Source organism: Muscardinus avellanarius (assembly GCF_963383645.1).
Source record: "Muscardinus avellanarius genome assembly, chromosome: 5".
Lineage (NCBI taxonomy): Eukaryota > Metazoa > Chordata > Mammalia > Rodentia > Gliridae > Muscardinus > Muscardinus avellanarius.
In genome coordinates, this window is record NC_137790.1 from 118,898,826 (window position 1) to 119,187,183 (window position 288,358).

General features: G+C 39.1%; 3 protein-coding genes across 3 annotated transcripts; 1 reads left to right on the top strand and 2 right to left on the bottom strand.

Annotated features, from left to right (window-relative positions):
* Positions 1–11,029: 11,029 nt before the first annotated feature.
* ARHGEF26 (Rho guanine nucleotide exchange factor 26) lies at positions 11,030–115,390 on the top strand (the record flags this gene model as incomplete). The annotated part of the gene is made up of 14 exons (XM_080696084.1): positions 11,030–11,989; positions 13,572–13,611; positions 17,322–17,467; positions 33,759–33,815; positions 37,785–37,945; positions 71,524–71,676; positions 75,376–75,505; positions 78,858–78,932; positions 86,797–86,886; positions 91,667–91,821; positions 101,443–101,652; positions 112,900–112,967; positions 114,263–114,367; positions 115,248–115,390. 14 exons carry the CDS (start codon positions 11,030–11,032, stop codon positions 115,388–115,390), a joined length of 2,493 nt encoding a protein of 830 aa, XP_080552210.1.
* Positions 115,391–124,694: 9,304 nt separating this feature from the next.
* On the bottom strand, positions 124,695–164,503 carry DHX36 (DEAH-box helicase 36; the record flags this gene model as incomplete). The annotated part of the gene is given in 26 exon segments (XM_080695759.1): positions 124,695–124,720; positions 124,723–124,879; positions 125,238–125,390; positions 126,015–126,135; positions 129,176–129,266; positions 129,357–129,456; positions 131,403–131,486; positions 132,665–132,751; positions 132,891–133,064; positions 140,221–140,319; positions 141,344–141,461; positions 143,392–143,535; positions 144,464–144,528; positions 145,896–145,951; positions 147,006–147,093; positions 147,689–147,791; positions 148,054–148,194; positions 150,463–150,544; positions 152,025–152,191; positions 152,321–152,395; positions 153,610–153,689; positions 155,568–155,738; positions 156,563–156,601; positions 159,104–159,338; positions 160,248–160,372; positions 164,282–164,503. Coding segments are annotated over 26 exon segments (3,003 nt in total).
* A 5,130-nt stretch (positions 164,504–169,633) lies between these two features.
* On the bottom strand, positions 169,634–213,345 carry GPR149 (G protein-coupled receptor 149; the record flags this gene model as incomplete). Its single annotated transcript, XM_080696590.1, has 4 exons — positions 169,634–170,206; positions 204,715–205,166; positions 211,262–211,454; positions 212,383–213,345. 4 exons carry the CDS (start codon positions 213,343–213,345, stop codon positions 169,634–169,636), a joined length of 2,181 nt encoding a protein of 726 aa, XP_080552716.1.
* Between the last annotated feature and the right edge of the window lie 75,013 nt (positions 213,346–288,358).

Sequence of the window (288,358 nt, forward strand, 5' to 3'; positions counted from 1 at the left end):
GTTTTTCACAAGCTCTTTCTCATTTTATGCTCATACAAATCTGGGTGACTGTAAAAGCTAGGAGTATTAGTTCCATTTTAAAGATAAAGGCATGGAGTTCAGGGAGATGTGGGAACTTGCTCAAAGAGTCCCCCTGAACATGGTGGCACTCAGGTTTGATGATCTCTTCACACTTATTTATTATTATTTGATTATCTCTCTGCACTACAAATTCTCTACCCTGTACGTAGGGACCCTCTAAAATGCATGATTTTTCATGTGTGTAGAATCAACTCAGGCCCTTCAGAACTAACAACAGGCAAAAACAGCAATAATGAAAGAGGCAAGCACTTCAGAAACACGTGGCTCTATGAGGCAAGAACCCATTTCACAGGTGTGAAAACTGAGAGCCAGTGAGGTCCCTTGAAGAAAGAAGGCCAAACACACTCTATCAGTCGTAGGAGATAGTAGAGAGAATTAAAGAAGTATATTGCCAAGATGAGATCGCCAACCCACAGAGAAAGGACAGCCCAGGCTAAACCAGCCTGAGTTGAGCACAAGCTCAGGTGTGGTCCAAGAACAACTGGTCCAATGGCTCACTTAGCAGCAGTAGCAAGAACAGCAGCGAGGATGCCAGTCCAGGGACAGAGAGCTAAGCACATCCCCTCTGCAGAACCTCAACCTCCACAGCTTCTCTGGTTTGAGGGATTGCAGGTTTCTGCAGAACCTTTCTACCCAGAAATATCAGAACCTCCCATCTCAGCAGAACTTGCTGTCTTGACCAATAGCTTGGCTTGGGAGTCCACATAAAGACCTAGGACAGGTTTTGGAAGCTCCAGAACTGTACTTGCTCCTTGCTCTGATGCCAAGGACTTCCTGCTGGTGTCTGAACGCTGCCTTCCACAGACCCCTTGAGCAGCCTCTGTGTGTATCTTTTTACTCCTGGGCCCCCATATGACTGGTCCTCCAGGTAGAGCTGGTAGCCAGACTGGTCCTCCAGGTAGAGCTGGTAGCCAGATGGGAGTTATTTCAGCACTGAAACATTTCTGAATTTCTGAATCTGTCCACTGAAATGTTCGATCACACAATAAAACCCTATGATAACTGTATTGGGAAGGTTCATTCGTGTTGTTGCTGAAGATGCTGTTTGATCATTCCTGTGTAGGATTCCGCAATGGGACCATAGTTTTTTTTTTAATCCATTTTTCCCTTGGTAGATAATTCGGTAGTTGCTGATTCTGGCATGTCACGAATGTTGCTGCTATGTTAATAAATTTCTGTTGGATACTTACAAGAAGAGTCGCTATATATTCAGCTGTAGAAGATGATGCCAAAATGTTACCTAACTGGCTTAACCAGTTTACTCCCACAGTCAACATATGAGAGCTGCTGTTACTCATCCCCAGTAACCTTGGTGTTCTGAAACTTTAGCATCTTTGCCAATCTGATGAAAGCATGGTTTTAATTTTCACTTCTCTAATGACTATTGAGATGGAGCACTTAGTATATGCTTTTTGTCTTTTAGGATCCACTTTGCACCATCTTCAAGAATTTTGCCAGTTTTCCTAATTGATTGGAATAAGCTCTTTATATAGTTGGAAACTGGTCCTTTCTCAGTTAGGTGTCCTTTCTCAGTTAGGTGTTCCTCCCATTTGTTGCTTACCTTTTTATTCTTTATGGTTTGGCTTAGTAAATTATTATTATTATTATTATTATTATTATTATTATTTATTTGCAGTACTGGGGATGAACCCAGGGGCATTATACATCTGAGATACACCCCCAGCCCTATTTTTTGTTTATTTTGAAAGAGGGTCTCACTGAGTTGCAAAGAGCCACACTAAGTAGCTAAGACTGATTGCAAACTGCGATCCTCTGGTCTTAGGCTCCTGAATGATGGGATTACAAGCATGTGCCACCACGCTTGACATATTTTTAAAACATATTTGTAATGAAACTTTTTCTCCTCAGAAAATAAAAAATTTGTCCTTTCATTCTAAGAGACAAAAGTGAGTGATTATTTGGATAAAGAGATGACAGAAGATTATATATGCTATACTACTATACTATACCTTTATAAAATGCTTGAAATTTTGTAATAATATCTATTCCTTCATTTGGTAAACACATTTATTTTTAAGAATTTAATATGTGCTAAGAACTGCTCTAGTTCCAGAGATCCATTAGAGAACAAAAGAGACCAAGACTTGTCTTAATGAAATTTAAAAGGGGAGACACAAATGTTTATTTTAAGTGTGTGTGTGTGTGTGTGTGTGTGTGTGTGTGTGTGTGTGTGTGTGTCTTATTTGGTATCTATCAAACTCTTATTTTGAGCTTTGGAATGCCTGTATATATAAAAAAAACATGGTAGAGAACTTAGAGTCAACATTCAAAAAGATAAACAGAAGGTCTTTATTAAGGTTACTATTGATTTGTCAATGATTTCAGTAGCAGACTTCGCAGAAAGAAAATTTAAATGTCAGACCCAGGCCTCTCTATCAGAAACAGTAAATGCAAAACGACATAAAATTTTTATTTTAAAGATGAGCCATCTTCAATCAAAGATGTCAATCGCTTAAACTTGAGTTAGATTCTGGCTGGATTTGTCTAGGTGTAGACCTTTAAATTTCATTTTGAGTCAGTAACACATACACACAGTTCAATACATCAATGAGTACACGAGATATTTGCAGCCAAGCTGTCTCATTCCTCCCCAGGACTTAGCCCCATCAGTCCTCCTCCTTCCACACAGCCACAGTGAGTAGCTTCTTGTGTGCCCTTTAGGAAGTGTTCAATCACGTGCAGATACCTGGGGATTGTGTGTGCCTTGCATATGTTAACTATTTTGTACTGCTGGGTTGTTATAAAGGAGGGGTGCAGACTGTGGAAAGGGGAGGCTGTCATTTAGACTGACAGCAAAGTGACCTGGGAAGCTGGAAGGGCAGGGAGTTGGCGAAGCCTCTGTGACCCCAGGCTGGCTCCCCAGGCTGGTGCAAGCAGGCTGGGCCTGGCTCAGTATTCCCTGGAGATAAGGGTGCCCTCCCGTGGATCCCAGGCTACTGCCTCCCACCTCAGCCCAGGCTTTAGAGTGCACAATTAGACAGAGGGCTCCAACACCTGCCTCCACCCTCTCAGAAATCGAAGTCAGCTCTGCAGGGCCTCTTCCAAGTCCTCCCAGATTTCTGAACAAATCTGCCCTTCCCACATTCCAGTGCACTCTACGACATAATGCTACCCTTATGTGGTCAAGTTCATTCTTTGCCTGCTTTCTCCTTTGTTTAAATTTCCCGGATGCCACTTTTTTTTTTTTTTTTTTTAATTTCGGTATGATGGATGGAACCCAGAAGCTTCCTCCAAGCTACACCCCCAGCCCTATTTTTTACTCTTTATTTGGAAACAAGATCTCACTGAGTTGCAAAGGGCCTCACTAAATAGCTGAGGCTGTCTGCGAACCGCGATCCTCCAATCTTAGCCTCCCAAATGCTGGGATTGCAAGCATGCGCCAACACACCCGGCTTCCTGGATGCTATTTAAGTAGATAAAAATGAAGACTTGCTTTATCTACTTATGACATAATTTATTACTATTTTATGGATAAAAATTGACTCTTGGAAGCCAGGCATAGTGTTGCACACCTTTGATCTCAGTGCTTGGGAGGCTGAGACACGAGGATCATAGGCTTGAAGACAGCCTTGTCAACCTAACCGGAACCTGTTTCAAAATAAAAAGTGAAATAGGGCTGAGAGTATAGATCAGCGGTGGAATGCCCCTGAATTCAATCCCTAATAACACACATAAATGCACACACACACACACACACACACACACACACACACAAATGACTCTTGAGTTTATACTTCTTTTAGTTGTTCTTGAGTGCATAAGTGATAGCATTTAAAATATTCAATACAAGAAAAATTGGATTCTAATTGGCACATTAAATTATTCTATGTAAAGCAACTGTTTGAAGTAAAAAGTGCAGCCGTCTAGTCTTTACGAGTGCTTCCTTGGTTCTTTTGCAATCAGCAGAAATACTTGAATTCATCCAACTATCTGTGCCTGATTTTAATAACATTCTATCCTAAGCTTAAAAAATAAAAACAAAAATAAAAATAATGAATTTCCTGAGTGCCAACTTTGGAGTGATTTCTTCCCCCCTTCTGGTGGGTCCTGCCCTGCCCAGACCTACAGTCTCATGCCTCAAACTATTAGACAAGCCCAATAGCCAGTGTTGTGAGAAAGGTGCGCTAGGTCCATCATGGCAGGGGCCTTGAGGGGGATAGAATTAATACGCTTGATGAATATTCCACAGTTATTCCTCTGCTCTGCACTACAAAAGTCTTTCCAAAATAGGGTCGCCAGATTTAGTAAATAGAAACACAGTACACCCAGTCGAATTTGGATTTCAAATAAACAACAGATAATTTTTTTAGTGCAGTATATCCGATGCCAACTTTCATGTGTATTTAATCTGCCAACCCTATTCAGAAATCTATTCAGCAGTTAAACAGTCTTCACCATTTGCATGTCTTTGCCCTAAAAACAAAGTTCTAATCCTCCCTTCAATGCTGTGGTCCATACACAAGCACAGCATCCCACCAATTTCAAAACTAGGCATCTCGAGTAGCCTCGGGTCAGTGCAAGAAGCATTTCAGAGTGGTTGCTAGGTGGCAGATGTCCACCCTGGAAAGCATTTTTCAAATTCTGTTAGGATTGCTGGTGAGAGCAGCGTGGTAGTGAGCCCAAATGTGCATGGTTTAGAGTGCTTGACTCTCTTACCATTTCTTTCAATTTAAAATCTATGGCAAAACTGAGTTTAAAAAACATGTCTAAAAAGCTTTGTCTTTTGTGCCAAATGCCGGAATGTCTAGGTAAACATAGAACCAAGCAATCATGAGGCTAAATTTATGTCAGGTATTTCTCCTGGCCGAGAAAGGTAAGACTGGATTTCTTCCAAGCAAACCTGAGCGGGAGAAAACTTGAAAAATGCCGGCTGGTATTAAGTATCCACACGTGATTTCTGATAGAGCATTACCTGGAAAATCGTTTTATCTTGAGTTCTTTTGCAAATACCAAACTCTTCACACAGAAGGAACAGTGTGGCATATTAAGACACCGTTTTGTCCAAATTACTTATCAGACTTCATGAGATAAGAATTGTGATTCTACATGCTGTTTTGTTAATCCAGAGAAAGAGCAGGATCCAAGAAAGGACAGAAAATAAGGGAAATGGACTCTGGAAGAAAATCACCAAAGGACAACAGTGATGTTAGCACCCACAAACCACTCTCCCCCCACCCCCAAAGACGAAGACCCTGTTTAGAATTCCACGTGTGAATTCACCATTAACCTGAGGTTAAAAGCTGACTCCACATTAAACATAACATGGTGTCCGTGCAGGTTCAGTCTGTCAGGTGTGAGTCATTCTTACTGTGGTGCTGGATAAGAAGATTGGACGCCGCACTCAAGGGCTGGAGCAAGAAAGAAGCCCCTTAGCCTGGTGTGGTGGTGCACGGTTGTAATCCCTGCGCTGGGGAGGCAGAGACAGGAGGATCGCATAAGGTTCGAAGCCAGCTTCTCTGGCTTAAAGAGACCCTGTTTCCAAAAAAAAAAAAAAAAAAAAATCAGTCTGGGAGTGTAGCCTGAAGGTAGAAGAGCTTCCAGGAACCCCAGTACCACCAAAAAAAAAAAAAAAAAAAAAAAAAGAAAAGAATAAAGAAAGAAAGAAAATAAATAAGCCCCTCAGATCCAGTCTTCCTGTGACTTCCCTTGCTGCAGCCACTACGAGTCCTCTGGGCTACATTCCAGGAATCCTAACTCTTTACTCATTGTGATCCCACTTCTTTATCCTAGAGTTAGAAATAACAGAATTTGCCAGTTGTGGTGGCACACACCTCTAATCCCAGTACTTGGGAGGCTGAGACTGGAGGATCACAGGTTTGAGGATAGCCTCAGTAAGTAGTGAGACTCTTATCAAACTAGACCCTGTTTCAAGAAAGAAGAAGAAGATGAAGACAAAGAAGAAAAGGAAGGAGGAGAAGAAGGAGGAGAAGGAGAAGGAGAAAGAGAAGGAGAAGAAGAAAGAGTAGAGTTAAAATAGGGCTGAGGATGTAGCTCAGGGGTAGAATGTCCTTGGTTCAACCCCCAGCAACATGAGCACACACACACACACACACACATCAGATTTTATTCTAGTATTTTGCTCTTGAAGATAAGGGAAATTAATTATAAGTGGGTTTTTTGTGCAGTTACCTAGCCAGGCTTTTCTTTTGACCTATGAATTAATAATTATATATTATCTCTGCTACAGTGTTTGGTGATTTCATTGAACATAATGGTAAACTACTCTCCTACCATACACACTTAGTTCGTCTAGAGTTTTGCCATCATAGATGTTTAATGAAGCCAGGTGTGGTGACACATGCCTGTTATCCTAGTACACGAGAAGCTGAGACAGGAGGATTGCAGGTTCAGGAACAGCCTGAGCATTGTAGGGAGAATCTCAGCAATTTAGCAAGACTCTGTTTCAAATAAAAAAAAAATAAAACAGGGCTGGGGGTGTAGCTCTGAGGTAGAACAGCCCTGAGTTCAATTTCTAGCAACACACATACACAAAAGAGGGAAATGGTTTGTTGAACATACTGTTTGCACACATCAAGGATTATTTCTTTAGGATTAAATTTTCTGGGTGGGATTAGCAGGCTGAAGATTTATTTCCAAGGTTTTGGTTAAGTATCATAATTGTTCTCCAGAAAGTTGTACCGATTTACATTCTTACCATGAATAATTCCGAATTCTCTTTTACTTGTACTTTTACTAACAGTGGGTTATGCCTTAAAAAATGATTCGCCAAACTGATGGATGAAAAGCTGCTACCTCATTCCTTCTTACATTTTATCTTTATTGCTTAGGTTGAATGTGTTTTGATGAGCGGGCACTCATGTCTTCTCTACAATCCTTTTTCTCGCTTGTCTTATTTTTTTCTGTTGTATTCTTTTTCATATCGATTTGTAAGTAAAAATATTAAAATATTGTCTGTTATTTAAAAATACATATATTTAAATCTTTTTATCTAATAGATGAAGCTGAAATTCAAACTTATTTGTCTTAAGAATAAATAGATAGCCATTGGCCAGGTGACAGAGATGATAATAGGGTGCTGGCATCTTGCATGGTACCACCTCTGTATTTGTGAACATGGTAATAACTCTGCACTGCCATCATTTCTATGAAGTTGTGAACAGTTTAGTACCACAAATATCAAAGACACATACTTAGGAATGCAACTGTAAACAGGAGAAATGGCCACGTGCGTCAGATTAGTTGAAAGCCAAGCGACAAGAGGCTGATGTAAGCAGGTCAGGTACCATGCAGTGCTTGGTACTTATGATTCCAGGGACTGGAATCATAATTTTGCAGAAACTTTCTTTTGGCCATTAATAGAGGAACTACGTAGCTTGTAGCAGTATTCATGTCGCTGGAACAAGGCAACTACATTTTAGTCAATTAGGATAGTGACAGCATAGAATTTGTGGAAGGTTTTCATTAGCTAGGAAGAAAACCCCAGAAACAATACTGCAGCAACCTTTGATACAGTGCCGCACCATCAAAGATAGTGTGTGAACAATCACATGTGCTAAGGCTCTGCATGAGAAAAGATCGAGGAATTAGCCCTGACATATAGAACTTTAATCAACTTAGTTTGCTCATATGTTCCTTTTCTATATAAGCATCCTACTAAAATAGATGTTCCAGTATTAAAGTACTGTTCCAGAAAGTACATTCTATGTGATAACACATTCAGCCATAGCTTAGTGGATCTTATCCTTTCTTAGTGATATCTGCAATCAAAGAAAACAGGTTTGTGTATTCCAGACTTCCCCCATTGGCGGCCCCAAGCATAGTGTTGGTTGCTTTTGTTGTTTGGTGAGTATCTGGCTGTTATGGTGGGTATTATGTTGTTGCTTAGGAATGAGGGAGCCAGAGCCTGTGATTTCTTCACAAACATCAGTTACATTTGTTTGTAGAACCAACAAATTTGAAGAGAAGCCAGTTTCTCACATCATCATTTAAAGCTTTACAAGGTAAGCCAAGGAATTAGAGAAACATTCTCTTTGCCGTTAGCCAAGCATTTTTGAAAACCAATTTTACTATATTTTCCCAATATAAAAGTAATTTAGAAAATTTTAAAAAGTGTCCAAGTATGTAATCAGCCATCCTTCTGGCCAAAATATTTGGTGAAATTTCTTTTTAAAAAATGTTTTGAGAGCCAGGCGTGGTGGCGCACATTTGTAATCCCAGCATTCGGGGAGCCTGAGACCAGAGGATCACGGTTCACGGACATCCTCAGCTACTTAGTGAGGCCCTTTGCAACTCAGTGAGACCCGGTTTCAAAATAAAGACTGAAAAATAGGGCAGGAGGTGTAGCTCAGAGGTCAAATGCCCCCTGGGTTCTATCCCCAGACCTGCAAAAAACAAAAAAAAACAAAAAAAAAAGAAAAAATGTTTTGATGCCATTTTTTCCTATTTTACAAAAAACATCTCCAACTAATAGACTATAATAGTCTACTCTACTAATACATTACTACTGTACTAATATATTAAATGAACCTCATATACATTTATTGTAGAGTTTTGGTAAATACAGAAAAGTATGAACATCGTGAAAAACACCGACTTTCATTTTAGCACTCAGAGATTGCCTCTTAATATTTTGAGGCACTGTGTTCGCTGATCTGGGGAGAATCCAAGCCCCAAACCGAGAAGCATAACTTGCACATGGGGGCGGGAGGGGATGCTCACTATTGAACACATGAATGATGAGACAGAAATTGGAGAAGGGCCCACATGTCTTGCTACCAGAACCAATTACACAGATCTTATGGGCAAAATCATTTGTCTTTTCAAGTTTGCCTTATTGTTGTCCCACAGCAGGAGTTGGCCAGGACACAGCCAACTTTCTACTATTTGGCAACAGAGCACTGTGGGAGGAATGGTCACGGCCCTCACTTCATTCCTGCTATTCATTCACTCATTCAACAAACATGTATTCAGTGTCTACTATGTGCCTGGATTATGTAGGGCAAACAAATATGGCCCTTGCCCTCTTGCAGATTAGTGTAAGGGCAGAATAGCGTAAACATAAGCACACACATACACATGCATATGCACACACACACAAATAGGAATTTTGGTAAGGGCAGACAAGGAACCCAACAGGTGTCTGGGAATAATGAATGGGGCACTGGTCTACTTCAGGAAGGCCTGCCTGTTGGATGGAGAGACAGGTCAGAAGGTCACGATGTTACAACAGTGATTGTCCTAGGGCCAAAGGACCAAGGAGGAGGAAGTAACCTAGAGGACTAGGGCTGAAGAGGTAGGCCCCTCACGCAGGGCCTGTGAACCTATGGCAAGGGGTTTGAATTTTATTCTATGTTTAGTTGGAAACAGCTTTTTCTTCTTTATTTTAAGTGTGTGTGTGTGTGTGTGTGTTCGCACACGGCCTGGGGAGAGGGGGCTAATGGGAATTGAACCAGGGGCTTTTTTTTTTTTTTCAGTATCGGGGATGGAACCCAGGGGCATTCTACCTCCAAGCTACATCCCAGCCCTATTTTTTTATTCTTTATTTTGAAACAGGGTCTCACTGAGTTGCAAAGGGACTCACTAAGTAGCTGAGGTTGGCTGCAAACCGTGATCCTCCTGTCTCAGCCTCCCAAATGCTGGGATTACAAGCAAGCGCTACAATGCCCAGCTAACCCAGGGACATTTTGCCCCTGAGTTATACACCTAACTTTATTTATTTATTTAAAATTTGAAACAGTCTCTCTAAGTTGCTGATGAACTAGCAATCCTGTCTCAGCCTCCCAAGTACTGGAATTATAGTCGTGCTCCATGGTGCTGGCGTTGGTTTCTTTTGTGTTTTAAGCTACATTTATTTGTACTAGGCAACTTTTAAGGTTTAAAGCCTGCAAAGTCAGAAGATTACATTAAAGGCAAACGCTCCCTCCTGTTTTCCTAGCCACCCAGTGGGCCTCCGCACAACTGCGGGCTCGCCTGCCTCCAGAAACACTGTAGGTGCAAACAAGCAAATCTGCCGACGGTATAAGGCATTTTAAGTAGCAGAATGAGATAATCAGATTTGTGTTTTAGGACCACCCGAGTGCTGAGCGGCAGTTCCCTCCGCGTTGCAGCTCCCAGCACTGCTTAGGCCTTCCAGGAGCCCTGTTCTGCAGCCCGCTCAGGATTTCAGACATAGATTCCCCCCAAGGGCTCAGGGTTTCTAAGCTGCACTTCTGCAAAGTTCCCACGCTCGTTCTCGCGCCGAACTGCCGGCCACCACCCGCTCTTCCACAAGTCGCCGCCCACCACCGACGCCAGCCAGCAGCTCCCAGCTAGAGCTCCCACGCCCGAGACCGGCTCAGGTGCGCGCATCAGAGGCACAGTATCTTAGCAGAATCTGTGAGCGCGGGCACAGGAAGTCCCAGGCGGGCCCGGAGTGGGCGGGGCCAAACATGGGCGTGGCTGGAACAGAGGGCGTGATCGAAGTTGGGGGCGTGGCTGGAATTGGGGGCGTGGCCGACGCCGCGGGCGGCCGCGACTGGAGTAGGAGCGGGCTCGCAGGGACCCGGCCGCGGGCCACCCACGGGGTGGTGGTCGCCGCTCGGCGCCGGCTCTGCAGGCCCGAAAGCCAGATCCTTCTGGAGCCGGCGGCCCGGGCGCGGGGATCCACGACGGCAGCGGGCGGCCAATGGCGGCGGAGGGCAGCGTCCCGCGAAGAGGTTCCCAGGAACGCTGAACGCGTCCCGAAACTCCCGAGCCTCGGCCGGATTCCGGTGCGCTGTTGGCGCGCTCGCCGCGTGCGGTCCTTGGGCGCGGGTGCAGCGGGTATCTCCCGGGGCCGAGCCCAGGCGGCACTACTTTCTCCCGGGAAGGGTGAGCACTGCACCCCGCGTCTCGGACCCACACCTCCCGCTCTGCTGGAGCCTCTGCACGTCGTGCCAGCTGCCCTAGGCGAAGTTCCGACCCTGCTTCTTCCTCGGCGGGACCCGCCATGGACGGTGAGGGCGAGGTGGAGCTTACCAGCCACGGCCTGACCCCTCTGTGGCGAAGGCGGTCCACCCCTCCGCCCCGGCTGCCCGGCTGCGGCAAGCCCAGGCCCCGGTCCTACCAGAGCCCCAGCGGGCTGCTCATCACCGACTTCCCGCTGGAGGACCCCCTGCACCCGTGCCTTCCCGGGGATCCGGCCGTCCCTCCCGAGCGCAGGGCAGCCTCGCCGCGACCCCGCCGGCCCCACTCACCGCGGATCCCCCAGGCGGCGTCCGGCGGCTCCCCGAGACCCCCAGCCAATGGCACGGTGTCCTCGCCCGCACAGCCGCGCACCCCCAGCACCCCGAGAGCGCCTGCCCCAGGCATACCAGAGCGGGACCCCGTCGGGTGCACCAATGGCCTGGACTCCAAAAGGTATTCTCCTGCCTCCGCTTTGCACTCCGGTCAAATGGCTAAGGACCCGGACCAGGGACCTTCAGGACTCTCTCCTGAGCTCCCCAAAAAACCTTCAGAATCTAAACTCCCCCTCGAAAGGCTTCCCTCCCAGGAGAACGAGGTCTCCGAGAAGTCTCCCGTGGTCTTGAGCACGAACAGCCCCGCTGCCCTCAAAGTGGGGAAGCAGCAGATCATCCCCAAAAGCCTGGCCTCGGAAATTAAACTAAGTAAGTCCAGCAGTCAGAGCACGGAGCCCCACAAGAGGCTCCTCAAGGTGCGCAGCATGGTGGAGGGTCTCGGAGCACCCCTGGGCCACGCAGGAGGGGAGGAAGGCGAGGTGGACAACGACCTGGACAGCCCCGGGTCTCTGCGCCGAGGCTTGCGGTCCACGTCCTATCGCAGGGCCGTGGTCAGTGGCTTTGACGTTGACAGTCCCACCAGCTCAAAGAAGAAGAACAGGATGTCTCATCCGGTTCTGAAGGCAGTGATGGAAGACAGGGAGAAGTTTGCCAGCCTTGGAAGGATAAAGGTAAGCGTGGCCAGGAGTGTGGCCCAGGCTTCATTATGCAGAAAGAGAGGGTGTCCGGTAGGGAGGAGGCACAGGGGCGAAACCAGAAGTAGTTACTCTTTTCTGGTTCTCTGTCTGCCCCTGATACCTGAGCACATACAGGTCTTGCCCATCCTGCTGCAAGCAGGCTCAGCCGGGCTCAGTGCAGTTAGGAAGAAGGAAGTAAAGTTCCTGCTACTTTTAACTTTACAAGCTCAGGCAACATGTAGGGGTAGAAGGAAGATATGTATTATTGTATTATTGGCAGAAAAGTCCTGAGCCCTTTAAATACAGGTAGCCATAGAGGGTGTAGACATGCTTAGATGTGGGCTTTTGTCAGTGGTGGCCAGGTTGCCTGGTATTTGTTTAGAGGTGGCACTGGGAGCCCTATTATTAGTTTATCACAGCTGACACAGGAAAATGCTTATCCCCCCTTTTTTTTGTCTGTCATTGTCTGATTCTACTTTTTAATTTTATTTTTGGCATGGTGATCACATAATTGATGTCATTCAGGTAAAATGACAATTTTAAAATTAATCACTAAAATTAATCACTACAATCACCAAAGAGTATTTTTCCCTTTATTTTGTTGATTTTTTTTGTCACCGTGGCATTTGGTTGCATTGTTTTTTCTTTTCTTTTCTTTTCTTTCTTTTTTTTTTTTGTGGTACTGGGCTTCCTGGAAGCCCTTCTACCTCCGGGCTACACTCCCAGACCTATTTTTTTACATTTTTTTTTGTTTTAATTTGGAAACAGGGTCTCCTAAGCCAGCGTGCGCGGCTGGCTTTGAACCTGCGTGATCCTCCTGTCTCTGCCTCCCAAGCACAGGGATCCACTCCCGGCATTTGGTTGCATTTTGTTCCTATTTTATGCACTTTAATCCTTGAATGCGCATAACACATTGGTAGTTTAGAACTTCAGATTTAGGAATGTGGCCCTTACTCCCTGATAGAGGCCCAAGAGTTTCACTTCCTAAAATATTGTCAAATATGACATAAAGGAATAGGGAGAAACTAAAGAGGGATATTTTATAGTGTGTATGCTGCCTCCTCCTAAAACAGAACAGATTTCAGCAATAGGGCAAGGATTCCTTTTGGCAGCCACATTTTTTCTTGATTAATCAGAGAACTGGAGCCAGCCTATATATATAACTGTCACATATGTAAGACAAGCAAGCCTGTTTTATTTTAGAACCTATGATCTTAAAGAAAAGACATTACATAACATCGCCCGTGCATTTTTTTCAACTCTGCAAGTATAGCAGAGTTCCTTTTGACAGTGGTGGTGAATCACAAGTACTGGAAGGACCTTAGTTGTTAGTGGCTGGAGGTTTTCTCAGTCTGTTTTGATGGAGTGCTGGGGGCAGTGTCCATTTTATTTCACTATTTCAGTGACTTGTCATCTGAGAATACTGCTCTAGGGATCATGTGCTGTGTGCTTTCAGAAATCTAATGATTATAGAACAAGAAATAACTTTTACTTAAAATAGCTGTATTTTCTACTTGGCTCATTCATACATAGTTTGCTTTGCTTTTTTTCTTCTCTCACCCTTTTTGTCTCATAGAAAAAAATGCTGAAAGGACAAGGAACATTTGATGGGGAAGGTAAGCATTTAATTTTCCAGACTTTTATTACAGTTTCAATGTGGAATATCAATTAGAAGTTGAAATCCAACTTCAGTAACAAAAACATTGGAAATGAAAAAGATGTCCAACTTCCTCCCAGATAATACATTGCAAACCTCTGCGCTAAGTTAACTTTTTATCCAACGGTGAATAAAATTAGTGACTTTTTTTTATAAGCTGATAACTTTTCCAGTTAGTAGGATTTTTAGTTCTCTGTTTTGGCACCATCTTCATCTCTAACAACAGAAAATAAGAGAAAATTCTAGCTTTTTTGTTAATAATTCTGAGGTTGGCATTTAGTTCTTAAGTCATATTTCCTTAGGTCACATTTCCTTTGGCGTAATGTTCTTTCCCCCATAATTCTCCATTTCCTATTTCCTTATTAAGTTTCTAATTTGGGGGAAATATACCTCTCCTGAATGACCAAAACATATTCTTAAGAATTTGTAACCCATATAGTATTTTTTTAAGGCTCTCAAAAACAAAAGCAACTGGTACCAGGTGTTCAAACCTTAATCAGATTAGTGGACTGTCTGTAAATAGATGGGTCAAGTGTCAGCCGACTGGAAGAGCACAAAGAAGGAGGCTTCAAGCCACTACCCTCAAAGGGTCGGAAGTGGTAATGAGAGGTCTTTCTGTCATGCTTTGAAATGCTGTAGTTTTCCAACCCCAAAGGACAGTGAAGAAGGGTATGCCTATCTTTAAGTAGAGCTAATATTCAACTACTTCAGGTCATAAAATTTATAACCTTGGGTGATTATAAAACATTCCCCTATGTAATTTCTATAAACATGGGTTTTTTCCATTGGAGCATTTAAAAGTGACTAATTTATTAAAAACTCATTCATTGTCCTATGGACAATATGGAGGGAGAAAAATCTCAGGCACAGTGTATTAGCTAGTTGGTACAGGTTCCTCTCCCTGATTTTATACTCTAGGAAATTGGAAGCTCTGAAGGTTTTAGCAACTTGTCCCTGCCACACGGCTGGTCACATGGTACTAGGAAGCAGTTCTGGTTCTTAGTCCCCTTTGCTTCTTTCTGCACCACTCTGTGGAAGTGAAACAAATAGGGAATCTACCTGATACCCACTCAGGGAGATGCTTTATAAACCCTGGGATGTAACATTGAGTTTGTGACCTTTGTCTCAAAGGGTTAAAATTTCGGGGAATTTTTTTTTAAAGTCGGAGGGCACCTCTTCATTAATTTCATGTTGTTTTTCTTTTATAAGGAGCTGTTTCTGTGTGTCTTGTCTCTTCTCGTGCCTTATGACCTAGGTTTCCCCCTTCACATACACGTGCCTGAAGAATGCAGGATTCTTAGCAATTAATGACTAACACGGTTGCAACTTGGGAGGGAGGCAGTGCGGCCCAGTGTGGGAACCTGTGAAGCGGGGTGCCTGTCCTGCTGCTTCTGCTCATTGGTTGAGTGGCATTGAGCAAGAACCTTAACCTCCCGGAGCCCTAGTGTCATTGTGTGTGAAGTGAGGGTTATAATACCCTCACTGATCTTGTGAGAATGCATGAGAAATGAATCAACAGTGCCCTGAATATGTTTTACTAAGGACATTAAAGGCTGGGGGAGACTTGCTTTACATAGCTGTTTCTCATGTGCATCACAATTTCGGAACAGTAAGGTCTTTCATGGACTCTTGAGTTCCTTGAGACACGGTGTACACAGAACTACCTGTGGCTAAAGAGAGAAGCAGCGGACGTTTGCTTGCTGTTGTGCATGTGAAAGGCATTTCAAACTCCTTACATCCCCAATCAAACTTAGAATCTTTCCCCCTGAACCTGACTCTCTTCTGGTGTTTCCAATCTCCTGCTTTCCAGCTGTAGGACCCAGAGACCTAGAAATGTCCTTGGCATCGCTTTCTTTCTCTCTCTGCCCTCTGTCCAATCTGTCAGCAGTCCACTCTGGACCACAACCCTGGTCTCTGCCAGCTTGGACTGACCACTCAGCAGCATCTCAGTCTGTCTCCTAGATAGTCTACGTCTTGGTCTCCAATCTAAGCAAATCTTACCTTCCAGTGGGTTCTCGTCTCATTCAGGATAAATACAATCAGGCCATCACGAAAGAAACATGATTTTTCTGTTCTCAGGGCAAAATTCAGTCTTTTAACATGGCTTATAAAGCCCTGTTTGATTTAGACTGTTTGGCTCATCTCTCTAAACCCAGCTGGCCCTGCTTGACCGGTAGACAGGCCCATGGTCTAGTGCATTGACTTCCTTAGTGCTCTGAGATACTCTGTTTCCTCTCACTTCAGAGCTTGTCCACATACTTCATGTGCTTTATCCTTTACCTCTGCTGCTTCTCCGCTTTCAGATCATAGATTTTCCTCCTTGACACTTCCCTGACCTGTGGACTAGATCATACCCTACTGACTTGTGTTCTCAGGGCAGCTGTCTATAAATCTTCCAGTTGGCAGGTGTTTATTTGTGCAAGATCATTGTTCCCCCTACCCGCCAAGGACTTGCCATCACACGTGGGTGGTAAAAGCAAAATCCTTTCCATGACACTGAGGCAAGGCCCTGCGTGCTCTGCTCTTTACACATCCTCAGCTCCCTTCTAGATTCTAGATTCCCCTCCCATGCTCTCTCCTGTACACCAGCAATGTCAGCCTTGCGTTGCTGCTTGGACAATAGACATCCCAAACAAGCCTCTGCCCCAGGGCCTTTCTATATGCTCTTCCTCTCTCGAGATGCTCTTTCCCTTCCAGTATGTGCAGCTTGCTTTCTACCTGCTTTGTGTCACCTCTGTGAGGCCTTCCTAAACTATCCTATTTAAATCCCACATATTCTAAGCCAGGTGTGGTGGCACACACATGTAATCACCGCGCTTGGGAGGCTGAGGCAGGAGGATCGTGCAGGTTCGAAGCCAGCCTCCGCTGGCTTAAGAGACCCTGTTGAAAAAAAAAATGTCTGGGAGTGTAGCCTGGAGGTAGAAGACCCCTGGGTTCCATCCCCAGTACCACCAAAACCAAAACAAAACATAAAACAAAAAAAACTCCACATATTCTTCTCCTTCCATTTCCTTTCCCTCCCCTGATCCCTGTGCTTCTGTGTTTTACTTTTCTTCCTGGCTCAGCTGCCTCTTAAACACTCTAAAAGTATTTGATTATTATGATTCTCTCTCACTTTGATGTCAGCTCCCTGAAGAATGGGATTTTAAATTTTTTAATCTATTCTATTCATTGTTGTATTTAAAAATGTGCCTAGCAGTTGCTGGCACCTAGTAGGTATTTTCTTAATATCAGTTGAATGAGTAGCCTGGGTGAATTTGATTTTTTTTCTCACTAAATTGTTAGCTCAGGAGGACTTGAACGGTGTCTTTTTTTTTTCTATTTTACTCTCAGGACTTGGCATGCTGTAGATGCACAATTAATGTTTGCTAAATAGACAGTGGATGGTGATAGAGCTTGAAGGAAACATAGCTTATAAATTCAGTGTAATGTAAACCACATTGATTTAAGGGGCCTCGCTATCCTTCGTGAGTAGTTGACAGGGATGTAAAAACTTTGCATTAGCTGGAATGTCATACATTTTTATTCAGTATCAAAATCTGACTGTCTCTTTTTCTATGGTTAATTAAACCACAGACCAAATAGTGTGCAAATATGGAGGTTTGTTTAGAATAAGTAGCAGAGTGATAAGGGGCAATTAGTAACATGTCGGGCATTTTCTTCTTGTAGAGAATGCAGTCCTGTATCAAAACTACAAAGAAAAGGCTCTTGACATTGACTCTGATGAAGAGTCTGAGCCCAGAGAACAAAAGTCGGAGGAAAGAATTGTGATTCACCACGAACCGCTGAGACCCACGTGGAGCCAGCTCTCTGCAGTGAGTGTTCACCTTCTTCCCTGTTGGTGGGAGGAAAGACCCAGTCGTGGAAATCATGCGCGGATGTGGCCTCTGTTTTTTCTGCCAGTGATCATGTGACCCTTAGAAAGACTTTTCAGATTGTGAAATGCTTCTTGAAACTCTGCAGATACTAATAAAAACACGACCTTTGACACTTCTGTTCAGGAAAATTAGGTTTCGATAAAATAAAATGCATTGAGAGTGGTATACTATGGACTCTGGAAACTTGCTACTCACTATCTTTACTTTTTTATTTTTATAATAGTGTGTAAGTAGTGATGACTCAGTAAATCCTGAACGTGGTCATAATGATGGCTATATACATATATATATATATATATGTGTCATGTGTATATATGTACATTATCTATGCACAATAGGGGAGATTGTTAGAGTTCTTTGAACGTTTTATTTGATATAGACTTATCTATGTTTTTTCAAAGTTAATTAGTGAAATGTGCTAGGTGTGGTAGTATATGTCTATGTCTGTAATCCCTTTCCTTAGGAGTCTGAGACAGAAGGATTTCAGGTTTGAGGACAACTTCAGCAATGTAGCAAGACTCTCAGCAACCTGGAGAGACCTTGTTTCAAAACAAACAAAAAAAAGGGCTGGGGATGTAGTTTGGAGGTAGAATGCCTCTGAGTTCAATCCTCAGGAACACGCACACACACACACACACACACACACACACACACACACACTTAGTGAAATGTTTTATCTGTGTGCATCATGGGTGTATGTTGTTTCTGACAACTACTTTTGACGTGATGAGTAATTTGTCCTTTGTGCATCAAACATCTTTTACTTTTTTGCCATAATTTACTCTCTTCTTGGCTTACAAAATGTCATACTGTGATGCTTAGATTGCCTGATAGAGTTTGGGCACAGCGTTCATCGATATCTAATGCATTAGCAAGTTGAAAGAAATTCCCATGGCTAGCTTGAGTGGTGGGAACGTCACGTCAGAGACAAGCCAGTGCACCTCCAGGAGTCCTCGGGCGATATCCCTGCAGAGATGAGTGAGCCTCGTAAGCTGCAGGAGGCATTGTTCAGGCTTTCATGCATTGGGAACCCACCAGCCTAGGGAATGGAGCTGTGTATGTGTGCATGTTGGCATGGTACAGCCACAGCCAGTGTGTGTGTGTGTGTGTGTGTGTGTGTGTGTGTGTGTGTGTGTGTGGTGGGGCAACTTCTATTTCTGACTCTACCTCCCCTCTTCTAACCTATTTTGGAATTCTAGAAACCAAACCTTTTTCTCCTTATCTCCCTCCCATCTCTAATTTTGTTTTCAGCAGAATCTTTTCATTTCCCATGCCTCCAAGGCGTGGTACCAACTGGGATACGCCACAATGACAGTCCCTCCTGCGGCAGGGCAGGGGTATGAATGAGTAAGGCCTGTGTGTATGGGGTGGGTGATAGAGAGTAGGCCTTACATCAGCTGTCACCTAACTTAGCTCAAACTAGGAAAGTACAAGACTCGTTGCTAGGTCTTCTGAGACCGAAATCCATACTTTGATGTGTAACATCCATACTCAAGTTTTAAAGAAACATGAATACAGCAAAATATCTGAGAGAGCCAGACTTGACCCCTATACTAACATTTCGCAACTTCTGGGATATTTCTATGGTTTCGGGGGTGAAGTGGTGACATCTATCCACAGAATTGGTGTATTAAGTAGCCTTACACCCTAATCTAGTGATCTCATGAATATATATGTCATGGTTCCCCCAGAAAAGCTCATTATTGATGTTCAGAGTTCATGTTGTGTGGGTTGTAATCTCATCAGAGGATAAATCTACTGGATTTATTGGGTGGTAACCTAGGCAGGTAGGATGTGGCTAGAGGAAGTGGGTCTCTGGTGTTGTGGCCTTAGGGACCGTGCTTGTGTCCTTGAATCCCCTTGCTTGCTCTCTCTGCTTCTGGCCTCTGTGTGTGAGGACAGGGGACTTGTTCTCACCCCATCTCTCTGCTTCTCAGTACCAGGCCCTGAGTTCTGCCCACATAACTGGCCTGCCATGGATTGAACCCTGAAATCTCCAGAACTGTGAGCAGATACATCTGCCTTCCTCTAAGTTGTGGCGGTCAGGTGTTTTGGGTTGAAGCAATGAGAAGGCCCATTGAAATGGCATATATCAAAGCAGATACTTGGATGAACTGACCACAAGGTCTCTGGACATCATTCCAGCTCTAAATAGCTGTTCTGCAGTTCATTCACATGTTGGTGTGGACCATTTGGTGGAGGATCCAGGAAAAGGCTGTGCATTTTTTGGATTTTCTCTCTATGGCAGCAGCTGTTTGTCAGGGCAGACCTACATTCTGCTGTTGGCTTTTGAATGCTCAGCAAAAATGTGGACTTCTGTGTCTGTCACACTTGGATCCAACTTAGCTTCAGGATTAAAAAATCAAGCTGCCATATTGCTGCCTCCTGGAGTTTGGCTTTCATTTAGATGAACAAATGCACATGCTATTAAACAACAGTGCCTATCCTTCAGTACAACTTCAAATATGGGCATGCGTGTATTTTTATTTGGCCAAGGATAAATGCACCTATGGGCCTCTGTGAACAAGGTTGATATTACAGAATAATCTCGTAGTAAAATGTAAAACTGTGAAGTGGGCTCTAACTTTCACATATGTTATCTTAGATTTGAGTGTCCCAGGGGGCTTATATGTATTTATTGTGTGTGTAGCACTTACATTTCTTTTGCCTGTGTGGTGCCAGGAATTAAACCTAGGGGCATTCTACCTCTGAGCTATACCCCAGTCCTATTTAATTTTTTTATTTTGAGATAGGGTTTCACAAAGTTTCTGAGGACCTCACTAAGTTGCTGAGGCTGGCCTTGAACCTGGGATCCTCCTCTCTTAGGCACCTAAGTACGGGTATTACAGGTGTGCACCACCACACCTGCCTGCACTTACACTAAGCAAAGCAACAGGATTAGATGTCCTCATTTAGCATTGCTTATGGACCAATCTGCGTTTTCTTTGGGCTTTTTAGATCTCCTTAGCACATACATTTTACTTGAATTTATTACAAAATATTCAAACATATAGAAAGTTAGAGGTAATAGATCACTGTGTACCCAGACTGAACAAATGTTAACATTTTAGCATATTTGCTTCAGCCTCTGGGTTTTTAGGCAGGTGCAGCTCAGCACTCCTATCCTGCTCTTTGCTCATCTTGCCTCCCCAGAGGCAGACCCTACCCTGATTTTCTCTCTATCTTCCCATATTCGTCTTCTATCCACCCACATGAGGCAAACAGCTCTGGATATTAGGAAAGTATATATATATATATATATTTTTTCCAAGTCTGGGGATGGAACTCAGGGGGATTACACCTCTGAACTATACCCCCAGCCCTATTTTTGATTCTTTATTTTGAAACAGGGTCTCACTAAGTTGCCGAGGTCCTCACTAAGTAGCTGAGGTTGTCGGCAAACTGCGATCCTCTGGTCTCAGCCTCATGAATGCTGGGATTACCAGCGTGCTCCATCATGCCTGGCTTAGGAAAGTAGATATTTTGAAAGCAAAAAATTAGCTATTCCTTTCTGAGAAGCCTATCCATTAGTAAATGTCCAACTTGTAGCTAGGACCCTTAAAGAGAGGAGGCTTCAGGGATGATTAATAGTGTCATATGTTTCTCATAAGTGATCGGCACCTCCACTTTTTCATCTGACCTCATACCGTGATCACATCTTGAGGTGGAGTTGCAGCGTAAGAACAGGTCTCAGGAGACTTCTGCTATCGATGTATTTTTACATCATTCTTCTATGCTTAATTTTCAATATATCCAATTAGTGGAGATGCCTCCTTCTAATCTTGCAAGTATCACTTTAACACAGAGCTCCTCTCTGAGTAAGGCCTTGATCCCCCCAAAAGAGAGTAAGCCACGAGGCATTCTGGTAGTGGGCTAGGCCTTAATTTGGCACACACCTTGACTTTCTGCTTGGACAGGCATGTGTGAGTGCACAGGTATGGTGAGTGCACAGGTATGGTAGGCACTGTCTGCTGGTTTGTTTCCTAAACATCTCTTATCTTCGTTGCAAACACCTGTCTGCCTCCCGGGTGAAGGAAACTTCCTTATCAGTTGACTGGAAAAAGCATTGGGGGTGCATTTTGACATGTGCCAATTTGCAGAAATGGCTAATTGTTACATAAGGTGTTTAAGCCTTCCTTCCGTAGTGTAATTTATCTGAGTCTGTTTGTTTTTATGTCTCCTTTGGTTTCTTTGGAGGGTGCCAGGTCCCCGTGCTTAGCCACACAGGTGACAGGTGGCTCCGGTTTATGGTGCTGGGACAGAATTAACTGTGATATTCTGGAAATCTAGGTATAAAGGAGAAGAACAGTCATACAAGAGAGGTATATAATTGGGCCTCAATAGAATAATAAACATTTAGGCTGCTTTAGATTTCTGGGGTGGAGTAAAAGTGAGTTAACAGAGGCTGTACTTGGCAAGAGTGTCTCCCCCAAAACCTTCATCTACTGGTGGGATATTCTCTGTGGTCATGAATGCAGCCTGGGCTCCTAACCTCATAGGATGGAGAATAATTCGCTCCGTATTCACTTGCTTATCAAAGCATATAGATTTGTTCTCCACTGAAAATCCAAGAGTTCTTCACTGTGGGCACTATAACTGTGCTGCGCTTCAGGCCTTGGGAAACACAAACACTGAAATCATTGATGTGATTATGGTTACCAGATTGGGATTAGTTATCTCAGGGAGGGATTTGAGGTTTTGAATTTAAGAAGTCAATTTGTTGCCTTTAAAGAAGATTGTCAGGGCCGGGCGTGGTGGCGGATGCTTGTAATCCCCGCACTTGGGAGGCAGAGACTGGAGGATCGCTCAGGTTCAAAGCCAGCCATGCGCACTGGCTTAGGAGACCCTGTTTCCAAATAAAAATGTAAAAATAGGTCTGGGAGTGTAGCCCAGAGGTAGAAGGGCTTCCAGGAACCCCAGTACCACAAAAATAAATAAATAAATAAATAAATAAATAAAAAATAAAAAAATAAAAAAAGAAGATTGTCAGGAAATGTGTACAGAGACTGGGAACCTGCTGCACACAGATGAATGGCCCAGAGCCTCACCTAGGTTTGCAGCGTGACGACTAAGCCAGCAGTTCTTGGATCTCTGGGAAAAAAACTTGTGGGTTTGAAGAACAATATTGATTGCGTGAGTTAGGGATAGAACACTAGGTGCTTGTTGTATTTAATGCCAGGTGTTCAGCTGGGGGAGTCCAGATGAAGCAGGAGCTTCAGGGTTTCCAAAAGGGTCATCTTTCCATTGGATTCCAGAAATACTCACTGTCTCTTTGTTTCAAAAGATTTTGACTAGAGGGTTTTTAAATTTTTTTTGGGGGGGTTTCATTATTACCCCCCCCACACACACGTGCACATACTAAGAATGACTATTGCGAAACAGTGTTTGTTGAGCGGCAGCAGCACAGCCACCCAGAGCTGTGCCCTGACCCCGTGTGTTTGCCAGAGGGTGTGTTTGTGTAATTTCTGTCGCCTTGAAATGCCAGGTACCTCTGAACAGGGTGTCCAGGCTCCAAAGGCAGAAGCTGGAGCACCCCGGCGCGTTTTCCACGCCTAATATAGTCATCCTCTTCTGTATTCCTCTTGTGCACTTGCTGACATGTGGCTTTCTCAGTGATCTTAAATCATTTCGAATGTTTCTTGAGTTCGCTTACAGATTTCAAACCCTCCAGTCAGAGATTGGGTTTTATGTTTTCATCAGAGTACCAGCGCCGTGTGTCGTGTGGCTAATGGTGTAATGTGAGATCTAGAATCAGGGCCTCAGTCTCTGCGGTTCTGGGCTCAGCTCTGGAGGCACGCAGTAGTCCCCCTTGGGAGAATTTCTGGAACTTGCAGAATGAGAAAAGATGATTTGAGAAATGAGAGTTTTATAAATAGAATTTCATTCAGTTCAAAATAAAACAGACTCTTTGGAATCTGCGCAGTTCAGTCTGGTGAGACTTAGTCTTTTAGGACGTATACTGTGTCTATTGTTAAAGCCCCTGTTTTCTGCTAAATATCAGAGTTCAGTAAGTGTATGTAATAAGCCTTAGTATCATTCTGCTTGCAGAAGTTCTTAACATAGTACAAGATCATAGATGACTTTCACTCTTTTCTCTAAATTTTCACCCTTGTCTGAATAGTCAGTTGAGTGACATGCTTAAAACAGTAATTTCTGTGATAGTATAAGTTTTCATTTAGATTCTCGCAGCATGGAAACTTCATAAAGTTATTTTTTATCTCAGGATGATTAATGCCTGTTACTCTATCTTTTGTGTTTAAAATGTAGAAAATACTCTCATTTTTTATAGCTGGCCTGCTTTTAGCACTTCTTGTTTAAACATTTAGGGCTGCAGACACATGCTAGCCCACATTTTTAAGTCGAGCAGTGGGACTTCTGGAATCTGTTTTCTTCAACAGAAAATAGAGCTCCGCGAACCTGCACCTGAGTCCTAGTCAGAGTTCCTGTTCTAGCTAAGAGAAACGACGATAGAAAACTGCTAGCCCTGGGCCAAAGATCAGGCTCTATACTCTCTTGTTTTTGCAGTAGTTAGATTGTGATATTCTCCTAACACCTTTGAAAACTAACTTTGGCTTATGTAAGCAAAATAAAATATGTCTTCCATGTAAAAAAAAAATTCAGATACTTGAGATAATAAGACCAAAGCCTCTACCTGTAATCCCAGTCTTTATCTTCAACGTAGATAATGCAGTTCTCAATTTGGTAATACTCTTCCAAAAATTCATATTTATATATTTAAGACTAATGTAAATAATAAAAAGTATAATGTACTACTTGCTTTGTTCAGAATGATGTGTCTTATAACTTATTTCACACATAGGATCTCCAGTGTTTTAACTGCTGCATTATTCTGTAGGATGGATGAGGATTTAGCCAGCTTTTTTTTTTTGGGGGGGGGGGTTATACATGCTTTGGAAATCTAATAAAAACTGTGGATTATGGCCCTTTTCCTTAGAAAAGGTGCACACACATCCACATGTAAATATTCATTTATAATCTTGTTTTTTCTTTTGTTTCAGTTTGAGGGTAATTTTTTCCTTGGCTTTATTTTCAAGTACTAGCGACATCTTACTATAGCTCCTCTGCTGAATACATGCTTCGTGTTGTTCATATCACCTTTAAAAGTTTTTATTTGGGTCTGGGGCTGTAGTTTAGTGGTACAGCACCTGTTTAGCCTGCATGAGGCCCTGAGTTCATTCCCAGCATGAAAAAAAGAAAAAAGTGTTTTTTCAATTATAGCAACATTGAACTTTATATATCATCTTCTGAAAAATATAAATTGGGAACAGAACTACTCTGGTTGGAGCTGAATAACTAACTAAAGGCCATTGAGTGGCAGTTACGCCAATGTGTTACTGATTCTTCTGAGAGAAAGTTGGATGTGGGAAGGTGTGTACACCTGCACCACGCTTCCTGAGAGGCAGAGATCAGAAGAGACAGGTGCTCCAAGAAAGCAGGAGGAGATGAGCACAGGATTATCTGAAATCGATGAGCATAAATACAGAAACCTACACCTGGGACTTGGACAGAGCATTTCTTATTTCACTGAATAGAAAGCCAAAGAGAGAGAGGTTGATGAATGACTCTTTCATTCATCAAGTCTTTATCGAGGGTCTACTTTACACAAAGCCCTCTGCTGGATGTTGGAGAGAAAACCTCAGCCCCCAGCTGCTCTCCTGTCTGGAAACACCCTGGATGCTGAGACAGACATCAGACATCAAATAATCTTGTGATTCCATACAGAGTTACAGCTACTGCAAAGCTATGCAGGACATTCGCATTCTGCTCTGGGGGCCCGTGGGAAGGAGCACCTGCCTAGGGAAGGAGCAGCTGCCTGGGAAAGGTGCTCCCTGTTAAGGGAAGCCATGTGAGCTGCCATTTGAGGACTATCAAAGTTGGTGGGACAGGGTGTGGGAATCCTAGGCAGAGAAAGTGTTATGTGCACAAACTCTTTGGGAAGACATTGGGTAAAAGGAGTTGAAATAAGGCCAACAGCTGGGGCTCCTGATCCCCACTATGAGTTCCGTCGCATTCCTCTGATCTCCAGATGTTGGAGGGTCCCTAGGCTCAGTCCTAAGGCTTCCTCTCTTATCTGTACTTCCTTGGTGATTTCCAAACTCTTGCTTCTTGTGAAACCATATTAAATTATAGACTCATTCTAAACTAGGCAAGTCTTCTGGGAAAGGTGGAAAGGATACATTCAAGAACAAAGCAGTCTGTAGGGATATAGTGTACTTAAGTAAGAAAAAAAAAAGAGAAGGCTCTGTTGTTTTGAGAAGTTCTGAGTAACTGGTGAAAGGTAATATTGACCTTTAGGTTGCAATTTCATATAGAGAATTATCTGTGCCTTCTTTACCTGAAGATGACCCCTGAGGGATCCCTCCCTCAATCCGGTGGTGGGCCTGTTCTCAGGGCCAGATCCATGCAGGTCCATGCAACAGCTGGATGGAGAGTGTCCATCACGATGAAAATTGCTATTAAAACTTAAAAAAAATTTTTTTTTGGTACTGTGGATGAAACTCAGAAGCATTCTACCTTCAGGCTATACTCCTAGCCCTATTTTTTTTTCTTTATTTTGAAGCAGGGTCTCACTGAGTTGCAAAGGGTCTCACTAAGTAGCTGAGACTGTCTGCAAACCACAATCTTCCTGTCTCAGCCTCCCAAATATTGGGATTACAAGTATGCGCCACCATACCTGGCTCTTTTTAAATTTTTTTCTTTTGTGGTACTGGGGATTGAATCCAGGGCATTTTACCTCTGAGCCACACCCCCAGTCCTATTTTATTTTTATTTGGAAACAGGATCTTGCTAGGTTGAATCAAGTCTCACTACTTGCTGATGCTACCCTTAAACTTGCAATCCTCCTGTCTCAGCCTCCCCAGTACTGGGTTTGCAAACGTGAGGCACCACACCTGACTTCTAATAAATATATGAATATGGAGTTCGTCCTTAAAAATTTGTTGCTTAAATTTCGTGGAAGACTTACAGCCTTTTGGTTTTCCAGATGATTAGTCTATAGTCTGTCTTGAGACTGTTAGGACATCTATCACCTGCCACTCTATTATTTGAGAGAATAAGGGGTCTGAAATCAATAGACAGCTCTGCAGAGGGAAGTATTACTGCCAGCAAAAGCAAACTGCAGATTCTTACTGGTATAGGAAATCAACTCTGCCGTCCTTCCAACAGCAATAACACAAGAGTGGAGCAGTTTCCTCTTTGGGTGACCAGAAACCCTTCTTTGGTGGAGGAGTGCAGAGGAACACGGTTGCTGTGGGCTCAGCAGAGCAGTGGGAGCCTTCATACCCACAGGCCTCCAGTGTCTCGCTGTGAGCAGATGTGCAGGGAGCTGGCTTACATGGCAGCTGTAGCCATGGGACCTGCCACGGATCATCATCAAGGTGTTGATGAGTTCCATGCAGTTAAGTTATTGACCTGGTATTTGCAGACTTACTGTGTGCCAGGGATTGCAGATTTACCGTGTGCCAGGTATTGTTCTTACATTTATGTGGCCATCTGACTGTGCATGAGGCAAAGGCTGTTTCTCTACATTTTATCGGCTGAGACTGGGCTGTTAGATATGGCTACTGGGGGATATCTTGGGGGCTGGAGCAGCCTCTGAAATTGTGTCTGATAATGGACACATGTGCCTGGGGCTCTGGAAGGGCAGATGCCATGTTTTCCCAGGGGTTCTGCCAGTAATGTGGCTTGGAGGCTCTCTGCTGGTTCTCTGATGTTTTCATGAATTGTCCTGTATCTCCATTTCAGTATGCCTGCCCTTCTTCTGAGAGCTCCTGCATACTGTGAGTGCCTGAGATCCCATAACTTAGACTTGAGGTTTCCTAACACGACCCTCTCCTGCCCTTGTGTTACCTGCTCAGTTTCTGTGTAAAACCACGCAGTTTAGTTTCATGGGAGAGGTCATATTGGCCCAGCAGCTTTCTCCACTTACCAGCTCAATTTAGCACATGTCATCATTGGGCCAGGGGCTTGACCAGCTCTATTCCAGCCCGCTTCGCCTCCGTGGTGTACTGTGGTATGAAAGTGGACATTTGGAGCAGCTTCTTTTGCAGAAGCTGTAAGTAGAACAGTTTTTCTGGCAGGGTATATGGGAATGTGGTAGTTGGTACATGTCTGGTGTACATATACACATCATGGAATGAACATTGCAACCATGGTTTGTATCAATGGCTTATATGAGAAATACATTTTAACCTTTTAGCCCTGAGTGTGTGTGTGTGTGTGTGTGTGTGTGTGTGTGTGTGTGTGTGTTAAACAAGTTTGACAGAGCGGAGGTTATGCTCAATATAGGGAATACAGTATGTATGGTATTTTCTGCTCTGTCATTTCTTTTATTAGTTTAAAAGAAGGTGACCAGAGATCTATGGACTTCATCTTGCCCATCACTAAATGGTTATAACTTGTAGTTTGAAAACTGCTGGTATCTGACTCCAAAATTCTGACTCCAGAATTCTGACTCCAAAATTGTATTCTGCTGCATTTAGTGGGTGGGCAAATAAAACAAGCCTAAGACCCAGCTGGAGCTTAGAAGGTAGTTCAGAAGTCAGTAGAAGTGAAATGCCTGGTCGTTTTAAAGGAAGGTAAGACAAAATGACAGGGTGAAAGACACAGAAATCATAGAAGGCAGTGAAGGTCAGGGACGTTCTGTCTGTGAGGTGTAACAAACCAGATGGCAACTCAGGCAAAGAGCAGGAATAGAAGAAGCTCCACAGCGTACATGGTGCCAAGTTTGCGGCAGAGGTAAACAGAAGAAAGAAGGTGGCAGTTCCGTGCCTGCTTCTCAGGTATCTGTACAGTAAGATAATTTCCTCCCAGTGAACCCGTCGCATGTTTCATACATCGAATATAATGCATTGGCCTCTCTATCACCCACTCTTCTGAAACAGGTTTTCCTTAGGTTAGATTTTATTGCAAAACTATGAAAGTAACTTTAGTGTCCGTATTCTAGATAACAGACTGTTTTTTATTTTGTCATCCCTCTCCACCTTCCAATTTATAAAAATAACAAAAATAAAACAGTAGCTGTCCTGTGGATGTCAGAACCACCTTTGCACACAGGTGTTTTCTTTTTGTGCAAGAGAGGGACCTGGGCTGCCCCGCCCTCCCGGCTCCTCCTGGCTCAGCCTGGCTGGCAGGCCCTGTCACTCTTGGCTGTGCTTCCTCTCCTGTCTCTGTCAGGCCGGCAGATTTGCCTGTCAGCACACATTTCAACACTGCCTCATAAGCCTTGACTTAGTAGGACTTGACTCAGGTCTTACTGTGTATTCCCTCCCTTTACTCTAGCTCCTTCATCTATCCTGTTGACTGGTGGCCATCTCCCATTTCTCTAGCTTTCCTATAGGGCAGCAGCAAAGAAATGCAGATCTTCTTGGAACCCTTAACCACTTCTACTCATCTGCCCTACCTGTTTTCTTTTTTGAGGGAGGATGCTAAAACATATTTTAGTTTTTGTTCCCGAAAACAGTCCTTTAATTTCAAAGCCAAAATATGTGTATTATAGGAAAATTTGAAGATGCTGATAGATAAGAAAATTTTAATTTATTGAAATCTCCTCTTCCATTCAATTACGGGTGACAGTTTGGTTTATAAACTTTTACATCTTTTTTTAAAGGCTTATAGAGAGATTGCCTTTTCTGTTAGGCAAAAATTCCAACATACAGTTATAGTTTTGTCGCTAGTTATTTTTCTTTAACGATATTTAAACTGTATTACTAAACCTACCATCTTGTAACCTTTTTTTCTCTTAACAATGTTATGAATGACTTTCTGCATCACTAACTTTCTTCCATACCTTTTTAATGCCCACATACTATTTCATTAATTAAGTGGGTATTTTCTTCTTGTTAGTTAACTTTCTATTGTTAGTCGTTGTTCCTGATTTTCCGGTTACAATTCAAAACTAGTTCTTCGCACTAAAATTTAAAATTTAAAACTGGTTATTTAACACAATTTATTTTGAATCATAGAAATAATACGGACACAACCTTCTCACTAAAGAACTGAACAGAGTCCTATAGACTGGCGCTCTTCCTTTACCACTGTTCCTAGCTGCTCAGCTTTGAGGCCTGTTCATTTTATCTGCTCCTCAGTTTCTGAAACTGTTCATTTTTGATTAAATAACATACTAGCATCGCCCTCTTAACCTGCCATCTTTCTCTTTCATCCTTTCTCCTTCTGCGTTATTGGCTTTTTATGCTAACTGTTAACCTCATTTTCTCTTCTAATTGTGGGTAGATCCATGAGAATTGCCTGCTTATCTGGGGACAGAGAATGAGTCAATTCTGGCCCAAGCTCCATAGCTCACAGAGGGGATGCAGGTCAGGAGAGCCACAAGTAAAGGAGAGGAATTGTTTAGTGGAAGAAACGTCAGGACTAATCAACAAGTTAGATTACCAGGGAACCCTGCTGACAATTTAGCTCACAGTGCAGTGGAATCTGGGAATCCAGGGAGATGTGGTTTCCCTGGGAACGCGGAGGGCGGAACTTGATTTAGGGTGAGAGTCGCTGCCGATCACAGCTCAGAAGTTTACAAAGAAGTTTTAGAAGGCAGTGTGCTGTGGGGGTTATGAGTTCAGGCTGTGGTGGTGGGGGGGTGTCAGCAGGCAGGCCTAGATTTGAGTGGCAAGTTTTTCTGTGTCTGTTTTTTTCTTGTAAACTAGAGACAGTTACGTTTTTCTTGCAGGGTTGTGAGGCTTAGATGCTAGGAAAGAATAGAACCTGGTGCGTGGTAGATACATGATAAAATGGTAGTGTGAGAGGTAAATTAAGAATCAGCAAGAACTCTGAGCCAGGAACTCGCTAGACATGGGTAGCCAGCTAGCAGGGCTGGCTGCAGGTGATGGAATGCTTATCTCCTAAATCATATGAAGCACAGCCATTTGTTCTTGCATATTTAATCACCTAGCTGATGTGGTCTGTGTTGTCCACCTTGGTTCTTTACTGGAGTAGTTTTAGTTCATTCAGGAACCTTGGCTCTGTATGCAGAACACAGTGCAGGCCACAGAGGGAACGGAAGCCTGGAGCCCTGACCAGTTTTACCTGGTTTTACCATCCGGCCTCCAGACATGAGGCTACCCACTGGAGATGGAGTGCTTCCCATCTCTTGAGACTCAGATGATGACATATAAAAATAAATTTAAACCATTAAGGAATAAGAAAGTGTGGTTGCTTTGGATGTCTGTGTGTCCTTGGTACACAGCTGGAGCTTCAAATATGTATGTATGTATATATATATGTATACACACACATACACACACACACACATCATATATTTGAGATAGATTACACTATGTTGCTCATGCTGACTTCAGATCCATGGACTTATATCAGTCCTCCCACCTCGGCCTCCTGAGTAGCTGGGATGACAGGCATGTCCTGCCTTGCCGAGCTCAAAATGTATGCTTTCAAAGTGACAAGGGAATCCCTGTGTGGGAAGCTTGCCTGCAGGCTCTGGACTTGTCTGGGAGACCAGTGGTTTAGAATACATCAGGCAGGAAAGTCCAGCTTGGGGAAGGAGGAACAAGAAGTGTTATTTGGCTGCAGGTGTAAATCTCATTCTCCAGCAATAAAGCTGATACTTTAACTTCTACCCGGAAGCAAAAGGAAAAGAAAAGAGGAGGTTGTACAATTTTAGTGTCTTTCACTTTTGATAGCAAGACAGGATTCTTAAGTTGTTGGAGTCGGTGTCTGGAGCAAAGGGGAGCCCGTGAGGATTTATGACAAACTGAACCATGCTTTAAGCTCTCCCTGCAACAATGTGCAAACTGCAGAGAGCGTGTGGATTTGAACACCGTGTAGTTGTAAACATGTTGTATACACTTTTATTTTCATCATGTGCGAAAAGCCCGAGGCTCAAGTGATTTTGACTTAAGTGTATGGACAAGGCCACGGGTTTTGAATTCAAAAATTCCTGAAGGCTCAGTACACATCCTTCTTCCCTTCCTTCTTCCCCTTCCTTCCCTTCTTGCCTGTCTCTACCTGACCTTCTGCTCTTGTGTTTCATCCTCCCCGACTTTCTCTGCTTCCTCTTGAGACCCCTTGAGACCCCTCCTCTTGAGGAAAAGCACAAGCTTTTCCTCCTGGGTTGTCTCCCCACACTCTTTTCTGACTCACCTGCCCTGCCCATCACCTGGTCCCTCCAGACACTTGCTCTCAGGTGCTAGTTCATTTAGAGTAGACTGTGGATGAGCGCCTCCACTGGACAACACAATTCCATTTTCCCTGCAGGAAAAACCTGTGCCTGACCTGTCTAGGATGTGAAAAAGCCCAGGTAGGAAAATGAGCAGAGGAGGGACAGGCCTGGAGCAGTGGCCTGCTTGCTGGTGAGGAGGGACCCCTGTCATAACTCTTCAGGGCAAGCGTCAGGCTCCCCAAATGTGCTTCAGCTTAGCTTCCTTAATCATAGTTTAAAAATGCTTCCTGGAGTTATTTTTATCACTATAGCTCTGTGTGGTCTGTTGATTTTTTATGCATGACTATTCAGTTAAAGGACTATTTTGCTGTTTATCATATTAGTATTAATGAAGATGACAACACATCACCTTTTTAAAAAACCACCTTCTCTTCTTCCTTGGAAGAGCAATGACTTTAGCTATTTTTTTTTTTGTTGTTGTTGTTGTTTTTGTTCTTATAGTTGGGAGGGGGATTAGGGGTATTTTACTTTTAAGCTACACCCCCAGCCCTTTGTACTTTTTTGTTTTGAAACAAAGTCTTGCTAGGTTGCTAAGAATCTCACTATATTGCCAAAGCTGTCATCAAACCTGTGATCCTCTTTTCTCAGCCAACTTTCCCCCGAAAAAGCCATTGGTTTTTGTTTTTGTTTTTGGAAGCCAGAGATGTTCCACCTCTTAATTATACCCCCATCCTTATTTATTTATTTATTTATTTTTGGTTTGAAACAGGGTTTCACCAAGTTGCTAAGGGCCTCATTAAGTTGTTGAGGCTAATCTCAAACCAACAATCTTCCTGTCTCAGCCTTCCAAATGCAGGGATTACAGGTATTCACCACCACGCCCAGCTGTCCTCTCTGTTTTGGTAGGATGAAGTTACTTTAATCTCCCAGCAAGTGAGCTGTCATCTGTGTAGGTTTCTACATTCAGGGATTTCATCCTCTCCCCTTTAAGATCCTCAGATCTGACAGCCATGTGGATAGAGATTCCCATGGCATGGAAATCCTTGAGGGTGACCTCACCTGCAGAGACTGTGGGCATGGCGCCTGCATAGCCATCTGCCAGGACTGTGTGTCAGGCAGGAAATCCTGTAAAATTCCTGCTCAGAGTTAGCCAAGGGAGTTCTGAAGGGCTTTATTCTTCTAGCCAGTCTCCTCCCTCATTCAAGTGGATATAGAAGCATTTTACCCCTGAATACTTACTGACAGGTCAACCTCGGGTCAGGACAGCGGGTAAAGCTAAGAATATTCCCACAATATCGGTGGACAAAAAAACACATGGAAGCCGGGCATGGTCGCACACATTTGTAATCCCAGCATTTGGGAGGCTGAGACAGGAGGATCGCAGTTTGTGGACAGCCTCAGCTACTTAGTGAGGTCCTTTGGAACTCAGTGAGTCTGTTTCAAAATAAAGAATAAAAAATTCGGCTGGGGGTGTAGCTCGAATGTAGAATGCCCCTGGGTTCCATCCTTAATACTGCAAAAAACACAACCCCCCCCCCAAAAAAAAAAACATGGAAACTTTGGCAGAGGCCTGGCATGAGAAGAGGTTTTAGCAGTGACTCCCAACTCTATAAATGGGGTGCCTCCCCTAGAGAGCAGGGGGGGCCCTAACCCATATAATACCATGGTTAAAATGGTCCTGAGGTTGGACAAGCATGAATGTAGATCCTGCCCTTGCATCTGTTAGCCGTGTGCTCTCAGACAAGATGCCTTCAGAGTGTCTATTTTTTTTAATTATCTGACTTTTTCATTTATGATCCGGGGGATTCATTCACTACTTGTTTTGGAAGTATCCAGAACCAAGAGTTGAACCAAAGCTCAACCCGAGAGGATGGAGTTCTAGACACTTTTCAGTTCTTCCATGTCGAACTATGCAAGTTTCTTAATATGATTAAATATTATTATGAATTTTGAGAACCCTTAATTCAGCATTTGTATACTTTCTCAATTCATTTGCAAAGGATGTGGAATTCAGCCTTACATAATAAAAAAAACCCGTCAGAGTAAATGAGTTTAACTCTATTTTGCTTTCTCTCCTAGGTAAAAAGAAACGGGCTGTCTCAGACCATCAGCCAGGAAGAAAGGAAGAGACAAGAGGTGCGTTTCCACTGGGGGTGGGGGCACCTTGGAGCTGGGAAGCGGAAGCCGGCTTGGGGTCTGTGATTTCTGCGCTCTCACGGACTCCTACTAGTCCACTGTGGCTCTCTGAAAATGCATTTCTTTCTTTTTATAAAAGCAGCTTTTGGTCATTTTAAAATAAAGCCACATGGACATAAGCACCCAGAAAAGAATAATTTGAAATATCCCAACATTGTTCACATTTATTTATTTATTTATTTATTTACTTACTTTTGGTGGTACTAGGGGTGAAGCCCAGGGGCTTTCTACCTCCGGGCTTCACTCTCAGACCTATTTTCTATTCTATTTGGAAACAGGGCCTCACTAAGTTGCTGAGAGCCTCACTAAGTAGCTGAGGCTGGCTTCGAACCTGTGTGATCCTCCATCTCAGCCTCCCAAGGGCGGGGATTACAAGCGTGCGCCATCATGCCCGGCTTGCAGCTTTTTTCACCAGTATGTTTTTCAGTCCTAGAATCAATTTTATTTTTCAAAATATTTCTTCTACTTTAAATACCTGGGCTTCATTCTTTGTTGTTTAAATGCAAACAATGAGCCGGGCATGGTGAGGCTCTCAGCAACTTAGTGAGACCCTGTTTCCAAATAAAATAGAAAATAGGTCTTGGAGGATAGCCTGGTGGTAGAATTCCCCTGGGTTCCCCGCCAGTACTGCAAAATAAATAAATAAATAAATAAATTAATTAAATAAATAAAATAAATAAATAAAAAAAGCTGCAGACATCTGAATACAAAGATATCTGACACAAAGATATTCTTTTCTTATTTCATTTACATGGAATAAAGCAAAAATATAAAAGTGTACTATAATGACATTTTTAAGTTTAAAAAAATAGACTACTATAGTACACAACTTCAGTGTAACTGTAACTGAAAATGATCAAATGTATTACATTTTTAATTTTTCTTCACATTTTTCAAAGAAAATAATTTTTGTGTGTGTGTGTGTGGTACTGAGGTTCCTAGAAGCCCTTCTACCTTCGGGCTACACTCCCAGACCTATTTTTATACTTTTCTTAATTTGGAAACAGAGTCTCTTAAGCCAGCGCGGCTGGCTTCGAACCTGTGCAATCCTCCTGTCTCCGCCTCCCAAGTGCAGGGATTACAAGTGTGCGCCACCACGCCCGGCGAAAATAAAATTTTTGATAAAATAGAAGTCCAGTATACTCCTCCTGGTTTCATCCCATCCTATCCTTCCAGTGACAACTATAATGATTTGGTTTACCACTTTTCAATCAATCTGTTTTAAAAGGATGTATATGTACACATTCATGTTTTAAAATCATGTATATATACCTATGTGTATGTCCATGTGTATTAACATACATGTAGTGATGTAATTCTATACATATTTTTCATTACTTGCTTTTTATACTTAGCATTGTTTTTGAGATTTATCCATGTTAATGAATATTAATCTAGATATTTCATTCCAACCACTGTATAGTATTCCATTCTGTAAATACCAATTTATAAATTATTATATTTGTTTTCCTAATGATGAGCAGTGGGTGGTGTGGTTTTTTTTTCTTTAATGTTAACATCGTGGCATAAACAATATGTCTCTCACCTTATGGATAAATTTAGGAGCCTTTTCAAGGTCCTAATCCTATTCGAACATTTTTCGATCTTTTAAATTGTGTGTATTTTGAACCTTAGGTATTTCTATTATAATCTGAAAATATTTGATCACATAAAGTGACCACAAACTTAACTTTTTGGCTTTCTATTCCTAGATAACTATTTTTAACAGGTCTAACCTGTTTTCCTTTAAAGTAGCTCTCTTGTAGGATATTTTAGCAATTACTACATTAAAGTTGTTATATTAAGCTACCACTTACCTTTGCAAGTGATCTATTCAGATAGTTCAAAAATATATATTTTTGTCTCAATCTTCATATTTTGGAGTTGATTATGAAAGTTTTTGCTATTGAAAATATTTGAAGTCATCTCAAGTCACTATCAATGACCTGAAATCTATTTTCTTAAGGAGGGACATTTTTAGTTTGCCTCATACTTCTTGGAAATAATTGCATCAATTGAATAGAACCCACAGTACAGGTTGAGTAAGATTCTTAATGTTTTTATTCTTTCCTCTTTAGTTGTCAGTTAGTCCCCCGGAGAACAGCTGACAACACAATTAAATAAAATTTAAGTCTCTTAAATATTTTGGAAGCTGGGCGTAGTGGCACATGCGTGTAATCTTGGTACTTGGGAGGCTAAGACAGGAGGATTCCTGGTTTGTGATCAGCCTCAGCAACTTAGTGAGGCCCTGTTTCCAAATGAAAAATAAAATAAGTCTAGAGGTATAGCCCAGCATTAGAAGGCCCCTGGGTTGCATCCCCAGTACCAATAAATAAATAAATAAATAAATAAATAAATAAATAAATAAATAAATAAATAAAACCTTGTAGAAGCTTAAGAGGGAGGTTAATACTGAGATTGGCACTACTGACAAAACACAGCCCACCCATCAGTGGCTGGACGTCCACCTGCCTGAGCCTGTCTGTTTCCTCTGCTGCTAATGCTCTGTGGGGGCCTGGGGGGAAGCCCTAGAGGTCAGAGTGATGAAGACCTGGTTACTGGGAAGTAAACTACTTGGTAAATCTCAGGCCTGCAAGGAAGTCCACCGCCCCTCCCGGAGCAGGAATTCTCTGGCCATTCTTAGGGGATGTACATCTGCTTTGTTAGGGAGCTTGTTGGTGAATATACACCCAATGTGAGCTGGCATTTCCATCATTCACACTTATCAGGGAAACCATGGGGTGCCTGAGGCTGAGAGGGCCCTTTGCCCTCCTTCTCCCCCAGACTCCATGAGAGAAGTGAGGGCGGGTGCCTCTTGGGCAGATGGAGTTGCTTCAGTTGTATGAGTTTCTATGAAAGAATTCCTGTGGCTGATAAGAACCTTTTGAAGGCAGGTAAAATCATAGGAGAATATTTGCTGTTACTGACTGCAGGTTAGTAAGATTAAAATAGGGGGAGAGAAAGCACACATGCTAGGGGAGTGAAAGAAGACACCTGTGGGGAACTTTCTCTGCATATTAAGTGATGCCCCTTAGTTCTTAAGGCTTTGAAATCAGGGCTGGAGGAGATGGCCTGGAGGGTGAGTTATGGTCACACTGGAATTTTATTACATCCCCTAGCTTCCGTCCATAGAGTGACCTGGGGCAAAGGCATGGCCTCAGCATGCAGTGGGAGCCCACCAAGTCTTTCATGGTTTGTTTGCTTGTTTATTTACTTATTTATTGCATGTTTGTGTGTGTGTGTTGGTGCTGGGGATTGAAATACCAAGAGGCATTCTGCCTCTGAACTATACCCCCAACCCTCTTTTTTTTTTTCTTTTTTTTTTTTTTGCAGTACAGGAGATCGAACCCAGGGGCATTCTACTCCGAGCTACACCCTAAGTCCTATTTTTTAGTCTTTTTATTTTTTAGTCTTTTTATTTTTTTTAAACAGGGTCTCACGAGTTGCACAGTGCCTTGCTAAGTAGCTGAGGCTGTCTGCGAACTGCAGTTCTTCATTCTCTGCCTTGTAATGCTGGGATTACAAGTGTGCGCCACCACGCCCAGCCCCCGCAATCCTTTTTAATTTAATTTTTTAAAAACAGGGTCTTGCTCAGTTGCTGAGAGCCTCACTAAGTTGCTGAGGCTGTCCTTGAAGCTGTGATCTCCTGTCTCAGCTTCTGAGTACTGGGATTAGAGGCATATGCCACCATACCTGGCCTTTTATTTTTATAGCTAGACTGACCATTTCTTAAGATTTGGGGTTTTGTACCTTATAGGAAAGACAGTAATTTGGTGATGCATTTTCTTAATGCTTATCTTCTTATGCTTTTCAAGATACCATGGCAATCTTCAAGCAAAACAATGAGAACTATATTGAGCTCTTTAGTTAAAATAATTCATGACAGATTTCTTTTTTCCTTCTTATCAGGCAATCTTTGAGGTCATATCCTCTGAACATTCCTACTTGCTCAGCTTGGAGATCTTGATACGCATGTTCAAAAATTCTAAAGAACTGAGTGATACGATGACTAAAACCGAGAGGCACCACCTTTTCTCCAATATCACGGATGTCTGCGAGGCCAGCAAAAAGTGAGTGCACTTCAGTATGCCTTTGGCTGTGTGCCTGTGGCTTACTAACACGCACTTACCAATACACACTGAATGCTAAGTCTCTCGTTTACTTAGTTGCCTTTTGTCTTCATTCCTTGAAGTAAATTTTAAGATATGTTTCACATTGCTGGTGGATGGACAGATGCTAAGTTTTTAATTAATTACGCAGAAGACAGCTACCTAAGGTCCCTTCATTTCTTCTTTTACCCCAGCTGCTTACTTTTTTTCTTTCTTTTTTTCTTTCTTTCTTTCTTTCTTTTTTTTTTTTTTTTTTTGGTGATACTGGGGTTCCTGGAAGCCCTTCTACCTCCGGGTTACACTCCCAGACCTATTTTTATACTTTTATTTGGAAACAGGGTCTCTTAAGCCAGCATGGCTGGCTTCGAACCAGCGCGATCCTCCTGTCTCCACCTCCCAAGTGAGAGGATTACAAGCGTGCGCCCCCACGCCCGGCGCTGCTTACTCTTTTCTTTCTGCTTATACCATCGAGAGACTTGGCTCAGTGCTAGTCTGTGGTACTTGTCCATTTGAGTAAAGAAAGTGTAGGTCTTAGGCTTAGACCTTTCATAGGCCTGAGTACGTGGGTAGAATATAATACTATTTTATTTTTATTTAATTTTTGTCATAAAAAGTGTGTAAAACTGTGTCCTAAGTTTTCATATACTCAGGCAGGCACAGTGGCAATTCCTGTAATCCCAGTACTTTGAGGGCTGAGATAGGAGGATGGCACAGGTTTGAGGCCAGCCTCAGCAACTTAATGAGACTCTGTTTTAAAATAAAATAAATAAAAAGGGCTGGAGATGTAGCTCAGAGGTAGACACCCATGGGTTCAATTCCCAGTACAAAAAAATATATGATCCTATCAGGAAATAATTTTTTTTTGTTTTTACTTAAATGGTAGCATACTATAAATGTGATTCTGCCCCTGACTCTTTTCACCTCAAACTTGGAGATCATTACACACTGCATAAACATTTCTTTACTTGTTTTCACTCTATTTACTTGCAAATTATTTATTGAGGAGACCAGGTAATTTGTTCTGTAACACTTCCCAGGAGACATGTCGTGTGTGGTTGGTGATCAATATCAGCTCCAGTAATTCATTAGGGGTTGTGTAATGATGTTAACCTACCTTACTGCTCCTTATTCATTTATTGGTACTTAACAGTATACAGGGGAATGCACATACACCGATAGTTTTACCCAGTGGTGAGGTTCAGGTTATTTTCTTTATCTGTGTTCAGGTTTTCCCAGCTTTGATCTTAGTAATCTTTGATCATTTTCTTGCTGTATGGTACTTCAGATGTTAAAGGATCAGGCTCTACAGTTCTTTCTTCAAGCCTGGAATCAGCGATTTCCTCGAAGGGCCTTAGTGTCTTTTGATGTGAAGTTGTATTTTAAGACCCCGGTGTGAATGCCAGAGGTGCTCATTGCTAAGTATATTAGTAGATAGGCAGATTTTCAAATCTACCAAACTATTCAAAGAAGTCGATAGGTACTCCAAACTCACTAAAAGATATACATAAAACATGTATGAAATATTTTATATTAATTATACCTCCATAGATCTAAAAAATGTTTAAAAAGGAAGCTCATCTTCTATCCCTATCTACCCTGTTTCTTGTATGGTTAATATAAACAAACATAGGCTATTGTTATTTTTAATATAATATTTTACATATGTATATTAGCATTCCCCTACCTTTACTAGATAAACAAAGGCTTATTTCCTACACTTTTCTCAGCCTTTCTTTATTCACAAGCCAATTTATATGAGAGATTGTTGGGTGGTAGTTTATAGAGATAAATGTTTTATTAAGTGGCTGGGTCATAGTTTATCATTCAGCCCTCTATTTATGGGCATTTAGGATTATTTTTAAGTCTCAATGCTTACCAGGTCTTGCTTTGTGCTATTGCCCTGCTTTGTTTTAGCTGTTGTATCTTTGGGATAGATTACTGGAAGTAGAATTTCTAGATAAAAGGGTAAATGCACTTGCAGTCTATAAGATACTGTCAACTTTCCCTTCCCGGCAGTGTACGGTCGACATTGTCACCAAGAGTACATGAGGGTGGCTTCCCCACAGTCCTTTCAGCACAGTATGTAAACACAGTGTTAGAATTTTTGTTAATCTAAAAGGCAAGAAGGAGCGGGGCCTGGAGGTACATTCTTGGAATCCCAGTACTTGTGAGGCTGAGACCGGAGGATCTTGATTTGCAGCCAGCCTCAGCTACTTAGTGAGGCTCTTTGCAACTCAGTGAGACCCTGTTTCAAAATATAGAATAAGAAATAGGACTGGAGGTGTAGCTCAGAGGTAGAATGCTCCTGGGTTCCATCCCCAGTACCCCCTCCCCACCCACAAAAGCAAGAAGGATTATCTGGGTGTAGTTTTAGTCATTGTTTTTCCCATAAGACTTCCCATATAAGTAAAAGCCATCAGACATGGTATATGTTCAGGAAATATTGAGGGTTTTGTTATTTCTTAATAATATCAAAATGGATTAAAATATCAACAAAGGTACTAAAATTATATGAACAAAAGTGGGGAAAGAGGGAGTTTTCTTGTGCTTGTCAAAACCCCAAAATATTCATTTTGTCTAGATAGCAGTGTTGATGTGAAAGTTTAGTTTAGCTCATTACAGATAATTACCTGCGTAACAAGGAGAGGCAAAAAGTATTAACATTTCTTCTGATCAGAAAGTTGGAAGCTATTACTGGTATCTTGTGTGAAAAGCTCATAAAACCATAGCGCAAATAGAAATGATGAACAGATACCCAAATACCAAAATTCCAGCTGCACCCTCAAGCTTAAAGGAAGTTTGCACTCACTTATGCAATGTTATTTTACACGGAATAATTATTTACTCCAAGCATTTGCAATAACCTTTTCAAAAGAGCATATATATTCAGCTCACTAAGTAGACTGCTTTCAGTGGGTCTTGAAGTCCTAGGATAAGAAACAAAGGCATTCATGTTATATTCGTGGATCTCTTAACAACTGGGCTGAGTTCTGAGAAGTGCATCATTGGGGTGATTTTATCATTGTGCAGACACCTTAGAGTGTATTTATACAAACCTAGATGGGATAGCCTACTTCATACCTAGACTATATGATGCATGCACGTGCTATAGGCTTGTGCTTCTGGAGCTCTGATGAACAAAATGACGGGAAATTAAATCAAGCTCGAGATAAAGTAATGCAGCCAAGAGCAGGGCATACTGTTTGATAGTAAACTTTATTTTTATAAGTGGAAGGAGTTCACTCTAACAATAAAAATTTTTAGTATAGTGAATATGTAAACCTGTAACACAGGTGTTTATCATTATTGAGTTTTGTGTGCTGTACATAATTGGCGTGCTATACTTTTATACCCCTGGTGGAGCAGTAGGTTTGTTTATACCAGCATCTCTACAGACACGTAGTGCATGGCACTGCTGTGACATCACAGTGGCAATGAGGTCACTGGGTAATAAGAATTTTTCCGCTCCATTATATTCTTATGGGACCACCAGCATATCTATGGTCCATTGTTGATCAGGGTTATCCAGTACATGTCAGGACAACTTGTGGTTAGCAAACATATAAAACTCATCAGAATTCACATTATTCTTGAAGAGGTCATGGGTCAAAGGGGAAAGGGGAGAGCAGAGGGTAATGGGGAATAAAAATTATCAAAGTGTGTGTATGAATATGCCACAATGAAACCCATTATTCTGGATAGTTGATAGATACTAAAAGAAAAAAAAAAACCTCACAAGCTTTTCAGCTTCCATTAAAAGAGAAAGGCAGAACTATTCTTACCCTTTTCAGTTTTGTTATATTTTCACCTGAAATGCACTGCTCTAATTCGGATAGCTGACAATGGGATATTTGATCTCTTGCATTTCAACTAAAACTGTTCAGCTTCTACTTGATAATCCTGTATCGCGGTAATGTATGAAAGCTTATTTGATTTAATTTGAAAGTCATTTCATATGCAGCCTTTTAAAAAGTCAAGGCGCTTGAAGACTTGCAGAGCCCTGTCATGATGTAATCCCCCTCATTCATCAGCGGCGACCTTACGCGATGAGCTGGGTGTTCACAGCGCCACCACCCATGCATTTCCAGTCCTAAGAAAATGTACAGTAAAATCCTAAATAAGACAAATGATCAGCATCTAGGTTGGACATTGCTTGTTAAGCATGGTGTTGTTATGGGTGTCACAGCCAGGACTATCATGTTTCTTTGACTTAATAGAAAGTGGTAGCTAACGGTGATGGCACATTTCGTGTAGGTCGATGCCAGAACATTCACGTTAGCAATGTGGCACAGTATCTGTCCTGCTTTGTTGTAGTTAAGGTTGTTTGCCGTTTGCCAATAAAGGATACTAAGAGGCCCTTTGCTCTTTGGTGTCAGTTAATATTATTAGAAAACAGTAAAAGAGAGGCATAGACAAAGGCATAGTTCATTCTGATTCTGTGTGTCTATATGAGTGTGTTTATTGCTGGTGTGTCCCTACCAAATCATTTCCTTCTTTATAAAAAGTAATTCATTTCTTCATAGTCAGCACTCTTGGAGCCTTCTGTTCTCCAGGAATTCCCCATTCTAGAGCTCGTCAGCAGGCGGCCCCTGTCCCATGGCCGTAGGTCCACTGGGGCCGTTGGCAGCTAGGGGGACAGCCCCAGCGTGTGTGTAGAGGAATCCCACTCCTCTTGAAAGGGGAAAGTTTGGGTCACACTGGAGATCATGGGCTTCAGAAGACTCCAAGAGAATCAAAGGGACAGTGGTAGAGGTGGTCCTGTGGCTGAGGAGTTTCACTGTTTGCTGAGGAACTTCACGAGTGCTGAAGGAGAAGCACTCAGCAATTCAGTAGGGGGCCCAGGTCCCAGCTAAAGAGGCAGCAGTGTGAGCTTTACCTTGGAGGGGAGGTAGAAATGAGTGGGAGACTGGAGCCAGTTGCCAGAGGTGTGGGAACTTACCCAGGGGGAGGAGAAGAGGGCCCTAAGAGGAAGGGCGGCAGAGGCACTGAGGACATAAATTCTTGAGAAGAGGAAAGAGAAGAGTTTGCTTTGCCTCCCAGGTTTCTGCTCCTTTGGCTGTGACTGGAGGTTCTGTTATCCAGGAGATGAGAGAAAGAAGCTTAGTGAGGAAGATGATAAGGAATTCATTTGGGGGCAAGTTAAGTTTTGAGTGGCTGGAATGTGAGGGGAAGACGTCTTGCTGAAAGGAGAAAAACAGATTAGAACTTCAGAAAAATCCTGAGTAATGATGTCAATTTGAGCCCCAGAGGTAGTTCTAGTCACTGCGGGTTGAACTGAGATATTAAGTCGGCTGATAGTGGTTTTTAAGGAACGGTGGTGGTATTTACTCTCTAGGGATAATTGGAAATGCATTTTCGGTTCTGCAGTGATGGAGGTGGGGGTCTTTACTGGCATTAGGAGGTAAGGGCTGGGGCGCCAGGCATCCCAGTTGGTGGTAGTCCCAGACAAACATGAGTGTCCCACCCACATACCAGCTGTGCTCTGGAAATGCAGAGAGCAAATGGCAAGACGACCAAGGCTGGAATTTTGGCTTAGAAACATTTAAGAAGTCTGTGGAACTGGGCGTGGCGACACACACCTATAAACCTACAATCCCTGTACCTAGGCTGCTGAGACTGGAGGATCACAGGTTCAAAGCTAGGCTCAGCAATTTAGAGAGGCTCTTAGCAACTCAGCCAAACACTGTCCCCAAATAAAAAATAAGATAGGGCTGGGATTGCAGCTTGGAGGTAGAATGCCCCTAGGTTCAATCCCCAGTACCAGAAGGAAAAGAAAGGAAGGAAGGAAGGGAGGGAGGGAGGGAGAGAGAGAAAACGAAGGCTGTGGGTTGGGACTGAAAGAAGGAACAGGAGAACTGAATGGTGGGCCTGGACCTCCCTTTTTCCTCGGGTTGTGGGTCTCTATGGTCTCTTCCCATTTCCCTCTCTCAGTGTTCAACCTGATAGCTGTTTGCTTCCTAAAGCTCTAACGCTCATTTTTTTTCCAGTACTGGGGATGGAACCCAGGGGCATTCTACCTGAGCTACACCTCCAGCCCTATTTTTTTTTTTTAACTATTCTTTATTTTGAAACAAGGTCTCACTAGTTGGGGAGGGCCTCACTAATGCTGGGATATTACAGGCTGTGCCTCCACGCCCGGCTCTTTAGCAGGTGTACACAGGGAAGTAGCTGGAGTCCTCGTGATCCTTGCTGGTCCTCTCTAGGAAAGGTGTCACTCTTTTTCTTGAGATGTCTAAAGTGAAATCCTTTAAGTTCATGCAGTACCAACATGGCCCCAGGTCAGTGCTAGGGCAGAGCCTTTGTTTGACCTCCAACCCAGACCCAGTCTCTTTCACCTAACTATGCTAAATATTGTTTTCTCTGTCTCATGAACTCTCCCTGGTGTGTGTGTGTGTGTGTGTGTGTGTGTTCGCCATACTAGGGAATGGAACCCAGGGGCATTCTGCCTCTGAGCTACACTCTCAGCCCTATTTTATTCTTACTGAAACACAGTCTCTCCAAGTTGCAGAGGGCCTAACTAAGTTGTTGAGGCTGGTCTCGAACCTGCCATCCTCCTCTCTCAGCCTCCCAAGTACTGGGATTATAAGTGTATGCCATCATGCCTGACTAACTTACATTAATTTGCAACAGGATAGGATCTAAAATTCTAAAATTAGAATTTTTAGAATTTAAGGTCTACTTTTGATAAGAAAATTTATTCTGTCAGGAAAAGAAATTATTTGTTGCATTAAATTGAATGCTAACACTGCTGTTCTGCTGAGAAACTCTCAGGTCTAAGTAAAGTATTTTGTGTCACAAAGTTTTCTGAAAATGAAAATTAGATGTGTCTTTAAATAAAATGATATATTCTTACCCTTAATTCACTTTCAGTATCAAAGCTATGCTCACAATCTTTTGTGCTAGTATTTGTACTTTATAAAATAGGCTGCCAAAGAACTTTGCAAGGTTTTTGTTTTCTTTTCATCATTAAAAATTAAAATTTAGTATTTCTTTGGAAAGTTTTGTTTAAAGATAAAACTATACTTGTCTTCAGTTTATGCAGAGTAAAATAAAAATATCCATCACTGTGCTTCTATGTCCTGAGGAACTGAATTTGTTCCCAACACATAATGAGCAGCTAATGCCAAATTCTCTGGTTCTTGCTTTATGTAGCAGAATGAAGTACAATAATGGTAAACATAATGAAACAGTATTTAGCCAGAGCTTGCTTCCCCCAAAATTTTTGTCTAATTTTAATCAAATCATATTAAAATATTATGGGATATTAAATACTATTTTAACTGTCCATGCTTTATGAAATGACTTGATATTATCAAAAAATGATATTTTGTTCAAATAATGGCCCAGTGTATCTGCATTCTGCATCATGAAATATGTTTTCTATTTGGCCATTAAAATTCTGAACTTTAGTGCATTAACCAAATAACAGCAAACTTTCAAAAATCTTTAATAGTATTAATATTAGCATTTCATCCTTCCTGACTAATTTATAAAGCTATATTTTAAAAGAAAAACATATTAAATTTAATAAGGCCAGAGAATATGGAACTCTTTAAGTTGTAGAACCTGTTTAGTTTTTGGCGTAGAGTAATAGCTGTTGCTGGTGTTTCTTGTTAGCAAATATTTTTTCTTTATTCAATTATATTACATAATTTACCAGAGAACTTTTGGTACATAAAACCCTTACCTGATCTCCCTTAGCAGATTAACTTTTTTTTTTCAGGTCTAGGGATGAAACCCAGGGGCATTTGACCTCCTTGCTACACCCCCTGCTCTATTTTTTATCCTTTGAAACAGGGTCTCACTAAGTTGGGGAGGGCCTCACTAAGTAGCTGAGGCTGTCAGAGAACCACGATCCTCTGGTCTCAGCCTCTCGAATGCTGGGATTACAATCGTGCGCCAACACCCTGCTAAACTTTATTCTTTCTAAAACTAATTTCTTCAGCTGATAGTTGGGGAACAGTGACATTCAGAGTCTATATTTTCGACATTTCTTTGATACTTTCTGTAGTCTAAGATGAATGAACAACGAAATTTATTTGAAATTCACTGTAAATATTTCACAGTGACATGGGAGATCTAGTCTGCTTCTTTGGGATCACTTCAGGTAGAGAAATAAGGATGACAAATGTCTTGGTAATAGAAGTCTCTCTTTTATTAATACTGTAGAGAAGCAGTGATTGATCTGAAGTCTTTGTAAAATTGAGCAGGAGTCTGTGATCCCAGTGGCTCTGGAGGCTGAGGCAAAGAGGATCGAAATTCTAGACCAGTGTGGGTAACTTAGTAAGATGCTGTCTCCAAAGATAAGAAAGGGCTGGGGATGTAGCTCAGTGGTAGAGTGGCCTCAGGTTCAATCCCCAGCACTGCTACAAAGAAAACTCTCAAAAGGAAACACAAGCAAACAAAATTACAAGGAATGAGACAATAGCAATAATATTTTGAAACCTGAAAAACTGGAGCTGAAATATGAGTAACTCTCACAGGTGTTCCAGGAAGTTTAAATCAAACTGGCAGTGAAGAAAGCCAAGACGCAACCAGATTGAAGCCCCAGAGCTCTGAGAGATGCAAGGCTTGATGAAGTTTGGAGAGAAGATATAACCGGAGACAGGGGCTTGGTGACAGTGTTGAGAAGCAGTCAGATCCAGACCCCTCTGTGGCTCTACAGAGCTGGGCAGTGCCCATTGCCACCCCAGCAGCACAATGACAGAGGGGGCACTGGACTGGGGCCAGGCCCATGGCAGGACAGCACTCCCATACAGGACACAAGGATGTAGGGCCAGTGCCACCGGGAGCTGTCCGCTCCCATCCTCCTTTTGGAGCCTTGCTCAGCCAGCTGCACATGGTCACTGTGCTCTCTCCTGTTAAGTGGTGATTAGCATATTGTGGATTAAATAGCATTTTATAATTTTTGTCAGTGGTATTTATACTCAAATACGTAAATATTATTTATCATTTTTAAGCTTTACAGGAAGTAACAAGTTGAAGATATGTAAATCCTCAAACTTGAAACTTGTGTTCAGCCAGGTGTGGTGGCGCATGCTTGTAAACCTCCATCTTTGAGAGGCTGAGACAGGAGGATCATGGCTCCAGCCTCTGCTACTTAGTGAAACTTTGTTTCAAAATAAAGAATAGAGCTGGGCGTGGTGGCGCACACTTGTAATCCCAGCATTCTGGAGGCTGAGACCAGAGGATTGTGGTTTGTGGACAGCCTCAGCTACTTCGGGAGGCCCTCTGCAACTCAGTGAGACCCAGTTTCAAAATAAAGAATAAAAAATAGGGCAGGGGGTGTAGCTCGGAGATTGAATGCCCCTGGGTTCCATCCCCAGACCCGCAAATAAATAAATAAATACATAAATAAATAAAATAGGGCTAGGGGTGTGACTCGGAGGTCAAAGGCCCCTAGATTCTATCCCCAGTACAGCAAACAAACAAACAAACAAACAAACCTGTTCACTTTAGTGACATGTTGGAAAAGTATTTATTGATGGCAAATCTTAGCTTCTTTCTCTACCCAGTGGGGATGATAGTTTACCTAAACTTAGAGGGTTGTATTTTTCAATTAAATAAGATCATACACGTAATGTACTTAATAGCACATCAGCAGTGAAGCTCTCAAATGACACTTGTTTTGGTAATATTTCAATCTTTTTGATCATCTATGTCTGACACTCTGCCAACTTTCTGGATTCTGCATTTATTGACTTCTGTGTATCTCTCTCTGTGTCTCTGCCAGCATTGGTCTAGAGTGTGGTTAGAGGCCAGGTCTTCTTTTAAAAGTATGCAAACAAAGAATACATAAATAAATAGGGCTGGGAGTATAGCTTAGAAGTCGTATGCCCCTGGGTTCAACCCCTGTTCTCCACAACAAAACAAAGCAAAAGTAAAAACTAACCAAAAATGTAGAATATCGCACCATGGTTTGCATTAGTTTGGGCTTAAAGATGGTTATGGCAGTGTATTGCAGTATTTAGTAGTGATCTTTATTTTGACGCTGAGTGAAGTCAAAGCAAATGGGTTCTTACATAACCATATGGCATATATTAGTTGTGACAGACAAGGACCAAACTCTGAGTTGATTGCTTCTGACCAGCCTGATATCTTCCTGGTGAGTGGTAGATTCTCTGAACCAGTGTTTCAGAGCAGGCCCTAGCATGCTCCAGCTGCCAGTGGGGCTGTTCTCCTGGTTATCTTTTGGAAACATTCAGGCCTAGCATTTATTTATTTATTTTTCATTGCCTTTGCAAGCTCCAAGAACCTTGTGGATCCCGAGTTGTCACAAGGAGATTTAAGCTTGGATAATGATCCTGGTCAGGGTAGACTGCTACCATGCTTAGTTATTACTGCTATCATTCTTACACTAGAGTAGAATTCTATGGAAAAAGAAACAACGGCTGAGGTTTAGCTGTAGTATTTAATCTACATTACATGTACAGCTGTGGATTTTGAACCATTATATGGGTTTTTGATTCTGCCAGTTGTGAGTAAAACAAGCAGGACCACACAGTTTTTCTGGCCCAAAGAAAAGATCTTAATGTAAGCTTTGTGATCTAGCCAAGATAAATCTAGCACCTGATTTAAGCACATGGAGGATGGTTGATGAATTAAGTTTCACAGTAAGCTCTTTTGAGCTTTCCTTTATTTGTTTATTGTGGTATGCTGCTATATATTATTATCATCAGGGCATTGATGCCCTTCTCCAACATTTAAAAAATTTTATCTATGTGCTGTGAGGTTTCATCATTTCCCTTTTGCTGGTCAGGAGACTGAGGCCCACAGTAACTACGTGAATCTGCTTAAAGTCACTTGCTTAAATGGGATTGAAACTAGCAAGGTTTTTGGTGCTTTGGAATGCCTTTATTAGACCCCTTTTTCAAAAGAACACATACACAATATTTTAAGTGCAATTAATAGTTTAGTGTAACTGAATTTCAGTTTAGGTTTCCACTATGGATTATGTATCTGGAAAATCATTGGGATTTGCTCTTTTTGGTGTATATCACCCCTGGAGCAAATCAGAGACAGTGACTAGACTCTTCTCTCATATATGGATGCCTTTGACTCTTAGAATTAGGAGACTTGCTGGGCGTGGTAGCACATGCCTGCAATTCTAGTACTTGGGAGGTGGAGACCAGAGGATTACAGGTTTGAGACCAATGCATGGTAACTAAGCAAGACCCTGTTTTAAAAGTAAAAATAAAATATGGCTGGGATGTAGCTCAGAGGTAGAATGCCACTGAGTTCAATCCCCAGGACAGAGAAAGAGAGAAGAAGAAACAGACAAACAGAAAGAGAAAGGGAAAGAGGAGAGAGAAGTGGAGAGCTTAGAAGCCAAGAGCACCTTGCTCTTTGTGACACAGCTCTGCGGCATGTCGTGGACACGGTCACCTTTTCATTTTCTTAGAGCCTTCGTCCCCTAAGCGAGGGAACCTGTTGGTTCCTCATCACAGTCTCTGCATGTGTCTTCACAGTTGCAGTGTTGCAATATTCGAATCGATGGTAAAAGCATCTCTGCTTCCTATAGCATCCGCATAAAATGACATCCTTAGACTACTTGTAAAGAGACTTGGGGAAGAGAAGAAAATGAATGTTTGGAAAGGGCTGATTTAATTTGTATTAAAGTTTTCTACTCCTTGATCTGAAAAATCAGATGTTTTCAAAATAAACTTTTGTAGGAAAATTTTCTAGTCTTTCTTAGGATTTAAGTGAAATACTTCTCTATCCCCGAGGTGGTAATATAAATCCTGAGCTGTCTTACATCAAAATTTATGTCAATTTTTTAGGATGTCATCTATGTCAAAAAGCTGTGGAAATATGATTTTCTTGAAAAGTTTTGAAGTCAAAATTTCTGTAGTATGAATAAAAGGACAGGTGAAAACCTTTAAATATTATTTCAGCATATTATTACCATTTTATGTAATTTTTAAAGAAAATGGATTAAATCAACCACTCATATGTTTTTAGATTTTGAAAATATATTTATAAAAAATATCCTGAAGAACACGTATATATGGTGAATGGTATTTGTTAAATAGCTGAATAGATATTTTATCTATACAGTGTTTTCTTTGGATTTAAAAAAAAGGTTTCGGGAAATGATTTAGACTTGGGGAAAAAAATGGGTGGAAAGGTTCCATAGAACTGTCAAGATTGGCTAGGATTGACCTCGTCACTTGTGGGGGCTTCAAACAAAGGTCCCTTTGTGACAAGAAAAACTGTCTCTGTATCGGGAGTGCATTGGAATTTCTTTTCTAGCAGAGAGGAGTGATAGGAGCCACCAAGGCCAGGCACAATGGGCTTATTTGTACTTATCTGCTGAAGTTGCCCTACTTCTTAGGCTTTTGCGTGTGTGTGTGTGTGTGTGTGTGTGTGTGTGTGTGTGTTCCACGCGAACCACTTAGTCATGCATATGTATCTGATTGTGTGTTGATGTCTTTGAAGGGTGTGCTGTGCATGAGATGTTTTCCACTACTATCCTCCATAACCTAGTCTCCCAAGTTGGTATTTTATTTGAGTCTTACTGTCTTCTGTTTTAAAAGTAAAAATAAAGATTAAGATTAAGAAGTGAAATCATTCTCTTGGATTTCACTAAGTAGCATTTTTTAATAATCTTTGGGAGGACTGGGTTTTCAAAATCTGTAACAAATTTAGCTACCTTGCCTTTAATTTGGTGGACTTTGGATATAATCACTCAAAAACCCATGTCTTGCAAGCTTTGAAAAGTGTTCAGTATGAGTGAAGATTTCGGCTCATCTCATCCATGTCTGTGCTGTCCTGGGCCACTGTGTATAAACAACATCTTTCTGAACCTTCCCTTTTCCATTTATCTCTTTATCTTTTTCCTTCTTTCTCTATTTTTATTGGTGCATTGTAGTCATACATCTTAATGAGGTACAGGATGGTAGAGGCATACATGCACACATCACTTATTTAGCCCTTCTTCAATTCCTACCCCATTCCCTCCCCCTTTCTTTCCTTCTCATGTCTGGCTTAGTGATTGACTTTGATTCAGTTTGTGTGAATGTATGTCATATACATCCTTTTTGATCTTTCTGGCTAATATCCAGTTTACTTCTGCAAAATGGCTTTTGTGATCAGAATATAATTTTATTAATTTAGAGTGTCATAATGGCGCCTTACTGTCTGATAAATTTAGAGATTAAATTATCATTTTGTTAATAGTTCTGGGAAGTACATGCCAGGTGATTTTCTTGTGACTCATGAAATATCCTTTCCAACAGGGAGAGGGAAAATGAAATATCCTAACTCATCTATCATACCTTCAACACACTGTTGAACATACATCCTCTTCTGGGCTTCTCGAAGGTGAAGTATTTGGGACTTGAAATGTCCAAGTCAGAGACACTATGCTTGCCCTTGCCTGCTTTATTTCAGATTTTCTCAGCAGGAATGAATTCCCGACTTTGAAGACTTGTTTTTATTGACTGCATTTCTCTTTCCTGACACTTTATCTTTCCAGGAGTAAGGAATCTTAATCTCATCCTTCCCAGGTCACTTCCTCTCTCTGCATATCAGCTGCTAAGTGAGTTTTCTGTTAGGGTGGAACTAATGTTTATTATCGGAATAACTAAAGACTCTAAACCAGGGTCCTTGGGGTCCTCCTTTGCTATGGGTGTGTTATCTCCAGCTGCCAATGGGGATTACTTACTCCTACCAGAGAATTTTCTAGGCAGTAAATCCTTCCTGTGGTATGTGTTCAGAAAGGTCTTAGAGGGCTGCCTTGCACACTTAACCTAAGGCCCCTCAGAAGTCCAACTTATGTGAGGGTCTGGATGAGGTGAAAGCCCTTAGGATGTGTTATGAGGAAATATGGCTGTATGTGTAATCTGCTAATCAGAAGAGGATGTATAAAACTATCTGAGAGTGAACATCCAGGTTCCTAAATCCAGGTGGAGCAGAGAGCTTTATAAGCAGAGCTGCTATCTCTTTTGTGTTTTTCTTGAGGACAATGTGGCATAATATTATTGATCATTTTAGTGAATGAATTTCTTGTAAAAAAACAAACAAACCTGGAATTGAGCATAGTTTGACATGGTAAAACTTGAATTATCCTGAACTGCTTCTGAGTTCCTTGCAGCACCTGCTTTTTATCTTGTGAGCTACATGTGTTTACGTCAGGGACTGGCTCCATGTTGGTCCATATGGAGGAAGATTCTCTGTTAAAAATTCCAGAAACAATGACATAGAAGGTCTGCCCCTTCACCAGTCACGGTAATAAAGATACACGGTTGAAAAACTCAAATTCTGCTAAAGGACATGCAGTGTCCAGTATTATAGTTGTATAACATTATTACTATAATACTATTGGGAGTTAACTCTCAGAGATAGTCTCTGGATATTCACATATAATATTGAATACAGTGATGGCCTGCTATGTTCACGATTACTCATCCAATCCCTTTTCTTTTAGTTTATCAAGTAGCCAGAGTTTGAAATGAAGAATAACACTGGGAATCTCCCCTCCTCCCCCTTTCTCTCTCCTCAAATAAGCCAACCCTACCTCTATCTAGTTTCTTTTCAAGAGCTTTAAGTGAATAGTTCCACACAACCTGTGGGACTTGTTTGCTTTGGGTAATGGTCATTTCTCTGAAGATGGAACTTTTTGGGAGCATTATCTCTTATTCTTTGACAAAATATTTTCCATTGATTTCTAAGGATAATTTATTGATTATCCTGCTGCTAACTTAGTCCTCCTAGTCAATCACACGATATCTGAGCTCTTTCAACTTTTACTTTGTTTCATGATTAACAGTTTGCACACACATGTTCCCATGAGATGGCACGCAGCAGCGCTCTCTCTGTCTCAGCTGTCATGTTGTAAACAGTGTCCTTCTCATGGTCATTTAGTGCCACATTTTCTGCATTTTTGTGTCTGGGTGGTGATTTTGCTGTTGGAAGTGTCCCCCAAACATTATGCTAAAGTGCTGTCTAGTCTTGCAGGCAAGTGGTGCTGCACCTTAGAGAGGAAATTCACACTGTGAGTAATAGTTATAATACTGCAGTGTGGGATGAGTTCTATGTTAACAAATTAACAGTATATTATAGTTGTATAACAAACTATTGCTATAGTACTATTGGCATGAGTTCAATTGTTAAAGAATCAAGTATATTATGTATATAGGAAATAAGGTATCTTTAAACAAAATCACATATAAAATAATGTTATGCATTGGTCATTTGATAACAGTGTGGCAGTTAGAAGCTTGTAGGATCCTAACCCCATATTTCCAATTGGAGCAATAATTCAAGCGTTCCCTGGAAGTTTATAGAATATAATGAGAATTGGCAAAAATGCAAACCCAGAAGGGGACAGCTCCTTGCTGGTTCTAGTTGGCTTTCTTTCTTTACCTGTAGCTTAAGGTGTAGCAGGAATAATTCAGTTTAAATGTAAGAATAAAAACAGCTTTCCAGTAGTAAAATGACTTAGGAAAGTGAAAACGGTAATTACATTTTAATTGGGTGTTTCAAATATTGTAAAGACTGAGACCTCCACAACGTTGCAGGAGTGTGTTGCCAGCTTGCACGGTCACTAGGAGTGCCATGAGTCCACTGGGTTCCGGTCCTGGTCTGCTTGTCCCGAGTGACCTGGGACCAGCTACCTGACATCATGCCTAGGGATTTCTTTGTGTAAAAAAGAAATGGAAACAGCACCTACTTTGGGTTTTTGTGGAGGTTGATTTAGTCAGCACATCCAGACCAGTTAAACTAAACAGAACCCCTGTCTATATCAATTTTTCACAAACAGAGCAGCCAAAACGAACACTGGAGAAATTGTGAAGGCTTTACTGCATAGTTTACTTATTGTCAGAATATGGTTTGTTCAGCCAGGTGCTATTAATAATTTTTCATATTTCAAGAGAATTTATCAGCAAGATTTCCATGGATTCTTGTCTACGGTCCCCTGACCAGCTTCTTTAAAGATATACTGTTGCTACATTGGGCGTTTGCCAGCATGGTTTAAATAATTGGACTTAACTTCTGATAGAGTTTATTCTGGCTCAGAATATACGTTGACAAGATTTTTCTGCTGATGGTAATTCACCAAGACCACATTAAGATTATGAAGAGGTCGCAGGATAAAATTTTTCTTCCACTAAAATCCTTCTGTAATTGAACTGTAAAAATTCTCAATTAATTATAGTTCATACAGAGATATCAGTTACTGCAATTTGCAAACTCTGTAGCCTTTATAATGAAAGACAAACATTTTATAGCCATACATTTTTCAAAATTTGATAGTAATTGCAGCAATTAGTTCTTCCTAGCAGTTTAAACACCACTTTTCAGGTTAAGGTTAATCAAAGTTTATATTCTCATGTTTCTTTCTCTTTATATTAGCATGGGAACCATTTTTAAGGGTAAGGAACAAATTGATATATGTATAAAATATTTCAGATGAACAGTGTTGCTTTTCTTAGCAATTGAATGAAAACCAGAGGTTGCAAAATTGTTCCTCCCCTCATACACGCATATGTGGAATTAGGCTTAAAGGTTCCTGACAGGCAAAAACAGTTTGACAAATCCCTAATATCTCTGAGTGCTTTTACATAGACATTTGGGAGTTGAAATAGATTTCAGTAACCATTTTAGTTTCAGGGGAATTCTTCTCAAATATCCCCTACAGGTTTTGTCATTTGACGATAATGACACCATTTTCTTAACCCACTGTGCTCAGTTCTTTAACACCTTATCTTAATTTTTACTAAAATCTATGCAAGAGATAGCAGTTTACTTTTTAGCAGATGAGAAACAGGTAAAGTAAATTGTACCCAGTTGTAAGTACTCAGACCCTAAGTGGTAAGCCAGGATTCAGACCCAGATCTACTCCAGAGGCCTTTCTGTGGGAAGACAGAGGCAGCGAGGTGATGTGGCCAATTGAGGTCGGATGGCCGCGGGATGGTTCTGAGCTGTGGGCTCACCAGAAACCAGACCGTGAGTGCGGTCCCAGCCACTCCGGCCCTGGTGTATAAATGTGGGCTCAGTGTTGCTAGATCTTCTGACTTTTCAGAAAGAGTGGGAAACCTAGATGTGTGGGCACACGCCCTTAAGTCTTAAATGCTGGCAACTGATTCAGATTTTTAAAATACACATGTGTTTAACCCACATTCGCACACAGGTTCAGCTTTGCAGCCCTGGCTGGAGAGCCATGCCACACGCTACAGGGGTTGACCATTTGGTCTCAATTAGCCTGGTGGAATGGGTGGGACCCGTTCCTGTGAGCCAGGCCCTGCTCCTCAAGTTGCCTGAGACCCTCTCTGCAAAGCTAGCCAGGATTGGAAGGAAGAAAGGAAAACATTGTCTTAATGTATTAGGGTGAATGTTGTCACCAGGATTTAGGAGAATGAAACGTAAAGACTTCCAAATAACCTTATCTCTAATATGATGTAATTTGAGGCATTAACAAAACACAGTTGTATAATTTTCAGTGAAATAGTATTCTCTCTCCTTCATTTTAACCCCTCTATTAAAATTAGATGGGCAGTTGGTCAAAAATATTTCTTTTTCATTTTTTTTTTTATTAAAACAACTGAAGAATCATTTTAGGATCTCTCTCTCTCTCTCTTTTTTTTTTTTTTTTGTTAAAAGAAGCTAAGAAATTTGAGTTGGCCTGGCAAGAATCTAAGCAACTACACACACACACACACACACACACACACACACACACACACACACACACAGAGAGAGAGAGAGAGAGAGAGAGAGAGAGAGAGAAAGAGAAAAGAAGAAGAAAAACAACAACAAAGAGAAATGCTTCAAATTAAAAATACATGGGTAAAAGCCGGGCATGGTGGCTCATGCTTGTAATCCCAGCGCTCGGGAGGCTGAGACAGGAGGATCGCACAGGTTCGAAGCCAGCCTCAGCTACTTAGTGAGGTTCTCAGCAACTTAGTGAGACCCTGTTTCTAAATAAAGTATAAAATTGGTCTGGGAGTGTAGCCCGGAGGTAGAAAAGCTCCTGGGTTCCACCCCAGTACCACCAAAAATAAATAAATAAATAAAATACATAAATAAGAGAATATACTGAATATACTGTATAAATGCTACAGAGATGATGGAGACTCTGTATGAGGAACGTCTGCAGGACCTAGATACAGTGAAAGTGCCCCAGCATGCTCGCTATAGCTTACCAGTGAAGGATCTCTGATGTATAATGCTTTTAGTCTCTGCTTTGAAAAAAAAAACTTAAATTCACCACCCTGTGTTATAGAGGGTGAAGTTCAGTTTGAAAAGTCTAAAAAGAGTGAAGGCATCCCTTTCATTTTGTTCTAAAGGTTTCTGTGAACACGGATGGTCAGACTATTGACCCCTGTCCCTACACCTGTGGCTACACATAGGTCAAAGTGTCGAGAAGGATGCTCCCTGCCCTCATGACTCAGGCGTGGAAGCTGCAGCTGTAGCTCTTTCTGCTGGTGGAGAGGGAGGCAGGCATTGTGGTACTTTTCTTTCTTAAGCCTATGTTCAGTAACTTTCCAAGGAAATGGCATCCCTTTTCTCCTGTAAATTGTCAAGGTACTTTAAAAAAAAATAAAACTTCCACAAGGAATTAAAATATAAAAACACAGATTTGTAAAAGAAAAGCAAACCAGGGTTATGAAATTATAGATTTCAAAAATCTTGAGTTCTTTTAAATTCTATAGATTATTTGCTAAACATAAATTATGCACACTTTTTTTTTTGTGTGTGTGATAATGGGGATTGGACTGAGAGGCATTGTACTTCTGATATGCCCCCAGAGCCCTTTTTTAATTTTGTATTTTGAAAGAGTCCCACTAGGATGCTGAGAGTATCATTATGTTGCTGAAGCTGTCCTAGAACCAGAGATCCTGTCTCAGCCTCCCTCATACTGGGATTACAGGCATGCGCCGCCACTCCTGGCATGCACATCTTTTAATGGAAGTAATTACCTCTGGCTTAGGAGTATATCACTGATAAATACTAATAATAGAACCTATAAATTTTAAATGATAAATCCTCTATTGGTCAATTAGGGGTTTTAGCCTTCCCCTCGCCCTAGAGGAAAATATTTACACTGTATTTTTTGTTTGTTTTATTTTAGAAAGAAGTCAGTAGGTGTTTATTTTGCATAACTGCAATGAATTCTAAGAAAAGCTCTTGGGAGTGGTAGTAATGAATAGTGGAAAGATAGGTGAAACCACTTGGAAACTGCAAAGCTTTATGTAAGGTCTAGTTAAGCTCTCAGGTGTAGTAGCAGACTATTATTCTGCAGTTGAGGTTTGTGCTGGCTTTGCTAACACTGGCTTTGCTAGCAATCAAGCCACTTTCAGAAGCTCACGTCTGAGGCCAGGGGAAGAGCTGCTGACCGCCTGAACCATGGTGCACCCCTGCAGTGCCTGCTGCCCATGCCGCAGCTGCCCGCCAGCTCTCCCTTCCCTCCCTAAAGCGAACCTTCCCAGTCCCTCCTGTCCCAAAGGAACTGCAGTGCAACTCTCCCCTGAGAGAGTAACTGGTGGGCAACTTCTTTCCTCTTCAGTACCTGCAGCTAGCTGGGAGCCAGCTCTGCTCAGAGCAGGCAGGGAGCCTGGGAAGCATGGAGAGCTTAGAGGAGGTCTGTATTTGGTGAAAAAAATGACCAAAGACAGTGCATGTATATGGTGGCCCAAATCCCGATTACCTTTTTTCTGGTAGTTTCTATCGTAACCATTAAGATGCCAATTTAAAAGAAAGGAAAGTAAACTAGAGAAGAGCAAACTCCCTGCAGGCTCTAAATGTCCAGCTCCCTGCACACTGGGCTTTGTGCATCCTGGTGAGGGACGCAGGAATGGAGGCCAGGCATGTGTCCCTGGGCTTTATTTAGAAGGTATTTTGTGGCTAGAAGCTGATAATTACATTTTGGGTTTGGAAAGCTGGATCCTCTTGTTTCAGAGAAAGAAGGCAGTAGCTTCAGAGTTTTTAGAAGGGGGTCTTGGTGGGTTCTTTAAAAGTTGATAGAAGTAAGGAAAGAAAGGGGCAGGGATGCCACACAGAGTCAAAGGAGCTGTGTGCTTTGGGTCCAGGGTTTTAGTTGAAAAGTAAAGGAAAGGGGGTGTGTCTAAAACAGAGTACAGAGATTGGTAAGGCTGCATGTGGTGGTTTATGCCTGTAATCTCAGTACTTGGGAGGATGTGACAGGAGGATTACAAGTTCGAAGCCAACTTCAGCAGCCTAGAGAGACCCTGTTTCAAAATAAAAAATGAAAAGGGCTGGAGGTATAACTCAGAGGTAGAATGCCCCTAGGTTCAATATTCGGTACCAAAAAAATAAATAAAAATTAAAAAGGCTGAGGGGGTAGTTTGGAGGTAGAATGCCCCTGGCTTCAATCCCCCAGTACAACAAAGAGAAAGAGAGAAAGAGAGGAAAGGAGAGAGAGAGATTGGTGAGCTGTGGCTCTTGATGGGCAGCATGAAATGCAGCTTTAAGAGCACACAGACTAGCCGGGCATGGTGGCACACGCTTGTAATCCCCACACTTGGGAGGCTGAGACAGGAGGATCGCACAAGTTCGAAGCCAGCCTCAGCTACTTAGTGAGACCCTGTTTCCAAATAAAATAGAAAATAGGTCTCAGAGTATATCCCAGAGGTAGAAAGCTTCTGGGTTCCATCCCCAGTACCACAAAATAGAAAGAAAGAAAGAAAGAAAGAAAGAAAGAAAGAAAGAAAGAAAGAATTAAAAAATAGGGCTGGGGGTATAGTTCAGAGGTAGAATGCTTCTGGGTTCCATCCCCAGTACCACCAAATAGAAAGAAAGAAAGAAAGAAAGAAAGAAAGAAAGAAAGAAAGAAAGAATTAAAAAATAGGGCTGGGGGTATAGTTCAGAGGTAGAATGCCTCTGGGTTCCAGCCCCAGTACCACACACACACACATACACAAAGAGTACACATACTATAGAAATTTTTCTAAGGGAAGAGATAACATATTTTGTCATTCTACATTCATCATTATGAAAGAAAGCTAAAGGCTCAGATGCAAGGTAAATTTTGGGATATGGAAGAGATTTTCTCAACTTTTTAATGTTCTGAACTAAAATGCCACCCATCATACGTATCAGAGCCTTATAAGGAGGGGTGAAAACAACCCTTTCTGAGCTTTCTGTATGTGAAACCGTTACTCCTTCTCATGAGGCAGCTTGTGGGTGGTCAAGCAGAAGGACCGCAGTTGTGATTTGAGGGTTGTGCAGTGGAGTGAGGCTGGCTTTGGTGGGGCGTCCTGCCTCTAGCCCCCATGTGACTGGAGGATTTTACTAACCCTACAGAGATGCCTAGCATTCCCACATCTCTCAGCCTTTGGATCTGTAGAATGATTTCATATTGAACTTTGTGGGCCTGGGGGCACTTTCCTGCCTGCCCCCTAGGGTGTTAGGGAAGCCAGACGGCTGCCTCTGGGCCTCCTGACTCTGCCTTGAGCCAAGCGTCTATCTTTGTTGAGTGTTGGGACTTTTCATGGGAGTCACTGGAAAAAGGTGAAACAGTCTAAATATGCAACCTGGGAAAATAGGAAAAGAGAGAAATGTGTACATCAACTAACTTGGCTGGTATCAGCTCTTGCTCCTCAGTCCAAAGGGCAAGACTTATTTTATTTTATTTTTTTTGGTGGTACTGGGGTTCCTGGAAGCCCTTCTACCTCCGGGCTACACTCCCAGACCTATTTTATATTTTTGAAACAGGGTCTCTTACGCCAGCACGGCTGACTTTGAACCTGCGCGATCCTCCTGTCTCCGCCTCCCAAGTGCGGGGATTACAAGCGTACACCACCACTCCCGGCGTTCTCAATAGAACTTTTAATTTTCCACCCCCAGTACCACCAAAAAAAAAAACAAAAAGTCTTAGCCAGGCGTGGTGGCACATGCTTATAATTCCCGTGCTTGGGAGGCAGAGACAGGAGGATCGCGCAGGTTCGAAGCCAGCCACACTGGCTTAAGAGACCCTGTTTCCAAATAAAAAGTATAAAAAAGGTCTGGGAGTGTAGCCCGGAGATAAAAGGGCTTCCAGAAACCCCAGTACCACCACCAAAAAAAAAAAGTTCTATTGAGATAATAATTCACATATTATACAAGTGTCCCACTTAAATGATATGATTTAGTGGGTCTTTAGTATGTCTGAGGATTATGCAACCATCACCATAGTTTTATATTGTTTGCTTTCTCAAAAAAGAAATGCTGTGCCCATAAATACTCACTCCTCATTTCCCCCAAACATTTCTAGCTCCAGCCAGCTACTAGTTTACTTTCTGTTTCTGGATGACTCTCCCCCAGATTTCATATTAATGAAATCATACAATTGTGATCTTTTATGATTGGCTTCCTTCACCAGCATAGCCTTTTCAAGATTCATCCATGTTGTGACATGCATCAACCTTTTATATTTTATTGCTGAGTAGTATTCCACTGTGTGGAGACGCCACATTTGCCTATCCATCCATTAATTCATGGTCATTGAGTTGTTTCTCCTTTTCCTGTTATAAATTATGCCGCTCATATACAAGTGGGTTTTTTTTCCCCCCATTTCTCTTGGCACATTCCTGGGAGTGGAATTGCTGGGAACTCTGTCTAACATCTTGAAAAACTTCAGTGATAAGATTTGTAGACTCGGGGCTGGCCTGCTTGCCTTTTCTTTTGTACCCCAGTGAAGCCTTCCAAGACCTATCTCCTGTCCCTTACTCTACTATCTCCAGGGTCACCTTTGCAAAACACCAGAAACTTCAGTGGTCCTGTCACTTAAAAAGGCAATAGACAGCATAATGTGGCTCTCTTGTGTTTATAGTCTAGGTCCAGACTACATCTTAATTTCCCAGTTTTTGTGAATTATTCAGTGTTAGACATTTCAGTGTGCAAGTTAATGGTTCTTAAACTTCTTTGCATCATGGACCTCTTTGAAAATATTCCAAAAGGCCTATATTTCTTGCTTCCTAAGAAAACAAAACAAAACATGTATACTTGTGCTCACAAAACAAACCTGGCATGGCAGTTCAGAGACGTTGTGGTTGCTCCAAAGACCAGGTACAAACCTTGACATCCTTCACCACAGTCCTCAGACACAACCTGCATGGTCTCATCTTGGCTTAGAGAGGCACTCACCCCAATCCCCCCCTGTGGTGGCTGCCTGCTGCAGTCTCTTGACTGCAGGGGATGCATGTTCCAGGACCAGGAAGGGACAGTGTTGCGTTCATTGTGTTCATCAGCTGTTGATACAGTCCTGCCGTGGGGCTGGCCTCCCTGGGAACTAGGTTGTGAGTTCCAAGGAGGTAGGGACTTTTGTTGGTAAGTTCCTGAAGCTCACTGAGGAAAGACATGTGAACTCTATGAATTCATATGGGGGAAGGCATGTTATTGCACTTTCCATGGTATTGGAAGCCAATTGAGCAGGTACCATGTTCTAAGCACTTAACATGTTTAATTTGTTTAATCATCATGAGAACCTCATGAGGTCATATTATTATTATTATTATTATTATTATTACTATTACTATTATTATTCCTATTTTATAAATGAAGAAATCTAGGCCTGGAGACAGTAAGTTTCCTAAGGTTGAATAGCCAGACTTGGAACAAGGCTATCTCGCCTCAGAGCTTCCACTCAGGACATACATTTTCCCAAGCTGTGATGGATTTGGCATATGATTGACTTTGCCACTGTAGGTAGAGCGTGGTGAGCCGTGGAATGGGCTTTATCCAGAGGTGTACTCACTCACTCCTGTAGCAAGTTCACCATTACTGAAATGAAAGGAAGTTCACCATTACTGAAATGAAAGGAAGGCAGGAAGTTTGGGGAAGAAATAAAGCAGAAAGCCTGGTCTCTGGGGTTGAGGTGATTGGGAGGCCAGACATTACACTTTGACTCTTTTCATTCCTTCCTGCCCCCTGCCTTGCTTCATGGGGTCTTTTCTCTCAATCTTGCCATGTTTCCCTCCTCACCTGGTCACCAGTTGTCGCTCTAGGGCTGAGCCCTATCTCTAGAGGGACTGAAAGTTGATCCAGTCTCCTCATTGGTTTGTTTGCTCAGATCACGCAGAAATGCAAATACATCATTTTGCTTAAATCGGGTCAAGAACGTTATACCTGTTGATCCCATTCTTGTGATGCTTTGTAAACCAGTACTAACAGACATTGAATAGAAAACATTTTCAAAGTCCTGAATGGAAGCTGGAGAGGGGTTTGAGCCGGGCTTGCTGGATCAGGCTGCTGCAGAAGGTGGAGCAGGCAAAGACGTCAGAGAGATATGGAGTTCTACTTCCTTCCTGCAGACAAACATCATTCTTAGTATAGTATGGTGTAGAAATCTGACCTCTAGATTTTTTCAAAGATCTGTGTCTTGGTTCCTTTTTTTTTAAATGAAACTAATGATAGAAATAAAAACTTCTTCCTTCCTAATACTAGGGATTGAACCCAGAGGCTTTTTTTTTTTTTTTTTTTTTTTGCAGTACTGGGGATGGAACCCAGGGGCATTCTACCTCTGAGCTCTACTCTCAGCTCTATTTTTTTATTCTTTATTTTGAAACAAGGTCTCACTGAGTTACAAAGGTCCTCACTAAATAGCTGAGGCTATCTGTGAACCACGATCCTCCTGTCTCAGCCTCCAGAATGCTGGGATTACAAGCATGCACCACTTCTCCCGGCTCCCAGGGGCATTTTACCTACAATCTACACCTACCTTTGGCCCTATTTAATGAATGAATAAATAAATAAATTATAATTTATTATAAATAATTTATATTGATAAATTATAATTAGTGAATTAATTCAAATAGAGGCTTTCTAAGTTTCTGAGAGTCTCACTAAGATGCTGAGGCTGGCCTCAGACCCATGATCCTCCCGTCTCAGTCTCCCAAGTACCAGGATTACTTAAGTGTGTGCCACCACACCTGACAAAAATTTCTTTTCTAATTTAGGAAGGTAGCTTTGTGGGAATACATTTAATGAAAAGCTGAGTAAGCAATGATTCGGGGTTCTCTTTAACTGTTACTTTTACCTGTGGATTGAGTTTTGACTTAAAATATTATGGATACTCCCTAAAAAGGATTTGGAAGCAGCGTCCAAAGAGAAATGTCTCATTGCCTATGCTGAGTTTTATCCCTGAATGGCCAGTCCACAATAGGAAAGAGGACTGCAGCATGAAAAGCCTTTTTTGTTTTCCTTGACTTTGTTCCAGTAGTCTATGTGTTCCTTCTCAGTGCTGTTTCTAAGCAGCAAGCAAGAATCTACATTTTTCTAGTTTGTTTTTAATTTATCATTTGTACTATAGTGAGGCTGTTAAATGGGGACTGTAGAGCAAGGAGGCTTGAAGAGAGCAGACGCATCTAGCCACCTCTCCTGGTGCAGTCATTCTGAGTGAGCCCCAAGCACAGTGAGCCCCTTCCAGGAAGCCCAGGAGAAAGAGCCGTCGAATGGCTTAGACTTCTTGTCTACCAGAAGGAAAGCATTTCCTCAGAAATCAGAAGCCTTTTCTAGGTTCTGAGTTTTCAAAGAATTTGTGCCAGGCAATGGGCTGGCAAAGCTCTTCCCGAGGATGCTAGCCCCGTGTTGCTGTTGGTGTGTAAGAAGAATCAACACCTGCTGTGGTATTTGCAGCCTGTCTGCTAGCTGAGGAAGCTGCCCTTGGTAACTCAACAGCCTGGCCTCAATCCAGCAGACCCAGCCTGGGGACCCTGATCTGATACCTTAGTGTGGTGATAGCATCACTCCTATAGTGGCTTGTTCCATGTTATCGTCAGTATTTCTGTCCTGGAAAGCTGGTACTTTAACAGTGGAGTAAGAGGAAAAATGCCTAGTGTGAAGTCTTGGACTCCTTTATTGAGTGCTCATTTTTGGCCAGGCCCTGGAGATACAGCTATGAACCAGGCACACCTGCTCTTGGTCTTTATGGTTGTATATAGAATTTGGGGTAGGGAGAGGCAAGATTTTCCATTAGATGAGAATTAATAAACACACACTTTAAAACTGTTCATAATAATGTAGAACACCCCAGGGGTCCATGGATATACAGACTTTCATGTCTCCTAAGGACTTTTTTTTTTTTATATGAGTGCTAGCGGGGGTGCTTTTTGTTATTCTTACAGTTTTTCTTTTTTTCTAGGAGAAATTAAAATATGTGAGAAACAATGAAACAAAAGAACCATGTTTGAAAAGGTTACCATGGGAACAAGCCCCTCTGCCTCCACTTTATTTCTGTGAAGCAGGTTCAGATGATAAATGCGTTGAATTCTCTTTAAAGCAAGAACCCAATCTAATGGTATTAAAATGTCAAGGACTGTTTTCTTATATTTTTACTGGTCCTGCTCATGGTCTTCTAAAAGGACATTCTCTGTAGAAGAAGGCCTAAGTATGTTGGAGCTTTAACTGATTGGAAAGGCCACGGAGGACCTTGATTTTATGGGCTTCCTCTGGCCCTCTCTTCCCTGCTCCCCAGCTTCAGTGTTTGCCAGGTGCCTTGAACCAGGGGTGGATTTGCAGAGCTGGGTTGAAACCTAAATTTTGGGTTACATGACATTGCTGCACAGAAGACCCTTTGATTTTTTTTTCTTTTTTAAGTTCTAGAGATATCCTTAGTTTATCTCTTATCCCAGTCTCTTCTACCATATATTCAGGCAGATCTGAATGATTGTAATTGGGTGATAAATTTTTTCTAACAAAAATCATTTTAAGAGTCTATAAGGATCAAATAATAGCAATCAAAACAGGAATGTGAGCTATGAGATATTTACTTATTTATTTCGGTGTTACTGGGGATGGAAGCCAGAGGCATTCTACCTCTGAGCTATACCGCAGCCCTATTTTATTCTTTATTTTGAAACAGGTTCTCACTAAAGTTGCTGAGGGTTAAACGAACTTGCTGAGGCTGTCCTCAAACCTACAATCTTCCTATCTCAACCTCCCAAGTACTGGGATGGGAGGTGTGCGCCAATCATAGCTGGCTACCAGATCATCTTCTCGAACTATTTTTTTTAATATTGGCGACCACTTTTAATTTCCACCCATGTCCCTTTAATATCAATATAGAGATAAAATTGCAGAAGAAAAGGGCAGAAATAAGATAAGAGAAGACATAGGCTGCTGATGAAGATACCTCTGGAAACCTTTTCAGATCTGGATGCAGGATATAGGATGCTCTGATTGAGGATGATCAGCCCTGGGCTTTTTGTCACATCACCACATCTCCTGCTGGTGCTAGTTTGGTGTAGGATTCACAGTTGAGCCTTGTTGCACCATCATTGGTCTGAGCTGACCAGCAGTGGCCACCTGGAGAGAAAATTTTGCATCCCAGCTGGAGTATCCTAGTGAAGCCTGCTATGAGTTAGCAGTAATCGCCCATTGTTTGCTATCCCTGATCCCATATGTTAAAAGAAATTGATTGTTAGATTAGACACAGCCACCATAGAAACCCAAACAAGGTTCCCGGAATCTCCTTTATACCCAGCAGCGTGTAAATTCATTTTGGTAGAGTACAGAATGTTCCCTGTGTGTTCTATTAGAAAAGTGTTTCCAGCAGCACATAGTTCACTGCCACTTATGTGAAATGTTTGCGTAGTGAAGATATTTCATTATATAGCAGTAGTTTAGACATATGAAACTTGCCTGGTATGTTCCATGTCCCCAGCCTGAGTGGACATGATCCTTCCTGGCAGGACACTGCAGCCCTTCGATTGACAGACAGCTCTTTCAAATGGGGAAGGAGTCCATGGAGGATCTGAGTTTTGCTTTAGACAGATGGATGCTAGTGAAGAAAAAGCACTTTGAAAGGATGCCATCTGAGCAGGGCACAGGACAGCACTGATCATAACCAGAGCCCAACTTTGTGTGCCTCCAGAGCTGGGGTGTCGAGGGCTGAGCTTCTTTGCCTTCCTGAAATCCTCCCTAAATTGGGTGAAGGAGAGCTGGCCTGGCAGGTTTTTCAGAAAGTGCAGCTGGCATTGAAGAAACATAGGCTGGCTGCATCTCATTTTACTGACCCTACTCGCCAGGATTGTAAGAGCTCATGCGGGACTTCCTGTTCTCATTAATGACCCTCGCTGTATCTACACAGTTCTAGGAACCCATCTGAGGCCAATAAATGAATGGGGACTTGACTGAATACTGAGAAAAGGAAGAGAGAGTCTGATCAACTTGAAAGCAAATTGGAGACACATGCGCGTGCACGCGCGTGCAAATACATACACACACACACACACACACACATACACGAGGTATTACATTCTTGGTAAAATCACAGTAAAACAAAAACTCTTGAACAGCTTTCACCTTTATAATAGTTTTCTATTTAAAATGCCATTTTTTATTTATTCATTCACTTACTTATTAAATATTTGAACATCTCCTAAATTCCAGGTACTATGGGCCAGGTCCCAGGTATGTGGTGGTGAATACAAAAGACAGGGCTCTTTCCAGGAGAGACAGAAATATAACCAAAAATCATGAAATATTTCATTGTGATCATAATAGGGACACTGAGGGAGAAGTATAAGAGTTTATGAAGACATAAGACAAGGGCACTCAACCCACTCCAGAAAAGTCAATGAAAACTTCCTGGAGAAGATGAAATTGAAGCTGAGCTTTGGAGGAAGAGTGGGGGTCCGTTAGGGAAGGTGGTGGGACTAGGAAGCTGAGGTGATCAACCCCAGTGGGCTTCATGGGACACTGCAAGCTGATAACTGATCAAGCCGCATCTACCAGGACCAGCGCACACTGCTGGCTGGGATCCCCCATAGCCCTTCCAGAGGTGACACCTGGTGAGGTTTTGGACTCTCCAGCGGTAGTGTTCACCTCGGTCCCTGGCTTAAGCCTCCTGTGAAGGTCTTCGCTAGGTTGACTGCATCGCTGACTTTACAAGATGGCTGGACCATTGTCCTCCTTTCCAGTGGCAGCTTTTACCTTTTTGCCAGGTTGAGGGTTGGTCCTAGCGACAGGTGGGCGAGGTGAGCACACCTGAGAGCGGAGGCAGCATGTGCAGGTTTTGAGCACAGAATCTGGATGCAGCTAGGCTCTGGCTTTGAGTTTTCACTTGAGCTCCCATAGTTTTGTTTTTTAATCTGTAAAATGGGTATAATGACCATCTCGGAAGTGGGCTTTGAGGGCATATGAGAACCGTGAGGCGGGGAGGAGTCCAGTTTTATCAGGTGTTGGTGTCTTGACATCCACCGCAGCTATCACCCTGTGCCTGACACGTGGAGGGAGATTTTGTCCCTTTACTAAAACAGATTTTTCTTGTTTGTATTAAATATTTTAATTCCATCTTTAAATTGAGGGGTTATTGTACTGTCATCTCAAGAGCTGTCAGGAAAGCTCAGATCCTCTATGCCAGATGCATAGCAGTTGGTTCTGAGAAGGCTGTCAACAGTGGTAAGGGGCTGTCGGTGCGTCACATCTGTAGGTCTTTCCTGCCTAGCACGGGGCCAAGTGAGCCATCACGAGGACAGCAATGAGCGTCTCAGACACGGCTACCTCGCTGTTGACTGCTTCTTCCTAAAAAACTGCAGTACCATGTTTAAGACTGCCACTTCCTTCAGCAACTGCAATAAACCTAAAGAATACGCATGCCTTGCAGTCCTGGGAAATGTTAGAAGACAGGCCACAGAGCACGAGCAACATCTGCGCCAGGGTCTCTGCTCAGTTGCGCCTTCCCCAAGTCCTGCCTCCCGGGCACTGCCCTGGGCCCTGGGTGGGCTGGTCGTTCTCAGGGCAGGCCTGCTGAGCATTCATCTGACATGTGGCTGTCAGTGTGCTGCTGGTGGTGAGCTGACCCGGCAAGCTGGGCTTCTGCCTAGGACGGAGTGTGTCTGGGTGGCCTTTTCTGGTTCACAGGAATCTCAAAATCCAGACTGTAGAAAAGAGAGTGAGAGAAAGAGGGTTTGTAACATGGTTGGTTATAAAACATAATCCTCTTGGTACTGTTACAAAGAGAAAAGAATGAAGGTATTGTTAAAAAAAATTTATGGAGCTGACATACATATTTTCATTAAAAAGCCAATAACTTCATAAACTCACCCAAAGTTTCATTCAGAAACCAGAGTACTCTTGCTTCAGATTTAATTTGCATTAACGGCCTTCTTGGTTCCTGAAATAATTACTCATTCTTCAAAAGTACTTTGCTTGGTCTTTTTGTAGCTCAGCTTGCTTAGTAAAATATGCAAGTTTGTTAAAGTAACCAATAAGTCATTTACAGAAAGCCACAAATTATGCCTTAATTATCTTGATGTCAGATAGGTGGCTTGGTTTATATTAAAGTAAGTAGCACAAATAAATACTTCATTATTAGTACTTTATTTTACAAGTCTTGTGCCTTGGCAAGTGATACAGTGATACGGTGATAAAGATATTTTTCCTTGAGGTTACTGTTGTTTTTAGTTCAGTAGTTTTTTCCTTAAGATTTCTAATGATTAGCTAAAGGCAAAAATCTGTGAAAGCTATTTGCTTCTAAGATACTTATTGCCTAGAATGATATGGTAATGAGCTCATGAATGGTTTCCTCTTTTTATTTATTTTAAAACATTCTCTTAAGATTTGTATTTAAATGATCAGTTGAAATAAAAATAAATTACAAATATTCATATCTATATACAAACCAGCTAAAAATGGACTAGTCCTGACTACATAGTGGCTAGGATGAGAGTGCCTCTGAATTCTCACAGATGTGTATTTTCAACTGTCTGTTAGACATCCCACAGCCAGAATTAAATATTTTCTTCTCATTTTTCCCCTTCCTCCTAGATCCCTGTCCTCCTTAATGGTTTAATGACCCACCTGTTGCCCAGGAAGAAGCCTGGGTCAGAAAGCCCAGAATCTTCCTGAACTTCCATCTAATGAGCCTCAGTTCTGTTCATTTTACCTCCAAATTATTTCCTTATCTGTATCCTTTCCTCTTGATTTCCCATGGCCAGGCTTTCCTGTCAATTACCCAAGTTAGCCATCCGATGGGCCTGCCTGTGATCTATTTCACCCCACTCGGAATTCATCCCCGCCCTGTCCCAGTTTCCTCTGTCTGGCTGATGATTTATTTACTTCCACACCTACAGGTCACACTATGAAACCTTTGCAACCCAGATCTCCTCTGCTCTGCAGGCTTCTCTCTCTCTGTAGTCAACATCTCGGCCTCATGGAGCCTTCCCTGTTTCCTGAAGGAGCTCCTGTGGGTGCCACCTGGCTCTTTCTGCCCATCCTGCCCCATTCTGCTACCCCTTGGCTCTGGCTACCATCCCTCCATCCTCAGTCTCTGTTGGACCCAACTTTCATTTCTCTCCCCTGTTTACCACCCAGTCCTCTGGTGTTTTCATCATTTGCTTCTTGAGCTGGTTTCACTCACAGCACATCAGATGCCAGATGAATAGGTTTCCTCTCCCCGTAATAACTGCACCAACCACACATCCTACAATTCAGTTCCCCACTAACTGCCCCGAGTCACTGAAGACTCCACAGGTGTAAAGACTAGCTTCCCAAAACCTCCCTTGATTCAGACATCCGTTCCAGTCCCAGATTGCCCCAACTTCTGTCCTACTTTGGTCCAAAATCAGAGGGTCCTCCTAACCTGCCTCCGTTCAGGTTGGATGGTTTGCTGGAACAGCTCTGGAATGCAGGAGGGCACTTTACTTACCATGCCTGGCTGACTTTTCATATATAATTTTTTATAGTGAGATTCATACTGATACATTCATGCATGCACATACTATTATTTGACCATTTTCTTCCCCATAACTCTCCTTTTTCTCTTCCTTTCCCATGTATGATAGAGATTCATAATATATACACATACCATTATTTGGTCTGTTTTCTTCCCCATACCTCCCATTTTCTTTCCCTCCTTCCTCCTCTATCTTTAAAAAAAAATTAAAGTCAGAATATTATAGTAATACGTGCATACCCATGCTAATAGCAGCGTAGTTACTGATAACTAAGTTATGGAACCAACCTTTGTGTCCATCAACAGATGAATGGATAAAGAAGATGTGGTATATAAAAGAGCTTAACTCGGCCATAAAGAAGAACAAAATTAGGTCATGTTAGGGATGGCACTGTAGAACATGCTAAATGAGATCAGTCAGTCTCAGACAACCAAGGTCTGTATGTTTCATAGGTGGAAGCTAGAACGAAGGAAAAGAAAGACCCCCCCCCCTGCATTTTCACTAAAGAGACCAGTAGAGTAGCACCTGGCTGATTTTAAAAGATACCCCCGGGACAGCCAGATGAAGAGATGGGTGGGGCGAGGCATGGGGCAGGTGGCAGGAGCTTCTGTGTCTTCTCTTCCCTCCCAGCACCTCAGTGTGTTCAGCCCCCTCCGAAGCCCACCATTTATGTGTTCACAAGAATTTGCCATTGTGCAGGTATAATTGATTAAACCAGGGCCCCTAGTGACTAAGTCTGAGCTCTAGACCTCTTCTCTTCTCAGAGTGAGGAGGGAGGGGCTGAAAATCCAACTCTGTAATGACAGCTTGCTTGGTCTCTGGTTACCAGCCCTCATCTAGAAGGTACTGGGGATCCCCAGCCACCAGACACTTCATTATCATGCAGAAGACACTCTTATCCTTCTGGAGATGCCAAGGGTTTTAGGAACTGTGTTTCAAGAACCAGAATGAAAACCAATTTTTTTATTATTATTAGATTACATCCCACTTACAGATTCCAAACTGTAATTGGCCCCATGCCTGCCCTTGGCCACTCAACTGGAGTGTCCAGAGGGGTAGGATCACTTAATACCCAGCTTTCATTTAGTGAACTAACATCTCTTGGCATGTGACCCGGCTTCTTTTGTACTGGCTGTTGGTATTACACTCTTAAGTCTTGAGGTGTGTTCGTTACTGGCACAGAATCAGTGCAGCTAAAATTCCATCTTTAGGTTTTATAACCTGGAAATAGAGACTCAATGCAAACAGAAATTATATGATGAGAATGTCTATAGCAGCTTCATTCACACTAGCCAGAAGGTGGAACTACCCATGCCTGTCAACAGATAAATGGATAAGAAATCGCTGCGTAGATGATATATATCATGTGTGTGTGCACATACATACTAAATCTGTCCTCCCTAAATTGCTGACTGTCAGTCAGTCAATCTATCTATCTATACATTAAATCTGGTGACCCTAAATTTCAGTCTAAGTAAATTATGAAGCCATTTAAATACCAAGCATATTAGATTTTTAAAAAGATGACTCTTTTGAGAGAAAGGACACCCAAGTGTCCATGTCTTATAACCATTTGCTTTGGTGTTTTGTTCATGTACTTTTCAAAATAAGATAATATACAAGCATGAACTACCCTCTCTCATATCTGGGGAATTCTTAAAAAATACCATATAATTTGGAATGTGCCTGAAGACATATATATGCCTAGGATTATCAATGTTTTAAGCCAAATACTTAAGGTAATAAAGTATTAGCATGATAGACTTAAATTTAGACAAAATTTTCATAGCTCTTTTGGCCTTTCTTGAGTTACTGTGTACTATTGATATTTTTAAATCCTCTATCATAGCATCATGTGAGGATAGTCTGTTGTCTGTTAAGGATATAGGAGACATGTAAATACTGTTCTTTTTTTCCCAGATTTTTTACAGAGTTGGAAGAAAGACATCAGAATAATATCTTCATAGATGATATAAGTGACATTGTAGAAAAGCACACGACCTCCACGTTTGATCCCTACGTGAAGTACTGCACAAATGAAGTCTACCAGCAACGGACACTACAAAAATTGCTGTAAGCGATGTTGGATGTGGGGTTTCAATAGTCCATCTGAGTTTTAATTAGGTTCAAATGGATTGAAATTAATAGACCCTCTTACTTAATGTTTAGAATCTCCTCCTGATGGGCTGTTTCCCAGGGGAGGAATGCTTAAAAGGATTACTTTTATGGATGACGATGTTTAGTAGAAAAAGTTTAGTCTGTGGAGAATTTTCTATCTGAGGGCACTTAGGAAATTATGATTGTTGCTGTTGTCCTTGGCTTTTTTTTCCCCTTAATTGTTGCAAGACACAGGGGATCAGATCATCACTCAACCCCCCAGTTTTCTAAGCCAGTGAGTGCCAATTAAGTGGTTTGCCCGACGCCCAGTGGCTTCTTAACTATGTGGACCTAGAAGCTAGGGCCAACACTTCCTATACTATTCTTTGAACAGCTACAGTAGATTGTTCATAGGAATGCCTGCTTCTCTCCCATCTCAGCTAGCCAGCTGGCTGGGTACTTAGGGCTGAGGAGAAGAGGGAGGGTCTAAAGGAAGATGGGTATTTTTGGGGAGTGGTTACTGGAGGTTGAACTCAGAAGCATTCTACCTTTGAGCTACACCCCAACCCTATTATTTGCTGTTGTTGCTGTTTTATTTTTTTCTGTAATGAAGGTTGAACTCCGAGGCATTCTACTTCTGAGCTATACCCCATCCCTGTTTGTTTGTTTGTTTGTTTGTTTGTTTTAAAACAAGGTCTCACTAAGTTGCCAAGGAACCTCACCAAGTTACTAAGACTAATCTCTACCTGAATCTGTGATCCTCCTGTCTCAGCTTCCCAAGTACTGGGATTACAGGTATACACCATCATGCCTGGCTTCTATTTTTATTTTTTATTTTGTTTTTTTGTTTTTTTTGTTGTTTTTTTTTGTTTTTTTTTTTTGTTTGTTTGTTTTTTTTTTTGGTGGTACTGGGGTTCCTGGAAGCCCTTTGGAAACAGGGTCTCCTAAGCCAGCGCGCGCGGCTGGCTTCGAACCTGCGCGCTCCTCCTGTCTCCGCCTCCCCAGCGCGGGGATTACAAGCGTGCACCACCACGCCCGGCTTTATTTTTTATTTTGAAACAGGATCTCATTAAGTTGTTGAGAGTCTCACTCAGTTTCTGAGGCTGGCCTAGAACCTGGAGCCTCCTGTCTCAGCCTCCCAAGTACTGGGTGCCACCAGGCCTGACTAGACATTTGTGCAGATTTTAATTATGCTACAAAAAAAAAGAGTCAGGTGTGTGTGTGTGTGGCTTTTCCCTGGCTTCTTTTTCCTTCCAGCTTTTTGAGTTTGCTGGAAGCTTTGATGTGAGCTGAATGTCATCTCTGTCTCTGAAAGGGTCAGCAAATTATTCAGCAGGGTCTATTCTGTTTGATTTATCACAAGCAGATATTTTTAGTGCAGTAAAGCTATGTGTTGCTGTAAACCCAGCTTGGGGCTTCCTGGTTCCTGTTATCCTCACCTCCGCCTGTGATCCAGGCATGCATAACCAGAGCCTGGAGCTCTAGTCAGCCCTGTGCAACTCAGGCACTCTCCCAGGAGGGTTAAGGGCTGGCAATGATTACCTCTGGCTGCTTGGCGAAACAGTCAATGCCCCTCGGTTAGTGAGAAGGGCTGATCATGCCCCTCTCCCTTTCACATTTTGAAATGCTCATAGGGGCAGGGTGGAAATCTCACAGGAGCCAGCTCCAGATGAGGTTTTTTAGTATAAAAGGTTTATCTGCAATATTGACATTTGGGGCTGGCTCCGTCTCTGTTTTGGCCAGTGGTCCTGTGCATTGTGGGATGCTGAACAGCATCCCTGGCCCCTGCTCACCAGATGCCAAAAACATCCCCAGACATAATGGAAAGTCCCCTGGGGTGGGGCAGGGGGCAGGGTCCCACTCTCCCTCCCTCTCCCCTCCTGCCCTTACCTCTCACCCAGCAGGGACCTGCTGCTGGAGGGGAGGGGCACAGGCTGCTCTGTCATCCAGAGAAAACAAGCTCCTGTTTGAAAATAGAGCCTTCAATTAGACCTAACTTAGGTTTCTATCTTGATTTGCAGGGTTTTAAATAAAAATCTTGTGGCTAGTTACTGCTATGCAGTATATGATCCGGAAAGTAAAGATATTTATCTCAATCACCTTAACACTGCCACAGTGCCAGTGAGCTTCCACAGGGCCACTGGTGGTTGTGTTTACAAGGCTTGGTTGTGGGTGATGTGCATTCTGGTTTGGGGTAAGACTCACCCAGACTGTATAATCAGAACCTCTGGGAGTGGGCGGGGGAGGAGAAGGGAGGATCTGAGACCTGAGAGATTTCACTGCAGAACCAGGGGGGAATTTGATTACTTTTTAGCTTCCTACAGTCTTTTTAAAGTTATCAGGAAAAGGAAATGGGATACTTTTCAACTTAAGGAAATGATAAAACTTTATGTGTTGTTTCTTTTAATTTGCCGTTTTGGGTATTTTCCAATTTATTTTTAGGAGCCACATCTAATTTTCAAATGATCACTGATGGCACTCTACAGCGTTCTGGCCTGTATACTTTTTGTTGTTGTTTCTTCGTCTTTTGTTTGTTTGAGCATGGGAGTAGAGAGCCCAGGGGTGCCCCCCATCCTCCCTCCCCATGGGATTGGCCTGTGGACCTACAGAGCTCCACAGTGGGGTGAGAGCAGGGAGTTGGGGCGAGAACATTGGGTGAGAATCAGAAGTCAGAAGCCCTCCATTGGCTTGACTTCAGTCTTTGGCAGTTACTGAATCTCTGCTTCTGAATAAGTAAAGCTCCTTTTTGTTGGGTCTTTAAAATTTTTTAAAAGTTCTACAGGAACCAGGTGTGGTGGCGCACACTTGTAATCCCAGTATCTGGGAGGTTGAGACAGGAGGATTACAGGTTCTAAGTCAGCCTCAGTAGTGTAGTGAGGCTCTCAGCAACTTAGTGAGACCCTGTTTCCAAATAAAATATAAAACAAGTCTGGGGGTGTAGCCCAGAGGTAGAAGGCTCCTGAGTTCTATCCTTAGTACACACACACACACACACACACACACACACACACACACACACACACACACAGAAAGGTACTTCCATGAGGGAGTATATGGGTAGGGAGCTTGCCAGGTTTTATAGTACCTTGTGGCAATATAATCACCATCCTTATCAGTAGAAAGGAAGAGAAATCTTCTGGCTTATGTGGTCCAAAGTTTGTTTCCCTGTGTTATGAAGACAACCTTCAAAAAGGGACCAGAGCCATCCAGTATTAATTCTGGCCTGTGTTTCTTTCTTAGATCATGGTCTAGGGCCAGAGGAGTGTCTTAAAACATACCAGTTGTTATCTACCAGTGGAATGTGTTTAGAGATGATCAGATATGAGATCTAGACTGTATACTAGTTCATATTTGACATGTTCACCATTCTGATACCACGTCTTCATTTGTTTATGTTCTAGTTCTACATAGTCCTGGCTCATACAGGTTTTAATTTTATGGTTTATATTGTTCTGTGACACCACATCTCTTACTCAACTTTGAATATATAAACAGCAGACATGTCCTTTGTGTTTGTCTATGTAATTTTGATTTTGTTTTGATGTTGTTTTCATGTATTTCAAAATTGTTGAGGATATATGAGTTTTTACTATACTTTATAACAAGTATCTACTTGCATTTTGGCTTGAGAAGGAAGTATTTTGAAGTCTCTTTTTGCTTTTTTTTTCCCCTCAGAGCCACCAACCCCTCCTTTAAGGAAGTGTTGTCACGGATCGAGACCCATGAAGACTGTAGGAATTTACCCATGATCTCTTTTCTCATTCTCCCCATGCAGAGGGTGACCCGCCTTCCCCTCCTGATGGATGTAAGCCATGATCTGGTGTTCTTTTCCTCTGTGGATGCTATAAATATGATCAAGCACATAATCCTTATTCCACTTAAATTACCCTGTTATCCTTTCTATGAAAGCCCCTAATTTAGTGAGAAGGTGCTCTGTGGATGGAAAGTCTTACCTGTGTTTGATATCTCCGGAATTTGTCTCTAATTTAGATTTTCTCAGTCACTGTGGTAAAATGTAATTATATCATCCACCTCCTCACCATGTTTGAAATGGGGAGAATATTGGCTCCTTGAAGTCAAGTGGCCCGGGTTGCATTTCTGGCTGAGCCACTAAGTATGGGACCTTGGACAATGCACTCACATTTTGGGGGCCTTGGTTTCCTCATTTTGGTCATTAACAACCCTTCTCATCTGGAACGTTCTAAGAGGCTCTAGGGGTTTCCATGTCCTGTAGGAATGAGACAGTCTTCAGCACCACAAGGCATAAACTTGCCCCTATTATGCACTGCACAGAGTGGGTTTGGGGAGCCTATGTGTCAGGCAGTGTTCATGAAGGAAACAAGAGTTCCACTGTGAACAGTGGCCAGGTGTGCTGGGGGAGTGCACAGAGACGGCTGGGTGTGGAGTGCAGCCAGCCCGAGGGGAGAGGGCCCACACTGGCAGCCAGGCTGTGCTCGCCCACAGTGGGTAGTAGAGCAGGCCAGGCACTGAGAGGGGAGTGGGGTCTGACAAGCCGCCCCAGGTAATGGGCCACAGTGTCTTTTAATCTTTTTATTTAATTGGTGTATTGTAATCATACATCTTAATGAGGTACACGATGGTAGAGACATACATGCCCACATCACTCATTTAGCCCCTCCCCACCTCCGACCCTGCCCCCCCCCCATGTTCGACTTAGTGATTGGCTCTGATGTGTTTGTGACTGTACATCTTGTCCTTTAGGGAATTTGCCTCTTCCCCCTCCCATTCCCCTCACTTAGGTTGCCTCATTCGCCCATCGAAGGCTTTTCCTTCTTTGTCACGAGTTACTGCTATTGCTCTTCTCCCCAGTTTCTGCGTATTAGGGAGAACATCTGACTTTTTACTTTTTGTGACTGACTGATCTCACTTAGTAATATTTCTCAGCCATAAAGAAAGAGCGAAATTATGTCATTTGCAGGGAAATGGATGGAACCACAGTATCATTTGATACAATTAGAATAAGTTGTCACAAATTTTCTTTAAAATTGGGTCGCCATATTGACTTGGCATCAGTTTTTACATATTTGATCTTTACAAATCGAAACACCAGATAGAAATATGGCAAAAAGTACTTGAGCAAAGTTACAAATTTTATCATAAAACTCTATTTCCTAGATTCCATTGTAAATCCTAAGATATTCTGAAAGGGCAGTGTAATTTTGAGATGCATTAGAGTCTGTGACCGTGGTCACTTTGTTGACTTTGTTGCAGTGTGGGGAGCCTTGGTCGATTATTTTAGAGTGTATGGCATCTTGCTCTTCACCTCAGACAGCTGCCCTTGCACCTGCTTTTCCATCACCCATAATTTAGGGACTTGCTATGCTTGACGATGAAGCGACATTCAGAGAAATACATGGTTAGGTGACACTGTATATTTACACCAACCAAGACAACTGCAGCATCACTAGGTGATAAAATCTCAAATGTGGTCCATCAGCCCCCATATATCATTATATAACACATGGCTATATTGAGGAATGTAAAGTTTGGGATATTTAGTTGATCAGAATGCAGATAGCTTATCAAAATCAAATTTTAAGACAGTGGAATGAATAGAAAGAGGTTATAAGAATTGAACACATCATTTTGAACAGTGTTGGGTATTTATGCCATGATCCCCCAGTGGGCTATAAACTTTTCTGGGTCACAGACCCCTTTGAGATTCTGAGTAAAGCTGTACTTTTTCTCCTCAGAAAAAAAATTCATATAAAATTTCAGTGGTCAGAGTCCAACTAAGAATGCCCTCTCTCAGGGACATAGGGCAATAGTATTCATACTCCTTTTTCAAATCATGAGCAGAGTTTTTAAGTACAACACAGAATACAGTATGCGGGACCTGATATGCACATGGCTCATAATGTGGTTAAACATTGTTTCATTAAAAAACCATGTTTAATTTATGTGTGCATGTGTATTGGTTGCAGTGTAAATATATTTCTTACAGTGGGTCATAGTAAAAAAGAAAATAAAAACCATGAAAATGTCAGTATAAAGCCACAGAGGGTCCATTCTGTGCTTCTGACATGTAACAACCCTGATGCCTGACTTTCAGATTTATAGTCCTGGTGTTCATTTGCATTTAAGGCACGAATGGCTCACTAGTTCCCAGCTACTTCCTACCTCTTCTGATGTCTGTGGCCCTCATCTGTTTGCCTTATGTGGAAATCTGGCCACCTAGGCAGAATTTCTAAATGTACTTAAAAATCACCTCTTTAATTCTTACTTCATTTGACAATTTAGTTGAACTTGTTAATTGACATGAGCATTTTAAACAATTAAAATAGTTCTCAAGGCTTTGAATGTGTACAGTTCCAAAAGTTATATGCGCATGTTGAATATCCTTTATCTAAAATGCTTGCGATGAAGTGATGAAATGTGTCTTAGATTTTTGCATTTTAAAAAATTTTAGAATAGTTGCTTATGTGTAATGATATTATCTTGGGGATAGAACTCAAATCTAAACATGACTTTTGTTTATATTTCACACATACCTTAGACACATAGCCTCAAGGTAATATTGTAAAATATTTAAAATAATTTCATGCATGAAACAAACTTTCATCGTATGGAATTTTCCACTGTGATGTCTTGTTGACAATCAAAACTTTTGTGGATTTTGGCGCACATAGGATTGCAGATTTTCTTACTAGGCATGCTCAGAGTGTAATTCATTTTACCTTTGAACTCAGTCTTACCATTAAACTCACTTCTGTTTTTGATGGCCTACTGCGTGCCAGGCACGTACATAAGAAATTTACATGAATTGGTATTTAACTCACGCAAAAACCTCATGATATAGATGGCATTACTCTAGCTTTACAGATGAAGAGACTGAGGCCTATATAGGACTGGTGGCTTGTTCAAGGTCAAATAACTAATTCAGAGCAGTCCTGGGATTTGAAAACAGGCTTACTTAGCTTTGAAGTCTATCCCCTTAACCATTTTCTAGATTTACTCAGATGCCCTATGTTCAAAGATTATTTTCTAGATGTTTTTAAATTGGATTTTATGATCGTCCATATTTGTAATATTGTCTTTAGCACTGTTAAGTTTTCTAGCAGTAAATGACTGAAGGTTGCATTTATTTTACTTAATAAAACAAATCATTTGATTTTGTTTGTTTTACTTCGTTATAGACGATCTGTCAAAAGACACCTAAGGACTCTCCAAAGTACGAAGTCTGCAAGAGGGCCTTGAAGGAAGTCAGCAAGGTAACTGTTGAGTAGCTCCTGGGGTAGTGATCCTGGCAAAAACCTTGGGAGGAATTGTGTCTTGGTTTTCTGCTGGTTGATTCTCACAACCATTTGCACGCCATTCTTGAGGTCGTTGAAAGACAGTAATATTTGCTGTACTCAAATGAAAAAAAAAAGTTTGGTGTACTTAAATGAAATTGTTTATACTGTTTCAGACAGTTTTTTGTTCAGGGCCCGTAGACGTCTCACTTTCTTTTGGTGTGTGAATAGCTGTTTACTCATTCTCTTCTTCAACAAATATTTATTGAGCATCAGCTACTGTGCCCGGCACGATGCCAGCCCCTGAAATCATAGTGATGAATAAGACAGATGTGGTTGCTGCACACATGGTATGTGCAGTGTAAAGAGGGAGGCAGACAGTAAACAGAATTATAGTCGAGGACGGCGAGCCACACAGAAGGAAGTACTGAGTGATTTAACTGAGACCGATGCTGGGAATAACTGTAAGTCAGGGGCTGGGGAGGGTGTCTCAGGTATGAGGAGAGACCCAGCTGCAAGACACTGGTGGGAATTTTAGAGAACACAGTTAAAGAGAGAGATGAATTATGTGGAACTAGTTATGTGGGGCCCTGACCCACATGTTAGGGAGTTGCCCTTTTCCTAAGATGATGTGGAAGCTGTAAACTTGGGTGTTAGGAAGCTGACGATGGGTACGGGAGCAGCTAGGAACCCACGCATGGCATTGGTTACAGTTGACTGGGCAAGAGACCAGTGAACTGTGATAGGAAGATGTTTTGGGTGGGTAGGCCTGGAAGTTGATTGAGTGAGCACATTTAGGGACAGAAGTCAAAGAATATGGTGTCTGATTTGGGCTAGTGGGTTTTATCCCCACAGGACAGAGGCAATGCTGATGAGTTCCATTTCAGACACATTATCATTGAGATCTTTTTTGCCTGAAGAATCAAGTCAGGAGAGAAGAGAGACCGGAATTGGAGATGTGGAGTTGGGCTCCTCAACACATGGGCAGTATTTGAAGTTGGGGAAGAGGATGAGAGTGCAGGTAGAATAAGAAGAGCGGTGGGTCTGAGATATGACCCTGGGGAACACAGGTAGAATAGCCCACACTGAACTGAAAAGAGAAAACAGGTAGGAATTGCTTGTGAATTTCACACTCAAGTTTCAGTTGACTGTTCCATGTCTTCAAGCATCTCCGGTTCACTTGATACCTGGTACTTTTAGGAAAGGCTGGTAAAAACATGATGGGCTACCTTACCTTGATGATACTGTACGTTTATAAAAGCATGAGGAAGAGCTAACCCAGTGGCTAGCACGTGCACGCATCTGTGCGTGTGTGTGCGTGCGTGTGTATGTGGTTGTTGTTGTTGTTGCTGCTGCTGCTGCTGCCAGGACAGCATTTCTTTCTCTTTCTTGAACATGATTCATGAATGTAAGAATTCCTCCTACAGTCTCCCAGTGTTGTAAGGGAACTGAAATCATTAATATAGCCAGCTTGGGAATTTGTGAGGATTTTACAGACTGGGTAAACAGTGTCATTATGTTCAGCAAAAAGAGAGAATTTGTGATTAATGTGAGAATTCCACTTGTTTTCCGATAACAGAAATTGGGAGCTCCCAATATTTTATTTTAGAAAGCTAAATTTGGGGTGTTGAGGCCCAAGTTTTTGTAACCGTGCTACATAAATTCCTTAATTTAAAAAATAAAAATTAAAAAAATAAAAAATATATGCACACCGAAAAAAAATAAATCTCTGTAGATAGCTATTCCTTTTTGGAAAACGAGTGTGGCCTTTTTGGCAATTAAAATGCTAATGCGATTTATTTCAGAGTGTGAATAATATTTCATTGGAACTGTTCATACATGTTGCTGAAGAGACTGACTGACAGCTTGCTGAATCTGAGGCCTTGAAAAGACTTCCTGTTTAATCAAACTCAGAAACAAGAAAGATGTTTCTATTAAATGAGAACTGTGTGTGTTCCTTATTTTCTGTTAACAGTGGGTGCTGGGGAAAGGAAGATTTCCAGAGAATCTAATCGTTCACTTTGTCCAGGTGGTTTGTTGTGTAAAGAGTGGTGAGCCAGAGATGATTTTTATGCAAATGAAATCTTCTTTGCTGTTTTCTTATATTTACTGTCTCACAAAAAAGAGAATATTGGCTTTAATTCTCACCTTATCAAAATTCTACTTACATTTTGGAGTAATATGAGCTTTTCTCCTAAAGACAAAATATCCAGGCAGGCTGTCTTTAATCTTTTCCCATAACATTGCTCCAGCCATCAGCAGAAAAGTAGATATGTACCTCATCAGTCAAAAATGCCTAGCTATGTTATTCATGAATAAATGTAAATTGTACAACAATGAAAATATTGTAATGGCATATAGATAATTAGAAAAATATGTTTATATACCTGTAAGTGTTAGCAGTATACAGAAATAACATCAGAATCATACATATTAAACTTTTTTTTGGTCCTGGGGATTGAATCATTTTACCTTCAAGCTATAGTTTGTTTGTTGTTTTTTTTTTTTTGAGACAAGGTTTCACTAGGTTTCTGAAAGTCTCACTAAGATGCTGCAGCTGGTCTTGAACCATTTATCCTCCTGTATCAGCCTTCCAAGTATGGGGATTACAGGCATGCACCACCATGCCTGGCTTACATGTCAAACTTTGAACCTCAATGAGCTATGGTGAAGGGAGAGGCATATAAAAGGGAGGAAATTACAAAGCTGTTGTTTTTCACTCTTAAATACTAAGCTGTAAGAATGTATTTAATGCTTACACAGGCACATTTTAAAATTGAACATAACAGAAAATTTGGAAAATTTAAGTAGGAGACAGAAAGTGAAACACATCAGTATCTGTCTCACCCAGAGATGAACATTGCCTTTCTCCTGTGAAGCTCTCTGCTGGGTTTGCATTCCAGTGTTCACAAATAGGTTCAGGTGTACACTGAAGAATGGGTTCAAACTGGACGTGGTGGCTCACGCTGGTAATCTCAGCATTCCGAAGGCTGATATCGAGGATCGCGCTTTGCGGACAGCCTCAGCTACTTAGTGAGGCCCTTTGTAACTCAGTGAGACCCTGTTTCAAAATAAAGAATAAAAATAGGGCTGGGGGTGTAGCTCGGAGGTAGAATACCCCTGGGTTCCATCCCCAGTACTGCCGAAAGAAGAAAAAAAAAAAAAAGAATAGGTTCATTTGCTGCTTATATCGTTTGTATTCTAAATAGTGCTTTGTTGAACTTTGTCATATCCTTACAATTGCATCCATCTGATTCTGAAGATCATTTTCTAGGAGGGGTTTTGGGTAGAAGAAGAGTGCTATAAAGGCCTCTGTATTGGAGCAGCCTTCTTTCTGGAGACGGACGTTCCATGTCTGTCCTAAGTCAGTGCACACTTCCCAAAGAGCAAATATTCTCTGATCTTTGTGAATTCAATCAGCCTTCTTTTTTTAATGTACAGTTCTTTACAAGTAGCACTTATAAAGCATTTTTTTCCATGTACATTAGGCCTAAAACAACAAAATAAGTATCAGTGAACCAAATTTAATAACACTTTGGCAGATGCTGAAGGAAGGTCTGGCTTTAATGTACTGGGGTAGATTTTAATAAAAGCAGCAGGGCATGCATATCCAGATCAGTGCCTGCACCGCACAGGCAAGAACGCTGACGCTGTTGGTGACATCATCACCCGGCCAGTCTGGGGAACTTTCCATTTCTATCCTGCCTTTGGAGGGACCTCCAGCCTCCTCAGGATCCCCACCGTGGGGGCATGACTCCATCTTTTCCGGATGGATTTGCTGTTTGGAAGCTTAAGGCAGAAGATGGTAGTCCAAACTTAATAGTGTCACTTTCTCCTTTCATTTAAAAAGTGATAACTAAGCTGGGTGTGGTGGCGCACACTTGTAATACCCGCGCTTGGGAGGCAGAGACAGGAGGATGGCGCAGGTTCGAAGCTAGCTGTGCTGGCTTAAGAGACCCTGTTTCCAAATTAAAAAAAAAAAAAAAAAAAAAAATATATATATATATATATATATATATATATATAATAGGTCTGGGAGTGTAGCCGGAGGTAGAAGGGTTTCCAGGAATCCCAGTACCACAAACAACAACAACAACAATAATAATAATAATAAAAATAAAAAGTGATAACTATAAAAGAATTATTCTTAATGCTTTAAGCAACCTATACACTGGATTTGCTTACATAGAAACATTTGTGAGTGTCCCATTGTGTGTTAGGCTCTGTGCTGAGACCTGGGTTGACAAATAGGGAAATCTCAGTGTCTCTCCTACAGTCTTAGAAAGGCAAAGCCCAGGGGTGGTCCTGAAAATCGAGAATGCGGGTATACAGCTAGATACGGAGTCATTGGACGGCTTGAGATGAGTGTATTCAGGCAGACAGAGCACATAGAAGTTCTCGGGCAAGACAGAGCCACACATTAGCTGAGCTGCGATCAGTTACGTGGGTACCAAGTCACGTAATCTTCTAAGACAGGATTCTGAAAAGTAGAGGGCAGCCTTTTTAGGATTTTTAGCTGTGGTGTTTCATGATCAGATTTAAACGTAGAGTGACACAATTTTGGAGGGTGCAGAAGGATAAAGTAGAGGTGATGGAGAGAATTAGAAGACTAAATCTCCAGGAGGGGAAGGGGAGGTCTGAGGTGGCATCAGGGGCTGGCAGACAAGTAAAGTAGCAGCATTTGGGCCTTCATGACTGCCAACTATGGAGAGCAAAGCAGAGAGGGAGGTCTGAGAGCAGAGGGCCAGGGTCTGGGTGGGGGAGGAGGAGGATGCTGGGGTTAGTCTCTGAAAGAGAGAACATGCAGTAAGGGTAAAGGGTGAAGGAGGCGTGATCAGGCTTAACTATGCAGACTGCAAGATGACTGGGAGCCTTCTCAGAAGAGATGCCACCTAGGTGGTAGGATCTGGAGCCAAGGAAGCAGACTAAACTGGGGAACACAGACTTGGAAACTATGAACATATTCACCAAGAGAAGTCATAAAACTATTCTGAACAGTGGCTTCCTTACACAATGCTTCTTTTTTTTCTCTGACCCAACTTGCTCCTTTCAGGATACTGCAATTTCAGATTGTCTGTGATGCTAGCCAAATTGCTCTGGCTCTTGGTTTTGATCAGGTCTAGCTATTAGTCTCTGCACCAGTGAACTCCTCAGGCCATTTATCCAAAGCTCAAGATAAGCTGCAAAGCCAGGTGTGGTGACCCATGCTTGTAATCCCAGTACTTGGGAGGCTGAGACAGGAGGGTTGCACAGTTAGTGAGGCTCTCAGCAATGTAGTGAGAACCTGTTTCCAAATATAATATGAAATGAGTCTGGGAGTGTAGCCCAGAGGTAGAAAATCCCTGGGTTCCATCCCCAGTACCACACACACAAAAAGATCATCTGCAGCTATGAATAGGTATGCTCCCAAGTCTAGAAATCAAGCAGTTGGAAATTGTATAATGTCCATCAGCAGAATTAAATAAATACATGATGGGAAGGAAGGAAGGAAGGAAGGAAGGAAGGAAGGAAGGAAGGAAGGAAGGAAGGAAGGAAGGAAGGAAGGAAGGACAGATGGATGGATGGATGGAAAGCCTGCTGATGGCTTTCCTTCAAACTTAAGACCTTACAGGCTGTGATGCTGGCCTGAATTGTCTCTCACGGCATTATTTCTTCCTGGAGAGATTTGCTTTCACTGTCAAGATCCCATGAGCACCATCGAGTTCTTTGCTTGTGGTCCCTTCTGCCTGGACCATCGTATAACTCAGCACCAATGCCCTCTTCTCCTGGCCTTTATCTTAAATGACCCCTCAGTTCAGGCTTTCTCACTTAGTATTTTTTCTCTTCTTTATGATCTCAGTCTAGGGTGTGTGTGTGTGTGTGTGTGTGTGTGTGTGTGTCTTGCTGCCTTGCCCTAAGGAATTTAGGGATTGTGTATCTCTTGTTAAGTGTTGTAACCTTATCACCTGGAACATTGTTGCTAGATAAGCTATTTTTTTTTCAGTAAGTAATATATAAGGGGGAATATTTCTGTACTTGTTTGGGGTGGTACCACAGAATGTCATTCACTGGACGGTTTAAAATTCAGATGCTTACTTCTTAGCGTTTTGGAAGCTGAAAATCCAAGATCTGAGTCTAGGATCTGTATGGGCGGATCTATTGTCTGCTGAGGCCAGTTTCCTGGTTTGCAGGTGGCGGCCTTCTCATGGCATCCTCTGTGGTGGGGAGAGGAGACAGAGCAGCCCTGTCACTGCTTGTGAGGTCACTGGTGCCACCTCTGAGGACTCTACCTTCCTGACCCCATCACTTCCCCAAGGCCCGGCTCCTACTAGCATTGCATTGAGGGCTAGGCTTTCCACACACAGGTTAAACACAAACATTCTGCAACTGATAAAGGAAATAAAGGTCATAGACAAGCACAGAATGATCCACTTCTAAAAATGAAAGCTACATTTCTGAAAATATGTGAATATAATCATATGCTCAGAGAAGCATGGAAAAAAGAAGAAATCTATAATCCACCCTGGAAACATACATTGGTATACTGCTGAGGAGTAGGATTAGATAAGGACCTTTGGTTTTATTTAGTTCTGCATTATCATTCTATTTTTTATAATGGGCTTGTAATTGTTTACCTAACAAAACAGTGATATTAAAATAATATTTCCAGAGCTGGGCGTGGTGACACATTCTTGTAATCCCAGCATTTGGGAGGCTGAGACAGGAGGATCATGGTTTGTGGACAACCTCAGCTACTTAGTGAGGTCCTTTGCAACTCAGTGAGACTCTATTAAAAAAAAAATAGAGTTGGGGGTATAGCTCAGAGGTAGAATCCCTCTGGGTTTCATCCCCAGTACTGCAAAATAAATAAATAAATAAATTTTCAGCTTTTAAACACCTTTGTTTTTATTTTTCTTAAAGTGACCCTTACGTGGATATTTTTTCAGATAATGAAAAATTGGAGTTACAAAGTTTGTTTTGGTTTAGAGCAGTGAATGACGTTTGTGCTGAGCGCTCAAAGTACTGTGAATGCGTTTGCCTTGCAGATAGATCCTCCAGTGGTTCAGTTCATCTGACTTTCCCTTAGCTTGGCCATGCTTGAGGAGCCATTGATCACCAAGTTCCCCCCAAGGCTTCCCGCTTCTCTCTTTCAGCACCCTACTCTTGTTCCATGCTCTACACGCAGTGCTGTGCTTAGGTTAGCCTTTGAAGTTGGTTGACTTTCTCCTACTTCTCTGATTTAGAAGTGTGGAGAGGGTGTAGTTCCTGTCAGTACAGATGATTGATCCGGCGAAGGTTAGGAAGCGGGTGGGTAGAGGTGAGAGTGTGTCTGCACACCTATGTCCCATGAAAGCTGTGGTTTACTGTGGCTTAATAAGAGCACAGAGCACAGAGAGAATATGTTCATGAAACTTTTCAGGTCTCATTAATTAACTAATTTATTTTTTTAATGAAATTAAACCCAAGGGCGCTCTACCGTGGAGCTACATCCCTAGCTCTTTTCTTTTCTTTTCTTTTCTTTTTTTTTTTTTTTTTTTTTGAGACACTAAGTTGCTGAGGCTGGCCTTGAACTTGGAATCCTCCTGCCTCAGCTACTCAAGTAGTTGAAATTTTATAGGCTTATATCCCTGCACAGGGCTAAGGACTATTTTTCTTTCTATCTGTACATCTTGGCCACACCACTTCTAACCTGGTAAGAAGATGTAAGTCTTCTACCATTATCTTAACTGTATAAAACCAAGTTCTTTAACTGTAGGAAATGAGCCCTGGACTTCCGAGTGCTAGTCATTCTCTGTGAGCTCTGCACTGGGGCGCACACGGTCTCACTCCGCAGCCTCCTAACCTCCTCCTTCTGTGTTCCCAGCTCGTTCGACTCTGCAATGAAGGAGCCCGGAAGATGGAAAGGACGGAGATGATGTACACAATCAACTCCCAGCTGGAATTTAAAATTAAGGTATCTTCCTACCTATGTTTGCTACCACTTTTTCTTAACTAAATGGAGACATCTGAGGGTAACAAAGCAAAGAGGACTTTGCTTTTCCAAGACGGGCCACGCGTTGATGAGAACGACGGGCTGGGGAGATGCTTGGGGCCATTCTGCTTCTGCTTCTACTAGAGGAAGGGACTTTTCTCCAAGCCAGGAAGTGAGGTTTTACCTAAGAAGCAAAATTTTCCCCCAGGAAGACACCAAACTTGGGAGAAAGGGTTGTTAAAATAATAAAATGCTAGAGTTAAAAAGGAGAGATCTCCAAAATTCTCAAGTTGCTCTGCAGAGCACTATCCCATGAGCTGGATCAGTGTGTTGCCCTGTATCAAATAAGAACACTTTTTTTTCTTTGAAGAACAGATTGTTAATGGACACTTTTTTTTAAAGTTCGTTTTTCTCCCATGACTCTTTCCAGTGTGTGGCCTGTTACTGCCTGTTGGATACTGCTTTAGAGCAGACAGCAGGGTGAACAGAGAAGAATGACAATTAAATGGCAAATCTAGGACACGGCCAGTTCTCTGTTGGCTCACAGCCGAGTTCTTAATGCATGAGAGCGCTGACAGTTGTGATTTTATAACACAGAAACTTAATTAAGCAACTTAAAATGATGGGCTATATTTTTCCCTAGTAAAAGTGTTTCTGACCGGCACAGCACCTCAGTACAGCGGTCCGTATGTGCTTCATGGCATTCTGTGGAGGGTAGGTTCTCTGCCATGTCACAGAGCTTTTGGACTACTTATGCATTACAGTTAAGCCATCCTACTTTATTAATGAGGAACACAAAGACCAGAGCATAATTGTCAACAGAGTCACTCCACTGTTGGCGGCTAATCGGGGCTAGGACCCAGGCATCCTGAACTGCATGTAGGATGGTGGAAACTCTTGTACTGTAATGCCCTGGCTCTGATGTTTAGATACAGAAACATGACACAAGACACTAAAGATGATCCTTTAATGCAGGCCATTTAGAAAGGCTAGTTAGTATAAAGTAGAAACACAAGCTCTAAGGCTCTTATAACACTCTGTGGATGACAGTACACATTTTGATTCAATTCATTTTTAAAGCTGAGGAAATAGAGGTTCAAAGTGGTTAAGTGATTTGTGGAAGCACATGCATTCTTTCAACTCGTTTCCTGAGCATCTTCTTTGTGGAAGGCAATGGGGAATGCAGGGACGTGATTCCTGCCTTCGGGGAACAGTCTAAAAGTCAGCTGACAGCCAGTCAGCAAAGCCCACAGCCCTAGTTAGAGAACACTGGAAATGGAAAAGAGACACACAGCCCTGATTGCTGGATATAGAGCTGGGAGCAGCCCAGCGAGGCTTCAGAGGACCGGTGGTAGGTGAGAGCTGAGCCTGAGAGGTGAGGTATGACGGGGCTTCAGCTGCCATGGCCCAGGAATTGTAAGCTGCAGTGAGGGTGGACTTTTGTACAGTAAGAGCAGTAAGTAGGAGCTCATATGGACAATTCGTGTGTGAAGAGTAGAATAAGGAAGAACAAAATTATGTCACTCACAGGGAAATGGATGGAACTGGAGAACACTAAGCTAAGTGAGATTATAGTCAGTCACAAAAAATAAGAAATCAGATGCTCTTCCTAATATGTGGAAGCTAGGGAGAAAAGGGGTCATAGGAGGAACTCTAGACAAAGAAGGAAATACTATAGATGAGCAATTAAAGCGACCTAACTGAGGGGATGCCAGGGGGAAGAGGGACATTCCCTAATGTTCATGATGTACATTCACAGACATATTGAAGTCAGTCACTAAGCCAAACATGAGAAGGAGGGAGGGAGAGAAAATGGGGTGAGAATTGGGGAAGGGCTGAATGAGTGCTCTGTGCATGTATGCCTCTACCATTTTATACCCCATTAAGATATATGACTACAATGCACCAAAAAAAAAAAAATTAAAAAAAGAATAGGAGTCAAGCGATATCCCCTGGAGCCACTGAAGAGTTCTAAGAAAAAAGAACACAACTGAATGTGTGTTTAGTAAAGACAACTTCAGCAACATGGGAAACAATTTTTCACTTTACTCCAAATCCAGGAATCATTAAAAGAAAAAAAAATGATAATTTTATCTATATGAAAATTGAAAAAAAATTCTTTTTTTCAAAAGAAAAAATAAAGACTGTAAAAGAAAAGGTAAAAAGGCAATTAGAGAACTGGGGAAAGTAGTTATAACTCACATATAGACAAAATAGCTAATATCCTCGCTTTATAAAACCAAAGTGATAAGAAAAGGAATAGAAAGTTCCAAGTTAGAAAATTGCTCATGGAGCCGGGCGTGGTGGTGCACGCTTGTAATCCCTGCGCTTGGGAGGCAGAGACAGGAGGATCACGCGGGTTTGAAGCCAGCCGCACGCGCTGGCTTAGGAGACCCTGTTTCCAAATATAAAAATGTAAAAATAGGTCTGGGAGTGTAGCCCGGAGGTAGAAGGGCTTCCAGGAACCCCAGTACCACCAAAAAAAAAAAAAAAGAAAGAAAGAAAGAAAAAAGAAAAGAAAATTGCTTATGGAGAAGAAAATACAAATGCCTGTTAAGTTCTTGAAAAGCTGATTTACTTCATTCCAGAAGTAATGAAGTAAATCAAATTGCTCATTGAAATTAAGATAATTAGTTTTACCTTTTAGATTAATAGATAATCTAAAGGTTTGATAACATTGATGAAATTTTAGGGGAAGGAAATTTTAAATGTTGCTGGTGGAAAAGATTGTCACAACCCCAGTGCTGGTCAATTTGGAAATTGCTATCGGAATTACAAATGGAAGTTACTACCACACAACCGTTTCACTTCTAAGAGAGTATTCTGTACTCATGAGTATATAAAATTATGTATGCACAGTTAAGCATATAGTGTTACTAACAGCAGAAGAGTGGAAACAATTAAATATCTATCAAAGAGAACTGATTCAAGAAATTTTAATACACCAAAATCATGTAGTACTGCTCAACTTTACAAAAGAAAAACGAATGGTAGTGAATTTCAGATACCTATCTGGAGGACTCTGGTTACATATTATGGAAAGCTCTCGTTACATATTGTTCAGTGAAAAAATATAAGGTGTAGATGTAAAAAATGTGCAACATTTTCTCTGCCCGAGAAATCTCAGGGAAGATATGAAAGGAACTGGTGGGTCCTTAGCTGTGGGTGGCAGGGTCAGCAGGGGCATTGGGTGTGTGGGTGGGCAGGGAACAGAGCAGGGAGGACACTTTCACTTTCTATATGTGGTATCTGATTTTTATTTTCAAAAGAAACATAAGTATATAGAAAGTCATTGTCAATCTTAAGTATTTAAGTGGAAATTTAGTTTTTCTTAGATATGAGAATTCCATAAATATCAATCTGTTTTCCAAACAAAACAAACAATGGGAGACTCTTTGGCCATCCCCTCATCTGAGAAGTCACAGGGCAGCACGGACTCTGGAACTTAAGCATCTCACTGTCCCTGCCTCGCCTTGTAGGGTAACACAATAGCTGGCCAGCTCCCATCCCCAACGATCACAGTCCTTGACAGGACTGGCCGGGCTTTGTAGTGACCTCTGTGCGTGCTGGGGGGCCCTCCAGAGTTATCTCAGCAGCCTAGCCACTGACCTTTAAGGTCTCAGCTGTTGTTCTTGGATAGTTGTGTGATTCAAGATTTTGGGGGCTGGAAACTCCATCAACTCCCTTAATAGCTAGTTTTGAAAAGTTTGGGATTAGCTATAATCTTCCATCTTTCTTTTGGCTCCACTCTACAGCTAATGAGCCACCTTCTTATAAAGGCCCTTTATGAAGTTTTTTAAATATATGAAATCCTTTCTTAGCCTTCTCATTTCCCTCCTAATATCCTCAATTTCCTTTAGATATTTTTTACTCATTATTCCCTGGAATGAATGATATTTGGTCCTACCACATTACTTACATTTACAATTTTATGTTCAAGGACTTTTTACATAGTTTATAGATAGAGTTTTTTTTTTAATCAGATTTTTTGGAACTAAGTATTTTTGGCAACTTAAAACAAAAAAAGTTTCTAAGGGTATAGACTACCCTGTGGTTTAGAATTTTCCTGTGAAAAACTGCATAAAGAAAAAAAACACTATGTAATTTCTTGGATATAGCATTTTCTATGATATTTGAGATTAGGCTGGATTATTTTGGAAGAAGTTTATATTCACGAGAAAGTGGCATGAGTCTTTGGAGATGAACTTACCCAAGGAAAATTACTATAATCTTAAAAACAGGTGCTTTCAAGAATGTGACCAAGCAAATATTCAGAAGACAAAACATAAATTTAGGCTGTTTCTTTTTTTTCCTCTAGCAAAAGACTTTTTTTTTTTAGCTCATAAAATAAATGTAGACTTTTATATTTGTCCAGGGTAACCTCACTTATTTTTCTGTTTGATTCTATTCTGATTTGATATTTAAGATAATTACATCAGAACGAATAATTTCATTATTTGCTTTTTTGATTATAAGTGCTTTGCACTTCTTTTTTAGCTATGACCCAGCTACATTCTCTCGTTGAGATATAGTTTTATATTGCCAGGTTAATAGTTTTTTGTTGTTGTTGTTGTTGAAAATAAATTGTTTTTAATTTCCTCTTGAAGCATGCACTCTGGTTCTCTAATTATATTTTGCTATTATATACATATAAAATAATGATCGTACCTTAATACATACCATTTGCTTGCACAGAACACTTACATTTTACTTTATATAATTCTAGAAGGACTTTGGGCACTGAGTTCTTCTCTTTTTTCAGCCATTTCCTTTGGTCTCCTCTTCCCGGTGGTTGGTAAAAAGAGGTGAATTGACGGCCTATGTGGAAGACACCGTGCTTTTCTCGAGGAGGACATCAAAACAACAGATCTACTTCTTTCTCTTTAACGACGTGCTCATTATCACCAAGAAGAAGAGGTAAGCCCTGTCTGACGCTGGTGACTTGACATCCCCATTTTAGAGTTTGGTCATTCAAATGTCTTTTGGGATGAGCATCCTCTGAAACCCTCAGATGTTAGATGCACAATTTCTACACATCCAATCGCAGCCGCACCTGTGCTTCGTTCTCTTTATTTTTTTATAGCCCTTTCAGTGATTTCATAAGCATTTGATTCTACATGTATATTGCATTTTTCTGTTTTCTATTTTTTAATTTTTTTGGTATATTGTGGTCGGACATCTTAATGGGGTACAAGACGGTAGAGGAATACGTACATGCACACATACATACATGCTCATTTAGCCCTTCCCCAGTTCCCACCCCCCTCCCTTCCCCCTCCTTCCTTCTCATGTTTGGCTTAGTGAATGTTCTTTTTAGATGGCCTATGTAGTTAAGACTTGGTCATGATCAGCCTCTGTGAGGTTTTCCCAGTGTGCAAGTGAACACCCTAAGCCTGACACACATTTGTGTCACTCCACCCTCACTACTCCCACTCGACACCTTTCAAACTTCTTCTGCTGTAGAACCTTTTGAGTAAAACAAGTTAAACAGCTCAGAACAGACTGGGAGACACTCCAGTGCCCCTCGTCCCTTAATTTAAAATCCACTGTTCTTAAGGATTGCCAGTCTAAAAACCTGGTCCATGACCGGGAGGGTGTTAAGCACAGTTGCCCCTGAGAAGCACAGGGGCATCAGTTGTTGGCAGAGTGCACGTTCTTTTTGCTCCAGGCTTCTGCTTGTGTATTCATGCCCAGCTCCAGGGAGATGGCTATGAGGAATGCCACAGAAGCCTTTTCTTCACAGTATTTGTTCTTTGCAACTGTTCCTACTCTCATAACACATACACGTGTGTACGTACACACACACACACACACACACACACACACACACACACACACACACCCCTTCTCAGCTCTGCCTTTCTCTAGGGAACATTTATTAAATGTACCCAATTCATGTAGGGTTGTAAAATACTTTCCTGCTGGTCCTACATCAAGATTCCATCTCCCCTAGAAGATGGACTTAGAGTAAAAACATAAATTGGTAGTGTATTTCCATATGTGGTAGAAATTGGAAATAGTGATGGACTACATTGATGCCACATGATAGGGTAGGGGGTAGTTCTTAGAGTAAAACTTGCCATTGTGGAGAGAATCCTAGAAGCAGACCCCTATGAAAACACAAAGTAAGTCTCCAAATTTATCATAAAACATTTATTTCAATGTTACTTCTGAGTTGCTGACTTTGTAGCTTGACAGTTTGAACTAAATGGAAACAAAGATGGAGCTTTTCTTTTAAATCAGACAGTATTATGAATTATTCAGCTGCACAACCATCTAGGTGAAATAAAAACTTTGTGTGATCTCTACCCAGAAGCCATTCTATGAGAGTTATAACTACATACATAAAGATGCCAATAATTATTTTTCAAACTTTGAAAAACAGTGTTTCTATATATCCAAGGAGAAGTAATTTCTCTTACCTGAAGTAGTCTAGGTAGTTCTAGGAGCTAAGTAAACTTCATAAATAAAAATTGGACAGACATTATAATTTTTATATTTTTAGTTTGTATTGCTTTCCTGTGAGATAACATGTTTCCCTTCTTTGAGATGTTTTGTTTTTAGGAGAGAGTAATTACATCTGTCTCTTTGAATGTCAGGACTCTTGAGTTAACATTTTCCAGCTGTTGAAATATTTGTTTTGTCTCAATGGACCAAAAGCTTTAATTAATCTTTAGATGAAAATGTTAAAATATACACTGGTAGCACCAAGCCACTTTTAAATATTAATACAGTTTTTATTATGATGACTTTGGTAGCCTGATGAAAACTTTAAAACAGCAGTGTGACTTTCATTCTTGCAGAGAGCCAGCCAATACTTACAGACTTCTGAAAGTGAGAAGAGCTATATGCTCCCCTGCTGAGCAGCATACTTGACCCAGTACAGATGGTTTCGACATTGTATTTAACATTGCTTTCTTAGCTGTCCCACTATGTGCTCAGGTATATTTGACCTTGTATTCTTACCAATAGAAATGTAGAGGGTAACCCGAGTACCTAACTTTACTTTTATCAGATCTGGGATTTCCTTGCCTTACCCATTAGCTCATCCTGTTTCTAGGACGATCTTCATTGAGGGAATGCCATTGGAGGCTCAGCCTGTTTACGACCTGCATATGTGGTAAAGGTAGTGACAAGTAGACCATAGAATCTTGGTAAACAGGCTGGGTGAAAAATGTCCAGTATGCACAGCCGTGTTGACACGATACGACTCAAGGAGGCGGCTGCAGATGCTTTGCATGCCAGCGCCAGCAGTGAAGGGGATGCAGCAGCCTCCAGCCGGGGAATAACTTAAGGTTCGGCTCCGGGGAACAGATAAGGGAGCACTACCTGTGCCAGCTCATCAGGACTGATCCTCCGCCCAGCGCCCGGCAGTAACTCCAAGCTCCAGTCAAGCTGCTGGGCTCTCCAGCGGGTCTCAGCGTCAGGCAGGCTTCCTAGCTCCCAGGAGCGGCTCCTTGGGAAGACAGTTACTCTTCCTCCTCCAGTCCAGATGGCAGGCAGTTTACACTGAGCGTATTTCTTAGATTGCTGGTTGTGTGTGGCTGGCCCCTGGGCCTTGCAGTATGTGTCTTACTGCCAACGTTTGCTTAGTAGCCATGGAACTGTCTTTGAGAATAGGGATTTTTATTTGTTTAGAATGAAGAAGAAAGTTTGAAGTTTTCATCAGTGTTTGGCTGCTTGTGAGTCTCTCTCTTAAAAGTCTGTTCTACCATGTTGCAAAAGGATCCATGTTGAGTTTGACTCTTCTTCATTAGAGTGAATTCTTTGCTACTTGAAGCTGAGACTGGAAGCTGCCTGCGTTCCATTAGAGCTGACTCCTTGGCCTCAGGATTTTGATGTTTAGAATGACTTTGTTGTGGAGGCTGTAAGATGTTTAATTAGCAGCCCTGGTCTCTACCCACAGTTGGTAGTAGCATCTCCTCCGGCAGTTGTGACAACCAAAAACACTTAATATTTCTAGGGGTCAAAATTGAGAACAGAATAATGAAGATGTGCTTGAATCTACCAGACCAGACACAGCAATATTAATAATATTACTGCATGATAAAAGTAATAGACTGTTGAGAAGTACAGTATTACTGCCTGGGGTCAAACAGAACTAGGCTCAGATCCTAGGCATGTGACCTGAACAAGGTATGTTAAAATTTCTCAGTGCCTCAGTGTTCCTGTAAGCAAGATGGGCATAAAAATGTTATCTTTTTATGGAGTTGGTGAGAGTTAACAAAGGAATAAGAAGCTTTTGAGTGAATAGTCCCTGATAAGAAATTGGTTCATAATATCAATTTTATTTTCAGCATTGTGCTTCTCTGATGATTTTGCCGTAAATTAACGTGTTGCCCTTCTAGAACATTTTGTTGTTTAAGACGGCTTAAAATCTTTATGGAGTTGCTAGTCAGCTGAAAGCTGTCCTGTTGTGGGTCTGGCCTTCATTTCTGGTGGCCGAGAACCACAGCAGATCCTGATCTTACCAGGGATCATGATCCTCGTCTCTACTGTCTGCTATATTCCTAACAATGAAGTAGGAGTGTGTGGCATGGCTGCTGGTCTTGAGGATCTGAGTGTGTAAAGCTGCCTGCAGTCAGCTTCTGAGTGAATATTGTGCTTTGCTTTGCCAGCCAGGCAGAAGTTCCAGATGGTGCACTGCTTGACATAGGTATTCAGGTCTAATTCTGCTTAGTCTACTTGTCCATTTGCAAAATGCGAGGTGACTTACATGGATACTATTATGTAAGGAAAATGAAAAAATAATAGCTAACACTTATTGGGAATTTTCTGTAAGCCAGGTAACAGCTTTATACACAATGAGGTAATTAAGGCACCATCTCATTTTATCCTCACCACAATCCAGCAGCCCTTGGTATCCCTATCCCATTTTATAGCTGAGGAATCTGATGCCCAGAGAGGATCAGTAACTTGCCCACAAATTCGTGGTAGAATCAGGATTCTTACCTGGCATTTTGAACCAAGTCTGTGCTCTGAATTCATATGCAGTTCAACTAAAAAAACAAAACAAAACAAAACAAAAACCTGTTAGTTTGGTTCTAAACCAAGCTTTATAACTGGAATCGGTCTCAATCAGGTGCCAACGTGTTTTAATCCCTTAATTTGAAATAAATTTCAACATCCTCTAATGTCCTTTACCCCAGCCATTTGCAACTAGAGTATGTTCATTTCAGGTTGGCACAAGATTAAGTATGGGGTTTTAGAAGTCGTGTTTTTGGAAAGGGAGGAAAAACGGTTTGAGATCTGAAGAGGTAGAGTTCTCATGCATGTCTCAGAGGAAAGCAGGAATAATTTCCTTTGATCTCCTAAGCCCTGCCCACTCCTGTGTATTGGCACTCCTGGGCGAATGGCATAACTCTGATATCTGGGAGAGAGAAGCGAGGGTGTGGAGGTCCGGCCCTCAAGAAGGGTGGCTTGGGATGTCGCAGACGCATTAGTGGCACAAGGGAGAGTTTCAGGATGTTGCAGGTCCTACCACCATCAAATTCTGAACGGCCATGGTCAAGTGTGGGGCATTGGATCTGGTCGGGTATTGGGCCACAGTGACCTTGTAGAGTTGCTTAGCTGGCATGTAAGCACAGGGTCTGAGGAGATGCAGGCAGCCACAAGCTTGGGAGACATTCCTCTTGGCATTCGTAACCTGTTCAAGACTTTTTTCAAGAATGGAAGTCTTTGTGAAAGTTTTAATCAAAACCTCCAGAGAGGGAGCTCCCAAAGAGGTAAAAAATAAATGTCACTATCTTGAGGATACATGTGTGAAATCATCGTTTTGTTTTAGGTAAATCTCCATAGTTTTTTGTTTTGTTTAAATTTAACTCTTTTTACATTTGGAAGAATTGAAAGTGTTGCTTAGGTTTCCATCTGTCAGATCCCAGCTATGAAAGATGGTTCTAGAATGCTGTACGCTGGTATGTGAGACCTACCCCTACGGCTGGGGGCAGTGGAAAGGCAGCGTTTGAGCCTCTGACCATCCCCCTTGCCTCCAACACCAGGTTCCCTTCCACCTCCTAGGTCCCTCTTGGCCAGCTAGGCCTTTTCCCATTCCTGCTCATCCTCAGTAAGGGTCAAGGTGTGACATCTCCGTGAGGTATATGCACGGTGAAAATCCTGTCCTCTCATAGGCTAAGACTGGCCTGCCCTGCTACCCCCTCTCATGGCCCCTCCATACACCAAACTCAACCCAAAGAACTATCCTGGTCTGAAGAATGAGATTAGGATCCATTGATTTTCAGATGTTTCCCCAAATTCCCCAATATTATTTATTAAATAACTATCAATTTTCCACCTTTTTTTTAGTATTTTATCAAAATAGAGAATAAAAAATAGGGCTGGGGGTGTAGCTCAGAGGTAGAATACCCCTGGATTCCATCCCCAGTACAGCAAGGAAAAAAATAAAAAGGTGTGGCCACCAAGCCTCGCCCTAGATTACCTCCTTTTTAAAAAACATCAAAAATACACTATAAATTACCTAAAACTCTCCACCCTCATCCATTCTTCTTCCCAAAGAAACTACTACACTGAAGATGGTATCTAGTCCTATGCTTCCTGTTGCAAATATCTGTGTGTATGCATAGATATACATATGTGTATATGTATTATATATATATATATATATATATATATATATATATATAATTTTGGTAGTGTAAAAGTGCATTTAAAACATGCAGTTTTTAAGGGTTTTCTTGACTTACATATAATACATAGATGCCCAATGTGAGAAATTTCTTTATAGAAATTATGAGACAGAAGATTAAAGTACCCCATAACAGTCTAAGAAAGCAATGATTCAAAATAAGGTATAAAACACTTTTCTGCACACAGTGTTGTGTTCCATATAGTAAGATAAAACTTTGAGCTGCTGAGCCAAGAATTTCTTTCAGAGGGAAAAATAATTGAGATACATGTTTCTCACAACATCCTGCTCTCCACTGATAGTTCTATTTTTGTTAAAGAAGAAAAAGAAAGAAAGCAATCCCCGGGTTGCCAGGGCTGTGAGTGTCAACAGGAATCCCCATCGTTGGTCATGCACAGGGCAGCAGTCCTCTATAGATCTGATCTGATTGCTGCACCTGATTGGAGCTGCACAAGCAGCCTGGACGAGCAGCTGCAACCTGGGAGCATATATGAGACAATGAGAGGAAGTCCCCATATAAACTTCTCCATGCAGGGAAAGGTGGCTTTTCCATTTGCCTTTTATTTTTCTAAGCAATTTAACTTCCTAACTACATGATGCAAATTGTTTCAGAGACTATGTAAACCATATGTTTGTTAAATTACAGAGACAAACATGGGGAAGTCTGATTAGCATCGACTTCCCCCAAGGACAGGGGTTTCTTTCCCAAACCCAGATTAGCCTGCCTTAGGCCCACGGGATGTGAGCCAGTGGAGGGTGGGACCCGGGCTATGAGTGGCAGCATCTGGCTGTAGACTCCCCTCTCCCCTTCTTAAGCACACATTTTATGACAGGTGTATTTCTGTTATTAGGATGGGAGAAATAATAGGTCCTGACTGACCACAGGCAAATGCGTATCATCTAGTGTTTAGCGGATTCAGGGATGAGAAGTATTGATTATCCTGAACTTTCATGAGATTAAGTATATGTGTATATGTGAAAGAACACCCAAGAACTAGCAGGGACCAGTTACCTTTCAGGTTTTATTCCAGTGGATTTGAGTGGTAGCTGACAAGTATAAATAAACAATTTACTACCATTAAATGGAATCAAATTTTTTTTTATATTAAGCTCACTGAAAAAGCAGTGAAGAAATTGCAAACCCTTACGTAATTTATTACAAACTGCAGAAATGTACTAGCCTTGATTAAAAAAAAAAAGATATTGGATAATTGGTAGCAAATCAGTTAAGCAAATAGGCAAACATGTTTCTTGCATTTCATTTTGGTTCCAGAAATCTAAACAGTAGACAGAGTTTCCTGTTCAGAAACAGTCAGTGACACAGCTGTGCAGATGTGCCAACGGATACTAGCGTTGAACTCATATAACTCCTAGCAGGGTGACCAGGAGTCATCATCCAAACTGGGCATTCAGGAGCACAACGGGTGTACACGGGATCAGATGACCACCCTAGCTCTCGATCAGTGACACTGTAGTGGTCATCGCTTAAAAGAATAAGTAATAAACAGTTTTCAAAATCTTACATGCTTTTTCTGGCTCTATCCCTATAAGCAAAAAGATTCAATGCATTGATGAATTATACCAGCTGGGGTTGTTTGTATTTAGGCAAACACTGGGGGAGGAGGGGACGAAATTCTGAAAATTAAGACAAAAAAGACTTAACCAGTTTGTTCATTTTAGTTTCTGTGAACTTCCATGAGCGCTCAGTCTTGAATTCTTGAAATTTGGGGGGTTGACCTAATAGGGGAAGCCACTTTATGCCGTAGACTCTTTGGAACTTTGAGTCATCGTGATAACTTGGTAGCAGTGTATTTCTTTGATTTTATTTCTTTGAGGATACCTATGATACTTAACAAGCACTGTTTACAGCCTACCTGCAGGCCTCACATTCACAATTGAAGTTACTTCAGTTTCTTTGTCTAAAGAATTATTTTTAACAGTAAATAGATATCTTTGAATAATGTGTCATCTCTTTACCTTGTAAATTTTACCAAAAAAGTAACAAGAAGTACAGAGAGAGCACAGTATCAAGAAACCCTAGTTTCCCCCTTTTTTAAAATTTTGTTTGATATTATTGTTATTGAGATTTTGCTTTGTTTTTAATGCTTTTTTTGTTTTTGTTTACTTATTTTTTTTTGTTTTCATCCAGAGTCCTGAGCTGTTAAAGATATCCTCACATTCACAACATTACAAACTTTTTCTGCAATGCTAATAATGGGCTGCTTTTTTCCCCAGTAAACATGATCTTTTGAAAATATAACTATGTTTGTTTGTAAATATAGTGTGCATACTTTGGTGGTTCTCACTTGGGATATGGAAAATGCCTTATCTGTCCTGTGTGGGTATAGACAGTGTCAGGAGAGCTTTGGAGATGAACCCTGGGGAAATGTGCCCTCTGAACTTTCCATGAATGCAGATTATCACCGCAACAAATGGTTTTGATGAGAAGGCAGTATTTTGGTTTTATAGATGATAACTATATTTGCTGTTTTATGAATGAGAGAATCTATCAAACTAAATTTTAGAAAACATAATAAAGTGTTTTTCCAGGAAAGTTTCAAGGGTGTGTTTGATAGTCAGATATGTAGCAGTGAGTAAGAGAAATTCCAAGAAATTTTTCACAAGTGGCTTGAACTGAAACTCCTAATCTATTTGACTGGGCACAAAAATCTTCTTTCCTCTTAGCTCCCCTGAGTTCATATATCAGCATGTGTTATTAAATATTTAGGCAATTATTCAGTGTTCCTAGACTGTATAGGGATCTACCAAAATAATCATCTATCCCTTTTTAACTGTCATTTATTAAATTCTCTCACATTCAGCTGCAAAGATGCAGAATAGCGGGAGAGCTGTACCTAAGCAGGTTTGGAATTTATCAAGCACGCACAACCAGGGAGTTGGCCTGTGTGCAGGAAGTGATCAAAACCCAGTACCCAGAAATTAAGTTCAGGAATGAGAGAACGAGAGGGACCTGAAAATGCAGAAAAGGGGGTGGATTCAAAACATTGTAGGAACTGGGGAGTTATGCAATTTTCAGGGTCAAGGTGTAGAGGAGGCGAGTTGGAAAGATGGGATGCTGGGTAGAGTGTAGTACTTGATGCTGGGTTACGAGAGGTTGTGCTGGATGGTAATGAGAAGGTCTTAAGCTGTCACTGTAGATGGTAACAGAGGAGGGCAGAAGAAAAGGTCACTGGAGAAGACAAAGTCAAGGGACTGAGAGACCAGGGTCATGGACCTTTTGGTGGAAATTCGAGAAGTAGTATGGGAGCTAGCCAGTGATCCAGAGCCATGGCCTGTGAGGGCATGAGATGGACCAGTGGTGTCCAAGCTGAGGCCTTCCGGGAGGAGAATGTTGCTCTTCTAAAAGCCAGGGTGAAGGGCAGGCAGCAGAGCTCTTTGTGGGACGTGGTGCTTTCTAGAGAGAGCCAAAATTCTGCTAGAAAAACTGGTTAGGAGTGAAAAGGAGGGTTCAGAGAAGAGACAGAGGATTTAAGATGCTTTGCCAATTCCCTATGGAAGGGCAATCGCAGAGAACACAGTGGAAGGTGCCCAGGAGCCTGTGGAGTGTAAAGGGAGGTGGGGCCAGGTTAGGCATACTCACCATGCCAGGAGAATGTCTAGGGTTTGGTACTTTTCCGAAACTGCTGTCATAGTAGAGATGCAAGCTAATTTGTTATATGCATAACAGTGATTATAGGCTTAAAAGAGGAGGGTCACCTTGATTCTCAGTCATCAGTAGATAGAATTCAGATTCCAATTCATATTGTAAAGTGCGCCATCCTCTCCCTCCCCATCCCCCCCCCTGCCTCCTACTCCCTTATTCCAAAATGCAGATTGAAAGCTGACAGTGTCAGAGTCCTGCCCAAACAACTGACATTCTTCCCTTTTCCTTACAGTGAAGAAAGTTACAACGTCAATGATTATTCCCTGCGAGATCAGCTCCTGGTGGAATGTTGTGACAATGAAGAGCTTAACTCTTCTCCAGGGAAGAACAGTTCCACGATGCTTTATTCAAGACAGAGCTCGGCCAATCACCTCTTCACCCTCACGGTCCTTAGTAACCACGCCAGTGAGAAGGTGGAGATGCTGCTGGGGGCTGAGACGCAGTAAGTACTTACAGGGAGAGGGATTCTGAGCATCGGCCATCCAGGACCTTCACCTGGATCTGCTTGGTCTGCAGATTCTCTAGAAACAGTAGCTACTATTTGTTTTGTGGTGGTGGTTGTTGTTGTTGAGTACCACGCATGGCAGTGGGTTTTTTTCTTTTTATTGTGAATTTTTTTAATATCTTTTGAGATTGGATGTTGTTATTTTTACCTCCTTTCCGTCTGACAGATGCATTGTGCTTTAGTCATTGTGGGTTTTTTTTTTATAGAATGGTTTAAAAATCACTTTACTTTTCTCATTCACAAAAATATGACCCATCAGCCTTCGAGAGTATCACTCATGGTGGCTTGAGTTCAGGCTCTCTTAGGTAATGGAACTGAATCCATTCCTCAGTCACCTACCTTCAGTCAGACAGAAATCCTGGTAATTTGTCAGGAGATGCCCCATGAAGGGAAACACAAAACATGGTCTTCTTTACCCAGAGTTTGTGCGGTGAACAGGCATTCTGCTTGTGGTATGGTTTCTCCGGCCATTCCTGTGCAGCCATCCTCACCCAGGAGAAGGGGGAGGGGCTTGGTTTTCAATTCCATCCTAATAATTTGTTCCATCTAGAGATAGCTGACCAGTGTATTTGTTTGAAATGGAGACCTCCTCTTGCAGTAACCATCCCGAGTGGGTGTTTTGTTGAGTTTGGGTGGAGAAGTGAAGGGAGAGGAAAGTCTCTCCTTCTGTGTCTTCTCAAGCTTCCACTTCTGTTAGTCCAGTTCCAGATCTGCTGGGCAGTCCCTGGGGCTAGAGCAGAATCTTAGAGTAGTGATCCCAAAGAAATATTGCCCCTTTTTAAGAGCGATTTGAATAGGTTCTTGGGTCACTAAAGAGAGACCTAGCCAAAAATGTGAAAATTACAAAGCCTCTAAGTAAAATGTTATATGTCATTTCCTATCTTTTGGCACTAGAAGTAACTTCTCAAGGGTTAGAAAAAAAAAAAAAAAAAAAAAAAAAAAAACAAGAACGTGTGTAAAGCTATAGAGAATTCCAGAAGAAGTAAGGAGGAAGGACTAAGAAAAGGAGCATCATCCTACTGTGCTCCTCTACAAGACAAAGGAAAGCCTTTTCCCTGCGTTCCAAAGTTTCTCACTGAAACTGTTAAGCCCTGGCAGCATTCCCAGCATCCCCCTCCTTTGCTCTTTGGGGGTGGACTTTCCCAGGTGACCAGCCTGGGACATGCCCAGTGCCAGGTCTGAGGGAAGGTGTTTTCTTTAACTCTAAAAGTGACTTCAAGTCTTTGGCCAGCAGAGACAGAGCTTGGTTTCCTTGGAGGAGTGTGTGTGTGTGTGTGTGTGTGTGTGTGTGTGTGTGTGTGTGTGTTATTGAGACTTGAACTCAGGGGCATTCTACCTCCAAGTTACACCCCAGCTCTCTTTATTTTTCGTTTTGGAACGGGATCTCACTAAGTTGCTGAAAGTCTCACTACTTGCTGTGGCTGACTTGGAACCTGTGATTCTTTTGTCTCAGCCTCCCAAGTATAGGAATTACAGGCATGCACCACCGCGCCTGGCCTTGGGGAACCTCTTTTAAATTTGGGATTAATACGTTGGAGCTTGGGATTTTATATTAGCTTTAGGTTAAGAAAGGCTTGAACACTTTGGAGAGCCGTACTTGTCCACATGTTCTAGAGAATTCTCAGACACATGCAGGTCCCCTTTTCTTACGTCCTTAGTCACGGTGACAGTTAACTGGCTTTGCCTTGTGTTTTGCTTTTCTCCCTATTTACAAGGATTATTTGTTTTTTATTGGGCCTTGCCAACATATCAGCAGAGCTTTCCTGGAGTGTCTCATTTGTAATTTATGAAATCTTCACCACTTGTCTCTTAGATTTTTTCCAAGGAAGTGAAAGGGCATGCCATTCCTTTCTATACCAAGGCTACATCCTTTCCTGGTACATTCAGTGCCATTCCGTCTACTCTCTTCTTTGGAACTTACTATGGGCTGAATGGTTCTCCATTTCCTTAATCAGAAATGTTCTCAGAATACTTAGTTATCCATCTGTAAGCCTGCGAGTATGACTCATATTGGTAGGTCCTTAATTAATAGCAAGAGAACATTCCAAAAGGGGCAGAGATCTCCTTGTGTACAGAAGGAGTGGCTCTCATTTTTCTCCTTCCTCCTTTGCCCTCAATTACAGTTGAGAAACAAATAGAAGGACAAATACTTACAACACACCAAATAGCATTGGGATTGCACAAAAAGATATTATGGCCGAGATGTACTTTCCTTAAAAAGCAACTGGGTGTTTAAAGTCTAGGAAACTGTTTTATGTCATGATTGGGCATCTGCAGGTCAGTTGTGAGCTACCTCTCTCTCATCTTTTTTTTTTTTTTTTTTTTTGCCAATATAAAAGTTTTAAAAGTTGTGCTGGGCGTGGTGGCGCCCGCTTGGAATCTCAGCATTTGGGAAGCTGAGACAGGATTGCGGTCCTTGGCCAGCCATAGCTACTTAGTGAGACGCTTTGCAACTCAGTGAGCCCTTGTTTCAAATAATAAAGAATAAAAAATAGGGCTGGGGGTGTGTCTTGGAGGTAGAATGGTAACCCTGGGTTCCGTTCCCAGTACCGCAAAAGAAAAAAAGTTGTATATATTAATGGGGTACCATATATTGTTGGATAGTTGTACACACTGGATAATGTTTAAATCAACTTAAATATATTTATCTCTTTAAACATGTGTCATTTCTTTATGGTATGGACTCTCTGGTCTTGATCCATCAGTTTAGTTTGTATAGAATATTTTGCTTCTATTATTTGTAGCGATGAGTATTTTTTTTTTTTTTTAGGTTTTCTTCATTCAGTGTCTTATTTGATTAAAATGACTCATTGGCGATCTAGTTGAGAAAACAAGGTTTTCACTGTCACTCTGGCCAGGCAGGGGTAACTGCAGAACCTCAGTTTAGTCACATACATCCTTTGGCTACTGACTAGGGTTCACATTGAAATATTAACCTTCTTTGAAAAGCAGTGTCAGTAGGCCTCCTGGAAATAGCACAGATGTCTTTAAAATCAGCAGTAGGTACACGGGCACCTGTTTGGCACACGGACAGCTCGACTGCAGTGGGCAGTTAACTCCTGAAGAGCAGAGCAGTGGTTTGATTTCGTAAAGAATGAAGAAAGGCAGGCAGACGCTTGGTGAGCTTGTGAGGTGTGCTCGGCATACAGCCAGCTGCAGCATGTGGGGGGGCCCGTGGTGTCCCTGGAGAAGGAAGGATTTCAGAGCGTAGGGTCCCCCCAAACCCTTCCCAAACCCTTCCGCTGCTTCCCCATATTTGGTAGTTGAGGTTTAGGTCTGCCTTCCTGGTGAAATGATACAGAGTGCTTTCTCAAGGGTCTTTTGTAGACAAAAAAAAAAAATAATATATATATATATATATATATATATGTATATATATGTGTGTGTGTGTGTGAACATTAATTCTATAAAAAATTATATTTTATATATTTATAAGAATATAAACATTGTCCCACTCCCTCATTTCTTCCAACTCACACATGGGAGGTGATTTGCCTAAAGTCACACCAGAAGTGAGTATATCGCCAAGGCTGGAACCCAGACTGGCACTCCTGAGTGTCAGACGCTCTTTCTAGTAACACATTTTAGTATTAACTGAGAAGCTGCCAACCAGCAGGCTTGTCCACCCCCACACCGAGCTAACCCTTTCTCAGCTTTTTATCTGTACTTTCTTGGTGTGCCTTCAGCATCTGTAACCACCCTGCTCCTTCTCTCCTCTCTTCATAAATGCAGTCTGTCTAGCGGGGCACGGTGGTGCACACCTGGAATCTCAGCTACTCGGGAGGCTGAGGCAGGACGATGGCAAATTCAGGGCCAGCTGGGGCAACTTAAAAAGACCCTGTCACAAAATAAAAATTAAAAAGTCTGGGGTGTAGCTCAGAGACTGAGTGCTTGCCTAGCTGTGTGGGGGCCTGGGTTCGAGTCTAGAACTGCCAAGTAAAGAGAAATGCAGCCTGTCTACAAACAGTCATCTCTACTACCTGCTACTTCCCCGAACACACTTCTATACGTGCACCACTGCGTGTTAGCCAGCTTTCCACGGCTGTGATAAGACACCTGAGGAAAACAGCTTAAAGGAGGGAAGACTTATTTTGGCTCACAGTTTTGGAGGTTTCAGTTGCTTGGCCCCATTGCTGTGGGCCTGGGGTGAGGCAGAGCATCCTGGCAGGGAGTGTGTTTGGAGTATCAAAGGTGATCTACAAGGGGAAGGATAAAACACCCCCTCCCAGGCACACTCCAGTGATCTGCTTCTTTTCACCAGGCCCTACCTCCTAGTTTGCACCACCTCCCAATAGCGCTGCCATCTTGAGACCAAGCCTTCAGTGCAGGAGCCCTTGGGGACGTTCCAGACCCAGTGCTAGCACATTGGCCCTCGTTCTGTACGCTGCATACCTAGTGCCGTAAGGGAAGCTTCCCTGTGCCCGACCTATTGCTTACTCGTTCTTCCTGTAGGGAAGTTTGCTGCGTCCCTGGGCTTCCTTTCCACCACCTCCTTGTTAGTCATTTATCTTTTTAATTGCTAATCCCTGGTTGAGGTTCCTTTCTGGTCTTGACTTTTTGCTTTAGACATAGAGCAAGGTAGGTTTAGTAGTACCCCCATTTAGGGAAATGCAGCCCACACTTAGGGAGATATAAGCTACCCATCCTCCTCTTTCTGCTGCCTGTTTTGTTGCTGCTGGAGCAAATGTTCCCCAAATTCCACTTGATTTTCAACTTTTGCTCCTAAGACATTCTGTAGTATTACATCTAAGCCATGTATACTGTGTGGTGTCTGTTTGCCAGCTACAAATCTTAAGCCATTGCACTGCTAATGAGACAACAGTCTGTGAGAAATACAAATGCTTGCCTTTTACAAAAGGACAAAGGGAGACCATGGGGCCAGTGCCACATCCTTTCCCTCCAGGCCTCTCTCAAGAGGAATGTGGGAGCCAGAGCCCCCTTTGTCTGCCTTCATAATAAAGCAGGGACTGCAGCTGACTCAGAGGACAGGCAGGCAGCGGGGCCCCTGGCTTCCTGTGTGCACAGTGGACTTGGATGTCCTGGGGGTCCAGTGGACACAGGGAGGAGGCATCTTGGTTCATCTCAGACGTGTTCAGTGATTCTTTGACCCATCGTGTGTTGCTATGGGATAGAATCACCTTAAACTATAATTAAAGATGCTACTTCCTCTTCTTTTTCTCCTGTTTTTTGTTTGTTTGTTTGTTTGTTTGTTTTTTTGCTACACCCCCAGCTTTATTTTTAATTTTTAAACAGAGTCTCGCTAAGTTGCCGAGAGCCTTGCTAAGTTGCTGAGGCTGGCCTTGAACCTGCGATCTTTCTGTTTCAGTTTCCCAAGTACTGGGATTATAAGCATGGGCCATCATGCCAGCTCCAAAGATACTTCTTAAAACCTCTCAAAGTGAGCTGCAAGCATGATGCCTGTGTTGGTGCCCTCAGCCCTCCAGATCCCCCAACCTCCTGATAAAGGGGCATTGTTTTCCAGGAGACTCTGTCTTCTTCCTGCCTTGGTTGATTTAATTAACAACAGGAAGCAAGTGGGGTGGAATAAAATTGTGAGTGGTATCTCAGACCACACACAATTGAATTCTTCCAATCCTCTAAGGAAAATTACAATATATAGAATATAGTTTAGGTGGAAATATGCATTTATTTCATGCCATAGTATCTTTCTGTGTTGAATCTATTGCCTGATTTTAATAATGAGCTTTTACATTGCAAGATGCCTTTCAAAGTACTTGATCTTGCATGATCCTTATCGCTGACCTAATCAGACTGGAGGAAGCTGATTAGGGTCTCTTATCAGTGAGGTCTTTTGATAAATTATCAACAGATAACTGACCAGTTCAGGTTAACTTAAGGATTCCAGACCAGGTAAGAAATGATTTAATTATATAGCACATCTCAAAAGTCAATTTTAGAGCTTTTTTTTTAGTGGGCTAGTAATCTTATTTTGCTTAGGTTAGATTTTTTAAATTAGATAAGTTGAGCTACTATCCAGTTTTATGAGGCTCTCTGTCTCACAGCATACATGGTGACTTTTTTATTTTTTTTATTTTTTGGTACGGGGCATTGAACCCAGGCACATTCTATCACAGAGTTATACCCCCAACCCTATTTTATTATATTTTTAAATTTTTAAACAGGGGCTCAGCTAAGGTGCTGAGTGCCTGGCTAAGTTGCTGAGGCCGGTTTGAACCTGCAGTCTTTCTTTCTCAGCCACTACATTTTTACCTTTTAGCTTTTCTTTCCAGCTAACCTGCCTGTATTGGATACATGCAGGGCGGAGGGAGACCAGAACAACCGTCTTCACAATTCTGCTCCTTTCTGAGGAAACTATTCTCAGAGGCCACGGTATAGAAATCTCAAAAGGAGCCACAGAACAAGGTGTAGGCAATGAGAAGGAACAGAAAACCTAACTCATCAAATGGAACTGAGGAGGGGTAAAGGGAGGGCCAGAAAGGAGCCAAGGTGTCTTCAATTGAGAAGTCAGGAAAACCTGCGGGCGGCCACCTGCTCTGCGGCGCTCCATCCAGCCACAGCTTCATCTGCAGTCCACCTCTGCAACTTCAAAGCCCACTTCTGTCCCTGACATGCAGGAAGAACTTGGGCTCTCTGCATCTTTTGTTTTTGTGCAATTAAGTTGACACCTATTGCGTTTCTTAGTACAGAGAGCTGAGACAGGTATAGCACAGCTAGCTTTTGAGTAGGAAACTGGGGCGCCATCCTTTTGTTCCAGCACAGGCAACTGGGGGGCTATGGTAGCTTAACTGGAGTATGGCCATTACCCATACTCAAGTCAAAAGCTTCTTAAATTTGTCTTCTCTACCTGGGCCAGGTGTGTGCTGAAGCAGTGTGCTCTCTCTCTGCACATGGCTCACTGTGCTGGGGTTTCTGTGACTGTTTTCTGCTCTGTCTGCTCCCTTCTCTTGAGGTCTGTGAACATTTATTCACCTTGCACCCCATCGGCGTGCTCAGTGAGCGTGGGTGGAGCCTGGGAAGTGGGTGCCCCTCGGTGTCAGTTTACAGAGGCACCGCTTTTCTGATTCTGCTCTTTGGGGCAGAGGGGAAAGTCTCAAACTGACTGTGCAGTGGCTTGCAAATTCATCTTGCTTGTTTTTTATTGTCCCTCTAGAAAGCGATGTCTGTGAGTGAGCCAGGACTTGATATCTACATTTAGTAGTGGGAATGTCTGCCCTGGTTTTTCTTGTCCTTGGAGTCCCTGTTATTGACAACGAGATGCCGTGCCTTCTGCTTCTTGGTGGGAAGGACTATTTGGCAGGGCTCTTGGAACCCTGAGGGAAGTCCTGCGTTTTGACAGCTTCTAAGAGGGGGTGGGACCGACTCAATGGAAGCCTTTTCAAGAAGCGGTTCCTTTCAGCCAGGACAACAAGGAGAGTCTTGTTCTGTTCTCTGGAGTCCCTGTGGCCACTGTGTCTGAAGGATGCTATTAGCATCTAGGCAGTGTGCCACAGAGCTAGAGATTTCATCTGGACGGCTGGATAGGCTGGCCACTGGATCCAGAGACCCGCCTTGCCTGCAAAGCCATATGTGCAGGATCTGGCTCCAAATTTCCCCAGGAAGGCAGTAGTGCAGGCCAGGTAAAGATGCAGTGGTGGCCTGGGGTGAGCCTAGCTTGTTAGGTACGGCACAGAGACACACAAATGGTCCTGTAGATTTCTTGGGAGAGCAACTAGTATTTTATCCCTAAAATACTAGTTTCCAGTTGGCTTTGAACTTTGGAAATTCCAGTGGATCCTGATTATAATATAGATCTTCTACCAACAAAGAGATACCAAAGATTCAAGTATTGGCTTGGGGATTATTTTAAAGGAAGCTGGGCTTTACCTTTTCCTTATAAAACCATTGTAAAGTCCTTTGCCTTTTAAGAGGAAGAGACAGTTTTTAAAAGTAGGAAAACTGGACAGTGTCATCGGTTTCTATATAAATTGTGTGTATTAGTTCTTGACACAGCAGCTTGGCCAGGGCCCAGCCTCATTTTATTCTTCCAAGTAAGTTTGTTTCAGTGTACCATAGTCTCCACCCTTCTTACCTTTCTCCTTTGTCTTAGAGGCACCTGCTGGGACACCACCGCTTTTATCCCTGACTGCCTGGGAGCAGGTGCTTATCTCCAAGTTTGTTTGAAAATGGAGATAACAGTATCTTTCTGAGACTATAGTAAGGATTGGACCAGATGATGATATGTTCAAGTTGCTTTTAGTATTATACCTGCCTGGCACACGAGTGCTCCTTGGGTTTTTTTTTGTTGTTTGTTTGTTTTGTTTTGTTTTGTTTTAGAATAAGGCCTGATTTCTGCCTTGCCAGAGTTCGTGACCCTGTAAGAGAAGCAGGCAAGTTGGCAAATGGTTGACTTCATTGTGCAGTGGGTGATAGGGCTCATTTGTGGGCTAGTGTTTACTGAGCCCCGGTTCAGCGCCAGGCGGTGCTCTCCAGATAATGCACTGAACCAAACAGATTGCATGCCTGAATTCTTGTGGTGTACCAGGGACCAGCAGTGTGACAGACCTGGGGACAGGATTACCGCAGTAGGAGGAGGACAGTGTGGGTTACATATAGAAGAGGCCACCTGGAGGAGACAAAGCTTCAGTATGGCCTGGATATGCTGAGCAAAAGAAGCTAAATGCAAAAGTGCTCATTCTGTAAAATTCCACTTCCTAAAGTACAAAACCACTCCAGGTGTGGTCGCAGCACCTATATTTCCAGGAAGTGGGAAGCTGAGACAAAAGGATCACAGGTTCAAGGCCAGTCTCGGCAGTTTAGGCAGTTTAGCCAGGCCGTCATCAACTTTGTGAGACGCTGTTTCAAAATAAATAGTAAAGTACAAATAAAGATGTAACTCAGAGGGAGAATGCCCACGAGTTCAATTCCCAGTACCACTAAATATATATAAATAAATAAATAAATAAAAATAAAAGTATGAAAGGTCTTAGGGTGTAACTCAGAGGAAGAATGTCCCCAGGTTCAATCTTCATTACCACTCACAACACACACACACACACACACACACACACACACACACACGATAAATAAGTAAGTAAATTAATTCAAGTACAAAACCAGCAAAATTAATCTGTGATGATGGGAATCAGATAGCAGTTACCTTTGGACAGAGGTTACTGATTGGTTATTGATCTGACAGCTGGTACACATACACTATGAAGGAGTGCTGTTTATTTGATGTATGCTGTTCTTCAAGGAAAGCTTTTTCTTCTTCTTCTTCTTCTTCTTCTTCTTCTTCTTCTTCTTCTTCTTCTTCTTCTTCTTTTTTTTTTTTTTTGGTGGTACTGGAGTTCCTGAAAACCCTTCTATCTCCGGGCTACACTCCCAGACCTATTTTATATTTTATTTGGAAACAAGGTCTCTTAAGCCAGCATGGCTGGCTTCGAACCTGTGCAATCCTCCTGTCTCCGCCTCCCAAGCTCAGGGATTACAAGTGTGAGCCACCACGTCCAGCAAGGAAAGCATTTTCAAATGGCAAATACATGCAAGCTTAGAGAGGAAGTGGGCGTTTGAGCGACAGAGCATGGGCGAGGGCACGGGGCAGCGTGACATGTGCTCTGCCCTGCCTCCATGGCCGCGGCATGCACATGAGAGTGAAGATGAGGACAGTGACCAGAAACTCCAGGTGCAGCTGTTATGAGAGAAAAAAACTTTTTCGAGTATTGGTTGTGCCGGTCTTCAAGTCCTGGGACCCTTCTTAGGAAGGCTGAGTGGGACCTGAGGTGGACCTTGGCTTATGTCACCTCCAGACCTCCTTCCAGTCCTCTAGTTCTTTGGATGGGGTTTTGGATTACAGAGGACAATGGAGTTCCGGGGTTCTTATCTGACACAGTGGGTTAATGAATGTGATATAACAAAGGCTTTTTAAGAGAGTTAAAGTGGGCATGGTGGTGCATGCTTGTAATACCCTAGCTTGGGAGGGGGAAACAGGAGGATCGCGCTGGTTCGAAGCCAGCCACTCTGGCTTAAGAGACCTTGTTTCCAAATAAAAAATATAAAATAGGTCTGAGAGTATAGCCCGGAGGTAGAAGGGTTTCCAGGAACCCAGTACCCCCAAAATAAATACATTAATTTTAAAAAAAGAGTTAAAAGTGTGTGTGTGTGTGTATGTGTGCACATGCACGCACACACATGCATGTGTCTTGTCAATTAGTTGCCAAAGTATAATTTTGATTTGATTATAAATTATTATAGTTATTGCATTTATTACAATTTTGATTCATTTATTATCAAAATGCAAAGCTAGGGATGATTCTATTATGGACCTACACTTGCTTATCTGAAATTTTGTTCCTTTAGTTAATTATGTTGCTTCATGTAATTATGCTAAATGTTGGTTCTTAAAAGCCTTGTTTTTTTTTTTTATTTTTTGCTGTACCTATTGAATGATTTTAAAAAATGAGGCTGGGCATGGTGGCACATGCTTGTAATTCTAGAGCTTGGAAGGCTGAGACAGGAGGATTGCACAGGTTCAAAGCCAGCCTCAGCTACTTAGTGAGGCTCTCAGCAACTTAGTGAAATCCTGTTTCCAAATAAAAATATAAAATAGGTCTGGGATTATAGCCTGGAGGTAGAAAACTCCCTGGGTTCCACCCCCAGTACCACAAAAATAAATAAATAAAATAATAAAATATTTTAGAACAATCCAAGTATAGTGAAAGAATTTATATTTCAATAAAGCTCATATTTGGCAGTTAGTCATGTAAGATATAAAACAATGGTAAATATGTCAAATTTCTTGTCTTTTGCAAAATAGTTCATGTGGGAAGGACAAAAGAAAACATTTTGTTAGGATTTTTTAAAAAAATGAAATTTACCTTTTTGAACTGTTAAAAGATTGGATTCTAAATGTTAAATATGTTTGTGATTATAATGTAATCAGTCTTTTTTTAAATGTCAAACTTTCATATAAGAAATTCCACTTAATCAGTAACTAGCCAAATTCACTTTAGAGTCCTTTGACAATGATGACTAGTTCTCTATGTAGATTTCTCAGAACATTGTATTTAAATAACTTTCACCCTGGATTGAGTTGAAGGCTGGCCTCCTTCTGTGGATCCCCTCACCCTGGTTTTCTGGAAATGGCTTTGCACTTGGTGTCTAGAATATACTCCACGTGTGTCTAACACCTCGAATCTCTCACCTGGATCTGTCCTCTGTGTCTAGGAGTGAGCGAGCCCGCTGGATAACCGCCCTGGGACACAGCAGCGGGAAGCAGTCTCTGGACAGAACCTGTGAGTTGCTTGATGGGCCAGCAAGCTCTGCACCGTGGAGGGACCCTGCCCCCTGCTGGACGCTGGGCAGATCTGTGGGCGACACCGCCACAACACTGGCTAAATTCAAGGGTTTCCTCCTGGGTTTCCTTCCTTTGCCATACAACAGAGCTGGGTGACTCCTGCTTTGGGAGTCAGGGGGTCTGAGCTCAAATCCAAGGTGCAGTTCTCTGCTATGTAAACAAGGCAAATCCTTGCTTAACCTTCCCGAGCCTGTTTAATCATCTGCAAGTCAGGTATATCAATTATATTCAACACAGACTTATTGTGAGGATTAAGGTAAATTATAGGTGGTGAAAGCCCCATTAGAACTATAAAGCTCTTAAATTGTTAGCGGTTGGTATTGGCAAAAGTTCTAAGTTTCTAAGTTTAAATGTTCTCTATACCAGCAGTGTGAATCCGAGCCAAAAGTTTTCACCCTAAAGAAAATTACCTAGGCATTCCTTTTGACCTTTTTATTTTATTAAGTGGTAATGTTAGGGAAGTTCATTTTTTTTTTTCTGTCCACAGAACTAGGGACTGTCCCATTAATGGGTAGTGTCTTAGGCTTATTAGCAACTTCTAAATTGGATGTTATGCTTCTGAATGATGATGGAAGGTCAAATCAAAACAATTAGGGCAGCAAAACTGGTGGGCCTGGAGCTCCCAAAATATCATAGCTTTTAGCATCAAAGCCAAAGTGAATGGCTTGAAATCAACATTTATATTTCAGAGCAAATTGAGAAAGAAGCCATATCAGCTCATGCCAGTTGTTTTATGTCCTGCATTAGCATTTTGGGGAAACTGTAAAATGTCCTGTAGGCTTTTGGTTGGTGCTCTTAGGACTTCTAAGCATTGCCAGCTTCCCTGCACCGCTGCTGGTGGGGCGGAGGCGGGCCTGCTGACATCCGGAGAACTGGGTTGTTACAGAGTTCACCATTAGCTGCTCTGTCTTCCCGTGTCACCTACTCTCCTCCCTCAGTTTCACCCATGCACAGTGGCTCTTTTTTGCTTCAGCTGTGATCATGGCTGGTATCGAGGGCATTCATGTATCTGAAAAGGTCCCTCAAACCTGAGATTCTAAAACTCTAGAGCTCCAAGCCAAGAAAGTGAGTTGCTAGAAAAGACCTTCCACTTCCTGATGGCAGCCTGCCTTGTTCTGTCAGTGCTGGCCCAAATTGCACAAAACTGAGCGAAGGCACACCACCATTTTGTACCTGTGTTATTTTTTTCCTCCTCTGCCAGGAGATGCTAAGTATGTCTTCTCTCCTCCGCAGCACTGACTCAGGTGGAAATCATTAGGTCATTTACTGCCAAGCAGCCAGATGAACTCTCCCTGCAGGTGTCAGATGTGGTCCTCATTTATCAGCGGGTCGGTGATGGTGAGTGGGTACTTCTGGTCCAGGGCCTGGGAGTCTAGGAACCAGGGTGTTAGTGTATGTGGCCTCGGGTGCCGCCGGCTCATCCCCGAGGCGGGCTCTACGTCTTCCCTGTTCTTATTCCTTTTCCTCTTACCCAAGAGTTTGTGTTCTATATTGGAGGCTTCTAAGAGCCTTAGCGGTGCCCAGCTGTAATCCCAGGACTTGGGAGAACACAGGCTTGAGGCCAGTCTCAATAACGTAGTGAGACCCTTGGCAACTTTGCGAGTCACTGTCTCAGAATGCAAATTTAAAAAAAAATGGCTAGGGATTTAGCTTGGAGATAGAATGCCCTGGGTGGGGGAGGGAGAGGGAGAAAGAAGAGGGGAGGGGAGGAAGAGCAGGGGAAGGGAGGAGAGGAATTTTAGGGACTTGGATACAATTGAAAACTTTTCCCCTAATTGCCTTTTCACTTGTATCCTGCCTCCCCTTAATCTACTTTTTATATTCTTCTATGCATTGCCTTTTGAATTGGGATAGTCACCTGGTTTGATATTCAAAAAACCCATTAGTTGTTCCCCCCTCACTAGGGACCTGTTCCCTTTCAGAGATCCTTATTTTCTGGATTTTTTTTTTTTTTTTTTTACCCTGCTGTCCTTCCCCAAAGAATCCCTGTCCCCAGCTCAGCCCAAGTTCACAAGCCTCTGGACTTCCCCACATCAGGGCTCCTGCTCCTGTTTTGTCCCCTCATATCGTCCTCTCTCCAACCTTTCCCTCTGCCTCGCCTGTCTTCACATTTCTCATCCCCCATGGTGCTCCACCTGCAGCGGGATGCTGGTCCTGAACTCTCCCCATCACAATCCCCCAGGAACCCCTGCCTGACAGGATTCTTTACTCCCCACAGGCTGGTATGAGGGGGAACGCCTTCGAGATGGAGAGCGAGGCTGGTTTCCTATGGAGTGCGCCAAGGAGATCACGTGTCAAGCCACAATCGATAAGAACGTGGAGAGAATGGGACGTTTGCTGGGACTGGAGACCAACGTGTAGCCCCTAGAGGGCCTTTTGTTACTGCGAGATTTGCACGACAGAATGGCGGGCTGCTTGGTTCTGCTCTGGTTTTTACTCTTAATTTCATCACAGCCTGTTTGAAAAGAATGCAAACACTTGCTTTTAAGCTTGCCAGATTGCTCTCCTTCCTCAGAAGAACAGAGCTACCCAACAGTCACAAAGCTGTTTTCATGGAAGGACCCTGGCAGACCTCTCTAGGTACGCTGAGCAGTCCACTTCAGGAATGAGCTAGTCTCAGCTCCTCGCTCCACCGCATTCTGGCATAAACAAGTACACAAGTTGCTGTATCCTGGTTTTCTGTCCTTACTTCACTAAGAATGTTACTCTTCCCACTTAAACATCTCCTGTATGTGTTTTTTTTCCAGTATTATCACAACTTTGTCGTTAAGGAATGCCCAATTTTGTACATCTTTTTTCCTGACTCCTCTTTTTCGCATCTAATACTTGTTAATTCAGAGGGACAGGTAGACTTAGAAGGTGAGCTGTCACATGTTTCTAAACCTCTCCCCAGGAAAGGGAAATTGACACGAGTTTTTGTTACTATTTCCCTCCTTAGAAGGAAAGTGAGGTGCCTTCCTTTAAGGATTTTTTTTAATCCATCTCACTCAATATTGGCCTTAAATATAGCTTAACAAATCTGAGCTACTTTAAGTAACATAGAATGTAGACGGTTCACATATGTGTGAAAAACCTGAACATAGGATGGGGCTCCGAATTTTGTTGCCAAAAGAGTTGATAAAAAACTGACATGAGGCTGCTTTGATTTCAATATGCCTGGCTTTTTACTGTTCCTAGTTGTTTTCCAGTAGGAAATTTGCTGGACCATACTTTAACCATTTCAAGGGAAAATGAAAGGTGTCATGAAGCCCACGTAGCACCTTTTCCTGAACTGCCTTGACCTTCCTGGGAACTCATTCTAGTTGCACTAAGGGCTCATGTGCAGGGCTTGGAGTCTCTCTTCACGGGGAGACAAGTCATTTCAATGGTAGATTTCATAAAGAGGTAGTAAGGGTTTAGACGACTGGGAAGGAAGAAATGATTCTTACTGGCAGCTATGATGCCTATCTCCTCCATCCTCTCCAACAAAGGAGTACACAGTCTGACAGTATACATTACTGGAGAACTCCACTGTGTCCCAGCTCCTGTCTGCCAGCCAGTCACCTGAACAGCAAGGTTACCGAAGCTCAGTGTGTGGGTGTGTTCAGCTTACACCCCTGCACCCCTCCACCTCTGCAGCAAGCTGGGACAAGGGTCCTGGGGCTTCTCACCTCAAATTGCTCTCTTACCTGTGTACACATTATGGTTGCAAAGGACATATCAGGCCCTGAACTTCTTGAGGTCTGAGCAAGGATATAAGTAGCAGTGGCTATAGCAAGAGATAGCTCAGGCTTGCAAGACAGAGTCTGTTTCCTTTAATAACACCTCACAGACTGCAGAGGATAGGCTAACACGTTGTAATTTAATCTGATGTCATGTTTTATTTAGGACAGAAAGTAAATTTGTTTGCAAGATCACTTTATATTATTTTTGCTAATACCAAGTTAAAGCTAAAAAGCAACTGTATGAATCTTTTGAATTAATTTATAGCAGACGTGTTAAACAATTCTGGAAGCATGTGTATCTTATAAACTGAAGCCTTATTTTGCAAGCAGATTAGTACCACTGTTAAAGTATCGTTGTACAGCAGGTATTTAACACAATCACAATGTCTTTAACATGACACGGTATTTTTTTCAAACCTAGTTCAGTTTTTTTGAATACCTTCTCTGAGCTGTACAGTGATTTTGTGTGGAAAAAGAACTATCAGTTTTTTCCAGTATGTTGAGATTGCTTGTACACTTTCAACAAAATTTGTGAATTTATAAAGATTTTGTATATACTTGTCTCTTTGTGCTGGTGTGATTTCATTTAGTTCTAGTGTTCAAGTTATGGTTTTCTGGATTTGAAGCCAAACCAGTTATGTATTCAAAAGGTACCTATAGCTAACATTGAATGGAACCATTCTCCCCACCTCTTGGGTGTCTAGAAGACTAGAATACTTTTAAGAGTTGGGCCATGCTCTTTCTTCTCATAAGACTAAGTCCTTGCAGGACTAAGTAGCCAATCTTAAACAGTACTCAATCCCCTTATTGTGCTTTTGCCTTGGAGCATATTTTACCATTCATTCTGGCCACCCTATTGTGGGGAGCCATTGAGGCTTTCCCCTAAATTAATGTTTCTGACTCAGCTGACTGTCCTTCACCCAGAGTCAACAAGGTTTGGGGTCATGGAAAGTTCAGAGTAAAAGGTCTGGGAGAAGATCAGATGGCGATGGCACAAGAGTACTGATTGACCTACCTGTAATGTATGTGCTTTGGATTGGTCTTTATTGTACTCTGGTGGTGGTAGCACGAGGATGTTGATTGACCTGTAACTGTATCAATACCTCTGGAAAAACAAACCCAGCATCGGCGCAATAGAGAATACTGACCCAGGAGTAGTCGTCGACCAGTAGAGATATTGACCCAGGAGCAGGGGTTGGCCAGTAGAGATAGTAGGCTGCCCCCCCCCCACGTTAGAATAAATTAAATATTCTGAGAATCAAATCCTTAAATTATTCATCCTCAAGCCTCTCTTCAGAACCCATACTTTTGCCAGCCGGCTCCGGCACCCTATATCTGAAGATCTTGGTGCTTTGAAATTTTGCCATCTTGTGACCACTCATAAATTCGTTTCTGATGCTGCATAACAAAAGACCACAAATACTGTGCCATAAGACAGACATTCATTTAGCATCACAGCTGTGCAGCTGGAAATCCAGGACGGCACAGCTGGCTGGGTTCTCGTGGATTCTCCAAGGCTCTCATCAGTGCTGGCTGACATTTCCTCATTTGGTGCTTAGTCTTTCTTCAAGTTCATTCCTGTTACTGGAGGCATTCACTTGCTTGGGTTATAGAGCTGAGGTCCAAGGCCTCTTCCCCTGGGCTTTGGAAAGCGGTAGAGGTGGAGTTGCCTGGTGAACTTGCAGTGTTAAGTAACGCAGGCCAGAGGCTGGCTCTGGATTGGAATAAGAACCTAACAGACCCCAAGCTTTGTTCTTTGGAATTGCAGCATCTTTAAGTCCTGACAGAAGGAAACACAACCTCTCTGGAGGAAATTATCATCATCTTCAGTCCCAACTGTTTCTAAAAGCAAATTATTAAAGGTTCAGCAAACAGACTGACATGGCACTGTGATAGAGAAAACCAACAGAGATACTAATGTCATCAGGAACAGAAAGTAAAACCATCCTAATTGCTATGTTAACAGAGAAAAAGCCAGACTGGAAAGTGCAACACAGAACGGGCAACTACAAAGGGTCACACAAACAACTGGAAATTATGGTGCTAGGATTGGCATCAGATTAGAGTTGAAAGAGACTGGGGAACTGGAAGAGAAACTAGAAGAAACTACCCACGAGGAATCGTGGAGAGAAGAGCTGTGGAGAATGCAAGGATTCAGTGGGGGACCATAGGAGAAAGGGGAGCACTGGCTAGGGGGTCTGTGCTATGTATCTGCTTTAGCTAGGCACAGCAGGCAGGCTGTCCCAGGAAGGGGACTAGGCACTACCTTGGGTAGAGTGAAGCCGTCCAGCCGAAGGCAAGTCCTGCAGAGGGTGGTGGGCAAGGTGTCCCAACAGGAAGCGCGCCTGACCCCCATGGGAATGTCTTTCAGCTTAGAAGGGGGATGAGGGCAAAACACCCATATCCAGCTATGTTAGTATTAAGGTTATCTTTAAAACAAAAGGTATGACTGGGGTAAGCGTCTGCATACTGATGAGTGCTTCATTTCATGAAGATGTAATGATTCTAAGTGTATGTTAGTATTAAAGTAATTTTGAAGACAAAGGTATGACCAGGGATGAGAGGGAGCGTGCATGCTGATGGATGCTTAGAGGATGATTATTATTGTAAATATGTATTCTCTCCCAGTAGTCTGGTCTCAAAAAGCAAGAGTTGGCAGAAATATCATAAACCCAAAAGCAGACCACAAAGTACTTCATCGTCTCTCTCAGCATGTGATAGAAAAAGAAGAAAAGATTCAGAAAAAGTATGACAAACTTTAGTGACAGCAGCTTGACAGACTCAGCATGTACAGGACAAGCCACCGCTTTTGTGTATGTTCTTTTCAGGCACTACTTAAGCAGGTGGCTATTTCTTGGGGCGTAAGGCAAGTTTCAACAATGTTTACAGGACCTAAGTTATACAGAGTGAGTGCTTTTATCAGAGTATAATTATATTAGAAATCAACCACAAAAGTCAAGAAATGCCCATTACTTAGAAACTTAGATCTAAAGGTAAAATGCAAGAACATAAATCCCTAGAAAATGACACAGGAGAAAATCTAGATCACTGGGGGTTTTGAAGATGTACATAAAACACCAAAAGTATAACCCGAAAGAAAAAAAAAAAATGACAAATTGAACTTCATTCACTTATAAAACCCTCAGTTCTGTGAAAAGATACTGTCAGTAGAAGATAAAGAAAAGGCGCAGAGAGGGAGGAAATCTTTGTAAAATATGTAATCGCTCAAGGGTTTCCATCCATAATATCCAAAGAACCCTTAAAATTTGATACTAGTTAGAAATCAGCTTGATTTGAGTGATGGCCAAAGAATTGGAGAACTCATCAAATGCATACAGACGGTAAATACGCATATGCATGTGAAAAGATGCTCAACATCCTGCCAGGAAACTGCAAATTAAAACAATGAGACACCATTATTATACATGTTAAAAAAACTACAAGATAAGACTTAACCATCTTGAATATGTATTTATTGTGGTACTAGGGCCCCTGTATGCTAGACAAGAGCTCTCTTAATGAGCTATATCATCCAGGTCTTTTTTGAATGTCTTCCTAAATTACTTTGGCTGGCCTCAATCTTGCAATCCTCCTGCTTGAGGATCTGGAGAAGCTGGGTGTACAGATGAGTGTACCCATCATGCCCAGACATTGGTGAGGACATTGAATAACAAGAACCTCTTATTCATTGCTGGCTGGAGTACAAAAGCCTCTTGGCCAGACAGGTTAGCAGTTTCTTACAGAATTTAACACTCCTAGCATATGGTCCAATATTCACACTCCTTGGTATTTATCTGAATACATGAGTAGAATACATGTATGTATACACACACACACACACACACACACACCTCTTAAAGCTCGAATGCCTAAAAAGAGAAAATTCAGAGAGGAATCACATTTCATAGCTTTACTAAAATAAATTTTATTCCTACCCACACTGTCTTCACTGTGTAAAAGTAACATGGCAAAGGACTCAGAAATATACCATTGTTTTCTTGGGGGAAAAAAAATACTTGCAAAGTAATACCATTCATACAGAACTAGAAAAATAGTGACAATTTTTAAAAAGCCCCTAATTCAGCAAGACTGGTTGGGCTCTATCATTCCTGGTGCCTCCATGGTGGCTCCCCTTCCTCAACACCAAGAAGTATTTCTTCTTGTGGCCTATCCATCACCTCATGGTTAATATGTAACACTATGCCATCATGACTAAGACTGGAGTTAGTTTTGTTCTGCTACTTGATTTCAGTGGCTTAACTCTAGCTAACTGAAGAGTAGGCAAGTGGGTATTTTCAATTACAAGGAATATAACTTTATACATATCAAAGATAATATTTCCTTTTCCCTAATCAGATAGAGTGTTAAACCCCCTGACAAGCATATGAAAAAAGATGCTCAATCATAAAAATAAAAAATAATAATGAAATAGAACTTAACATCCACTAAAGGTTAATATTAAAGGAAAAAAAGATCAAACTAAAAATACCAAGTACTGGCAAGGATGTGAAACAACTAGACATTGTGTTGGGAATGCAAAAATGTAGCCTTTCTTTTCTCAAAACTTTTCTCAAAAGTTTGGCAATTTTTTTATAAACACGCTTCCCTCATGACACAACAATCTTAATCCTGGGTATTTATCCAGGAGAAGCAAAAGCACACAACCAAAGACTTGTATACACATGTTTACAGTGGCTTTATTCATGACAGCAAAACAAATCCCAAAACTGAAAATAAGTCATGTCTATCAAGTGGTGAATGAATTAACTGGCAAAACAATATAATGCAATACAAAACAACGAAAGAATACCTGCAGTAACAGGAGTTATCTCAAATCTTCCTGGTAGAGGAAGGAAAGCTATGTACAAAATTTAACTATCTGTGATCCCAGTTTTTGGAAATTCTAAAACTACTGATTAAAAGCAGACTAGTGGCTGCTTTTTAGAAATGGGTAGAAATGGGGAAAGCTACAAAGGGAAAAAGGGGGATTTTTGGGTGACAGGAATGTTTTATGATCAGATTGTGGTGGTTCACTACCTAATTTCATACAGTTGACAAAATTCATTGATTAATCCCATTATATATAAAGTAATATCTTAAAACTTATAAAAAGTATGAAAATATATTAAAATGTGACAATGGTAACATGATCTGTGTGTTGAACTTACAAATATTCTTTAGTGAGGATGTATTATTTTAAAATCGGAATTAAAATGCCATTTAAAAACAATCAGCATCATTACAAATACAGGAATAAATACGCTAAAGAATGGAAGGAAATTTACCAGTATATATTTACTCTGGGTGAGGGGTAGTAAAACAAATTACTCCTAAAGGTTTTCTAAAATTAGTAACATTTAGGGTGGAATGGACTTTATTTTAAAAATGCAGTATAGCAAATAACTTGTGAGCAACTAATATAAACTTACCTAGAGCTTTTGCCAATTAAGGAATGAGGAAGGCAACACATGCACTCACTTTATGCTTTCTCAGTATCGGCCAGTGGTTTCTTTCTTCCCTGCCCCCCACATCCTATAAGTTTCTGTTTCAGGGTAATTTTATCAAGTTATTCTCTATACTGCTCAAAATGGCAAGACAAATAGTTTTCCTTCTTAATGGACTATTTTTAAAACTCACTAAAGAAGTTTTAAACAAAATGTACTTCCCATTCAGCAATGCCCTATTCTATACACAATAACAAAAACAGCACCTTTGAAATTTCCATCCTTATCAGCTAAAGAAACAGAGGTGACAGAAACTTCTATAATCTCTGTAAATGTTTCATATATGAAACAACTCTTCAGGAATATGGAGACAAAATGTACTTTCCATTCAGCAAGGCCCTATTCTATAAACAATAACAAAAACAGCACCTTTGAAATTTCCATCCTTATCAGCTAAAGGAACATAGAGGTGACAGAAACGTCTATAATCTCTGTGAATATCTCATATATGCAAAAATTCTTCAGGAATATTTCTCCTATTCATATGGAATTTACATACCGGTTTGCAAAGATGGAACCAACTAATAACTTTTTAAATAAAATCTTTAAATCCTTTCTTCCAAGACCATTTTGGTCAATTTGCTATGAATTTAAACTAGATGATAAAAAAGTACAAACATAAACATTCTTACAGAGCAAATAGTACCTTACGTGACCTTGACTTTAAAGTCAATCTAATAGGCTACAATTTGGTGACATGACTCAATGCAAGAACTCAGTGACTGATCACTTCTGGGAGGACACAGCCAAAAGAACAGACACAGAACATACACAGTATATGCGAGCCCTTGGCAGGCAGTGGTGAGGCAGACGCACTTCTAGAAATGGCAGCCGTATGAACCAGTGCTGCCAGCAGAACCTGCAGCATAATCAGTTCATCCTAGTCCCTGTATGAGGCTTTTCCTCCTTTGGTTTCCTTGAATTTAATGGAAAACACACTAAAATTTAAAATTTTAGGGTATAGCAAGATGCTTTTACCTGTTTCTTTTTGCAGTATGGCCAGTATTTCCATTTTACATTTTCACACATTGGGATCAAAACTAGTTATATCACATAATGAATGGAAAAAGGAGGCCTCAGCAGATGACAGTGATGGGTGTGTTTCAGTTAATAGGCTTTCTGCCAAGTTAAAGTTATCCTACTAGAAGTGGCTTAAACAGTAAGAACTTACATTCAAGTAAGTCCTTGGGTAGGCAGTTCTAAAGTTGGTTAATTCTGCAGCTCACCAGCAAATATCCAAGACTCTTGTAAGTCCCATCTTTCCACTGTGAGTCAACCTTAGTTTATGGCTATATCCCCTTGTGATCCCAAGTTGTCTGCAGCAATTTTGAATATCATATTTAAGCAAGACAATGTAAAAAAATAGCACTTTCTCTTTTAGGTATATTTTAGTGAGAAATTTTCTTCTCTCTCTTCCCCTTGAAAATCACTTCTCAGTTGCCACTAGCAAGGGCAGATTTACTTACTTGAGCCTCACTAATTACTTATAAGGAAAGTAAAACCACAAAATTGGCTCAAAACAACCACATTCATGCTTGGGGAAAAGTCTAACACCCTTGGGCCTATAACTGACTGAAGAGAGGACACTTGAACAAGACAACAAGAAGGGAGGGACAAAGATGGGAGTTGGAAAGCAAACAATAGTACAGGTCACAATCTGATAGCTGAAAACATACAGTGTATGTTGCCATTCTAAGTAATGTCCATTGGCTATGAGGGTTCTAAAGAAGCATTGGGAAAAAACGTAATATAATAGATTACTACATATTTAAATAGTATTTCAGGAGCAAATAATAATATTCAGAGAGGACACTGTATACGCCAGGCAACAGTCTATGGGTGTTGCAGGCTCCAGACTCGTGCCCTCAAGTGCTACATTACGCTACACAAGGCAATGAAAAAGGGGTATGTATGCATTTTAAGAAGTGAATAAACATCAGATAAACCAAGTAATAGGTGAAGATGTAGAAACCAAGCTGAGAAGTTGGCTGAGACTTACATATTGTACATTTTATTAAATCCTGGGCTTTATCACAACAAATTTACTTCTGAAAAGTTTCATTTAAAAACTGCAGTTGTGTTCATAGTCTTACCTGACACTGCTTTTTGGCTAACCATTCATTTTTACTTGTTCTGCACTTTTTTGGCAGAAAATAAATTTGTGTAACAGAACAAAGGACTCTCAATGGTAAAACATTCCATTTATAGAAGATGAATATTCTTGAAGTACGGCTAGGACCAAAAAAGAGTATCTGATTAGATGTATTGCCTTTTATGGTATGTTTATAATCGCTACAGATGATATTGTTAAGTCATGCACATTAAATCTTTACTACCCACTAAAGGTTTCTTATACATGAAAATTGGTCATGTCCCAGAGTTTGTCACTTAGCCAAAAATTAAACTATGAGGAAAATGGTTGTCATCCTGATTTTTCAAGCCACTGCAGAAAAGCTGTCAGCTGTGATATCCATTCTGGAACGTGGTGGCAAGTTCCTGGGAATTGCCTTTTCCTGTGTTTTAATCAAGTCTGTAATAGCTGACAGTACTGCACAGTCTCTGGATTTAGTGTCGTTCCAGTCTACAGGATGAGGACTTTCGATCTTTTCTTGTAGAAGGATATCCAGTTCCTTTCTTAATTCCTAAGGTTGAAAAAATTAAACATATTCAACAAAGGCAGATGTATTACTAAACAATGTAGTAAATAAAGGTGATGTTAGCTGATTCAAGGAGCTTCATAATTACACATAAGACCAAAACATTCAGTGAACAACCAAAAAAGTCATCGCTAAAAAATTCAAAATCTGCTCAACAATGAGCCATTTCAAATAGTTTAGTTTGTTACTACCTCAAAAACATCTTGGAAAAACTATGACTCAATAATACTACTTGCTTTGTTGCAGAGCAAAAATGTCTGATGTATAATATTTGGAACAAAATCTCAAGACCACATGCAGTCTTGCACACAGATCTAGACAGTCTCATAGTAAAGCCAGTCACCTTAACGAGATGGGCAATTCTTGCTGGAGACTGAAAAACAATCCATTCATCTACAGCAATAGTTTCTTGATCATTATCCTTCTGGATGGAAATATCACCTCCAAAGAATAAAAGACAGTATGGGGAAACTTCTGTGCAGTCATACAGATATATCTGTAATGAGAATTAAGGTAAATTAATCTCTTCAGGAATCTGAAAGGTTCACTACCACACTGATTCGATGATGTCACCAGTACTAATCTTATTAGTAGCTACTTTCTAAAACTGGTTTGGACTTCCTGGTATAACTGTGAAGACTGATTCTGAAGATATATACTCTTATTTATTTATCTTCTTTGCGGTGCTAGGGATCAGACACAGGGCCTCCCATATGCCAGGCAAGTGCTCTACTACTGAGTCACATCATCAGCCCCAAGAAGTATCAATTTAAATGAAATATTCATTATTCACAGAAGACGATAGAGGATTTGTACTTTTGTTTTAATATAGAACACTACTCTGAAGAAAATGAGTATCAACTGTACAGAATAAAATGCCAGATTTCTTGAAAGCAGACTCTAAAAGAAAATCACATAAAACAAGTGCCCTATTTCATGGAAATACAATGATCCAGCCCAACAGAACTATAAGTTAAAAGTAGAGATTACTAAGAAAAAAAAGTTGTAACTTATGTCAGAGAGAAGAAAAAAAAAGAAACTTCACAATTTTGAATACTACATCACTATAAAAATACAGACTTGTAACTCAGATTCATAATTATTTTAAATATTCACTTACACTACTTGTTCTCATCTTCAGATGATAGATAAGCCAGTTGTATCGAAAGTCTATTTGCTCCACATTAACAGACTTGGGATGAATAGCAACCAGGCCATCATTTTTTGTGTAAACTTTCACCCTTAAAGAAAAGGTAAAATGCAGTTTGTTAAAAGAAGTTTTCAGCAGGGAGTGGTGGCACACATTTGTAATCCCAGCATTCGAGAGGCTAAGACAAGAGGATTGTGGTTTGCAAACAGCCTCAACAACTTAGTGAGGTCCTCAGCAACTCAGTGAGACCCTGCTTCAAAATAAAGAATAAAAAAAATAGGGCTGGGGTTGTAGCTCGGAGGTAGAATGCCCCTGGGTTCCATACCCATTGCCAAAAAAGAAAAAGTTTTCTGGAGGTTTACTTTTGCCTCCCCTAACGCTACTTCAAAAACAGAGGGCTTTAGTAAAAACCAAGCCAACCCCTAAAAATACCTACATTTTTGCAACATATAAATTCAAAAGTTTATAATTTAAAAAAGCAGGATTTTCTTAATGATACATGGAAAATGTTAACTAAATAAAAGTATTCCACATCATGTAACTAATCTTCCAGGTATAGCTACTCACAAAATTGATGGGATATTCCTAGATGACTTTAGTATACTATCACACTGAAAGATGAAAAACAAGGTATTTTAATCATTAAGTAATTCAAAGCAAAAGAGTAATCTGTACATTTGATTAAGATAATCATGACACTGAAAAATAGTCCTCAACTTAATCTCTTTATGAAATGATCAATTCAAAAATTTTACCTGTGTGTGCACCCAGATGTATATAAAATTAAAAATATGAAAATTTTGTTTAAAAAGTGGCTTTTTCTAAAACAAATTTAAAGGAATCTATTTTAAAATATTTTTTCAATGGTATCATGTTCACTCAAATCCCTCCATTTCAAAACAGGAGTATTTGGAATAAATGTATTCTGACACAGTTTAGTTCATCTCTCAGTTTTTAGAGGGTTTTTCTTAGATAGCCAATTAATAAGAATCTTTTAATGTTATTGAACAGAAAGATACTTAATGGTTTATTTTTAATTAGTAATTTCTTGTCTCAGCAAGAACATAAAAGCAAATAATTCATAAATCCTTCCTAGTTGCACTTAAGATTATTCTTAAAGATACTAAGAATTCACAATGCTTATAACAAAATTATGTATCACAGATTTCATTCATTATTCAGAATAAAATCAGAAATTATGTTTTTTCATCCCACAGTCATTTAACCAATGGTATCATGGCAAAATTTCTATATAGGACCAGGCTATATATATAGACAAAACCAGACTACATAGGCCTTGGGGGCCTTACAATTTCTATCACTACTACTCAACTCTGTTAGTGTACCAGAAAAGCAAACACACAGCACATAAACACATATATGTGTCTGTGTTTCCACAGAAATTTATTTTAAAAAGCCTTTGACCTATAAGCAAAAATTTGCTGACCCCCCCCAATCTATACCAAAACAAAGTACCAATCTAAGAGAATTATATTTTTTCATAAAGCTCTCCCAGAGGGATATAATAAATGTTTGTATTTCAAGAATTTCTGTTAAGATACCTATAAAATTAGAAATAGAGAAAAGAACCTTACAAAGTACTGTATTAAAAAAATAGGCCAGGCATGCTCTTCATTGCAATACTTGGGGAAACTGAGATAGGAGAATTGTAAATTAAAGGACAGCCTCAGGAGGTTAGCATGACCCTCTTTCAAAACAAATAAAAGGGCTAAGAGTGTAGCTTTCTGGATTCAAACCCCAATACCCCCCCACACACAGTTGGGTAGCTTAAAATATGTATCATCTAACTGCAATGATTAAAATTCACTTGTTTACCTATAATCTACCTTAAAATAGAGTTTCTCAATCTCAGCACTACTGACTTACTGAGCTGGACAATTCTTAGCTATGGAGAGTGTTTTATAGTGTATTATAGGATGTTTAACAATACACCTGGCCTCCATCTAGTAGATTCTCCTAACACATCCCAGTTGACTATAAATGTCTGTGAGTACTGTCAAACGCTGCCCAGAGGACAAATCATCTAGTTGAAAACTACTTACTACTGCTCTAGAACAGTGTTTGCATGTTGGTCTATCTTTGCAGTCTATTTCATATTATAATTACAGGGCATCCAACGTACGTGTGTCTGTCTGTCTGTTTCTCGTGCACGTGTGCTACTTCGGGATTGAACCCAGGGCAAGTGCTCTGAGATACATCATCCTGAACCTGCAATCCTCCTGCTTCAGTTTCCTGAACAGCCAGGATTATAGACATGTGCCACCGTATCCCGCTGGGTATTCAACATTTCCACTTGATATCAGTTTAGTATTTTACATGTTACTATAAAATAACATTTTATATATCCAACTATGGAAATGTCTATGATATGGCGTTATGAAACTAATTTCTTCACTGCCACTAGATATCTATGTCATTTGCAATGTTGCTATTAAAATATCTGGAATTAACTTCCTTAGGATGTATTTCTCAAATTAAAAAATACACTTACTAGTGCAGAGGCAGTGACTACTTTAATCATTCTTGATATATAATATGAATCTAGACTACTTTCTCAACAGGTTGCAACAATTCACTTATCACTAGCCATTTGTGATTTTTAATATTTTTGTTTCCGTACTGGAATGAGCTTATTTACTGAGTAGAAACAAGCCCCCAATTCTCCAATTATTTCTGAGGCTATTTATATATATGTTTATTAACTACACTTTATTTCCCCGAATACCAATATTACAATTTTATTCAAAAAACTGTTACAAAGCTATCCATTTTATGAGACAAGCGAAAGAAAAAAAGAATCCCTGAAACAAACCCCACTCTAACCAATTCCCATCCAGAACTGGACTTTAGTAGCCAACTGGCTTTTCTAATATTTACACTAGTATGTTTTAGTGAAATTCTATGAATAATGAGTGAATGGACAGGTGACTCCAGAATTATACTGCAAGGGTGTGATTTCTATAAACAGTATGCCTCCTAAACCACAAAAGTACAGATAAAGAATATGGTCCAAATATTTAAAAATTACAATAAATGCCCTATTACATTAGAAAGTTTCAAAAGTTTAGGTTGAGAACTGGAAATAATTCATAATAATCTTCAATGCTTACATTTTTCTTCTTTTACCCAAATTTAGTCGAATTTTAGCAACCTTGGGATATAAACCAGCACAGATGACAGCTTTAATTATCTTCTCATTATCTATTGGAAGTGGGAAGACAGAAAAAATAAAATAAAATACAGAGACAATGGACAACAATGGCAAGTTCTTTACACTGTTTTCTACTTTACCTGAATTTATATTAGATTTTGGATCTTTAGGACTTCTACTGCTTACAAATCCAGCTCCGAGAAGATGCTCAGCAAACTGTCCTTTCATGTTATGCAGCATCTACGGAGCAATGGTGGTAAATACAACTAGAATAGCGTCCACACATAGGGGCTATCAAGCATGTGCTCGTAAGAAAACTTAGTCGGAAGCTTTCCTTGCCTTATGAAAACATTTTACAAAAATGTGATGTAGTAAATAAAAGGTAGGCAACCTACAAAACCTTTCTGTGTCAAAAAAATGCTGCCGGAATATAGTCACGCCCAATCATGTACATATTGTCTAAGGTTGTACTGAAACAAGAGATGAATATTTGTAACAAAGGCAATGTGGCCGGCAAGCCTAAGATAACTGTCTGACTTTCTGGAGAAAAAAAAAACATTTGTAAAGAATAAAACCCCTGATATTAAGACACATGAATTTAACTTTTAAATTGCTCAACTCATTATTTTAAAAAAATGTAGAAAAAGAAGAAAACAACCAAAATCCACATTTAAAATACCTGTATTTAACCACTGTCAACACACTAGCATATAAACTTTTTAAGAAAAATTATGATTTGAGTACAAATGATGCATGCCTCAGTAAAATATTTCAAAAAATATACAAGTACCAATGAAGAAATTTCCCTCATTTCAACAGTCTGTTCAAAGTAAACACTGTATTTAACAATGACATCAGTTTTAAAAACTATAAAAGTTGTTTTTATAAAACCATTTAACTTTAATTCAATTTAAATAAATTAAATAGAAATGAAGGTGAATGGGTTAGGCATAGTGGCGCATCCCTGTAAACATAGTACTTGGGAGGTTGAGACAGGAGAATAGAAAGTTCAAGGCCAGTCTGGGCAACTTAGTGAGATCCTGTTTCAAAAAACAAAAATAAGGGGGGTTGGTGGTTAAAAAAAAAAGGGGGTGTAGAGCAGTGATAAAGTATCCCTGGGTTCAAGTCCTAGTACTATCCACCAGAAATGAAAATGAATGGTCATATGAATCTATATTTTCATAACAACGAGAAATACTCTTAAAGCTTTCCTTTAAGCCAAAGAAATTATGAAGTTGGATCATCTTTATGAAAGGTATAACTTTTGTTACACCATCTAATATTTTGTATAACTGAGTTTCTTACTCATCTCCTGATTTTTATTATCATTACACTGTTCTGTAAAGAATCTCCACACTATATTCTATGCGTAACTCCATTTTGCTCTAGCTATTAAATAATTTCAATGTATGTGCCAGCTGACTCAGCATGCTTTCTTCATCCTTCACTTTGGCTCTTCACAGGCAACATTTCATTGTAGTGAGTTGTTCAAAAGCTCAAAGGAACTCGAATGCGTTCTCAAATGCTTGTCCTTTGTCTTTATACTACAATTAGTATATCACTGGACATAACACGCTTAAATAACACTTTGCATACTTCTCTTTATTTTTCCCACTTCACGGAAATAATTTTCCACATGTCTCTCAAAAACTACTCAATTATCCGTGATTTCTACGTACAGATACCTATTGCCCTCACAATGGATCAGTTCTGTCTAAAAACTTTTATTGCTTTGTCTATTCAGCTGCATCTAAGAACTGTGATTACCTCAAGCCTTTTTCCATGGGAATAATTTGCTTTTAAGGGCTGTCCATTTTGTTTCTTCTGATTTTCTTTTGATCTTTAATTTGCATTCTTAGTTTAGCAGTTTCTATTCACTCTATTTTCTTATTTTTGTTTTACTGGATAGATGTTCTTAAGTTATTTCGTATTAAGAAATAGTGGTTAAGGTGTCTGCTGTTGAAATATTCCAGGTCCATTCCTTTTTTGGCTGAAGTATCTTTCAGGCATCATATCACTTTTTATTTTAATAGCTGGGCATTTTTTTATTGATATGCTAAATTCTTGATTCACATATAATACATGCATAGGTATTTTGTAAATATTTAACTTCTTACTGCATACATAATTATAAAAATGGAACATGTAAGTGCCATTCTAGCTAATTACTGCAAAATGTTCACTACCTGCAGCGTGTTTGAAGACAAAAAGTACTCCCAGCAATAGTCCTTTTCATATCTGAAACCACGTCGCCGCGCTTCTTCCCAGCCCTATGGGGTAACAAATGAAAAAATCTACTTATATCGTTCCCCAAGCAAAACTTATTTACTAGTTTCCGTCTTCTAGTAACAGTTTAACCCTCTATTGATGGTTCATTTGTTTATGAAAAATCAAAAGATTTTGAAATTATGAACTTAAAAAACTATAAACTCACAAGCCTATACTATAAAAAAAATGTCATAAAAGCTTTGGACTTCTTTACAAATAAATATAATATACTAATATGTTGTATATTTTATACAAAATGACACAAGATTAATCGATTAATCAAAAATAGCTAATCCTTTGTTAATTCTTTAAGAACAATTAATACATTAATCAAAAAAAGCAGGCTGTTAAATTTCAATGGTACATATATTTTCAAATTTGTAAATACTTTTCTTAACTAGAGGGTAATGGAAATAAAGCACAAAGACAGACAGACTGGATAAGCTCAGAGGGAAAAAAGCTTATGAGCTTTCACATAATATACAGTACAAAATAGAATCTAGACCTAGAGTAAGATACTGCCTCTAAAAAGCAAATTACACATAAACTTTATAAAGAAGAGTAATATTTACCATCAGATAAGTCTGACTTTTAGCAGAAAATATCTTGCTAATATGACTTATGTATGTAGTTATGATTTATTATAAAAATATTAAATGTATTCAAATGACTTAATTTAAAATGAACAGATTTCTGTTAAGCAGGTACTAAGTCAAAGATATTTAAATTGTTCATTTATTTTATTCCTATCAAAATACTTTTTCCCTTCCCGGGCATAGTGGCGCATGCTTGTAATCCTAGCATTCAGGAGACTGAGACCGGAGGATTGCAGTTCACAGATAGCCTTAGCTACTTAGTGAGGCCCTCCATAACTCAGTTGAGACGCTATTTCAAAATAAACAATAAAAAATAGGGGGTGTAGCTCGGAGGTCAAATGCCCGGGTAATCCATCCCCAGACCCACAAAAAAAAAAAAAAAGCACTTTTCTCAAAAGGGTAAATATAATAAGATATTACAAAACTAAAAATCAATTATTTTTTCATATGTTTACCTAATTTTAAACATTCTTAGCAATTTTTCCATGATATCTATAAGAGTTTGAAAGGTTAACTATGTTCTATTATCAGATTTTCATTTCAATAATCTATCACAATCCAGAAAAAAGTTGTTGTTTTTTAACCTCAAATGCATTCACAACTGTCAGGTGATCACTTCTAGTATCCTTCGCTAATTCTTTTCTTCTTGCATCTGCAATCTTTTCTTTTCCCTAAAAATAAATAAATACATAAAAGCAATTTAAATCAGTCTGACACTGTTAGAAGAACAATATTCTAATGAAACATGTATTAATCAACAATAACTTTCAGTAGATAAAAATGCCTATCCTTTACGTCCATCTTTCTTACCAATGGAATGACAAAGGGATCTTTGAAGCTGAGACTAGCAGCAATAGTTAGCACTGGATCTAAACAACAGAATAGAGCTCCAAAGAGAATCATTTTCCCAATATGTGGCTCAACTGGTAATCGGGCTAAATGGACTCCAAGAGATGTCAATTCTTCTTGTTTATCCAAAGCGTTCTGGAAAGAAAAGAGTTTATTTTTAGAACAAACATGGCAAAACATTATGGCTAAAGCTATTTGTGCTTGCTTTACAAGTATCAGGCTACTGTTCACTCAGTGCCCCAGTATTATTCTGCTTTAGTTTCCTTCATCAAAAATTACATTCTGATGTTAGCAAAGGTTAGAAACTACTTAAACAGTAATAAATTTAATCTATGACTTTGCTTTGCTGGAAATATTAGGAGCGAAATAAAGAGCAAACATTCAACCAAATAAAGAAAAACATCCAGTTGTAGAAAAAAAAAAAAAAGAGACACCAATATACAGTGGGGTGAAATGCATAATAGCCCCTGGATTAGGTACTAGTTTAGGTGCTGAGACAAGAAGGCAAAAGATAAAGGACATATGGAGGACCACGGAAGACGGCAATGACTTCCACTGCTCTGAGGCTCTAGGTAATCTGGTCCAACTGTACCCCTTAGGACTGCTAGAAAAGTGGCTTGATGAAACCAAGGGATTAATAAAAGAATGGTAAGACTTATAAATCTAGGTTCTGAGGAAAAACAGACATTTAGAAAAGCTGGGGCCTCTTTTCCCAGTAGAAGCAACACAAATGCTCTCTGGAAAAAGTTTTCTTCCAGGTTTCAAATCACTAATACATACATGCAAACATACATACATACACACGTGTATGTATGTATGTATGTATGTGTGTATATGTATGTGTGTGTGTATATATATATATATATATTTATTTATTTAATGTTATTGGGGACTGAACCCCCAGGGGCATTCTAAATCTGAATTCCCCCCAGTATATTTTACATTTTCATTTGAAACAGGGTCTAAGTTGCTGAAGCCGACCTCAAATCTAGGACCTTTCTGTCTCAGCCTCCCAAGTACTGGAATTATAGGAATGCACTACCATGCCTGACTGTATCTAAATGATTTTGAAAATAGAATTTCCAGTATAAAATTAAAATAACTATGCATATAAGATACAAAAAAGAAATTTTAAAAATCCTTAAGAATCCCTAGACATAGATGTCTAAAGCGCTAATGGAGGAAATACCCCTGACCTTACAAAAAGTCTTATAGAGCTGATGCCAGCGGGAGTCTGTGCTGTGAACCTGGCCAGGGGCCGGCCGCTCCTGCTACTGCGCCGAAAGAACCAAGGAGACAGGCGTGGTGGCCTGGTATCAGGGCTAGTGAAGTAAAACAATACAGACAGAATGGAGGTAACGAAGCCCACAGAACATGGAACCCTATCATGGCAGTAGCTTTGACTTGTGGCGCACGCTTGTAATCCCCGCGCTTGGGAGGCAGAGACAGGAGGATCGCGCAGGTTCGAAGCCAGCCGCGTGCGCTGGCTTATGAGACCCTGTTTCCAAATAAAAAAGTATAAAAAATAGGTCTGGGAGTGTAGCCCGGAAGTAGAAGGGCTTCCAGGAACCCCAGTACCACCAAAAAAAAAAAAAAAAAAAAAAGTCTTATAGAGCATAAAATCATAATATCTTCAACCTCTTAAGCCTAACAGGATCTTGATATATAACGTTGACAGGCACATTTGAGGAAGAGAAAAATCTACTAGGTATTTCACATATTAAAAAAAAAAGAAATAATGTTACAGCAAAATGAATCCTAGCAGTAAGGCTTCATTCACGGAATTAAAACTGGTTTAAATATTTGAAACATCAATGTAATTTAACACATTAGCAACAACAAAAAAGATCACCAGCAGAAAAACTGACATTACAGCATTCATTATTACAAGGTCAATATTCAAAACTGAATTTCAGACTTCTGGGAAGATGGCGACGGAGAAAAGCAGCACTTACAAGTCCCGCTAACAATCGATCTCTATTACCACAAAACCAGTGCCTTCCAGAGCCAGAAAACACCACCAGTAAAGAAATAAAAACTGTAAATACAAGGCACAGAGAAAAAGAGGGCTGGAAAAACGAGACACCAGGAAGAAACCAGCCCGAAGTGCCGTGGCCGCCGCAGTGTGGAGCAGCCAGAGCCGCGGTGCGGAGTAGCGCGGGCTACGTCTTCCCTAGCAGCAGGCTCCAGAGAGGAGAGAGACTCAGAACGGAGCTCAATCCAGAGAGGAGGTCCGCCAGCCTCGCGGCCTAGGACACAGCAGCAGCGCCTTACTGCCGGCGGCAGCGGCGACTTCATCGGAAGGCTCTAGACCAACGCACTCAACCAGCCACCATGCACCAGAGAGGAGGGGTGGCCAGCGAGCCGAGGTGAGCAGCTGCTGAACAGCTGGGCGGCAGTCAGCAGTTTTTTCGGCGCAGGGAACATCTAAAGTTTCCAAGGACCGGGCACAGCACACCTGGCAGGGACTCAGAGCGGAGCTCAAAACTAGAGAAGAAATACACCAGCCTCACAGCTGAGGGCATGGCAGTGGTGCTATATTGCCAGCGGCGGCAGCTGCGAATCCACCGAGTCCACTACAGCTCCATCAGTGTACTCAACAACCGTGAGTCAAATTGCAGCCCCTAGGGGAGAAATCCCAGTACTGTACTCCCAGGGACTTGCACAGATAGTCTCCCTGGGTCGGAGATTTTAGCAGTCCAACCCAATGGGGGAGTGGTGGTGGCAGAGATATCACACCATGGTCACAACTCCCCGCTGGAGAACGCCCAACTTGGCACCCCCCCACGGTATAAGCAGCCTCGATTGACTCCCTGGGTCTGAGACTTTGCGATACAACCCAGTAAAGGAGTAGTGGTGACTGAGATACCACAGACTTGAGATCCAGAGCACCTTAAGTGAACTCGTAGTGACCTAGGGAAGAACCCAAAGAAGGCACAAATGGACCAATGGAGCAGAATAGAAGACCCAGAAACAAGTCCACACACTTTCAGCCAATTGATTTTTGACAAAGGGGCTAAAAACATTGGAAAAAAGATAGCCTCTTCAACAAATGGTGTTGGCAAAACTGGTTAACCATATGCAGAAAATTGGAAATTAATCCCACTTTTTCACCCTGTACAAAAGTCAACTCACGATGGATCAAAGTCATGGAAATTAAACCAGAGACCTTGAAGCTCCTTGAAGAGGGCATAGGTCCAACACTGCAACACATAGGCACAGATAAACATTTTCTTGACAAGACCCCAAAGGCACAACAAATTAAAAGGAGAATCAATACATGGGATTGCATGAAACTGAAGAGCTTCTGTTCAGCAAAGGAAACTATCAAGAACCTCAATCGAGAGCCAACAGAATGGGAGAAGATTTTTGCCACCTACACCACCGATAGAGGACTAATATCTAGAACATACAGAGAACTCAAGAAACTCAACACTAACAAAGCATCCAATAACAAAATGGGCAAAAGAACTAAATAGACACTTCACAAAAGAAGAAATTCAAATGGCCAATAAATGCATGAAAAAATGCTCAACATCACTGGCAATCAGAGATGCAAATCAAAACTACCCTGAGATTTCATCTAACTCCAACTAGAATGGCAATCATTCAAAACACAAACAATAACAGATGCTGGCGAGGATGTGGAGAAGCGGGAACTCTAAGACATTGTTGGTGGGATTGCAAATTAGTGCAACCACTTTGGAAAATAGTATGGAGAATCCTCAGAAGAATGGGAACAAATCTACCATTTGATCCAGCAATACCACTTCTAGGTATCTACCCAAAAGATAGGAAGCCAAACTACCAAACTAATGCATGTGTATCTATGTTCATAGCTGCACAATTCACCATAGCCAAACTATGGAACCAGCCAAGATGTCCATCAACAGATGAATGGATTACAAAACTGTAGGATATGTACACAATGGAATTTTACTCAGCCATCAAAAAAAAAAAAAAAACTCAATTACATCATTTTCAGGGAAATGGATGGAACTGGAGGACATTATGCTAAGGGAGATTAGTTAGTCACAAAAATAAGAAATCAGGTGCTTTCCCTAATATGTGAGAGTTAGGGAGAAATGGGTCATAGGAGGAACTCTTGAAAGAGGAAATTTTATAGAGGAGCAAAGAAGACAACCTAAAGGAGGAGAAAGGAGGGGGGAAGAGGAAAATCTCTAAAACACACAATGTACTTAAACATATCGAAGTCAATCACTAAGCCAAGCAAGGGAGGGAGGGACTGGGAGAGAATGGGGTGGGAATTGGGTAGAGGTTAAATCATCGATGAGTACAAGTTTGTACTCACAAGTTTTTTACCCCAATATGATGTCTGAATATAATGCACCAATAAAAATATTTAAAAGAGCCGGGCGTGGTGGCGCACGCTTGTAATCCCCGCGCTTGGGAGGCGGAGACAGGAGGATCGCGCAGGTTCGAAGCCAGCGTAAGAGACCCTGTTTCAAAAATATAAAATAGGACTGGGAGTGTAGCCCGGAGGAAGAAGGGCTTCCAGGAACCCCAGTACCACCAAAAAAAAAAAAAAAAAAAAAAAAAGAAAAAAACCCTGAATTTCATTTCTGTATATCAGACTCAGGAAAATGAAAAATTTAAGAGTAGAAAATACAAAATACTAACCTTGAAATAAATATTTTAAAAGATGCACAATATTCCTAATATAGAAAACTCTAAAACACTGAGATTAAATGCCTAAATAAAAGAAAAATGATCAACGATGTTTTTTGTAAGACATTGTAAATGTCAATTCTCCCCAAATTGGTAATTAAGGCAATGCGGTACCACATCAAGATAGAAACAAAGGCCACCAGAAGACATCAGAGCCTTGGAGCAGATACACCAATCCATGAACACTCAATTTATGGCAAAGACTACTAAAGATTTTTTAAAATATAAAAATATAAATTGTGCTTACTCAATTAGATCTACATATGTAAAAACTTAAAATTCTTTTCTCAGCACACACAACAAATGCAGACAGATTATGTATCTAAATGCAAAAGACAAAACAATTAAGAAAAAAAAAAAAAGAAGCCCTCAAGATCCCAAAGTAGGCAGATGTATTATGGAATCAAAAGCAATCACCTTAAGACTGATGTATTTGAGAACTAGAAATTTCTGTTTATCAAGACACTATTAAAAATAGTATAGAAAAAAAAAACCTGGACATATGCAATAAACAATTAAGTTATCAGATATACAGTATCAAAAGAAGTATATAACCTAAAAAAACAACAGGGACCAACAATTTATAAAAGAGACTTTTCCAAATGAACTATAACATGAAAAATTGCTCACAGATTAAATGATGGACATGGAAATGCAAACTAAAACCACAAAAACATCTCCATACTTTACAGTACAGTTAGAATAAGACTAAAAATATCAAGGGTTAATGAAGCCATAGAACAATGAGAACTTTCTTCCACCACTTGTAGTATAAGTGATATGGTAACTTTGGAAGATTCTTGGGCATTACGTTTTATTGTATGTATAAATATACTATGACCCAGTGAATTTACAACTAAGTATATACCCATGAGATATATCTGGACATGTGCACCAGGAAATACTGATTGACCACTGAAGAATATTCATACCAGTGTTTTATGTAATAGCAAAAAATAGAAAATGGCAATATTGCAAAAAAAAAAATGAAAATAAATGAACAGCTAAAAGCAATAATGCAAATAAATCTCACAATGCTAAGTTAAATAAGCCAAAACTCCATTTTGCTCACACACAAAAAAAGAAAAACCCTACATCCTTTATGAGTTCATGTAAAGTTCATAAAACTGGCAAATTAAGTTGATCTCTTTACAGAGATGCCTATTTGTATGATAAAACTACCAAGAAAAGCCAGAGATTGCTATTAGTCAGATGTTATCTTTAGGATTAAGAGATACTGGAGCAATTGGGAAGGAGGCTTTTGGCATAAGAGGGATGTTCTTGACAAAAATCATTATTACCTGGCGTTTACTTTGTGATAATCCTTTGGCCGCGTATTTTTACTTTGCTCACTTTCCTGGATGTACATGCTATATTTCACAGTAAAAAAGTTTTTTTGAATGTGGGTCTCAGGACTTCTTACTGGCAAGGGCTTGCTGTCTTTTTCACAACTTGGTTGTCTGCATGCAAATGGCTCTTTTGGAGAAAGTCATCCCATTCAGGCTTCTGAGTCCAGCTCAGTCAAGCTGACTCTTTGTTCACCACCTAGCTCTTCACAAATATACTCTATTAGCTAAAATCCTAACGGGTCAGAGAGGTCAGTAGTAAATCTTGCTACTTTCAAAAATCCAGTAACCTTGTTATATTGAATCCAAATTTTAACAGAGATACCTAGGTCATTTATGATGTTTTTCATTTAAATAGTTTATTATGTTAAAAGTAATTAGTGTTATAATATGTTCCAACTCAAAAGTAGTTACACAGAAGGCCTCCCACAAGCCTGTGATATATGTAAATCATGTCTTTGGCATCCTCTAACCCAGCACTAACCTTCAGAACTTATAGAAAAAAGAAAAATGTCATTTTCTCCAGTACAGTAGTCACACTTGCTACTGGGCATTTAAAATGTGTGAATGGAACTAAAACACTTTATTTTATTATTATTATTATTTGTGGTGCTGCAGATGAAACCCAAGGGCTTTCTACCTCCAGGCTACACTCCCAGACCTATTTTTAATACTTTATTTGGAAACAAGGTCTCACTAAGTTGTTGAGAGCTTCACTAAGTAGCTGAGGCTGGCTTCGAACCTGTGCGATCCTTCCTGTCTCAGCCCTCCAAGTGTGTGTGCCACCACGCCTGACTCTAAAATTTCATGTAATTTTAAATTAGTCTTACAATGAAAAAAAAAAAATACTGTGTACAAAGAATTCAGTATTATAAGTATCACTTTGCAATTTTTTTGGTGGTGGTACTGGGGTTCCTGGAAGCCCTTCTACCTCCGGGCTACACTCCCAGACCCCAGACCCATTTTGTACGTTTTTTTTTTTGGGGGAAACAGGGTCTCTTAAGCCCGCGGGGCTGGCTCCGAACCAGCGCGATCCTCCTATCTCCGCCTCCCAAGCACGGGGATTACAAGCATGCGCCACCATGCCTGGCCCACTTTGCAATTTTTAATGCACATTTTACATAGTGAACTGAAAACAAAATAAAGTTCAACACTGCATGAGCATCTGTCTACTTTGCAGCAATAAGAGTAAAGTTCTTAATTAGCTGGCTTATATGCTCTAACACTCTAAGTTAGAATTCAAAAACATAATTTACCAGTTCCATCAAGTGCCTTATGGAGAGCAACACTGCCTCATTCGATGGTGGATCCATTAACCGACTCAGAAAGTAAGCAATTCCACCTAGCTTTAAAATCTGGGGGAAGACAAATATAATTAAACATGTATCATACACTGACCTAATAATTTAGCCCTGCATGTGTCTATCAAAGCATCAAACTTGCACATTGTTTTTAGGTTATTTTACCAAAATGATTTAGAATTATATTTGTTGATTATATTAAAAATGTCTAATGACCTATATACTATTTTCTCTTAGTAGCACTATTAGTGAGAAAAACAAATGGCTAAGATCTCAATCAAAAAGTTGATTAATGATTATCTTCAATATAAGACTAAATTTGTCAGTTATGTAAGATGTTGAAAAATAATCAGTTTGTATCAAGGGGTAACATCTTATGATGTAATAACAGTAGCTAACCTTTACTGAGCATACACTATGTATCAAACATTGTTCTGAGAATTTTACTAAAAATTAAAATTCTTCCCCATGTAAAAGAACTAGTATTTTTAAGGAGGAAGTGAGATTCCAACACAAGCAGCCTTGCAACAGAGCAGTACATGATTTAAAACTTTTTAATGAACATTTTTTTGGTGGGTATGGTACTGGGAATTCAGAAGCCTGAATGGGATGACTTTCTCCAAAAGAGCCATTTGCATGCAGACAACCAAGTTGTGAAAAAGACAGCAAGCCCTTGCCAGTAAGAAGTCCTGAGACCCACATTCAAAAAAACCTTTTTACTGTGAAATATAGCATGTACATCCAGGAATATTCTACTTCTGAGCTATACCCCAGAGTCCTATTTTATTTTTTATTTGCAAACAGTATCTCATTAGGTTGCTGAGAGCCTCACTAAATCACTGAGGCTGGCTTTTGAACCTGTAATCCTCCTGTCTTAGACTCTCAAATACTGAGATTAGAGGAGTGTACCATTACATCCAGCTCTGAAGGAAGTTTAAATAAAGTTTGCTGACAAATGCAAGAAGTACATAATAATAATTTCCTCTCATAGACTAATACAGTATTTCTTTCTATAAATGAATTTGAAAATTAGAACTTTACTTTCCATTTCAGTTCTTAATTCTCCTGCATGACTTACCTTTATTTGCAAACAAAGTTCTTCCAAAGGAGTCCTCAAAATTTCTGGTAGTTGGTAGTCATCTAGAAGACTCGCTCTAAGACCATTATACAGATGATAGCAATGACCAGGTTGAACTCTTTAAAAAAAAAAAAAAAGTTATCAATGACTATAAAACTCCTGAGAAAAGAGCAGAAAGGGAAAATAGCTAATACTTGTGTATTTTACAAGCCACGCAATTACTTCACATAGTTACTACTTCACTTCTATGAATCCTATTTCCTTCTTTCTACTTATTTTGAAAAATCCTAAACCCTCTATCCCAACATCCCTGTTTTTTTGGTCCCTGGCCTCTTTTACTTTAACTCTAGCTTGTCTTTTTAGTTAACAGTAATAATTGTACATATTTATATTATGTCCAGTGTAACATTTAAACACATGTATGCAATGTATATTGATCAAATCAAGTTATTGGCATTTCCATCTCTTTATCATTACTTTATGTTTGGAGTCTTAAGCAGCCTCTATTCTAGTTCTTCATAAAAATGAATTGTTATTGTGAATTACTGTGCTATCCTTATTCTTACTCAATTTTATTTTGGCATCTGACATGTGTAAGGTTTAAGAAATATAAGATTTGTTTTCCCCTGCCAATAATTTGGTTCCCTATTTCTGATAGATTCCAGATTGGCATGCTCAATATCTACTTAGGTCAAGGCTAAGAGTCACAAACTCAAATATGCCTCGTGGGCACACTTCTATCACACCTTGGTATTATGTTAACCTACGTTTACTATATAACAAGATGTGTAAGCCTACTTTATTTAGTGACCTTGAGAGGGACAACTAAAAGTTTTTGTGTATGCAACTTGTGCAATGAATGATATCATTTTTAAACAACAGCAAGGTCAGATGTGACAGTTATTCATGTAATTTCAAGCAAAATAAACATTTCTATAAGCTCTTGCTGCTACAAGAAAATAAGTTCTGAAAATCTTAGGGTATTTTTTCTTTTTGCCACAAGTCTGTATGTACCCACCATCATATATAAAGTGTCTGAACAACTCTCTGGTGGAATCTAAGAGTACTTCCGAAATTAAGGACCAGGTAGTAGGCTTTTTCTGGATTTCCAAATAACAATCAATCTAATCAGGCTTTGCTAAAGGAATGATTTTAGTTCAACAGTATCAACTGCATAATCTAATAAACCCCCTAGAAATCATATTGGGATAATGTGTAAAGGTTACAATAATCAAGTCAGAACTTTACAGATATAGGACAAACTTAAAGGAATGATGAAAGTCGTTTTATTTCAGCTCTCCTTTTCTTAAGTAGGTCCATATCTAAAGATTTATGCAAATCTTTTCTAGCTGTATGAAGCAAAACTCCAACTCCAGACATCCTGCTGAATGTTAAAAATACTGTGAAATATGCATTAATAGCCAGCCAACAAATGCAATTTTCAATAGTTCAAAGCTAATAACCTCTCCTATGCTAGTATGACATCAATGGAGAAAAATACTTTATGTTTTTGTTGTTAAGTAATGGTGACAAATCTATACTGCTATCAACTATAGTGATTACAAGTCCTGACTATGGAGACAGACTGCCTGGATTCAAATAGTGGCTCTACTAACTTACAAAGCTATATGACTTTGGACAACTTATTTCATTTCTTTATACTTTAACTTCCTTACTCTTTTTTTCCCTTCTAAAATGAAGGTAATATCTATCTCATACTTTAGTGACAATGTAACACTCAAGCTACATTACTTATTATTAAGAAGCAATATACACTTTAAAAGATGAGAACAAAATTAATATTAATGAATGAAATGAAAAACATTAAGTAAAGAATTGGAGATAAAACATTCATAAAGTAGAAAACGTAGTATTTTCCCAAATAAAGGGTTAAAAAAATTTCCCATTTAAAAATATGTGGTAGCAAGTTCAAAGTAGTAAGAAAGGTAAAGTTTTTGATAAATAATATTCTTAAATAACAGCACCATATTTTGCTACATGAACAAGTTTTTGTGTTCTAAAGGCTTTGGATAAGGTTCTCATCTTACCTTCCAGCTCGCCCTTTCCTCTGTTTGGCATTAGCTTTGCTAACCCACTCAGCAGACATTGTACTGATGTTGTTCTGAGTGTCAAAGTGCGTCTCTTTAATTTTTCCTCCATCTATCACATAAACTACATCATCTATGGTAATGCTGTTTGGAAACATACATGAAACATTACAATCATGTCAAAAGCAATATTAACCAATAAAAAAAAACCCTAGTGATAAGATTTTTAGAGCATTTTGTACTGGATCAGGTTGATTTTCAGGATTTCCATTGCTCTTCTCACATGTACCAACTTCATGAGGATCAAGCACTTAAGAGCAGGTAGCTTCAGGAGCTACAATGGAAGCACAGTGCTGATTCTGCAAATCACTAAATCTGCTAAATTTAGTGACGTCGCCAATTCAATGAATTGATTCAGTAAATTAAGCCAAACTTCATAGCTTTTCTGATGCCTTTTTATCCTAGCTCCATGGACGCCCAAGTGCCATGGTTTAATATCAGTTTCCATAAAATAACTTTTCATCAGTGACTAAACTATGCATTAGCATCTCAGAGGAACAAAAGAAAGTTTAATAACTATACGTAACTAATTATCAAATAATACCAGCCCCAATGGGAGAACACACAAAAAGACTCATTTTACCTCAGCTTCCATGCTTCTTTTTAAAAGCTTTATAAAGAACCAATTAAAGGGCTGTTTTGATGAAGAATGTTAAAAGAGCAGGAAAGATTAAAAAAAAAAACTATGCTTATTACCATAACTAAGTTAAAATAATTTTTTAACTAAGCTTTTTTAACTAGATTTTTTTTAAGCTAAGTTGAAAAACTTTTAAAGTATGTGATAGAGAAAAAAGATAATGTATATTAGGGCTCAAAAGTCAAGTAATCATCAACAGTGATACTATTATTCTTTATTTTGAAACAGGGTCTCACTAAGTTGTGGAGGGTCTCACTAAGTAGCTGAGGCTGTCCACAAACCATGATCCTCTGGTCTCAGCCTCCTGAGTGTTGGGATTACAAGCATGCGCCACCATGCCCAGCTCTAACAGTGATATTTATAACTTATTCTTACCTAGTCTCTGCGATGTTGGTAGCAATTACTATTTTTCGAACACCAGGAGGGGTTTTTTTAAAAACCTGTAAGAATAAATGCATCAAAATTTCAAATGTATACTATATTCTGACATGCTAGTCTTGCAATTAATAGTTTCTTCAAATATTGTGTATTTTAGTATTGCGTTCATTCAGAGGCAACTGCGTCTATTATTCATAAATACTTTTAAAGTATGCATCATTTTCAATACTATAAATTCTTTTGGCAAATCAGCTCCCACAGATGCAATAATCTTACCACAAACAAGATTTCAAGTCAAATATGACTATTTATATTTATAGCATATGGGTAATATGGGTCAGGACACCAACCAGTGAGAGATGCCAAATCCATCAGAGCAGATGTCATCTGGCTGTATAATCGTATGCTAGCTTGATTAGAATAAAAAAACCTTCAAATGCTAAGTACTACAAATAATATCACTCCTAAAAAGAAGGCAGACAGGTAGTCAAGTACCACTGGTTGAAATGCAAAAAAAAGTCTACTTACCTCATTTATAAAAACAGTAACTGATAAGAGCAAACTTTGTTTCTTAGATTAGTAACATTCTCCAGCAAGGGGATATGCACTTTACTAGGTTACAGTCAAAGATAAAGTACCTCCATGCCAGATACTCTTCACCTAGTCTATCCCTCAGCCTTCTCATTCCTCACATATTACTGAGTATCAGATTCAGCTGGCTGAGTCCTGATCAGGACTAAGAGGGGCCAGCATATAAAGATCTAGAGGCTTAATATAGTCCAACAAAAAGGAGCAGAGAAACTAGAATGGAAGAAAGGTAGATTTTCTGACCTATTTATTTCTACCAGGACCTGAAAACTCTGGAGTCCATTATCATTCCTACAAATGAAGTGCCCATTCTAATTATTAAAACCCCTGTATCTGACAGCCAAAACATAACAAATTATTATTAAAACAGGAAATCTCTCACCTGCTAATATGCTAATTATGTTAATCAAAACATCAAGCTGTGGAATCAAGCTGTAGTGTATCACGGATAATTTTCAAGTTGAGTTATTTTAGTGGTGTGTGCATACCTTTTTCTTTTATACAGGAAACCCAAAGAAGTTACTGGTGAGATCAATTCTTTAAACTTTTCCCTAGCATCTACAAAACTAAAATGATGTATAGATGCAAATGTTTTCAAGATAGTGCTTTTTTATATGAACTACTATTTACTAATGTTCCTTAAGGAATAAAAGAAAATAAAACGCAAAACAAGCAGCCCTTAAAGCTTGCCTTATACCATTTTATATTTTCAGTCTGCAATGAACCTGAAAATGTTTAAAACAACAAATGTAAATGTAATTAAAAATAACAAATAAGTAAATTTAAAAAAAAAAAAAAAAAAAAAGCTTGCCTTAGCTGAAATTACAAAGAAAGAACATACCTGTGTTTGGCTTACTGTAGGCATCAGTGAATGTAAAGGTATAATAAGAAACTTATCTGAAAAATAAAAGTTAAACGTTTTTATGACAGAGATGCAGAAAAGACCCCATCAAACAATATAGAACAGTGAATTCATATGCTGAGTGATTTAATTCTTAACTTGTATTTTTCATATATTCAGATGAACTTAATTTTGTAATATTTTTGCTGAGTACAACTTGTAGTTGACATTTTGTTAATTTATTTTTTATTGATAAGCATTTCCAACAAACTTTTTAAAATGCTCAAAAATTGGGAATCATCTTTTCAAATTTACCAGTAAGTGTCATTAGCTCTTACCATTAAATTCCAAGTGGCCAAGAGAAAAAACTCATATAGCAACATTTTAAGGGCTCAATTTTATTAGGTCAATTTATTTAAATAGGTAAAATATTGTTTTCATTAATGCTAAGTAAAGAGATTTACCACAAACACAGTACTTTCATTTTATGACTCAGAACTTTTAGAGAGGACCCCACTTATTTTTTTGGGGGGGGGTAATGGGGATGAACCTAGAGGCAGTCTACCTTTTAGCTACACCCCCAACCTGATTTTTTAAAAATTTCTTTTCTTTTTTTTCTTTGTGGTACTGGATGTGGAACCCAGGGGCTTTTCTACCTTCGGGCTATACTCCCAGAACTATTTTATACTTTATTTGGAAACAGGGTTTCACTAAGTTGCTGAGAGCCTAAGTAGCTGAGGCTGGCTTCCAACCTGTACGATCCTACTGTCTCAGCCTCCCAAGTGCTGGGAAAACAAGCATGTACCACCATGCCCAGCTTTTTTTTTTTTTTTTTTTTTTTTTTTTCCTTAGTGGAAACAGGGTCTAAGTTGCAGAGGGCCTAAGAAGCTGAGGCTGGCCTCAAACTTGCCAAGTCACCACACCTGGCTTAGGACCCCACTTCTTAAATAAAAACCCAACCTGGGCTTAGACCATTAAATTTCTACAGAGGAAACCTCAGAAGCAATACTTCTTTAGGCTTAAATAAAAAAATCAAAAAGTAAAAGTAAAAAAGTACAACCATATTTAAAGTATCAGATGAACAGCAAATAAAATACATTGATATAATACCTGATTTAAACATTACTTGTGACATCAAGAGATCATGCAAAGTGCTGATATTGTCCCAGCCTGGAAGAAATACCAGTATTGCACCATCCTACATGGAGGGAAAATAACTGTTACCAAGAATCACATCAACAAAACATACCCAACCATAAAACTGTACATACTCAAGTCTTCACTAAAATATACTAGTTCTAGATAATTTCATTAATGTCTACAAGAATATATGGTCCCTTTTATTTATTTATTTTTTGTGGGTCTGGGGATGGAACCTAGGAGCCGAATTCGGCCTCTGAGCTACACCACTTGCCCTATTTTTTTATTCTTTATTTTGAAACAGAGTCTCGCTAAGATGCGGAGGGCCTAAGTAGATGAGGCTGTCTCTGAGGCTGTCCAAGAACCGCGATCCTCAGGTCGCAGCCTCCCAGATGCTAGGATTACAAGCATGTACCACCACGCCCGGCTTACAAGGTCCCTTTTAGACAGAAGATTTATAAGTTAGAAATCCCATTAGCCTTTTCTTTACACAGGCAAAATACCTTAATCTTTTGCTATGCTGAGATTCTTTTCGGTGTCAAATAAAATTTCCTGTACAATCTATTTTTAAAAATTATTTAAGAAAATTATTTTTCATTGCTTTGATATAATAATAAAATTAAAATTGTGTTACTTGAAAAAATAAAACTAACCTCTTCTTCCAAAACAATGTATCGAATAAGAGCAGCAATCAAATTCAGATCAACTTTATCATCATCCATCATTTCTATAACATCTACAGTGCTTGCGGAGTACCTATCAAAGGTAGATAAAAAGTCATAAAATACTTGATTAGCATTTCCTATGATTTTTAAAAATTAACTCAATCTGCAAATGGAGAAACTTTATAGAGACTAATGACGTGGTAATAAAAACCATTTGAAATTCAAATCTGCAGTGTTTAGATGGAATAAAATTCAAAACACTCTCCTCCTTCAGAAAGTATTAAATAAAAAAAGAAAACTCTTTTGTTTTATTCAGCTACTATGTTCTCCCCTTCAAAAAACATAAAATTTACCTTCTTCGAAGTTCCCTTATATAATCTGGCCAGCGTTCTTTATATATTGCCTCTTTTTCTTCTTTTTCTTGTCTATTTACATGCCCTTGCATGAAACCCCTCTTAAATTGAGATCTGTGTTCTTTTTGTTCTGGAACATATCTAAAATAAAAAGATTCTTAAAACACTTTCACTTTTTAAAAAACTAATAGCTAATATCGGTGGATTTTTATATTCAGTATTTTAAAATTGATCTTCAAGAAATGTGCAGTATACTTTTTAGTGGAAGTATAAAATATCAAACTTAAGTGTTCATTCATACAAAAACTTAACAAATCAGATATAAATCACTCTTTTCTATTGTGAGAAATAAACCTCTAGACCATCTTTTAGCAGTCAAAATAAAATAAAAAATACTAAAGCAACGTTTACCTTTTAAGTTTGATATAAAACCAAAGTTAACATTAAGTGTGAGTTAATGACTGTCAAGTAGAAAGATTGAGACTTTAAAAAGTTTTCCAAACTGCATATAAGGATCCGCTGGAGAACTTGTGAGATACAGATTACTAAATTCTATCTTTTTTTATTTTGATTCGCATCTGTTAATCTAAAATTTTTAATGAGTGACCCCAGGAAACTCAGACCCATGCTAAAGAGTTATGTAATTCTGCTCAGTCTCAGTCACAACTAATGGCACATCCTGAGTCAGCATCAAAGTCTTGTGTGTCAGTCTGCTGCTATACTGATTCTACCACACTAGAGTGAACTTTGAAAACAGAAGGCACATCTGCAAAATAACTTTTTCCCTTCCACTGTGAGTTCTGAGAAGCATGGAAAAGAACAAAGAAAAATGAACCTACGCCTCAAGTCCCTCTCAGAGTTTACCTCAACAGCATCCACGATGGAATGGGGAGGAAGGGGAGCATGGGCTTTGGAGTCAATGTTCTGGTAACCTTACACAGAGTCAATCTGAGTAACCTTACACAGAGTGCAAGGGTCAAATATAAAGGTACACTAATGTCACAAAGTGTAGAAGCTAAAAATAACACAGGCAGTGGAAGTCTAGATTTTCCTTACATAATCAAGCTTACAGATGAAAGGATAGAGAAGGTGGCAAGCAGAAGTCTAAAAAATAAGCATAATGTGCATCCAAGCAAAACGTCATCAAATGAGAAGCACACCTGGCATATCAGGGAATGGAGCACTTAGCACAGGTAAGCCATGGGATGCCTAACAAGGAAACCATTCTAACAGAAAGGTGCAGCCAGATCGCAAAGGACTTTGGCATGGCTGGTTAAGGAATTTGGGTGCTGTGTTTTCCCAATGCTTTTGCTATAAAGGAATACAAATGTTATTTTGTACAGCTTGTTGGAGGTTGCTAGCAGCTAAAAGCCAAAGTCAGAGTGTTGAGGAGATTGATACTTGGTAGTATTTGCTGGTAATACTCTATAGTACATATTAAGTGAATAAACGCTCAGTTTTTTAGAGACATTTTACAGGCATGGGGTTTGCTTAGGGGAAAAAGCTCATGTGACTAATGTTTTCAAGAAAACTGGACAGCAATTCCAGGAGGAAGGAACACAATACCAACCCCCCCAAACAACAACAACAACAACAACAACAAATGAACTATTAGTACAGGAGACGTAAGAACCTTTACTAAAAGAAAAATGAGAAGACATGTTCACGGCAAGACTCTCAGGGTTTGAGTGTGCTGTGAAATTAGTACAGAATGACTTGGAGTACAAAATATTGGTTACTCAGCACATGAAGCAGTTAGCATAGCCTGGCATGTAACTACTTAGTAAATGTTAGCCTTGTTGATTTATAGTATAGGAAACTGAGTGGAAGATAATATTAGCCATTTAAGATATATCTGGCAAGAACTATTGTTTTGTTTTTGTTGGTGGAAAGTAGATGGCATTATACAGCTAAAACAGAAAACAAAAAGATAGGAGCCCTGGGGCGAAAATCCTATCTAAAAGGTGGGCAATGGAAGCCAGCAAAGGAAAAATAAAAACAGGTGAGAGAACCAACCAAAAGAGATATTCAAACACTAAAGACAGAGGTTCCCACACTTTGCTCCTCAGGACCAATAAAAGTATGGAAAATGAAAGGAACATCTGCATTTTCTAAAACTTCAGGTAATTTTAATGTGTAGCCACATTTAGAAATATCTGATCTGTCGGGCATGGAAGTGCACACTTGTAATCCTAGAGCTTGGGAGGCTGAGATAGGAGGATCGCACAGGTTCAAAGCCAGCCTCAGCTACGGAGTGAGGCTCTTAGCAACTTAAAGAAACATCTGATCCATGAAAAAAACATTTCAGAAGGAAGTGGTCAATGCTAATTTTCTGAGACTGAAGTTTAAAATGAAAAAAGCAAAATATTAGTAGTTTTTCACCTCTTTTATTTTCTATTGTTTACTTACCTTACTTTTTCTATTATATCTTCCAAAAGATATTCTACAACCGGAAAAGTAAAACCAGGTATATGTATCATTGGACAGTTACCTATTATGAAAGACAAAACATAAATATAAAATTTTACTCATATGTTCAAAATTAAAAAAAAAACACATACTATAAATAATGAGTGCTAATATTCTTAACCTTTAGACAGTGGCCTTGTATAGTTCTATTTTTCCATTCCTAGCTTAATAAAAAGCAGTTCAGCCTTCATTTAGCACTTCACTTCTACCAAACTGGATGTATACCTCACAGTACTAAAAGAATAGAGCTATTTAAGGATGAACTCAAATCTACTGGAAATCTATTTCCTCATCCTCATTCTACTAAGATGGTATTATGTCATAATATGAGTCTTACTAAAATCTAGATAAAAAGCATTACTTTTTATGGTACCCAGAATTAGGGAGTAAACAAGACTTAATTAAAAATTAAACTGTCACTATTTCAGAATCACTAATTTAAAAGAGCACCTCAGTACTGTTTTTAAAATGCTATTCACATTTCATAATAAGCAACATAAACTCTCAGAAAGCATAACCTGAGATCAAAATATTTGAGCCACTATTACTCCTCAGACGGGTATAAATTTAAGCAGTTACTCAATGATCCTTCAAGGTCTATCATTTAAAAGGGGTGGGGGAGGGGACCCTGCCACAACTAATGTCAAAGCTTTAAGGATTAACTGTAATATATTTGTAAGGTCTTTCTAAGAGCTGAAAACAAAAATATTAAACAGTCATACTCCCTCCCTATTCTTCTCCTTTTACAATTGAAAGCAGAATAGAGGTCGGGTGTGGTGGTGTATGCTTGTGATCCCAGCATCTGGGAGGCTGAAAGAGGAGAATCACTGTTCTCGAACAGTCTCAGCTATGTAGTGAAGCCCTTTGTGACTCAGTAAGACCCTAATTCAATATAAAGAATAAAAAATAGGGCTGGGTGTATAGCTCAAAGGTAGAATGCCCCTGGGTTCCATCTCCAATATAGCAAAAAAAAAAAAAAAAAAAAAAAAAAAAGGCAGAATACAGTGAACATAATTTTTAAGAACTATACTTCACAGCCAAACAAGCCTAATTTCAGAATTTCTGGTTAATTATGAAACCCTAAATAAGTTACTTGACTGCTCTGAGGCTGCCTTTCGATTTGTGAAAATTAGGGCAACAAAGAGTGCCTACCTCTCAGGGTACTCTGAAATTGGTCATTAGTGTTATCATTAGCAAACAGTTAACAAACCTAGCCTGTGACCATACAAAAAAGCCACATAAGAATCACAAATTCTGTGGCTTGCTTCTATGATGCCATCTCAACTGCCTGGTGGCAGCACCAGGAAGCTACCTGTATTCATTATTGATAGCAGAGATGAAGCCAGCATTTGGAAACAGGCCCAATCCTCTATGCCCATAAAACCAGAGGTTAAGATCAAATTAATACACTACCAATTACCAAATATTTAGTTGGGCTGTTCTATACCAAGTCTATATTAGTATTTTAGAAACTTAATTTATAATAATCAAATTTTACTCACCAAAATATTCTGAAAATTTCTCAGCATTCAATGTGGCACTCATCAAGATTACTTTCAGGTCCGATCGAAAGTGGAGAAGATCTTTAATAACAGTCATTAAAACATCAGATTGCAGATTTCTCTCATGGATTTCATCAAGCACAATATGACTAACACTGGACAAATGCCTGAAGCAGAAATATGAAGTATGTAAATATAAAACCCAAAAACAACTATTTTCTTTAACAATTAGAAAAATTCAACTTAACAACTATAGCTTTTGGTATTTGCAATTCCGTAATTAAAAACATACTCACGAGTCAGACTGGAGCCACTGAAGAATGATTCCCGTTGTACAGTATAATATAGAACCCTGTTTCCTTGGCAGTCGACTGTGAATGAAAGACTTGAGTTAATAGCTCTTCTAAATACCACAAAAGTATAAGAAAAAAGTCTTCACACCTAATTTTTTTTTTTTTTTTTTTTTTGTGGTACTGGGGATGGAGCCCTTCTACCTCCGGGCTACACTCCCAGACCTATTTCTTATTTTATTTGGAAACAGGGTCTCTTAAGCCAGCGAGGCTGACTTTGAACCTCCATCATCCTCCTGTCTCTTCCTCCCAAGTGCGGGGATTACAAGCATGCGCCACCACGCCCGACCACATCTAATTATTTAATTGAAACATCACCTATCACAGGCAGGTAATAGGAAATACAATGACTATGTAAACACGAAACCATTAACAATTAGAAGATAACTGAATTGATACACACCCTAAATTTCTGGCTCAATAATTAGAAAATCTGCTCATATATTCACAAACATACCAAAGTCAATCACTAAGCCAAATATGAGGAGGGAAGGAAAAGGGAATGGAGTGGGAATTGGGGAAGGGCTAAATGAGTGATGTGTGCATGCCTGCCTCTACCATCTTGTACCCCAGTAAGATGTATGACTACAATGCATCAATAAAAAAAATTAAAGAAAAAAAACAAGTAAAAAGAATCCTGGGATCCAGAAATGAAAAGGTTAGTGGAGACAAATGGGTAAGGCGAATAAAAGTAACCAAAATCAATTAATAAATCAGCCGGAGTTGGGCAGGGTGGGTGGTGCCAAAAGGGCAGGACACCAACTCCTTTTAAGGAGAAATAATCTACTAATTAAAAGTTAGTTTTTTAATCATTCCTTAAGGTAATGCACATTTTTTTTGGTTCTGGGGATGGAACTCAGGGGGCCTTCTATCTCCGAGATATACCCTCAGACCTATTTTATATTTCATTTGGCAACAGGGCATCACTAAGTTGCTGAAAGCCTCATTAAGCTCCTGAGGCTGTCTTTGAACCTATGATTCTCCTGTCTCAGCCTCCCAAATACTGGGATTACAAATGTGCACCACCATGCCCGGCTTAAAATATATTTTTTTAAAAAGGCAATTTTGGGGTTAAAAGATGAAGTTGTTGTAGCCACCATCTATGCTGCAGTTGTTTAAAATGTTAATTGTAATAGTAATAATTAGCATAAAAATAAGAACACTCTTTCTTTTAAATCTCCAGTTTCAAAGTTGCACTTAAATCTACCTGTGCACAAGAACTGAACATCCTTTACCTCTGGAGGCGAATCTGGTATCCAGTACTGTTACCATTGCCACAACATTCTGCCCTTTCTGCAGCCACTCTCTCTGCAACCTTTAATTTAAATAAAACAGTTACTAAGAAAATAAAATTTCCTTAGTACATATATCCTGAATATCAAGGAAAATCTGTAATTGCTGAAAAATACTTCTTTAGGTATTCAGATGAGTTTAAAAAATAGCTACTCATTAAATTCTGAGCTATCTAAATTTGTGTGTCTTAAGAGATACAAACTATCTGGTTCTTATATTGTGCTACTTTGAGATATCCTCATAAATCATCTGGTTCTGGTTCTCCTCATATATATCTGGTTCTTATATAGTGCTACTTATGAGATCTTCTCATACCCCTCTTCCTTTTTAACTTCTTGGTAGAAGAGGTAGAAATTATGGTACAAGCTTGTAAAACTTGCATCTGAAGTAGATTTAATACTTTGTTTTTTTAATTTATTTTCTGTCATTATGTTTTGGAATAGGCTATTATTGTTGAATTACCAGTTCTTGGCTATTGTGAAGTTATGGCTGACAAATATAAACTTTGGACAAATACTATAATCCAATACTGAGCTGTGTAGCTAAAAGTAACCAAAAAGTCATCTTGTAATACAACAATGAGAATATGACATTTGAGACAGGAAAGAACAAGTGCTATAATACTAGCACTTTAGAGATTACAGAGTAAAACTCTCTAATCAACATATTTAAATACATTGTCTTAGAATATATTAATCACATTAACTTCAAATTCTAACATCTTGGAAAAATATTAAAAAATCTGGTTAGCATTTCTTCCTACTATCTATATGCATGCATATATACATATGTCATTTATTACTGAAAATGACATTTGTTAGGACAAGTTTACTTTTCAACATTCTGTGATCTCATGCACTACAGGAATGTTTCCCAATAGTGAAGACTACTCTTTACTTAAAATATACTCCTACTTAAAATGCATGCTCTATTTATTTCCAGATACTTATAATAGCTAATATAGTTCCTAACTGCATATTCTGTATTAAAGTACTTAGAAATGTGATAGTGACTTTCACAAAATTAAAAGACAGCCAAAAATCTTCAAATTTAAATTTATACACTGAATTATATAATATGAAAATAAGTTTATTATACTCATTGAATGCTGTAACAAACCCCACTTATTTTTAATTTTTGGTACCAGAGATTGACATCTGGCTAACCTTGCATACTACAACTAAACCACACCTCCCTACACACGTCTTTAAAGGGTATACAATTCACAAATTAGGTTATCTAAATGAAAACAACAAAAATTAACAAAAAGAAAAAAAGGTTATTTTTAAAAACATGTACTTTTAGCTATTATTTGTGCTCATCTCCTTGAAATATTAACTTACTGAGATTATACCCTAGATAAATGCGAGTCAATGATAAACTCCCTCTTACTGTGTAGCTGCACTCGCAAATCACTTGACTACAGAAATTAATTTAAAACCATTTTCTGGATAATTAATTTATTTTGAATCAGTAAATATCATCTGTGAGATAGTGTCACTGAAACTCTGGGCCTTTACTTACCAAATATGTCAATCAAATATTTGTTTTCAGGCTGAGCTTGGTGGCACACGCTTATAATCTCAGGACTTGGGAGGCTGAGACAAGATCATAGGTTCCAGGCCAGTCTTAGGTACTTAGTGAGGCCACTGCAACTTAGTGAGACCTTGTTTCAAAAAAAAAGAATAAAAAAACAGGGCTAGGGGCGTGGCTCATAGGTAGAATGCCTCTGAATTCAATCCCCAGTACCACCCACCCAAAAAAATTGCTTTCATGGCAACAAATTCTAATCCTAATTAAGAATCATTCCAAGCCTTAAAAATCAGTAAGGTCTACCAAAATTACTTAAAGGAGAATGGGAGGTACATGGGAAAATTTTAAAAAGTGAGTGCTTACTTACTGAAATGGCACTAATTCTTCTTGGCTGAGTGCAAACTATCCTGCAGGCAGAGCCTTTTCCTCTTTCAATGTAGTCATCCAAAATGAACTGAGTAACTTGAGTAGTTTTTCCACAACCAGTTTCACCACTGATTACTGTCACCTGATGTTTATTGATTAAATTTACCAACTCCTGGTTCATAAGGGAAAGTAAGGGAAGAGTATCATATGTTGACTAAGTCTGAATAAATCTTAACCAAAATTCTACTCAAGGGAAATACTTTTAACAAACATATTAATGCTTTCTTTCAATTTTTTTTTTTTTTTTTTGTGTGTGTGTGGTACTGGGGGTGGAACCCAGAGGCTTTCTACCTCCCTAGAGTATACCTCCAGGCTATACTCCCAGCCCTATTTTTGGAAACAGGGTCTCACTAAGTTGCCTAGAGCCTCACTAAGTAGCTGAGGCTGGCTTCGAACCTGTGTGATCCTCCTGTCTCAGCCTTCCAAGTGCGGGGATTACAAGCGTGCGCCACCACGCCCAGCTTGCTTTCAAAATTTTGTCACATGCAATTCTGTGAATCTGGACAGCTAGGTCTACCAATTTTCAAGAAATAAGTAGCACCAAATTGTAGAGTGCAAAGCCAAGGCACTGCTAAATAGGAACATCTTGACAAAAGCTGGATGAGACAGCTCCTAAATTCCATGTACAGTTATTAACATTAAACTTAAAGAATGCAGTCATCTGAAACTACTGAGCAGAGACGCACCCCTTGGCCTGAGTAACTACTGCAGATACCATGTGTTATATTGCAATTCATACGTATGGCTTTGCCTGCTGGGCAAATAAATATGAGAAAACTTCTGGTAAATTATTTTGTGACCATTTTTTCTTTTATCCTTCAACACCTCAAAAATTAACTTGCCTTTAGGAGAATATTAACATTTTTTCAACACAGACATTTAAAAAAATGTTTTAACTATTTTACAAATCAAGTTAAACAGTATAAAGCATTTTACCTTTCTCATTCCATATGAAGGCAGCTTTTCCCTGAAATGCTGAAATTTAGAAAAAGATTTTAACTTTCACAAAAGAAATTAGAAGCATGGTAATCAGAATAATAGTTAAATCTAAGTGTTTTTATTTATTGACAGCTTGTATGAAATATCAAAACTTAAAAACAATTCTTAGGAAAAAGATTTTACTAACCTCATTTATTTGGAAACATTCAAAAGCAGATTTCTGTCTAATAGAGATGATTCTTCAGTTAATAAAAATTAAAAGTTGATCTATTCGTAGGAGTATAACAATCTCAAATAAACTCCATGTTTTCCATTTGTTTTATATACTATTCATCTTAGATCTGATTTCTGCATCCCATTCTTTCTCCTAAACTCAGAGCATGAACACCTCAAGAGCATTATCTTACAGGCTGCCATGAGTATTCAGTGTAAACCTCTAGATTAAGAAAAAGCAATTCCTGACACATATATACTACTCAAATTTGTAATATTTTGGATTAGAACTGCATACTAAAAAAGGAAGTGACTAATTCTTTCCCATATTTTCTTTTATTTATGCAAAGATTTCTTGCCCACTAAAAATGTTTATGGAATTCTACACTCAAACTACATATAAACACTAAGAAATACTAGGGTTTATATTTAAGTAGGTATAGCATATGACCTAAAAAAGAAGTCTTCAGTGGCACAGGATTATTAAAGAGGAAACAAATGTTTTTAAATTTAAAACTACAAGTAAAACCATCCTGCGTAATCGAGTATATTATTGCCACACTTGGCAGTGAGGTAATTCTTCCTAATACTATACAATAATCATTCTCAATACCATAAAAGTGACTTAAGAAACTTTAAGTGCTTGAGTAATAAAAATAACCACTTTTATTAGTAGCTTCAAATAACTTTTAAATTATTTAAAGACTACTTAACATCTAAAAATATTAATATCCTATGTCATCAACTATGACCATCTTAAATATACCATCTTACATACAGAAGTATATAAAGTGATCTCACTGCACTTCAAAGAAGAATCATCCGTATTTGCTTTTTGTGTATGTGAATGCTTCTAAAAAAGAGAGCTATAACCCAATAGTCTTTCCTAAGGCTACTAAGCCTTTATTTCCTAACTTCTGGCTATAACCACCATACGAAATGTGATTATATAAGCAGTCTGAGAACAGGGAATGTAAACAGCATAACTGGCATTTAGCAAGTAAAAAAGTGATTATTATACAGATTACAAAATAAAGAAAAAATACTACACATTACCCACAAGAATTTGACAAAAAAAAATAAAAACTAAGATCTTAAATGGCCTCAATTTTTGTATAAGTATTTACAATAATGCCTGAGAAATAGGACAATAAACTGTTTTGTCATCTGTTTCTTCTTTTTCTGTATTAGATCAATGAACTTCATCAATATTTGAGTTCTGTCCATTATACCGAGAGAGACAGTAACCAAATCTCCTTGTTCATGGCTGTAAAAGCAGCTCATCTCTTAGCCACTAGATTGTAAAATAATTCATCTCAGGATCTCCACCCTCATATCATTGTTTTACTAACAAGTATCAAAGAGCTACATGACGTGGCCCCAGACAATCTCAACTGTTCCAATAAGGAGAATCAACTTTATCAGTGACAATTAATGGGTTGATCTTTTCTTTCTCACCGAAGATGTGATATTTTGCTTTACTGGAAAATGGTAGTAGATATTTGGCTAAAGATAAGTCTCTCAAAATTCTCTCAGTAGTTAATCTTAAATATATACATATCCACACATGTTAGCATTTTATTATACTTATCTCTAGAAAACCCACAAAGCATAAAATGTTATGTTAAAACTGAAACAGATCTTAAAATATCTTCCTTAGTATGGAAAAAAAAAAAAAGACCTGGAATAATCTGAGATAATTTCACTTCTTGTCACAGTCCTATATTTAAAATGGTGCCCGGGATGGTGGCACATGCTTGTAATCCCAGTACTTGGAAGGCTGAGACCAGGATGATTGCCAGGTTCACGCCAGTCTCAACAATTTTGAGAGCCCTGTTTCAAAATAAAAAATAAAATAGGGATGGGGTGAAACTCAGAGGTAGAATGCCTCTAGGCTCAATCCCCAGTACCTAAATAAATATATAAAGTGTTGGTAAACACACACACCACATAACTTCTGAAAGATTTAATTCTATCATGAAAATGAATTAAGTGGTCTCGAAGAAACTTTGTAATTCTAATCAAATTGACTTATCTCACTACACTGGCCTAAAAAGAGTGATTTTTGTTTTCACTGGCAGTAGTGTTTTCCAAACATTTCTTCTTTTCAGTATGTAAGCGTCTAGGGATGAGATAGGAATACTGTAGGTTATGAGTACTTTTCATTTTCATGGCTTCTCTCTACTACTAAGAAGAAAAAATTCCCACAGAGACTGTCTTGTTAAGGAATCGCACTTATCTCTATCATTCAGCTACCATTCACCATAAGCGCATTTCTCAAGTATGAGAATGACAAGAATTTTTTCCACAGTTGCTTTCCATTACCTGCATTTCAATATACCTAAGGTCAGCTTTCTTCTTTTGTAAATCTTCCAGTAATTGTTGATCTAAGGTTACATCTGGTTCATTTTCTTGCAAGAGATACTCAGAATCTCGGTCTATATATGATTTGTCCCGGGTCCTAAATGTCCTTTTTTCCTGATTTATCAATTTCTTTTCTTGGTTGTCAAGTTTCTTCTCTGAGCTTGGTTTGCTCTCAGCAGAAACTTCAGTACCATATCTACGTTGACAAAATAAAAAGTGAAAACAGGTCAGATGAAGAGTCACCTACGCATTAGAATAAAATAAAATATGCTGACCATTTCAAATAACCAACAAAGTTGAAACCTTTTATTTTTTCTCTATAAAGCGTTACAAAACAGTTATATTCTTACAGTAAATTCACACTCCCCCCCCCCTTATTTTGGTGGGTCTGAGGATGGAACCCAGGGGCATTTGACCTCTGAGCTACACCTCCTGCCCTACTTTTTACTCTTTATTTTGAAACCGGGTCTCCCTGAGTTGAAGAGGGTCTCACTAAGTAGCTGAGGCTGTCCGCGAACCACGATCCTCCGGTCTCAGCCTCCTAAATGCTGGGATTACAAGCGTGTGCCACCACACCCGGCTTTTCCTCCCTTTAAATAGGTATTGCTATTCCTTATGGTAGTGTGAAAAGTAAAAATCCACATAATAGTCTCTCTTTCCCTGCAGTCATTTACATATTCTTTTTCTGATTTTTTTGGATTTGCTTTATTTCCCATTTTTCTTCCAGCCGCCCCTTCTGAGCTGTAATTGGAGTACTACCTTATACAATCCCTAAGACTTTTCTAAGTTTTCCTCTAAATGATACAATTCTTGCAACATTGTAAAACAACAGCAATTTAACTTTATGCATACCTCCCCCACAGAAAAAGTTTGGAAATACCAGTAACTAATTATATCCTATCCATGTAGACTATTTGTTCCTGTGGAAATATGCCATTTAAGCTTTTTCCCCCTCCAGACCTCCTTCATCTACATAAGAAAAAAGTTACCTCAAGACTAAATTCTACCTACTGAAGAGCCTAACAATGTTATCTTTATTATTACTGCTTTCTAGTCAATGCTCTAAAAGAAATGTTATTCTTTAAAAAAACACTTCTTGCTTTACCCATGATCCTCAGGAGCAAACCAGGATATCTGCGCTTCTGAATCTTTATCATTCTTAGATTGGACAGAATTTAGCAGCTGCACAATTTGCTCTTCTCGTCGTTCATCCATGTGTACCACAGCTCTCTATTTTGTGCCAAGAAAAAAACATCTTTATTAATATAAGAAATTATACTAAAATTAATACTAAATTATTTGGTAACTAAGAAGAAAAGAAAAAAAGTAATATAGGTTAAAACACAAAAGAAAGTTAAAGTTATCCGCACTTGCCCTCTAGCCAAACTCATTTTCTAGATCTAATTAATTAACCTTACCATTATTGTATATATCATTTCAGATCTTTTCCTACCATCTATCTAATAGAATTAACTCTTTAAAAGGATAGGCAAAGAAATCACATTAGTATCTCTTCCTATAACTTTGCTTTTCCCTCCCTCTTACCCTTATGTAAGTTATGTTTTTCTATCTTAAATTTTCAGTTATTAAGACCTGAAAGTTCTGCCCATTCCCTTTGCCCACTGCTCATTTCACCTTCCAATACATACTGGCCCATCGACGAGTGGCTAAATGCTTACTTCTGGTCTAGTTTTCTATATATAAGATGCATCCTGAAATCCTCACTTATATGCCCCAAGCAGCGGTATCAAGTTGAGTGTCTTCAGCTGAGCCCATCTTCTTCCTCCCACAAGCCCATAGTTATAAAAGGGTCACCCCTGAGCACAGGGTCACCTCTGTGCTCATCCCTTCAAATACAATGAGGAACAAACATCATCTGAGTCAACTTCTATCTTCACTGCCAGTATACTAATCAAGCTGCTCTTTCTTATCTTAATGACCATAAGGGCTACTTATCTAATCTACCTCAAGATTTCCTCTTTTTAATCCATTACTTACATTGCTACCTGATTGAATGTTAAAAATGCAAAATACAATCTTTGTGTAATGCTTCAATGGCTTCCCCAAGTTCTTGGAAAACTCAATGAGTTTCAAGGCCCTGCTTGTTTTTCCAGTCCAAAGCTCTTTAAACTGCTGTTTGTGAAATTTTATTAAATTTAAAGAACTCAACCAAAAGTAACGGAGCAGAAAAGTAGAAAAACAACAAACTTACTTAGAAGGCTGAGACAGGAGGATCGCAGGTTCGAGGACAGCCTCAGCGATAGTGAGAATCATCAACCTAGCAAGACTGTTTCTAAATAAAAATAAAATAAGGCTGGGGATATAGCTCAGAGGTAGAATGCCCGTGGGTTCAATCCCTAGTACTAAAAAGAAAAAAGAAAAAGAAAAGAAAAAGGGAAAGATAAGAAAAAACTCAGAGCAATATGCAGGGAATGAAGTATCATTTGATAAAATTTTTGGTTTCATTCTGGGTTGTAAATTAAAATGTGTTCCTTTTTGCTCAAAGTGGCACACAAGTTTGAAATCCACTTCTCCACTCTTATCTCACCATACGTCAAGCCCAAACCCTTATTTTTCATTTCCTTCAACATATTTTTCCTGATCTCTGTGTTGTGGCACAAGGTTATGCCTCTGTCTGAAAATTCTTTCCAAACTTCAGAACTGCAAACACACATACACTTAGCTACCTTTCAAGTTTCAGTTTAAAGATTACGGTCCCCCCACCCAATCTTCTACAATCCCCTCATTTGGTATAGATGACAGCCCTTACTCTTAAGACTTTAGCATTGCACTGTCTCTGTAAAATATGTATCAGATGTATCTCATTAACATCAGCATAAGACACTGGCTCAAACAGTGTCTCCTATTTAAGTCCTCCATAAATATTTGTTAAAAGAATAAGAATATATCTTTAGAATAATTTTATTTTGTAATCACAAGGATTATGTTAAAAGTGAAAGCTATGGCAATTCTGACTGGCAAGCAATCATAAAGAAAACTTAGAATAAACCAAAAGAAAAACACTCATATTTAAAAATTAAAAACTCATTTTAGACAGAAGAATGACAAGGTAAAAAGTAAAGTATGTTTACAAAGACTTTAATTATATCAGACTGGGGACATAGGCTCAGAAAGCTAAGCACATACAGGGATTCCTGATATGTTGAAGACAAATTATCAAGATCCACAGAAAGCATGCTAAGATGTCACCGAAAATGTATTAGAATGAGACAGAAGTAACACAGTTTCAAATTTTAAGTTGTGATCTAGAAAATAAAATGATCTAATTTTTCTTTTTATAAAATCACATGGATCGTTCCATAAATGACAGATTTAATGTGCTGCAGGAGTGGAAGCTAGGAACAGAAAACAAAATCATGGCTTGATTTAAGGTAACTGCTAGGGAGATAAGTGGTTAGATTTGGGATACAATAAGGCAGCAGAGCAGAAGAAAGATATATCCCAGTTGGTACTGGCAAGTGAATACACAGTAGTGACATTTACTAAAATGAAGGCTTGGAGATGGAAGCTGAAATCACACTTTCTATTCATAATATACATTACACAAGGAGCTGTACCCTTCAGGTAGAAATACTCACGAATAACTTTTCCTTACTTTTCATCTGCATAGATCTTTTCTTCTCAACTAGGCTGTAAACTCTGAATATACTTCTTCAGACTCTCATATCAATATACATAAGATCTTTCTTGAAACAGTATAAATAAAAGTTGATAAAGTATACATCCTTTTTACAGTTATGACTCACTCTTCCAATTTCAAAATGGATTAAATGTGCTTCTCTGATTTTTCAAAAACCAGTTTTCTCAATGAACAACTTAATGTGGAGCTTTCCAAAAAAAGGAATTTGCTGGGCATGGTTGTGCACGCTTGGAATTCCAGTTCTTGGAGCCTGAGACAGGAGGATCACAGGTTCACGGTCAGCCTCCTCCTCTACTTAGTGAGGCCCTCTACAACTTAATGAGACCCTGTTTCAAAAATAAAAGAGTAAAAAATAGGGCTGAGGGTGTAGCTTAGAGGTAGACTGCCCTTGGGCTTAATCCCCAGTACTGCAAAAAAAAAAAAAAAAAAAAAAGAGTTTTTAAAGAAAAGAATGTGTAAGTTGTAAAAATAAACTGATAAAGCCCCCAAGACACTCCAGTGAAAATATAGTTAAAAGAAAAATAAGTGAAATGGTTTTAAAACAGTAGCCTAATATATTTTTTAATTACAATTTGTATCTGATATACAAAGTGCTTTCCATTAAGTTACCAAAAAATTCCTTAAGACCTACACTAAAGCTTCTGTTTAATGAATAAAAAGCATTTTTATTAGAATGGGCCAATCAGGGAACTTTATTTCCTTAATATATTCAGATACAAATCAAGCTGACAATCACCTGAAAATTGGCAAATCATGTCCTGAAGTGTCTTTCACTTCTAGGATCTTAGTTTCTCGTGTGTGTCTGTGTGTGTGTGTGTATCTCTCGAGAGAAGGGTACTGGAGATTAAACCCAGGGACATTCTATATCTGAGCTATGGCTCCAGCCCTTTTTATATTTTGTCTGTAAACAGGGCCGCGCTAGTTGACTGAGAGTCTATGTTGCTAATGCGATCCTCCTGTCTCTGCCTCCGAAGTACTGGAATTGTAGATCTGCACCACCATCTTTCTTACTGAGGAACTTAAGCAACAAAGACTTCCCCGCTCCAACAAGAAACAAAAACCGCCGGGTTTGTGGCTAATTTGAACCATAGTAATAAAAGCTGTACTACTTTTCTGAACAACCTACATTCGAAGTAGGGCCCGCCTTCTTTTGTTCAGTGTCAACCTATCGGTAACCTAGGCCACTACCTTCGACTTCATCAGGCACAAAACTTTAAAAGAGTGACACTACTTATTCTAAGGAAAAAGATGGCCAGAGACAAGGCAATGACGCCCCTAATAAAGTTAATTTCGGCTGGAACTATGGTCCTCGAGAACCCTGACAGCTTGCGCACAGCTGACTTCCAGCAGTGAAAGCTTTAGTAGAATACATTTACACCTGCTTTACGCTTCACGATCCACATGCAACAGCTAAGAACAGAAAGCAAGGACAGGCTGGGGCGGTGGGAGGGAAACAGCACTGCGCCGGCTCTGATTACCTCCTGCCTCTCGGCATCCTTGTTCTTCTGGGTCTGTTTTCTCGCATACCACAAGCCAATTTCGCGGCCTTTCAAGTGCCCGGGATGCCGACCCCGGCCTCCTCGACCTCCTCCTCCGCCGCCGCCGGGGCCCCGACTGCCACCATGGCCACCTCCATAGCCCCCGCCGGAGCTGCGGGGCCCCCCATCGCGGCCCCAGCTCTGATGGGAGTCATAACTCATGGTCAAGGCGGAGTGCAACTGGGGGGAACTGGGACCGCTAGAAATGGCGCCTGCGCCCGGAAGCGAGTGCACCTCCACTTCCGTTCTGCTTCCGGCGCCTGCGCAAGAAGGCGGGCCGGGCAACGTCACAGGCGGGCGTTTCCGGTGACGTCACGGACGCCGACGGGCGAGAACTCGGCGCGCACGGAGCATCGAAAGTGGGTTACTTTGGCTCGGTGAGGGAGTTGGATGTCTGTGGTTTCTCATTCCTCGTCCTAAAATCCTAAGTTTTTTCCTGTTAACTTTTGCAGAGTAAGCCGATTCGAACAGAAGAACCACTGGGTCAGAGCGTAGTTTCCTAAAAGTCTATAAAGAAATGAGTTCTCACCTGACTTGAGCAGCTTGACAGTGCTTTAAGTATTTCATGAAGCCAGGGGTGGTGGCGCACGCTTGTAATCCCAGCGCTGGGAGGCTGAGACAGGAGGGTCACACAGGTTCGAAGCCAGCCTCAGCTACTTAGTGAGGCCCTCACCAACTGAGTGAGACCCTGTTTCCAAATAAAATATAAAATAGGTCTGGGAGTGTAGCTCAGAGGTAGAAAAGTCCCTGGGTTCCATTCCAAGAGCGCGCGCGCGCGCGCACACACACACACAGTTTATCGTAAAGTGAAAGTTCCCCTAACACCTTTAAGAAATTATCATTGACCACCTTTATCCAGTAGCATAAGACGAGCACATTTTACAAATTCAGTGTAGAGCTCTTAAGAAATGTCAATATACTACATACATTTAAGGATTGATGTTCAGCCGATCATGCCTGTGATTTCAGTATTGGGGAGGCTGAGTCAGGAGTATGGCAGGTTCGAGGCGAGCCTCCACAACTTAACGAGGCCCTTAACAATTTAGAGAAACCCTGTTTCAAAATAAATAAGTAAATAAATAAATAAATAAATAATAAAGTAGGCCTAGAGATGTAGCTCAGACGTAGAACGCCCCTGGGTTCAATCCGCAGTACAAATACACACACACACACACACGCACATATATATATATATATATATATATATACACATATACATATGTATATATGTATATATATGTATATATATGTATATGTATATATGTATATATATGTATATATATGTATATATATGTGCGTGTGTGTGTATACATATATATGTATATATGTATATATATATTGATTGGTTGTTTTGAAGATACATATTGTTTATTAAGCCACTGAGTGGTCTGTGCAAGCAGTTTTTTATTAACCAAATGATTGGGCCACCAAACATATGCTTTATGTTTGCCAAAGGGCACCTAATTCATCTATATGTATAATTAATTTAAAGTTGATAGGGATGCTCCCTAAATGAAGCAATTATAATGTGAGCATTCATCAGTTTACTGTCTTGAGAAGAATATAAAGGCAGAAATCCTGGTGTTTTCAGTGCATTAAAAAGGGAAACGGTACACTATGAAGAGGTCCAGAATACTCCACTGAGGCATCTCTTATCCACCCAAAAACAACTTCACAAAATAACTCAAGGAAATTCAACTGTCATGAATCCCTTTCTTAAGAGAGGAACAGGGAAGGCTATCATCACTGATGACAAGACGTCAACACTACCCTTCAACTGATACTGTCAAAAAAAGTGTCACATCTCCCATTTGTTCTGTTAACTCATGAGTTTATTCTGAGTGTTCCCATTTAACAATGGATGCATTTGGGGATGGGGATGATGAGGGAACTTGGTGATGAGTAACCCTTGTTCTGGATAGAACATAAAAGTGTGGCTGTTTGTGGGAAGGGAGAAAAGAGGGGGAATGGAGAAAATGTTTCTTATATCAATAAAAATACGTAAAATTATTTAAAGGATATTCACTGGGCACTACCAACCTGTAATCCCAGTACTTGAGAGGCTGAGACAGGAGGATCCTAGGTTTGAGGCCAGCCTCAGCAACATAGTAAGATTAAGAGGCGAGTGATGTAGTTCAGGGGTACAGTGACTCTCAATTCAGTCTCCAGTACTACACAAAAAAATATAATGAACAAATAAATGGAAATAGCTGAAAAGTGTAAGAAACTAAGAAAAAGCCTATTCCTGAGACCCAATACTATAGAGCCATGTCGAAAACGGCTTCCAAATAATTTGTAATATTATTCTGAGTAATATTGCCATGTTTACTGTCTTCTGTCGGTCACAATTCTTGGAAGTTTTAAGGATTATACATTAAGTGTTTATATTATTAGGGAGTAATAGGGATCGTTTGCAGTTTGCAGTAGTCACCACCAGATGGTGACATTTTTATTAGGTGACAAGTTTTTATCTTCCGATAGTATCAACTTTTTAGAGAAAAGAAATAACTTATCCAAAATACAGTATTTATTAGTAAAAACTATATAAGAATGGGTGATTTGTTTATGCCATGGGATACCTATAAGATTATTTCCAATGTCAAACACACTTTCATAATTACTCACTCTAAAGAATAAGTAAATTTAAGAGGATTTGTGTAGTTCCTTCTGTGCTTGTGCACCATCCTGATATTTTTTCTTGTGAATTCAACTAGTATTGGCTTGGAGTTCAAAGTGTTACAGGTTACTAATATGATATTAATTCGCCTCTCAAACTATGTCCTGGGGTTACATTAATCCAAGTGTGGTTTATTACAGCAGAATTTTAAAGTATATCCATTGTATAGTCCAAAAGCCAAAGGGAAATAAGTGGGAATTTTCTAAGGATTCTTGTCTGGTTTTCATTTTCCCCAGCCTAAATGTATGTCCAATGGAAAGAAAATGGAAGACGGGCAGGAAAATGGATATTATTTTCTTCCAATCCAACTCCTATGCTTTTTTAACCTTGATCTCCATCATCTTCTCAAAATACTATTCAGTTAAAGAGTATTTGTCTGAACTCAAATATTTACTAACTTACTTGATTTTATTATGATCATGGTTTTAATTTCCTTATTGCCAAAAATTGCATTTTAAAGCAGCAACATCACCTTCTTTAGAAAATTATAAATCTAGATTTATCAAAGCCTTTCTTTTACAAATCATTATTATAAAATTCAATTCAATGCCTTTACAAAGGTATTTAATGTTAATTATTTCTAACATCGTGCTGATTTGCCCAGTTCTCAATGTGTTAGAATACCCATTAATTTAGGCAATACAAAGTCTTCTTAAAACATACCTGTAATGAGAATACATTTGAATTTGAATTTACATGTTATGTCTTATTTGAGGCTTATGTAACAACCACTACTAATGGCATTACCAAATTTGACTCCCAGATTTAGGTAACACGCTATTGAGTAGTTAGAAAAGAGACAGAAAAAGTTCACTGAGATAATTAATTTGAGAATGATTTTCTTGGTTGCAAAAAATCATCTTCTGAATGTACAACAAACTGAAAGTCCTTGTAAAGTAATTTATATTTGATATAATAAAAGAACCAAGATGAACTAGTCTAAAAATAATTTGCTCTGTTTGTAAGTAACTAAATAAATAAGGTATTCTATTGATGTGAGGTACACAAAATCTAAGGATAGTTAAAACATCAATTCAGTAACTTTGAAAAACAAAAACTTAAATAATATTTATTATATGTTTACAAAAAGATTAGAATAAAGTAATTTGAAGAAAGCCACTTCATAATGCTTACAATATTTATTACTAATATTCTAAGGTGATATTTGTATTTTTTGCATTTAAAATCAATCTTGAAATGTAACCTTACAATAATTTAACAAAATACAAGTCAAATTGTTTCTTTGTTTGAAATAACTCATCTTTAGAGAAGAAAGTAAAAAATCAGTTCAATTTGAAGTAATATTTGAAGTAAAATGTTTGCGCTTATCTGGCTAAGAAAGTTTGCATTAGGGACACTTTTGTTTTAGAAATAGGAGATTTTCCTCTGTTTTATCCAGAAACTTGTTTCCTTGGTTGATTATACCCATTAGGACTTATTCTGGCAGTGTTTCCCTCCATTTCCATTCAAATAAAAAGGCTCTAGGATGAATTGTATAATTTCAACCTTGCTATAGTTTGGATCTTAAAGGTTCATGTGTTGGAAGCTTGGTCCTCCAGAAAATACTATTGGGAACAAAGTGGAGCCTTTAAGAGGTGAAGCCTAGAGAGAGGTATTTAGGTCATTGGGCCTCATTCTTGAAAGGAACTATGGGACTGTGTTTCCTTACTCTTCTCTCTTTTGCTCCTTAGTTCACCATGATGGAATGACTTTGCTCTGCTATATGTTCCTGCATGATGTCTGCTTTGTCATAGCTCCCAAAACAACAGGGCCAACTGGCCATTGCCTGGAACCTCTGAAACTGTGAGCAAAATAGACCTTTTCTATTTAAAAATTGATATTCTCATATCTTCATTAATTTAAGGAAAAGCTAACAAACTTTTTCCGGTAATATTTGAATTAGAGACTTTCTAATTCTTCCTGTAACATACAGCATATTTGTTTTAAATGCCATTTGATATGCTGAAAAAATGAAAACACTGCTTATTTTTAAGAAAAAAGGACCACTCATTAATCTTATTTACATTTTATAGAAATGAAGGATACAACTATTGATAGACTAGGGACATGCATATTTCCAAGGTAGGTGCTAATTTGCCATTTCACACAAAAATGCATTTCTTGGACATCAGTGAAAACCTAAAGCAGTAATTGAAATAAGCTTGTTTTTCTAGCCACATTTCTGCAGGTGTCTTCAAATATAACTTGGAGTTTAGCTACATTTCTCCCATTTCCAAAATGTTGCTTAATTTAATATCTTTCCTTGTAGTAAAAGCAGAATTATATATAGAAACATACACATGGGAGCACTATATTCACTTGACAAACATAGGCAAAAAACATTAGCAAACTAGACCAAAGTGTGATTTAGAAAAGATTTCTTTAGAAATTGAATAAGACACAGAATCTTTTAATTACCACAGTGTGTGATCTTTAGGTAGCACATAAAATGCACTTAGTGTTTGCACTAGTTTCAACTTTTCACACTAAAAATAATTAGCTATTAAATCTTATGTAAACCAAGAAACAAGAAGAAATCAGTCTCAGCACAAAGGTGTTGGTCTCGTAGTTTCAGTTTGAGTTGTAGTCATTTTTGCTTCTATTAGACCAACTGATTATTCGTTGCCTTGGCTTTCTTCCTCCCGTTTCCTATAAGCTTTATTTAACAACTGGATTTCCTCCTGGTAGCCATCCCTCTCTTGATGTTGCCTCCTACTGTTCTGTCTGTGAGCTTCCACGGTGTCTGGAATGGAGATATTGATGTCACCGTCGGGATTACTTGTAGGTAAAAAGAGAGAGTATGAAGCAGTTTCTCCTAAGTCACATGAAACAAATCTGTTTTCTTTCCTCGAGTAGCGTAGTGATGGAGATCTGACTTGGGTAGAGGACTGGCTGATGTTGCTGATGATTGACACAGTGTCCAAGGCCTCTTCATTGTCACAGATTTCAAGAACCTCCAAGTGTATTTTCACACTAGTGTCCGCAAACGTGGAGGGAGAATCCTCTGAGTTTGGTTCATGGCCAACACTTTTAGATCGATAGACTTCTATTTTCTTAGAAGCTGGGGTTATTTTTTGCCCTTCCGCACTTACCTCATAGGTAGAAAGAGAGAGGGTTTTCCCTGTAGGCGCCTGGAGAGACACAGTCCCCTGGAATGCACACAAGGGGATGGCAAGCCCACCAGAACGCTGCAGACAGAGACAAAATCATTACTATCACAAACTAGTCTCTGAGACTGAACCATTCAAAAATTCATTTTATGCACCAGAACGATAAAGTGTTTCTATTTCAGATCAATTTCCATGGAAACCATTTATAGATACTGGAATTATGCCACCAAAGCACCTTAGCTCAGTTTCTGCCAGGTCAAATGCTACCTCTAAATTGGGGCAGTCAGGAACCTTTCTTTGAAGATAAGGGGCATATTTTCTTCTTTTTACGGTTGAAGGCAGAGTTTGTTTACTGATGAGAAAGAACAGATGTTTCCAGAGTCAGAGTTTGGCTATAAAATTGAATATATATTTATAATGTGGGATTGTGCTTATATTTTTGTTACATATTCAGTCACATTTAAAATTTTCACAGGTTGAAAAAATGTGGACCATGTTATCAACGTGTATTTTTTTCTGAATAGTATTTTGGAGAGAAGGATAATTGTGAGATGGCGACTCAAATTAAGTGCAAAGGATATTTTAGCTGTTGGGTTTGAGCATGAGTAAGATGAACCATACTATGCTACACTGTGCTTGCTTTTCCACAGACAAATGACAGTCATTAAGGTAAGCCCAAATAGGGAATTCCTTTGTATCTCTGCCAAAATTTTCTTGAAATTTTAAAACATTTCTATTACAATTACTGTATTTAAAAATATTTATCATTGAGAGGTACTTAAGAAATTAAGAAGAAAATAAAATAGATTCTTGTAAAAGTCTGAAATTTATATTATTGATTCATGCCATATGTGTGTGGCAAGGGTGGGGGAGATACTGGAGACTGAATCCAAGGTATTATACCTCTGAGCTATACCTCCAGCCCTGTTTCATTCAGGTCTCACTAAGTTGATGAGGACTTCACTAAGCTGCTGAAGCTGGCCTCAAACCTGTGATCTCCTCAGTATTGTCTCAGCTTTTCAAGCATTGGATTCCAGTGTGCGCCACCAGGCCCAGGTCATTCGTGCCACAAACTTTTGACTGGCTCCTTTTTTTAAATTATATACTAGTCTCACAAAAAGATGGTAATGTCCAAAACTATGCTATAGTTTTATGCTACAGTTATAAAAAGTAAGGTACTGAATTAGACATTCTTGACACAGATTCTAACAATTTTATATTTTAACAAGTCCTCTGGGTGATTCTGAATTTGCCCTAACTAAAGAAATGTTGCTGTCCAGAAAAAGAAGAGGGGTAGGATTGATTTAACAGACACTTTTTATACATGAACACCACCTGAAAAGCCTGGAGTTATTAATTGGATTTGCCTAAATGTGTCTATCAGGGGAATGGGCAGGGGAGCTAACAGTGTTTTACCAATTCAGGATGATCAACTTGCCCAGTTTTTCTGGGACTGTCTCAGTTTTAGTATTCAAATTCCCACATCTCAGGAAATTCTTCAGTCCCAGGAAGATTGCTGTGGGGAAGTGCGGGGAATTGTGGGAGACTGGCCACCCTATTTGCCATGGGCATTTTGCATCTCAACTAACAGGAGTGAGAAGAGTAAACCCAGTGCCAGTTTCTACTTTGGAGAGCAATTTTTCTTGTGTTCTTTTTTAGAGAAGTCTTTAAGAAGGAAAGAATCCTAAACTTCGTGGGAGTTGATTTTATGCTCCACCCCTTCATTGAATTTAGGAACCATAAAAACATAGTCTGGGGTGTTTTAGACATGTCTCCAGTTTCTCCCCTTTATTCTGTATAGAGAGGTCTTGAATTCTGCTCATTCATAAGCAGAAACCCAACTTCAGGACCTCGTACTCTAAAGGCCATAAATGTTGAAAACTTACACTATGGAGTTCAGTTTAGAAAAAGAACTTCAGCTCCACATATATGATGTTAACTACAGCTGGAAAGACAGAGGAGTAGCATTTAGTTTCATTACTGTGCCAGGGCATTATTTGAGTGGTGGAAATTTCTGGCAAATGGGAAAATAGCCTTCAGGATTTTTTTTTTTTTTTTTTTTTTTTTTTTTTGCGGTACTGGGAATGGAACTTAGGAGCTTTCTACCTCTGAGCTACACCCCTAGCCCTACTTTTTCTTCTTTATTTGGAAACAGGGTCTCACTGAGTTGCAAAGGGCCTCACTAAGTAGCTGAGGCTGGCTGTGAATCCAAATCCTCCTGTCTCAGCCTCCTGAATGCTGGAATTACAAGCGTGCGCCAACATGCCTGGCTTCATTGATTTTTTATCATTCACTAATGATTTGCTGATTATTATGTGTAATAATCTAAACATACTTTGGCTCAGATACTCTTTTGTCATTCAAAGATCTCCCAGCTGATTAGGTAAGAAAGATGCGAAGAAGCAAAAATTTTAACTCTAAGTATAGTAATTGAGATAGGACCAAGTTCTCTCGGGTCCAAGGCATGACTCTCTCTGGTAAAGAGATTTTATGTGGGCACAGATGACACTTGAAATTATACTTAAGCTGGGCATGGTAGTGCACACTTGTAATCTCAGTACTTGGGAGGCTGAGAGAGAGGATCATGGGTTCGCAGCAAGCATCAGCTTCTTAGTAAGGCCCTCTGCAACTTAGTGAGACCCTGTTTTAAAATAAAGAATAAAAAATAGGGCTGGGGGTGTAGCTCGGAGGTAGAATGCCCCAGGTTCAATCCCCAGTACTGCCCCAGGTACTGCAGAGAGAAAGAGAGGGGGGGGGAGGAAGGGAGGGAGGAGAGGGGAGAGGAGAGAGGGGAGAGAGAGGAGAGAGGAGAGAGGACAGAGAAGAGAGGGGAGAGAAAATAAATTGATCCCTTAAGAATCAAGAAAAGATTTACAGATTTAAAATAAACATCCATGCCTTCCTTCATTCCTTCTTTCCTTCTTATATTAAAAATGTAGCTTTATACTGAGCCATTTTAGCTCTTTGCATACACATTACACGTCTGGTTCTTAATAGAGAAAATACTTATAGCATTGCACTGTTAAGTTAGGTTCTATTCATCCTTTTAGATGACAGCAATGTCACTATCATTATCCTTGTATCAGGCTTCACAGGCTTTGCCTTCTGAGTGAGTCAGCGGGCCAGTCTAAAAACTTTTAGAACATTCTAAAAACTAAAAACCATCTGAGGGAATATTTATGTTATCAAAGACAGAAACTTCTGTTTCTATTTTAAAATGAAAATTGACTGAAACATTATTCAACCAGGAAATTTAACCGACATCTAATAATGTGACTTAAAAATACTACTTACTTTATTCTGAGTGAGTTATCTGAAGACTTGAACTCTCTCATATTATATTTTGTTATGAGAAAAAATCTTACCTAGGTGCTTAAAAATTATTTCTAAGTTTTTTTCCTTTGACATGTGACACTTGTATAATCAGAGTGCTGTGGAGTATACTAGCTTAAAACAGAAAAATGTGATAATAAAACTGAGTCATCAGATAATCCTCAGCAGTTTCTTTTTCTCTCTTCCCCTCCCTTTCTGCACACACACACACACACACACACACACACACACACGCGGGGGGGGGGGATTTACTAAAACATTACACATAACCATACTTTTATATGTAGGAACTTTGCACCACTGATTAGCAGTAAATAAAATAAAAGTAAATAAAAATAAATGAGATGATAATTCTTTCTTTTTTTGAATCTGACTTTATACATCCACATAATGTAGATTTCTGTAATTCCCCCAGGCTAACCCTTGCCTTCAAATGAACAAGGCAGTTTACTAAATTATCAAGTGACTGCTCATTAAAATTGACATTTTAGAAAGACAAACTGTCAGAGTTTGGTTAGCTATCAAGTATGATTTTTCTAAAGTAGCACACAAAGTTCTAAGTTATTAAAACCATTTTCTGAATTATTTTTAAGTGTAGCCTTCATTTGAGAGCCATGGGTAAAAGCACAGGGACAACAAAAAGCAAACTGATTAAAAATGTGCAAAGCACTTAAATAGATACCTCTCTGAAGAAGATATACAATGATGTGTGCATGTATGCCTCCACCACCTTCTACTTCATTAAGATGGATGACTACAATGCACCAATAAATTTTTAAAATTTTTTTCTCTAAATAAAAAATGGCCAAGAAGTATATAAAATATTTACCACTACTTATTATTAGGAAAATACACATCAAACCTTTTATGTGATATCACATCACATTCATTAGGATGACAACTATTTAAAAAAAACAGAAAATAACAAATGTTGAGAACGTATAGAAATCAGAACCCTTGTACACTATTGATGGGACTGTATTATGGTGCAGTAAATATAGAATACAATACGGCAGTTCTTTACAAAATTAAAAAGTAGAATTATCATGATTCCAGAAAGTCCATTTCCAGTTGATCTTTATTTTCTCTGCCATTTATAACAATGTCTATAACACATAGCAGGCCCTCAAAAATATTTGTTAAATGAATATAATTATGCATCAGAAAGTCAAGGTAGCATTGACCTTGTGGTTTTTAAATTTCATATTTTAACTTTTTAGAGCACAAATATAGGATCATTCTTTAAAATATTTCTGTTGAAAATTTTATTTTTATATTTTGACAATCCCACATAATAAATGATGATACTTACAAGTACATCTGAAGGTTATATTAAAACATTATTTTTATAAAGAATATATGGAACTTAATTTCACATGAGAGTTTATTGCATGATAAAGAATGATGGATGCAGAGAACATTAAACTATTCATTTCATAGTCTCTCTTCCAATTAAAAGTCAGTGAATTAGCATATGCTGTTGGAATAATGATAATTCATCATTACTATATTCCTGAGTGTGGGTGGTTGGGAGCTTTTTCATTTGGAAATGAAAATCAGCCTCTAAACCTCACAAATACTTTAGAAGGAGAGAGCATTCCATGTAAACACATTAGTACAAATCATCTGCTGTGATAATTGATGCAGACTTACTGACCTTGGGTATATTGAATGCATTTTATTTCTTAACTATGAGCCTCTATGTGAATTCAAGGTGAAATTATAATATGAAAAGAGTCACTAAATCTCGCCTAACAAGGTGAAGTATTCTGCTACTTATCTGAATCACTCAACTTCAGAAAAGTCATTACACAAGTAAGATCACAGACCTTATCAGAGACCCTGGAGCAGGTCGTGGGTTTTCTGCCCCGATATTAGAACCCTATCATTAACTCATGAATAGCCCAAATGACTGACAATTTAAGTATAAATGAGGCTCATGTGGACGACCTTTTTGGTACTTTAGGTGACTTTTAGTCTCTAAAAGTATAAATATTGAAGAATTTAAGTCAAGCAAGACCATCTAAAATGTTTTGGGGAAGAAAGGATAAAGACACTAAAAGAAAAATACTAGGAAGAGCAAGAATTTTGTGAGAAAAGCAAAATTTGTTTTTAACAATTTGATATTTAGAATTTTACTCAATATGTTACATTTTGTGGTTGTTACATTTCATCATACTTCAGATTGAGTCCTCCCAGATCTTAGGCCTATAAATTAAGCTTTTTCTTTTTAATGATGAAAAGCCTAACAACTGATTTAAGATTGATATTTATTATAATGAATATTTACTCATCCTTCTAAATCTAAGCCATGTATCAATTTTCATGCTAAGCACTTTCACTTTCATATTTAATATTCACATTAATCTTGTAAAATAGAGACACCAATTATCCCAAATTTTATGGATGGTATAATTGTATTGTGAGAGGCAACACAGGTCAGTACATGGCAGACTCAAATTCATATCTAGCATATCTGTTTCCAACCCTCTGCTCTTAGCCATTCTGCTACTTCAAATTGTGGTGAAAATGGTTAACATTTCACTCTCCTAATTCAGCTGTGGAAACAAGGAGGGAAAAGGATTTCTGTCACACTAGGAAGTGAGGGAGTATTTACTGAAGAAGCTTAAGTAAATGGGTTTTTAGAGATAAATTCAGTAGGTAGAAAAGTGGGGGAAATGTGGCCAGGATAAAGAAAAGCAAAGTAAGTAGAATTTGGGGTCAATCAAATAGTCAGTGAAAAGGGGCGATAAGAACAAAGATTAGATTCAGAACTGAGAAGCCCTGACCACAGAAAAGAGTTTTCTTTGTATCTCATAGGCAAAGGGAACCTCTGGTTTTATTTCTACCCTTACAGAAGGAAATGAAGATACATGGAGTGTCTGCTATATGTGGACACTACACTTGGCACTTCACATGTGAAATCTAATTTAATATAATTGTGAGGGTGATAAAGCTATATACATTTTATGGATAAATAGTCTCTAAAGGCGTAAAAAGATAACTACTTGCCCCTGCTACATGGGAAACTGTAAACCAAGCTCACATTCCAAATTTTTTCCTACTATACCATTCACAGTCTAAGAAAATAATTGAAGATTCTGTAAAAGATAAATTGGAGGGAAAAGAGAGTGTGATAGCAGGAAGAGCTACTAGGAGATATTTAAAATTATAGGAGCACAGAAAAAGAGGATCTGAACATTATTACTGGTAGTAGAAATGGCAAAGGTAGAAAGGACAAAGAAAGCCTAGTATTTTGGAGGCAAAACTCCTAGGATTGTGGAGGATAGTGGTAAAGTTCTGCTGTGGAGTCACAAACACCTGGCTTTGAACCTAGTGGAGTGACTGTCTCTGTAACCCTTACCTTTCTAATCCTCAGGTGTCTCATTTGCAAAATATAAACATTAAATGAGTTAATTCATGAAAAATGGTAGTGGAATACTTAACACATAGTAAGTGCTCCATACAGGTCAGTGAATAATGGAAAGTATGAGAGATGAATCCAAGATGTTTTTGAAACTTCTGTTCCTTGTGTCTACTACCCGTATTTGAGATAAGTTTAGGGGAAAAAAGATAATTTAGTGCTATTCTACAATCTTTATCTCCAAATCAGCATATTCCCTCATAATGTTTTATTCTTATGGTCTAAATAAACTAAATATCAGAAATTGGCAAAATGGATTAAAAACATGACTGAACTATTTATCATCAACAAGAAACTCATTTCAAATATAATGATATGAGTAGGTTAATAAAATAGGATAAAAAGATACACTATCCAATCAATTAAAGGAAAATAAGAGTCTATACTGATATTGGGAAAAAGAGACTTCAAGACAAAATTATCGATGATCATAACAAGTCTGCAAGAAGACATAGTAATACTAGGTATGTATACAACAAACAACAGGGCTATAAAATATTTAAAACAAAAGTGATACAACTGAAAAGAAAAATAGTCAATTTTACAATTACAATAGAGACTTCAACACTGTTGACATTGACACAACTGGACAGAAAAGCAAAAAGAGTATAAGAGAATGCCATCAATCAGTATAAGATAATTAAAACTTGTAAAACACTTTATAGAAAGAACTTTATTCTTAGAAAGTCTTAATAACAGAAGAATATGCAATATTTTCAAGTGCTCATGAAATATAGACTTAAGATAGACGATGTCTGGGCCATAGAACAAACCCAAATAAACTTAAAAGAAATAAAATTATGCAGAATATATCCTGTAGCCTTGATAAAAATCAGAAAACAGAAAGATAATAGGAAAACCTCCAAACTCTTAGAACTAAACACTTAAAATAATCCATGAATCAAAGAAGTCAAAAGGGAAATGGAAAAAATACATCAAACTAATTTAAATAAATATAGCATATTAAAATTTGTGTCAAAAGAGTTCTGAGAAAGAAATCTAAAGAACTAATTTCATATATTACAAGCAGTCTCAAATCAATAACCTAAGCTCCCAACTCAATAATTTAGTTTAGAAAAAGGACAAAATAAACCAAAGCAATTATAAAGAAAAAACATAAAGGGAAGAAATCAATTAAATTGAAAACAGAAAACCAACAGAGGAATATATATATATATATATATATATATATATATATATATATATATATAAAAGTTCAACATCTTTAGCAGTCAGAGAGATGCAAAGCAAAACTACCCTGAGATTTCACCTAACTCCAACTAGAATGTCAATCATTCAAAACACAACAACAGATGCTGGTGAGGATGTGGAAAAGTGGGAACGCTAAGACATTGTTGGTGGGATTGCAAATTAATGCAACCACTTTGGAAAACATTATGAAGGATCCTCAGAAGAGTGGAACAAACCTACCATATGATCCAGCAATACCACTTCCGGGTATCTACCCAAAAGAATGGAAACCAAACTACCAAACTAATGCATGCATATCTATGTTCATGGTAGCACAAATTGACAGTTGCCAAACTATGGAACCAGCGAAGATATCATCAACAAATGGATGGATTACAAAACTATGGGATAGGTCCACAATGGAATTTTACTCAGCCATAAATAAGAGCAAAATTGCCAGGCATGGTGGCACACGCTTGTAATCCCCGCTGTTGGGAGGCAGAGACAGGAGGATTGTGCAGGTTCAAAGCCAGCTGCGCTGGCTTAAGACCCTGTTTCCAAATTTAAAAAAAATTAAAAAATTTTTAAAAATGTAAAAGAAGAGCAAAATTACATCATTTTCAGAGAAATGGATGCAACTTGAGAACATTATACTATACTAAATTAGTCACAAAAAGTAAAATATTGGATGCTTTCCCTAACATGTGAAAGCTAGGGAGAAAAGGGTCATAGGAGAAAATCTAGGCAAAGACGTAGAAACCATAGATGAACAAGTAAGGCAAGCTAACTGAGGGGGATGAGAGGAGAGAAAGAAATTCCCCAATGTACATAATGCACATTCGTAAATATATCAAAGTCAATCAGTAAGTGAAACATGAGAAGGAGGGTAGGGAGAGGGAATGGGGTGGGAATTGGAAAAGGGCAAAATAAATGATGTATCCATGTATGCCTCTACCCTATTAAGTTGTATGACTATAATGTACCAATAAAAAAAAATTTTTTTAATATATTTTTGGTGGTACTGGGGTTCCTGGAAGCCCTTCTACCTCCGGGCTACACTCCCAGACCTATTTTTTTATATTTTTATTTGGAAACAGGGTCTCTTAAGCCAGCATAGCTGGCCTCGAACCTGTGGGATCCTCCTGTCTCCACCTCCCAAGCGCTGGGATTGCAAGAGTGCACCACCACGCCGGCTTAAAAAAATATTTTATAATTTATATGGAATGGCAAGTTACGTAAAATAACCTTGAAAAAAAATGAATATGGTAAGAGGAATCAGTCTCCCTAATTCCAATATAGTTATAATAATCAATACCATGTTCACACAGGGCTAAACATATGGATCAATGGAACAGAATAGAGAACACAAATGTCGACTTTGATAAATAACACTGGACTTATTTTTTTTTACAAAATTACAGAAACAATTCAGTGGAGGAAAGATAAAATTTTCAATAAATAATGCTGGAGAAATTGGATGCATATAGGCAAAACAATTAACCTAATAGAACTACCTCATACTTTCTTCAAAAATTAACTAAATTTTGATTATAGGCATATAAACTAAAACTTTTATTTAAAAAACAGAAAAGCTTTAAGATTTAAGGCTAGGAAAGCATCATATTAGATTTGGCATCAAATGTATGATTCATCAAGTTGTTAAATTGGGCTTCACCAAAATTAAGATTTTTTTTCTTTTTTCTTAATGCAGAATTTGATGGAATAGGCCTATGATAGTACCTGAGATTCTGCACTTGCTGAAAAATGATGGTAAAGTTGTTGCTTTATGAACTAAATTTTGAATAGCATGAGATATATAATCTGTTTGGCTCCTTACAATTTAAAATTTTAATTATTTTAGGATAAATATATTTTATTTACAGTATAAGCAATTCATAGAAGTAAAGGAAAGAATTTGATTTTAAGGAATAATAGAAATCTCCCAAGCCAATTTTATAGCTAAATAAATGAAAAGCAATATCTTATATTTTCATATACTTTTAATATATTTGAAAGTTTTATTCAAATTTCATTTATATTGCAAATGATGAAAATGATCAAATTTAAGCACAAAACTTCAATTTATTTTTATCTAATGGCTAAAATACAAGCTTCTGAAATGAACATATCATTTCATTTAGACTACCTTAATTTTTATTTATGTAAATTGGTGTTCTTTTATTTTCAGTTCATATTTTAAACTTTATTTGATGACACAAACACAACCATTGCAGGCTATAAAAGATCCTATGAGAATTTTGAATTTAAGTATGTCATTAATCTTCAGACTGTTATATAGGTTTTCTCTTATTTTCAATCTCTTGACCAACTAAATAGGTATGACAATAGATATGACACTATTTCAAGCTTTTGCACTCAGTGGTAACTCTTACGGACATAAAAACTTTAAGCTAAACATTATGTAAGCCTAACAGTAACCCTAACCCTAAGCTTAAATATAACTGAAACTCAAAACACTGAAATTGAACATCATTGCAAAATAATAAGAAAACCAATATTCCAAACTTTTACACTTAGCTGTAATTCTAATGGATCTAAAAGCTTTAAGCAAAAACTTATGTAAGCCTAACCCTAATCCTAAACCTAATCCTATTCTAATCCTAACCCTAACCCTAACCCTATTATATCCCTAACCCTAGCCATAATTCCAAACATAGTCCTAACCCTGACGCTAAGCCCAAACTCTAATAACCCTAACCCTAATTCCTTTTTTTTAAATTTTTTTATTGGTGCATTATATTCATACAACATATTGGGGTAAAAAACTTGTGTGTACAAACATGTACTCATTGCTGATTTAACCCCTACCCAATTCCCACCCCATCTAACCCTAATTCCTAACCCTAACCCTAACCTTAAATATAACTGAAACTCAAAGAAAACAGAGACTGAACATCTTTGCAAATAGATACAAAAAGTACGCACTGTTCCAAGCTTTTACACTTAGGGATAAATCTAACACACAGAAAAGCATTGAGCTACACGTTATATAAACCCTAACCCTAACCCTAAGCAATAACCCTAACACTAACTGTACCCTTAAATATAACTGAAACTCGAACAAAACACCGAAACTGAAAATCATTCTTAATAGATATGACAAGTATAATGCTCTTCCATGCTTTGACACTTAGCAGTAACTAACACAAATAAAAGCCTGAAAATAAATTTTAAGCAAAGCCTAACTCTAACCCTAACCCTAACTCTAACCCTAAATATAACTGAAACTTGAAACAAACACTGAAACTGAAAATCATTGCTAATAGATATGACAAGTATAACACGATTCCAAGCTTTTACACTTAGTGGTAACTCTAATGCACATCAAAGCTTGAAACTAAATGTTAGGCAAAGCCTAACACTAATCCTAACCCTAACCCTAAATATAACTGAAACTTGAAGAAAACACTGAAACCAAACATTTTTGCAAATAGATATGAGAAGTGCAACACTATTCCAAGCTTTTACACGTAGTGGTAACTCTAATGCACATAAAAGCATTGAGCTAAATGTTATGGAAAGCCTAACCCTAACTTTAACCCTAAATATAACTTAAACTATAAAAGAAAAACCTAGAAAGAAACTTATAAGGAGGGTTGAGTGATATTTATGCAATTCTAATTTAAAACCTCAATCAATAGGACATATTTATTGAGCACTGGATACTGGCAAGGGGCCATGTGGAATCTTCCATATATGAATATATATATGCTTTATATATCTCTGTATTTTGTGCATATATGTACATAATATTTTTTATGACAAAAATTTTGCTGATAATTTTTTACAATTGAAGTAGTACCTGGTGAATAAGAATATATGCCAAGCAGCTGAGCATGATGGCACAGGCCTGTAATCCCAGTACTTGGGAGGCTGAGACAAGAGGATGGCATATTTGAGAACAGGCTCAACAACTTAGCAAGATTTTAAGACCCTGTTTTAAAACAGTTATAAAGGCTAATGGTATAACTTGGAGGTAGAATGTGCCTAGGTTCAATGTCTAGTAACACACACACACACACACACACACACACACAATATACATCAGGCATTTCTTATAATAAGAATGGCTTTTATGTTACTATGATGTTAATAATTTGATTCTTATGTATAAAAGGTTTATCTGTATTGAGCCTCTGTGGGCCCAGTGTGTTATTTAAATAGACTGGATAACTGAATTTTCTTTTCACTTTTTGCTAAATGGGGGGAAATTCTCTAGAAAGTATTTAATACTTATCTAGAAAATGATTTGACAAGTCTAATGTTTATGCCTGAAGAAGATAATACTTGTCATTATACTCAGGTGGTTTGTGCTTTGGAAATTACTTTCCAACAATTATTCCCTTCCTCATATGCTTCCAGAGTGAAATTAGGCAAGATGTGCACAAAATATGGGAAGTGGGAACAAGGCAATGGGCATAATAACTCGATGGTCTTCTCATGGTGGGCAGATACAGATAGACAAACAAACAGAGGAAGAGATGCCTGTGGAGGCCAGCTTGTCATTACTCTCTTCTGCTCCATGGCTTTTCTTCCTGACTGCTGACCCTGCTGACCAGCAGTAGCTACAGATTCACCCAGAAGCATGGCCTCACATGGATTGTGGTTATTCAGAGCAACAGCTTTTCATAGATATCTCCACACATTCCTTCTTCATGGTACTATGTAGCTTCTCCAATTGAATAATTCTACCTGATCCTTCTCTTCAAGATCTTTAGTTCCCTAGTGTTTCCCAAAAATCTAAAATAAATCAATTATTTTATAATTGATAAAACACTCATAGTGCTTTAGCTCCCCTGACTATGACCTTGACTGATATGAACATTTAATCAAAGGGAAAGGAAAATCTGTCATAACCATCCATAACATTACCATCATAAAAAAATCTAACCATCAAAATCATCAGTAACCATTATAACAAATCAGCAACATAAATGTGACTGATTAATTTTTTTCACTTGAAGTAGTATCTGGTAAATAATATATAAAAATGATGGCTTTCCACTAATTTAAAAATCCAAGTACATTTACAAATGAGGGTGACAGAAAATAGTATGATCACAGAATTTTCTCTGATCCAGTAGTAAAATGAATAATAACAGAGAACAGCTACAGATTTGTGAGCAGCAACCAAATAATGAAAGGTTCAGTCTCATACCTCAGCCTCTAAAAGGGGTGGTCACAAAAAGAAACAAAAGTCATCCATTTCCATATGCAGTTGGGCAGAAAGATCATGACTTAAAAAATTCATAGAATTCTGGCTATAGACTCCACTTTGGTAAGAGGTTGTTTCAAGTGTTGGTTCTCAAACTGAATACTGCAGACCTATTTTAAAAAGTTTAAAAGGTCTGTACAGTCAAAACTATCTTCAAAAAAGCTTTCTTTTCCATTTTCACTGCATTGATGGTTTCACTGACATTGCAAAAGCAAAAACCTTCTGGCACTTTCACAAGCATCAAAAAACTGACACCAGCTTCTGTTAGCCTTGTATGTTTCACAACTGCACTTGCAGAATAAAAGTCAACCAAGAATTTAATTTAAGAATGTTTTTGATGAAGGGAAATATTATTATCCCCATTTTACAAATGAAGACACCGGCATTCTAAAGGTCAAACAGACAGTAAATGGTAAATCTTGGGTACTAATCTGGGTAACATGACGCCAGAAAATATAGTGCAATCTGATTCACTCATTCACTGTATTTTTAACTGCATGCATAATATGAACCAAGCCCCATTCCAGAATTTGAAGATATTTGCCTATCTGTCCATCTATCACTTTCTAAGTATGTGCAGGAAAAATCTATGATTCCTTCTGTGTAGTATGACTCTAGTTTAGTTGTCTCTCCTCTAAGTATATTTCTGTACTGCTTAAGTTTAAAAAATAATAAGGATATGCTATTTTTATAGAAACAATACAGTAATTATTCTTATGATAAAACTACAACTCATTATGCTTTTGAAGAAAATGCAAAGTAAAATTTCAAGTCTTAAATTCAACGAGCTTAAAAAGATGCCTCTGTTCTTTCTTCTCACTTTTAAATTCTTTCCTCCCACTACTTGCATAGCAATAGAACATGATGTGGGGAAATTTTTTTTCTATAACTAATTTAGAAGACAAATTTGCAAAATCTTTTTGTCCTACTCAGCAAATATTAAAGAAATTCTTTTGAAATGCATTATTCTAAAGAGTCTTTAGAAATAATTAACCGAAAATTTTACTGGACATTATTGAGTCTCAAGAAAGAGAATATTAATGATTAATTAATACATAAAATAGCATTGATATACACACTCCTCGGAAATGAACCACTTGCCTTCAGAGGTAGTGAGTCCTGTAAAAGTGAAAATGATATATTAAACTACAGTAGTCCCCCTGTTCACAGGGGATATGTTTCAAGACCTCCACTGGATGCCCCAAGCCACAGATAATACTGGACCCTGGATTTATGCTATTGTTTCTTCTATATAAAAATGCGCAAACTTACTGCCTCCTCCATCTTAATTATACACTTATGAAACTCACTGTGGCCATAATTTTGCAGCTTGAGGTGTGAGAGCAAAACTAGCATGGATTTCTTTTTCCTTCACATTTTTACAAATATGAAATTCATCCTAAATTGCCTCAACATATGATTTTTCTTTTAGTTATTACATTAAGAACTTTCTTCCTTTTCACTGAAAGGAAACATTTTATGGCTTTTCTTTGGCATATCCAAATGGCCAGTGTCACTACTCTGTACTTTGGGCGATTAATAGAAAATAATGATTACTTGAATACAAGTACTATGATACCAAAATGGTAACATAATAACTGAGAGAGACTAAGTGACTAACAAGAATGGATGTGCTGGATAAAGGAAGGACTCCACTAGATGTCATCTCTACTCAAAATGGCAATTTACAGCTTACAAACTTCATTTCTTGAATTTTTTATTTAATATTTTTGGACTGTGGTTGACTGCAAGTAACTAAAACTGTGGGAAGTGAATAGGTGGCTAAGGGGGAAACTACTGGATTCTTACTTCTGGAGTGAGAATAACATACACACTTATAACATCATCAGGAATAAATAAAAGTTATTGACATAAAAATCATGTTGTGCTATAACATGCTTGCTGGTGTTTTTTTTTTTTACTATTATTGATGATATTAAGGTATATACTAACATTTTCTGTTAGTTTTGTTTATATATAAGGTATATATTAACATTTTCTGTTAGTTTTGTTTTAATTCACATTAGTTGTTTGTTTAGTGCACAGAGCACAAATGCATATTTTAATTTTATGGGGTGAAAATTAGTCATGCTCCAAAGTTTATTTTTAAGAATTCTGAAAGTTCATACTAGATTTTTCTATAGCAAAAATAGGGTTTCTGCTAAGTTGACCATTTTAATGAGGCAGTCCTATTATATGAAATCAGGAATCTAGGTTCTTAGAACCAGTGATTTCTATATTAAAAAATGTTTGAAGGAAAATAATGAACTCGTTGAAACTATTTGTTCTTTGAGGATTCAGGCTTACAACTGGTTTTCAATTCTTTAATCCAGCAGTTTCTAAATGTCAGTCTTAAATCGTTAATAGACTGAACACATATAAATCTCCAGAAGAACTTGATAAATACATAATAAAAACTATAGGGTTATAATTCCAACACTGGATGATTCTAACTTAGGTAGTTTAGAATTATAACCAAGGGTTTATATTTGTAAAAGCTCACTGATGACTCTGACATCTATCCAGTGTGGTAACCATGGACTTTTAAGATACTAGACAATGGAGAGTTGTAATGTTACACAGAACAAATGGTTTCCCAGTCAATTTATGGAGTCCTCCAGGAAAGTATACTGAGAGATATCTTGCTGGATGCCCATTTTGCCCATATCTCAATTATAACTAAAGAAGTTAATGGATATTTGTGTAGCTGGAACACTTAAAAACTATTAAAAATATCAACATTTCAAAGAGGAGACAAATTCATTGTGGAGCTAATGGATCTTAAGTGCTGGAGCCCCTCACATGTACAAGCACTCTGAGTGAGGATTATTGACAGGATCCATAGGATACTAAGGGGAAGCCAGTTACAATCTGAATGCTATGTAAGTGAATCTAAGGACATTTCAAAATAAATGTTCCTGAATCTCTAAGTCAGTGCATTTATTGTGATTTCTTTCTTGTTCTAAATAAATATCTACTCTCATACCTAATTTTGTATTTATGATTTTTATGTTTTTTCTCCTGAACAAATAAAATATTCAAGTTCCACATATCCACTTCTATTTTAAAGGTCAGTATTAAGAAATTGGAACAATATTATTAGGCTTATTTAGAAACTCTATTGGAGAAGTATTATATAAGAGATCCTTTGGTAATACACATTACCAGATAATCTGTGAAGAATCCCCTAAGAAAAATTTATGAGGAGAGTAAAAAGCTCTCTTGGAACAAAAAGAGAATGGTGTATTCAAGAAAATCAAATTAACCGAAGAACTAGAGCAGGCAGTTCAAGAGCAGGTTGCAGGGGACTGGAGCAATGGGGACCAAGCACTTAAACTGTATTAAGGAGTTTTAACCTTGTCCTGAAGTGGACAGAAACCACTAAAGTGTTCTCAGCTGGGTGAACATAAATGTACATTTTTGCATTTTTCCAGGCTGTGCAATTTAGAACAGATGGGAGAAATTCAGATTCAGAGGCAGAAGGACCATTAAGGAGGTCACTGAGAGATGATGGTGATCAGAATAGGGGACATGTGAGACATGGTAAATCAAAATGTATTTAGGGTATAAGGATTCCATGACTGGTCCTATGTGTGTTGTGACAAAGAAGAATAATGAATGCTAACTGCATATCTGTATTGGGTGACTGGATGGATGATAATTATTTCTAGAGGGAAGAAACCCAGAGAAGAGACAAGTTTGGGGGATGAGCTAGTGGGATCAGGAGACTATCGTAAGTTCAGCATTGAAGAGCTAAAAGTGAAGTGCCTGTGAGATGTCCAGTTGAAAAATTCAGCAGGTAGTTGAGTATTGGACCCTGGGGCTCAAGAGACATTTGACTTGGAATATATATTTGCATATAGAGTTGAAATGAAATAAAATCAGGAGAGTGTGTAAAACAAGAACCATGTTGTCCTAAGAAATGTGGGCATATAAAGAACAGGTAGAAATAGATGACATCACAAAAGAGCTGGGAAGAGGTCAGGCCAGAGAGGAAGGGGAAATATCAAGGATGCATGATGTTAGGAAGCCCAAGGAAATAATACAATAGTGTGAATTGCTACTAAGATGCCAAGAAGGATGAGAGTTATAAAGTGCACTGATCCCTAGAGAAGTCAGGAATACAAGACAAGGAATATGCCCTCCACAGTGGAAGGCATGCAAAGGTGAGTATATATACACTTTCCTCTCAGGAAGGGCTCATGAAATCCACCTTGAGAAGCCCTTGGGAGATTTAAAAGAGACCCATGGGCCTTCATCAGGGCTTGCCAAGTACTTGTACCACATAGCCTTGATTTTAACTGACAGTCCAAGTTTTATAAAACTTTTTTGTCTTAGGTGTCAGAACTGGCAATTAGATTACTTTTTGTTAAAAAAATGCCATTATATATATTAGGAACAGATATGATAGAAACAGCTTGTCCTGACTTCCACCTTCTTGTATGTTGAAAACCTAGACAAGAGCATATATGGCCTGAATCCAGAATTCCATATCCTTTTCTGCTTATTTCAAGAGTCTTTTAAGCCAGGCGTGGTGGCGCATGCTTGTAATCCCAGCATTTGGGAAGCTGAGACCCTGTTTCAAAATAAAGAATAAAAAATAGGGCAGGGGGTATATCTCGGAGGTTGAATGCACCTAGGTTCCATCCTCAGACCCACACAAAAAAAGTCCTTTATTCTGACATCTGCATCTCAGCTCCTGTCCATCAGTCTTATGTGCGAGATTGTAGATAAAAATAAAATACCATGAAGAGAGTAGATGATTATTCATTGCTACATTCTTAGTATGTAAATCAGTACCAGGTACATATATATATATATATATGTACCTGGTACTGATTTATTGGACATATATATATATATATATATATATATATATATATGTCCAACTAATAACTGAACAGAAAATTAAGTTAAATGGAAGGAACAATTTTAATCTTTATGTTTAATATAAAAATGGGAGAAAATCAGAAAAATAACTAGAACATGTCTTTTGGGTACTTAGATTTGTTTGCCTGACCCATTTAAAAAAAATCTTCTGTGAGTCAGTTATATATCAATCTTAGTATTTCTCAAGAATCCCCAGAGGGCAGGAGGCTGGAGGTGAGGTTGCTGATCTCATACAGTACCCAGGAATACAGGGATACTCCAGATTCTCAAACCAGGGTTGGTTAAAATGCATGAAAATGAAAGTCACGATATTTAACATATCATATTTACTTGGATTAGTATATCTTGGATATACTAATTGGATTAGTATATCTAGGCCCACCAAAGGACACAAGCAAGACGAGATGCAAAAGCAGCTGCCTACCAGCCTGTTTCCCTCCTACTTCTCTGAGAACATGATCAGAGAGGCAGGCTTTGGTCCTCAAAAAGTAATTGGAAAGGGCTCAGAAAACTTACCGCCATTTCCGACAGTTGTCCCCTCCTAACAATCTGCAGTTGTAGTGGTACTTATTAGTACCTTTCTCTGGTTAGCCCTCCCAGATGTTTGATGTGGTATAGTTTGAGCAAAGATAAATATTTGAAACTAGCTATAGAGCAGCTTTGGACAGAGTTTGTTCATGAAAATTCAATATCATATGCTCCCGAGGAAATATTTAATATAAAATTTTAATTCAAATGTTCACCTAAGAGCCAACTTTTAATATTGCTTATTTCCTTTTGTTTTGCAAGTAAGGAACACTCTCTGTGTTAATATGAAACTTTGTATTTAATAAAAAATGTAACCTTAAAATATTTAACAAGTGATTGGAGAATATTTTGTCCTCAATAGTTTTATGACAAATATTACATTTTGTAAATATTGTATTTTTTCAAATGATGTTAATCTTTTTACAAATTTTATCTCCTTATTGAGCTTTATTCAATACCATTATTATAGATTACTATAGGATATTTTCTTAGTATTAAATCTGTATGAATTATGACCCAGAGTACCTTCAGGCTATTTTTTTAACTTGAAACTGAACATTTTTTTTCACCAGAGAAATAGGTACCCGAATATTAGCTTTTAACATGCTGAATGTATCCTAATATTGAAAACTATAAAGAATTAAATTATATTTCCTAGTGGCATTTAGGTGTAACAGAAATCATAATAGATAAATTATGCTGAAAATTATGCTGATATGGATGTATTTTATATACCCGATGATAAAAAGTGAAGTTAACTATATATTAATATTTGACAGTACTCAGTAATGCCCACATAGCTGATAAAGCATTATTTATGGCTTAGTCTTTAGGCCTATATCTGGGAGAAATTAGCATTTGATAAGCATATAGAATAAAGAATACTGCTCTTACCAATACCAGTGTGTTTATCCAATCACTGAGGGTTTGAACACAATGAAAAGTCTAAGAAAAACCAAATAGTTTTCTGGAACCCCCACCTTTCCCTGCCCTCAGACATCTTCACTGCTTCTCAGGGCTTTAAATGTGAAGCAGGACTTACATCATCAGTCCCGTCCTCCGACCTTTGGCCTCCAGATGCATCTGTTGGATCCTTTGGTTCCCGGGCTTTTTGGACTTGGACTGAATTACACCTCACGTTTTCCAGGTTTTTTCTATTTTCCATGATGTAGATATTTTCCATGATGTAGATGGTATATCATGGGATCTCTTTGCTTCCCATAATAATGTGAGTCATCTGTGTCATAAATCAATTTCCTATCTATCTATCTATCATCTATCTTCTATTGTTATGCTAGTCCCAAACCTGTCTTGATTACTGTCTTTATAGTAAATTTTAAAATCAAATAACTCCTGAAACACTGCTGCTTTTTTGTGCTGCTGCTTATAACATTCTCTCCACTAAAAAACACAAGGTTTAAACAGACTAAATCTTGGTGTGTGTGTTTGTGTGTGTGTGTACATATGCATGTGTAATTTCTCTTCATCTTTTCTGTAGAAACAAAAATAGACAACTCCAACAATAAAAGTAACAACATAATAACACCCAACAGCTCTTCTATTTTGGGGGAAAATCAAAAGACCAGGCACATATGGTAAGTGAATATAAATGTTTGCTTCCAGTACAGTTTATCTCAGTTGCTCTTGTTTTTTAACACCTCTGATAAAGTGATGTGTGTGTGTCAATGTGAGTGTAGTTTTCCATTGGTAAAACTTGCAAGTGTTAATACTGTTCAGATCAAAGAACAATGGCACACACCTGTAATCCCAGTACTTGGGAGGCTAAAACAAAAGGATCACAGGTTCAAAGTCAGCGTTAGCAATTTAACATGACCCTATTTCAAAATAAAACATAAAAAGGCTGGGGGTGTGTCTTGGAGGTAGAATCCCCAGTATAGTGTGTGTGTGTGTATGTGTGTGTGTGTGTGTGTGTTTGTGTAGTGTGTAGCACTTTTATTCTGTGAATGTATGCTCAGTGAGTTAACTGTATGTATTTTATCACAATGTAGAAAAAAATAATTGATTGTGAAATTATTGTTTGGTGAGAAGTTTTGCCCTAATATTGGAACTTAAGCCTGTATCCCAAACCCCCACTGCTACCACAGTCATTTAACATAGATAGGGAGAAAGCAAAATGAAATTACACAAGCAGGAAAGGAGCAAACAGTATCTCACCACAAAACTCCACTTCTTCAAACTACTAATACCTACACTTAAGTAATTATATTAAATTACTTATTTATGTGGATTTTAGAACTGAAACAGTATTTTTTATTTTAGAAATATTTAAAACTCTCTTTTACATAAAAATAATAAAAAGATAATTACAACCCTTTTGTTACTTAATGAAGCATTGTCGTCTCCTCTACCTCTCTTTCTAAAGCTCCAGCTATGATATACCATTCTCAGTTGGCTGTTAAGCATACACACGGGATCATAGTGCTGCACTCACAGAATGGAAACAAAGCACAGATAATCCCCAAAGTAACTCATTCTGGAAGGAATGGACCTGTTTCATTATCTAGATGCTTGTCTTAATTATTTCATTAAATAACACCAAGTGTCAAAGAAACCGTGCCATACCAATTGCTAAATCTTCTTAAAGCACTTTTATTATAATTTAACTAAAATGCAGAGATAGTTGATCGTGAAAGATAAAACTGAAATAAGCATCATTTGTACTGAGGAGAATCTGGCTTAGGAAAATATTCCTTCCTAATGTCTTTATGCAAAAAGAATCACTTATTCTTAAAAAAATAAAAGTCCATTAATGCCTCCCCAGATCAATTGTTCTGTTATTTTAGAAATAAATGTGTTTCAACATTAATATTATGAACTAATAATTATCACAAATTAATGACCTTAAGGTCAGAATTGATGTGTCTAAATAAATTCAAGCTTCCAATATCTGATTCTATGTGGACATTTAAGGGTTAGATTATTCATATAGTTTTTGTGGTACTGGAGATAGAATCCAGGGGTATTTTACCTCTTAGATACACCCTCAGCCCTATTTTTTATTTTTTACTTTGAAACAGGGTCTCACTGAGTTGAAACAGGGTCTCACTGAGTTGCAGAGGGTCTCACTAAGTAGATGAGGCTGTCCACAAACCATGAATCCTCCTGTCTCTCAGTTTCCCAAATGCTGAGATTGCAAGCATGTGCCACCACGCCTGGTTTCATATAGTTTTTTACATGTATATTTTCTTTGTTAAAGAAAGTCCACTTGCTGTTATCTCAGGTGTCCAAATAAATCTCAAGCAAACTAAAGCCCAGCATCTTCAGAGCTAAGCCAATGTCAGACACAGGAACATCAACACCAACATCCAAGCTCCAGGAACAGAAAGAGTTGAAGGAACACTCTTACAGCTATTCCATTTCTTGAATCTCATAGATAGTATGCTGTAAACCAGTGTTTTTCAAATCGTAATACTCATTATAATCTCTTGGGTGAAATTTAAAAAACACAAACACCAGTATTCCACACTCAAAGCTTTTGATTTAATTAAGGTGGATGGGAACTGGACATCACTAGACAGTGCTAATGTGCTCTCAGCTTTAAAAGCCTGGAGGTAAAAAAGCCCCTGGGTTCCACCCCCAGTACCACCAAAATTATTTTTTCTTTAATGTCTTGAATGTCAGATGCTTTTGAGATATCTTAAATATCTTAAATGTATAAGATATATACATTTAAGTATTTATCTATTCATACACACATATATACACAAATATACACACAAACACACACACACACACACACACACATATATATATATATATATATATATATATATATATATATATATATATATATAGTGGTAGTGCATGCATGTAATCCCAGTACTTGGGAGGCTGAGACAGGAGGATCCCAAATTCTCAGCCAGCCTGAGCAAGTTAGTAAGGTACCTCCTCAACTTAGATTTTGTTTTAAAATTAAAAAAATAAATAAATAGGGATGGGAATGTAGCTCATAGATAGAATGCCCCCTGGGTTCAATCCCCAGTAACACACACACACACACACACACACACACACACACACACACACTAAGCCTTTTATATATTTTATTTAGAAACAAGGTCTTGCTAAGTTCCTGAGGCTGACCTCAAATCTGTGATTCTCCTATCTCTGTCTCCCATGTACTGGGATTACAGATGTGTGCCACCATGCCCAGGTGTTTAGAGTGAACATAAAACAAACATACTTTATCTGCAACATAAAACATACTTTAAGATGCATGGTAGAACTAACATAACAATTGATGTAGAGCAGTGAAATCATGTTGTGAAATCATAATACTCAAAATTAAATTTTGTGCTGGGTGACGTTTTCTAAAAAATATATTAACTCATAGAACAAGTTTTTTAGGACTATGTATTTGTCCAAAAGAGACAGTAGAAGAAATTATTCTCAACCCAAATGAATCAAATAGATTCTAACATTGTCTACATTTTTGCTCAACTACTTTTATTCAAATGAAAAGAAATTTTCAAATAGAGGTTGTTCTATTAAATGCCAGAATGATTTTTTCAACATAGAGGATTAATCTCAATAAATTTCCCTAGGAGTGTTCAAGATGTCTTATAACTGTTATTATTTTATTTAAAAACTGTATCTTGAAAGTAAAAGAGCATAGGCCTTTGGCTCTGTTGCAGCCTGAGATTCAAAAGTGATACTGAGGAGAGTGCTGGGAGGAGAAGGTAGGTCTTAGCACTCTAGGACTCCACTTGGGTAGGGCAGGAAGGCCAGTAATTGGTGTTTCAGTCATACAGAGAAGACAGCTACTCAAGGGAGTGGCCTTCTCCAGTCAATACCAGGGGCAGATGTAGCAGGGCTCAGCCAAGGGCAAGTGGTTATGGGAATACACAAGACCCTTAATATCTGTAGGGAGATGGATCTATAAATCTGTGTGGATACCCAAATCCACAGATTCTCAAGATCCCTGTATAAAATAGTGTAGTATTTGTATGTAACCTAGACACTTCCACTTGCATACTTTAAACCACCTCTAGTTTGCTTATAACATCTAGTACAATATAAGTGCTATGTAAATATTGTTATACTATATTGTTTGGTGAATAATGACAAGGAAAAGTGTGCATGTTCAATAAAGATGCAATTTTATCCCCCAATATTTCAATCTGCAGTTGGCTTAATCCATAGATGTGAACCCTTGGTTATGGAAAGCCCCATTGCACCCAAAAAAAGGCAATATTTTTAATTCTTACTTTTCTTCTGAGTCCTTCACAGTGCATATGGAGCTGGACACACTAATGTAGCTTAAAATATCCTTCTTGACTTGATATAGTTAGATGTGAACCCTTAAAAACTTGTCAAGTCATTTATGACCTTTCTCATGACAAAGTTGTGACTTTTTTTAATGTACTCAGAGTCCCATATTCCAAGGACATGTGCTTGAGAAACAGAAGTACCATGGTCACTCCTGCTCTTTGAGGAGATCCTATGGGATGAATATCTATGCCCTGCCCCCAAATTCATACATTGAAGTCCTAACCTCCTAGGAACAATGTTGGAAGGCATAGGCTTTGGGGGTTAGCTTGACCTTATGAATGGGATTAAAAAGTATGCCCAAAGGAGTTTGTTTTCCTCTTCTACCTAGGTGGACACAGCAAGAAGCTGATCATCTATGAACCTAAAAGCAAGCCTTCATCACACACTGAATCTGCTGATGCCTTGAGCTGGACTTCACAAACTCCAGAACTGGGAGAAATAAATTTTTGTTATTTATAGAATTCAGTTATAGCAGCCCACACAGTCTTCGACCGGAAGAAAGTTGCATCCAAGAGAATAAACTAAAACAACAGCCTTTGTACTCAGAGTGCTGCAAGCTCAGAGGGGTTTAGAAAAGCAAGAAGATTAAAAACCTACTGGCATTTTTCTAAAGCCTCCGGTGAGATTTCATTACCAGTAAACTAAACTTAAAAAGCAAAAGTATTAATAGCAAAGCAAATAATTTTCTCATTGTTTGTATATTTTTAGGCTCTTTAATTATATAAAGCAATTAGAAACACCTGGAACATAAAAAATTAATTGAAAACTAAAGTCTATTTGACACATCACTAACTGACATAGGGTACATGTGCCTTAGGGTACATGTTTATATCTGTAGCAGATATAAACAACTTCAATAAAAATACCAACTGAGGCAATTATATAGCTCCCTTGGAACCTAAAATTTAGACTTATGTAACGGGGGGAGGGAACTTTAATACTCTGGAAAGCAGCTTTTTGACGTGGAATCTGGGAACTTTGAAATCTATTAGAGAATTACCATAGCATTTTAGAATGGAAAAGACCCAAGGTTACCTAGTTTCAAACTTCCTCTTTTTCTCAAATGCCTCAATTGTGCATGTGTGTGTGTGTGTGTGTGTGTGTGTGTGTGTGTGTGTGTGTGTGATCCTGGGGATTGAACTCAGGGGAACTCCACTGCTGAGCCACACATACACCCAGCCCTATTTTATTTTTATTTTGAAATGGTCTCACTAGGTTGATGAGTCTCACTACTTGCTGAAGCTGTCTTCAAACCTGGGGTGCTTCTGTCTCAGCTTCCCCAGTACTAAGATTATAGGCGTGCACCGCCATGCCCAGATGAACTGCCTCATTTTTCAAGCGAGAAAACAAAGGCATTGGGCTGGCCTTATTAATGAGTTTCAGGGCCACAGTCCAGTTTTGCTCAGCAATAAGAAAGCCATTCAGGGTTCTGGAGTGTACTTGCTTTAAAGTATAATCACTCTGTGTCAAGATAGAGCTACTTGATAGAGCTACCTGATAATGGGATTCCATTATCAGGATGACCACTCATTTTGGCTGTAGAATAATTAGTTGTCAGTGTTTCTTCTAACCAGAAGGGGCAATGTGGGAGTCAGTGCTCTCTCTTCTAAAATCATCTATGGACTAATCCAAAAGGGACATGTAAATAATCTATGAACTTGAATGCATAGAATTCATTTTGTGGGTATGGTTGACTAAATACTTGTAGCTTGGGAGATTATATATATATATATATATATATATATATATATATACATAATTATATGTGTGCATATATCTATATATAACTCCATGTATGGGTATATGTAATTAAAAATACTAATGCTTTCTTTTTGAGGTGGGGATTTCACTATGTTGCCCAGGCTGGCTCCAACATGCAATCTTCCAACCTCAGGCTCCCAAGTAGTTAGGATTATGGGCAAGTGCTACCATACTTATACTCTCTTAATAGTATAAGTGTATCATGCATATTTTGAGTTTCGAGTTGCATCTGGGGAAGTTGTTATGTCTTGAGATTTAATGTTTACATGTTGTTAGATATATAATTTGCTGAAAAGATACTCATGCTATATTTTCTGTTGGGCAGAGCTGGTGATGATGAATTTGATTATCACCCCCCAGTCCCTGGGTACTCTTGGGAGATTAAAAACAAATTTCATGTGGAGTGGACTGAAATAATTTATATACTGATTCTGAGCACAAAGAAGCTGAAAACTCAGAAGAAAAACTTCAACTACAGAACCCTTGGGTTCAGACTCTTTATATATTTTTTAATAAATCCTCTTTTCTAATGACTTCCCAGCCATTTCATAGCTTCTTGGAGGGAGTAAGTAGGGTTAAAAACAGAGCTGAAAGTGAATCCTAGAGGCTGACACTCTAGGCAAAACCTGATCATGCTATTTACTAGCTGTGTGTTTTTAGGGAGCTTCCTTTTTTGTTTATCCTCAGGTTTATAAATGGGCTCTACCTGGTTAAGGCATAGCATAAATCCAGAGATCTCCAGTGAATGTCCAATGCAGTAACTTTTACAAATTTCTGTAATGTTCTGATTCTTTAGGTGCAGATAAGGGAAATTATTAATGGCTCATAACAAATATTAGTTGAACATTAATGAATACATATTTAATGAAAAGTAAACACCTAATATTTGAAAATTATTTCATATTTTCAGCTGGTTTCACCTCAGTACGGTATAAGGCAAATATTCTTATCTTCCCTTTCAGTTGATGAACTGAGGGTCAAAAATAAGTCACACAATAGCTGTGGATCAGAAGTAAAAAGTGCCAAATTTGAGGCACCCAGGTATGACTTCAAAGGCCCACAGTAACATTGCATAATGGCAAAGAGATAAGCTAGAAGCCATGTCTAAGGATCCAAGTATTCATGTACCTTTGTTTACAACAGTATAAAAGGTTAGCCTGACAAGCACCCACCATGATCTCAAGGGCATGCTCTGTTGAGGGCTAGGCTAGGGGTGGGGGTGGAGGACACTATCTCACAGTGTGATTCCATGATCATAACAAAGAGCTTTTGGTTCAGATATTTTAAAAGCGAAGTTCAGAGGTCCAAAGCAGAGCCTGTATTCATCTCCCTATTGCATAGGAAGCCCTTTGTAGTATAAATCAATTCTATAAAGAAATTTGTATATCCCCTCTGGAAGAGACCACCTCTCGCTCTTTTATCTCACTAGGCCCTGCCTTAGAGAGACTGTGCATTCTCCATGAACAAATTATTTATGTGAAAGATGTTGCTGAAGAAAATATAAGATTGAGGAACTTTGGTGATCTGATTAGTAAACCTAAATTATTTCCTGGGTTCAATGTAATTAAACTTCAAAAGGTTGTACTTTTTCCTACCTCATAGGAATGGTGAAAAACAAATGAAACATATCTAAAGGACTAGAGTTTCTTATGGTACAATACTAACATTACTTCAAGCAAGCTCCAGGAACTTTCCAGAGTTCTGAAACATCTGTCCTAAGGAGAAAAACAAAGCATAACTGGAAATGTTTTCACTTGACCTGCGCTATCAGCCTATGTTCTATGATTATACTTTGAAATAAGTTCTCAAATCAACAACCAAACTTCACACCTCAAGGAACTAGAAAAAGAATAAACCAAGCCTAAAGTTTGAAGTATGAATAAATAATAAAGATTAGAGCAAAAACAAATGAAATAGATACAGGCATAGTGGTGCACACCTGTAATCCTAATACTTGGAAGACTGAGACAGGAAGATCGCAGGTTTATGGACAGTTTCACAACATATACTCTCAGCAAACTAGTGAGACCCTATTTCAAAACAAAAAATTCAAAAGGCTTGAAAAGGTGTAGCTTGAAGATAGAATGCCCCTGAGTTCAGTCCCCAGTACAATCAAACAAAAAATGAAATAGAGAATAGAAAAGCAATGGGAAATGATGAAACTGACAGTTGGATCTTTGAAAGTATAAACAAGATAAACCATTTACTATACTAAAAACAAACTACTATAAGCAACTACATGCCAACAAAGTATATTACATAGAAGAAGTAGATAAATTCCTAGAAACATCTTATCTACCAAGACTGAGTCATGAAGAGACATAAATTCTGAACAGACCTATAACCAACAGGGAGATTGAATCAGTAATAAAAAACCTCCAAAAGAGAAAAGCCTGAGGCCAATGGCTTCATTAGTGATTTCTACCGAACATACAGAGAAGAATTGAAGTCATTCACTTCTGAATCTCTTCTTAAAAATTGAAGAGGATAGGACACTTTCAAATTAATTTTATGAGGCCAGCATTACCCTGATACAAAATCCAGGCAGAAATACCACAAGAAAAGAAAACTATGGGTCAATAATCATAATGAATATAAATGTAAATGTCTTCAACAAAAGTACCAAGCCAAGCCAGGAGTGGTAGTGCACACTTGTAATCCCCGTACTTGGGAGGTGGAGACAGGAGGATCGCACAGGTTCAAAGCCAGCCATGCTGGCTTAAGAGACCCTGTTTCCAAATAAAAAGTATTAAAGAATAGGTCTAGGAGTGTAGCCCAGAGGTAGAAGGGCTTTCAGGAACTCCAGTACCACACACACTAAATAAATAAATAAATAAAAAGTACCAAGCCAAATTCATCACCTTACTAAAAGGATCTTACACCTTGAACCAAGTATCCTTTAATCCTGAGATGCAATCATAGTTCAACAAATGAAGTTTTATTAAGATATTATACCACACATTAACACGATGAAGGATTAAAAATTATGTGATCAACTCAATAGCAGTGAATGTGTTGCTAAAATTCAACAACCATTCATATTAGGAACTCTTAACAAGCTGGGAAAAGAAAATGTCCTCATTATGAAAGAGGCCATGTATGAAGAGCTCATAGCAAACATCATCCTCAACAGTGAAGTACTAACCTGCAAGCCTAAATAGGCCTGAAGATGTGGAAGCTAGGCCAAAAAAAGAAGAAAAGGGACCTCATGAAAATTAGGAGAGAGACCAGGAGAGTAATATGATAAATAGTAATCAAACATTTAAATGTTATTTGTAAACAATGTGTCATGCATTCTTTATATTAGTCAAATTTATAAAATTTAAAAATTTACATATATATACACGAATAAATATGTATGTGAAAACACACACACACACACACACACACAATTTTCCCCACTGGAATATTAATCTTAGTTCAATTGCATGTGGAAGGAAACAAATCAACTGACATGTACTAGTAAGACCCTGTTTCAAAATAAAAAATAAAATAGGGCTGGAGGTGTAGCTAGGTAGAAGGCCCCTGGATTCAATCCTCAGTATAAAAATAAAATAAAATAGCCAGGTGTGGTGGCGCACGCTTGGGAGGCTGAGACAGGAGAATCGCACAGGTTCGAAGCCAGCCTCAGCTACTTAGTGAGACTCTCAGCAACTTAGTGAGACCCTGTTTCCAAATAAAGTATAAAATAGGTCTGGGAGTATAGCCCGGAGATAGAAAGCCTCTGGGTTCCACCCCCAGTACCACCAAAATAAATAAATAAATAAATAAATAAATAAATAAATAAATAAAATTAAAAACAGGAAGTTTTGACTGTAACTTAAAAGAAAGTAACTACAAAAACTTGTAATGTTCTAGGGAGATGAGGTAAGCAAAATAATTACTAGAATTGGAATCCGGCTGAAATGAGGAGTTCAAAAGCCCAACTGTTTCCATATGTACTCCTGGATCCCAAATAATTAACAGTGGCTGTGACTCATCTCACCAGTGTGGGAACTGACTCAGAGGAAGCAGGATCTCTTGTTTGGGATGCTCATGATTATTACCACTTGATTGACTTGGTGGGCTGAAGAAGGACTGGAGGCTTAGTTTTTGCCATTTGCTGAGATTAAAGTATTTAATGATGTCTCATCCCATTTATGGAGCCAAATGTGATTCCAATAAAAATAAGAGGAGGGAGAAGGGATTTAACTAGAACCAGGGTGCTTTTTCTCATGACTTTGACTTTGGGGTTATAAAGGATGTCCTAGTTATGTTTAATGTAAACTGCTTATTGAAATCATTGGTTCAAAAACTTCAAATCCAGAAACAATCTGCTGAGATTCATTTGGTTAGTCCAAATTGGGGCCTGGGTGTTGATTCTACCTCTGAGCTACACCCCCAGCCCTTTTAAAAATTATTTTGTGCCGGGCGTGGTGGTGCACACTTGTAATCCCGACACTAGGGAGGCAGAGACAGGAGGATAGTGTTGGTTCGAAGCCATCCTTGCTGGCTTAAGAGACCCTGTTTCCAAATAAAAGAATATATAAAATAAGTCTGGGAGTGTATCCTGGAGGTAGAAGGGTTTTCAGGAACCCCAGTACAACCACCAAAAAAAAAAAAAAATATTTTGTGCTACATTGTTGGGGCTGTCCTTAAACCTGGGATGTCTCAGCCTCCCAAGTACTGGAATTACAGGCATGCACTACCACACTCAGTTCCATATATAATTTTAAGGTTCAGGTGGGAATGAGAACCACTTGCTGGATGTGGGATATTTTTCTTTAGTAGGTATTTTTCCAGATGTTAGGCTCATTAAAGATAAGAACTCAGGCTCACATGAATATTCTATCCAAACTTCAGGCTCCAATGAATTTTTTTTTACCACATTTGTGAAACAAACAAAATTTTATGTACAAGTTGAGCTTAAGTAATCATAAAAAACAGATTCTATAAAGTGAATATTTTGAAAATAAGAATAGCCAGATATAACCTATTTTTCCACAAGTACTTAAAAACTGTTGATCATCACTTGGTGTAATTATCTTTAAACTGGGCTTGAAATCTTCCTTTCTGGTCACTCTGGATCTTATCTTGGAACTAAAGTTCACCTGAAACATGGGTCTCCATGTTGGAATAAAAATCCCCTGAATGTTTCCAGGGCTGTTGGCAACTTCCCTGTGTCCCAGAGATGGATGGCTCAGTTACTCAGCTACGACTGTTAGAGCTTGTAAAAGAATGGCCTGAGGTATTACTGTGATATTATTGTTAGAAAATCTTGGTCCAGTATTTGACACTCTGAGTGTTCTTTGCAAGGCAGCAGGAAAACAATTCTATCACTAACACTTAAGTTACCTCCATACTCAGCTTGAACTGCACAGTTGCTCTCTCTGATGTGCATCCACTCATTCAACAGCATGTTATAGAGGCCCTAGCACATGGCATATACACATGTCTAGATGTTCCCCAACTGATGGTTTTATATGTATTATCATGGTCATACACTATGTCGATGGTTGTGTTTGTCTGAGATCATCTATACCACAATATTGCATCATCACAGCTGTTCTATGAGGTTACTCTCAGCCAGAGAAGTGACAGTACTTGCCTTAGATGACATTCTGTGCCAGTGGGAACTTGGGGAAGCTCCTGATGTCCTCCTCTATACACTTCACAGGTGCTCTCAAAGCCACTTTATTAAATATTCTCTCTGGTGGAAAACCAGTGAGCCTTCTGGGCAAATAACAATATGATATGCCTTCTACAAGACTGTCAGTCTGATTGTTCTTTCTATATATACATATGTCATGTAGCTTTTCCTGGAGGCACAGTACTGTATTCTATTGAACTAGGTGAACTAATTTTTGAGTGATTCCTGCCTCATCTTTACTACAATGAATCATAAGTTGTAAAAAAAAAGTTTCCTAAGGTCATGGCATTAAGCTGTATGCTGTTGGTAAGAGTTCTGTTGGCAACCTTGAAATATCCAATGGGAATTTAAACTCAGGAGATTTGAGAAAACAGATTGGGGAGGGATGGTTGTCTTCTTCCCTCCCTTAAAATAACATTATGGAGATAGAGGAATTATACAACATAGATGGCTTTGGAGTCTGACATCTCTTCTTGGATGTGTTCCCACTAAATCTGACTTATGCTTCACATTCAGAAATGCCTTGTTCTCTGAAAAGCCTTTCCTAGGTTTCCTGTTAGACACTTTTACTATATTATCTACTTACTAGATTTATTTTTCTTTTTTATGTTACAAATAAACTTCATGAGGGCAGAGAAGATGTCTGTTTTGTGGACTGTGTTACCACTAGCAGCAGGCATAGATCCTGACCTAGCAAAAGATGCATAGTCTGAGGATCACAAAATGCTACGAAATATCCCTTATGCAATAAAATGAAACTCCCTTAGATTTACCCTCCAAGATTTTAAATACTTAAGAACAAACTTACATCTATCGATGTAATTGCACCTGCACTCTAAATAACCTATACCAGATAATGGCACAAAGACAAAGGGCTTGAGCAATTTAAATGAGATGGAATTATACTGTTGAGTGGTGAAAAACAAATTCTAAAATAGCACATACAGCATGATCCCATTTTTGTCAAAAGTAAAAATATATGCCTAGGAAAGAGCCTAATGTTTTATAGAACAAAATATAAATAGTGGTTATGTCTGGGTGGTTGGAAAGAGTTTTTTTATCCCTTTGCTTATCAGCAATTTTTAAATTTTCCACAATAATTAAATATTACTTCTATAATCATAAAGCAATAAAGTCCATACACTTTTATTGTGTGGTAGGGCGTTGAGCTCAGAGGCATTCTACTGTTGAGTTTTATATGTTTATTTTTTTATTTTGAAACAGGTTCTTGCTAATTTTCTGAGACTGGTCTTGAACCTGTGGTCCTTCTGTTTCAGCCTTCCAAGTACTGGGATTACAGGCATGCTCCCCATGTCTCTCTGGTCATACAATTTTTTTAAAGAAAGCAGTGTAATAATTTTTCCTTCTCTGAACAGTGAGTAATGCACTAAATACTTCAAATGAATGGAGGTAGTTAAAAATAAAATATCTGTGCTCCAGGCAGTCCTTTGTGTTAGGATGACTTGGTGGAAGCTACAAATAGGAGGTGATAAGTGGCCTTTGCTGACTATGGTCATTTCAATTACAAAATGTCAATAATTACTCAGAGATCAGCTTAAGCATTTGCAATTATTAAGCAAATAATGTCACAGGAAATATTAACATCTTGTGCCTGATTTGTCAGTAGTTTGTTTTTAAAAATGAAAAAGATTTTTTTAGGTAGAAGGAAAATAAATGTATATTGGGACTTTTCTTCTTTTAGTCTTATTTTATTTTATGGGGGCATATATCAAATGACTGCTTTTTGAACTTGTGTCCATCCTCTAGGGAAATGAGCCAAGAGCAGTGCTTTTTAAACTTTGGTGCACATACAAATCAACCTGGGGATTTTGACTCTGTAGGTTCAAGATGGAGCCTTCATTTTGCATAGGAATCACCTGGAAGCTCACTGGCAGTCCCAAGTCTTGGTTGGTCTTGTGTCTAGTTAACCACAATTTCATATTTTAGTGAGATCACTATTTTACTTGGTTGTCAATTAAAATTTGAGAAAATCTGGTCTAAACAACCCACAATAGTCTGACTGTTCATTCCTATAGTTTTGTATGAAAATTACTTAAGAAAATAAAAATATTTAAACAGATTATTGAAGCTAGTGCTGCCTCTGGTCTCTATCAGTAAATTTCAAAACATAATTTTGCCTTTTAAGACTACTCTAGAAAGTTAAAAGGTAATAATAATTCAGAATTATTATTTATGACACAATATTTCTGGTATCATGTTTTTTATTATAGAAAGTAGGTGCAAGGAGACTCAGATTCCCACTAAATTATGTATCAAAACCTCCTCCATCCTAGTAAATCAATAGGGTAAAAAGCAAGGTCAACTTTAATTATCAGAGATGAGGGTTTGGAGAAAATAACAATCTTAAATCAAAATCATACTGTAATTTGAGTAAAATAAAAAAGACTCCTTATTCTCAGCAGTTAGAAATCTAATAGAGAGCCAGGCATGGTGGCACACACTTGTAATCTCTGCGCATGGGAGGTGGAGACAGGAGGATTGCGCAGGTTTAAAGCCAGCCTTGCTGGCTTAAGAGACCCTGTTTCCACATTAAAATATAAAAATAGGTCTGGGAATGTAACCTGGAGGTAGAAGGGTTCCCTGGAACCCCAGTACCACCAAAAAGAAAGAAAGTAAGAAAGAAAGAAAGAAAGAAAGAAAGAAAGAAAGAAAGAAAGAAAGAAAGAAAGAGAGAAAGAAAGAAAGATCTAGTAGAGAATGAGAGAAGATTCATGTGAAAATTATTTGTTTTATAAAATATTACCAAATTCCCATATTTAAGGAGATAGGGCATGTGGCAAGATTTGCAATTATTCATTAGCATGTATTGTAAAATAATTATTTTTCTCTCTGCTGGGTGTGGGAGCGACTAATTTTTGCAAGACAGACAAATGAACATACAACCCCCTCACTGCTACTTATATAAATATTTACCTCTTGTGAGATACTTCTGAGATGGAGAGAAAAATAAAATCTACAAGTAATTTAACTCCAAAGTGGGGGTTTTGAGAATCTCATCTGGATTTAAGCAGATTAGTTGAGACTAAGTAAGATGCCTTACTCTTCTCAAAGTGACCATTTATCTCTATCCTAAAATGTATACATTTTGAGTAAAACTGCAAAACTAATTTAAAAATTAAAAGTTCCATAAAAACTCCTTGAAATAAAAAGTATGGAAATTAATTAAAGTGAATAAAATTGCCCTTGGAATTGCTCAAATGAAAGAAGCTACTGGTAATTTTCTCACATATATCATGTTCATTTTACTTTTGATTTTACAGCAAGAATAGCTTTTACTGTACCTGGCGAGGGGTTCTCTCTGATTTACTTCGACACCACTCCCAGTCGGAAAGGTCTGGTTTCTGATTTTCCTCATGAGATAATCTTCTGTCCGGACCTTCCAGAAACGTGGTTTCTTCATGGTTAACATCACTTCCTATTTTATCAGAAAATATACCCTTTTCTTTGTGAGAAACATGTTTCACCTCTGCAGTATCTGTATTGGTGTATTTATTGATGCCGGGTAACATGGAGCTGTCCAGAGAGGGTGTGGTGCTGATTTCTACTCTTACAGCATTGAAGATATTCCGATTGTCTCTCTCAGAGTCTTTCACAGTTTCACACTCATAGTTCATCAGGTTGTGACAGGATATAGAATTTTCATCATCATCATCATAGTAATCTTCCTGTGCTATCCTATAAATTCCATAACTTTGTTGGAACGATAGATTAAATTCAAAGCCTTTCCTCTTGGCTAAGTGAAACAATAACAAAATTCTATGGTTAGTAAGGTAGATATAAGCAATAGTTGGATTTACATAGAAAATATAAATAGGAAGTGCATTTAATATGAATATTATGAGTTTAAAACTATCTTCAGTTTTATCAAATCTACTTTTCAAAGCAATTATTCCTTACAAAACCAATCATCATATCACTCTAAGCCTAATTTTCCTCACTTGCACAAAAGGCTTGAAATACAATCTGAAGGACTCTTTCAGTTTTTAACTGAATTTTGCATAACAACAAAAACATAAACTATAAAACTCTCAAATACATTCAGTTTTAGCTTTTTAGTCCACCAATTCTGTAAATGTCTTTATATAAAATAAAATGTTCATAATTTTTACTTTGCCAAAAATGAATTAGCAAGGAGCCTTCTTCAATTTAGAATATCATCAACATATATAACTGTTTTAAAATTTTGATGTATACTTCTGACATTATTGGATTAATGCATACACTAAAAGCTATACTATGCCACCATACAGTTTTTGAACTTTAAGAAAAACACACATTTATGATAAAAATAAATTTGGAAAAAATTGATTTTAAAGTGAATATATGTACACTTCTGTGACCTGAAGCATTTTATAGTGTCTAAGTTTTTATTAATTATTGATAGTTTAGCAGGAATACATGAAACATGTTAAGACCTAAAGTATAATGTGCTCGAACTCTAGTTGGGAATACTGTTAGTTGGTGGATATGCAAAGTCTTATTTGAATAACAAGAATAAATGTGGCAGAAAGTGATACAATTTTGTGAATGTTATTCAATATTAAATTATTTCATATATTAGAATAAAATCATATCAAAGTGGTAGACAAAAACCAATTTTATGTTTTGGTTTTCATCTTTTAAAACATGGCTTATTTCAAAGAAATTTTCTACTTTGATAGCTCCGTATTTTATAGCCAGACATTTAGCTATCTTTGGTGGAAAAATGAAAAACTATAAAGTTTCCAAGGGAATAAGTAAAATTTGATTCATTTTACAATACACCCTAGTATCATTCACATGCTGACTGACTCCACTACCGAAATGTTCCCAGAACCAAAGATTTACAAACCAATTTCTCTGACTGGAACACTGAATTTATCAGTATCATTCATTATTGTCTGAGCCAGAATACAAACCAGAAAATTTCTATTCAAAGAAAATGGACGTGTAGAAACAGAGGTTCATGTTTAATGTAATGTCTTATTTATAGTTCTGCATATTATCCCTAGAATGTAGTCCAGTAGAATTAAATTAGTATTTTTAAGCTTCCTTAAAAGTGTCAAAGGTGAAGGGCTATAAGGATAATTTCATTAGTGATTGGGTTCCTTTTTCTCCAAAAAACTCTAAGTGACATATTTCTAATTCAAGATCAGTAAGAAAATGAAAATGTCATAAAATGATATTTTTATGGTTAATGCTTGATAAAATTGATGTTAGTGACTACATATTTTGCTAGCTGTGTACTAAAACTCTGAAATACATAAAGTAAAAATGAGGAACAGTTTTGAAGGAATGTACAGAATGTGTTGATGGGGAACACGCCTCCATGTTGGGAGGTACAAGAGGCAGAGAGAAGCAGGCTCTGAAAAGAAAGTGGGTCATGGCAGAGCAGCCCAAGGTCAAGTGACACACAGACTTTGTCACTTAACATACCAACAGCCCTACACAACACAACAGTTGTTGGTCCTGCTTTTATGGTTGAGAAAACTGAGGCTGCGAGAAGAAACCTACCTAAGTGATTCTGGTAAAAAACAGTTTTACTTGGGAGTTAACTGATTTCAGAATATGAGTTACTGTCCTCTCTATGAAGTTGCTTTACTGTGAGAAACACATTAATGTAAGCAGAATGACCAGAATGTGCTATTTTTAGGTCAAAGATAGTATAACATGTTTTTGCTGTTGTTACTGATATTCCTTACCACTAAAGGTAGAGTTTGACTGAGGAACTAATGGAGATAAGAGGTTGTATTTCACAGCATTAACAATTTTGAGTAACTAGTGGTTATTATAAGGGGCAGGAGATAATATGTTAAAAACATGTTAGAAATAGGTTTAGAAAATATGTTAAAAATCACAGTTAAGGATAAAAACTATGTTGAAGAAAATGTTAGTATTAGAGTGAAAAGTGATCATTTCTAAGATCCTTGAGGGCAAAGACTTATGTCATTTTAAAATGATTATTAATAAATGGTAGAAAGCCTTGAATGTTTATAGAAGCCATTTAAGTAACATTAATAATTAATAGAAGGTAGTATATTATAATAAGTGAAAGCTACCTCTGTCTAATGCAGGCTCTTCACCTGCAGCTTGCTGTGTTGGGAGGCATAGGGAATGTGTTGTCAGCTATTCTGATTTTTCAAGGCAAACCACATATATAGGTTTTATGTTAAACAAACTGATCTTAAATTTCTGGCTCTGTAATCAAAATTGTTTAAAATAGCTACAAAATTTTATTTACAAATGTCTTTGAGCCAAAACCAACTTGTAGACCTTGTGCTGGGAACTTTTCCTGTTCCTCATAGAACTGCAACACAGGGTAGATACATACTCCCCTTAATAAATAGATATGTACTCTTAGATGTTCCCCTAACAAACAGATATACACTGGGCAAGTGAATGAATGAATGAAACTACTTGAAGAAGTCTTGCTGGGTGTGGTAGGGGATATTTGTGTCAGAACAGCCTTGACTTTTTCATACTAGCTGGACAGAAAATGATATTAATAGAATATTTTTTAAATTTTGATTTTTTTGTAGGAGGAAGGCCTTGAAAATATTGGAGTTCTTGACTTCTACTTTCATGCCACTTAAAAAACAGTAGAGTGGTTTTTAAAACTTTTTGTGTAGTTAGAGATCTTTCATTGATTAATGATTTTCAAGAAACTTAAAGAACATTTTATATTTTGAGATCTATACTTCATTTATGAAAATCATGTATTTGTTCTGCAATGCATGAACTTCACTAATCCAAAACTGTGCACAAAACATAAAGTAGCTCCAATCTTTTGCTTTTAATCACTTCTTGCCAATTATGATTTTAGACAATTTCATCAGCTTATAAAATGAATAATTTTCAGTGTTACATTACTTAGACAAATGCTCTATGTTACATCACTTAGACAAAATGATTTTGTTAAAAAATAAAAGCTGGAAATTTTTTATATAAATATTTGACTACAGCTGTTTGTTTAATTAAAAAAGAGAAGAAAGGAGCATATCAGGCAAACCAAATGAGTATAAAAGCCATAGCCATCCTATATATCAACCATCTGAGATACCTGTGTTAAAAATCACTTCTGCTCTGAGATACTAGTAATACAGATATTTGTCAGAAACAGAGAAGAATTCTTCCTTCTGCAAATTAATTTTCAATACTGATGTTAATTTTCTGGTTGCATGTTGCTCAGTTACCATGCAGCGAAGCTGAGATGTAAAATAATATGTCTTTATATCTAAAAGATGAATCTATAGTAAATGAATTAGAAAAAATTCCTTTCTCGCTTCTAAAGCCCACTAAAAAAGATGTAAACAGAGGCGATCTTAGTTTGCTAACAAGAAAATGTTTAAACACAAAACTCCCATGGAATTAAAGTCATACAGCTGATGAAGCACCTGGCCCACTAGAGGATGAGCCACCTTTGGGGCCTCAGAACCCTGTTGTCAGCTTAGCAATAGGGAAATTTATGGCAGTTTCCTGTACAGTGAAAACACTTTCTTATTCTCAAGATTTCCCTAAGACATCTCCTGGATCTAAGAGGAAAAGGAGCCATTTGTATTATAAGCATGCTAAACAAATATTGCTCACAATGTCTTATTTTTAAAACTATACTTTTTTGTGTGGTACTGAGGATTGAACACAGGAGTATTCTACCTCTGAGCTATTTTATATTCTACCTCAGCCCTATTTTTGAATTCTTTTATTTTGAAACAGCATCTCACTAAGTTTCTAGGACCTCACTAAGTAGCTGAGGCTGGCCGTGAATCTATGATCCTCTTGTCTCAGCCTCCCAAGTACTGGGATTACAAGCAGGCACCACCATACTCGTTTTTAAAAATAAGCCTTTACATTTCCAGTCCTTCTTTGGAATTTAAAAATAAATACAAATAAAGCCCATGACAATTTTAGAAGAAAATATTCCTTTGAAAGGCGTATTTTTCATTTTGAACATGATGTTAATGTGATCATTGATCCTGCTAGCTGGCTATAGGCTCTTCTGTCTTGTGAAATACTTTGCTTTCAGTCTTATATGGGTACTCCCCACTTCCTACAAACTCCTGCTCTGAAATACTTTACTAAGCCTTTTGACCAATACACTCTTCTCTCACAATCCTAAATGTCCTAAGAGTACTGATTCAATATATTAGTGGAAAAATGTTAACATTTGTTAGGCTGTTATAACAGGCTCTTAAATGATTTCTTATTTTCTTTTGTCTTTAAAAGTGGGGCATAAAATTTATTGTTTTTTAAATAAAAATTTTAAAATAAAATTAAAATATTAAAGAATTAAAATTTATTATCAATTTTCTCTGTAGTTATTTCTCTGGATATTAATCTCCAGAAGCACACCATAATTATAAATTCTGTGGTCATTTTTAAAGACAAAATGAATTCGCATCTATTAACAATAAAACTTGACCATAAAAGCCTTTTTGTCACTTGAAAAATATGTAGACATTCTAAATTCTAAATGTATTAATGAATACATGAAAAATGCCCAGTTGGTGATGAGTTAGTATTTATAATCAATTCTGTTGTAGAATTTACTACAGTACATAATTTGATTCTTGCCAGTTTTATGACCTTAAATAGTATTAGGTGATCTGATTTTATTTAACTTTTCTTCTCTGTTAGAGAATAAGGCATTTGCCTATTCTGAACAAAGAACAATTAATGGAACTGTTTATTTAACATATGCTAGTGGGACACAGTGGCTCATGTCTATAATCACAGTACTTGGGAGGCTGAGACAGGAGCACCGCAGGTTCACAGCAAGCCTCAGCAAACTAGTGAGGCCCACTGCAACTTACTGAGACCCTGTTTCAAAATAAAAAGTACAATAGGGTTGGGGTATAACTCGAAGGTAGAATGCCTCTGGGCTCAGTACCTAGTACTACACATAATAAAATAATAATGATAATAATAATAATTTGGCACATACTAAATCATGTTATATTTATTAAATGGTAGAACATCCTAATTTGGTTTATAATAAAATCATATCCTTTCCTGCCTGAAAAATTTAAATATGCCGCGCATTCCTCGGCTTTTTCTGTTTTAGAATATGGAATGACTACACTGTGGAGACCTTTGTGATTAGCTCTGCCTCTCATTCCCATTCTAGGTGTGCTCTTTAGGGAAAAAATACATATATACATACTTTTAAGTGAAACACATGGCTAGATTCATATATACACTAACAATGATGAGCTCTGTCACCTTTGTCCCATCTTGGAACTGAGGGCTTTGTTTGTTGGCTGGTGCTAAGCTGTGCGTGTTTCTAACAGCTGAGGAACACATTCTGGGACCCTGATCAGGCACTCTGATTACTTACTCCGAAAGCTCTCCAAATCCCTGGAAGAAAGCCAGCAGCAAAACAATGTTTCTCACTGTTCCACTGAATAGTAGTGGGCTATCACATAATGAGATTTTCTTATTCTTTTCAGAAAGTTAATAATCTTTTTCCAGATGCAGTCTTCTGAGCAGTGTTGCTTTCTCATATGAGTCTTGGGTGGGGTATTTTCTGGTCTGGGCTAAGAGCTGTGATGGATGTAATACCAACAAAAAAATCTTCGTTGACATTACCCTGCGGGATAAATTGGTCCCTTCCTTTTTTACCTTAAACAATCACCAATGTAAAAATCCCCCAGGGGTTGTTTAAAACCTGTTTATTTGAACCTACTGCAACACTGTGCTAAGAATTGTTTCTCATCATGACTTTTTTCTTGCAGTTTGCCATTTGCGTTGGCCCTGGACCCTTCTTCCCCAACTCGGGAACTTTCTGAACAGGCTCCTTGACTGCACTTGAGTGCACAGGCTGCTCTCAAACTCTGCCGGGCAAGGACTTACGTTTTTTGCCATCAGGTGCCACTGAGTCCGCGTTCTGCCTGCAGTTGATGATACAGCCACAAGGCAGGTGGCTCCAGCGTTTGGACAAGACAAATACCGGGGTCACAGTGGTGGCCAGCAGAGTCAGTAGAAAGCTGAGTGTCTCAAAGGGAGAGCTCTGAAGCCCTATCGCGTGCTTGACCACCATGTGGATCTGCAAAGGCGAGAGAACTTGACCTAACCCGCAATCCCTCTCCACATCTCAAGCCTTCCCGCAAGCCCCAGGACCCTTCTTCTACAGGCACCTTTCTTGACTAAGCTCAGCACCCAGGCCGATGCTTGGCACCCCTGGGGACCCATGGGCCGAGCCCTGGTGCACAGATCTCTTAGTCTTGGGTACTTTCTACTCTCGAAGGCCAGGTCCGGAGCCTGCGGCCAATTCAGATTTCCACCTGGGAAGCGCAGTCTACAGGTGGGGTCCCTACCAGAGGAGACAAGCCAGCGTCTGTCCCTGACCTGTACTCCAATGGCCTTTGCCCCCTTCTGGCCCCTCATCTCCACCCACGAGCTCTTAACACGGCCGAAGGCCACGACACTCCTCCCACTCCTCCACCGGGCTCGCCCCTGGAGGCTAGAACAAAAGCCTGTACGGTCTCCTCCCCGACATAGAGAAGAGCCGACCACGCCTCTCCTCAGGCTCTTGCCGCTGGGGATGGGCGGCATCCTCAACAGGAGGGCTGGGGCAGAGAAAGGACCCCGCGTAAGGTTGAAAGGAAAAATCTTTTCACACACTCTGCTCTGCGAGAGAGATCACCCGTGACCACGACAGATCTAGGAAAACTAAGTCTCCTGCGACCGAAAGTGCCCCCCACCCCGCGCCCCTCAGTTATGCACAGAGAGAAGTGCTTAGTAAAGGCCCCAAGGCTAACCAGCCCTGCCGGCGCGCAACCCTCCAGCCACGCCTGTACAACCGAGCAGGTGCTTCTGAAAGCGGACTAGACTGAGCATCCTTCCGGAACTCCCCAAACCCGGGACGCTCTTCCCCCCACACGCTCACACGGGCACACACACACACACACACACACACACACACACACATGCACACGCGCGCGCGCGTGCTTCCTGAGCAAGTGCAATTTTACCATCATGGGCAGCCAAAGAATCACTTTTGTCAGCGCTAGAATCAGAGCGAAGCGCTTCTGCGCCAGGCTCCTGGTGAAGCTCCTGGTGCCACAGAGAGTTCCCCGATCTTCCCGCCGCCCGGCTGCAGCCCCTGCGGCCGCGGGCGGACCCGGTCCAAACGCGACGTCCAAACTCGGGGAGCATCCACCAGTGCACCGCACAGCGGACCCCGGAGCCTCCCCCGGGGATGGGGAAAGAGAGGTCCCAGGAGTGCACGCTCCACGGGAAATTTCCTGGTAGTTGGCGTGGGGCCTCGGCGGTTCTTCTGAGCACAGCAACTGGTGAGTGAGCGGCACCGAGAAACCCGCCAGGAGTCCGAAGGCCATAGCGTACACCACGAAGAGGACCAGCACGTAGGAGCTGGAGCAGTCCGCCAGGCAGCCCCAGGGCGTGCGCACGAAGGCGCCCCAGCCGCACAGCGGGAGCGCGGAGAGCAGCAGGCTGGTGGCCCAGACTGTCAGTGCAGCGCCCAGTGCCTGGCCCGGACTGCCAGAGGCTCCCTGGCTCCCCGCGGCCCTGTGCATGGTGTAAAAGTTGTAGGAAACTAGCAGAGTCGCCTTCAAGTTGCTGGAGAGCCCCTGGCATAGATAGAGTAAGGCAGAGGTGGTGCACAGAAACTGGAAGTAGCCAGGGTTTTCTTGGGGCCACTGCAAAAACATGAAGATGGTCACAGACAGGACGCTCGTGAGATCATCCACAGACCAGGAAGCCACGAGCAAGGGCACAACTGTTTTGTTCTGCATATTCAGCAAGGAAACTAGTAAAAAGATGCTGCCGACCAGGGTTGCAAGAGTCATTAAACATGTCAGGCAAAAAAGATATATATTCAGAGTTCCTGGTGAATTGAAAAGGTCCGTAGAATTAGGATTTTCCTTCCACAGGCTAGAGTCATTTGTTGATAAGTTACTGAGAAAGAAAGGCATTGTCCTTGATCAATACTTAGTTTCCCTTTTCAATGAGTCTGATGATTTTCTCAAAATAAAGCCTGACTCTTGAAAACCAGAAGTCATTTCTCCTACCAAGTCTCCCTCTAGATGTTTCCCCCGTCAGTCCTGCAGGAAATGGTCAGGCATATATCTCCTTTAGATCTGACTCAACCCATATTTCAAAATCCACTTCAGGCATCGATAAGGAACTTTTCAACCTTCCAGTAAAAGACAAACAAACCCCAAACTCCCATCCACAATCAGATTTCAGGCAAGAAAGCAAAGACTCCTCGGGTAGATTGAAAAACACTGATGTCTGGATCCTTTTGGGTCCTTCTTATAAGCAAAAGCAGCAGGGAGGCTTGATGGAATCAAACTCCATTTACTTTTAAGAGCAATAAAATGATGCATTTGGTTCCAGAACTGGATTCAAAAGCAGAGAGATTGTCAGGTAGGTTTCAGCTCTGAGGGCAGAGAGAGAGAGAGAGAGAGAGAGAGAGAGAGAGAGAGAGAATGAACATGCACAGCCAGTCAGAGGGAGCCTTAGTACAGACTCCCATCCAACCTTTGTGTTCTTCAATCAGCCTGTGATCCTCCTAGCTGCAGGAAGGAGGAGTCAGCTCCAAGCCAGAGAGAAGCAGGGAAAAAAGGGAGGGGAGTTCAGTGTGTGAACAAATGAAATGATGTATATCTTTTCAGCCTGCCTCATTACAAACAAGGACATGCTAAGCCTTCCCCTTAGGTTTTGACGTATAAAACTACTCTGAATACTTGATGAGGCTTGATGCAAACTACAAATATCATCTTTGAGATGGTTCGAGTTACTCTGATAACCGAAAGGCTCCTTTTAATAATGTATGTGTGAAGGGGCCCTGGGGGGCATACTGGAGATTGAATCCAGGGGCATTCTACTTCTGATATGCACCCCAGCCCTATTTTATTTTATTTTCTAATATTAAAATAGAGTCTCGATAAGTCAGTGAAGATCTTGCTAAGTTAATGAGACTGGCCTCTAACCTGTGATTGGCCTGTTTTGGAAATCCAGCTCAGTCAGTATTCCACCTCTCCCTACTGATGGGGATACGCCTTGTAGTGCTCTGTGAGTAAGGTCTAGGGCAATATTATTTAAAAATTATCCAAAGGCACAGTGATAAACAGACTTTATTTTTTTCATGCTTTCAGAGTTCTGAGGCATGACATTTTACTTCTTCTTCCAGATCTGACTTTCGTGCCTTGGAACAATTCCTCATCATTACTATCATTTCTGTATGGTATTTTTTTTGTCGTACAAAAATACCATTCTTCAATATGGCATGTAATCATCGATCTTCACTAGAGTTGAATAATAAATATCATGTTGTTTCCGGTGGGTTTCTGCATCATAAAAGGGTCTGACTGGATTGTTTTTAGAGACCTTTTAGTTTTAAATTGGATGATCAATTTTTTAAATGTTCAGGTTAACTTTGTCTTAATTTTCTGCCTTCCATCAACACTTCCATCAAATGAGGTAGGTGTGTGTGTGTGTGTATGTGTGTGTGTGTGTGTGTGTGTGTGTGTGTGTGTGTGTATAGAATGGTGCTTGGATTTTCTGTGCTTTATCTTTCTCTGCTAAAATAGCAAGGAGGCTCTTGTTAAAATGAAGATTGTAAGGTTCAAGTTGAGCCAGCTGAGGAATTACAGCTGCCCAGAGAACCTGTGTGAGCCTGTGGAAAGCTTCCTATAAGTGAGAAGTAATCTTTGTTATGCAAATCACTGAGTTGGTGTGTTGGTTATTACTGGATGGCAACCTAGCTCATCCCAGTCTAGTTAGGTATTCTGATGCCCCTATTTCAAAAACAGAAGCACAAAGATTGGTTGATTTTCCCCAAGTCATACATTTATAGAGGGGTTTAGCCAGATTTAAAAATTTTGGTTGGTTCTGCATTCTTAATCACAGCAGATCCACATTCTTTATTATTTCCTTGTTAGTACATCACCTATAGGTGCACTTTCAATGGCTATTAATAATCTTAAAGATTTATTTCTGTTTTGTTGCATAGTATGTTTAAAATGTCTCATTTTTTTAAAGTTTAATTATAATATTTTCCCAAACTTTATGATTTATAATATATCTGTATGTAATGTACAAATGAATATGTGTATAATGCATTATTCATGCATATAACAATTTATTTATTTATTATTTATTTATTTATTTGCAGTACTGGGGATGAAACCCAGAGGCATTCTACCTCCGAGCCACACCCCCAGCCCTATTTTTAATTTTTATTTTTTGGAGGTACTAAGGGTGGAAACCAGCGCCTTTTCTACCTCTGGGCTATACTCCCAGACCTATTTTATACTTTATTTGGGAACAGGGCCTCACTAAGTAGCTGAGACTGGCTTCAAACCTGCGCGATCCTCCTGTCTCAGCCTCCCAAGTGCTGGGATTACAAGTGTGCGCCACCACACCCGGCCCCAACCCTATTTTTTATTCTGTATTTTGAAACAGGGTCTCATTGAGTTGCAAAAGGTCTTACTAAGTAGCTGAGGCTGCCTCCAAGCCATGATTCTCCTGTCTCAGCCTTCCAAATGCAGGAATTACAAGTGTATGCCACCATGCCTGGCTTCATGTAACAATTTATGCATTATATGACGTTTTATAAGAAAATATATATTATAAGCGTAAAGATTTAAAGTTAATTATAAGAGTATAATACTCTGTACTTCTAGAAATTTAGAGCTATGCTGCATTTAGTGCTATTCTACATTTAGAATACTGGCCAAACCTAAGACTCTTACTAATTTTAAAAGATAAGGTGAAAGGTCTCATATATGATTATATGACACCCACACATATAGCATATAAACATCCTCTTTATGTATACCCATATATATAGCATATATACATGTCTATATAATAAAAATAAATTTATAATTTATAATCTATATGAAATAAATGGTATATTATGTAATATCCTTGAATACAGTCATGCATATATAATTGTACATAATGCATATCATTTATAACCATATATATCTCTAGCTTATATAACACACATATGTATTCTACTTTATTTGAGAGATTTACAAAAAGTGACCAGCAATTTGCATCAGAACAGAACCCAAATGTCATCATTTATCTTCTTATTTTTCAGTCTTTCACTAGAAACCTACAATTTCTCAGTAAATCCAATGACTACAAGAACACAATTTAAGTTGGTTCCAAGTCAGAGAGACTAGGTTTGTGAATATAATCTGTAGGGACCTGATGAATGCGTTGTCAACCCAAGGATGCCCTTGACATTCTGGAGATGGTGTCAATTTCCCATTCTCTAGAAAGGGAAATTCCATACATAATTTTCTTTTATCTATTCCATGGATAAGATATGCAAAAGGTAAGAGATATATGTATGTTTGCTTTTTTTTAATCCATGTGTGTGTATATATATGTAAATATAACAGCGAGAGATAAATGTTATTAGTGATCACTGCTTATTACACTTCACTTACTCTAGACACATATTAAAGACAATTATCTGGTGGGAATGTTTTATAGGAGCTGTGTGAAGCTATTAAGTGGATATGGGAGTGGCTGAACCAACCCACAGAATAAAAATACAAGTAATATACGGCTGTCCTAGACATAATTATATACCTTAAACATTCACTAAACCAATATGCATTTAAGTATCCAAATTTCAGAAATGTGTGTGAGTGCAAAACAGAACATTATAGTTTTATCCCTTGTGAATCTTAACATTTTAATCATTTTGTAAGCTATTTTCTTCTCTAAATTCAGTTTTTGAAAATGACCTTTTATCCCAAGGGACTCCATACAACTAATGCTTAGTGCTTGGGAAGCAAATGTTCTGATGCAAAACAAATTGATCAAGGCTTAAATAAGTAATGAGGAAATGTAGGGGAGATCCCTATAGTTTATGTTTCTGAGGTCCATTTGAGCTACAAAGTTTTATTGTTGTTTGTTTTGTTTGTTTGTTTGTTTGTTTTTTGCGGTACCCGTGATGGAACCCAGGGCCATTCTACCTCTGAGCTATACTCCCAGCCCTATTTTTTTTTCTTTATTTTGAAACAGGGTCTCACTGAGTTGCAAAGAGCCTCACTAAGTAGCTGAGGCTGTCCGTGAACCATGATCCTCCTGTCTCAGCCTCCCAAATGCTGGGATTATAAGCGTGCACCACCACGCCTGGCTGAGCTACACGTTTTGAAGAAATTGTTTCAATAGTTTTGTAACTCAAAGATAGAGTAATGCTTTGACCTAATTACTATTACTATATATGATGTACAAAGGATTCCTAACAATATTTTTTAGTTTCTTTTCATTAGGGAGTTAGTAAAAACTTACCTAGCTTGGAGAGAAGAGTTCTTGGTTCTGATCTGGTGCAACTTTCTCTTCATTTTACATGGTCAATGTTATGCTGATTCTTGATTATTATGTGACACCCCCACCCGTTGTTCTGTCTTATGTGAGAGAATGCTGGATTATCACCTCCTTTAACACAAGGTCATTTTTTAGCATTTTCAGACATACCTCAGTCTCCACATCTGTACCTGTTCAAAGTTGGCTCTAAGTATCCAAATTCCATCAACCTTGTTTTCAGAGATGTTTGCTCTTTTCAATCCTTTGCAGAAGGATTGCTGCTGTGTTCTCTGGATACAGCTTCTCTCCCTGTGTTCAGTGCAATCACTGTGCTTTCTAACCTGAGCACCCTGAGCCCTCTTGGAACATCATCATCATCTTGAGGGCTAGCATAATTGGAAATGCATTATATATTACGTCATTTGGCAGGAAGAGTAATTTTCTTATGGAGGTCCCAGATTCCCTCGCTAAGTAAAAAAAAAAAATCATGATGACTTTGAAAGACTCCTTGATTTATTTTAGAGATTGGCAAACTACAATCTGTTTTGGAAAATAAAGTTTCAAGGGTATGCATACATGAAAAAAGATTTAAGGGAACACAGCCACACCCATTCAGTTACATCTTTCGATGGCTGCTTTGTTTTATAAGAAAGGAAATGAATTGAGTGGTTCTGAAAGATATTGTGTGAACCCCAAAACTAAAAGTTTATCTGGCTCATTGCTGAAAAAATGTGTTGGTCCTTTGTTTATTTGAAAGAGAAGTGTTGCAATGTAAAATTTATTTCTGATTAGTAGAATGTTTGGGTCATTTGTGAGATTTAGAATAAATCCTTTATCTATTCTAATATAAACAATGTGTCATATAATCAGTTATACACTATTATAAAAATTGTTAATGATAACGGTAATAGCAAATATATTACAACAGTTAATATTTAGTTTTTAAAATGAACTGGACATTCTTCTAAGATATTTACACTTATTAATTTCACAGTCTTATTATATTTAGTGCAATTTTTCAGACAAAAGAAATGAGACAAAGAAGCTGGACATGGTGGTAGACACCTGAAATCTCAGTACTTGGGAGGGAGAAAAAGGAGGATCACAGACCTGAGGCCGGAGAACCATGTCTTAGTGAGACTCAACTTCAAAATAACATAATAAATATAAAGAGGGCTGAGGGTATAGTTTATAGGAAGAATAACTCTGGCGTTAATTCCTAGTCCCCTCCACTCCCTCACCCTCCCCCCTAAAAAAGAAAAAAAGAAAACAAACAAAGAGAAAGTAAACAACCTACTTTAAGTTACACTGACAGTAAGTGAAAGAGTTAGGATTTGAATCTGGTTACTCAGAGACAAAGAACTGGCTTAGAGAGGCAGAATAGCGTGGGCTGTATTTGTCCTCTCTAGTCTCCAGATTTCTTGCCTTTGCAAACCTTCCGTCAGCCTCAATCAATCAAAGAAAGCGCTGGGAAATAGAACTTGAAAACACACACGTCTCTTACATCCCAAATCAGTAATAGAAAGATGCAGGTGGCCTCCTGTTCTTTCACTTGGTATCACTGAGCTCCAAAGCTTTATAGAAATTACCTTAGGAGCTCTTACTTCCCTCAGGGAAGTAAAGTTCCCTCCAAACTCCAGACCTGAGAAGTCAGAGCATGCGAACAAAATCACTTGCTTAACACCAGACTTGCAACCCAGTGACAGAGGTGGAAATTAAATCACCTCTCCTCATTCCTTATTTCGAATCTACTCACAGGGCAGAACTGTTTCTGGGCTATGCCATGAGAAATATCCCAGGGGTTTGGGTGTACCTGAAGTGATAAGGTTATTTATTTATAAAAGAATTTTAAAGTATTGAATTAATGAAAAACCTGACAGGTGCCTAGGATGAAGAATCCTGCGGACCTGAGGACTGACATCGACTGTGGAGGACAAGCTGGAATCTGACAGGCTGAATGGGATTTTTAGTCCTCACTCGTGCTCGCTTTGAATCCTTCAGTAAGCCACTGATCTCACCTATGATTCTGTTCCTGTCTTCTATCCCATCCGGTAGAACTTTAAGGCTCAGATGGCGACCTTCACAAGAGCCTTCAATGAATAATGATGGATTTCTGGCCCGTTTGCCCCATCAATAGCAGTTTTCTGTGAGAAGCAGGTCAGTGCTGTAAGTCCTGAGCTTTCTGATAGAAGGAGGAGAGGTAGCTGTGATGAATTTACTCCTTCCTTTCCCTCCATTTCATATGCAAACCCAAATCACCACACTGAACACACACACTATCCAATTTTCCTCTGATGCTCCGATTAATACACTGTGCAATGAAAAGGAGGGCAAACGTGATCCGCAATAGTCAAAATATGGAACCAACCTAGGTTGCCATCAGCAGATGAATGGATTGCAAAGTTATAGGAAATACACACAATGGAATTCTACTCAGCAATAAAGAAGAACAAAATCATGTCATTCCCAAGAAGATGGAAAGTCCTGGAGAACATTATGTTAAGTGAGATTAGTCAAGCACAGAAGGAGAAGGGACATATGTTTTCTCTAATATGCTCGAGCTAGGGAGTATTAGGGATACCAGAGGGACTCCAGATAATGGAGGGGAAACCTCAGCAAAGCCAAGAAGGAAAAGTAGGGGAGGAAGAAGGCTCAGTTTCATTAATGAAAAATCTACATACAAATATGTGTATACATGTGAATATAACATTGTTAATCTGGACACTCAGTACTGGGAGTGAGGGAAAAGGGGAAGCCGGAATGGGGCACCAAGTACTGTGTGAATATATCCCATTGTCAACACGATCCACACTGTGATGTGAGACCATAGTGCACCACTAAAATAAAAAAAAAGCAAAGGAGGGCAAAGCAGAAAAAGGGAGAGAAGGGGGGACTTTTTCTATTAGCTTCTTTGCAGTGATATAGTATTTCTATTAAATTGCACTGAAGTATAACATGAATAAAGGAGAATGTACAGATAAGTGTACAAAGAAGTAAAATTTAATAGTGAATTTACCTATGAAAACATAAAAAGCATCTAATGACAAAACATACCAGGTGCCATAGTATATATGAATGTGAGTTTCCCCTGGACTCCTTCCCCTTCCCACCTGGCTTTTGTTTGTTTGTTTGTTAGTTTTTTGTTTTTGGTTTGTTTCCCTTTAATGGGAAGGTTATCACATTCTTTGCTAACCTCATATACTTTGCTTAAGCTACATTGGTATATTTACTTTAGTCCAACTGTGATAGCTGAATCCCCTAGGTTCTGATTTGGAGTACGATGAGAAGTGTTCATCAGTATGTGCTGAAACCAGATGGCATTTCCAATCGCTGGTAAATGTTGCCTATGTATAAATAAATCGCTCTTGAATAAAATAGCTTCTTCTCTTCCAAATGAATCTTGCTCTTCCAATTCCAACTGTGTAGATATGTCTTTCCCTGAGTGGCTGACCATCAAATTGGAATATTATTCTCATCCCAATGACAAACCCTTCCACTCACAGCAGGATGTGTTTGCTGCTTGAAAATGGATAACTTCCTGTTTGTAGTTTTGATTATTTCCTTGTGCTTTTCCCTCTGGCCATGGTGAACACCAATCTCTTCACATGCCTCCTCATAAAACAAGGACTAGATTTGCACAGAATGAGCAACTAGGGAGAAAAATGAAGGAGAAAGTAGGGACAAAGTATTGCGCTTATCATCACTTTTTAAATTGTGTTTAATTTTAACTTTTTTTTAAATTTAAACAAAATTATTTGACAGAATTTTCATTTTAATTTCCAGGTGAGATGATAGTTTTATATTTTTAAACATAACTTTTTATTAAATGAGAAAAAGTTATCCACATTATTTCTAAATTTTGTAATGAATTTATGTCTTCTGGATAATCTAGTATTTCGTTGGATTTTATGAAGGACCCATGAGCACCACAAGGGGAGGTAAGTTTTCTGGTTTTAACGAATGGCACTGGGCACTGACCTGTGGATGATGACTTTGCTTCTGGACAACTTAGAGACAGCTGTTTGCTCCTGTCATCCCTGCTCCACCTGCGGAACAGACATCTGGCCAGATGGCTTCGCCAAAATGTACTTTCCCTGTATGTTCTTTATTTCGTTTTGGGTGGAAGACTGGTTAGTTTTGTAGAGGACAGTTAAGAAGAAATCCCTTTTTCTACTATCTATAATTGAAGGTCCCTTTAGATCTTTCAAAGTACAATTTAAAGATGATAATGATGTTAAATTAAGCCCAAGTTAAACATCTTGAACCCAATAATTTATTTTCTTCAAATAAGGAACCTACACTGAAATAATCATGCTGTATGGTAAAAATGTTTTTATTATTTCACAAGACTCTTCTAATCCTCTTCTTAAATTGACATTTTATTGTCTTGAAGATTTTTTTTCAGCACTAGACACTGAACCCAGGTGCATTCTACCTCTGAGCTAAACTCCCAGCTCTATTTTTTGGAAATTTCAAACAGGGTCTTGCTAGGTTTATGAGAGTGTTTTTTGCTGAGGCTGTCCTCAAACCTGCAATCCTCCTATATCAGCCTCCGAAGCACTGAGATTGTAAGTGTGCACCACCATTCCCAGTTTGTCCTGGAGATTCTTAGGGTTTTCTTGGAGTACTCTTAGAATGAAGCTTGATTATTTTTAATTTGTTGAAATAGAGTTTGGTTTATAAAAATGAGTACTCATTTTATGAATATTCAAAACATAATGTTTTATCTTATAGTCAAATTTTCTTAAGTAAAGCAAATGAATAATGTCAGTTGGTAAAGTAAGTGATTAACATCAGCTGGCCACAGTTGCATACTCCTATAATTTCTGTAGTTGGGAAATTGAGACAGGAGGGCCATAGGTTCAAGGCCAATCTCAGCAACTTAGGGAGGAGACCCTGTTTCACATTAAAAAATAAAAGTGGTAAGAGGTGTAACTCAGAGGTAGAATGCCTCTGGGTTCAACCCCTGGAACCAAAAAATTTAATATTAAGCATAATGTATATATATATTGACAATGAATAAAAAATTCTGTAAATAGTGGTTGTAAGAAAATAAAATAATTTTTAAGAATAACAGTTGTGAAAGAGCAAAGGGAAACCTGCTAATAACTTTCTTTTCTCCTAGAGCCACAGGAGAAAAAAACTTTGAATAGTGCCCCACATAGAGTATGTAATTCATGAATAATTGTGCTGAGTTGAATTAAGCTGGATTTATAAAAATAGTGATTGAAAATGAGGATGAGTATAGAGCCATAACATCCTGTCACATGAAGTTAGGTGTTCAAACTCTCAAAAAAAATATTGAATGTACTAAAGAGCTTGAAGTTGAGGTCTTTAAGAAATTATGGGATATCCAAGGGAAAAACAGCTTAGGGTATTAATAAAAATAATAACTCACATATATTGAATGACTGTTATGTGTTAGAATAGCTTCTGAATGTTGTACAAATGACAGCCATCTCAACATTTATGGGGGTTTCATACAGAAGTAGGATTAGATTTATTCATTGATTCTCCAAATAGAGAAATTAGGACTAAGTGCTGAAAATTAAAGAGACTAATTTAAAGTGAGTATATGAATTAAAAAACAAAACAGAACACCAAAACTCTTTGTAATTCAGCTAAGTATATCACGTGACAACCTGAGTGTCTAGAAGTGTCTGGAAGTACATGGGAAGTTTAGAAATAATTTGTAGTTTCAAAAAGTTAGGTGAGTGACAGGGAAATTTCTCCCAATGCTGAAAATCTAACATATGCGAATACTGTTTTGGGGATCTCATAAGTAATGTACCTCAAGATACAAAACTATGGGATTTAATAATAAGGTGTGGAAGTTATCATAAGATTTAAAATTTATTCTATAAGATTTTGAGATTCATTTTAGGGTAATAAAATTTAGGGTTAGTTCAATTTTGATTAATACAATGTAGTTCTCTCTCTTATTTAAACATATACATAGAAAAGAGTTTTACTTTACTGTTGACCGAGCTGATAACCAACAAAAATCTATCAGTTTACTTAAAAATGAAAAGTGTAACATGAAAGTGTAAAAGGTTCTTTTTGTAGTTCCCCTTGTAAGTGATTAAATACATGCAACCCAGGGTTCTTCTAGACCTTTTTAATAGTCTAGCTCTATGTTTCTGGCTCTCTTTCTTCCAAACAGTGCATTTTTTAAAAAAAATGTGTAAACATTATAGCAAAGAGAAAAAATATAACTAGATCTTTTTTGCAAAAGTGTTGAAAATGTTCTTTTATCTTTTATTATACTCTGGCACCCTTGAGTGATGTTTTATCTTAGTAATTTTGTTTATATAGTTCTTAATATTTTTATGGCTGTGAGATTTATAGTTTACAAAGCAAATTGGTTATAATATTATTTACTCTTACTACAGTATAGTTTAACAAAATATACAGATACATACGTAGCATTCACTATCGTTGGTCTTTTGTTTATTATATTGGATCTTCATCATCTGCAATTGCTGTATTCCAAATTTTTATTGTATATTACAATAATTTTCTATGGCATAAAGCTCTCCCCCATATATTATTTTTTTCTAATCAGAAACTCTTTCTTCTTGGGAAGCTTATGAATCCCTCATTTAATTACCATCATGAGCATTTGACTCTTTTTCAGAGGGCATTTTAAATAAAGAAAAATGTTTCATGATTTCATGAGAATTGCAAGTCAATAAACTACTGTAAAGATCGAAAGCTGGGTTTTCAGCAAGATTCATTCACCGGCTGGGTGTCTCACTCATATGCAAAATACTAGTGATAAACTGGGCATGGTGGTGCACGCTTGTAATCCCAGCATTTGGGAGGCTGAGACTGGAGAATCGTGTTTCTTGGACAGCCTCAGCTACTTAGTGAGGCCCTTCGCAACTCAGTGAGACCCTGTTTCAAAATAAAGAATAAAAAATTGGGCAGGGGGTGTAGCTCGGAGGTCAGATGCCTCTGGGTTCCATCCCCAGACCCACACACACACAAAAAAAATACTAGTGATATACAAAGTGAGCAAAATTACTGATAAATGAACACATGACAGAAACCACTTCAAAGTGATGAATGGTACACTGGGAATGACAAACTCCCACTATATGTGAAAGAAAGTGATTTTCAATTTCTGGGAATTAATTTTATGTTTTGTCTAGAGTATTTATTTGAAGTGGGCATTGACAAGAATGTGATTTTTATAGGGCTTTAGAGATCTTGATGGAATGAGAAATATTCTTTGTGGAATTAGCAGAATAAAAACTGGTTTATGCCTGAATTCTGTAATTCTGAGGCTATGGCTTTAATAGCTCTGGGAGTAGCTGACTGTGAGTAATTGTTGAAGAAGACCCTGGAGGTTTGCTTGTGTTTTGGAGGTCTGGTTAAAATTCTTTGTAATCTAATAAAGATTTTGTCAGAAGCAATCGTGAGCATTAATATGGTGAACTTCTGCCAACTAAGATTTTGTTTAAGAACTATCAGAGACAGCACATTGTGGGGATATAAGTTTTGTAGTAAAAACCTCAAGCAAATGATGGCTTTTTACAGAGTTAGATTGAGATGCTAGGCCCCTGGGAATCAAGTAAACATAGATAAATGTTTCCACCATTTAATATGAATTTTGACACAAATCCCAAGATGCATAGGTACAATTTTCATCTAAACATAAAAGTTATAGAACTGTGACTCATTTTTCTTATCGATTCACCTCAGAACTGGTGGCTGATGCTTTTTTCCTTTGTAAATATAGATTAACCATAAACCAGATGATGGGTTTTACTAAAATATAGTTCAAGAACTAAGTAGTCATTTATGATATTTTCAGGCTACTTTTTTCAAAGATTCTTTAGACAGTATTTTCATAGTACCTTGCTATTACAGAATTTTGAGTAGGTAAAATTATAAATAAATTTTACCTAGTGCATTGAGCTGTATTTTAGGTGATTGTTCTAAACTGGTATCTGTTTCTATCATGAATAAAAGTTTAGAACACAGATGAATTTTAAGAGTAAACAGCATTGATGCACACAAAGTGAGATACAGGTTCTCTGCAATAGCTCAAGAAATTAAAAATGAAAGCATTTTATTTGTCCTTGGAAGAGCTTAAATTCTCCATCTGCTGTTAGAATGGAAGAACTTCAGAGCTGAAAAGGACTTTGGAGCCATCAGTCAAGGACTTGTTTTAGAGCAGAGGAAACTGAGGCTCAGAAAAAAGAGGCAGGATGACTCATACAAGGTCATGAGCTAGCTAATGTGGAGCTGCCCCATGGAGAGCCCATCATCCCCCAAATAATGCTTTGATTTCTTGGAAGCACTTTTGAGATTATGAAGTTTCTCTTTTCTCCTGGTAGGCTGATGGAAAGTGCTTCTGTAATGACTTTCCAGAGTTTCCGGTCTTTTTCCTCTCTACTCTTAGTGTCAATGCCAATCTCATTTCCCTGCCTCTGCCCCTTCAGAATCTCTGATAGAACCTCCTGGAGGCTCAGATCTACCCACTTCTCTGGTTAGTTTTGAAGGAGATAAGATCTGTAGTGCAATCCTATTAGTCTTCAACCTTTATATGAAGGTGCTTTGGCTTCAATCACCATCCCCTAACAGTTCTGTACCTCATGGAAAATATCATTTGAAATGGCATTTTTCCTACAGAATAAAAATCAATGAATGAATGAAACAAATAATCCACCATTTGTTTATTTATGCAACTAATATTTACAGAGTAATTATCATGGGACTATTAATGTCCTAGGAAGTGGGAATGCAAAGATGGGTAAGCCATGTTCCTGTCCTCACAAACTTAGTAACCTAGTTACAGGGTTATAATGTTGTAGCTGTCATTGGAGGTACCATTGAGGCTGATCTGGTGCAAATTGTCTCCTTCAAACTAGAAAACCTTTGAATAACCACTGGGTTCACACTGAATTCTCCATGCTGTTTTTTTTTTTTAATTTTAGACTCATCAATCATTTACATAGCATTTACTATATGTTCCAAGAGGTTAATAATTATTTTAAAAATTCAAGTATTATTTAATCCTCAGCCAATGCTAAAGGTAGGTTCTCTTGTTATTTCTACTTAATATGAGGAAACTGGGGCACTGAGAAGAAAGAAGAAATATATTAAAGCTTCCAGAAATTAGCTTTAAAAGTTTAAAAGAATAAAAAGTATGTTCGAACTTTAGAAGAGTCAACACTTAAGTAATGTGACCATGTTTTGATACTTCTGTTACTTTTTGTCAATTTGCTTATGGTAAACTATAGAAAAACTTCTTAAATAAAGATCTGCAGTACTTATTTGGGAATGTGACAGAAAACAATTAGCCTGGGAAAATGGCAACAGCTCTTCCCTGAAACTGGTCCCTTCCCTGACTGAGAGTCAACACTGCCCACTGAACCTCCACCCCCTCCCCATCCAGAAGCAGTGGTCTACCATGATTTTCAGTGGGACATACACTGGAATTACTGGACAAAATTGCAAATCCCTGGTGCCTGGGGCATAGTCTATCCCAATTGAATCAGCATCTCTGGGCTGGGTATTTTTCTAAGCTTCAAGGTCATTCTACTGTGAAGCTACAATTGGAAACTGTCTCAGTCAATATTCTCACTGATATACTCCAAAAGACATGGCTGCCCAACTTAGAAGAAGTAGGCTCTATCTGCTCAGTTTGTTGGAGATTCTGGCTTTAGGGTCAGAGATTCTGACTTTAGGGTCAGAAGCTCAGGGCATGCTGGCAGGAATCAGAGACGGGGTCCAAAAAAATCTACTCTCACATTATGTAGGCTGGAAGTAGAGAGAAGAGCAAGAAAGAGATAACCATATATAGTCCCCAGGGCCACATCTCCAGAAACCCCTTCCAAGTGCCACTTCCAAGTACCTTGTTTCCTTAAGTGCTGGGAACATCCTAAATCCAAACCATTGCACTCCATTTTTAGCCCTCTAGACCTCATGGTCACCTCAAAATACAAAATGCATTTAGTACATTTCTAAGAGTTTCCACAATCTTAAAAGTTCCAGTGTCACTCAAAAATTTCAAAGTCCAAAGTCTGCTCTGAGACTTAAGGTGAACTCTTGTGAACCCCTGTAAATGAAAATAAAAATAAAAAGTAAGTTAACATGTACCCCACATACAATGGCACCAAATAAACATTTATATTCCAAAAAGAGGAATAGGGCCACAGAAAGAAAGAATAAGACTGAAACAAGATTGAAATCCAGCAGGGAAGCATTCAATCTGGCCTATCGGGCATATGGTGGTGAGATAGGATCTCCAAGGAGCCTAGGCAGCCCCATCCTTGTGGCCTAGTTGATTGCAATGGGCAGCATACTGGTTCCTGCAGTCTGGCTCCATGACTTATAACTTACAGCATTTTCTAAAGGTCAGTTCACATTTCTGGCATTTCTAAATCTAGGTTTACTTTGCTTGCAACCTTGGCATCACCCTCACACTTTCACAAATTGCCCCATTTGGGCCTGTTTTCAGGTATTCCATCCCAGCCACATGTTGCCTTGTTCCCCAGGACTTTTAAACCCGAGGGGAAGTCTCCATGACCTCTTTTTTCCAGCAAAGTCAGCATTATGTCAGTGCCCAAATCAAGCACCAGCAGAAAAGGTACTCATACCCTTTATTCATGGTTACAAACAGCCCTATCTTCATTTCTTTCTTTTTTATACAAATCTTCAACTCCCCTGAAAGCATGACTTTCTTTGTTTCTTTTTCTTTTTTTTTTTTAGCATTTTTTTAGCATTTTTTTTTATTTTATTGGTGCACTGTATTCATACATCATATTGGGATACAAACTTTTGTAGACATACATGCACACATCGCCCAGTCAGCCCCCACCCGATCCCCACCCCATTCTCTCCCCATCCCTCCCTCCCATGCTTGGCTTAGTGGTTGACATCTAGTATTACAGCAATTTATCCAAAATTAAAAATGATAATCTCACATAACAGTTTTATTTGTCTGATACCAAGCTTTTGATGACTTAAAGGTAACATTTCAATATTTCTTTTTACTTTCTTTCTTACCAGAGAATACTTTTTTCTATTTTTTTAGGTGAAACTATCATATATATATTTTTTTCTTTTTGTACTTTATTTTTTTAAATTAATTTATTTTTTAAATTGGTGCATTGTAGTCATATATCAATCACATTGGAGTACAAGATTGAGAGGATATACAAGCACACATCTTCCAATTAGCCCTTCTCCAGCCCCCGTCCCATTCCCTCCCCCTCCCTCCATCCCACACTTCTTTGGTGATTTACTTTGATACATTTGTTTATGTACCTCCTGCGTTTTAAAGAGGCTCCGTCCTCCAGTATTACATACCCTCTGATTGGTCACATTAGTTGCTTCACTATAGGGCCCTTTCTATAGCTCAACCTCTTCCTGTTGCCCTTTTCCTCCTAGTTATTGCTGATTAAGAGAAGCGTCTGATTTATATTTTCTGCGATATTTCTCTGTGCATGCTGCGTTGCAAGTACCAATCCCACTCTTGATGGTCCCAGTAGTGGCCTGGCTACTCAGTGGACTGATACAGACCTCGCTGGCTCAAGCAGCGGCCTTGCCTCATGGGAGGACCCAGTTCTGGTCTCGCTTGCCCCTGAACCGGTCAAACCCCTAAGCTGACTTTGGTCCCGACCTTGGAGGCCGCAGGAGTGAACTTGCCTCACGCCAGGCTCCGATGCTGGCCATTGGCCCCTGCACCGGTCTGACCCCTTGGCAGGATTCCAATCCTGGCCTCGGAGGCCCCAACACTGGTAATGCCTCACAGCAGGCTCCGATGCCGGCCTCACTGGCCCCAGCACCGGCCTAACCCCTTGACAGGCTCTTATCCTGGCCTCATAGGCCCCAGTACCGGCCTTGCCTCAAGGCAGGCTCCGATGCCAGCCTCGCTGGCCCCAGCACCGGCCTAACCCCTCGGCAGGCTCAGATCCCGGCCTCAGAGGCCCCAGCACTGGTCATGCCTCAAGGCAGGCTCCGATGCCGGCCTTGCTGGCCCCAGCACCGGCCTAACCCCTCGGCAGGCTCTTATCCTGGCCTTGAGGCCCCAGTACCGGCCTTGCCTCAAGGCAGGCTCCAGTGCCGGCCTCGCTGGCCCCAGCACCGGCCTAACCCCTCGGCAGGCTCTTATCCTGGCCTCGGAGGCCCCAGTACCGGCCTTGCCTCACAGCAGGCTCCGATGCCGGCCTCACTGGCCCCAGCAGCGGCCTAACCCCTCGGCAGGCTCTGATCCCGGCCTCAGAGGCCCCAGTACCGGCCTTGCCTCAAGGCAGGCTCCGATGCCGGCCTCGCTGGCCCCAGCACTGGCCTAACCCCTCGGCAGGCTCCGATCCCGGCCTCGGAGGCCCCAGCACTGGTCATGCCTCAAGGCAGGCTTCGATGCCGACCTCGCTGGCCCCAGCACCGGCCTAACCCCTCGGCAGGCTCTTATCCTGGCCTCGGAGGCCCCAGTACCGGCCTTGCCTCAAGGCAGGCTCCGATGCCGGCCTCGCTGGCCCCAGCACCGGCCTAACCCCTCGGCAGGCTCTGATCCTGGCCTCAGAGGCCCCAGTACCGGCCTTGCCTCAAGGCAGGCTCCAGTGCCGGCCTCGCTGGCCCCAGCACCGGCCTAACCCCTCGGCAGGCTCTTATCCTGGCCTCGGAGGCCCCAGTACCGGCCTTGCCTCACAGCAGGCTCCGATGCCGGCCTCACTGGCCCCAGCAGCGGCCTAACCCCTCGGCAGGCTCTGATCCCGGCCTCAGAGGCCCCAGTACCGGCCTTGCCTCAAGGCAGGCTCCGATGCCGGCCTCGCTGGCCCCAGCACTGGCCTAACCCCTCGGCAGGCTCCGATCCCGGCCTCGGAGGCCCCAGCACTGGTCATGCCTCAAGGCAGGCTTCGATGCCGACCTCGCTGGCCCCAGCACCGGCCTAACCCCTCGGCAGGCTCTTATCCTGGCCTCGGAGGCCCCAGTACCGGCCTTGCCTCAAGGCAGGCTCCGATGCCGGCCTCGCTGGCCCCAGCACCGGCCTAACCCCTCGGCAGGCTCTGATCCTGGCCTCAGAGGCCCCAGTACCGGCCTTGCCTCACGGCAGGCTCCGATGCCGGCCTCGCTGGCCCCAGCACTGGCCTAACCCCTCGGCAGGCTCTTGTCCTGGCCTCGGAGGCCCCAGTACCGGCCTTGCCTCACGGCAGGCTCCGATGCCGGCCTCGCTGGCCCCAGCACCGGCCTAACCCCTCGGCAGGCTCTTGTCCTGGCCTCGGAGGCCCCAGTACCGGCCTTGCCTCAAGGCAGGCTCCACTGCCGGCCTCGCTGGCCCCAGCACCGGCCTAATCCCTCGGCAGGCTCCAATCCCGGCCTCGGAGGCCCCAGCACTGGTCATGCCTCAAGGCAGGCTCCGATGCCGGCCTCGCTGGCCCCAGCACCGGCCTAACCCCTCGGCAGGCTCTTGTCCTGGCCTCGGAGGCCCCAGTACCGGCCTTGCCTCAAGGCAGGCTCCGCTGCCGGCCTCGCTGGCCCCAGTACCGGCCTAACCCCTCGGCAGGCTCTTATCCTGGCCTCGGAGGCCCCAGTACCGGCCTTGCCTCAAGGCAGGCTCCAATGCCGGCCTTGCTGGCCCCAGCACTGGCCTAACCCCTAGGCAGGCTCTTATCCTGGCCTCGGAGGCCCAAGTACCGGCCTTGCCTCATGGCAGGCTCTGATGCCAGCCTCGCTGGCCCCAGCACCGGCCTAACCCCTCAGCAGGCTCCGGTCCCGTCCTCAGGGGCCCCAACACTGGCCTTGCCTCGTGGCAGGCTCCGATGCCGGCCTCGCTGACCCCAGCACCGGCCTAACCCCTCAGCAAGTTCCGGACCCGACCTCGGAGGCCCTAGCACAAGCCTTGCATCATGGCAGGCTCCAATGCTGGCCTCGCTGGCCCCAGCATCGGTCTAACCCCTCTGCAGGTTCCAATCCCGGCCACGGAGGCCTCAGTAGTCGCCTTGCCTCACAGCAAGCTCCGATGTTGGCCACTGGCCCCGGCGCCCGCCTAACCCCTCAGCAGGTTCCGATCACTGTCTCTGTGGTTATTATTTCAAAGGTTCCAGTTGTAATGTATCAGATCTCTGCCTCCCCCGAATATTGGCCACTGGCATTGCCACTGCCTCCACCGTTTCAAATCCTTCCCAGGCTCTTTTTCCACTCTGAATGTTGTCCAGTGTTCCTAAGCATGCATGATGGTAGCATTCAACATTTGGTGTAATTTCTCCAAAAAAATAAAGTTGGTAAGATCCGGTTTCTGCTTCTCCTGAATACAGGTCTCCACCACCATCGCGAAGAACTCTTTCAACACCGCATTTCTCCTTGGTCTCCGCTAAACTCTCTCCTTATATGTGATGTCCGAGATTCTTAACAATATAGAGAAATAGCAGTCCTCTTTCACGGCGAATTTTTCCATAAGTTCCAGTGCATTTAGATAAGTTTTGTCTGCATCTCCAGTGTCCTGGCATCCATAACGGCTTTCTTACCACCTCTCCGATATTTTTCTTTATCTTTTTCTGTTCTGGGCCCGGTTTCTCCAGGGGTCTGGCGTGCTACTCGCAGTTCGGCCGGGACCTAGAGTCCCGCTATCCAGACCCCAGCTGGCGTGCCCTGTGCTCGACCCCCGCCCAGAACCCAGCTTCTTACTGGGTCTGGTTTCTCCAGGGGTCTGGCGTGCTACGCGCAGTTCCGACTTTCTTTGTTTCTAATCAAATTATTTGATCTTACTTCTGTCATCTTACCTTTTTTCAAAGAACTGTCTCTTTGGGCCCCAGTTTTACACATACTGAGTCTCTGCTATGTACCTTTCTATCCATATTCTGGCCCTTCCAACTTCCTCACATAAACTTGTTCCAAAGGCTCACAAAACACATGGCCAAACATTTACACACACACACACACACACACACACACACACATATATATTTATTTATATTTATATTAATATATATATGTGTGTATATATATATATATATATATATATTTCACTTCTATGATGATAATTTGTCTTTGTCAACATTCTTACTGCTATAATCCAAAAGACCTGACCATATAATTTAAGAGGAAAGAAGATTTATTTTCTCACAGTTTGTTGGAGATTTGGTGTGTAGTCCATGTGAGGCCAGGGTCTGAAGCTCAGAGTATGGAGTATGGTTGCAGAAACCAGAGAAAGAGAGACAGAGAACAAGCAAGAGCAGGAGAGAAACATATAATCTTCAATGCCACACTCCAAGTGATCTTTCTTAGCAACCAAGTCCTGCTTCCAACATTGCTACCTTGTTTCTTTGAGGGCTAGGGAGACATTATAAATCTAAACCATAACAGGTACCAATATTTCTAAGTGCTTGTCCACCTTTATTATACATGAAAATTGCCTGGAGGGCTGTGTGTCAGTCAGCCTTCCGTCATTGTGACAAAATTTCTGAGGTAATCAACCTAAAGGAGGAATTACTGATTTTGGCTCATGATGTCAATGGTTTCAGTTCACAGTCACTTGCTTCTGTTGTTTCTGGGCCTATGGTGAGGTCATTGCAAAGGAACATATGGTGGGGTGATTCTGATCATGTCTTGCAGCCAGGAAACAGAGAGAGAGAGAGAGAGAGAGAGAGAGAGAGAGAGAGAGAGAGAGAGAGAGAGAGAGAGAGAAAGGAGAGGCCAAATAAAATAAAAAATCTTTAAGGGCTCATCCCTAGTGAGCTAAGCTAAGCTCCATCTCCTATCATTTCCACCATCTTTCAATAAGCCATTAAGCTATGAACCCATCAGTGGGTTCATCCATGGATGAGGTCAGAACCCACATGACCCAATCACTTCCCAAAGGACCCAGCTCTGAACATTACTGCAACAGGTACCATACCTTCAACGCATGAGTTTGTGTGGGTCGTTTCAGATCCAAACTGTAATAGCTTGTTAAACATAGACTACTGGGTCCCCTAGGCAGAGTTTCTGCTTCAAACAGTCTGGAAAGGAACCTAAGAGTTTGTATTGCTAACAAGTGCCCAGGTGATGCTGAGGCTGCAGGCCGGTGCCCTGTTAACATGTACCGGCTTCACCTCCTGCCTCACTGCATCCTCCACTTCCTAATTCTCCCAAAGCCTACCTTTCCCACATCCTCAGAGCCACCTCTCCTCTTCCTTTTTTTAGTTTCTGTCTTATTCTCCCCCTTCGAAACTGCGCCTTTCTGCTGTTCTTGTTCCCAGTCTTATCCCTACTCCAATCCATTTTCACTTGCCACCAGGTCTTTCTTTCTTTCTTTCTTTCTTTCTTTCTTTCTTTCTTTCTTTCTTTCTTTCTTTCTCTCTCTCTCTCTCTCTCTCTCTCTCTCTCTCTCTCTCTCTCTCTTCTTCCTTCCTTCCTTTCATTCTTTCTTTGTATTTTTTCCTTGTGTCTGTGGCACTGGGAATTGAACTCAGGGCCATTCTGCCTTTAAACTACACCCTCATCCTTAGCTGGGCATGGTGGCGCACGCTTGTAATCCCCGTGCTTGAGAGGCAGAGACAGGAGGATCGCGCTGGTTTCCAAATAAAATATAAAATAGGTCTGGGAGTGTAGCCCAGAGGTAGAAAGGCTTCCATGAACCCCAGTACCCAAATAATAATAAAATAAAATAAAATAAATAAACTACACCCTCATCCTTATTTTTTATTTTTGAAACAGGATCTTACTAAGAGGGCCTCCCTAGGTTGCTAAGAATGAAGAAAAGCAAAACATAAACATTTAAAATTATGCTTATAAAGCTGAAATCCTCCTGTCTCAGCGTCCTAAATACTGGGTTACAATTGTGTACCACCATGATCTTTCTTAAAATATGTAAGTTATATAGCCATGACTGTACAGGTTCGAATTATTAATTTGAAGTGTGAAATTCTAGGACTCTTTTTTATTGTCAAACTGTATTTCTGCTCCTTATTTCATATTCTATCTAATTCTAGCTCATTTTGTTTTTCTGGTTCCCAGAGAGTATTTGCACCTCTTCCACATCTTGCATAGAATTGAGTGTGTTCCTCTGACACTGCACTTATTATTATACTAATTATTTAGAGAGGGATCTTTCTTCATTGTCCACTATAGGAGGGAGAGTTTTTATATCTCATTTGTCATTATTCACCATGAACTTCTTATAGTACTTATATCAGGGAAGAATTGAATAAATATGTATTTAGAGAGTGAATTGTATTTTTAAAATAATTTATTCCAAGTTCTTCCTATATCTTTCAAACAATTCCTTAGTGGAGTCATGAATAAACATAAATTTACACTTAGGTATTACCAATGTGATTCTTACTGCAGTGATATTTTCTAATCCAGCCTGACTTCTAAAGGAAATTGAGGGATTTTGAATTTTTTTTTTTTTTGGTGGTACTGGGGTTCCTGGAAGCCCTTCTACCTCCAGGCTACACTCCCAGACCTATTTTAAATATTTTTTTATTTGGAAACAGGGTCTCTTAAGCCAGCGAGGCTGGCTCGGAACCAGCGCGATCCTCCTGTCTCCGCCTCCCAAGCATGGGGATTACAAGCCTGCGCCACCACCCCCGACTTGAAATATTAACCATCTAAAAATGTCAATATTTATTCCAAAACAAAATATCATAAAGCATTATAAGAACATAATTTAAAATGTTTATGTTTTGCTTTTCTTCATCATAGACATTTTTGTAAGTTAATAGCAAATTGTGATTTTAAGGAGATGTATTTATAACAATGACAGGCATGTCATTCAAAGCATAATACTGTAACTTTGATGGTAAAATTTTACTCAGTTGACATAAATGGTGAAGAATTGACATATTCCAAATTGAGATTGTAGAGAAGATATAATGCACATTTATATTTAGTCCTGGGGATTTAACCCAGGGAAATTCTACTTCTAAGCTATACCCCAGCTCTTTTCATTTTTATTTTGAAATAAGGTCTTCCTCTGTTGTTGAGGCTGGCCTCATACTTGCCATCTTTCTGTCCCTCAAGTACTAGGAGTATAAGGATGCACTGCCATACCTGTCTTAAGTATCTCTTAGTCTATATGAACCCCTTCCATATCTTTTCCTTAAATTTATTTGTTGATGAAGCGCATGGTTTGTCTTGCAGAGCCTCTTCACGGTCTAGAGTTTGAGGATTGCTTCCCTGTGGTGTCAATTAAGAAGTTTCTATGTCCTCTGTGTGTTAGTAGTTGGATTTAGAGAGTGGTTATATTCAAATTTACATGTTAAATAGCTGATGGTGTGGGTATGCTCTGGAGATGCCAGGAACACTGATTGGTAAGCACTGTCCAAATCCATTAACTCATTAGAGATTGCAAAACAGTGATATTCTGCTACCTCATCTTTGCTCATTATTTGAGACAATTATATAGAGATACTCACCCATGAACTATTGAGTTGTTCTGAAGTTTAATTTGTTTTGAAGCAACAACAAAATCTTGATCCTTTCATGTTGTTTACAAGTTTTTGAAATGAATCGATTTTCTAAAATTCTGTAGAGGTGACCAATTGTAATTATTTATTTATTTATTAGGTGGTACTGGGGGTAGAACCCAGGGGCTTTCTACATCCAGGCTATACTCCCAGACCTATTTTATATTTTATTAGGTAGCAGGGTCTCACTAAGTTGCTGAGAGCTTCACTAAGTAGCTGAGGCTGGCTTCGAACCTACGTGATCCTCCTGTCTCAGCCTCCCAAACACAGGGATAATAAGCATGCGCCACCACGCCTAGCTAGTATCTTTATTTTTTAATAAAATTATAAATATAAATATATTAATGTTTTAATATTGAGTACAGTTGTTTTCATTATTTAAAATCAAATTTTTTGCATGTCTGGCTAGTGAGAGCTGTTTAAAGTAGGCCCTGGATCCTTTTGAAAAAATCATGGTCATCTCAGATAACTTCTTCACATTTTGGTGGGATAAGAAGTAATATTCTAGGTCCATCTTGCATTTTTTCTGCCCTAGATCTGGCAGGGAATTTTTTAGTGGAGAAAAGTTTCAGTATCAACATGTGGCTGAAAGAATGTTTAATGAAGAAATATAGAACCGGAAGCCCTTATATAAGCCAAGAATTTAAAAGTGAACTATGGAGAGATGATGGCTTCTCCCAACTCTACTCTTGGGCTGAGTTGACACCTTTATTGACTCTGTTAATGCCCATAGAAAATGTCACAGGTGGTCCCTGACTGTACATACCAGAACATTTTCAGGCAACCCACCTTTTCATCTGTTCTCTTCATACTTTTAACCTTATTTGTTTACCTGTTGCCTCGCACCAACTTTTTATCTCTCTGCCCTTTTGAACTCATTCTCTCTGGGTTTTCTTTGGCTCTTGATCTGTCTTCATGTGTGGGAGTTTGCCTCCACCTCCACTCAGGCTCCTTCCCACAGGGGTAAATTGGCCCTACCTCAGTCTTCTTCCAGAAGGGTCTCCCAGAACCTCAGCCAAGGCAGAATGCCCCTATCTTGTTCGCAAAGAGGATTCTGAACTGTTGTCAATATTATGACAATAGTTAATGCACCTGAGAAGATGGCATCACAATGATTTCACCTGAGTTTTTATAAGAGAAGAAAGATGCCACCTTTGGACCAATAGCATATAGTTAGATTTTTTGTTTTTATTTATTTATTTATTTATTTATTTATTTATTTATTTATTTATTTATTTATTTTTGCAGTACCGGGGATGGAACGTAGGGGCATTCTATTTCTGAGCTACACCCTCAGCCCTACTTTTTATTCTTTTATTTTGAAACAGGGTCTCGCTAAGTTGCAGAGTGCCTTACTAAGTAGCTGAAGTTGTTCACAAACCCGCGAACCTCCTGTCTCAGGCTCCCAAGTACGGGGCCTAAAAGTGTGCACCACTGTGCTCAGTTCATAGTTGGATTTTTTTTTTTTTAGAGAATAAATTTTGATATACAAAGAATAGAGGAATTATGCAAATAGAAATCTTTTAAGTTATTTACCAGTTTTGTAGAAGTGCTAAATCTCTAATTCTACTGTTGAGGGCTTGCACTACACCCAGTGTTTGCTTACTGTATACAAGATGGGCAGGGCATTTACTTTTGCCTCATATGTCAGCTAAGAGTAAAACATGCCTCAGGGTTTTTCCTGGATATATAAGTCTTCATCCATTATAGGTACAATATCTCCTAAGTGACCTTGAACCTTCTTCCTTAGAAAAACTAAAGAGCCACAGGACAACGATAAAGTCATTCTCTAAGATTTCAAAGCTGTGATTTGTTCTCCATAATAGAACCGTAAGCAGAAGGAGAATTTCCAGAAAAAAGTGGCAGGGCCCATGAAGACTGAGGGAGAAAAGGAACAATATCATGTCTAGGAAAACTCTCAAATCATGCCATGTTCTTTGAACGCTTCAAACTCTGAAGACAGATTCAAAAGCATCAATCATGTAATGATAATGTAGTATAACTTAGTCACTATTAGATGTGCTACCGACTTGTATCTAATCTTCACCCTGGTTCAGAGGAGTAGATATTCTCTCATTATGGAAAGATAAATAAAATCTCAGAGAGGTTAATTATTATATGTTCTATATTCACCTGTCAATAGTGGAACAGAAATTGAAAAATATATATCTGCTTGAGACAAGGTTCACAGTCTTTCTATTAATACTACATTAACTTGAAATTGTCTTAAGAGGGCAAAAATGTGCTTATTTCTCATATTTACTTTATTTCACATTTAAAGAAAATCTCATTTCTTAGATTAGCTCATTTGTTGTTGAAAACTAGTGTAACATGATTGATGTTCAAAATAAATTTCTTTATATTTGCCATAATGTGTGTTGTTAGCAAAAACACCCATAAGTTTAATATTATTTGTGCTTTTCCCGAGGCATTAGTGAAATTAATACATTCAGATTTATCTTAGGAATGTTTTCAGATCACAGTAATGTACTCTTCAAATACAATTTAGCAAGCCATAAGATAGGGCATAATTATGTTGAATGAATTGTGGTATATAATGTTAAATAAAAGGGATGGAACGAAATATACAATTAGAAATATACAATTAAAAATATACAATTAAAAATAATTATACTTTATGCATTTGATGAAAGAGTACTATGAAATCTATACCTTGGGAATAATTTGTATCATCTTTGGTGTCGTATCAATGAAAACATGTCTATTGACATAGAAAATTTTAAAAATTAAAAATAGAGATTCTCCCTTTTGTAGGCTAAAAATCTTGGATGTAACTCCTGAAAAAAATACTAGCTGGGGCTCACCACATACTACTTCCTATTGAATCATCAACATACTTTCTAAAGGTCAAACTAAAGTAAGTTTTACATGATGCTAGAACATTTAATGTTCTCTCGTTCTCTCTCTCTCTCTCTCTCTCTCTCTCTCTCTCTCTCTCTCTCTCTTTCTCTTTCTCTCTTTCTCTCTCTCTCTCTCTCATTGGTGGCATTGTGGTTGGAACCCAGGGGCATTCTACCTCTGAGTTACACCCCCATCCCTATTCTTTAGTCTTTTATTTTTGAAACAGGGTCTCACTGAGTTGTGAAGGGCCTCACTAAGTAGCTGAGGCTGTCCAAGAACCTCGATCCTCTGGTCTCTACCTCTCGAACACTAAGAATACAAGTGTGTGCCACTACACCCGGTCATTTAATGTTCTTAAATAATGTTCCTGAAAAAATTTTGGCTACATGTGATACACAATAAAGACACACTTTATTATTTTTGTAAAATATTACAATATTAGAAGAAAGCATTCTGCTTTTCAATAGCATCTTTATAAATGATGATCAAATCTTTAGTTGAAAGCCATACTTAGGATGACTTGAGATTTTGGTGTACCAGTGATAAAAATTAAGTTCAAACAGAAAAAGCATTTTTGAACCTCTAGAAAATGTGCGCAGTAATAGTTCTTTAAATAGCATTCATTGAGGTTTTGGTTAATAAGCCAATTTGTTTTCTTAGGAAAATTCCTTCATTTAAAGTATGCTTGTGGGGGAAAGAGGGGAGCTTTAAGTATTAGGTCCCAGAGCTGCCACAAAAACATTACCACAACAAGCCTTGCTTTTCTGGGATGAAACCAACTTGGCCATGGTTTACAATTCTCTTGATATGGTTTTGAATGTGTATAGTTAGTATTTTGTTTAGAAGTTTTGCATCTATGTTCATTAAGGATATTGGTTTATAATTTTCTTTTCTTGAGGTATCTTTATTTGGTTTTGGTATTAATATAATACTGGCGTTGTAGAAGGAGTTTGGGAGAATTCCATCTCTTTTTTATTTCCTGTAACAAGTTGTGAAGTATTGGGATTAGTTCTTCACTGAAGGTTTTGTAGAATTCAACTGGAAACGCATCAGGGCCTGGGCTTTTCTTTGATTGCAGAATTTTTCTTGTTGTTTTTATTTCTTTGCTTGGTATTGGTTGATTTAGGCTTGCTATGTCCTCTCAATTCAATTTAAGTATGTTATATGTGCTTAGAAATCTATCAATTTCTTCCATGTTTCCCAGTCTATTGGAGTATAAATTTTCAAAATAGTTTCTGATAATCCTTTGAATTTCCTCATTGTCTGTGGTAATGTCTCCTTTTTCGTTTCTGATTTTAATTATTTGAATTAATTCTCTCTTTCTTTTGGTTGGGTTGGCCAGGGGGTTGTCAATCGTATTACTCTTTTAAAAGAACCAGCTTTTTGTTTTCTCTAATATGCCCAAACTAGTGAATATTCGGGATACTAGAGGGACTCCAGATAATGGAGGGGAAACCTCAACAAAGCTAGAAAGGAAGGGTAAGAGAGGAAGAAGGCTGAAGTTGATTAACTTGAGCAGCTACATTTAAATATGTGTATAAGTGTAAATGTAGCATGGTCAACCTGGATACTCATTGTTGGAAGGGAGGAAGGGGAAGTGGGGGGGCACCAAGCACTGTGTGAATGTATGCCATTTTCAATATGATTCACATAAAAATAAAAAAATAAAAAATTACCACAAACCTGCTGGCTTTTAAAAAATAGAAATTATTCTCATAGTTCTGAAGGATGAAAATCTGGAATGAAATTATAGGATTGGCTGTGCTTCCTGAAGGAAAACTCCTCCTTTGCCTCTTCAAGCTTCTGATGCATGGAATGGCTCATGGGCACATCACTCCAGTGTCTTCCCCTGTTTTCCTCTTTGTACTCTTCTTCATGACTGCCTTCTATATGTCTCCCATAAGGACCACTGTCACTGGATATGAGACCCACCCCAATAATCCAGGATGAGTGCATCTTGAGATTCTCATCTAATTACATATTCTAAATAAGGTTGAATACCCACATTCTGAGAACTAGAATGTAGAAATACCTTTCTGGAAGTCAACACCAACCCACTGAGATTTTGTCAGAAGCCTAATTTAAAGGTGATGGAAGACTGAATCTAGTGAAAGAAATTTTAAGGCAGCACAACATTTAGGCATGGGTAGGGTTGGTGGATTTTAACAAAATTTACAGGGAGAATCAGGAGTGAGAAGCAGAACAGAAAGACTAGAAAAACTTTCAGTTTGGCCAGAAAAGCATGTGCAAATTTGGGGCCAAGGAAGATATACTTGATGAAGAGAACAGCACTACTAAAGAGAAAGAAAGCGCTTTGCACCAACAGCACAGGAAAGATGTTTTCAGGGCATCTCAGAAATTGGCCAGATCACACCAATTGCAGGCTCAAGGGTATAGAAGTATAAACCCATTTGAAAGACTTTGCTTAGAGAAGGAAATCACAGCTCATGCATCTCTCTGCTCGTGCAGGGCTGCCTAGGAAGTTGTTTCCTGGAGATCCTTTTTCACTGAGTTCAGGCACCCAGGCTCTCAGAGGCTGCTACAGCCTTCATCTGACGGTCTGGGTACTGCTCACCTGATTGCAAACCTTGGTGTCAAGCACATGGTGCTGGTTTTGCAGGTATGAAGAATACAAGAGCTGTAGGGTCATGAAAGCTTTCCATGAGATTTCAGAGGAAAGCCTGGGAGGCTAGGAATCGTGTTCTCATTCTGAAGAAATTCCTTCTGTTATTATTTACTATGTTTAATTTAATTATTTTGCTTTCAGAAGACTCACCATTATTTTTCTTGAAGTTTTGTCCTTCTCCAGTCTGAAACATTCACATGGAAACAGTGTGGGCTGAAATGCTGAAAGGTACTGTAGATCATTGCAGGATAATTAAATTCAGTATTATTGCAATCTTCTAGTTTCCTTTTTACAGGAAGATGTCTAAAGGTAATTGATGGAAATGTTGCATTCAGGGAAACATTCAGGCCTATGTGCATTATACAAACAAAACATAATGACTTACAGCACTACCGCTGAATTTGTAAGAAAATAGCTGTCATTGAAATTTGAAAAGTTTGTACATTTAATTGGAAGTATTTTATTTTAGTAAGACTATGCATGAAATAAGAGCATCTCACACATTTTGTATTGGTAATGAGAGACCTTTACATTAGACAAGCGAACCCTTCAGAAGACAGGATTGGATAGGTGGTTGAGCTCACAGCACTAGGGAGCCATCCTGGTGCTGGTTAGACGCAGACACCCAGACCAGCTCTGTGTGAACCTGCCTCTTGGTATCTCAGCCTCCTCGTCTATAAAATGGCAATTACACTGATGCTTATCTTGCAAGGGTTTTGGAAGAAAACAATGAAATCATCTGTGGTGAGTGCTGAGGCCTGGTGTATTGTAAGTGTTCAATCAAAGTTAACTTTGATTCCATTACTATAATTGATGGCGCCATTTTCACAAGCAATTTCTGGAACGCTAACCCATGCTTTCTTAATGCCTCCCTAATGGCATTTCTTTCAAGAAAACCTGATGATATTTCGGCATCAAATTGAACTGTGGCGGCCAAGGCCTCAATTCCAATGGGATTTCACCATGTGTGAGTGCCAAGCCTCATTCTAAAGGAGGACGGAAGAGGGGTTTGCTGACCAGGGAAGGAAATTTCAAGGCATTTTGTTTTAGTAGTTACAAACCTAGTGTAAAATGGTGGTGTACACTTTTATTCCCAGTGGCTGAGATGCCAAATCAGGAAGATCACAGATCTGAGGCTAGCCTGAGCAACTTAGAGAAACCCTGTTTAAAAATAAAATGTTAAGAAGGGCTGGGGGTATAGCTCAGAGGTAGAATGTCCCTGGGTTCAATCCTAGTATATATATATATATATATATATATATATATATATATATATATACACATACATATACATACATACACACACACACCACATGTGAAAAATACAAATCTAAAACTCCCCCCAAACCATTTACGGAAAAAAGTTTAAAAAGCTATCGTTATATCTATTATGTAGAGAAAATGATAAAGCTAGATGAGAAATATATTCAACTTCAACCAAACCCCTATTGTTTCAATCCATGGGAGTGTATGTAACAACTTCTCCCACAAAGTCTCTACCACTGCATAGAGTCTCACTGAATAAAGTCCTGTAGTTGTATCCCACACCTTGGAAATCAGTTCCACCTTCCAGTAGTTATGTGTTCACCCTGTTTTGACAGTTCCAGTTGATCTCTTTTTGCAGGTCTGGAAATGAAACCCTCCAAGGTACACCCCTGCCCTATTTTTATTCTTTATTTTGAAACAGGTCTCACAAAGTTGCGAGGGCCTCACCAAGTAGCTGAGGCTGTTCACAAACCATGATCCTCAGGTCTCAGCCTCCCAGTGCTGGGATTACAAGCCTGCGCCACCACGCCCGGTTCGTTTCTCTCTTCACATTACCCAGACTGGTTGAACTGGAGCCTTTCATTATGGTCCTGGTTTTGCTCTTAGAACGTCTCTCTTTTAGTTCTTCCTCACTTGATTTTTCAGTGCACAGCCCAAACCTTGGTCCTACCACCTGTAACCTTGGCTGCTGTTGGTCATCACAGACCCATGCCTGGCTGAAGACACAGAGTCAGCAAGTATCCCAATCTGGGACATCCACAGTCTAGAGGTTTTCTCGGAGAACTAGGAACCCATGATCTTTCCTATGCAGTGATTCAAGGTTGTGAGAATGGGGCCTCCAGGGTTAACTTGGGCCCTTGTGTTATTCAGCTTTCTGTTAAAACAAATACATGGACACTAAATATAAAGAGAGTTGGGTGACACATGCCTGTAAAGCCAGTACTTGGAAGGGTGATACGGGAGGATCATAGGTTCGAAGTCAGCCTCTAACTTAGTAAGACCCTCAGCAACTCAGCAAGACCCATGGCAAAATGAAAAAGGTGACACACACCTGTAATCCCAGTACTTGGGAGGACTAGACAGAAAGATCACAGGTTCAAGATCAGCCTCAGTAACTTAGTAAGACCTTCAGAAACTCAGCAAGACCCATTTTGAAATTAAAAAAAAAAAGGTTTAGGGGTATACCTTGGAGATAAAATGCCTCTGGATTTGATTCAATTCCCAGAACCATAAAAATCAGTATATAAGGGAAGAAAAAGGAAGGAAGGAAGGAGGGAAGGAAGGAAGGAAGGAGGGAAGGAAGGAAGGAAGGAAGGAAGGAAGGAAGGAAGGAAGGAGAGAAAGAAATAAAATAAAGAAAAAAGATTTATGCCGGGTGTGGTGGCGCACGCTTGTAATCCCCGCGCTTGGGAGGCAGAGACAGGAGGATCGCGCAGGTTCGAAGCCAGCCACGTGTGCTGGCTTAGGAGACCCTGTTTCCGAATAAAAACATATAAAAAAATAGGTCTTGTAGTGTAGCCCGGAGGCAGAAGGGCTTCCAGGAACCCCAGTGCCACCAAATAAATAAATAAATAAATAAACAAACAAACAAATAAATAAATAAAACAGAATAAAGATTTATTTTGGCTCACAGTTTTGGAGTTTTCATTACCTGGTTCATTAGCTCCATTGCTTTGGACCTGTGGTGGAACATCATGACAAGACTGTGTAGTGCAGCAAAACTTCAAGATAGGAGTGAAAGAAAGAAAGAGGAAGGGGCAGAGGTACCCTTGTCCCCTTTTCGGTTGTACCCCTGTCACTTGTAGGCTTCCCTCTAGTCCCCATTTCTTAATGGTTCTGCCAGCTCCCACGTGCCACATTGGGGACCACAACTTTTTCACATGGACCTGAAGATCCAAAATAGAGCAGCCCCCAATCACAAGTAAACTGGAGCTGACCCTGGGATGCTGGATACCTTCTTTGGTTGATGTTAACAAAAGCATAACAAATTCCACAAATGTCCCAGGTGAACCAAGCCTGAACCTACACCTTTGGGTTTTGTTTTGGAAATGTATAAGTCTCTTGACCTGGTAAAACAAAATTTTGATGGATGTTTCTGATGACTCGACTTGTAAAATTTGGAGAAATATTACAAAATTAATACCATTGATAAGTGTTGATTTTTTTCCTTCCTTGAAACACCAGATGAGTTTGTCTTGGGTCTAGTACTCTGCAGCCAAATGGACTCATCACACACACACACACACACACACACACACACACGCGCGCACACACACACACACACACACACACATATATATGAATAGTGGTGCTGGGGGTGGGACCAGGGACTTTTTACCTCCGGGCTATACTTCCAGACCTATTTTATACTTTAATTGGAAACAAGGTCTCACTAAGTTCTGAGCATCTCACTAAGTAGCTGAAGCTAGCTTCGAACCTGTGTGATCCTCCTGTCTCTGCCTCCCAAGTGCTGGGATTACAAGTGTGCGCCACCATGCCTGGCTAGAGGCATATTTTTAAGATAATTTCTCAACTCAATGGAAATTGACTTCTGTGGAATATGAAACTATACCTCACTGAAATAGGGTTCTTGTTAGTGGTTTTCTTGAATGAAATCAAGGTCTAGAGAAGGTTTTAGAAGTATGAAAATTTATTCCAAGTCAGGGAAAGATAGAAGACAAAGCAGCTTCCTCCCCCCAAAGTGGGAAGCCTCAGAAAGAGAGGAGTAACCTCCTAGCTTTTGGAAAGTAGGCATCTAAATCTTATTGAGGTTTTCCCATCTGCTCTTCTATGACTGGTCAGAATTGGGTTTGGGGGCACTAATGACTTTTGCACAATTTTGATCCTTATTTTGAATTGATTGTGGTCCGGTGGTGAGTTCCTGGCACTCAGCAGTCTCTCTCCTTCCTGTTCACCTCCCCAACCTCTCAGAAGGTGATTAGTTCCCATTTCTGGGTCCTCTGCCCTGCCAACGCAATACCAATGCCACGTCTTAGAACTGTGTGATCCCTGTCTACATTCCCAATGCCAATTACTTAACTGGCGGATTCTTGGGGAATGCCTTACTTACTCCACATATTGCACTGTTACGTTTCTTTGTGAGAAATACAAAAGATCTGTGAGTAGTTCTCATATCCTTGAACAGATTTTGATCTATGAAAAGTCAGAGAAACAACTAAATGATGCAGCGTGCTTTTGTGTCCTAAGAGATAAGAGAAGATCAGAGAAGCGGTCATTTCATGTTGCAGGCAAATGGTTTCATCGGTGAGATTGGTTCAAACTGAGGCTTGAACACTGGAAACAGTTTACACACATGGAAAATACTTGCTGGGGAATTTTCAGGAAGATTCACATTGCAGCCAGAGCAAAACTGAGTATGCTATTCCTGTGCTTAAGACTTTTCAGTTTTTCCCGTTGGCTTCTCAAACTTGAGTATGCACATACCATTAAACTGATGACCATCTTAAATGCAAATTCCATAGATCTGCAGGAGGATCTGAGAGTCTGAGTTTCTAACAAGTTCCTAGCTGCAGCTGCAGCTTCAGCTGCTGGGCATCAGATGAAACTTTTTTGACATGCACTGGGGATTGAACCCAAGGGCTTTCTACCTCCCGGTTATATTCCCACTCCTATTTTATTTTTTATTTTGAAACCGGGTCTACATTGCTGATAGCCTCGCTAAACTGCTGAGGCTAATCTCAAACCTTCAATTCTCCTGTCTCATCCTCCCATGCACTGGGGTAGAAGCCTGAGCCACTATGCCTGGCTTTCAGATGAAATTTTGGAAGCAACAACCTGTAGTGAGGATGGGGAGTGGGATGAGCTACCTGGGTCAGATTTAGCTTGCTATCATTATATTGGGAAGAGGCATGTTTCTGTTTTCCTTTGGCATATGACTGTTTTGTACTGTGATGGCAGTATTAACTAGTTGTGACAGAGACCATATGAGCCATTAAACCTAAAATATTTACTATCTTATCCTTTATAGGAAAGGTATATGCTATATGATAAAATCCACATGCTTTAGGACTGTGTATGAGGATCAGCAACAATTGTCTTCAGCACATCTGTTCACCTCTGTGCTCTGCCTCCTTAGGATACACCGCTGCCATATGATCAGCGGGCTCATACCCAGATCCCACCTGGCCTTCCACATCTCTTTGTAAGTGCCTTTTGCCTGGAACAACTTTCCAGGTACTCTTCTTGATTACTTATTCAGCTTGCTTGCTATCCTTCCTTCCTTCCTTCCTTCCTTCCTTCCTTCCTTCCTTCCTCCCTCCCTCCCTTCCCTTCCCTTCCCTTCCCTTCCCTTCCCTTCCCTTCCCTTCCCTTTCCTTCCTTCCTCCTTTCCTTTCTCTCTCTCTCTCTCTCTCTCTCTCTCTCTCTCTCTCTCTCTCTCTCTCTGAGCTACACCCCCAGCCCTATTTTTATTCTTTATTTTGGAGCAGCGTCTCAGAGTTGCAAAGGGCCTAAGTATCTGAGGCTGGCCAGGAACCATGATCCTCCTGTCTCAGTCTCCCAAAGGCTGGGATTACAAGTGTGCATCACCACACCCGGCAAGTTTTATTTATTTCTGATTATATCTTTCCTGGGAAGTTTTCTCAAAGCTGGGTTGATGTTTGCCTGTGGTTATCATTGTGCCCACTACCATCTTCTGTCAGAACACAGAGCATATCAGGATGCAGTAATTCTGCTTGTCTGTCTCCCACACTTGAAGGCAGAAATTGTGTTTTGTAGTGCATAACTCATAACGGAGGCTGACTAAATGTTTAGGGAATACATAAACCAGTGATAAGTGCCAGACACTTTGGGTAAAGTGAGGAGCTAGGCACAGGAGCAGGAAGGTATGATGGCACTTGTATAACAAAAGATGAGTCCACAAGAGGAAAGCGTAACACATTTACTTTGAGGTTTTTTGTGGTGCAGAGCTTTTATAATAAAACCCAAAAGATCAAGGAAAATCTGTCCATTTGTAAGCTTATTCTTAGTGAAGAATGGTTGTGTAGAAAAATAATTGGACAAAAAGGGTATTTAGATGGGGAAACCTCACAAAGCCTATCTGTTCAGATTCTTGGCCTCTCTGTATAGCATTTCTCCCCCCTGGGTATAAGACAAGACCCTGGGCATAGGACAGCTGTAGTCTCCTATTGGACAAGATAGGTCAGAGGATTTCTTTATGGTTTAGTTCTAGAAAAGTTAGGAAAATTAGGGAAAAAATTTTAGGATTTATGATTTGCTTTGGGGAAGGGGGTTCTAAATTCTATAACTGACTTTGGGAAAGAGGTATTCTGGTTTTGTTACTTGCTTCAGAGAAGAATGAGGGGCCAAGAACATGAGGGCAAAAGATGGCCACAGAGACCTTGATTCGAGACTATCTGTGTCTTTCCCATGTGTTTTATTAGAAAGTTCTCAGCAAGTCCAACCACCATCTTTTGGGATTTTTTTTTCTTGAGCACAGACTTAATGTAGGGGTCATTGAGGAGAGTATCGAGAAATAGACTTAACAGAATGTATACAGCAGCCAGACAATAATAACATCAAAGCCAGGCACGAGCACCTCCTTTTCTTATTTTGGGTCCGCAATTCTCCAAATGACTTCTGAGAAGTTCTAGGACTACAAAATGAGCTTTGATAAAAAGGTCTCCATGGTCACACAGGAACTCTGCTTAACATGCCCTCCTTTGGCAGATCCACAGTGCCAAGTTTTATACTAAAGAAAAAAAAGTGTGGAAATTCCAAGAAATAGTGTATTTATTTTACTTTCTAAATTAACAAGTTAAGCTTGTGTCATTAATTTCAGAACTTTTTACCCCAGGATAAGCCAACCTTTCTTGACTGGAATATTCTCTCCTTGGAACAGCTAGTTAAAATTTTAAGGAACTCATCTTTTGTGGAGTCGGCTTTGGGAGATGTTGGTTTGGCAACAGAGAGCCTGGAAGCCCAATTGCAAAGTGATATTCTAGAAGGAACTCCTGGCAGAGGAAGATGCATTGGAAAGTAAGGGAAGAGAGGCCAAAAACTTGCTCTGAAGTTAGGCACAGGGTGATAAAAGTTTAATTGAAGGAGGAAGGAAGGGCATACTCAAGCCAAAGTACAAGACAAAATCTTTGAGCAAATAAACCACTTAAAGTCCCTAGTGCCAATTCTCAACTTATTTGGCACTTTCTCCTACACCACTAATAGGAACCAACTTTTAAAAACATATTTTTTTGCAAAGGGCAACTCTCTAATGCAAATAGCAATTTATTTATTTACTGGCAAAAGGTTGTGCTTGGACAAAACAGTTTTTTTTTCCCCTGATGTTCTCCAATTAGCAGTAATTCTCAGATTAGAGTAATCTGACATGAAGTAGCAACACAGGATCTAAAAGTCTGGAAATTCCAAGAAATAGTGTATTTATTTTACTTTCTAAGTTAACAAATTAAGCTTGTATCTTTAATTTTGGAAATACACCACACAAAAGCATATTGAATATGTTATTTGAAAATTAAACCATTTTATTTAACAATATTTGTCTTATTTTCTCCAAACTTTCAGATTCTTTATAAAACATTATTTATTCATATGGAGGTGGGCTGGTTAGTGGGAAGTGAGTGATGTATGGACAGTAGCTGGCAGTGAAAGAGAATTGGAAATTTTCTCATTTTTTTGGTTTTGTTATTCTTAAAAAAAAACAAGCTTCAACTATACTTATGTGGATTTGAAAGGTTATCCAGAGTCTATGAGAATATACCTGGATATCTGTAAAATAATCTTAGTGTTGTGTTTTTCCCAAACTAGGAATTATAAAGATTTCATGAAGAATTATAACACACACACATATATACACACACATATACACACACACACACACACATACACACACATACACACACATATACACACACATACACACACACAGACACACACACAGACACACATACACACACACTTTAGAAAATGCTACTGAAATGAATTTCTTAGAAGCAATAGTTCTGAGTCAGTATATTTTAATGCACATTATGAATCTATAAAAAGGACTTTTTATATATTTATTATATATAAAAACATAATTAATATATTTTTTAAAAACTCATGAAACTTAACACTACCTCCCCCTACACAAATAAGCCCATTCAGTAAGTGAGTAAATGAACTGAAAAAGACATTTCTTAAAAGAAGAAATACAAATGGCTGATAATTATAAAAAAATGTGCGACATTGAAAGTCATAGACATCAGGAAATGAAAGTCAAAACTACATTGAGACTCCATCTTACCCGGTCAGAATGATAATCAGCACAAGTACAAATAATAAGTACTGGTGAGGATGTGAAGAAAAAGCAACTCATACACAGCTGGTGGGAATTTGTACATTTTTTTGTGGAAATCAATGTTATGATTTGGATATAGAATGTCTTTGGAAAAGCTCATGTATTTGCAATGCAGAAATGTTCAGAGGTGAAATCAATGAATCATCAGGGTGATAATCTCATCAATACTCTCATAAGTGGATACATTCATTAATGGATCAATATTTTGAATACATTTTGGGGTGGTAACGTAGGCATTTCTGATTGAAAGAATAAAAATGTAAATTTATTCTTTCTTTCCACACACTTGATAAGTGTGCCTTTTTGATACTTTAAGAAACTTCATCTTAGCTTCAGTGGGAGAGATGAAGAAGTTGAGTTAATTAATAAAATAGGATTTTTGAGAAGATTTACTCTAAAAGGGGGAAAGCAAAACGAGAGGTTCAAAATTATAGAATTTTTCTTGTATTTTAATAATTTGTTTTAAGATAGAAAATATTAGAAATTGATTATTTTCTGATAGTAATGATCAATGGTAATGAGCACAGAAGAGTTGAGGGTTCTTTCAGGATTATATTCCTTAAGCAATTGTGTATATATAATTGAAATTTAATACACAAAGGGTTGGCCTTATCTTGGATTTTAACCTGTAATCCATAAACTTCCAAGGATTACATAGAATTGACAAATTTTTTGAACTTGAGTGGGGGAATAGTTACATCTTTATTTTTCGTCACATGTAATTTTAAATTACATGTGATTTTAAATTTTTCATCACATGTAATTTTAAATTATATTATTGAAGTAAATTTAACATTTACTTCAATAATAATTACAGTCAACAAATCAGAAGGCAAATATTTTCAAATCATATGACAGCTGTTGGAAATATATTAAAATGCCATTTATTCTCCTGATATTAAGATATGATGTGATTACTTTACCTGTTAGATCATCTTTTATAATGCATTGATAAGGAAACATACATGCTACTATAACACAAATTTTTAAGTATTTTGTTATCTGCCTATAAATAAAATTGGTTTCCTTTACATTCTTAGGAATTTTATTTTATGCATTAAGCACATGATTCTTGTAAAGAGTCCAAAGATTTCACAAGACTGATAAAGGGTGTCATGCCAGACAGAAGGCAGAAGGTTAAAAACAGGAGGGAAGGCAAATATCTGGGTACAGAACCAGGGAGTTTAGCAGATTTGGTGTTGGAAGTCGAAGGGGTTTTTTTTCCCCCCTGCTTATTGCTTATAGTTTTCTTAGAGAAATGTCAGGCAAGGTCATCCAGAGCAAGGGAGAAGAGGGAGGAGATAATGAAAATTGAGTATAAGAAAGAAGGTGTGAATTGGTTTTCTAAGAGAAGAAGAAAGCTAATTTCCTAGGAGAATGAAGCAAGATTGCAGGGCAGTGCTGAGTGCCCACTTATATTTTCAGATTTAAAGGGAGACCAGGTTGCCTGTCTTTCTCCTGCTCTGCTCAGCTGAATGAGTAAAAAAAGGGCAAGTTAACCAGAATTAAGAGTTTTATAAAAGATGAGGGTAAAGGGAGAGAGGAGCAGGGATGAGTGGTCTGATTCCTGGAGGGATACTAGAGGTGGCCAGAAGGAAGTAAGAACAGGACGGGTGCTGTGTATTGGGGTCAGTGGATATTCTCTCCAGGAGGAGGAAAACTGTAGAGGTAAGAGTACTGCAGTAGTCTATGAGAGAGAGAGAGAGAGAGAGAGAGAGAGAGAGAGAGAGAGAGAGAGAGAGAGAGAGAGAGAGAGAGACATATTCTGAAACAAAATGACACAAATTATGGTTTAAGTAATGAAAAGAAAGAGAATGTCTTAAGGAGATTTATAAGCCTATCCTCTGAAATTGTTGCACTGAAATCAGCTCTTCTTTTCTTGACTTTCTCCCTCTTGGTTTCAGAACCTAACTAACCTCCATGTTTAACATGCTCATCATTTCTCTGACTCTGATTTCTCTTAAGGGGAGAGGTTGGCTCGTTCCCATAACTGAAAGACACATGCCCAGCCCTGCTACGTAACAGCAAACACGCCAACTAGTGACACAGTGCCTGAGAATTAGCATATACACGGTGTTTGTTGTCTGCTCTGCTCGATTAGGCACTTTTTATATATGTTTTACCCTGTAAAAATACTGTAGAGGAACAAACTAATCTTGAAGTGGGAAATTAACAAGATTAGTGCAATACAGTTTGCACCTGATGGAGCTGGAAATTTTTTAAAAGTCCGACTATAAATACTTGATTTTCTCATGCTCTTACCTCAGCCGAGAGTTTAATTTTACCACCATGTGAAGGCTGTGTTTACATAAAGGACTAACTGTGGTCATTGCTGATGGTTTTCTGGGGAAATCTTTTCATCCTGTTAAGTAACATCAAACATAAAGCTTACTTAACTTTGTCATGGTTCAATAAATCAGCTGATTTACACTTCATTTTTGTTCTTTGATTCCTGTCTGTGTCTAGCACATTAGAGACTACTTAAATAAAATATTCTCCAAGTCCCCCACTCCTAGGAGTACTTGAAATTTACATGTAACCCTAACCCTAACCCTTTCTCTCTCTCAACATTATTCTCGTTTTAATTTCTATATGTTATGACATAAGTTGTTATTAAACGATGCAAAAATGACCAGTTTGTTATGACAAAGGCTGTTTTGAATAATGTGTTTACACGTGCATGTGCATTTCAGGATAAAGCAGTTTATTAATACACCTCCGGTTCAGCTGAACATGTTCATTCACTCATCCACACATGCATGCATCCATCCATTTAGAAATGTTTGCTGGATCCACACCCCGTACTATACTAGACACCAAGCATAGTGCAGGATAGTTTTGTCCTCATGAAATATATTGGGTGCATTAGGAGATACAGGTAAGAACAGTCATGGAGGGAGGAGATGCAGAATAGCAGCTGAGGGCGCTTCCTCTCACCTCCAGAACTCTGATACCATACACTGAATGGATGTTATATAAGAAGTAGTCCTGCTTCTAAAATTGATCGCCATCATGGAGAGTTAGGACTCTTCAGAGGACTTTTTTAAAATGATAGGCACCACTCCCATTTATTGTCACTCTGCGATTCCAGAGTGGGATCTGCTGAGCAGTGCACTATCCTAGCAGTGGAAGCCTTCCTTCCTCTGATGGGTGGAGCCGCCTGGGATGTGTGGCTTGGCTATGAGATGTCATGACAGATCACAAGGTGGATTTTAGCCCTTTTTACTCCCTCAATCAGACACATTTGTACAGGGATTTTGGCCTCTTTACCCACCTCAATCAGACACATTTGTACTCGACTCTGCTGAGTTGGGTCCAGACACATGAACATACTTTCCCTTTTGTCATTGTTGGGTGGGTTGTTGTTCTAAAACCTCTCCTAAGTGAATGTTGCGTAAAGGCATTTGCCTCTCTAATCATTGCGTATGTTTGTATTGGGAAACCAGCTCTTCTGAGTTTTTGTTTTTTCATTAGATATTGTTTTAGTTTATTTTCTGTTGCTAATAATGAAGTACCACAGACTGGCAAAGTTATAAAGATGAGAGAGGTTTCTTTTGGCTCATGGCTCTGATCTAAGGTTGTGGGACCATATCTGGTGATGACCTTCTTTCTGGTGGTATCCTGGAGAAGCGCAGGTGTCACAAGGCACAAGACAAGGACTGTGGGAGATACCCAGCCAAATTAATTTTTATAACAGGCCACCCTTGAAATAACACATTAACCCATTAGTTGCTAACCCCTCAATAAAAAAAAAAAAGATGAATTAATTCATGATGGTAGAGCCCTAATCCCCTCTTAAAAGTCCTTTCTCTTTTAGTGGGGATTAAATTTCAACACGAGTTTTAGAAATAACAAACCATATTCAAACCATAACAGATATGTTTGCCAGAGAGAACTGAACCCTGTTCACCTTGTATCTATGTGATGCCAAGCAGTAAAATAAATGTATTACCCACATGTACAACATTTATCTACTTCTAAGCTCCAAATTTGTCTAAAGTTTTCGTAGTCAGATAAAATTAATAGCTTTAAAGACTACCAATTACAAGGTTAGTAAATTTGTTGCCTATTCTAAATTGATCACTACCCAACTATGCATACGATAAAATTCTGTGATTATAAAAATGAGCGTATGAAAAACTTAACTTGCTGTCAAAGTCAGCACTCAAGACCAGAAAAATATCATGATTACAAAACTTAAAATTATTTGTATTTTTTAAATTTACCAAGGTATTTCTAGGACAAATGTTATAAATTTGGTAAATGTTAATAATAAACAATACCAGAGACAGCAAAATAGAATTTATCAGAGAGATTATGTAGTCCAACTAGGACATAGAATAAAAATGTCCTTTAATTCTCAGAGAAAAAAAACAAGAATAAGTACTTTTTAGAATTTTGGGCTATTCTGGAGCTCTCTATTCAAGTCAAAGGTAATGATTTTGGAAAATAAATTTAATAGCTCAAAGTAGCTGTCCTTTTTTTTAAAAAAAAATCTAGATGCAATAGTCATATTTAAAAAGTAGAAATAGATTTTGAACTTTTAAAAATGAAACTTGAGTTCTAAGGGAAAAAAAGGAGAAAAACATCCAGAAAAAAATAAATATCCCTGATGAAAGTTAATGAGAGGATTTCAGGCCATAATTGAAAATGAATCTGTAACTGAAATGCATTCTAAGGTTTGAATATCAGGTTAAATAACCTCAACACCACATTAGTTTTCCTGAAAGCTGGGTATTGGCTTTTATATTTCTACTATGCAAACTTTTGATATATCTTTTCTGTGATAAATGGATGATTACTCTTATTTTACCCCTTGTTCTTTAAATAAAATGGTTCCCCGATTAGTGGTGAGGTTACAAAGCATGGGCTTGCTTTTGGTGTCTCTCTCTGATGAAGGCTGGTAAGTGAACAAACATCTATTTCAAGATGGTGATTTAAGGTATAAGACAAAATGTGCATCCTGAAAAGCAGCCATCATTCTTACAGCAGATATTATTGACCAGGCTCTGTGAATGTCAACATGAAAGAAGCAGAGCATCACCAGTGGGGGGACTCCTGGGTCACTAGAATGATTCTCAGAAAGTGGGTTATTTCAGAACTAGAGTCACAGAGGTTTCTGCGCATCATATGAATCATGGATTTATTATTAAAGTTATTCAAGTAGTTATAATGAGCTCTGGGTGTGGTGGTGCATGCCTGTAATCTCAGTACTTGGGAGGCTGATACAGGAGTATCACAGGTTGTAGGTCAGCCTCAGCAACTTAGGTCCTCAGAAACTTAGTAAGACCCTGTTTTGAACTAAAAATTAAAACAGAGTTGGAGGTATAGCCTGGAGGTAGAATGCCCCTGGGTTCAATCCCAAGTATCATCAAACAGTAGTTATAATAAAATATATTGCTTTCTGTTAGATCAGTTATATGTTATGCTGTATTTTTCTGAATAACATGTAGTATTATAAATACAACAAAATTATTTGATTAACATATATCAATTACAATATAAATTAAAGCCACATATAATAATAATTCTCAAATTTGTCTACAATAACAAATATGTGAGAGTAGGTGATAGAATTTTGTATTATTTAACCATGATTAACATGGTTTTGTACTTTTCTACCATGAGTAACATGATTGAAAAATATTAGCCAAGTAACAGATATTTAGAACATCCCTAAAACCTTACTGGCTTCATTTAATACTTATATACATATAATGTATACATTAAATATCTCACTTAAGTCACAGTCCAAAGACAGTGTAAGGAGTTGGACATGCCTCTTGTGACCATTCAGGAACCCCAGTTTCTCTTGTGGCTTCATCCTCCTTCAGGTTATGGGCTCTACACATGAGGATTGCTTCCTAAAACTGTTGACTCGTAAGCACTTATGCATTTTCTCAGACTAGATCTTAGATACTGTCCCAGTTAACTGTGGAGCTAAGAAATGAAATACAGCTGTAAACAATAGGGAAAAATAAAATACATTTAAACAAAACAGAGCAATCAGGCCATATTTGTATTATTGAGAAAAAAGAAGAGGATTCCAAAACATATTATCTGTCTTACAGAAAATTAGCCATACAATTGGATAAGAGATTTCCCTTCACATGTGTAGTGCCCCCTCACTACCACTACCCCAGCTCCTAAAGTTACTTTGCTTTCTTTCTAGTGTTATCATCCAAGCGAATTCCCTAGAATACAACTTAGCCTTGTCATTTACAATCAGTTTTTGTTTGAAATGTTTTTAAGTCTCTTTTAATCTACAGTTTTCCTCCTTTATGCATTCCACTCTTCCATTTGTGTCTATTAAAAGACCCAGGGGAGCCGGGCATGGTGGCAAACGCTTGTAATCCCAGCATTTGGGAGGCTGAGACCAGAAGATCGCAATTCGCAGACAGCCTTATCTACTTAGCGAGGCCCTTCACAACTCAGAGACTCTGTTTAAAAAAAAAAATAGGGCTGGGGATGTAGCTCAGAGATAGAATGCCCCTGAGTTCCATCCCCAGTAACACACACACACACACACACACACACACACACACACACACACACACACACGGGAGGAGCCTGTAGAAGCTAAAGAGAAGGCACACAACTCTTCCCATTAGCAGACTTTGAAACTTGTGGGCAGAACCTGTCATGCTTGAGGGTGAGCCCCTTTTGTCTCAAGGACTTCAGTCAGGAGAAGACTCCTATTTTCCTCCATATTCCCATTGTGATTTGCCCGCAGAACACTTGAGTTTTAGTGTTCACTCAGGCAGCAGATGAGTTTTAAACCATGGCTGTATCATTTTCAATCAGCGGAGTCCTGGAGAAATCCTAGGTAGTGGGGAGAGTCTTGTGCCTCTTCAGTGATGGTCCTTCCTGGTGTTCTTCATTTTAGAATATCATGCTGTGGGCCAGGTAGGTGATTATCATGGGAAGGGCTATCTGGACTTGGCCGGTCATTTTTCACAAGCCTATTTCTTCTAGGATGGGTGGCATGCCCAAATTAGGAGGAGAGGCAGATACCAGTCCCTCTTGGATAGTCCCCTTTGTGCCTGGCCCTGGAGTATTTTCTCAAGGTATAGCTCAGAGGTAGAATGTCCCTGGGTTCATTCCCCAGTACCATAAAAAATAAAAAGAAAAAAAGAAAGAAAGAAAAAGAGAAAGATTCCATAATTCTGTTAAATGATTGCTATATGTCCATTTTGTGGGGAAAAAATAGAAGAAGATGCAAACAGAGAAACTTTTATGATAAAAAAGGCTCAATATGGAATTTACATTCCACAGAGACTTGAGAGCTGAGCCAATTTTGTTATATGCAAATTAAATGTAATGGAGGAAATATTTGTGGTCTTGATGACACATGCCAACTCTCTATGTCATATATATGACAAGTAGAAGTCAGGTGAGTGCAAGTAGCGCCTGATAAACCAAAGTGCAAGTTGTGAGGCAGTTGGGTGGTTCATTGAGTAAAGACCCTCCCAAGAAAGGGCAGGGACTGGGGTGAATAGGACTACACAATGTTTCTGCATGTGGTTCTGATGAATTTAAATTTTAGGTAGAATGTTTTAGGTTTCCTAAGGAAAATATTTCTTATAGAATTGGTTATTGAAGCTGGAATTTGATAATGAGGACATTTATCATGGGACCCTGTTTCAAAATAAAGAATAAAAAATAGGGCTTTGGCTGTAGCTCAGAGGTCGAATATTCCTGGGTTCAATCAGTACTGCCAAAAAAAAAGTGAAAAATGTAAAAAACAAAAAACAAAAAACAAACCACTTGTACATTTTATATGTGATGTATTATCTTGCAATAGAATATAAATCCGTAAAAATTTTCTATGTGTGTTACATACTAATAAAACAACAACAAAAAGGAGGGATGCAGTGGCACACACCTGTAATCCTAGTAGTTGAGAGGCTGAGAAAAGAGGATCACAGGCAGGAGGCAAGTCTCACGAACTTAGCAAAACCCTCAGGTGCTTATTGAGACCCTACTTCAAAATTAAAAAAAAAAAAGGCTGAGGGTATAGCTCAGAATTGGTACATCCCTAGGTTTAATCTTGTACCAAAACAAAAGTAAAATCCAAACCAAAATCAACCAACCAATCAAAAAACCCCAAAACAATAGTTATTGGTAATTGATTTTATGTACTAAGCACTAAGATAAATATATAGATTTTTTATTATGCACGAAAAGCTAAGTTCTAGTATCTCACTTTCACAGATGGAGGAAATTGAGACAAATATATGGTTTTGTGTGGTTACTCAGTTAATTGGTTATACTGCATATACAGAGTTATTTTAACCAAAGAATGAAGAGAAAATGACGTAGTGAACTGTGAATGGTTTACAGTGGCTTAGCTCTGTCTGTACTGTTGCATACATTTAGCTACAAATACATAAATCAGCACTCATTTCTTTTTCCTTTGGTATACATTGTCAAGAGGTTGCATATTCTGTTCATGTGTATTTTCGTCAGCCTTCCTGTCATGTCACCTTCTAAAAAATAGATGAATAAAAATAATGCTTCATTTTAACAACTCTTTCCTCCCTCCAGCTATTTGAGTCAGTGCTAGCTCCTTTTAATAAAGCGAGATGGGCTAGTTCAGATGCTAATACCAAATGGTAAGTAATAGGGAGTGTTCTCTGGTGAAATATTGAAATGCAAGGTCTGTACCAGTAGCAATGACTGATGGTGTTCTTGGAGGAAACAAGACGTCTGTAAAACTGTGAGAATAATGAATGGCTCCCTCATTCTGTGTTTATATGGCAGAATTTGCACTCCATTATTCATGGCCTTTTCAATATTAGCTATATTTAACCAGACCCATTCAGCATTTTAAGTGATCCCGGTCTTTGCATTGGTTTCTCAACAAATATATATTGCCTACTATGCGCTAGTGCTGTTACGTTCTATGCTTAAACATAGAATAAGACAACACAATCCTGATTTCATTGGTAAATGTAATTCTAGAAAGGCAAATATAAAACAGATACATAAATAGTTGTTTTATGATGGTGGTGATGGGCTGTGGAAGGAAAGCAGTAGGTTTATGAGATGTCAGGGAGACTGATTCTCATATAAAGTGTAAACTTTTAGTAGATTTTATTATGAGAGAAATGGAACGTCATCAAACAGAGACTGAACAGAAAAACATTTCCAACAAGAGACTACTGAAATAGCAAAGTCATCGGATTATAGGGGCTTGCTTTAGTGTGATGTTCTCCACAAAAAAAGAAGTGGCATGTAAGAAAGCTAAGCATGCCTTGGCAATACTCGGCCACTGATAAATAAGATGTTGAGATTTGAAAGGCTAGGACATCTGGAAGGGGAAACTAATTTTGAATTTTGACAAATGTCAAATTCTTCCTGATCTCAGAGTATTCACAGAAATCCTCTCTAGGTAATCAAGTCTTCCTGTCAGGGTAGAAATGTAGTATTGGGACCCATTCCTAGGACTTCTGTGCTTAGTTTGTGCACCTAGATAAGCTCAGGAAGGGATAGAATTTTCAAGCTTGCACCCAAGTGGCTTCTATGCACAATGTGCATCTCTATGATTATATCCACACAGAAGTTCTAACTCTTTCATTAACACAGATGCTGTATGAATTAGAAGCACATCTGAGCCGGGCGTGGTGGCACACGCTTGTAATCCCCGTGCTAGGGAGGCGGAGACAGGAGGATAGCACAGGTTCGAAGCCAGCCTCTCTGGCTTAAGAGACCCTGTTTCCAAATAAAAAAAAATATAAAATAGGTCTGGGAGTGGAGCCCAGAGGTAGAAGGGTTCCATCCCCAGTACCACCAAAAAAATAAAAAAAGAAGAAGAAGCATATGAAGTTGTGAAGAATAAGTATAGAGGAAAATACTAGGAAGTGTACACAATTTTGTACTAAGGCTAAAAATATTTATCAGGGAAATTTTATGAAGTCTAAATAAATGGAGAGTCATGCCATTTTATGGATGATGCCACCCAATATTCTCACTATATAAAAATTCTCTTAAATTAATATATAGATTCAATGTCATACCATATCAAATAGTAACAAGATTTTCTTGGGGAGGTTATATATTGACAAGATGATTTTGAAATTTATTTTGCAATAAGAAAACCTAAAATAAAAAGGAACAAGATTCAAGGACTTACACTACTTGATTTCATGACTTACTATAAAACAATAGTATTTACAGTAGTATGATATTAGCAGAAGGACAGAAAAAAGAATAGGTCAACGGAACAGAAAAGAGTTCAAGAACTGACTTACCTTATATGGTCAACAGATTTTTCAATTAAGGCAATAAGAAAAAGAAGTTTGTTTTTATTTAATTGCGATGAAACAGTTGGGTTAAAAACATTAAAAAATTAACTTTGATTTCCTACTTCATACCATTCACAAACATGATTTTGATACAGATTATAAATGTAAGCATAAAAGTTGAAATATAAAGCTTTTGAAATGGGCAAATTAGGCCACATATTTTTAACAGAACTTCTATAGTTTTGTGTTATCCATTTGGTTCTCTAATCCACTTTTAATTAATTTCTCTGAAGAATGTGTGGTCTGTGTTTACATTATTATTATTTTTTTACATGTGAATGTCCATTTGCTCTGTCATCATTGGTTGAAAATACTTCTTTTAAATATTTTAAAGCTGGTTATGAGTACTTAAAAACCTAGTGATTTTCTGTAAAATCTGGATGTTCATCTTTCCTTGAGAAAAAAATTACAAAAACTGGAAATAAAGGGTCAGTCTTACCATGTGGCAACCATAAGCCAGGACTGAGCAGTGCTCACTTTATTTGGCAGACCGTATGTGCCACAATCTCCTCCCCGTTTCTGTTACTTCCTCGCTTCCATGGACATTTGGGTTTGAGCTTATGGCTTCCTCACTTAATGTGCTTAAGAAAAGGTGAAACTTATGAGCAACATCTCTAGGGATTCTGGTCCATTGGTTGAGCCAAAGATGTCAACATCTTTCAGAAGCAGCTTAACAGAGGAGGTAGCTAACAGAAACTATGGCCTACACTTCAACAGGCTCCGCTCTTGGCAGTTATATACAGTAATCATCTCATCATCTTGGATGGTAAAGTCTTAATTTTCCACCTATAGACCCCTGGGACTTTTAATAAATAGGAAACCCCTTCTTGCCCTGCCTATGGGCTGTCCTCAAGTCACTGATTCTTAACCTGGATTCTCACTAAAGGAGTCATTTATTTTGTAGATGGGCTTGTGGCAGACACTGTTGAGTCTTGTTTGAAGGAGGCAATTTCACAGCTAAAAACCCTCATTTCTCATCTTTTCCTGAAGCTGGAGCAACCCTGTGACACATTCTGGCCAATAGGATGTAGGTGGAAGTCACTAGGTGGGGCATCTGGGAAAGACCTACAAGAGGAGTTGATACAACTGGTAAAAGCCTTTGCTCCTTGCCTTCCTCTTTCCCTGTTTATTATACAGATTTGGTTGGAGGAGGAGAATCTGTCTGGCTAAAGAGGGGTGAGCAGAAAAGAGCAAGGACTGCTGGTCTTTTTTTAGTGTATGTGGTACTGGGGTTCCCGGAAGCCCTTCTACCTCCGGGATATACTTCCACGGGCTACACTCCCAGACCTATTTTTTTAACTTTTTTATGGGGAAACAGGGTCACTTAAGCCAGCAAGGCTGGCTCTGAAGCAGCGCGATCCTCCTGTCTCCGCCTCTCAAGCCCGGGGATTGCAAGCATACGCTACCACGTCCCGCTAGCTGGTCTTTTTATACTGAGGAACAGCTATGACCAGTCCTTTGATTTCTTAATTGAAAAAACAAAATCCCCTTCTTTACTCAAATGACTTGTCTGTTCTTTCTCATTGCTAAATTAATCTTAACTAATGAATTAATGTATTTCTATCTACTACCATCCATCTTCTAGCTGTTATTTTTCTATATAGTGCCAAATTCTATTCTGATATAGTGTATTTTCCTGATGTGAAGAGATATCTCTTTAATAATAATAATTTTTTTGGTGGTACTGGGGTTCCTAGAAGCCCTTCTACCTCCGGGCTACACTCCCAGACCTATTTTTACATTTTATTTGGAAACAGGGTCTCCTAAGCCAGTGCACGCAGCTAGCTTCGAACCTGCGTGATCCTCCTGTCTCTGCCTCCCAAGCGCGGGGATTACAAGCGTGCGCCACCACGCCCGGCTTCTTTAATAATAATTTTTAAAGGGACCATGGCCCTCATCACAGGGGCCTCATCTTTAAGCATGTATTTGTTAGAACATCCCATTGGAATTTGTAAAACACATTATTAGTCAGTAGACGATAGCTTGTGTTTTCTAAAGAAAGCCATATCCACTGAAATTAATTTATCTGAGAGGAAAAAGAATGAGACTTCAACATACACTTAGCTCAAAATCCTAAATACCTAATTCTTCAGAGAGTGTGGCAGGAAATACCAACAATTTGCTGTATTTGTTTTATGCTCTGTTTTTCTCAACTCTTTCAAATGAATAAAATATGCACCGTTTCTTGATGACAGGATTCAAAAGAGTATTGTAGCACTCAATAATATTTCTTGTTTAAATTTTTAAAATTCACTAGACAGTTTGTTCTGCTAGAGGAAAAGTCAAATTATTTTACAGTGTTAAGGATGGAAGGAGTGGTAAAAGTCTTCTACTGTCTACACTATTCATTTGCTCTGAAGTTTAATTACAAGCCAGTGTACTTTTAGCCAAAAGACTCAAGAGTTAAGAGAATCCTGCAAGGTTGGGTGTTGCAGGGGGACAAGATTGGCTGAAAGTATCTCCCGTGAGGAGAACCAGAGAAACCCAGAGTGGATGATTCAAAGAGGAAAGAGAGAGGGAACATTTGTCAGGAAGACTGCAAAGCCTGCCTGGTCAGCCATAGTAAAGAGGAAAATTGAAGTATAAGGAGCTTTTAGCTCTAAGTGGAGAACCTGCCTTTTCTGTTTATGGGTGCTTAGTCTCTGAAGGTCTGCTCCTCACCCTTCTAGAATAACCAGACAGGAGCCAATGGTCATCTAAGAGCAAGTGGGGTCTTTTTCTGGGCAGGCAGCTGTGCTGATTTTCTCATTGGTCGCATAGCTGCTAGAGAATTATAGTGTTTCAGAACATCATACCTAGAAGGGACCTTTTAAATTGTCTAGCCCAGTTTCCCCAAATGGATTCTATATATTAGAAGCCATTTTAAGAAGAAAAAGTTATGTTATCAAGTAAGTTAGCTATTGTCAAAACTGAAGAGGTTTCTTATGCAGGGATCCCAACAGCTTTTAGTATACTTGGCATGTATTAAGAATTTCCAAGAGAGAGAAGATGGCAAGCAGGGATTTTCAAAATTACTTAGTCACGAATCACACTTGTTTTTTTTTTAATTTTTTTGGTGCATTGTATTCATGCATCTTAATGAGGTGCAAGATGGTAGAGACATACATGCACATATCACCCAATTAGCCCTTACCCAGTTCCCGTCCATTTTCTTCCACCTCCCTTCTCGTGTTTGGCTTGGTGATTGATACTGATATGTTTGTTAAAGTACATCATGTACATTAGAGAATTTCCCTCTTCCCCCCTCCCATCCCCTCAGTTAGGTCGCCTTATTTACTCATCTATAGAATCTCTTTCTTTGTCTAGAGTTCCTCTGATGACCCATTTTCTCTCTAGCTTTCAGATATTAGGGAGAGCATCCAATTTCTTATTTTATGTGTGTGACTGACTAATCTCACTTAGCATAATGTCCTCCAGTTTCATCCATTTCCCTGTAAATGATGTAATTACATTTATCATATTTTTTCATAGAAGTGAGTGATGCTCTGTGGAACATACTGGGAAAGCTGATATGGTAGAACTTGACAAACTCTGTAGTCAATCATCAAGTCATTTTAACTTTGTGTGATATAACGTGAAAATTTAATATTAATGGCCGGCCAGCATATGAATTTTTCTCTGGGTTCACATAAACTCCTTGTAGTTATAGTAAGACCCCAACACTGGTATCTGTAGGAACTTAAAAAACAACAAAATAAAAATATTAAATTATTTTGCCTAACAAAACAAGGGAGATCTGTTTTTTCTCTTGAGAGTAAATATGGGTCTGGGGAGAAAGAAAGCAGAGAAGTTAAGAAGAAATAAAAAACAGTTGAGATGATGAATCTTAGACATTTCCCAGGTTTAGGTATGGAAGGACAGATGGCTGTCTCTCATGCATACTGAGAAATTGCTCCTGTTGCTGTCATCTAAACTTTCTTTGGCTTTCTCAAATCTCAAGGAAAGTCATCTACACTACTAAATGTGATGTTTCAGAGTATTCTGGTGGAGATTAGCAAAGAGCTGGATTTTGTGTCCAGATTAAAGTCGTGAAAATGGCAACTGCAGGTGTGAACACTGGGGCTGTATATGGAAAGGACTGTCAGAAAGTAAGACCCTGATCGGCCACAGGACCTCTCTGAGGAGGGAACTGGGACTTTGGGTCACTTTTTTCAGGAGCTCAGTGGCCAGAAGAACCTTTTCTGACATGTCAATGTAAATGTATGTACATCACCAGCATCATAAACTCTCAGCTGACACCTGGGGACATTGCACTCACAGTACCATTACCGAGGCCAGGAGTAAGATGCATTACTGCCAGGATGAATAAAACAATAAATTAGGATAAATAAGCAGATTTCCTCGCTCATTATTAGAACCATTTCTTCATCCTCCTGGGACGGATCTTAGGACAGTGCTTCATCTTCCTGGGTTCTAGACCACAATTCTTAGTCTGTCCGACAGTTAGGTGTGTGCATATGACCGAGGTGTGTGCATGTTCAAGCCATGGGACATAATCAGAAGTGAAATGTGATAGCTCTAGATCTTGACCTAGCAAGACCTTTCTTGTGAAATTCTCCTCATTCTCTCTCCTTTGATCATTTTGGTCAAGTCAAGTCTGTGTCATTGAACTCTGCAGGTAGAAGATGGGAAGATGGCCCTTCTTCTCCTTCTTGCCTGAAAAGCTCAATTTTGGGTTTCTACATTTCCTTCCATGCCTCACAGCTAAAATCAGCAGAATCCTATTCCTCTTGCTGGCACATGTTTTAACTGTGGACATGTGAGGCTGTTAGGGATAATGAGAGTGAAACTGGGAAATATTTTTCTTCTGAGATCTAAACCAAGGAGAAGCTGGTACCTGTGCCAGCTTTAACTCTCACAAAACCACCAGTTAGATACACAAGGACACTGAGGTTCAAAAAAGTCAAATGCATTTGCTGCTCAGTAAATGCCGAAATGCACTGCATAGATAATATCTACAAAGAAGGTAAGATAGCAAGGTATACTATAATAAAATGTAAATATATATAACAATTATTAAAAACAAAATAAAGTAGTAAAAATGTAGTCAGTTTGACATTGGTACATGAAGAAGCTTCAAGGCATCTTTTAAGCTTTCCCATGTTAGATGAAATAGAACTGTAAAATATTTCAGATACTTGGAATGATTCTAGGTTTACATTATTGAACATTATCCCCACCCAGTTCTCTTTCGGAGTAGGGACCATGTTATGTCCGCAAAAACTGAATAAAAATAAATTGAGAAAAATTTTATTTGCTTCTTCCTAAATGTATCAGACTGTTGCACAATTCAGGTCTTAAACAAAATGCAAAACATATAATGGAATGAAATGCAATTTAATCATGAAAAAAATCAATTTGCATTAAGAAAATCAGACTGGTCATATTGAAATAGCAGTATTTTCCGTTTCCTAAGAGAAACATTAACTTAGTAAACAATATTTAGATGACTGATTTAGATGGTATTGTCAAAGGCTTTATTTCTTTTGATTCTTCCTCCAATTCTCATCCTCCCTAGCCAATCTTCCCAAGGTTAGAAAGGGGAAGCATGAATGTTTGAGTCTCAGGTGTTCTGCAAGTTTTAAATCTAATTTTAAATTCAGTTTTAAATGTAATCAGATTTAAAAAATATAACCCTAAATGTTATGTGTTATTATCCCATACTTTATAGCCTCAGAATTTGATAAACCAATCATAAATGTGTTTCAAATGCTATTTTGTTTTTATTTTTCTATCTACATCATAAATTACAATACCCAATTGCAATTTTGTACTACATTTTCTTATTATGCTTGTAAAAGACCTATAAATTTTGCTAATTTCCTGTGATATTGTAAAAATCTTAGAACTGAGGCTATGCTATAAATTCCCTTTTATAATTCTTATGGAACATTTGCAAAAAAATGAATTTTAACATATTTTATACCGGATGAATTAAATAATATATAAATCTATTTTTACTTTAAAATCAATACAATAAATTAAAAATTTTCTCTTTAATATTCCACTAATTTAGAATATTTTCTCTAACTCATATTCACTTTTCAGTTGACTTCTCCCTTATAGTTTGGAAATGCCAAGTGGCAGGGGTTAGCAAATCAAATTTTTCATTTTATTTTCACCTTATTGGCAGTAGGGAGACTCATGAAGCAATTACCAAAAGAAATTTTATTCTGGAAGGTTTTCAATAAATTTGCCAGTGGAGAAACTACTTGCTTTATTCCAAACATTTCTTTGACCTCATTAAAAGAATCTTGAATTATGTTAAAATTATTTTTTAAAAATTCAATGCAAGTAATGAAGTTACTGGGCTTCTTTTTCTAGCCAGGGTGTCTGCTTGCACATGCACAGCCAGAACATGATGTCCTGTTCCAGTTGGTGGATCCCAGGGTTCTAGCCTGTGGCTCAGGACTATTTTGAGAGAATAGCATCCTGGAGGGTATCAAGTGCCTAATTCCAAATTCAGTCATCTCTCTACCTATATTTCTCTGACCACATATCCTTCAGCCTAAGAATCTTTCTAAGTAAAAGTGAGTTCTATCTTGTGTAAGGCCCCCCACCCCGTCCATCTAGGGAACTGAGACATGCCTTCTTGCAATTACATACAGTACTATGAATATAAGAATCTCTCTATGCAAGTTTCTAACTTTAAAAATAAAATAATGCTCATGTTAATTGTTTTGTACTGAGCTGGCCTCGAATCACACACAGGAATAGGAAATGTTGCTTAACAGATGTGATTTCAGGAGCACAGGGAAAACCACTTCCCTGAGAAAACGGCTCTACAATTACTGAGACACAACCACCTGTTTTTTGATATTTGTAATGCTTTGAAAAGACATATGGCTGTAGGTTCAACAATGAGATAATTAGATGTCTCTGAGAGTAATAAACTGCTTGAATGTATGCTAAATACCAGTGGCTTTTTTTTTCAAATCAGATTGTTTTTGGAAAATTGGTATGGGAAAGGAGATAGCACCGTGCACTTCTCAGAAAAGTGGAGCCGTACAGAAAAAAAATGGGGCTGCAGAAAAGGGCTTTTGAGAGGCCAAATGAGCATAACCATAAACAATTTCCATATTGCCTGAGTTTTCTATCTTTGACAGTTTGTCATGTTTGTTTCGCATCTTTGTTTAATGATGAAAATTCAAGTTGAAGTCCCCTCCTTTACTTTCCCATGGTTTCCTCCTCACTCTGAAGGCAGTTGCTATGCTATTAATGTTGCTCCAACCCATATTTCTTGCTTTTATTGCATACATATGTGTTTAAAATAGCTGTGTAGATGTCTTGTTTATTTTAAAAAACGTATATCTCCCCGGGCATGCAGGCGCATGCTTGTAATCCCCGCGCTTGGAAGGTTCGAAGAGACCCTGTTTCCCAAAAAATAAATAAATAAATAAATAGTATAAAATAGGTCTAGAAGTGTAGCCTGGAGGTAGAAGGGCTTCCAGGAACCCCAGTACCACCAAAAAAAAATGTATATCTCTGGGTGCATATACTGATATTTTTTCTATGACTTGTTTTTTTCACTGAACATATTTTTGAATTGTATCCATTTAATTGCATCATATTCAGTCGGTTGTGTGAATGCATCATAATATATTTATATATTCCCCTCCCATGAACACTAAGATTATTTTCAGATTTGCACTGTTTTGTAAATATTGCTGTAATGAATATTCATGTCTCCTGTGCTCTTGCGGGAAAGCCCATCGCTGAGTTGCCAGGGAATAGGGTATGCCTATTAGCTACTTTGCTAGATATTGGCATGCTGTTTTTTTTGTTGTTGTTGTTGTTGCAGTTGTATTTTATTGAGGAATGCCAACTTGGATAGAAACAATTTTTTTTTCAAATTAATGCTTGCAACTATGCTCTTTTGAATACCTTTCTCTGCTGGGTAGTAAACTTTTTTTTTTTTTTAATAGTGATGGAAATCAAACCCAGGGCCTTGGGCATGCTAGGCAAGCATTCTACCACTGAGCTTCATACCCAGCTGGGTACTAGACTTCTTAATAGCATCCTGAGCAGATCTCATAACTGTTAGTTTCTATGATTGCAAGTTAGTTCATTTCAGTTAAACCTCAGTTTTACACCCTGTTCCCAATTATCCTGCTCCCCAAGCAGAGTGCAGAGATGTGGCTCTGGGGACTTGTAGAGCAGTGGGCAGCATGCTCTGCCATTTCACTGTTGGCATTTTAGAGGCAAGACAGTCAGGGCCTGCCTTTGTAAAGCTTCCTCTTCCTGTCTTCCCCTAGACCTTACTCCACCATTGTTGAGGGTAGGAAGAATGGGATGGGTGGAAGTGGAGATCTTCTAACCTAACTGGTCTTCTGTATGTGACTGAGGAGTTTCTTGTCTCACTCGGTTATTATATTTTTGCCTACTCTTGTTTCTCTTATTTGCCTATATTAATGTGTACAAAAGTACACATTTTAATAGCTCAGCATAACACAGCTGTCACCCACTGTCATCAAGGACCCCTTCTGAGAGATAGCCATGACTCCCTTCTATCCTTCCAGTGGCCTATGTTCCCAAATCCCTTTGAAAGATATGTCCTTGCTCCGTTGCCCTTGCTCTGTTCTCCATCATGTGTTGTCATGGTAACCACTGAGCTGCTTGCTACAACAACTGAATAGGGTTATACATGTAGATACTTACTGATCCTTTTCTTTCTAGGGGTACAGCATCATGGTGCCTACCTGCCCTGCTACTATAACTGTTCCATCAAGCCTCACACCCTCAAAAATCCTTAGATGAGAAGCAGCATAGTTTTATTTATTATGTGTGCTCTCAATATATCGTCTCTCTCTCTCTCTCTCTCTCTCTCTCTCTCTCTCTCTCTCACACACACACACACACACACACACACACACACCAGCCACAGATAGGGTGTGAAGTGCCATTTTCGCTAAATGTTGCTCATTATTTTTATGTGATTTTCTTGACGTTTGCCTTCTTTATTTTTCTTTGGGGCAGGGAACCAGCCTCTCTCACCTTAATGAGAAGGAGAAAAACATGAAGATTGTACTTCCTACAAGACTAAAGTTTCTGATGCCTCCCTCCTCATTGCACTCCCTGTCATATAGGAAGGAGGGTTGGGTAATTCTGTGGTAGTTCTTTAGTACATGGTGTAAAAGGATTCTCCAGCTTCAACCTTTGCCATTCATCTTACAATGGGCAACACTCTCAGTATTCTACTTAATGATTGTTCGAATTTATTCCCTTACCACCGATGGAAGTGTTCTCATTTTCACACATCACATTTCCAGCACCACCGGACTATCAGACTGTAACACTTTCATCAATTTAATGACTGTTTTGTTTTCTTGGTAACTACTGAGTTCAAGCACCTGCTCATTCTTTATTTTCCACTAAGGTTCTTTGGAAATACAGAAAGTCCTAGCCCTGTGATGAGATCACATTATACAAAGCTTTATCAGTTGAAAACATAATAAGTTGAAAATGTATTTTGTACACCTAACCCACAGAACATCATAACTTGGCATCACAGTGCAAAGGAGAGTCTTGCTTGTTTAGCCTCGTGGCTAGCTAGGGACTGCAGATCACCATGCCCAACACTGCAAGGGAGTGTTGTTCTGCTTCAAAGTTCAAAATCTGACTTATGGTGTCTACTGAGTGAATATTTTTTTTACAGCATGGTAAAGCAGAAAAATCTTAAGTTGAACCATCATAAGTCAGAGACTTCCAGTAATTTGTTCATGTCATTGGTCAACTTGTCTATTTGTTTAGTTTCTTTTTCTGACTTCTGAAAGCTTTTCAAAGGACACTAAATGCTGACTATATTGCAAATAATTTCCTCCAGTGCATGGCTTGCTTTTTATATCCTATCCCAAAGTTTATATATACCTGGATCTGGTTTTAGGTTTTCTTCTCACAGTTTTGACCAATTTGTCCTATCATGGGTTATTATGTACTCCTTAGCTTTTAACAAATTAATCTAGTATTGATATGTAGGATCTTCCTTCCTCTCAAATGCCTTGGCTGTTTTAGTCCTTTATTGAGGCATAAAATTTTTAAAATTAGTGTCTTAAGTTCCATAAAGAACACTGGTGAAATTTTTACTTTACAATGACTTCACAAATTAATTTATAGAAAATTTTTATTCCCATCCCTAACCTTTGAGTTGAAACTTGGATAAAGCTATGTATTAATTCTTTACGCCAAGGTGAAACCAAAGTCTCCCTTAAATTCTAAATACCAAGAGATATTTGCCAAGAAAAACAAAGAGCTTAAAGTTGAGATGGACAGGAAAGAAATTCTGTGTCCCCCATCCTCCAAATTTCCCCTCGAAAATCTTCATTATATTCTGTATATCTTTAAAGTCACCAGAACCTGACTAATATGTGTATATTAATATATATTCCATAGATTTAGTTAATGGATTACCATTATAGTAAGTTTAAAATTCATTGATAAAACTATGAAGATGATAAAAAATAACTTTACTTGAGAAGAAAGTAAAAAACTATATATCACGACCTACTAGATAAAACCTTAGAGTTCATATAATTTGTGCTCCAAAGGAAATCAGCATATGCCAATGTCCAGACTTAATAATGATTCTGTCTGTTAAATTGAGAAAGTTACTATAAACATGATGAGGCTGACACCCATCTCTCTGGGCATTTGATCGTGCTTAGTGTAGAATCAGAACCTCCATTTATTCACTTCTGAGATGGCTCATGTGAGAGTGTGTGGGAGATGTGAAACAGTAAATGAGGCCTTGAAAGTTATGAAGCATGATTTGCTGTCTCATAAAGGTTTTGTTTACATGCAGCCTCAGTCATCTTTCAACTGAGTCATTTTTTCCAAACTTATTTAAAGCAATTGATCTTCCAGTAACAATACATTAATCTTTGTGTTATCAAAACCATTGGTTATAACATAATCTTTGTACATCGTACTCTAAGTCATCCACAGTTTCATTTTAAGCTGAATGACATGCACTCATTTTGGCTACTGACAATAAGAAAATTTATGGAGACATATTTTTTTCTGTTCATTTGAAAATAAGATAAATGAATTCTCCCTGTTTTTCGTTATGTTCTCTGATTCTCCTTCAGATGTAAATAAATATGACAGGAAAGGTTACTGAACTATCTAATACCATATTAAGCAGTATGGTATTAAATCCTAGAAAAGAGTTGTATAAAAGGGGACTTATGTTATTTTTAGTTTCAATCATGTGAACATAATATCCATGCTTCTAACCAGAATAGTGAAATTCTCAACAATTTTTTTTATTGACTTGGGGAACTTTTCTGAGTCCTTTGATCATAGTCTGTAAAAATCAAAGATTCAGATATTTTTTTCTAGTGAAGGACAATCTGTTCATGAATATAGTGATTTATCTTCTTTGTGGCTCATATCAAAGTATGGAGTAAAATTCAGAAGCATCTCCTGATATTTCTGATATTTTTCATAGTTTGAGTAGCTAGGATTTGCAAAGTATCACAAATACTTTCAAAATGTCAAACAGGTAAAAATCCTACTCAGTATGAAATTATTCAGTGACTTTCTGATAGAAGGACACTTGAAATTCATAACATCTTAAGTGTAATTTAAAGTATAACATCATATTTCTTTTTCAACATAATAGATTTCATAAGAGTCCTTCACGTACAAACCCAGAACACTGGATTTATATTTTTAAATCGAGAATTCAAATTATTCTGCTTCTCCAATTGTTGCCTGGTTGCCATGGATTTAAAAGAAACACTAAAGCATTCAAAATCCCTTTTCTCAGTGGCCCATGGCTTTCTAAAAATCCAGTATTGCTGCTTTAATGGCACCAGGAGCTCTTGGTGACAACTGGAGCTCACTATTACTGCCAGTGTTAGATGAATTAGGTTCTTATTTCAGAACACCCCCCCCCCAGCTAAATTTCCTGAAAGGCCCTGGTCTGACCAGTTAAGCTGCCATCCCCCTCTGACTGCACCTGGTCACTTACCTGGGAGACCTGCCCCCTCCTGGTGCCCTTGGCCAATCAGTGAAAGGAACACAGAGCCAGTTACCTGGCTGCATGACCCCCTCCTATGGGACCCTAGCCAATTAGTTCAAAGGGCATTTCTCCTAGCCTATTAGCCCCCAATCTGTAACCCCAAGCTCATATATAACCCTGATCCCAGCACGCGCTCTCTCCCTGGATTCTTCTCTCTTTCTCTCTCTCTCTCTCTCTCTCTCTCTCTCTCTCTCTCTCTCTCTCTCTCTCTTCCTTTCATACCGGCTCCTCCAGTAAATCTCTTGGCTACAAGGTGGTCTCTGGTGTGGCCAAACTTTGTCCTTTCAGCCAGAGCACAAAGCACTAAGTTTAGTTACAGAATTCTATCTGTAACAGAACAACTATTGAATATTTATACAAAGAGAGTATTGGAAAATTGGGGGAAAAATTTCTCCGTGGCATAGAATTTATGTTTTCTCCAATTTGTCAACTTTTCAAATTCCAGAGTCTAAAGCATATCTAGCTGCTTCGGGAATACTGCTCTGCTGCTCTCTCTCTCTTGGATCTCACTGTAGCATAACCTCCTGCCACTTAGATGGGCATCAATCACCTCTGACTTATTCCCCCAGGCAGCACCCACACCGTATTTATCTTTATGTGTTACTGCTGTCAGTGCCCTCACCATAGTGAGGAAAATCAATCCCACATCAAAGTTCAGGAAGGACAGCGCACTGAGGAGCAGAAGAATGGGGTGATCTTTTGAGGAATCATATATATGGTGTTTGTTTCCTTAAATGTATCATTACTTGGCATCCAGTTGCCTGTAAAACTATTTTCATTCTCCTTTATTGATCGACAATTCTGTACAACATTTGCCTCAAAATCAAGAAAGAACAAAGGTTCCTGAACACTGGAATAGCCATCTAAAGGGTTTTCATAATTGCAATATACATATATATTTTCCACTACTAAGGATTGGACCCAGAGGCTCTATTACCACCAAGCTATAATTCCAGCACTTTTTATTTTATTTTATTTTGAAATAGGGACTCTTTAAGTTGTTGAAACTAGCCTGGAATTTGAGATCATCATGCCTCAGCTTCCCAAGACTCTGGGATTATGGGCATATGCCAGTGTGCCTGGCTCACAATCATAATTTTTATGTCCTGTATTTTTAAAATAAAAGGAATTTTTCCTTCTATTATCCATGTTATTTTATTATAAGACTGCATATGTAATATGACACATCATAAATATATAATCTCTTACTATTTAATTATACACATGTCTTTTAAAAATATATAATTAAAGTAGCCCAGGAATACATATGTATTTATCATATGAATTGTTATACTCTCATACTCTGAAAAACATGGCACAAAAATATTTTTTCAACAACAGGCTATTTCCAGAAACACAGGGTATTTTTCAACTGGGAGGGTCTCCAATGCTTCCTTACAGTGCAAATCTATAACCTTAGGCTTTCTCTGAGTTTGAATTTACCCTGAAATAATATAAAATTTAAAAAATGAGGATTAATACAAAATTTAGATTTGCTGATTACTCAGTCGAAATCAGGAAATTATCCTATTTGGAGGACGTAGAAAGTATAAGAAATACGACCTGGCAGAGGGAAAGATGGAAGTACCATTTCTGTTGCTGTTTATTGCATGAGCCCTTTGTTCCATATCCAGTCACTCTGTGCACCATGAAGCATCTAAGGGGCTCATGATTCATCAGGAAAATGGGCGAGGAAATGACTTGCCACAGCGAAGCAGACCGAGCTTCAGTCGGAGAAGGGAAAGTCTGTGGGAGTGGAGGACTGGGAGGCCTAATGGAGGAGGGACATTTGCATACAGGCAACTAGAGTAATGGGAAAGGAAGCCTGGGATGGAAAAATCAGCACAGTCTGTCAATGAAAACCTAGAAATCTTGTTTATTACAGCAAACAACAGAAGTGGGATTAGAAATAAGTGTCTATTGTATGTGGTTCTGATGTTATGAGAAATAAAATACCATGGAGCTGGAGCAGCCCACAGCCAGATAGTGAAAGACATGGTAACCTGGGGTTCTTTTATATAAAAACAGCAGTTTAGCTTACCCCATATAACACTTGTATATTCATCTAAAGAGGTCAAGGCATTGGCCACAAGAAGGCAATCTGTAATGTTTCACGGACACTTTGAAATAAATTAGCAGCTCAGTATCGTCTAATAGACATCATTCTTTATCAATGATGTGGCTTTGCATGACCTTACTGAAATGAACATGTTCCAATTATTCATGACATTCAAGGGCAAAAATGCCAGTTGTCTACTATGTGTTATTCCAAGTTAAGCTCCAGGGAAATACTTCCGGCTCTTTCTAAGAAAGAAAGGCAGACTTACAATAACCAGAGGTTAAATAGAAGTAAAGTAGGTCGACCACTGAAACGATAATGAATTAAATCATAATACCATATTTTTCAGAAATGTTAGTCGTTTAGAAATTTTTATGCATCTAGTTTAATGGGTTGTGTTTTCATTTTCACTGGGTAAATGAACAATCAAGTCATCTGGTTGTAGGCAAAGCTGTCCTCTGTTAGTTTGCAACAATGACCACACATGAATTAGTGTTGGTCCTTTCTTCTTTCATTGGAATTGTTCTTGCTGGGGTTAGATGGCTGTTAGTGAGGAATGCTCTGGTCTAGAAGGAGTTTCTTCCCCAGGCAGATTTCAATGCTTTTTTTTTTTTTTCATGTTCTTAAAATTCTAAGATGCCTTGTTTCTGATAAGTTTCAACTTGGGCTTGTGAGGTTTGCAGAAAAGATTGGTGGGTTGGGAACATGTTCATCCTGCAGAAGCAGTAGCATCTGGACAGAGGTCAGCTCTACAGAGTAAAGGAAGAAAAATGGTGGAATGACTCAGCAATGTATTCCTTGGTAAACTAAGTTAGCAGTGTATTTTTTAAAAATCACATTTTAAATCCCACTTAAAGAGCAAATAGGTTCAAAAGCTCCATTTGACAAGGCATTAAATAATAGAATTTATTTTAATTTCTTGATGATGTTTCACTGTAACTCTTTCTCTTATTCCAAACTTCCAGAATGACTTGTTTTCTATTTTCTCATATATTCTTTCATGTATATATGAGGAATATGTATATGTACATATATATTATATATATATATATATCTCACACACATTATAATTCTGTGCAAAACTCATATTCTACCCTTGACTTATTATAATTCTTTCAAATACAAAGAAAATGTGCTGCAATTGTTGTACCACAATCACCGAGAAATTGTCTTTTTCCATTAATTTTCAGGGCTTGCTTATGCCGGCTTCTGTAACCAGCGACTTCAAGGACAGTGACTCTGAAGACAGTTGCCAGCTGCAGTCTGAATGAATTTAGCACGGTCTTAACCCAATAAGCATTGTGGATCTCAAGGGCTTAGTCTTTCTAAATCTCACTGTTTACATGGCAACCAGTTGAAAGAGAAACTAGAAAAAAATATATGCATATATACTATATTTGAATATATTGAATATATGTTGAATATGCATATTGAATCTTAATTTACTCACTATTAATTGTAAACTGATTGTCACTCATTTTTTCTTGGTGCCTTGTGCATTTTCATGTGTGCCTCCATGTCTATCTAATCCACTCTTACAGAATAACTTAAAATTGTTAACTCTAGAAGCAACTTGTAGGAAAGGTAATAGAAAATGTCATTCACCTATAGTTTTTTTTTTTTTTGGTACTGGGGTTCCTGGAAGCCCTTCTACTTCTGGGCTACACTCTCAGACCTATTTTATATATTTTTAAAATTTGGAAACAGGGTCTCTTAAGCCAGCACGGCTGGCTTCGAACCTGTGCGATCCTCCTGTCTCCACCTCCCAAGTGTGGGTATTACAAGCGTGCGCCATCACGCCTGGCTAGTTTTGTTATTAAAAAAAAAAAAGCAGGGTTTAGGGCACTTTTAAAGCTACCTTTGGGAAAAAATTAGATATATTCATATAGTCTGTTATTTTTGAAGTTACAAAGGAAAAAATCCCATTAGTAAAACCAACTTCTCTTTCTGCTTTGCTCTTAATAAGTCTCTTTGGCAGTTCCCTCAGTTCATGGCAGATGTCGGCAGTCTGGCTAATCATGGTGTAAGTCCCCATCCTCCAGTTTTCAGCCCTCACTTTGCTGCTGCTCTCCTGAATCTCCCCCAAGGTCCAAATAGAACTTGGGTAATAGAGTGCCAGGCCTGAAAGCAGCATCCTCTCAAAAATTATTTGGAAAACTATTGTGCTAGTAAATGTATCTGTCTATTTCTAAAGCACTAAATCCAATTTGGTAGCTCCAAATGAAATTGCTCTCTTCTGGTACAGGCTGAGAAGGTCTCTGATGGAACCTTACTCCACAGGTGCATTACATTAAAAGGTAGGTAACAATGCTTTTTACCAGATAAAACTATGCCTGAAATTCATTCATCAGAAGTTCCTTTTAAAAATAGTTTTTCTAGGTCAAAGACACAAAACTCTGTGATGCCTTACAATAATTAGACAATGCCTTTAAAAAAGTTATTTTTTCCTGTAGGATATAAAAAATATGTAGTATTGGCCAACTGATTTTTCTAGTCAATGTTGAGGTTGGAAAAGGGAAGTGTAGGTTACTTTGAAAGAGGCAGCTAGATACGGCTGAAAAAAGGACCTGCTTACCAATGAAGGACTTCAGTATGTTTTAGGATTTTTCAGAGTAGATGCCCCCACTCCCAGAAATTTAGCTTAAACCTTATAGCTCAATACAAAAGAGAAATAAAATGCAAAAGAAAAGATCGCCTCTCTTTATGTCCCTGACAAAATGAAATATATTCCAGCCACAAAGTGTGGTTTCCCACAGAAAAGAGTGCTTTGCTCCATACTTCCTAAAGGAAATGTTGACAGAGCATATTTTTCTTTCTTTATTAATTTACCAACTTAAGAAAAAAGATACCCCCCCCTCCCAGATCCTTGTTACTGAGATTGGTTGCTATGGGAAGGATTGAAGGCAGGGAAATGTCTTTAGAAGTTCTGATCAACAACCTACGTGCCAGGCAGCTAATGCCTAATGTTCATCTGACACAAGGGGTTGAGAAAGTATTATCAACCTGGAGGTTTGAGGAAATTCAGTCTTCCTAATGTGCTGTCTGATTATAATATGCTGTATTATTTCTAAGACTATTTAAAATGTAAGGATTTAGGATTCCAGAAGAAGAGTTGGTGTATTCAATCTGCTGGAGATTGCATCCTTAAGGCTTTCCTTCTCAAAAAGTCGAGAAGGGAGAAAATTGAGACAGTTTACTCAGCTGAAGACTAAATCCATCCCCAGAGTTAGGAAAGCACAGGGGCTTTCTTCCCTCCTCCAACCCTACCCCTTTTCTAATCATTCCTGACTTTCCTGCCGTACCAGTTAAGAGTCTCAGAAGAGAGATAGAGTATCTCAAAGAGTAAATAAAAAAGACATAACAAAGGAACTGCTTACAAAGTGTGTGTAGGATGGAGGGAACCCCTTAGAAACACTGACACAGCTAGGGGCTGAGGCAGCCTTTACCTTCCCCATCTACAGGCCAGATTGACAACAGTTACTAGAATTCAGTGAAGTTGAAGGCCTTAGATAAAGGGGGAAAGCCTGGGCCCCATCTTGAGCCAGCATCTCCTCCTACCCTCTACCCCTCTACTGGTGATTCCCATTGACTGAAAGAATGTAAAGGAGCTTAACTGAGCAAATTTGGGGTTGATTTTCCAGGGTTCAAATGGGAGAAATGAACTGTAGGAGCAACGGGTCTCTAACTAGAGTATATAGCATTTTCCAGGCAGTATGTTAAATGTAGCATCATTTCCTTTTTCTTTTTAGTGTTATCTCTTTAGAGTGGTATATTAGGAGGAGATCATAGGGATAATAATAGATTCGGATTTCAGGGAAAGAATTTACAAGATTTCCCATGACAGATTTTTAACTTAGCATTCATGGGTACCCTTGAAGAAGGTGTTTTGTTCAATTTAAGAAAATTGTAGTCGGGTGTAGTGGCACACACTGTAATTCCAGCATTTAGGAGGCTGAGATAGGAGGATTACAGTTAACAACCAGCCTCAGCTACTTAGTGAAGCCCTCAGCCACTCAGTGAGACCCTGTTTCAAAATAAAGAATAAAAAATAGGGTTCCACCGGGCGTGGTGGTGCACGCTTGTAATCCCCGTGCTTGGGAGGCGGAGACAGGAGGATTGCGCTGGTTTGGAGCCAGCCGCGCTGGTTTAAGAGACCCTGTTTCCAAATAAAAAAATATTAAAAAATATGTCTGGGAGTGTAGCCCAGAGATAGAAGGGCTTCCAGGCCAGTACCATCAAAAAAAAAAAAAATAGGGTTGACAGTGTGGCTCTGAGGTAGAATGCGCCTAGGTTCCAACCCCAGTACCTAAAAAAAAAAAAAAAAAAAAAAAAATTGTAAAGATTAGATTCTCTGCTGGGGTCTGGAATTGGAAAAATATGTAAAATAGGGTTTTCTGCATTCCTGAACGTACACAAGTGAACAGGCAGGCTGTATGCAAATATTTCAGCGGACTGGATCTTTTTATTGGCTGCAAGGTGTGTGTGTGTGTGTGTGTGTGTGTGTGTGTGTGTGTGTACATCATCATTTGATCTGTAGTACCCTCAGATTCTATGGTTCTGTAAATTCTAACAGTTGCTTTCTACTTAAGTCTAGTATTTTAATTTCCAGGTCTACTTCGTACATATGTATATAACAGCTTTCAATTTTTCCCTTGATAGCTTGACTCTTTGTTCTTGATTAGTTGCAGAATTTGAAGGTGAATGGTTTTACTTTTTACCAAACTGATTTAATATTTGTTTAGAGAATCAGGAGTCTCTAGACCCAGGCTATCTGTGTTCAAATCTTGCCCTTCTCACTCCCCAGCTTTGTAAGCAGGAGAAATTATTTAATCTTTCTGCCCTAGTGCTTTCATCTGTAAAGAAGAGGAGCAATGAAGTTGGGAGTTTGCAATGAAGATTAATGATCTGCTGCCTGTAAGACATTGGGATAGTGGCAGACAAGGGGCCCATACTGAGTAACTTTTTGTTGCAAAAGATGCTGCTAATACTACCTTAGCGAACACATACTCATTAACTAAATATATTAATATATATATATGATGTTGTTGAGCTCTGAATATATTATTCACTTTATTTTATGTGATTCTGCCTACAATGCTAATCCAATTTAACCTTGAACTCTTATAGGGTAAAAATTTTTACAAGTTGATTATTTCTTCATAAAAAATAAATCGTGTTATTGTGGAAAATGGAACACTATAGACATGATACATCAAACTCCTCCTGGAGAAAGCTCTTATTAGCAAGTGAAATTGCTTAAGTTTGTTCCCAAGTGCTCCTGTGTAGAGAGCTCAGTGTACAGGGCAGTGATGTTGGCGGTGGGGGAGCTTTACCGGGTGAAGACTAGAGGGAGGTCATGGGATGCTGTACTTGGCAAGGATCAAGGTAGTTCCTGCAGATCCTGAGAAAGTTTTATAAAAAGAGTGTACCTGGCCTCATACTGTGTCTTCTGGCTTTCTTTCGGGACACACGGTGGCTTCCTCTCAGGGTGTTCCTGTCACTATGATGCCTTTGTCCCTGAGCCTTCACAGAGCTGATCTGTCTAGATTTTTATTATGCACATCCATATATGTAACATATATTGACATCTATGTATACCTAGGAACAAATAAAAGAATGAGAGTTTGAGAGCACACATACTGGTTTTTAGTTTACTTTTCTATTAAAAAAATATGATTTACTTCCCTTGAGAACAGGCATTATTTGTTTTGTTGGCCTTAGTCCAAGTACTCTGCATACATCCACAAAGTATATTTTGCTTGAAAAAAATAGGCATTTTGAAATAACTTTTAATGACCAAATAATTCTTTTTGTATGTGTGATACTGGGGTTGGAACCCAGGGATATTCTACTTCTGAGCTACACCCCAGCCCTATTCTTTAGTCTTTTTAAATTTTTTTGAAACAGGGTCTCACTGAGTTTTTCAAAGAGCCACATTCTTCTGGTCTCAGTCTCCCAAATGCTGAAAGTATAAGCATGCGCAACCACACCCGGCTAGAATAATTCTTGTATTTGTATATATTGCTCTGTGTTCATAAATCTCCTATTATTGGAACCTAGGCTGGTTTTAGCATACTTATTTATTTAGTTATTTAGGTAGTTACTGGGATTGAATTTAGGGCAATTCTACTTTAAAGCTACACCCCCAGCCCAATTTTATTTTTTATTTTGAAATAGCGTTTCACTAAATTGCTGGGGCTGGCTTCGAACTCGCAATCCTCCGGTCTCAGCCTCCCTTGTAATGGGATTATAGATGTGCACCAACATGCTTGCCTGTAAATATCCTTCTTAAAGCAAATTTTCATATTTTGCTAAAAATTTAACTAGAAACAAGTCCTAGATAGAAATTTTTGTGCTCAAAACATGTACTTTTTATGAGAACATATATTTGATTCAGTTATTCTTCAGGAAAAAAACTTTCATGGTTTCTAATACCTTTTTTCTTATTCACAAAAGTTCATTTCATAGTAGCTAAAAGTAGTTATTATGTATATTTATCTGGCACTATATTTGTAAAAAATATTCTGTCTACATGTCAATTCCAGGATATGTTAATCTGCTCTAAGAGACTCCAGGCAGTTCTCTATCTTCTCATTACGTGTATTTAAGTATGTGATTATTCTCTGATAATTACTTAGTACATCTTTGATTTCTTTTCATATATTGAAATGCTTAACATGTTTTTATTTCCTACTCTGCAAGTAATAATTTAATTATGGTTCTTATTATTCATTTTTAACATTTAATAAGGAATTTTAAAATTCATAATTTTCTCTTCAGTGCTATAACTGTCTCTTTATAGATATAGCTTTGAGCTAGTCTGTATAACAAAGTACTCACTTGATATTAAGTTACTTATCACAGAGGTATATACATAATTATAAATTTTGTGCCTGTTTTCAGATTCATCTGAAACACTAAAATCAGTACACAGTAATTTATAAGAAAATGAAACAATGAATTCTTCCATTTCCCTGATAGGTACTTTATTTCATACAATTTGAGTCTCCAGGGTTCCTACCTATTATATTATTAAATTGCTGTTAGATTTTGCAATCTTCAACACAAATCCAAAAAGTCATCTGTACTTTTAATATGAAAGTGAATTTCTAGCTTAGAGTTTTTAAAAATTTCATGGCATTTCTTGAAATTGCTCTAGGGGTAACTGAAATGATGAATGGATAGAGTAGCTAAGAGTCACAGCTTCAGACCTTTCTATTTACGGATGCATGTGAAAAGTGAAATATAAATTACAAGTGCAGTTGAAATCCAGATTCAATGCATTTTCCGCTCTCTTTTTATCACATTAGACCTCTCCAAGCGACTGAGACAAATTTTGTTATATATGTCTTTGAAAATCCACATTAATCTTTGCAATTCAGAAGGCTATGCAATCACTGTTGGGTAGAAAAGGTTACACTTAATTTGTCCCTGTTCTTGCCCGAGTTTGCCAAGTTTTATATTCTTAAAAATTTAAATTAATATATAAAATCAAATATTGCTTCCAGGCATAGATCAATAAAACATACCAAAAGCATCTTTAGAGAAAATAAATAAAAACCATCCTTAAGGAAAATTTATAATTTTGGTTTGTTGTATCATTGGATATTTTCCTTTTGTTTTCACCTTGACCTTTTTTTATTATTCTTGAGTTATTTTTCCACTTCTGAATTCATCTGAATTGGCAACACAAGTCAAATTCCCTTCAGCCATATTTTTTCAATGAAGAAAAGGCACTGAATGTACTAGCAGACTAAATGTTTATAATTTCATAAGCAGTTATAATCAGACATGCACTCAACAGAGATTGAGTTCTTATTATGTGTTGCTATTTCCATAAAGGAAATAAACTTTCTTCTTGCTGGTAATCAAGACTGAAGGGAGAAAGATGGTCATGACAACATTTAATGACTCCACTACTACACACATGAATAAGTTGTGATAGCAGAGAAAAAAGAGGAAGACTCTGAGTTTAATTCAGTCATATTACTTTTTTTTGTTTTCTTTTAACAATTTTTTATTGAACATAAATAGCATACATTTAAACTATATTTGGTGCCCTCTCCCCCCATCCCCGTTTTCCCTTCCCCCCTCCCACCAATGGTTGTCCAGGTTAACCATGTCATATTCATAATTTTACACATATTCAGATGTAGACCCTCATTAACCAAGATCAGCCTTCCTCCTCTCCTATCTTTCCATTCAAACTTTGCTGATATTTCCCCTCCATTATCTGGTAAGATAATGGTATCCTCTGTGTTTCCTAGTTTGGGCATATTAGAGGAAACATATGTACCTTCTCCTTCTGTGCTTGGCTGATCTCACTTAACATAATGTTCTCCAGGGCTTCCCATCTTCTTGCAAATGATATAATTTTGTTCTTCTTTATGGCTGAATAGAATTCCATTGTGTGTATTTCCCAAAGTTTTGCTATCCATTCATCTGTTGATGGTGATCTGGGTTGGTTCCATATTTTGGCTATTACAAATTGTGCTGTTATGAACATAGGTATGCATATGTTGCTATAGTTCTCTGAATTCAACCCCTTTGGAAAGATACCCAGGAGTGGTATAGCTGGATCATATTTAAAACTAAATATTCATTTCAAGAATTATCTCAGGCATATTACATTACAACATTCATCAAATGCTAAGACACATTCTTGGTGGATATCAAATAAATGGCTTTAAAATGGCAAAAAAAAAAAAAGAGGAAGAATGTCTGTGCCCGCAGTTACCAGAGCTAGGCCATGAAAGGCAAATGGGATCCATCCGGGGAAGAAAAAAGACCAAGACCAGAGTGGGTAGAGAAAAGAGCATGTGGGAAGGCCCAGAGTGATGAGGAAAAGAGATACAGGCATACGAGAGGGCATGGGGTGATGCAGCTGCGCACCGGGTAGGATTACACTTCTGAAATATCTTGTGTGGTGCTGCAGTTTTTCTTCCTAAAGTTCAAGGGTAGCTGTGGAAGACACAGCACGGTAGAACAATGTGATCCAATTTGTGCACTGGATGTCACTCTGCCACAAGTGTCAAGGATCAGTGAAGAGGAAAGTACACTGTGTAGCGATTCTGTCAAGAGTTGACAGGTTGTTGCAACTTCCAGAGCAGGTTTGAGAGGCCTTAAGGAAGTAGTAAAATTAGCACCCAGTCAGTGACTAATTGGTTGCAGGAGGTCAGGGCAAGGAAGGAGACATACATGACATGCAGATTTATCACTTGGGCAACTAGCTAAGTAATGGGCTATATTCTGAATAGGGAACGAAGAAACAAAGCATGCTAATAGGGATAGTGACAAGTTCAGACTGAACATGCTGAGTCTGAGGTACCAGTGACACCATCAGTGGAGGTGTTTGTGGGAAGTTGGGAACATGAATTTGCCAGTCAAAAGAACTTTGGGTAGAAAAATGGATTCTGGAGATGAAGTTGGCATTGTATATAAAAAGATCTGTAGACACAGATGCTATTTTGATGGAGGTTGGAACTGTGAGAGCGGATGGAATGGCCAAGGGTTAGAGAATAGAGCAAGAAAAGTACTGAAAAGATGCCAATGTTTAGAAGTTGGACAAAGAGAGAGAAATCAGCATAGTGGCTACAGATGAGTCACTGGAGAGATAGGAGAAAATATTATAAGAAAGTGAGTTCACAAAATCAAAAGCCAAGAACTGAAAAATTTATTCACCGACTTGTATATTTTGGAGGTCATGGCCAGCTCAGTGAGAAAAATTAGATTTCTGGAAAGTACTGAAAAAATTGGATTACTGGTGAATGGACAGTGGGTAGACAGGATCTTGGAGATGATGCAAAAGAAAATATAAGTAATGGACTTCCAAAATGTCTGTTCAGTTTTGAAGATTCCATGGAGGCTAAGAATTGTAAATTTGTGATGTTACTAAACTGCAGATTTAAACGCTTTTTAAAAAGTAATATTTACTATCCCAGTTAGAAGTAGAGAGATGTGGTTGGCTAGGTTAGGGAGAGGAGGAACTTTGTCATAAATGTCCAATAAAAAGATGACTGCAGTGGGGTGAAACACACTGATGGTTTAAATAATACATAAAGGCAAACAAAATAATAACTTAATAGTGGAATAAATGCCCCGGTCTTCGAGTGAGATTGGGACAGGAGGAAATCACATTACTTCAGTTCCTATGCCTTAGGCAGAGGCTGTTCTTCACTTCCATGTACAGCTGTTGGTAATGCACACCAATCCCAAGAGGTAAGGAGGAGGCGTTTTCCAATGTCAAGGCCACCAACACAGTTGATAGCAGAAAGATCCATGGTGTGCTTGCTGATTGATTAAAACGTGTTCTTTTTCTTGACTCTTCCTGTTTTGTGTTGTATCTAAAGAAGCGGAATCTTGAAATGTGACTTAGAAGATTTCTGCTTTCCTATTGAACAGGAAGCCCCATATGTTAAAACAAACAACAAAAAATGTCAAGGCAAGCATGTCAAATGTGTGCAGTGTGTAAAAACAGGAGCCACCATCTATAAATTATAATACCCTGAGGCTTCTGTCAAAACATGTTTCCAAGATTTAGCTGCAGGCACAATTTTTAACTTCTTTGTGTCTCACTGTGGACAGAAGAACAAAGTCTCCATGAAACAAAAATTATCAGACTATGCATTTTAATTGGTGAAAATGACCTGTAGCAAAATAGGCACACACTGAACAAATATTTAAAGAATCAGGAAGCTTCTGAATGACTGAAGGTGGCTGACAGGAAGACAGAAGTATGGCCAGTGCTGCAGAATTGAATTGATAGGGTAGAAAAGATATATCTGATGCATCAGATTGATCTGGCCAAATTTGAATTTGAGATAAGTATCTTCTTCATCTTTTCTTGTATTTATTTTATAAATAAAAATAGTTTTATTTATATAGTGTTTCTACTGTTACAAGCTTAAATGATCATAGTTTGCTAATCAACTCCATGACAAAGAAAATATGCATTAGAAGTTTATAGAAAGAACACATATATATCACATATATGTGAATATATACATAATTCACATATACAAAAATCACAAACCTGAGAGAGAAATGTACCATAAATTGAGATCCAAGTGATTAAAAGTTATCATAACCAGAGTATATGATATTCTGATTTGGTTATATAGACAATCATAAAAGTAACCTGATGCTTATAATTATGTTTTCTAAGGTCTAAACATTATGAATAATTTATCTGTATAAATTACTGTTGGTTAAAATTATGGAAAAGGTATATATGCCCAAATAAAAGTAGTGGTTGTTTTCAGTAAATCTGGAGTGACTCAAGAGATGAAGAAATTTATGACATAGCATAAATTAGCAAAGAAATAAAGATCATAAAATACAAAGAACTTAAAAGACAATACAGCTGTTGCCTGTGGTAGCTATGTGTAGGGTGTGTGTTTGGCATCTATGGCCATTGGAAATTGGCTAGAGATGAAGAAGGACCTAGGAGAAAACCTCTCGAACCTAAACAGGAATCTCATGAGTCTTTAAAGTGCATGTGCTGATTGCAGTTAAAGTGCTACTATTACTTATGTATGATTGTACGACTTCTTCCCAGCCAGCAGAAAAAATAGAAGCAAGAAATATGAAATAAAAACCTTTAATGATGATGCTTTACATTTAGTAGAAAAATAGAGATTAAAACATGATTAGAATGAGGGATATTGAGGGATAATTTACACAAATCTAGTTAATAAGAGTTCTTGAGTTAAAAGAGGCTAAGACTAAAGTTACACTTACTGAGTGGTAGATGTGAGATCTGAAACACAGTATTTTATGAGATGATGACTAATTGGCATGTGAATTCATGGACAAGAAGACATTGATGTTTCCCAATCTCTTTTCCATAAAATGGTAATACTAGTGTTACATTTAATTGACTCCAAGAAACACATTTGTTTGCATTTTAGTGTTTAATAGAAGTAGAAATACGTCTGTCTCTTAACACTTAACCTGTGAATTTAATGGTTAATGTTTAGTAGTAATATGTCTTAAAATTGATGGCATTTTGCTGTTGCAGTGAGCCAGGCAGTTTTGTGACTCTGTTGTTATTGCCTGTCTCGACATAAACTTGGTTTCTGCTATCATAGACAACCACAACCGCTATGATTCAGTTAACCAATCACTTAAGATCATTTAAGGATGAAATATACAACATGGCTGCTGTCTGAAACCTTTTATTGGCATCTTCTTATAAGATCATAAAAACTCCAGCTTTAAAACTTGAAAAATGGGTGTTAGCAGCTTGGAAAAAATTCTTGAGATAGAAGAGGTCACCCCAGTGTAAAATACTACATCACTCTTGGCTCGGGTGGGAAAGGATACAATGATGGGAAAACAGGAATATTGAAAAATGATTCAGAAGTCAGTCCAGTTATGAAGCCAATTACAAGACACTTGAGCCCATTAACCTCATTTTTATTTTTAAAATAGGATATATACATACATATATATATATATGTATATATATATATATATCATACAAACTTATGCATAAATAAGTCTAAAAATCTTCTGAGCCAGGCCTGGTGGCACACGCTTGTAATCTCCGCGCTTGGGAGGCAGAGACAGGAGGATCATGCAGGTTCAAAGCCAGCCACTCTGGCTTAAGAGACCCTGTTTCTATATAAAAGCCAGTATAAAAATAGGTCTGGGAGTGTAGCCTGGAGGTAGAAGGGTTTCCAGGAATCCCAGTACCACCAAAAAAAAAAAAAAAAAAAAAAAAAAAAATCTCTAGATACAAATTGTTGGTGATTAATCATTATGTCAATTTAATGCACAGCTCTCTCTTTCTTTCCTGGGAATACATAAAATTTTGGTGTCTTAAAATCAAGTGTGCTTGGTGTCATGGTACACCCTTGTAATCTCAGCATTTGAGAGGCTGAGAACGGAGGATCGCAGTTCGTGGCCAGCCTCAGCTACTTAGTGAGCCTCTTTGCAACTCAGTGAGACCCTGTTTCAAAATAAAGAATAAAAAATAGGGCAAGGGGTGTCTCTCGAAGGTAGAGTACCCCTGGGTTCCATCCCCAGTACCACACACATAAAAAAAAAACAAGTGCATTTTATGTTTAATGAAATATGGTATTTGAGGGAGTTGAAGAGCTTATAAGAAAAGCAAGGGTTATGACTGGAAAAATAACAGTATTTTGGAGAATTGCAGTGAAAAGTATAATTGAAAGCTGGTTGAGATAAAAAACATAAAATAGGATCTAAATTTAGGTATATTGTAACTAAAACACTTGATGGTCATAATTCCATCCCATCCTTTTTCTGCATTGTTAGGTATCTTGCCTAATGCTTCTGATGGAGGCCCGGAAATGCAGCTTAGTGGTAGAGCACATGCTGACCACATGCCAAAACCTAAGTTTGATTCCCAGAACCATAAAATAATTATGAATGCATGACATAAAAAAGGAAACAGGTCAGCACAAGTTTGTGCATCTGTACACTCAATCATAGAGTGTAAATACATTTCATGTTAATGTATTTATTTATTCTCAGGACTTCCATATGAAAGGGAATGTGAATCACTGTTGGTTTTACCTTAAGTGTTTATGGATACATGAATATTAATGTTTATTTACTTTAAAATGCAATTGGATCCAGCCTAAAAATATAAAAAAAATCAGTTAAATTTGATTCAAAGCAAATACTCTTTGTACTATAACATTTAATAAATCATAAATAGCATTTATATTTTGGAAACAGCATATACAAAGACCTTTAATTTCTAATAATTTTATTGAAGTCTAGCCTTCATTTATAATGATCACTCTACCTAAATATATACTAC